Source organism: Phyllostomus hastatus, unplaced genomic scaffold (assembly GCF_019186645.2).
Source record: "Phyllostomus hastatus isolate PE091 unplaced genomic scaffold, TTU_PhHast_1.1 phas_contig_551, whole genome shotgun sequence".
In the NCBI taxonomy this organism is placed as follows: domain Eukaryota; kingdom Metazoa; phylum Chordata; class Mammalia; order Chiroptera; family Phyllostomidae; genus Phyllostomus; species Phyllostomus hastatus.
In genome coordinates this window covers 8840488-9084280 of record NW_025333909.1, presented here as the reverse complement: position 1 = coordinate 9084280, position 243793 = coordinate 8840488, and the positions used below count along the sequence as shown (strand labels likewise).

Sequence of the window (243793 nt, the reverse complement as noted above, 5' to 3'; positions counted from 1 at the left end):
AATAATATTTTAATAAAAATGTATAGTGTCAATTGCATAGTACACTTATCAGGGGAATCACTCCGTAAGTTATATAAATATGTAACCACCATGCTGCACACCTGAAACTAATACAATATTGAATGTCAACTATAATTAAAAAATTATAGTTGACATTCAAAAAAAATTAAAAAGACCGTGCTCATAAAACCAGCTTTGAAGATAAAAAGAGAAGGAGGAAGTGAGCTCCTGCACTGACCACATTTAAAAGTAGAGGTGACGAAGTTACATTGATTTGGCAGGTTGAGGTTTTCTGCCGGTTGTGAACATGGGACTCATGAGCTAATTTGAATTATAGTAAAGTAAAGGTTCTGAAGCTTCATATCTGACTTTTGGGACAGTGCCACTTATATCTGCTGCATGAATTTGAGAAAACTGAGGCAAATTTCAACAGTGCTGCTTGAGAAAGGAGTGAGATTTAAAGGTCCAAGGGGAAATAAATATTTCCCTTAAGCTTAAGTGGGCCTGAAAGCTGGGTGTGGCAGGGTTTCAGGGAATCACGAGGGCTGGGCAAACGGTGTGGGCCAGGCTGACAGAGACTCAGAAGAGGTACGTGCCTGCTGGCTCTGTGGGGAAGGCCTCAACAAAGGGCCAGTGGCCTCTGCCAGCACTTCTGTCAGGGCGTTGTCCAACCCGCGACCCACAGGCTGCACGCTGCCCAGCATGGCTATGAATGCAGCCCAACAGAAAATCATACATTTACTGAAAACCTTTTTTTGGCCCATCAGTTTGTGTATTCAATGTGTGGCCCAAGACAATTCTTCTTCCAGTGTGGCCCAGAGGTACCAAAATGTTGCACACCGCTGTCAGGAAGCTGCCCCCAGCTTAAAAACCCTGATGCCAAACAATTCAGCTCCTCCTTGTATGTCCCTGGTGCCTTTCAAGCTGCTGCCCTGCTGCTGGCGCTCAGGGTCAGTGAGTCTGAATAAATCTGTGAGGGCCCTTGACTCCAGGATCCCTCTGTGTCACTCAGCCACAATCCCTGCCAGTTTTTGCAGACAGAAGTTATGGGGAATTCTCTTCCCAGCACTGCAACCCTGGGTTTGGGAGCCTGGTGTGCGGCTGGGCCCCGTTGATCCTCAGGGGCTGTTTCCACAGCTGAGGCATTCCTCTGTGTTTTTCACTGCACATGTGCAGGTGGGACCAGCCCGTTCTTTTTCTCTGCTTCCCCCCACCAGTCTCCATGGGGCTTCTTTTTATATCATTAAAGGACTTCTGTTCAGCGCTCTGTCAGGCAGTTCTGAATGAATGATAGTTGTTCTGTAGCTTAGTTGTAATTTTAATTGGGTTATGGAAACTTCCGAGGATGCGTTTACCTATGCCGCCAATCCACTGAGCCACACCAGCCAGGGCTGTACTTCTCTTCAAAGGTCCCCTCTACTCTCCTTTCTCTCTACCAGTTGGCTTCTCCAGCTACTTATCTTTATTATGGGCAAATGCAAGGTGAATGCCTCACATAAAGGCTGCTACAGCCCACTTTACATCAAGCCAATTTTCAATACTTTCTCTCATCTTCTGTTCTATTAAATCTTCTACATATATCATTTGCATAGAATTTCTGGAAAAGGGAATCTGATGGGCCCGGATTATCTTTTTAAAAGGGCTCAAATCAGCCCTGGCTGGTGTAGCTCAGTGGACTGAGCGCGGGCGGCGAACCAAAGCATCGCAGGTTCGATTCCCAGTCAGGGCACATGCCTGGGTTGCAGGCCATGGCCCCCAGCAACCACACATTGATGCTTCTCTCTCTCTCTCTCTGTCTCCCTCCCTTCCCTCTCTAAAAAATAAATAAATTTTTTTTAAAAAGGTCTCACTTTAAAAAAAACAGGGGAGCTCAAATCCAGGTACAACTATTTGCAAGCCATGATTTCTCATTAAAAATATTTTTAATTATAGTTGACAAACAATATATCAGTTTTAGGTGTGCAGCTAGAATTGTCTTGGATCAGCTTTATTCTTTGTGGTCCAATCAACTGTGGTCACATTTGAAGTCACGTGGCCTTTAAAACATGACCACTGCCCTTTGGTAGGGGTATAGGAGGTGTAGCTTCCACAGAAAAGTACAGTAGCAATGGTAGACATTGCTACTACATAAACACAGAAACAATTCCTGTTTTTAGTAGACATTTCATTATTTACCACCAAACCTCTATATAAGTTATTGTATACTTATATAGAATATAAAATATAGCTTAAATGACCTCATTATATTCAAAGTTAGTCCAAACATGAAATGATTACTTCTATTAATGATTTGAGTCATACACAGACTTAACAAACCATTATCCTTGAGGATTACAGATTATAAACAGCTGTGACTCTCAGGTTATTCAATCACTTCCTGATAAATATTCTTTTGCATTGAAATAAAATATAAATGTACTACAGTAAAAACAATTTATACTACTAAAACACAAATCAAAGGAGAGACTACTAGTAGAAACTCTAAAACATTTAAAATGCTACTATGAATAGCCCTGTTGAAAATTATGATGTGAGATTTTGGTTAGCAAATTTGGCGGAAATAGTTCAGCCTTTGAAATTAAATACCTAGTTTATTTTTTTTTACATAATTAAATTTTTTTCAATTACAGTTGACATACACATTATATGGGTTTTAACTGTACAACACAGTGATTGGGTATTTCTATAACTTGCACATTGATAACCCCAATAAATCTAGTCGTCACCTGGCACCATGCATGGTTATTACAATATTATTGACCATATTCCCTATGGTGTACTTTACTTCCCTGTGACTACTCTGCAACTTCTGGTCTGTACCTCATAATCCCTTCCCACTTTTCACCCATTTCCCCCAACAACCCTCCCATCCATCAAACTGTTCTCTGTGTCTATGAGTTTGTCTCTGTTTTGTTTGTTCGTTTATTTTATTCATTGGATTCCACATATAACTACAATCATATGGTATTTGTTTTTCTGACTGATTTCACTTAGCATAAACATCTCTTTATATTTTTTGTTATCAAAAATTAAAAATCAAATACCATTTAACGTGAAGTAATTCCATATGGCAGATTTCTATGCGTTTGACTGAACTTTTTATTTTGCTCAATCATACAGAAAACTTACTACATTCAAACTTTGAGGATGAGAAAACAAAAGAAAACAAGTTCATTTACTAAAAGATGAAATGCAAACAGTGTTCATATTTAATCTTTTCAATGTGCGTGCTTAAATATATTTAGACAATTCTAATGAACTGAATGTTAGTTTGATAAACCAGAAGGAATCTTGAGTTTAATTACATTGGTATGCACTTCTATCTGCTCCTAATGCCAAGGATCCATTGGTAAAATGAATGCCTATTTTGTGGTCTGTTATGCAGAAAATGTTTAATCCAGTGTTTGATTTGCTCTGTGAAATCTTCTTTATTCAATGTGCTTATTCATCCATGCAGAATTGGGTATGTTTCTATGACATTGCAATCCAACAGCTGAAACAAGAACAGCAAGACTTTCTGTAAAGGTTCATGAAATTCCCACAAAGTTATTCATAGCATATTGTTTTATTTTGCTTGCAAGGACTATGAAAAATGCAAATGTGTTCTAAATATTTCTGTGCTGAAGAAGCTGGCAAATACAATAGATAGTACAAATCATCATTGTGTTACTAAAAGTAGCACTTAAAACACAATTCTGTTATAATGGAAATGATTGCTGTCATGACACCGATTAGCTTTTAAAGATGGAAACAGATATGAATTCAAAGGACCTGAATTTGATACAACAGAAAATGGTATGATGGAATAATATTGCTACATATTTGAAATAGCAAACTCTACATTGACCTCACTGGGTATTCTGCAAAACTCCTCAAAGCATATGTATGCTCATAAAAGTACTACTATGTTATTTTGGGTTATTCTTCAGCAGACTGGACTTTCTCCATTTTTAGCTGTTTTGTTGTTCAGAATACTTGTGCTCATAAATTTTGAATACCACTACAACCACAGGCTTAGAGACAGAAATTTTTAAATTCCAAGCAAGCTCGAACACTAATTCTGCATTAAAATGTTTTTCTTTGTAAGCCTGGAACTTGTTATCAGTTGTTACTAACCTACTTCCTGGAATGTTATTGCTTGCTTTTCATGGTGGTAACAGATAAACATTCACACAGACATAGCTGTTTTCCAAGAAGCTCTGTTAACCTTAAAGAACTCAGAAGACCCATGGTTTATCCGAGACTCTCATTTTAGTTTATACTAGAAGATCAGGGTCTGGTTAGTTTGTTTTTTTTACAACATGGTGAGAACGAGATTCCGTGGAGGTGAATTCCATTTGTGTGTGTGTGTGTGTGTGTGTGTGTGTACAATCACGTGACTGCTGGATCCTAACCAATACTAATAACACTGACACCTGGGAAGAGTATGTAATACTTGTGTCCACCTGGCCCCTTACCACTCCCAGAAAATTTTTGCTGTGTCTTTTTGATGCTGGGGTAATGTCATCTATGAAAGCATCAAAAGATCATTCTGTGTCGGACCGATAGTCCAGCCTAGTGTTTCCCCAAGTGGGTGCTGTGGTTTTAAGTTATTATAAAATCCTCATAGTTTAAACGTATATTTATTGTCAAAGATTTGAAGAGTCCCCTAGCAAAGAAGGCATTTAACTAATTGCCTTGTAAATATATCTTAACATCAAACTGCTATTAATATCATGCAGAATGAATTTCCTCCAGAACACATTGGGAAAAATGTCGACCATGGCATTGAAAGGGGTTTCACAGGTTAGTACCACAGATCACCAGCTCTTCAGCATTCAGTAAATATTGTATTAGGTTCCTATTAAATTATACACATTTCTCTAGGTGCCCAGGAGAGTTCAGTGAACGAACATTACTATCCCCCTCTTTCATATAAGGTTTACCTCAATATGTTTATGTGTCTAATTCCCAAGCCATCCTGGAGGGAAAGGCTTTATATTTTATTTAAGAACACATTATCTATGCTATGACACTATATAGCAGTACCATACAGTCAAAATAACTATTGCCGCAAAAAAATATTTTTTGGTCACAGGAATTTAAAACTCAAAGGTCAGAAAAATAGTGAAATGATCAATATGGTATTATATCATTGCAATTAAGAATTTAGTTTTCTGGGGAAGTTCCATACTGATTTCCACAGTGACTGCACCAGTCTGCATTCCCACCCACAGTGCACTAGGGTTCCCTTTTCTCCACAATCTCTCCAACACTTGTTTGTCGGTTTATTGATGATGGCCATTCTGACCGGTGTGAGGTGGTACCTCATTGTGGCTGGGGTGGGGGGAAAAGGCAGAAAGTTGTACTTGAACAATTAAAATAAAAAAAACTAAAAAAGACTTCAAACATTTACCAGTCTTTAGGGTACACTCTAAATAAGATAATGCTAAATCACCAAGTAGATGCATCTAAACCATTGACAGATCACCTTCCAAAGGAATTGTATTAATTCCCACTTCCATTAGCACTGTAGGAGCATGCCTGCTTCCCCATCCCCGTACCAACGTTGTGTGTTAGCAAAGATTTTCTTTTTGCCAATCCAACTGGCAAAAGTCCGTACCTCCCACATGCTCCCGATGACTACAACTACTAACAACAGCATATATTGGCTGATTACTACCAGTCAAATATAGTCCTAAGTACTTTATTGACTTTTCCCTCATAACCACCATGGAATTAAGTGACATCATTCTTGCCACCTTACAGATGAGGAAACTGAGAAGATCATTCCATGCTGGAGGCACAAGGGTGACTGTGGAAGGCAGCTCAGATGACATGTGGTGTACAGGAAGGTCCACTGTTGAATTTTCTCTTTGGAACTCTTGTAAAAGAACTACACAGTGAATTTCTAGGATCAGAAAAGCAGCTTTCTTCACTCCCCTGCCCTCTCTCTCTCTCTCTCTCTCTCTCTCTCTCTCTCTCTTTTTTTTTTTGCTTTGGAATTGTCAGACAGCAAAGCATTTCATATGATGGGGTGGGGGTCGGGTGTGGGAAGAAGCTGACCTTGAAAATCCTTATGAGAGCTCTATTAGCTGCTTCGCAGAGACTATCTAAACCCCTTCAGCAAACACAATTACTTTAATCACTTTAATATAAAGGTCATTTTACCTTGATCATTTGTGTAGTAGCTTATCAGGGAGAATCTTGTATGGACTCCTCCTGTATGTATACGAGTAGAATACCAGATTGTGAATCAATAAACGCTTATCAAGCAACTACTATGCTTTCATATATTTTGCCCTCCTGTTAACCAAGGCTAATTTTGCAAATATATATTTCCAGGATGGCTGTTTAGACTAACTGGAAGTACAGACGCGATGAAGAGTTCCATTCTGGCGAATTTAGGAGGAGAGGTTTTTAGTGGGCTTTCATGGGGGAGACAGAGAGATGAAAAAGATACAGCAATATAGTTTGAAAACAGTGGAGAGAAACACTGGGGGAAACGGTTTTCAGGATGGGCTGAAAATTTCTTTTGTTCACAGAGCAACCTCCCATTTCAATCTGTGCTCTGTGTCTCCTAGTAATTGTTGCTTCATCATTGTGAAGGGTCTTCCCACATTCATCCTAGCGATTGCAGGAAACATAGACATCTTTCTTCTACCACAAACCTCCAGGCTCAAGGCGCTACTGCACTCAGCCTGGGAAACGAATTGAGCTTTCACCCTGCACGCAATCATCTCCAATGCAATGCTGTAGCCACCTACTGGCATCCGCCCCCCAAGAACTGCAATACCCAGAATGCACTGCTTTCTTTTCCTGCGTCCACCGAGGCGAGGCCGAACTTGATCTCATTTCCACCAGCCGTGGTCACGTGACACGCTTCCTGTCAAGATGGCGGACAACCTCCCTTCGGAGTTTGATGTGATCGTCATAGGGACGGGTACGTGCGGCTCTGCCACTTGCCGGACGAAGTACAGGAGGACGTCTGTGGGTTCCTACCTTGCGTGGCAGTGGCGAGGGGGTGGCGAGAGCGATTCCCGGGGTTGAGCACTTGGAGGGAGGACGGGATCGAAGTTAGGCAGAGCCTGGATGCGGCGCGGGATCTGGCAGCTCCAGGGAGGGGCTCGGACCCGCGGGGTTTAGCGCCGCGTGAGTAGGGGGTCGATCCGGTCGCTGCGGAAGGCTGAGGTCGGTGGCTGCGGGCGATCCCCGTGATTGCCTTCGCGGGAGGTGGCTTTGCAGAACGGAGGGGTGGGATTTTCTCAATGGAGGCGCCTCTGGCTTGACACGATTCCCTCCTTGTCGATTTCAAGGTGATATTGCCCATGATCGTGTCTCGCCATTGCACAGGAATTCTGCGTCGATTTATATAATCCTAGGGTGCAGGGCAGCTCGGATACAACGGAGTCCCCAGTTTTTGAAAGGAAGATGCTCAGTTTTTACCCGCGTTCGTTTTAACTTACCAGGGCAAGGGGACGGATTCTTTTCTATTGTGTTAAGTCTGGGGGATTGTCATTTGCGAGGTAGCCATTATTCTTGCTTTATGGTGCAGAAAGAAAGCATCCTGCTTTCTGCCACCCACCTACCGACCCACAATACACGAGCTGAGGAGAACCTTCTGTGAGTTCCATCCAGTTCAGGTGTGTGATCTTATCGTCCTCTCGTTTTCCCACCGTTTATTTTCCATCTTTTGGGGGGAGCCAACCCCCCCTCCCTGCAATTTCTAGCTGACAAATTCAACGTACAACGCACGGCTGAAGACATCTGGCAGCAGCTGGTATTTCGTTTTCCTTAACAGTGTGGAGGGTGCGTTTTGAGACCGGGCGAAGTAGATACTTGGGTGGGGTTTTCTCCTGTCTGCAGAATGTGGTAGGCCAGACAAGCTCTGGTGCATGAGGCCTTGTCGGGTGTGTCATTGAATTCAGTTTCTCGTCTTTTCAAACCCTGGGAGCAGCCATGTTTCCAGGGCAAGAGTAAAGGAATAGCTGCCTATTTTCCAATGCTTATGATTTGCCAGCCGAGGTACCGAGCACTTGACAGGCTCTGTGGAATCCTCCCAACAGCCTCGTTAGAGTAGGTATTCTCTACACTTGACAGAAGAGGAAAACGGTGTTTGGAGAGGTTGCAATTTGCTGAAGATCACAGAACTGGTACATTTCCAAAGGCCCAGCCCAGAAGGCAAGTCAGTAGTTCTGATCTTCAGACTTAACTCATATTCATAGAAATAATTGGCAAACCTTGATTCCAGACCTTGCTTGGCTGTTGACTAGCTGTGTGAATTCCTAGGGCTAGGCACTTAATCTCTCTGGGCCTCAGTTTCCTGGTTTGAAATACAGGACGGGTAAACTACATAGTCGTTCTGGTGCTACCTAACCAAAAATTCTTTTATTCTAGTTCCACCTGGAGAACTGTTCTCAGCACAGTAAGGGCATGTCGATTTCCACCGCGAAAACTACAGAGCTGCAGATAACCTTCCTGTAATTGCTATGAACAGATGTGGCAAGGAGCCAATAGACTATTCACTTTTTCTCTCCAGTCTATCCTAACACTGAGAACAATGCCCATTTCAGAGCAGTTGTGATACTATACTTTGATTCTATGCTACTTGCCTTGCTTTTTTGTTACCAAGGAACTTGGGTGTTTTAAAAATTTCAGTGAACCATTAAGTGATTTTTATCTTATCTCGATTCAAAATTATTTGGTAACATTGCTAATTCTTATTAAAAACTGTTGATTCTTATGATAAATATTCTACCTCCTGATTCAGTTCTTAACATGGACTGCTTCCTTTGTGTTGGAGAATGTTACGATAGACTTAGGAAGATACTGTGAGTGATCCAGAAGATTGCATCAGGAGGGATCTGAAATCAGGCAAAAGATGCATTTTAGACTTATTTCAGTGAGAGCGATGTTATTACTCAAAATATTGGAAGAACTTATTTGAAGTTAATCTTAAAAATTAAGTTTTTCATGATCACTTTATGAACATTTCTGACTTCATCAAGCACATTGCTTAAGTTTACGAATTGAACCTTTGTTTTGAGGTATGTCAAAGTGGAAGAATTGGATAAAAGTTATTTTCCTAAAAGCATGATTCCAGTCATTGCAATCATTACTTACAATTGGACTTACTTTTAATGTGTTTGGAATATTTCTCCTCTGAAATCGTTTGCTGAAAGCCATTCACATATTTTTGCTTTACTAAATGTCCAAGCTTGAGTAAATCATAAAAAAGCAGTGTTTCACAGATTCAGTTTTACTGACAAAAGTAGAATTGCTGATGAGTGTATCAGAAACGTGAAGAAATTAAAAAATTACAATGTAGTTTTTTTCCAGCAGATTTAGTTCTAGTTAAAAAGTTATCAACAGACAGTTGGTGCGTCAAGTCAAACCATCCATGAAAACTATTTTAAATAACTTTGATGTTGATTAATTTGTATTTCTTTTTACCTAAAAGGTTTTCCTTAAGATCACGTTTTGCAGGGATTATGGGAAAATAAAGTTTTGTCTGTATTTTCTGAGTTAGGCCCATTTCCTTCTGATTACAAAATACAGGAAATATCTCTGGAACACCCAAAGGCAGAGGAATAAGATAAAATACGTGAACCATGGAAAATATAGAGTAAACTAAATAAGGAAGGACGACCAACTGGAGTCTTAAGGGAGAGGACAAAGATATGTGATAAGTGTCTAGAAAGTGGCCTTTAGTTTGGGTACACAGTTGTCATTTTTAGACGTTTCACAATTTCAAAAGACATTTGAATGACAATTTTGCGGATTGTAGAGAAGCATCATTGGTTTCCGGTTAAAAAATTGTCCCAGGGACTTAATGCCTCCCTGGAGGTGACCTATCCGGCAGCCGATGTAATCTGCCCTCTGGAGCAGAGCCAACTCAACCGAAGAGCAGGCAAGATGGAAGTTCCAAGAGCCACGTGGTAATGTCGACAGCCTTCTTATGTAGGGGAATCTCTCTGGCTCTCGCTTAGGGCATGGACATTCTTACTTGAGAAATAATTCTAGCTTCCCGGGAGTGTACTAGAAGCATCCTGCTGGAAGGTACAGGGAGTGGCACCAGCTTTTGCAAAAGCTGTGTTTGGGGGGTGTCATGAGACATAAGTGACAGTTCATGTCCTTGTGGGAAAGGGAAGAGTCTAACAGCCGAAAGGCAAACCTGCATCAAACGGCACAGTGGCCTGGGGCCATTTAGCGGAGTGACAGACGTTCAATTTGCAGCATTTTCAACCCACATTTACCGAAAACTTCATCCCTGCCCCTGTGCAGTTGACTGTATTGCCTGTTCTAAGCAACTCTCTGCGGTTGCTGACAGTTACATCCTGAGAGCTACTCATGAGCCAATGAGGGCTTCTCCTTGAGCACTTCTTGCTTTCTGAAGGTGACACAGAGATTCCATCTGTATCCCTTTGCTTTCTAAAGTACACCACACACATAATAGCTTGGATTTCTTCCCCTGAGATGGGTTGTGGAGTAGGCTAACTTAATTTTTTTCTGGCAGAGCATAAACGCACAAATCCTTTTTTAAGAATTGTATCACTAAAGATTATGGGGAAGGAAATGAGATAACCAAAATGACACATGGAAATTACAAGTACCGTTGCTTCTAAATCCTGACCACCTTGCTAGATAGTTCTCAGCGCAGCACACACTGGATGTGGCAGCGGGGCACCGTGGGGCTTACTTGACCTTCCTGAGTGGCTTTTGGCAAATTACGTAACCTCTTGGGGCATCATTTTGTTCATCTGCAAAAGTGAGACATTTGAGTTAGTGACTTCCATGATCTACATCTACCAGCTCTGAAATTGATCGTCGTGTGTGAATAATCATGGCTCTGTGGAAAAGCCTAGATTCTGTATAGTTCTTATAATAAGTCAAATCGGTGTTTCATATACTCGACAAAATTTTCTATCCAAGCGGCTCATAAAAAAAAAAAAACATTTTCTTAAAACGGATAAGCTGCTTTTATCATGTCGGCAGTGCTGCTCTATTACCCAGTGTTGGTCGACAATCAGAAACGTTAAGGGAATTAGCTTTGGCCAGCATCTCATTGCCCACAGTGTCCTTATGTCGGGGGCGGAGTAGCTACACTTCTTTAAACGTTGGGGGGTGGGACTGTGGCAGGAGGTGTCATAGCAACTGTTTGTGCCACACTCTGTGCCAAGTGATTTCCCTTACATGTTTGTCATTCGCTCCTCTTCCAGGGAGCCAACATGTGGTTCTGACATTTCAGGATGTCCATACTCCCTCTGCTTGTGTTTCCAAACATCCACGGACCCGTGGTCTACAGCAGATTTGTTTAAATTGCAAGGGGCCATCAATTATTGGGTCATGAAATCAATTCCAACATTAAAAAAGGTGTAGAATAGAATATCTCAGAATATATAACATGTCGTCAGGATGAGCGCAGTTTTATGAAACAGTTCATATGTGTATAATACATCATGGTAAAATACACATATCTGTACACGCAGGATGGGGCAAAAGAAGGTTTTACAGTTGTGACTGTGAATCAGTTTATTTTTGTATTATTTTCCATATGAACAACTGTAAACCTACTTTTGCCTCGCCCTGTATAAATATATTTACATACACCTGTATATATTTAAAATATACATAAAACAACAAAAGGACACAGAGTGGTAACAAGTGTTACCTGGGGAGTGTATTGCATAGGGAAAGAGGGGTCTTCCATTTTTTATGTCATATAAGTGTGTTCAGTTTGGTGTTTTAAAACAAGCTTTTATTACTTTCATTTCTTAAAGCATGGTTTCTGAAGCTGAAAGGAGTCCTTAGAGATCACCTAGTCCATCTGGAGACAGTGCCCCCCGTGCCCAAGGTCACAGGGTAAGACAGTAATAGGTTTAGGACTCCCAGCTCCCAGCCTGGTTTCCATTAGAGCCTGCTGCCAGGGTAAATAACTGTCGTCAATTAATAACGCTCTACCTGCCGCTTTCTGTATTTATCATTTCTTACTTTCAAACAACCTTACGAGACTATACTGATAACGCAAAAAGTTCACAAAGACCTTTCTGAAAACTACCCAGTATGCGGTGCTGCCAGAGTAGCAGGACCGATTCCCGCCAAGGATGGGAGACGCATTCCCAGGAGACGCATCCCCACAAACTCTGGGCAGTTTCTAAGCTTTGCATAAACCTTCCCTTGAATTGCAAATGTCCTTATTGCCTTTGTAAGGTTTCTTTTTTGATTTCTTTTTTATGTTATTGTTTATGCTGTTACAGTTGTCCTACTTTTTCCGCCTTTCCCCCCCTCCACCAAGCCTGCCCCCACTTGCATAATCGGTCCCCTTACCATTGTCCAAGTCCATGGGTCCTTCGAGTATGTTCTTTGACTAATCCCTTCCCCTTCTTTCAATCAATCCCCACCTCCACCCTCCCCACTATCAGCTGTGAGTCTGCTCCATGATTCTATGCCTCTGGCGCAAAGGGTAGTAACTCCTTTTTCTCTGCTGCGTAGTATTCCATTGTGTAAATGTACCACAGTTGTTTGATCCACTCATTTACTGATGGGCACTTAGGTTGCTTCCAGCACTTGGCTATTGTAAATTGTGCTGCTATGAACATTGGGGTGCACAGGTTCTTTTGAATTGGTGTTTCGTGATTTTTCAGATATATTCCCAGCAGTGGAATCACTGGGTTAAAAGGAAGCTCCATTTTTAGTTTTCTGAGGAAATTCCATACTGTTTTCCACAGTGGCTGCCCCAGTCTGCATTCCCACCAACAGTGCACTAGGTAGGGTTCTCTTTTCCCCACAACCTTACCAGCATTTGTTTGTTGACTTATTGATGGTGGCTATTTTGACAGATGTGCAGTGATATCTCATTGTGGTTTTATTTTGCATCTCTCTGATGATTAATGGTGTTGAGCATCTTTTCATATATCTGTTGGTCGTCTTTATATCCTCCTTTGCCCATTTTTTAAATAGGATTATTTGTCTTTTTGGTGTTGAGTCATTTAAGTTCTTTATATATTTTGGAGATTAAACCCTTGTCTAAAGTATCATTGGAAAGTATGTTTTCCTGTACAGTTGGTTCCCTTCTTGTTTTGGTGATGGTTTCTGTAGCTGTGCAGAAGCTTTTTAGTTTGATGTAATCCCATTTGTTTATTTTTTTCTTTTATTTCCCTTGCCCTAGAAGATATATCAACAAATATACAGCTACGTGAGGTGTACGAAATTTTACTGCCTATGTTTTCCTCTAGGACTTTTATGGTGTCACAACTTATATTAAAGTCTTTTATCCTTTTTAAGTTTACTCTGGTGTATAGTATAAAACAATGGTTGAGTTTCATTTTTTTTTTTTTTGCATGTACCAGTCCAGATCTCCCAACACTATTTATTGAAGAGGCTATTTTTATCCCATTTTATGCTCTTGCCTCCTTTGTCCAATATTAATTGATCATAGAGACTTGGGTTTATTTCTGGGCTCGCTATTCTTTTCCCTTGTCCTGTGTGTCCGTTCTTATGCCAGTACCAGGCTGTTCTGATTACTGTGGCCTTGTAATTTAGTTTGGCACATTGTGGTCCCTCCTACTTTGTTCTTTCTAAAGGTTGCTGTGGCTCTTCAGGTTTTTTTGTGGTTCCATATACATTTTTGGAATATTTGCTCTAGATGTATGAGACATGCCATTGCTATCTTAATGGGAAATATGCTGAATCTGTACACCTCTTTGGGTCGTGTGGGCATTTTCATGATGTCAATTCTTCCAATCTATGAACGTGGTCTAGGTTTCCATTTATTTGTATCTTCCTCAGTTTTTTTTTTTTCCTTCAGCGTCCTATAGTTTTCTGAGTACAGGTCTTTGACCTCCTTGGTTAAAATCAGTAAGATTTGTAAGAAGAAGGAGCGATTATAGGAAGAGGAAGAAACAGAACAGGGCGAGTCTCCTGCCTCTATAGGCTTTTAAAAATTTTTTAAATTTTCAAAAATAATTTTATTGTATTTTTTCAATTACCATTTAGTTCCCTTATAGTCCCTTTATATGCTTTCAACCAGCCAGCATCCTGACAGCTGTCAGTGTGCCTCAGGGACACACCAGGTTTTAGGAGCTGCCTGTGGGAAATGGTAGACAGAACACCGAACCAGGCGTTACAGACAGACAGCCTTGAGCTCTGGCTTTGCCACTTACTATTCCGAAACCTTGGGCACCTTGTTTCACCTTACCAAGTTTCCTTACATGCAACACAGATATAGGAATAGCCAGAAGAAAAGAGATAAGTCACATGGCTGTCCTTAAGATTGAATGAGATGGTATCTGTGGCCGGAGAAGTTGACAGCCACTTGCTTCAGGTCACACAGCTGGAGTTGGGGTCTGCATGTAGATCATAGGACAGGAACTCTCCTGAATTTTCCTCTGTAGTACGCAGCCCCTCTTCCTCTGTCTGTCTGTCTGTCTGTCTGTCTATCTATCAATCATCTATTGGCCAGGGATGTCCAACCTGGGGCTCACAGCCTGCATGCAGTCCAGGGTGGCTGTGAATGCGGCCCAACACAAAACTGTAAATTTACAAAAAACATTATGAGATTTTTGTGTGATTATATGTTGCAGTGTATTTAATATGTGGCCCAAGACAACTGTTTTTTAAAAACGATTTTTAAAATTTATTTTTAAACAGAGGGAAATGGAGGGAGAGAGGGAGAGAAACATCAGTGTGTGGTTGCCCCTCATATGCCCCCTACTGGGGACCTGGCCCACAACCCGGGCATGTGCCCTGATGGGAAATCAAACTGGTGACCCTTTGGTTCTCAGGCCTGCACTCAACCCACTGAGCCACACCAGCCAGGGCCAACTCTTCTTCCAGTGTGGCCCAGAGATGCCAAAAGGTTGGACATTCCTGATACATACACATTTGGGAGTTATTGCCAGGGGCAAACTGTTTTACAGTCTAGGAATGAAAGTGGTATTTCTAAAGTCGTTTAGTTTTACAAACACTATACTGTCCTTATATTCTGTTTTGACATGTATGTATGCCATTTCCACAGCATAACACAGGGATTGATACTGTAGCTCGGAAGTCAGACAGACTGGGACTGAATCAGCAATGTCTCTGTGTTCTTTCATGTCCCAGGTTTCAATGTTCTTATCTCTGAATAGTGATTCCATGCAGTAATTCCTGTAAAATGCTTAGTGGGTGCTCAGATGCTTAGTGGGTGCTCAGAAAATGTACTTGATATTTCTGGCTCATCATACCAGACAGCGGTGCTTCCCAGGAAGAAGCCATGCTTTTTCCATGGAGAGCCCTAGGAAGACTCAGGTGGCTGAGTCATCTTCTTCTTCCTCTGCCCTTTGGCAGCTTGGTGGGGAAGACCATTCATTCATACATTGATTGATTGATTGATTGATTGGTTGGTTGACGGTGGGTAGCAGGGGGGAGAGGTGGGGGGAGAGGGAGAAAATTTGATGTCAGACAGAAACCTTGATTGGTTGTCTCCTGTACATGCGCCCAACTGGGGACCGAACCTGCGACCCAGGCATCTGCCTGACTGGTAGTTGAACCTGTAACCTTTCACTTTGCAAGATGGCACCCAACTAACTGAGCCAGACTGGTCAGGGCGGGAAAGATCTTTGTGTGTCTGTTACCATTATTTCTCTCTCTTTTTTTTGTTGTTTGGTGGTTCACAGGTTTTCTATTTTTTCTTTTATCCTGTTTTGTTCAGCAGCTTGCATTATGTGTCATTTGTTTTACCTAAAGGTTTTGAACAAATTTAGGTGTTTTTTTTTTTTTTTAAGATTTCATTCACTCATTTTTAGGGAGGGAAGGGAGGGAGAAAGAGAGAGAGAGAGAGAGACATCAATGTGCGGTTGCTGGGGGCCATGGCCTGCAACCCAGGCATGTGCTCTGGCTGGGAATCGAACCTGCGATGCTTTGGTTTGCAGCCCACACTCAATCCACTGAGCTACACCAGCCAGGGCTCACATTTAGGTTTTGAACAAATGTATCTTATTTGGGGAGACACAGTATGAAACTTTCCTTTATCCATGTAAGAATGCTGAAGGAGCTAAAGAAAGCCTAAAGATTTTGCTGTTATGAAAACTGCTTTGCAATTCTTGGGTATGTATTGACGGAAGAGCACCCGTTTTCTGCTCTCAGTGCCTAGAAAGGCAAAGGGAGTTATCCTACTCTGGAGAACACTGTCTGGGAGAGGCTTCCCCTTCCCTATAAATCAGAAGCTTGAGGCAGTTCCTCAGAGGTAGCAGCATCTCTAAGCAGAGCCCCCTCTGCAGTGTAGTTCTCCTTTCCTGTGCCTTGTGTCCTCTCCTCCTGTTCTCCAGGGCTCTCACGATGTTTTGCATAACCCGGGCTGTAGCCATTGGAATCAAATATGGCCGCTCACCATCACGTTCTCTGAAACGTTTCACATTCCATGCAATGAATCCGTTACCCTTGGGGGATTATCTGCTACTCAGTTTCAGCGCATTCTTTTAGCTGGAAAGTTAGGCTGTGCTTGCTTGGCATGCACATGGTTTTTGAGGTGAAATAGACTAAAAATCACCAGCAGTTCCCGGTTGCTATTTATATATATATTACAAAACTATACTAAAGTTGGAAAACAATTTTCATTTTCATGGAAATAATAAGTGTTGTATATTAAAGAGCCCTACTGTCTCACAGGAGGCTGCGTGAACTGTGGAGGAGGCAGTTTTTATCATGTGGCCCGGGATCTGGTCCACAGCTTTCTTTTTTATTATAAACAGTCATAAATACAAATGAAATGTACATGTATATATACGAGGGGATGTGCTTTATTTATTTCAGTGAACAATGATAAAGTGAGTGGCATGTGTGTGTGGTCCAGCTAAAGGAAAGCAACGTCACCGTAGAATCTCCTTGGGAGACCACTGTCCACCGTCTCCCCTTCTTTTCCCACTGATGTAGCCATTATGGTAAATTGTATTCATTGTTCCCTTGTTTTTTTAAAGTGTGTTTATCACATGTTTATGTATCTGTAATCAGTACATTGTTAACTTTATCTGTTTTTTTTTAAGATTTTATTTATTTATTTTTAGAGAGGGAAGGGAGGGAGAAAGAGAGAGAGAGCAACATCAATGTGCGGTTGCTGGCGGCCGTGGCCTGCAACCCAGGCATGTGCCCTGGCTGGGAATCGAACCTGCGACACTTTGGTTCCCAGCCTGCGCTCCATCCACTGAGCTACGCCAGCCAGGGCTAACTTTATCTGTTTTTAACGCTTGTCTAGCTTTGGGAATTCTACTCTGTATTATTTGTGTTGCTTTGGTTGATCCGGTTTATGCTTGTGTGTGCATCTATTTGTACAGATGCATATAGCTCTACTTCCCTTACACACACACACACACACACACACACACACACACACACACATTTCCACTTTAGTAGGCTATGCCTATTGACCAAAGTAATTCTATTTATTTGCCCTTGCCTTTTCAGATTGTCAAGCCCCCCCCCTCAGGACATACATGATGCTATAAGCATACACCTTCATGACAAAATATGATCAGTCTGTGCACACTGTTGTGCAACTTTTTCCGTGAATAATCTTCACTTTTCTATTATTCTGGTATATTTTTATCTCATATAGCAAAGAGACCATATTTAACTTTCCACAGTCTTCCCGACCAAAATACTCTTCACAGCTGGTATGTACAAGGTCGTGTCCAATTCCATTGCCTCAGGTTGGTGTATAAGTCTGTTTTATTGTAACATACCATATTTTGCCATGTATAATGCACACTTTTTTGCACACATTTTTGAGGGAAAAATAAGGATGCACATTATACATGGGTCTAATGATTACATACCATGGGCATAATAATAATCCTCTGTATAATGTGCATAAAAATGCGGGAGCACATTATGCATGGCAAAATATGGTATTTCCTGGCATGGCATAGGTCATTACTTAATAAAACTTTCATTACAGCAGTTTGAGTTGATATAGTTTTCTTGATTTGGGTAAAATCTCAGATATATCATTCAATCTGTAAATACTTGAATATCTCAAAGTTAATGGCTGTCATTTGAAGACATAACTTCATGCCCTTGTCTGCATTTTAAGTTTTTCATAAGGCATTTATCCATGGTGTGGGCTTGCTCCAGTGTTTCCTCTAGTTTAGTTCACATTTCTGAAATGATTTTTTCTTTAATTTCTTCTTGAGTCATTTCACCCTTCTTTCAAATGTTCCTATTATCTAATCACACTTTTGATGCTTTCTAATTCTGATTCATGTTGCTCTTTCAAAGCTTCTATCATTTCCTTAACTTTTTCAAAAGTTTTTATTTATTGATTTTAGAGAGAGAAAGAGTTGGGGGGTGGGGGAGAGAGAAACACTGATTTGTTGTTCCATTTATTCATGCATTTATTTAGTTGGTTCTTGTATATGCCCTGACCCAGGATCAAACCTTCAACCTTGGCGTATTGCAAGGATGCTCTAACCAACTAAATTACCGGCCAGGGCTTCTTAATTTCTTTTAGCTTATATTACCATAATTAGATTGTGGTTTTCATCTGATTCGCAAGCATGTCTTCTTGGTTTAATTCACTCCCTATTCTGTTGTTTTTTTTTCTTTCTGTACAACAAATGGGATTCAGCCAAGTTCCTTTTGCATTGCTCATTTTTCGTGGAGCAAGTTATCCATATGTGGGTTTATTTCTGTGCTCTCTGTTTTATTTCATTGATGATATATCTATGCCTGTTTTTGTACCAGCACCATACTGTTTTGAGTACTGTAGCCTTGTAGTATAGTTATAAATAAAGGAATTGGAAATCTCCAGCTTTGTTCCTCTTCAAGATTTCTTTGGCTGAGGCCTTTTGTGGTTCCACACCAATTTTAGAATTCTTTGTTTTAGTTCTGTGAAAAATGCCATTGGCATTTTGATAGGAATTGCATTGAATCTGTGGATTGCTTTGTGTACTACAGACATTTAACAATATTAATTCTTCTAGTCTATGAGCTTGGTAGGTATATCTTTCCATTTATTTGTGTCTCTTCAATTTCTTTCATCAGTAACTTATAATTTTCAGAGTATAGGTCTTCTACCTCCTTGATTAAATTTATTCCTAGATATTGTATTCTTTTTGATGCAGTTGTAAATGGGTTGTTTTCTTAATTTCGCCCTCTCTGAGCTTGTTATTAATATATGGAAATACTCTGATTTCTGTATTTTAATTTTGTGTCTTGTGACTTGACTGAATTCATTTATTCTGAAAGTTTTTTTTATGGAGTCCTTCGGGGTTGCTGCATCTAGTAATGTCATCTGCAACTACTGACAGTTTTACTTATTCCTTTCTAGTTTAGATGCCTTTTGTTTCTTTCTCTTGCCTCCATGGCTTAAGTGAGCGTGACCCAGGGCTCCCATGGTGCCGTGCGGGGGCTGTCTGGTAGGGCCAGCTGGAGATGGTGCAGGTGTAGTCTGGCGGGTGTCCATCAGAGTGCTCGGACTGTACTGGGGGTCCTTTGAAGGCCTGTGAAAGTGCCTGGGCCAGTGCTCCCACCTGTGCTCTTAAGGTGGAGGGGCAATGCAAAACAAACAAAACCCCCCAAACGGGCACCTGCAGGTACCTCTGATTCTAGAGAGAGATCCACCAGGCCCTGAGGTTTGGCAGGCCAATCAGGGCGAGTCAGTGGATTTCTTTGTGCGTGGAACCCTCAGGGGTATCCCTTCCTGCTGCAGGTCACTGCATCACCGTGTCTCCATGTCTCCTATCCTTAGCTCCGTGGTCCCCGTATCATTTATTGTGCAGACACTGTCTAATCAGCCCTCCATTCTTCTTTAGGGTGGATTGCTCTATGTGTATGCTTGGGGTGTCAGTGCGGAGGAGTTGAGGTCAGGGACCTCCTACGTGGCCAGCTTGGACCTGTCCCTCAGTCTTTTAAGTTGAAGTCATTTGCCCCAGAACGGAAACCAAGTTTTGATTTGGCATTCACCTTTGCCTTTGAGAACTTGTAACAAACCTCATGGGTCACTCATTTCAAGCCCTTCATTTTATCTATAAGGATATCGACAAGGAAGCTGAGTTTCAGAGAGTTTGACTGTTCAGCTATTTAGTATAAACCTGAAAACAAGAATCCAGTTTTCCTGACACTTAGTTCAGTACCCTGAATATTAAAATAGTGTTCTTGTTATTAGACACTCCTAAAAGCTCACATTATATACATTTAAAAAATTAACATGAGGTTTGCTAGTAAATATTTTAATAGTAGTATATTTTCAAAAGTTCCAAAAATTCCATAGATATTAATAACAGTATTTAATATGAAGAAGAAATCCATAGGTATTAAATCACTACATTTACTAACATGTTTGTTTTTGTTGGTCAAAGTGAATTAAAATAATTGTCAATTTAAAACCAGTATTTTTATCTGTATGTCTTGGTAGTCCCATAGGCTGGTCACTGGCAGTTTTTTTTTTCTTTTTAAGGTAATCACTAAAAAGTAAATATAAGATCTAAATTTTTCATTTACAATTTGATAGGAATAGACAAACCTATTTGCATCCGGGTAGGAATTCAGTTTCTGCCTCATTTTCTGATGTTGTTTTTTTGGAGTGGCTGTGGCATGAGCTAAGTATATAGCTTTACATTGCTCATTCTAGTCAGTTCTCTACCTAATACGTTTTATGGTTTGTTAAGGATGGTAGCAAAGGTTCCATACAGAGTGTTGTTTAAGTAATTAAAGGGTGTGGCTCTCTAAGAGCTTGTTGTACTGACATTTTTCCTTGCTAGTAATTCTATTTTTTTTCCCCTAAAGAAAGAAGTTGTTCTTTATTAAAAAAAAGTCACAGTAAATTTTCTAGTTCTCTGTAATTTTCTTTCCATTTTGGTCTTCGCTAGTTATAAATAACACATGAAATGACTTTTCAAGGTAGAAAGCAGGACTCCATTTTGAAATGTTCTATAAAATAAAGAGTGATTTATGGTTTCATATGATTTGGGCTGAAAGCACTCAGGCTTTGCCAGATCATCAAAGCCCTGTCAGGGGAATCTATTATTTATTGTTCGATATGCCGGGAGTGGTGTAAGTACTTTATTTTATGTTTATCTTACATAAGTACAGTGTTAGGAAAAATCAATTCCAGATACTAATACAGTTTTAAGTATAGATTATAGAGAACTGACCTAAATGTTGTAGTTGTAAATGATGAGGTTTAACATTAAGAATTTGGATTACAAGGGGATTTTGAAAAATGAATGCATTTTCATTCTTATAAAATGTTTTAGGTTAATGTTCTTGAAAATGTTAATATCATTCCTTATTGGTCCTGATTTTACATCCATGTTTTATTTAGACAGGTTTGGAAAATTGCAGAAAGTTGGGACTATACATGTTCATTTCTTATAGGATCGTATAACATTCTGGAAGATGCTAACATTTTTTTTCTAGCTGCCAAGTATATAACAGAACCTCATCTGAGAAGGACAGGAGGTAACACCTCAATTTCCCCCAGGACAAACTGTTATGAAATGCTAATTTAATACTTACTATTTATTTACCTGTGTTTTATAAAAATGACTTGCCAGTAAAAATTGTTGGTCTTGCATCAGAATCCTGCATTTTCCCTATAACCCTTTGGTAGACTTATTTGCTACAGCTTCACTAACATATTTCATAATCACACTTAATGTGAAATGTGTAAATGATATTAAGTATTTAATGAATTTCTATCGGGTACATATAGAAAAGACCTGTAGTATTTAAATTTGTTAGATCTTTGATGTAGTATTTAAATTTGTTAGATCTTTGATGATAATTTCAGTAAATAGTAAACAAGTGATAATTTCTTTCCTTGAAATAACTAATCCTTTTGGAGTAGGAAGAGAATGGAATAGAACTGATATTTATTAAATGTCAGTGACATGCTACGAGACACCGTGTCAGGTGTTTTATAACATTTTGTACCTGTTCCTCCCTACACCCCTACGAGATGTATGATTGACCCCATGTTACTCACATATTACACAGTGCATTTCCAGTGTAAGACTGTGTGATTTGACCCTGATATAGGTTATCTGCTTCTAACTCATGTATGGCTTTTCCTAGTGGGAGAGAGTATATAATTCATTGCAAGCCTATATATGTTTCCTATAAATGCCCTCACCAGAATGGTAGGTGGATTTGAGTAATGATTGTGAGGTAGTTAACTTTTTATGGTGACAAGTGTTCAAAATGGTTTTATTTTGAAATTAGTCAAATGCTGTTAGATTGTTAAAGAAAATTGAAATCAGTTTAAATGCTTTTAAACTGGCTTATATATACCAATTTAAAAAACAAGCAGTTATTTTACTTCTTTTCCTTAATTATCGATAGGACCACAAAGTTTAAGTATATTAACTTTGTTTCTAAACAAGAATTTAAAAAAACTCTGACATTTATTTTTTTAAGATTTTATTTCTTTATTTTCAGAGAGAGGGGAAGGGAGGGAGAAGAGAGGGAGAGAAGAAACATCAGTGTGTGAGAGATACATTGATCGGCTGCCTCCCACACTGGGGACCCGCAACCCAGGCCTGTGCCCTGACTGGGAATCAAACCGGTGACCTTTTGGTTTGCAGGCCTGAGCTCCACTCACCGAGTCACACCCGCCAGGGCTAACCCTGACATTTAAAGCTCAAACGTAATACAAGTTCATCCTTCATCCTGCGAATAGAATAGTTTTTCTGAAAAACTGGTTTGGCAGTGCTGCTCTTCTGGCTAAAACTTTTTCAAGACATCCCGTTGCTCCATAGTTGGGTTTCAACAACTGTTTTTCAAAAAAACATTATTTATTTTTATTGTTTATGCTGTTACAGTTGTTCTGGCTTTTTCTCACCTTCCCTACCTCCACCCAGCCCCACCCGCACCACCCCCCAAGTCAGTCCCCATATTGTTGTTCACGTCCAAGGGTTGCGCATAAATGTCCGTTGGTTAACCCCCTCACCACCTTCCTTCCTGCCCATGCCCTCCTTTCCTGCGGCCGTCAGCCTATTCCACGTATCCGTGCCTCTGTTTCTACGTTGTTCTTCGGTTTATTATGTTCACTAGATTCTACATATGAGTGAGATTATGTGGTATTCATCCTTCACTGACAGGCTTATGTCACTGGGCATAATATTCTCCAGGTCCATCCATGTTGTTGCAAAGGGTAAGATTCCCTTCCTTTTTTTATAGCCACCTAGTATTCCATTGTGTAGATGGACCACAGGTTTTTGTATCCACTCACCTACTGGTGGGCCGGCTGGGCTGTTTCCAAATCTTGGCTATTGTGCATTGTGCTGCTGTAAGCATAGGGGTGCGTATAGGAGGTCTGTCCAGTAAAAGTCCAGCCATCATTCATATAACAAGCATGGTTTGCACGGCATCGATGTAGCTCCCAGCCAAGGAGAGTGGACTGGAGTGCCCATGCGTGAACAATGATGACTTCACTGTGCTAGTCAGTGGGGGTGGCAGACAACATTGAGTGAGCGTGTGTACTGTGTGGCCGTCACATTCAAAATGACTGAGTGAGTAGAGCAATGCATCTGCATCCAATTTTGTGTTAAACTTGAACATTCCTCAGGGGAAACGACTCGGATGATTCAGAAGGTCTCAGCTATGGACAACTGGTGATTGGCAGCCTCATCATGACAACCCTGCTTATACACCATGTCTCGTGCAGAGATTTTTGGTGAAACATCACATCCCCCAGGTGACTCAGCCCCCCTACAACCCAGATTTGGCGCCCAGTGACTTCTAGATTTTCCCAAAACTGAAATTCACCTTTGAAAGGGGAGAGATTTCAGAACTATTGATAAGATTCAGGAAAACTCGACAGGGGCAGCTGATGACAATTGGGAGACCTGTGTGAGGTCCCTAGGTGCCTACTTTGAAGGGGACTGAGGTGTCACTGTCCTGTGTACAGTGTTTCTTGTGTCTTGTATCTTCTTCAGTAAATGTCTCTGTTTTTCATATTACGTGGCTGGATGCCTTCTGGACAGACCTTGTATTTTTTTTTTTTTTGTATTGGTGTTTCAGGATCCTTTGGATATATTCTCAGAGTTGGAATCATTAGGTCAAACAGGAGTTCCATTTTTAAATTTTGAAGGACATTCCACATTGCTTTCCACAGCGGCTGTACCAGTCTGCATTCCCACCCACAGTGCATGAGGGTGCCCTTTTCTCCACATCCTGTCCAGCATTTGTTTTACAGGTGTTTTACGTCATTGGGTAAATGTATTCCCAGGTATCTTTTTTTAGTTGCTGTTACAATAGTAAATGGAATTGGTTTCTTAGTTTCTGTCTCTGATAGCTCATTATTGATGTATAACAATTCCATTAATTTCTGGGTATTAATGTCAATATCATGCTACTTTGCAGAGTTCTTTCATTAGATCTGGTGGTTTTTGGTGGAGTCTGTAGGCTTTCTGTGCACAGTTTCATGTCATCTGTGAACAGTGACAGATTTCCTTTCTCCTTTCCATTGTGGATGCTTTTTATTTCTTCTCCTTGCCTGATGGTTGTGGCCAACACTTCCACAACTGTGTTGAATAAGTGTGTCCAACCACTGTTTTTAAACATCACCTTTTTTTTTAAATTTTATTTTAATCATTGTTCAAGTACAGTTTTCTCCCTTTTACTCCCATCCCAGCCCACCCATCCACCCCTCCCCACTTCCCTCCCATTATCACCCCCCCTACCCCTAGTTTTTGTCCATGTATCCTTTAAATTTGTTCCTGTAAACCCTTCCCATTCTCCCCTGAAATTCCCTCTTCTCTCCCCTCCAGTCACCATCAGCCTGTCCTCTATTTCAGTGTCTTTGGTTATATTTGGCTTGTTTCTTTGTTTTGTTGTTTAGGTTCCTGTTAAAGGTGAGATCATATGGGATTTGTCTCTCTCTGCCTGACTTATTGCACTTAGCATAATGCTCTCCAGCTCCACCCATGCTGTTGCAAAGGGTAGGAACCCCTTCTTTCTCTCTGCTGCATAGTATTCCGTTGTGTAAATGTCCCACAGTTTTTGATCCACTCATTGACTGATGGGCACCTAGGTTGCTTCCAGCACTTGGCTATTGTAAGTTGTGCTACTATGAACATTGGGGTGCATAGGTTCTTTTGGATTGGTGTTTTAGTTAAACATCACCTTTTGGTTCCCTCTTCTTTCACCCTTTAACACAGGAGTAATCCCTTCCACTTTCCTTTTTCCTTCTACATTTTCCTTCTTGGACACTCTTCAGTTGGGTTGTTATAGATCGCAAAGCACCCACCTGGTGTCCGCTGCTTTCTGGAGTTTCCCATGAGGCCCCTCTACAGAAGGACTGTTTCTGTCCATTGTGTTTCTATAACAGTTTTAATTACATTGATTATTTAAATTCATGTTTGTGTTCTTTATACTCTGAGCTCTTTTAGGCTAGGAATTGCCACAATCTTAGTTTGTTTTTTTTTCTTAACCACCTGTCACAGTCTTCTCTGTCTCTCTTCCCCACTCTTCCCACTCCCCATTTTCTCTTTCTCTTTTTCTTTCCTTCAAAAAATATTCACAGAGAAACAGCCATGTGCCTCCTCGCTTCAAGAACTGAGGGTTTATTAAATGGGTGGAAAGAAATACGAAATCGTGGCCAGGAAGATATTACTACCTGCATTATTAGACTGTTATTTTAGTCTTTCTAAGCATGAAGCTAACAGGCCTGTTTGCCATAGGAACAGCCTGTCCGTGTTGCAGACTTGTGGGATGCCTGGATGGACGTATTGAGGGAAGACACAAATGATAGTCATTTTGGTTTTATGTAATTTGGCCTCCAATCATGTTGCATACTGAAACCCGCTCTTGGCTTTGCTCTGTCAGCAGAGACTGGACTTCTCTGACAGCGCAGATCCCAGCCGTGCAAGTAACCACGTGCTGACCACATGCGTCTGTGCCTTTACAAAGTAACAGCTAATTTGGGCCAGATAGAGGAGAGTGATTGTATTCTTGTTTGCCATTGGAGTGCGCATCTGGTAAAAATAGGTGCGTAGAGTGGTATTTAGATGAAATGTAGTAATTTAAAAATATCTTTCAGCCCCTGGCTGGCATAGCTCAGTGGATTGAGCGCGGGCTGCGAACCAAAGTGTCGCAGGTTCGATTCCCAGTCAGGGCACATGCCTGGGTTACAGGCCATGACGCCCAGCAACTGCACATTGATGTTTCTCTCTCTCTCTATCTCCCTCCCTCCTCTCTCTAAAAGTAAATAAATAAAACCTTTAAAAATATCTTTCTGAAGAATGATAAAGGTAGATAGTGCTTATAGAGCAAGTACCCTGAATAATTCTGGTACAATAATGACTGAATAATTCTATGAGCTGAATGGTGGTACTCTCATTGATGAAGAAACAAAGGCTCAGAGAAGTCAAGTGATTTGTCTGAGGACACACAGCTACCTAGGCAGCAAAACAAAGATTCAAGTCTAGGTCTGAGGCCATATGCATTGCACTGTGTTGTCATCTCTCCTTAAATCTTCATTCTTAGACTCATGTCCAAGTTGGAGAGAATGAATTTACTGTGGCACTTTGAATTGGAGATACCAAATTACTGAATTACTTGATCTTTGGCTAGTTATTTAACCTTTCTCATCCCATTTCTCACATGCATAATACTGCCTGCCTTCCAGGGTTATAATGTCGAATAAATGAGATGATGTGTGTGAATATACATTGTGCACCGTAAAAGCCTTGTGCTAATTAATGTTTGGTAATGTATTATTAGTGCTGTCATTATTATACACCCGAACATACTAATTCTGCTTTCTGAATATTTCTGTGCTGTTGTCCTTTTTTAATTAAGCTGCACAGCAATTTTTCAAGTACCTTAGTGACTGCTTTTCATTAATAAGAAGTTATTTTTTTAAAGATTTTATTTATTTTTAGAGAGGGAAGGGGGAGAGAGAGAGAGAGAGAGAGAGAGAGAGATCAATGTGCGGTTGCTGGGGGCCGTGGCCTGCAACCCAGGCATGTATCCTGACTGGGAATCGAACCTGTGACACTTTGGTTCGCAGCCCGTGCTCAATCCACTGAGCTACACCAGCCAGGGCTCAGAAGTTATTTCTTTAGGTGTCGAAAGTCCAGACAGTCAAAATAAAAAGACATTAGAGCAATACAATTATAACTGTATGAAGAAGTATCCTTAACTGTTGAAAATTTTCCTTTCTGTGTCCTATTTCCTTGAACACCACGAATTTTCACTGTTTTTCCTTTGAATTATATTCAAAGTTGAAGCTTTTTTAAAATAATAGAAAATGGAAGATTTTTTAAAAAGGTTTTATTTATTTATTTTGTTAGAGAGAGGAAGGGAGGGAGGAAGAGAGGGAGAGAAACATCAATGTGTGGTTGCCCCCAGCTGGGGACCTGGCCCTCAACCCAGACATGTGCCCTCACTGGGAATTTAACTGGCAAACCCTTTGGTTTGCAGGCTGGCCCTTGAACCACTGAGCCACAGCAGCCAGGGCTCCAAGTTGAAACTTTATGACTTATTTCTAGTAGTTGATGTTTAATGGCCGTATACAGTACATGTGAGTAGACCTTCTTTTCGAAACCAAGCAATACCCACAAAGTATGCACCACTGGGAACTCTAGTCTTTTGTGAATGCAGCTGGAGCTGGTGTTTATAATGTTTTTAACCTGAGATTGACTATGTCAGTTGCTTCCATGTGCATTATTTCTTTTCACATAAAGAAGATAACTGTTCCATTTTCTTGAAATCCTTGATTCGTAGTGCATAGTTTAATTCCTTGCCAAAAGAATGGTGCTGTTTCTCTTCTGCTAGGCAAAAATTCAAGAGGATCAGGGTGTTTTCATCGCAGTGAAAAAGTCAGTGGTAGAGCTATAGAATTGTACTAAGCTTTCAAAACATGCTTTGTTAGTGTGACTGACAGGAAAAATTTATTCTCTATTGGAGTGGTAGAATTTAGGATAAGAAATTACGGAAAAGTCTAAATTACAACATATAAAGTATTAAGTAGTTGATGTAGCTGAACACCTGGTTTTTTAAAAAGATTTTATTTCTGTATTTTTAGAGAGAGGGGAAGGGAGGGAGAAAGAGAGGGAAAGAAACATCCATGTGTGGTTGCCTTGTACGCTGCCTACTGGGGACCCGGCCTGCAACCTGGGCCAAGGATTCCAACCAGTGACCCTTTGGCTTGCAGGCCGGCACTCAGTCCACTGAGCCACAGCAGCTGGATAAACACTTGACTTTGTAAAATTCTAAAATCATTCTCTTTAGTAATATTTGATTTTTTTTTTGTAGTGAGACTAGTAATATATATTCCCATTTATGCTAACCAATTTTATGGTGTGGCTTAATTTGATTCCAGGACAGTAATGTTCTTTTCAAACTTGTATTACCCAGAAAGTGTATCTTGTAAATGGACTCTTTTTAAATAGCTAAGCCATTGCTTAAATGAGTGTATGCCGTTCCCTGTCACAGGCACTGTGGCTTTGGAGTTAGATTTGGGTTTAAATTGCAACTCTAGAACTTTTTTTAAAGATTACATTTATTTATTTTTTGAGAGAGGGGAAGGGAGGGAGAAAGAGAGGGAGAGAAACATCACTGTGTGGTTGCCTCTCACGCACCCCCAACTGGAGACCTGGCCCACAACCCAGGCATGTGCTCTGACTGGGAATCGAACCAGTGACCCTTTGATTTGCAGGCCAGTGCTCGGTGCCCTGAGCTACATCAGCCAGGACTCAACTCGAGAAGTTTTTAATTTTCTTTGGGTGATGGGTAACAAGTTAACATTTCTACCCTCGTTTCTTCTTAATCTTTAAAATGTGTATTCACATGCTCGCAGTGCCGGCAGATGAGCTAGTGTGTGGACACAGTTCCTAATGACAAAGTGCTGTATGAACAATATTTTGACAGTTCCTCATTTATAGTAATTTGCTGATCAAAAACATTGAAGTACTTGGTTTTAAGAATATCTCTTCAACATAATAAAATTTTCAGCATTAGTAGTTTAAGAAGCATCCAATGGCATAATAATATACACATTATAGTTTAGAATATAAAGATGAGCTTATTTTGTTAAACTCTTCTTTACAGCAAATGGCATGAATTGAACATTTTGCGTTACATATATATATTTTCTACATTCTAAATGATATAGGTGTGTATTTTTATAGGTTTGCCTGAATCCGTCATTGCGGCTGCATGTTCAAGAAATGGCCAGAGGGTTCTGCATGTTGATTCGTAAGTTTATCAATGATAGCATTTAATACTTCCTAAATATCTCTGTACAAAATGAAAAAATGAAATACACCTGTGTGCACATATATGTATATATGTCATATATAAACCTTTTTGGATTTAGAGAGGGGGAGGGAGGGAGAAAGAGTAGGAGAGAAACATCAGTGTGTGGTTGCCCCTTGCACGCTCCCCACTGGGGATCTGGCCCACAACCCAGGCATGTGCACTGACTGGGAATTGAACCACCAACCTTTGGTTCACAGACCTGCACTCAACCACTGAGCCACACCAGCCAGGGCACATAAAAGCTTTTTAAGTTAGAAAATAATTAGAATTAATTTTTACTAAAAATATGTGAAATATATAATATACAAGTTTCACTATTCTAGTCTGTGAAATAGTGACATTTCCTTTAGAATAAAATAAATCATCATAATTTTATATGTCATGACTGATTTTGTTTTTTAAATGATAAATAGTTCAGCCAGAGGCTTAGAAATCTCCCACCTGCCCTTTTTCTTAAACACATGTGTGGGCGTATGCAACCTGTACATGCATCTGTGCCTTAGACTTGGTTGGAAAATGCAGCCAATAAATTTAGGGTATATGGTTTGCTTAATGTTAATCAAAATGTTAACTATTAGACGAAATCTTAACTGAGAAAAATATCTAGAGCTTTTTTTCCCTTAAATGTGATTCTGTGCCAAATTCAAGTTTAAGATAAAGCATAGTTGAAATCTCCTAGTTCCTGCTTCCTCCTGAAACAAATCTCTACCTTTCCACCTATTAACTGCTTTTGAACATTCTGTCTTGACACTTTAATTGTTCGCTAAATAGTACAAAAGAAACGAGAAGAAAAGAACTTTCCATTTTCTGTTACATATTAACTGTGATGTTTTTCGTAATGTCAGAACACCAAGGATAACTAGATTTGCTGCTGTTATAATGCTTTCTCTTATATTCACCCCACTGCAAATATGTAGGGATTCAAAAAGGGGTATTAGTTCATTTACATTTAACCCCTTCTAAATTTATTTTGAAAGCCTGTTAACTCCTCAGTTATTGGATGAAATTTCTAAAATAATTTAGGTTCATTTTTTCAGACAAGTCCTGCCCTGAGAATTCTCTTTCACTATTACATGCGTAACTGCTAGCATTAATGTCTCAGTTTTGTCCTTTTTGACATGTCACGGATTCACATGCCAAAAAGTCTGTGACTTTTAAAGCCCAGGTACTGGGCCTGTGTGCTTTAAAAGGCTTAATAAAAAACTAAATTCAGTTTTCCCCTTAATTTTAATGAATTAACCTAAAATTGCAAATAAAATGTTAAATTTCCCTAAATTGTCATTCAATTTATACTCTATGTTTATACTCTATGCTACTCACTATATTGGATTCTTTATATGTTATATAATTTAATCCCCATCACAGCCAAGTGATGTAGGTGGTGATATTCCAATTTAACAAATGATGAATGTGAAGCATAGAGAAATGAAGTAATTTTTTCACTCTAAAAAGCTAGTACTTGTTTAACTTTATATTCAAATTTATTTTGTTTTATTTTTATTCTAAAACCTGAGGGCTTCCCAGAATGAAGACTTTTTTTGGAACTCATAGAGGGTTTACTGATAACTCCAAAATCAATTTTTATTAGGAATGTAAGAAGCTAAATCTTATTTTGTTAAACAGTGACTAAATTGGAAGGGCTTGATAATGTGGTTGCCTTAAAAACATGTATCTTATTATTAAAAATAGTATTTCAAAATGAGAAAACTTTTTTTCTTCTGTTTTACATCCTTAGGTTTGGTGGCATTTGAGAGTTTAGATCCATGTAGGTATTTATAGGATGTTTTTCTGCTGTGGGCCAGGTTTAAATATTTTCTAATTTTTTATTCACTTTAGCATTTAAGGCTCTTCACAGCCGGATTCAATCTTCCCCATCTCTGTTTCATAGACATCCTTTCCCATGTTGTTTTAAAAATAATATTTAAATCATGGTAAAAAAAAAAGCAACACATAACATAAAATCTTAGCAATTTTAAGGGTACAGTTCAGTACTGTTAACCATATTCATATTGTGCAACACATTTCCAGAACTCTTGATCTGGCCAGATTGAAACTACACCCATTAGCAATAAGTGCCCATGCCTCCTCCCCTCAGCCCGTGGCAACCCCCATTCTGCTTTCTTTGTGTCTCCATGCATTTGACTACTTTAGATACATCATATAATTGGAATGGTACAATATTTGTCTTTTTGTGACTGCCTTATTTCATTCAGCATAATGTCCTCAAGGTTCATTTAGGTTTTAAAATGGTGTCAGAATCTCCTTCCGTTTTAAGACTGATTAATGTTACATTGTATGAATATACCGTACCCATTCATAAACATTTGGGTTACTCCTACCTCTTGTGAACATGGATAAGCAAATATACCTTTGAGATCCTGTGGACTGAGTTCCTTTGGATGTATACCCTGAATTGAAATTGTTAGATCACATGGTAATTCTATCTTTTATATATTTTTTATCCTTTATATTTGAAGACCTACCAGACTATTTTCCACAGAGCAGCTGTACCATTTTACATTCTCACCAAGTTCCCAGAGTGCCCGGGTTCAATTCCTGCTGTCGGCCCTTACTAGGTGTATAGTCTTTGAGAACTTACTTAATCTCTTCATTCCTCTGTTTCTTGATATAAGTGGCATAAAAGAGCACTTAATTAATAAGATTCTTTATAGGGTTAAATAAAATAATATGTGTGATAGTTTTATAACAGTGCCAGAAACATAAACTCTCAGGAAATGTTAACATCTGTTACTCTGACGATACTGCCGCTGCTGCGGCTCCTACTAGATGGAAGCAGCTGAAGCCGGAGAAGGGGGTGACTAATCATGCCTGGGAGATTGGTGAAGAGTGTCATAGAGATGACATTTGAGCTGAGTCTGGAAAGATAAGCAAGACTTTAATGAGGAAGGAGAGCGTTCTGGAAAGAGGGAACAGATTGAAAGGTGAGAGTGTTTGTGTGACTGAGGGGTTAGCTAAGTGAGTTGGATTAATGAGGGTTGAAGCTGGAACTAGACGGCAGCTCTGTTGTTTGGGTCTCTGTGCCGAGGTGTGCATTGTGTTTATTGATTCTACTCTTTTTTAAAGATTCTATTTATTTCTTTTTAGAGAGGGAAGGGAGGGAGAAAGAGAGAGAGAGAAACATCATTGTGCGGTTGCTGGGGGTCATAGCCTGCAACCCAGGCATGTGCCCTGACTGGGAATCGAACCTGCGACACTTTGGTTCTCAGCGCGCGCTCAATCCACTGAGCTACGCCAGCCAAAGCTTTGATTTTACTCTTAATACTTATCTTAATATCTTCATATCTTTCCCTCAAACCCATATTCAATCCTTCCGCATATCTTGTCAGCTCGACTTTTAAAACATAGCCCAAGTCTAAGGAGTGTTCTGTCTCCACTGTTCCTTCCAGTTCATTTTACTATTATTTACTATTGAACTTCTCTGAGAACCTCCTGATTGCTCTGTTCTCGCTACTTGCCCCAGCATCCGGCCTCTTCTTCCCTTGTCACCGTGTCGTGTGCGCCTCCCCCCGTGCTCGCTGTGCCCTGCTGTTGCTGCAGTTATGCATTCTTTGTAAAAATTCCTAATATTATTTGCGTTATCTGTGCCTTTTTTCTATTTCTTTTTTCCAGCTCTCTCTTGCCAGAGGTTTTGGCTATATTATTTGTCTTTTTCCTTCTGTGGTCTCTTTGTTTTCTATCTATTTAACATCTATTTTAGCAATCATTCTTGTTATTTTTCTGACTTCTTGAATCAGATTCATAACTTTTTATACTTAAGAGATTTTTTAATATAATTATTTTACAATTGTAATTGCCTCTTAGGATCACATTAACTGTCTTCCATGGATTTTAAGTATCTCCTAATAGCCATTGTCATTTCACCTTTGATCCACTGGTTATTTAGAAGTATGTTTTGAAATTTCCACATACATTTTGATTTCACTATCTTACTGAATTTATAATGACAACCCCTTGTGGGAAAATAGGTAAATAAGAAAGGAAAAAAGTTCTAGTCTGTCTCTTCTGCCTGCCTGCACCCTGCCCTTTCTTTCTACCACTAGAGAGGAGAGGGGGAGAGGGAAAGAGAAAGAAACATCAGTCAGTCGCTTGCTTGTATGCGCCCAAACTAGGGATCGAACCCACAACCTATGTATATGCCCTGACTGGGAATCGAACCTGTAACCTTTTAGTTACACGATGACACTCCAACCAACTGAGCCACACCAGCCAGGCCACTCATATTACCTTTTATGTGTCCTACAATATCTGTCCAGGTAAAGAAGTTGCACAAAAATATGTAAGTTTTTATTAAGTATGTATTAAAGTCAGTGTAGAAAAAGTTATAAGATACTGAGCAATTCCAACACTTAAGAATTCCTCTAGTTGCCTTTTTATTTCATACTTCTGTCCTCTGTGTCCCCTATTTCTAACTCCAGCTACCAATAATTTGGTTTTTTCAGTTCGATAATTTTGTTATTTTGAGAATGGAACTGTATAGTATGCAACTTTTCGCTGTTGGTCTCTTTTACCCACCACAGTTACCTTTTTGTTCCTTTTTGTTGCTGAGTAGTATTGTATATCATGTATCTTTGTTTAACCACTCACCTGTGGAGGGGCATTTGGGCTGATTCCAGTTTTTCGCTATTACAAATAAGATTGCTGTGTGGACATTCATCTTTGGGTTTTCCTGTGTGTCATCGTAAGTTTTTATTTTGCTGGGATAAATGCTCAGGAGTGCAGTTGCTGGATCATACAGTAATGGCATATTTAGTTTTTCAGGAAGTTGCAAACTCTTTTCTAGAATGCGGATAGCATTTTACATTCTGACTAGCAGTGCACCAGTGATCCGTTTCTCTTCATCTTTGCCAGCATTTGGGGGGATTCTGACTGGTGTGCAGTGATACCTCATTGTGATTTTATTTCATACTTCCCTAAAGTCCAAATATGAACATTTTTTCATGCGCTTATGGGCTATCTGTATATTCACTTTGCTAAAACGTCTTCATGTCTTTAGTCAACTTTCTTTTTTTTTAAGATTTTATTTATTTATTTTTAGAGAGGGGAAAAGATGGAGAAAGAGAGGGAGAGAAACATCACTGTGTAGTTGCCTCTTGCGTGCTCCCTACTGGGGACCCGACCCACAACCCAGGCGTGTGCCCTGACTGGGAATCGAACCGGCGATGCTTTGGTTCACAGGCTGGGATGCAGGCCACTGAGCCACACCAGCCAGGGAAGTTCATGGTAGTTTAGAAGGAAGTCATCTGTTGATGAGAACATTGAGATTTGCGCAGGGTCAAGCAAGCAGATGCCTGGCGCCAGAACTCCCATCTTTTATTTCTATTCCAGATATCCTTTGAAATATACCTCACGTTGTTGACGATGATTTGAATAATCCCAACGAATGCTAATGTGTAGGACATTGTTATTTGGTTCTTTTTTTCTTATTTCTCAATGAAGTTTGATTGTCAACGAGGGGACAGCCCTGCTTCTGCAGGTGTGGTGGCGTTCTGGCACGTGGAGGGGTGGAGGTGGGGTGCGATGTGCAAGGAGAAACAGTGCAGCTTCTGCCGGTATGTATGTCAAGTTGGTAGACATAGTGCATTAAGTGTCCTAAACCATTAAAAAATTGAACACATTTTAGAGTTACATTAAAGTTGCAAAATTAGTACAGAGTTTCTTTGTAAAAATTATTCCTCTTCCCCTAATGCTAATCTTGCATGTAGCCGTAGTACAACGATCAGAACTCAGAAATTAATGTTGGTGGAATAATGACCCTTGGACTACAGACCTGATTGGAATTAATTTTTTTCAACAATGTTCTCTTTTTTTCCCAGGATCTGGTCTAGGATCCCCCATTACATTTAGTTGTTAGTGCTCTCAAATTCTCTCCCCTGAGGCACACTGATGTCTGCGTAATGGCGCTTTTTTATTTTCCTCTTTCCACCTTTGTTTATTTATAGCATTTTTTTAAAAATAAAAAAGAGCTGTTTCTTCTCTCCTATCTATTTATTTGTTTATTTATTTATATAATGATGTATGCCAGTACTGTTTCTTAGATGTTTATTTTCTTCTGTGGGTCGTAATCTGATACTGCCATTGCTTATTTTGTTATTTACGTTGTTCCAGCCTCAGGGACTGGCAGTTCCTTCCATTATGTTCCACATCCTTATAAAATGCCCCATCCTTCTTTGAGCCCTCCCTTACTTTCTGACCGTACAAGATGTTCCAGGCTCATGTTGCGTTTTCTGTCCCCCAGCCCTACAATCAACCACTTACCCAGGAGCCCTCTCTCCATGTGTTTGACAGTGGTATTTAGGAATCACGTTCTAAGAACGAAGAGCGCTCATACCTAATGGAGGGTTTTTGCTTCCCTCTCAATATACAGAGCTCGTTAATGTGTCTATTCAGTCATTTGTACAGACACATGTATGTCTGTATGTATGTATATGTCCCTATCCACATCTAATACATATATTTGTATGTATATATATCCATGAATCCGTACTATCTCCATTTACAAATATTATTTAAAAATGGATATATAATGGAGGAAGATGCAAAATTTACCACAGTTTTAAAAGATGACAAATGAAATGTTAAGTACCTTTTGTGCTTACGCAGGACCGCTGTAAGCTACCCCATGTCAGAAGCTGTGTCTTCAGCCGTGAAAGGCACTTGGAAGGAAATACTGAGCAGTCACGTGTCAGTGTACACTTTTTCTGCTTTGAGTTGCTTCGTACGTAGGTGCTCGGTAAATTTACTGAGAATACTTCTGGCCCTGTAAAGAAGTATAAATATGTACTTCTTTAACTCTTCTGTACAATAGCTGTCTTCTGTATTTGTTAAGGGGAGATGGCCAAGATAGGATCAGAGAAGAAACAATGATTTAAATTGTAAAATATATTAAGATCCTGCCTGAGTTTTTTAAATTAATAGCAGTAATGTATCTGCAGTATGTCATGAAGACAAAAAAAAAAAAAAAAGAAAGCATAGCGCTGTCACTTGCTACCATTTGTACGTGCCGTGAACATGAGCTGTGATGTTTTTCTCTGCCATGCTACGTTAGTTACAATGAAAGAACAAGGGGCTGTAATAAAGAGACCCAGAAAACAGTGGCTTGAACAGTTACTAAAAGTGTGATTAAAACACATCTGAGCCCTGGCTGGCGTAGCTCAGTGGATTGAGTGCGCTGCAAACCAAAGTGTCACAGGTTCGATTCCCAGCCAGGGTACATGCCTGGGTTGCAGGCCACGGCCCCCAGCAACTGCACATGGATGTTTCTCTCTCTCTCTCTCTCTCTCTATCTCCCTCCCTTCCCTCTCTAAAAATAAATACATAAAATCTTTAAAAAAAAACACATCTGAAGAGTCTACTGCTAATAGCGGGTAGCTCTGCTCCATGAGGACTTAAGTTTCCTCTCTCTGGATTCTTTACTCTCTGGTTTGCATGGTCTAAACTGGGGTGTAGGTTTGCACAGATTCAGCGTCTAGGAAGGAGACAGTGTGGATAGAATGGGGCCGGAAAGGCATATAGCACTATTCTCTGGGCAAAAACTTGGTCAGATATCCACGGATAGTTGCCGAGTTGTATGGAGGCATGACGTCCCTCCCACGCCGATGGCCAGTTGAGGGGACAGGGAGATTTTGTTGGACAGGCAGTACTTTCTGCTGTAGGTACATAAAATCTTTCTTCCAGAAGATGTATTATTTTTCTGTAAACATCATTTCAACGTGTCAAAGATGTGATTTTTAATTGATCATAACAGGCTCTATTGTTTTTATATGAATACAGCTCGGTTGACTTAACCAGTTATCTACTGCTGCCTTAAAAGTTGTTTCCAATTTCCGGTTACAAACAAAATGAAAATACCCATATACAGATGAGTTTTATTTAAAATTGTCTAATACTTTGGTAAAAAGGTACTGGCCCAAGTTTTCACTATGTATGTATATTTGCAAAATTGTCTTAAGACCTTTTCCAAACTGTCACAAAGCCAGTTTGACTTACTGAGCTTGTACAACGACTGTGCCTCAATAAAATAAAAATCAGTGGTAAGGAATTCGGTAAAAGTCACTTTTGCAGGACACTTTATGTGGTTAGCTAGTAAAATACTGACCCGAACTTGAAATTTCATCATGACAAACTGTCGAGTGGTGTTATTTTTCTTTGATGAAAGTCTTTCTTACATTAAAACATTAAATATTAAATGAGACAAAGCTGTAAATGTAACTGCAGGCAAAAATGCACTTTAAGTTTCTTATGTGTGTATATTGCTTTCATGACTTCGTGAAGATAACTTAGTACTTTACTCTTCTGCCACTGTTTACATTTATATACCATTTAAGTGTTGATGGAAAATGGTTCTGAAGTGGCCCATTATAAAATAGTAAGTACGATCTCTGTTGATTTATAAACACTGTCTAAACATCTACACTATCAACAGCAGCTAATCTTATTCAAAATAGTCACTTCATTGCTGTGTTGTCATAAATTTCTGTAGACAGATTTTAACAAAAGTTAACTTCTGCCAAATTGTCATTGAAGGAACTCTATTTTTGTGTGCCAGCTATCTGTCACAATAAATGGAAAATCTGTGGTTCTTTTCAGAGAACTGCATTTACTGTAGATATTAATGAGCTGTTGACATGTGAAATTTCAAGAATAGATGTTGTGATTTAGAAAAGCAATTTGCAATTCAAAATGTAGAGATTGGCATTTATTTTAAACTTGAGTTGCTAAAGGCACAAGTTTAAGTTGAACAGAATCGGCCTCTACCAGTAACTGTGTGTCTGCTCAGCCTCAATTGATCGCTTCTCTTAATCATATAAATTATTGTTTGGTTTTATTGTTTTTCCTATCAGTCTTCACTTTCTACTATAACTGCTTCACACACAGAGAGAAACATAAACTAAATCAATTGGAAACCATGCTCATTGAATTCATTTAAATTCATTTGTAAGAGTCTTTTTTTTATTAAAGAGATTACTCAGTGTCGGGGGTCTTTAATAAGTATTTAGTGGATTTATGATATGGACACAAATGAATGTCAAAAGTAGCTGCTGATGTTTTAATCTTATACAATAACCATATCATTATTTCTGAAGTTGAAAACATTGCTATATATTAATAATTTGACCAAAGAAACCTGCTAGTCTAAATTGTATTATCCTGTGGGGTTATTATGAACTGATGTCACTATTACATGTCTGTCAGTTTCTGGGTAGATTTCTCTTTGGTCTGGCCAGTCCTGTTTTTTCTAGTTTGTGTCTTAAAAATGCACTCTAGTTGTGTCTAGTTTTTGTGTCTAGGAATTGTTTAGCAATTGTGATAAAGAGAAGTAAACAATGACTTCGTCTCTGGACTTGTTTTTTTGTTTTTGTTTGTAAAAATCTTTTTTCCCTAATCATATATACATACAAGTATATATATGATTGTCATAAGAACTCAAGCAGCCCTGGCTGGTGTGGCTGGGTGGATTGAGCCCCAGCCTGTGAACCAAAGTGTCACTGCTTCGATTCCCAGTCAGGGCACGTGCCTGGGATGCAGGCCAGGTCCCCAGTCAGGGGCTCATGAGAAGCAACTACACGCTGGTGTTTCTGTCCCCGTCTTTATAAAGGAAAAGAAAAAGAAACCTCAGGCAACGTACTTGTAGTACACGGAGTACTATACATGTCATTTCTTGTACATCCCAAGAGACCCCTATTTGTGTGGTACATTCTGTCTGGAGAACTCAAGGATAGTTTTATGAGAGAAGAATGAACGCATGAGTGAAAGGATAAAACGAACTGAACTGATGCGGTGAAACTATGCCATTATAATATTTCATCGGCACCTCTATGTATGTGCTCAGTGTTTTCACATTTAAGAATGCTATTTGTAATAGTGTGCTGTGTTGTGGTGTGGATGGTCAGCGAACGACAGAAGCAGATTGTACGTGCGGTGGTGGGCACGCAATGCAATATACAGGTGATGTATTATAGAATTGCACACTTGATCTATATACTTTATTAACCACTGCCACCTCAATCATTTTAATCAAAAACTATTTTTTTTTTACAAATAACTACTTGATGAAAATGAAATGAGGTCATATAGGATTGTATTAGGAAATTTTATCCTATTAGATTTCTTGAGAGTTTTAGAGCTATAATTGGTCGAAGACTCTTATTAGAGGGGGCTATGATTTCTGCCCCCCCACATTTCTCCACCATTGCCTCGACATTATTTTGATATCCCCCTTTTCCTCCGTGTTATTGTTCAGCATTGCGTTTCAGCACCGAGCTGGGAGACACTACAATTTGTCAGGAATGATTGCCCCTTCTGAAGAAATACACGTGCTGTAATTAGAAACTGGTTGCAAAACCCAAATGCATCTCTGGGTATCAATACATGAACAGCAAAGATGACCATGACTCCTGCCTTTGTGATGGCCTTGGGCCCTCGCAGGGCGGCATAGGCATTAAAGGTGCCGCATTTTTATACTATGAATTATGCTTGTGAAGGCAAAAAGGCTAGTGCTGTAAGAGAGCGAGGGGGATATAATTTAGGTGTGGTGGTAGGAGGGTGGCGTGAATGGGAGTGGTCACAGTAATCTGTTACTTCTCACCACGGAGAGGAGACTAGGAAGATCTTTGAGAACTAGCACCATTTTTTTTTTAATAGAAAGACTTACCTGATTTATTGTTAGACTCAAATGTTTTGTGGCTTAATAAAGCTCTATCTCATTGAGTCACCTCAGAAATTGCCTCTGCAGTCGTCTGTCAGATCGATTTTATGATATTTTTCTGCCCTGGAAATTAACTCTACATCTATAGAGTTCAATGAAAAATTTAGGTTGATCCCTTGTTTCTCTAATGAAAAGGACAAAAATACTCGGTGTAGATGTTCTATGATTATTAGCTTCTGAAAAAGGAAAGCAGTATTTATTGAACAGCTACTCCCACTGTGAAGTTATTTTTAGTACCTTTTAGTTTGTGGAAATTGAAGTCTGTTTATGTTTTCTTTAAGGCAAAAATCAAATACCATGGCTCTTTCTCTTCTACTGGAATACTCGCAGATATGCAGCTAAGGTAGCTCAAAGATAAGTACTTGAACGGTTTTAGATTTACTGTCATCAAGGGATAGGGAAATGTAACCTCACGTAGAAGAAAAGTTTTATTTTTATCTTCTATTATTTAGATAAAGAAAACGCTGCTGTCCTGTAAGGGTGAGAAGAACGTATATGAATTATCAAAGCATCAAGTGTTTCGCTGCTTCTCTCCTTTCCCTGCCCCGCCATGTTAAAGACAGATTTCATGATGTCTGTGGCCCTAATTTAGGAGTGGAAGTGATTTTCATTTGCTTAGCCTACTCTAGTGTTCAAGGTGCTGTATGCTATTAACTGCACGGTGACATACTAATAATGCTACCTTTTACTGAGTATTTGCTCAATCCCATATCAGGTTCTTTACAAATATTACTGAATTCTTATTACTGTTCTCTAAGAGAAGTATAATTTCCCAGCCTTTCTGTGGCTCAGGGAAGAGAACTGAAAAAACTTCTCCAACGTCACATACCTATCAAGGGGAACAACCAGGATTTTAAAGTCAGGTGCATTTTGACTGCAGAGACTGTGCTCTTGCAATAAGGCGTAGGGTTAGGAGACGAGAAAATCCTGGGTGTGAGGGTCAAAGACACCTGATTCAAATTGTGACTCTGTCACTGATTACGTGACATGTCGTTTTGTTCAACTGTAAGTTGGGTCTAGTGAGCAACCTACCCAGAAGCGTGACTGTGACGGCCCAGTGGTCAACTTGTGACATGCTGAGGTGCTGCCAGCAACATCTGACCCAGGGGGGCGGGTTCACAGAAGGCTTTTGCTGTGAAATCTTTGGGAATGTGCTCAGTCTTTATTTAGGAGGGCGGTGTGGGAAAAAAAGGTGTGGGAAAAAAATCGTGGGAAGTGATTTGCAAATTTTGATGGCTTTGAAACGAATGTCATTAGGTCACTGAAATCTGCATGACGGGAGCTTTGTTTACAAATGGCAGTTCTTGCCCTAGGAGGATTTGTTTTTCATAGAACTCATAAGGAGCCTAGAGTGACACAGCTCTTTGCAGAAATCACGATGTATCAGCTCTGTCTTGCAATTACCCACTTTGACTTGTTTTATTCAGTTCGTTTGAACTAGGATAGCTTTCCCACAACATGGAAGACTACACGCAAAGGTAATTGTTCTCACCACATCCCTCTCCCTCTGCCCTCCTCCCCTCGAGCAACTTCTTTATCATTCAGATGAAGAGACATCTTTTTCCTCTAGTATTTTATATTTTTCTTTCCCCTTGTCTTTTTTTTTTTTTTTACTTTGAAATGACAACTGCCCCTGCCAGCTCCTTGGGGGTTTGAAGCATATCAATCAGTTTCACTGCTGGGAGTTGAGCATTATTACTGCAATAATGCTTGGAGCTTTTTGCTATCATTCTAATTTCCTTTTTTTTTCTATTAGTGTAAATGGAGTTTGATTTGCCTTTCCATGACAAAGCAAGGGTTAACCTTTAGGAGCTGGGGCTGCTCTGAAGGAGAGGACAGGGAAAAAAAGGGAGAGGGGATGCGCCGTCCTCAGTCCTTTGGTCTGTGAGTTCTGTGGTTCTCTCAGTGGTTCCCCCATTCTTCTCTCTCTGCCCCCTTTTCCCGGGGTGTCAATGGACCAGAAGCTTCTGGACTTAAGTAATTGCCATGGAAAGGGAGCTCTTGGAAAGACATCTTGGGCATGTTCTGCTCTGTCCATTCTTTGCGAAGAGGGGGGTGACGGTAATAACTTACTATGTGCTGGTCACTGCTTTGAATGTTTTTATTCTGCAGATAAGATAGCTGAGGCTTTCAAGACTGACGTCTGTAAGGTTACGTGCCCGGCTGAGGTCCTGTGACTAGGACAAGGCACAGCTCGGGAATTTGCCCCCAGGCCCATTTGATCCCAAAGCCTTGATGAACAGCAATGCATTGATTATACTAGTTAACAGTTCTCACCGTGCATCAAGGATTCAAAGGATCAAAGGATCAAAACGACCAAGCTGTTGCCCTTGTCCTTAAGTTGCTCCTAGTCCAGTCGCAGGAAACACTGATGCAGTCTGATCACCAGACAGCAGGACAGAGCTCTTTCAGAAGTGTGTGCAGAGCTGTGGGCGCAGAATGCAGTTCTTCTGAGTATATATTGCGGAGCTGACAGCCTCACAGAGAAGATGATCCTGGATTTGAATAGTTCTGACTGGTGTGACTAGTTCCATCATCAGTTTGTGATGAAACAGCATGTTGGGCATGGGGGCATAGTGTTACTAAACACAGAGAGACATCCAGACGCTTCTCTGTGTGTGGTTCTGGCTGATGCATTGGATACTTTGCAGAGAGGGGCGATGTCCAGAGAAAAGTATGGAGAGTTACGTTGGAACTAAGGTTTGCAGGGTCTTGTAGTGATACTAAGGGTTTTGGACTCTACTACAGGGGCATTAGCCATTAAACATCTTTAAGCCAGGGAAAGGTGTGCCGTCTGCCAGGATCCAGTCACAATGGCAGTGATGTGGAGATTAGGTTGGAAAGGGAAGGAACTAGAAGCCCACAAACCTTTGAGGAGACTAATGAATAAATGGGATAAGAGATAGGGCCTGAAATAAGGCAGCAGTGGTAGGGAAGACAAAGAGAAATCTAGAATGGACACGTGAGGAAGGAATAATTACTGAGTGCAAGCAGTTTGGGCATAGGCAGCTGTAAGAATAGTGTTGGCGTCTATTGAAATAGGGAAACCAAAAAGAAAACCAAGTTGGGGGCATGAAATACATTTGTCTCTTGGACATAGAAAGATTGAAGTGAATCTGGGATATTTTTTGAAACTAGATGTCATAGAAGCTGATGACGCATGATATGTACTTCCAGCCTGGAAATAGCTGTGCGGCTGGAGCTCAGCATAGGGGCCGGGATGAGAGATACCAGTTTGTGAGTCATCACGGGAGAAGCAATAATTGACTCCGGAGGAATGGATGAGATCACAGAGCAAAGCAAGAATGAGGGTGACCTTTGTAATATTCCCTGGCTTGGCTGTCTAAAACCGGATTGGAATGCGGGGACTACTGTCAAATGATTGACTCTTAAACACAAGACGGTCTTCCTCCAGCCCCAACGACTGGGAGCGCAGGCTGGTGATCATTCCGGCAGATCGATCGGGTTGCCAGAGCGCCTTCCTATAGCCCCGTCAGACTCTTTTAAAATCAAGGAAGGAACTGGTCTTCCTCTCTAACGTGAGAACTTCATTTGCATCGTTGACCAAGGAAGCCCCCCTCCTCGTTGATCTTGGAGCGAGGGGATGGGGAAAGGAGATTGGCTTTCTCGTGTATCAGGTACGTGGAGCTTGGAGTAAATGAGAATTTGTGAAAAGGGTGATGTATCTCCTAGGCTGTTCTATTTGTCAGCCAGGAAGATGTCATGATTCTTTGTAGGACTGGGACCAGATTTAAATAGAATAGTGCCTCTTTTATTTTCTTTAAAGATTTTATTTATTTTTATTTTTAGGGGGAAAGGAGGGAATAAGAGGGACAGGAACATCAATGTGTGGTTGCCTGTAGCACGCCCCCTACTGGGGACCTGGCTCACAACCCAGGCGTGTGCCCTGGCTGGCAGTCAAAACGGGGACTTTTCACAGGCCTGTGATTAAAAATATTTGTCATGACCACCCTTTGGTTCACAGGCCAGCGCTCAATCCACTGAGCCACACCAGCCAGGGCCAATAGTGCCTCTTTTAATGTGCACACTGTATCATATTCAATAATAGCTGCCAAATCAATATTATCAGACATGCCACACTGTTATTTTTCTACTCCTATCATACACAGAAAGATTTTTGGTGCACATTAAATATGAGATACACAATAAAGTTGGTGGTGTTTTACGTCCTAGGAATGAATTAGTCCCTCCAGCTCTGTTATTAGAGTTGATACAGTCATGAAGTTATTACCCCATTTTCATGATCTACATGAATTGCTGAAGCACAACAAAAATTAAACTTCATTCCATTGCCTTGACGTTAGATTCCAGGATTTGTATTATATTCTTATATTTATAATTTAAAATATTCTGACCTTGTAGAGTGTGGGAGACAGTGTTAAGTAACAGAGTGGAAACAGCGTAGGCTTTGAGGTCCGATAAGCCCTGGGTTTAAGTGCAGACTTTGCCATGGCCTCACCGAGTGAGTTAAACAAGATACTCAATGTCATGGATAGTTTTAGTTTTTTTTTTCCTAATTGTAAAATGGGGATAATTATGGCACTAATGTCTCAGGGCTCTTGTGAAGATTAAGTGACATAATGAATGGGAAATGACATGGTCAACCTACATAGCATCCTGCTTTTCTCCTTCCCTTAATAAGAATTAAGCCAGCATTTCTCAAAATATATTCTGTTGAACTGTAATCCCTCCAGATCTTTAAAAAAATGTTTATTGTTTAACTGAATTTGTTCCCTCTTGGGGAGAACAGACATTAACATATTTAACAATGCCGACAAGCTGCACCATAAGCCATTTTGGGGGGTGGTTTAACTTTTGCAACTGAGCCTCACCCCGCCTTAGAATACCTATTCACAGCCCAAGCTATGGATGGGATACATTTTGGAAAAGGTGTTCTGTGATCAGGTCCAGGTGCCAGTCGATATCTAATTGTTGAGCCTCCTTGAACCAAAGCTACCGTTATAATGTCACCTGGACCACATGATGCCGGCCAACTCAGAAGTTGGGGGTTGCTTATGATGCATTACACACACAGTATTAGAATTCAGGAGAACGGGATTTCCAACGCAGTTCTACCATTCTTCCATTGTCATGGAAGAGCCCATGTGACAATAGTCAGAAATTCGAAAGCGAAAAGTGCTGTCAGTGGAAGGTGATACAACAATTCTACTAGGAAAATTGTGCAAGCTGTGAGTACAGAAAAGGGGGTGCAGAGCTTGAGCTGCGTTGGACCCCGGCAGATACCTTCCTGAAACCAGTTTCAAGTCCTGGGTTTCTTAATAATTAACAATGATTCCCAGATGAATGTGGCTGGATGTCAGTAGCTCTGTCTTTTCTCAGCGTTCTTGCACTTGCTTACAGAAGCCATTTCCTGGGGCAGGATGCAGTTTAGCTGTTGTGGAATATCAAATGATGAATTGTGAGTCAGATGCACAGTGGAAAAGAAGATAGTTAGGATTTAAGTCACAGACTTAATGACTAGGTTTAATTGTTCAGCCTTCTCATACCGTTCAGCTTGATGACCACCTGTGATGTATTTCTTTTCAGGGATTACACATTAAGCAAAGTGATATTGCTTTGACATTAAACACTGTGTAAAGGGTGAGAACTCTCTTGTTACTGTTTAAAGACTATTTTTTTTTCTGTTCCATTGGTTACTGTTAATGGAGGCAGTTATATAATTTCCTTTCTGTGTCCGGAAAAAACTTAGGTGGTATTCCGAATAAGCTTTGTAAAACTTTAGAAAGATTAAAACCATGTTTTCTGTAGTTTTAAGGTCAACATTTCACACGATGGAGAGAGTTTCACCTCAGTATTATGGGCTTTTCTATCTTTGAAAATAAAAATGTCCATTTGTGCTTTTTACTTATTTTAGCTAAAAAGTTTAGATCACTTTCCCATCATGAAACATAGAAGGCTTTAGACATAATTTTTGCTGTGAATACTCATTTTCTACTTCTGTTTCAATGCTGTGAATGCTCATTTTGTAGTTCCACAAAGAGACTGTAGTTGCACAGAAGTCTTTTGTCATCATATAAAATAGTATTCCTGGCGATAGAGATAAACGTCATCCTTCATCAGAAACCGCTTTTTCCTTTACTTGATCTACAGAGGCAGTTTTGACATAAAATTGGCAGAAAATGTTCCATTTCCCTCTTCTCCCTCTTTTTTTTATCTGTCAGGAATTTTTCACTTTATCCTTAAAATAAATTGTATCTATGGGATTGTAGAAGCAGTCAGTAACCTAGCATTGTTATTCCCTACAGAAAGTTTTAAAGATAGTGGAGAAATAGTATTTTTAAGTTGAACCTGAATGCCAGCATTTTGAAGCTGTATCTTTGAAGATAAAATGTAAGAAAATATGTGATGATCTTTAATTTTTATTATTGCAGTAATGTTACAGAGAGTATATTAGAACATTATATTGATCTTTTTTTTTTTCTCTTTTTCGTCATATTGACTCTGAAAACCTAAACTTGCTGGACTTTTCTTTAAGGGATATTATAAGCCATATTTCGAACCATGTAAATACCAAAATGAATTTGGTCAAAATCTGTGTTGGTCTTATAGTGAGTTTCTTAATAATTATGTTGCCATCCTTTGGCAGAAAGACCACAGTAATGAAAACCACGTTTCACCTTTTACATGCATAATTGGATGAGATCACCAGATGCTGGGGTTAAGATCACATCAACAGGAAAAGTTGAAAATGGGAGCTGCATGGAAAAACACTAGAACCAATTAGCTCTGTCAAAGACCATATGACCAAGTATAGGGGAGAAAAATAGATTTTGACCATGAACTGACCTCAGGTCACTTCACAATGGAAAAAACCAGCAAGATGGCTCTTCTTACAGTTGTTTGAGGCTTTTGAGAATAGCAGCAAATACCTTGGAAATTGGTACATCATGGTCAGTGTTGGAAAACGCAGGTTACATTAGTTTCGTTTTTCTGACTTTATTATGACAATTTTCAGACACAGAAAAGTTTTAAAAAAATCATACTGTGAACAGCTATATGTCCACCACCTAGGTTCTACCATTAACATTTTGCTGTGTTATTACGTAACTCTGCACGTGTTCATTTTCCTATTAATCTGTTTCTCCGTCTTACGGTTTTATGCATTTCAAAGTAAGTTGAACACATCCAGAACCTTCCGTCTGGAGTACTTCCACATGCATAGAATTAACTAGAGTTCAGGATTTACATATGGTTCATGTTTCAAGAGAATACTACATGCAGTGAAATGCACATACAAGTGCACTAACATGATAAATTTTTTGGCAAATGCATACTCTTGTTTAACTAAGAACTTCATTAAGATGGAGTACATTGCAATTACTCCAGAAAGTTCCCTTATGCCTCTTCAAAGTTAAGTCCTGCCCTGACTCCTACCCTCAAAGGCAGCCACTCTTAGGATATTTCTCGTCGTATGTTACTTAATTTAGCTTGTTCTAGAACTTTAAAGGAATGGAATCTTGTAGAGTGTACTCTTTTTGGGTAAAGCTTCTTTCACGTAGGAGAGTGTTTTTGACATTCATGGATGTTGTTGCCCGTATCAGTAGCTTCTTCCCTTTGATTGCTGAATAATGTCCATACTATGGCGATGCCGCAGCCTCTGTGTCCATTCTCCTGTTGATGGATACTTGAATTGCTACCAGCTTGGAACTGTTAGTGAGCAAAAATGCCCTACTTTTCTTGTGTGTGGGTACACAGGAATGGAATCACTGGGTTATACGGTAGGTACGTATTTAATTTTGTAGGAAACTTCCTGACATTTTCCCGAGGTGTACTACTGTTTTACACTCCTGTCAAAATGTGGGAGCTTTCTGGCCATTCACGGCAACCCCTGGGATTGTCAGCCTCTCGAAATGGAACTGTTCTGGTGGATGTGTAGCGTCATCTTATTTTGCTCGGTTTTAGTGCTTGTTTTATCGTGTACTTAGCTAATGACGGATGATATTGAGCCCTTTTCACGTGCTTGTTAATCACATCAGTCTTCCTCTGTGAAATCTGTTCCAATCCTTTGCCATTTTAACCGTTGAGTATCTGCCTTTTTATTAGGTTGAGGTTTTTTTTTTTTAATATATTCTGGAAAGCAGTCCTTTGTCAGATATGTTTCATGAATATTCCCTCCTAGTTTGTGCCTAGCCTGTTCGTTTTTTAAAATAATATATTTTGTGGAGTTTTCCATTTTGATTGATTGTAATTTATCAGTTTCTATTACTTTTTGTGTCCTGTCTGAGAAAGCTTTGTCCACTCACAGTGTCACATATCAGATGTCTACTTATTACTTATAAATTGGTATAACCATTTAAAAATTAACTTAGATCTTGAAGCTTTCACCTAATAACAGAGCTTCTCAGTGGCTATGATCTTACAGTGGCTAAGAGAAATCTAAATATCTCAACAAACTGTATAAGGACAGTGGTTTCAGGCTTTTAAATTTTTTTTCAACACTCAGGATATTTTCTAATTTTCTCGAGCCTTTACCTAGAGGATGGGGAGGGACGGCAGAAGTGTATTATTCTCAGGCAAGGGAGGAGAGAGTATAAATTGCTACGGGAAAACCATCTATTCAAACATCCCTCTCTTTTTCTTCCTCCCTCTTCTGTGAACTAATGACTGTTGCCCAACCTCTCCTCCCACTGTTCTCTCTGATGAAGGGATCACAGCTTCCAGGCATCCTGAGTCCATCCTGTTTGCCAGGCATTGCCATTTGGAATCGTTGGAATAGCTGTCGTTCTATCTATATTTTAAAGCTTGCTAGTGATTTTTATTTTTTAAGAATTTTATTTATTTATTTTTAGAAGGAAGGGAAAGCAGGGAGAAAGAGAGGGAGAGAAACATCAGTGTGTGGTTGCCTCTCTCACACCCCCTACTGGAGACCTGGCCCACAACCCAGGCATGTGCCCTGATGGGGGATCGAACTGGTGACCTTCTGCTTTGTGGGATGCTACTCCACCAAGCCACACTGGTCAGGACATAAAGCTCACTAGGGATTTGGACAGTGTATGACTTTGCATTATCCTTGAGAGAACTGTCAGACTATAAGTAAAGTAGTGAACTATATTAATAGACCTACTTTCACAAGTGTTCAGTTTAACCATTTATTTTTTCTATTGGAGGAAAGCAGTGATTGCTAGTAAAACACTTGAGCCTAAAAGCTGACTCTTCTATTTGCTGGGAGGGTCATTCTCCACCCTTTCACCTTGAGTGTGATTTTGTCTTTACAGCTCAGATGTGTCTCCTGAAGGCACCATGTGGTTGGGTTTTGTTTTCTGATCCAGTCTGTTACTCTGTGCCTTTTTCACCAGTGAATTCAATCCATTTACATTTCGGGTGATTATTGATGTAAGAGGATTTTTTGGTGGCCATTTTATCTTTTGTTTTCTGGTAGCTCTGTGCCTCCTTCGGTTCTCTTTTTGTGTTCCTTGGGAACGTGGGCATCTCCTTTATATTCTGGTCACCTCCACCTCAGGGGACCAACCCTGTGGGGGAATGTGGCGGGCAGTGGGGTTCCAAATCCATGAAATTCCATTGCCGTCTCATGCAGAAAAGAAACTGCCAGAAAACAAAGGGCAATCAATCAACTGAATGGCAGAAGATACTTGCAAACAGCAGGTCCGACAAGGAGTCAGTATTTAGAAATTAGAAAGAACTCATAAAAACTCAACACCAAACAAACCCAAAATCCAATTAAAAAATGGGCAGAGGACCTGAACTGACACTTCTCCCAAGGAGACATACAGATGGCCAGCAGATATATGAAAAGATGCTCAACTTCATGAGCTGTCAGGGAAATGCAGATCAAAACTACAAGGAGATAACACCTCCCACCTGTTAGAATGGCTGTTAGCAACAAGACAAGTAATGACCAATGTTGGAGAGGTTGTGGAGGAGAAGGAACCCTCACTCACTGCCGGTGGGAATGTAAAGTGGTACAATCACTGTGGAGAACAGTATGGAGGTTCCCCCCAAAATTAAGAATAGAGTTACCATATGACGCAGCATTTATTCGCAGAGGCATACGCACCCATAGCTTCGTTGTGGCATTATTCGTGGTGGCCAAGACATGGAGAAAACCAGGTATCCAGCATTAGATGGTTGGATAGAGGCAGTGTGGTGCGTATATCCAGTGGAATACTACTCAGTCATAAGAAAAGATGAAATACTGCCATTTGCAGCAATGTGGATGGACCTTGAGAACATCATGCTAAGTGACATAAGCCAGACAGAAAGAGCCAAGAACCGTATGATTGCACCCATAGGTGGGAGGGATATAACGCTGAAACTCACAGACACAGACAGCAGTGTGGTGGGTGGCAGATGGAGGAGGTGAGGGCAGTGAAGGGTAAATGGGTTCAAATCTATGGTGAGAGAAGACGATTTGACTTTGGGAGGTGGGCACACAGTGTAGTATACAGATGATGTGTCACAGCCCTGTATACTTGAGACCTTCATAACCTTGAAAAAATCACTAGAATATTATTCACAGACACAAAACAGTACAATGAGCTGACTGTTCCTCAGGTCCATGTCAGCAGTTGATTGAGGAGCGAAGTCTAGCAGAATTTTGAGAGGACATCCAGTAGCGCTGTGGTTGAGGAATTTTGAATACCGTATTGAAGGTTTTAGCTTTGTTTCATTTTTCAAGGAGCTTTTATAGATTTTCATTTCATTAGATACAGAGGAGCAAAATTCAAGACAAAACAAAGCCAAGAATTGTTCCCACCCCGGAACTAGAGTGGGATGAGTGTCGTTTTGGTCCCCACTGGATTGGCAGTGGGCAGTTATGAACATGCGTATGCTGTGTGTCTGTGTATACATACACAGACACACACACATTTTTGCGTGTGGGAGATGGCTTGAGCAGTGGTGGCGGCAGTATATATTAAATTTTGATAGAAGAGTTAACAGTTTCTATGCCCTGGCTGGCGTAGCTCAGTGGATTGAGCGCGGGCTGCGAACCAAAGTGTCGCAGGTTCGATTCCCAGCCAGGGTACATGCCTGGGTTGCAGGCCATGACCCGCAGCAACCGCACATGGATGTTTCTCTCTCTCTCTCTCTCTCTCTCTCTCTCTCTCTCTCTCTCTCTCTCTCTCTCTCTCTCTCTCTCTCTCTCTCTCTCTCTCCCTCTCTCTCTCCCCCCTTCCCTCCTTAAAAATAAATAAATAAAATTTTAAAAAAAAGGGTTAACAGTTTCTCCTGTGTCTTTCTTGAAGACCTACCAGATTTTTTCCCCAGCCATTTTTGTTCACCCAGGGGTCCGATGTATCTGCTCATTGCCCGTATCAAGCTGTGAACAATCACGTGACCAGTGAAGAAGTCTCTAAGGAGGCCAAAGAGATTTTTAACTCCTTACACAATGAAAAATTACCTTTGGGATCTAAGAGGTCCGTTTCTATTTATTCCAGCCTGCTATGTCCTCTAATCTCAACATCCCAATTCGGTGTGCTTTTGAGCTTTGAGGCAGCAATATTGAAAATGGAATGAGTTGAAGGGGCAAGGGTGGTTTGTTGATAACGATTGGTGGCTAGAGTTTTATACCCTTTTCTTTACTCTTTTTTTTTTTTTTTTTTTTTTTTACTGTTACAGAAGAAGCTACTATGGAGGAAACTGGGCCAGTTTCAGCTTTTCAGGATTGTTGTCCTGGATAAAGGAATACCAGGTAAAGTTCTTACCTATCTTTAATTCACTAGGTTTTATATGTGTCGTGTAATTGAAGAAAATCCTAGGCTTCATCCATAATATACTCTTTTTTTATCTTTTTAAGTATACTTTATTGATTATGCTATTACAGTTTTCCCAATTTTCCCCTGTATCCTCCCTCCAGCCTGCACCAACACTCCCCCTTAGTTCATGTAATAAACTATTAATACTTCATTTTTACTTTCTTAAAAATTATTCAGTCACCATTTCAAGTAAGATTTTTCCAATGCCTTCAAAGTAGAGATCATGCTTTTTAAACATAAATAAATATGTTGGCTGAAGAATAAAGCACATACACTTGACCCATTTTGTCATCATTCTATATGCCCAAATATAAAGCAGGTTTTTTCTCCCAAATAATTTATAAAAAAACACTTCAGTTCTTATAAAATGTCGCCTGTAGTAGTTGCTCTTTCTTCAGTTAGTACATTTTTGGGGGAAAAAACACTATTTGGGGAAAATACATTCATTTGAAATGATCTCAGTCGTTTGTGGTTTTATGTAATTGTAGAAGTCATCTGACGGAATCAGTGAAAACAAAAAGCAAGGAAAAATTTTAATATAAATTTGGTAATTTTTTTCCAAGGGTAGTGTCTCATGACTGTAGCCATTGTATGTCATTGTAAAGAAGTATTTCAAAGCTTATTTTAAGCATACTAATGGGAATTGCTTATGTCGTGGAGTTCATCAATTTTTAAGAGATGGAGTTAAAAAATCCTGTCCTAATTTTAGATAAATTGTGTATGTGGCTTGAAATGAAATTCCTGCTGAGAGCGTCATACAATGCAGTGATGGAATGAGAAGCTGATATATCTCAGAAGAATTTAGGCAGTTTAGAAAGGAGGGTGTTATACTCCAGAAAAGTGTATTCAGTGAGCTAAACTAATATAGCTAAGACTTCTTAAGCACTTACTTTTGCTAAGTAAGCAGCACAGTAAGCGTTGGAGTTGGACTGATTAATTTTATGGCGTGCATGACTCAAAATGTACTTCCGGTGATGACAAAGACATTGGTGTTGAAGATTCCATGAAGAGTCAGTTTGAATAACATTGTTATATAGAGTGTGGAGAAATGACCAATATTTGTAAAGTAGCATTGCATGTAATTCAAACTATGTGTATATAAATCAAGGAAGTGGTACAAGTAGACATTAAAATGTTTTATCTATATGCCTTCAATGTTAATATATTTATGCTTATCAGGAACCGCTTTGTGAACCTTATCCTTGGGGAGCCTCTGTGAGGGTAATGTAGTGCTCCCATACTTCCATGGGAGAATGTAATCTGGAATCCCGGAGCACCACCAAAATACATTTCCCCAGTGGCTGCGTAGGAAAGTTTTGCTGCGTGAAGGGATTGAAACAAAAATTGGTGATGGGTTAGATTTGTTAAACTAAAATATTTTTGTAGACATTTCTTTTATTTTAACACTCCGTTTACTCTAGCATCATGACCCTGTCGTGGGATCCTTTGTCCCCTCACTCTCTGTCACTGCTCCACAGTTCTTACCTCTAGGCCGGGAACCCCATGTCTACACATTCCAAGTTCCTGTTCTTCACCCCCTCTCGTACTCCTGTGGAGGTGTTTAATGTTGCCAGACAATTGCACTTAATTATAAGAGATGTCTGCTACTGCTTTTCTTGGGTTTACAATGTTAAATTTAAGACAACGAAACTTTTTAAACTAAATGTGTTGGGGTGACATGGGTTAATAAGATCACACAGGTTTCAAGTGTACATGTCTATGGTGCATGATCTGTGTATTGTATTGTGTACCCACCACCTGCAGTCAGATCATCCTCTGTCACCATGTATTGGATGTCTTTACTTCCCTCCCACTCCCCGCCTCTGTTAACAACCATACTGTAAGACAAAGAAACTTTTAAAAGTAACTGTTGCCCTACTTTATCAGATCTGTAAGTTTAGACATTTTCTGAGCTGAATTTACTTAAAGGGTATTGTAGTAATACTTTACTACTAGTTGTCTGGGTATGTGTCAAATATTTTTAAACTTTTTTTTTGTCTGAGAGATGGGTGTGAACTAGATTAAACATGTAAACAGTTTAAAACGTGATCCTTGACATTTGAGAAAGGTGTATGTTGGCATCTTCAAAATTCCCCTGTATTTAGATCTTGCCGTATCATAATTTTCTCCTTAAAATATTGTATAAGTAGGAATTACTGAAAATTTTAAAGGATCACTTTCAATCCTTAGTAGTAGTTTGCATCCTTTTATATTTTCTTATTTTTATTGTCTTCCTCAATATAAAATATTAAGGGGTTGATTATTTCTGTTGTTTACTAAAGTCCTGAGTTCTGTTGGGATGAGTACTTTTCCAAAATATTTTTTACATTTATGCAAAATTGGACATGGCTGGTGATCAACCTTGAAAGATCAAAGAGTAACTGGAAAGAATTAATTTTGAACATGCTGTTTCAACAACAAAATGTACAAACTTTATGATTACCAGATCATCAGAACACATAGGCCTGATTCTCAGCAGATGGAACATTATTTGCTACGGTTTTTCAGCAGTGTGAAAACAGCCACGCCCAAATGACTGCATCGAAATACCAAGTATGCTGATAGGAATTTGTAAACCAGACCAAGCTTTTGATAGGACGGATTTTATTCTTTGTTTGTCTCGCTTTCCGTTGAGGTTGGCGCACTGCGCTGCTGCGATTGCCTCAGTGGCTGTGCAGTGATGTCCAGCTTTGAGCTTGGATGGGCGGGAAGGACAAGCATGAATTTGTAAATGTACGAGTTTCCTCAGAAGGGTACAGCCTCAGGTTGCTCAGTTGGTTACAATTTCTCATCTGTGTTTTCTTCAGGAAAAGAGTGACGTTGTGAATGAAAGCCCGGCATGGCAAGAACAGATCCTTGCAAATGAGGAAGCCATTGCTCTTAGCAAGGTGGACAGAACCATTCAACATGTGCAAGCGTTTTGTTACGCCAGGTATGAAAACTCTCGATTCAGGATAAAGTTAATGGCTTCTTATCAGTACTTCAGAAGAAGCTAACAATAAGGATTTATATATCATTGGTTGCTACGTGTCTGATATGCTGGTTTGCGTTTTTTAAAATGTAATTTTCAGTTTTCTCTCTTTAGATAGTAATAATAATGATAATAATATCCTGTATTAATGACTTGTCATTTACCAAACTCTTTTAAATTTATTATCTTACTTGATTGTTAAAGCTATCCTGTGTTATGATAGAGTGACTAGCATTAGTTGCATTGTTTTCAACATCCTTAGTAAAACGAAAAAAGATTAATTTGCTGAATGTCACATTGTTTGATAAATGTCAAGGCTGCAGCCAAGCTGGTTAGTAAATGGAGCCTAAGATTAGAACCCAGGATTTTTACATTGTAGTCTGCTGTTTTTCTAGCTCTTCTGAGATAATGTTTCAAGTAGCAAAATGGCAAATACACACTGTTTTCCTTAGATAGTGTTTATCTAAGAAAATTTATGGAAAATTATAGTTTTGCATTTAAATAATCAAATTGAGTGTTTCTAACATTTGGGGCCATACCATAAATCAGGAGAGAATGGTGGGAAACGTCGGTGTTTTCAATGTGTCTGGCTGAGAGACTTTAGTATTTTAAAATATTTGAAAAATTCATTTCTTCACATGATGGAGTTTATAGGCTGAGAAGTAGTAATTGCATAGTTCAGTGCAATAACTTAGGTAGTTATGGAGTTCACGGGTTTAGAACAGGGGTGTCAAACTCATTGTCACCGGGGGCCGCATCAGCCTCGAGGTTGCCTTCCAAGGGCCGAAATAATTTTAGGACTGTATAAATGTAACTCCTCCTTCACTGTTCAGGAGTTGAAATTACATTGCCTGACCAATGTCAGACATTGGTTAGAGCCAGTGCGGACAGATTTAAAACAGATGGTAATCTCAACTGAAAACTCAGTGCTTTAGTACAATCAGAAATAAATATGTGGTAACTGTCTTGTGTGTCCATGAATACTGCTGGACTAGAATATAGTGACCATGACACCATGGTTGTTGGAGAGGTACATTTTGATATTTTAGGGTCTTTGATTTCTCTCTGCTCTTCATGCCAATTGGGGTTTATAGTTTCTAATGGCCGAACCGACACATGTGGGTGCAGAAGAAATGGCCTCATTTTCAAGGTTTGATTTCTCCATTTTCATTTTTGGAACTTCTTCAAATGCAAAAAGGAAAGATTGGTGGTAGAAGGTTTGTTTTAAACCAGCGAACTAGAACCCTTCTATATGTTCCTTTAAGTGGCTATTAGAGCGTGGAGCAAGCAGTGAACTGGGATAATGTTCTGTACGTCTTCATTTACTTGGAAAAGGCAGCTGGTTATTCATGTGACACTAAGCAGGAAGAGCCCTGAGAGGATGCAGTGGAAGAATGTACACAAAATCCACTTGCCTATAACAAGTCCTACAAATGTGTATCAACAGGAATAGCAGTAGTTCACTTACCACCACCCACACTGGGGCGTGCTGAACCTTTTGGATCGTGGCGGTAAACCTGGAATTATGGGAAAGGCGCTAGGCCAGAATACCTGTCACAAAGATCTACTTTCTATGACAGATCATAACCCAGGACCCACTAACTTAAATCCAAAGCCTTGTTTAATACGTATTTCGGATAACCTTATTTTCCATTGTTTTTGTCTTCTTTCCTACCATGGTCATTTTAAAGCAGCAGATAGGAAAGGGAGATCTGCTGAGAGGCGAGCGCACTGCAAACCACAGGAAGACCCAGGTTCTAGTCTTGCCTTTACCGTGCAGCTCGCTATGCGATCGTGAGCGAGAGCTGCCTCCTCTCTGCACCTCTGTTTTACCGTTAGGAAAACAAAGGGTTTGGACCACTTTATCCCTAAGGTCCCTCTAGGCTGTAACATGCTGCTGTTTTTAGGTGCTACTTGCAAGACTAACAGAGGAGGATTAGACAGCGTTGGCAGGTGGAGAACTGGTGGGTCAAATGGCCTTCACGTTAGAGGATCCCTCAAGGTCATCAGTGTATGATAGCACACAGTATAACAGTGGGTGGTCATATTTATATTGCATTTTCTTTAGGTCAAAGTTAAATTACGATCTTTATCCTTCCCTTGCAAGTGGAGGGGAATTTTAAATGCATTTTAGAGAGATGAGCAATAAAAATTACTAAGATAAAATTTTTAACATTTTAAGAGATTAACTTTGGTTTTCCAGAAAGCGCCTGCATTTCCTTGTTGAGTAAAGTCATCACTATTTGTAGATCCTTGAAATTCTTGTGGAGTCTATCACAAAATCTTTGTGAGTTCCCTTTGGTAAATAATGAAAAACATGGTACAAGTTCCTGGCTTTGTGTTGTTACAGTTGGGTTTTTTTTTTGCCTGTGTTATTCATGTTAATGTCGTATTTTGTGGGCATAGTGGGTGTGTGTGTAGTTTTATATAATTTTAATACATATGTAGGTTCATGTATTCCATGCTGTGGTTGTTCCATAGTTCATTTGACCATTTCCCCATTGAAAAACATCTGGGCTCTTTCCAACTTTGTCTGTTACAAATAAAGCTGCCATACACATTCATTCACAGCATTTTGTGTGAACATAAGTTTTTATTTCTCTGGGATAAGTTCCCAAGTGTACAATTTCTGGGTCATATGGTAATTGCATATTTAGTATTAAAATAAACTGCCAAGCTGTTTTCCAAATGATTTGTGCCACTTTACATTTCCACCAGAAAAATGTATGAGTTTCGCCACATGTTCACCAGCATTTGGTGTTGTCACTTTTTAAATTTTACCTATTTTGATAGGTGTGTAGTGATAGTCTCATTGTAGTTAAATTTATATTTCCTGATGGTTGATTTTGACGCTCTTTTCGTGTGCTCATTTGCCATCCATATATCTTTTTTGGCAAAATCCCTATTGATATCTTTTGCTCTTTTTTTAAAATTGGATAGATATTTTCCCTGTGGAGTTTTGACAGTTCTTTATATATTCTAAATATGTGTCTTTTGTGAGGACTGAGGTTTGCAGATATTTCTCCATAGTCTGTAGGTTCTCTTTATCATTTTAAACAGGGCATTTTGCAGAGTGAATATTTTAAATTTTGATGAGTTTCAATTTATCTGTTTTTTCCTTTGTGAATTGTGATTTTGGTGCCAAATCTAAGAATTCACTGCCTAGCAGTAGACTCCAGCACCATTCACTCAAAAGGCTCTTTTTCCTACATCGAATTACTGCCGCATCTTTGTCAAAAATCACTGGCTGTACTTGGGTGGGTTTATTTACGGATTCTGTGTTCTGTTCTATGTGTCCGTACAGGCGCTCCTTGAGTTATGATGGGGTTATGTCCTGACAAACCCATTGTAAATTGAAAACACTGTAAGTTCAAAACACATTTAAATACGCCTACCCTACTGAACATAATAGCTTAGCCTAGCCTCCCTTAAAGTTGCTCAGAACACAATGTGTAAAAATTGCTGGCAACACAGTATGTTATAAATAATGATAGTTTACCGTCATGGCCACGTCGGTGACTGGGGGCCATGGCATGCTACACTGCCCAGCATTAGGAGGGAGTATCATACTGCATATTGGTAGTCCGAGAAAAGATCAAAATTTGAAATATAGTTTTCATTGAATGCACATTGCTTTTGCATCATCATAAAGTCAAAAAATTGCAACTTGAAGCGCCATAAGTTCAGACCATCTGTATGTCTTTTTCCATATCCACGCCACATGGTCTTGATTACTACAGTTATGCGAGGTCTGTCCAGAGGGTATCCAGCCATGTACTATGAAAAATAGAGACATTTATTGAAGAAGTACAAGATACAAGAAACATTGTCCATAGGATAATCACGCCTCAGTCCCCGTCCATGTAGGCACCTTGGGACCTCACACAGTTCTCCCAGTCGCCATCAGCTGCCCTCTCATAGTTTCCTGAGTCTCATCAATGGTCTGAAATCTCTTCCCTTTCAAAGGTAGTATTAGTTTTGGGAAAAGCCAGGCGTTGCAGGGCACCAAATCTGGGCTGTGGGGGGCTGAGTCACCTGGGTGATTTGATGTTTCGCAAAAAAACCTGCATGAGATGTAATACATGAGCAGGTGCATTGTTGTGATGAAGCTGCCAATCACCAGTCGTCCATAGCTGTGGCCTTCTGAATCATCCAAATATTTCCCATGGAGGAATATTCATGCTCAACTCAAAATTGGATGCAGATTCGTTGGTCTACTCGCTCAGTCATGTTGAATGCAACAGCCATACAGTACGCATGCCCACTCAACGGCATCTACCACCCCCACGGACTGGTACAGTGAAGTCGTCACTGTTCATGCATGCGCATTCCAGTCCACTCTCTTTGGCCACCAGGTTACATCAGTGTCACACAAACGGTTCTTGTTATATTAACAATGTCTGGACTTTTTCTGAACAGACCTCTAAAGTAGGAGTTAATATGAGGTAGAATCTTCCAAATTTGTTCTTTGTCAGGATTGTATTAGCTATTCTATAATTTTTGTCTTTCCATATCAGCGTTTTAGCAAAGCTTTGTCTATGTCTAAAAAACATTGCTAGAATTTCGATAAGAATTTCATTAAAGCTGTGGATCAACTTGGGAGAATTGATATCTCTATTGAGTGTTCTGTTCCACCAACAAGGCATGTCTCTCGATTTATGAAGGTCATCTTTGATTTCTTTGTACAGAATTGTATGAGTTTCAGTATACCAATCCTGTACATGTTATTAGTTGTATACCTAAATATTTCATTTGGAGCAATTGCAGTTGTGAGTAAGAATCGCCTTTTTGATTTTGCTTTCCAGACATTCGTAAGTGGTATCTGGAAACAATTGTTGAAAACTTGGTGAACTGGCTTATTAGTTCTGGGAATCTTTTCATTGATTCCTTGAGGTTTGTATGTAGTATATAATATGTAGAACACGTATTCTGCAAAGAGAAACAATTTTATGTCTTCCTTTCCGTTGGCTTTTTATTTTTAGAGTCTGTTTTCTATTGAGCATCATGTGTTTTCTCTCCACAGCCATACAGCACAAGTTAATTGTGTTTTCTACTTACCCTTAGGCTCACTTAATGAAATTTTTTCCAGAAAGGAAGTTGTTATCACCGTGTCCCGAGGACTTGATAATTATACACTAACCCTAGGAAATCTTTTAGGGTCTTTCACATGCTAATTATCTTGTTCTTGCGCACTACTCTCTCATTAGAGAGAGATTTGATTTTGCAAACCAAATCTACAATCTGACCAAATGGCAAATTACTGTAACTTCTAAACTTTAATGGTCATTCACACCAAGAGTTGAGTGGATTTAGTTGCATCAGACAAACAGAAGTCAAACCTCAGTCCTTGGTACATCGATGTCGCACAAACCATTCTCATTATATTAACAGTGGCTGGACAGACCTGGTATATATGTAATGGAAAAAATACCAATGGCAAGTTTTTGAAAAAAAAAATGCCTTTAGCATTTAAATATTTAAAAATGGTGTGCAGAATAAAATTTTTGCTTTAGAAATGGGCTTATTTGATGTAAATATTACTCAATAAACTCACATAACCATTGAACCTCTCACAGTCTCCAAGCCTTTCTAAAATATACTAACTCTCTGATCAAGAATATTGTGGAAAATCAATAATAACAACGAAGCTTAACAACATTATCCATTCACAATATCATTTACACTACTTATTTTTCTGTTATGTTTATCTTTTTATCTTTTACCATTTTTATTAGGTTTATAGAGACATTTAGGGATATAATACATACATATACACAACTGCTGTAACCTGGTGCTTTGCATATTTTATTTCATTCAATTTTATGGAATCTGTGCCATGGCAGTGTGCATGAGTCATAGCTACATTTTACCTTCAGATAATCTGAAGGTTGGTTGGAGGCAGAGGTAGAAGAGCCAAGACTTCATTGCAAGTCTGTGTAACTCAACAACTCGGTCTGCTTTCCCGGGATCCTGTTGTATGTCATGCAGCAGATAAATACACGTGTGCGCAGCAAGGGAGTCATTCCACCAAATGCTTGAACTATTGCCTTTGTGAGGACTAGCACCTAACCGCATTTACTTTTTATAATTTACTAGAATGCTGTTTAGTATTGTCAAGTAGTCCTATCTACGGTGGAGAATTGACATGCCTGCCTACCTCCCGCCGTTAGGAAGCTAAGGGATGCGTGCAGTACCCTTTAGCTGTCACGACTGTGGTTTGTGTGCTGTGGGGTGTTTTTGTTTGTGTAGGGGAGCAAAAAGCATCTTCTAATTCTGGTTTGAAATAGTCAACAGGCGATGAAAAGGCTCAATACATTAATTCACACTTAAGTCACACAAAGGTAAACAATTTTTAGGTAGAGAATTCCTGCCTGTCAATTGCCTAGTGCCACGTAGTTTCCTTAGTAAGAAGGGATTTTCAATTATTTTTAAAGATTTTATTTATTTTTAGGCAGAAGAGAAGGGAAGGAGAAACAGAGGGAGAGAAACGTCAATGTGTGGTTGCCTCTCTCACGCCCGCATCTGGATACCTGGCCACTCATGTGCCTCCCAGTAGGGCCCTGGCCTGCAGCCCAGGCATGTGCCCTGACTGGGAATCGAACCAGCGACCCTTTGGTTCCCAGGCTGGCATGAGATTTTATATTTCTAAAATATTGACAAGAACTTGTACCTTTCCTGTCCTATTTTTTGTATGATATTGAACATCATTTTCCCTTTTCTGGCATGATAATGCTAAAGCAGGATAAAAATTTGGGCCTTAGATTTGCAGCTGAACCAAGTCTAGTGGATTGATACCAAAGCATACATTCTACTAGTAATCCAAAATTCTATGCTTTTTACAGTTCAGAGGAAGCTATTGTTTAATACTGGGTGCAGATAAGTTTGTTTTAGGATGCAAGTGACACAGTGCCCAGCTAAAAGTGGTTCAGACAAGTAGCTGGCTAGGCAGGTGGGCCAGCCATCACGGGAGCAGCTGAGTAGATCAGTAGGTTGGTCACTGCGTAATTTGTTAATGGAGCATCTTCACCCCAATCAGCATGCTGGGGTAGCTGCTCTGCACTGCTCTTAGCCTTCTCTCCAGACTAGCTGATGGAGAGGATGGTTGCCATGGTTCCAAAGAGGTTTTCACGCAACAGAAATCTCTAAACATGAAAGGAAGTGGGAGAGTTTTTCCTAACATGTGCATGCTTTTTGGGGGGTTATTACTCTGCTAGACAGTTTTGACCAGAAGCCCCACCCGACTCTCCCTTGTGTCATTGGCCGAAACTAGATGACCTACCTGCTCACGGCAAAAGCAGTGCCTAGCACAGGTCAGTACAATTGCAGGGATTGGCTTTGATCAGCCATGATCCATCCCCTAGTTGTGGGTACCTTCTGCCTGATACTGGAACAAAATATCAGCTCTTAGGGCAGTGAGGAAGACGGCAATTAATGGGTTCTGAGTAGGCAAGCAACAGAACCTGCCGTACCCCACCTTCGGAAATTTTCTTTTTGCAGAAGGTGATAAGAGGTTTATACTTGAGCTATATTCTATAGTATGCATTAACATTTTAGGTTGGTAATAAGTAGGAAATATATCTACCAATATATTATGTTGCGGCAATTCAAAATTGATTACAGTGGGGCTTTTTTTTATATTACTATTTTCTGGAACAATAACTTTTGGATAGTGTGATTTTTGTAAGTCTTATGAGTAACCGTAAACATTTATTTGCAGGAATAAACAGCTGGGTAGCAGTATAACATATACTGTGTAAATCAGGAATGAATGGCCTTACAACAAAGGGCATACATCAGAGTAAAAGAATACAATCTCTGCAGCAAGCTGTAGTGGAGAGAAAAGCTGCAAAGGGCTGAAAAATAAATAGTGAACACCTGTGCTGAATAAATTAACCAGCTGGCTGGTAATTTTTCATTTATTCATCTGAAAGGGCGACTGTTCAAAGGCATTAATAAGACATTCACTTCGAGGCGTTCTTTTGTTACTACCATTAATTAATAAGCAATACTAGATAATATCAGAATTTATACCCCCCAAATTCTCAGGCTTATATATAATTTTTGGCAGTTAGAAAAAAATGCATTATATAAGCAGTATTCAGCAGTTGCAATGAGGTAAAATTATCTAAAAAATATTGCTATACTGTATTGTAAATGGCCTTTGAAATTCAAATTAGCAATACAAATGACCTTAAATTTCATTTCTGAAATCTGTTTTATTGAAAGTTTTTATAAGAACTAATGATACAGATTTTCCCTTTATATGTTAAAATTAGAGTATCATTTTAGAACTCTAAAATTTCCTTTGAGAGCATGTAATCCAGTGACATTATTTTCAACCAGCAAATGTGTTTTTATAGTATACTTTTCAAATATTTTAAAATTAATAAAATTGAGTTATTTTGTTCTGAAGTTTGCTTCCAAAAGTTCAATTATCTTCTTTAAAGAATTTTAAGACACCAATATTGTTTGAAGTTTGATTGTTTTAAAATGATATTTTATTGGTTACGCTATTACAGTTCTTCCAATGTTTCTCCCTTTGCCCCCCTCCACCCAGCACCCCCCACTCCCTCAGGCAACCCCCCCACTGTTGTTCATGTCTGTGGGTCCTGTGTATAAGTTCTTCGGCTGCTCCATTTCCTATCCTGTATGGAAAGACAGATGAACAGTATTTTGCTTACTTAGGAATGGAGTGTAGTATGTTTTTGAAGTTTTCTTGTGCCTTTATTCCTTCTAGTTAGGTATTCAATTCAACTTTGACAGAGCTTCAAAAATATTGTGGTGGTCGTTAATGGAAAGTAAGGCCCCTACTGTGTTTTTAGTGCGTATGTTTTACGTAGTGCTAGGGATTTCACCGAATTCTGATGTTGAGAATAGTAAACTGAATGGCTTATGCATGTCAGACGGATTCTCAAAGAATAACTCCTTTCCTCACATTGACACTTGTATTTAAGTATTTTGGCTTTTAGCTTTCAGGTTGTCTGACATTGGCGAGTGCGTTCTATTCACTCTGCAAAGTCTGCTTTCTCAATATAATAAAGATAACCAGTGAGTAGATCAATCTCCATGGTGTCATCATCGTGGTCTATAATAGGACAAGTCGCCATATTCTGTCTTATCTGTAAAGTATAATTAATTATCCTGTCATCTCTCAGCTTTATCTTTGTGCATGGAACTTTTGCTGAAAAAAAGTTACTTTAGATCCCTCACGTGCCACACTTTGGTTTGTTGGTTTTCGAAATAGTGCAAGTGGATACGGAACACGAACAATTTTGTAGAGTATATACCCATCCCGTTTCATGTCATCACCCTTCATCCTGAATGTCACTAATGTCACTGGTGCCGTTGGCGGTGATGTGGTCAGAGAACTTCCAGTGAGTCTCAGAAAACCTGGGTGCTCCTGTTTTGCGTTGCTTGTTGTTAACTGTGGGATGTTTTCCAGTATCTTACATTTGATTAAGACTTTATGTTTGAGTAAGCTCTTAGTGTTTTATACAGTACTTTTAAGGCACATGGAGTGATCTCCATTTTGTACATCGGGAACCTCAGACATTGTGAGTTGCCTAATATGTGCAAACTACTGCATTTAGGGCTAGAACTTCCCTGACAGTCGTTTCCGAGATCTGAAAAGTCTTGTTGTAACATTAATAATGTCAAGTTTGTTTTCACTATATTTAATTAAAATTACTAGGTTATAACAGTAAAAATACCATGGCATTTTATTTCTTGACATATTTAATAAGTTATTTGATTCTTCCATCGTGCCCTTTTCATTGCAATATTCATAATTTATAATTCATAAAAATATAAATTTTAATAAGACCCTCTTTCAGTGAACCAAGACTTGGGAATCCACCATCTACTGATTTTTCCTGGCCTGATTTGTTTGGCTTTTCTACAAATACCTTTCATATTTACATGCACAAACCATTTATTTATTCATAGAGCATCTATTAGATAGCACGGTTACTGAGCAGAGCGGCAGGTATTATGAGGAACATACAAGAAGAGATGCTAGGGTCCTCGCTCGAGAATTCAAGTATGATTTGAAATAGAAAGTATGTCCTGGACAGACAGATGCCTATGAAAAAGGAGCTGATAAATAGATGCGAGGTAAACCTCATGTGTGTGTTATGTGTGTGTGTGAGTTAGGGATGAGTTGTTCAAAGTGAAATTTAAACTTTTTCTTTTTTTTATAACATTAATTCTTTTTTTAAAAAAGATTTTATTTATTTCTTTTAGACAGGGAAGGGAGGGAGAAAGAGAGAAACATCAATGCGTGGTTGCTGGGGGTCATGGCCTTGCAACCCAGGCATGTGCCCTGACTGGGAATCGAACCTGCTGCACTTTGGTTCGCATCCCGTGCTCAATCCACTGAGCTACGCCAGCCAGGGCTTAAACTTTTTCTTAAAGTGAATGGATTGTTGAAGTATATCCTTGTTTGGGGATGGTGCAGTTATGATATTATGGGGTGCAGAAAGACTGTCCCAGAATAAACAAATGATACGGGCCCAAACCTGCAGATCAGAGTTTGATAAGTTAGGGCGTGGAGATGCCATGTTGGAGGCAGGAGCAATGAGACTGGAAGATGGTACATAAAGAAGGTGATTTGGGTCAGAGTCACAAACCGGAAGATTTTATGTGGTAGGGTTTAGATTTTTTTTAAACAAATTTTTGTATTTTATTTTTTTACCAAATGTAGTGGGGTGACATTGGTTAATAGTATCATATAGGTTTCAAAGCGCACATTTGTATGATACATGGTCTGTCTATTGCATGGTGTGCCCACCATCCAAGGTGGAATCATCTTCCATCACCATAGATTTGACCCCCTTTGACCCTTTACTACCCCCACCCCCTTCCCTCTGGTTACCACCACACTGCTGTCTGTGTCTTTGACTTTCAGTTTTTTTTATTTTAAAGATTTTATTGATTTTTAGAGAGGGAAGGGAGGGAGGGGGAGAGAGAGAGAGAGAGAGAGAGAGAGACATCAGTGTGTGGTTGCCGGGGGCCACGGCCTGCAACCCAGGCATGTACCCTGACTGGGGATCGAACCTGTGATGCTTTGGTTCTCAGCCCGCGCTCAATCCACTGAGCTACGCCAGCCAGGGAGTTTCAGTTTTATATCCCACATATGAATGAAATCATATGGTTCCTAACTTTTTGTGTCTGACTTATTTTCTCAGCATGATATTCTCACAATCCATCCATGCTGTTGCAAATGGTAGTATTTCATCTTTTCTATGTTTGAGTAATATTGCGTTGTGCATATGTATGTACCACATCCTCTTTATCCAATCATCTATGGAAGAACATTTCAGTCGTTCCCATGTCTTGGCCACCATGAATAATGCTGCAGTGAAGATAGGGGTGCATATGGGTTTGTGGCTATACGCTGTCAAGGTTTTCAGGTAGATACCCAGAAGAGACACTGTTGGGTCATATGGTAACTCTATTAGTTTTCTGAGGAGCCGCCATGCTGTTTTCCACAGCGGCTGCAGCACTGAACATTCCCACCAGTAGTGAACGCAGGTTCCTTTTTCTCCACAACCTCTCCAACGCATGTTATTACCTGTCTGGCTGACAATGGCCACTCTAACAGGTGTGAGCCACTGGTAATTCTTGAGCAGTCAATTAGCACATGCTTGCTTCCCCATGGCTCTGAGGCACAAGGCACTTTTATTGCCTCACTGGTGCAACTCACTGAAAATGCAGGTTCTGTGCAGGATGACACCTCGTGGAGGGCCCTGGCTGGTGTGGCTCAGTGGACTGAGCGCCAGCCTGCAAAACAAAGGGTCATTCGTTCGATTCCCAGTCAGGGCACATGCCTGGGTTGCAGGCCAGGTCCCCAGTATGAGAGGCAACCACACATGGATGTTTCTCTCCCTCTCTTTCTGCCTCCCTTCCCCTCCTCTAAAAATAAGTAAATAAATAATAAAATCTTAAAAAAAATGTCATGGAGACATACATTGACGCAGGAAGAGTGGATGTCAGTAAAGGCAATAATAGACTGAGAGTGTTAACTCAGGTCGTAACTTTGGAAGTGGCGCTACCAGTAGAGGAATAGACACTGATACCTAAAGTACAGCAGGAAAGAATCTAGAAATTGTGATAAGCCAATTTCTACTTTCATGATACTTTCTTTCTAGCTCTGTCTCACCCCCAATAATAATAATCTTTGATAACTTCCCGTGTTGGTCGTTTGCTCTGTGCCTGGTTTTTTGCATGTTATACTTTATTTGATCTTCAGGACAACCTTGTGAGGGAGGTGGTATTAGCCACCTGTGGTGTCGAGGGATGATGGCTCTGTGTTATAGATGGGGTGTCTAGGTCGGAGAGGATAAATAATTTGACTAAGTTCACGGAGTCTCCTCGTCATAGGGTGAGTGAGGGTTTGAACTGCTCTTTGTTTATTCAGAAGGCTGTGGTCATGAGCACTGTTTTGATTTGTTTCGAAAGTACAGGTCCACTGTCTGCTTGAAATTCCCCAAAATGTACATGTGACCAGCCTGCCTAGCCCTGAACTGTTTGTGTATTTTTCAAATGTTAATTATGTTTCCTATTGTAAATAATAAAACCAGAATAGATGAATATTTAATGTGTGGCTCACAGAGGGCAAAAACACACAGAGAACTTGATCAGAACAAATGGCGTGAAGAAATAAAACTTGCCATTACAAGGTAAAATGGAAAAGTGGGGCCAAGTGCAGCGATCAAAAACGTGGTGTTGATTATGATTGTAATTTCTCATTAGTCAGGATTTGCACGAAGGTGTCGAGGAGGCCGGCGCACTGCAGAAAAACCACGCCTCGGTGGCATCTGCGGGCTCCCCAGCAGCCGCAGAGTCGGCCTGCCCGCCCCCAGCAGGCGAGTCGTTAAGCACTGCGAGCAGCGAGGGGCCCGCAGACCAGACTGCCAGCGCGGATCCAGAGTCGGCCCTGGAAGCACATGACGCTGAAGTGACCCGGGAGAGCGCGAACCATTGTGATGATAACACTTGTGTGCTGTCAGCTTCGGAGGAAACCAGTGAACCTGTGCCTGCAGCAGAAGACATCGCAGAACAACCAAAGAAAAATAGGATTACATACTCGCAAATTGTTAAAGAAGGCAGGAGGTTTAATATCGATTTGGTATCAAAGGTAAGGAGCACTTTCACCCATCTTACCATAGAACAACACTAATTTGCAAATGATTTTTGTCAAAATTTGCCAATTTTTATCATGTTATTGTCTGAAGTGCAGAACATTTATTTTGTAAAGATACAGTAGCCAACGGTTTTTAATTCAGTTAAATACCTTTAAATATAGGTTTAAAACATTAAAAATGCTCAGCACTAGATTGCAAAGGATACTTTTGTAGTTTTTTTTAAATTTTTTAAAAGATTTTATTTATTTATTTTTAGAGAGGGAAGGGAGGGAGAAAGAGAGAGAGAGAGAGAAACATCAATGTGCTCTTGCTGGGGGTCATGGCCTGCAACCCAGGCATGTACCCTGACTGGGAATCGAACCGGCGACACTTTGGTTTGCAGCCCGTGCTCAGTCCACTGAGCTACGCCAGCCAGGGCTACTTTTGTAGTTTTTGTAGTGGAGTACAGGGTCTACCCTAATATTCTCCTACTGCATAGATATGAATTCTATCAAGAGAAAAATTTTAATGATTCTAATCGCAGAGTCAGGTTATGTGTAGTCGCTCTATTAAGTGAACTTATTTGTAGCCCTTATATATAGTCACTGTTTCAACGTCTATGTGATAATGAACATTCCAAAAAAAAACCCATGCAGTGTTGGAGATCCTCTGTTCACGTGTGAGAGCTTGGAGAATAATCCCACGGTAGTGGGGCCAGGGAGGCTGGAAAGAATGCCTTTACCTTTGGTTATATTCCCACGCTTACCTCTAGTGTCAGGTCCGTGTGGTAGTCTTGAGAGGCTAAGGCTCATTTAGTGCAAAGAATACAAAACCACTAGAATAAAAGATAATGACCTTAAAGAGTTAAGCTGTAGGGCAGGGTGAAAATATAAAGGAACAGACACCAAATACCGTTAGTTGAGGGCAAACAATGAGAAATGGAAAGGAAGTAAGGGAGGGTAGTGAATAACATCAGTCTACCCACAAAACTAAGCTTTTCAACTTAATGCGTTCTCCTCAAGTTCAAGTTATAAAGAGAGGGACTAGTTGCATGCTCTTCACATTTTGCTGGTACAATCCTATATCCCCACACTGCTGCTGTCTTTGAACTCGATGCTCGAAAATATGAGTATCTTTTTACCATCCATTGTCTTTTCCTATCACATAGCTCTCTGAGTCTGATTCGGTTCGGCTCCTACTGCGTATTTCTCCCTATGTATTCTCCCCCACCCTCTTCCCGTCTTCCCTTTGCCATTCATTTGAGGGTGGAAGTTCACTCATAGTCCACTTGTTCCCATGAGCAGGAAATGTTTTGTTTTTTTTTTTTTAAAAAGTCCGGCTGTCCACTAACAAATAGGTTTTATTTTGAAAATTTCATTTTAAGTGACTTGAAATGTGGAATGCCTTACTTAAATAAACAATGAAGTAAATAATGGTTAAGTATGAAGGCTACTTCATAAAAGTCTCTAACCCTTAGGGTAACTGACATACAGTATAAATCTTGCAAAGGAAAATGGTAGGAGACGTTGCTTTTTCATGTTTGGAATTAGTGTACGAAACTATTTACCTGTATGAGAAAATGAAGGGTGATTGTAGTGGAAGGGGAGAGAGTTAGGCAGATGATAAGACATTTCAGGAGACTCTGAAGGAGATTTCTGGGTATATCTATGAGTTTAATGGTTCATAGTAGTGGTTCTGTTAGGGTAAATTAAGAGCAAACATGTTGAGAAGCATCAAGGCAGGTGTACTTTGTTCTGCACAGTTTTCATGGGTTCATGCACTTAAATAACCAATAATGATTTACTGTCCTCATCCTACAAAAGCAGGAGTAGCTAAAGAATGTGTAACTATAGCAATACAAGAGGCTTATAATCGTGTTTTTGATGTGATTCATTCAGAGAACATTCACTGAATGCCTACTGTGTGGAAAACATTGTATTCTATGACATTGCGGCAATCAGTCATGCCTTGGAAATTTGATCTGTTCTAATACTTGCAACTATAACCTCTAAGTTAAGGATTATTGCCAGATACCTATCAGGTGCCCTACTTTTTCCTAAAGTTCAGTTTGCTGTCTCCATACTTAGCATTCTATCTGATGCGGTGCTTTACAGTTTATAGAACACATCTGTGCAGACAACCTATTAAAAAGGGATCTTGTAGCCCAGGGTAAATTAGTTACATAAAATACTTCCTAGTGTTATACTGCTTAGACGAGTAGGCCAAGTGATGAAAGATCAAGTTCTCACAGTTAAAACTTATTTCTAAAAACGTTCATACCTTTTCTAATTATGAAAGCAAAAATTATTTTTAAGCCTAGTTCCCATTCTGTTAATCAAATTGAAGTCTTCTTTAGCCTCAAACCACTGTGAAATTGCCATGGTAGATTACTTAGAGAGTGATGAAAAGGAGGTTTAAATTTAAATATGGTAACAGAATCATTATTCCTAAGCTTCAGACAAAATTTAGAGGAGTTTTAATTGAAATTTATTTTCACTCTTGAGTGATATCCGAAATGCATTATTATCCTAATATTTGTGAAATGCTTATGACCACTGAGGGATCTTTGAATCTCGAGTATTTTTAAACAAATGAATTACTTGAAGCACCTTTTGAAATTATTATTACAGAAGTAAGACTTGGTGATGTATTCTCAAACATGGGGTGACATCAGTTGTGTTGTGTATTAGGCTGAAAGTAATGGGATAACATGCCATAATCTCATCAGTGGAATTGGGTTAATTAAAACAAAATGAAATGTTTATTTTGTTCTGCATAATGCTGGACTACTATAATAAATAGTCAATAAAAGTCACCTCACTGATAATTGATTATCAGAAATTCTTTTTTTTTAAAGATTTTATTTATGTATTTTTAGAGAGGGAAGGGAGGGAGAAAGAGAGAGAGAGAGAAACATCAATGTGCGGTTGCTGGGGGTCATGGCCTGCAACCCAGGCATGTGCCCTGACTGGGAATCGAACCTGTGACGCTTTGGTTTGCAGCCCGCACTCCATCCACTGAGCTACGCCAGCCAGGGCTGGTTATCAGAAATTCTTTACTCGCCTCTTGGATACTCATACTAATGGTTTAGATTTTGAAATTCCATTTTTCTGTGAAGTAGAGCTAATTTTTAAAAATTTTCCTGCCTTATTTAAGGTGTAACATTTACATTTTTAACATTTATTGAGTTATGGTCACTTAAGGATGTTTCAATATAGAAAATAGCCAAATCAGTTGCATTTAGCCATATGGTTAAATTGCAGACATGTTAGTACTGTTGAATTTGGTTTTGTCTCTCTCACATTGGTTATGAGAGACGTTGAAGGATTAAATCAATTCCTCACATGCTTACTGGCAATACCAATCACCCTTACTTCCCGAGAAAGACATACCTCAGGTCAATCTAGACTGTTGGCATTACAGAGGGACCTTATAAGTTGACTCTTTCAATGGAAATGTATAACCACTGTTTTTCTTGTGTCATTGACCAGGAGGTCAGTGAGCTCCTTTCTTCTTATTGAGCACCTCGCTTTGGATAAGACTGCTGTTCCTTATCCAAAACCCTAGAGGCCTGGTGTGTTCTGGTATTCAGATTTCAAAATATGTACCGTATTTCGCCATGTATAATGCCCCAAAATTTTTGAAGGCAAAATAAGGCTACACATTATCCATGGGTAGTACTAATTCCGTATCTATGTAAATGTTTTTTAATGCTTTTATTGGTACTCATGCATTAAAAGCGTAGTTTAGAAAGCAGTAATGATATCTGTATGCACAGTAATACCCTGGAATACGATCATCAGTTTTATATATAAATAAAAAATTGAGCATAGCTCAGTGGATTGAGCTCAGGCTGCGAACCAAAACGTCACAGGTTCCATTCCCAGTCAGGGCATGTGCCTGGGTTGCAGGCCATGACCCCCAGCAAACGCACATTGATGTTTCTCTCTCTCTCTGTCCCCCTCTCCCTTCCCTTTCTAAAAATAAATAAATAAATAAATTGAATTAAAAAATTATAATGAAAGATTTTTTTCCCCTGACTGTTTGGGCCAACAACGTGGGTGTGCGTTATACATGGGAGTGCATTATACACAGCCAAATGCGATATGTTAGATTAACCCCCCCCCAAAAGTCCTCATAGGCACAGACTACAGGAAGGTGATCACTAGGAGGGAAGGGGGGTGGGGAGGTAGGAGAGAGTGAAGGCGGGATAGATGATGATGGACGTAGACTTGGGGAGGTAAACACACAGCACAGTACGAGTTATACAGATGACGCGGTGTAGAATTGTACACCTGAAACCTGTATAATGTAATTAGCCGGCATCACCCAGTAAATTCAATAAATATGTATTTTAGAAAGTAATACAGTGTATGTGCTGATATGCTGTGTATGATGTAGCATCCTTAGCAAGGGCTGAGGAGGTACTCTGTAATTAAACACATTAATATTTCTTAAGTCAGATGGATTAAGTGGGACAAAAGTAGAAGAACCTTATATCTTATATCCATTTGGGTCGGGTTTGGTTGCCAAACCAGTTATGTTAAAACTTTCAATTCCAGAGGTTTTTGGATTTTGAATTTCAGATAATCAGTTGTAAGCTTGGAATATGTTATGAATTATAATATTAATAGGTTTAACGCTTTTTACAAATAATTCAATTGGACAGATTTTACAAATAATTCAAAATATAGCAACTGTATGTCTGTATTTAGCATTTATGAATTTTCTACAATTTCACCATTTATTTCATGCTATAAACTATTTTCTTTGTACAGCTGCTGTATTCTCGAGGATTGCTAATTGATCTTCTAATCAAATCTAATGTCAGTCGCTATGCAGAGTTCAAAAATATTACCAGGATTCTTGCATTTCGAGAAGGAAGAGTGGAACAGGTACTATGCTGATCATCTATTGTTACTGGATATGAGCTTAAGTGATGGTTTGCTTTAGAAGGATGAGCAAAATCATTATTTTCCTAGTAAAGCTGAAAATCCCGGTCCCCTTTGATGACTTACAAATGTGAATAGTAAGAGATTGCTCAGTTAAAATGTGCTAATTTTCTCATGAGTTCTTCTGCAGCTTGATGCTGGTGTCAAGATGGCGTTGCTGCATCTGAGCTGTCATTTGCTAGTTACCGGTGACATGCCATTGGCCTTTTAATGGCATAAGGGGCAAGCTGGCAAATTAAGTGGGGACAGCTCACAAGTTAATTAGCTCTGAAGTCAGCAGAGATGCCATTAGAGCTGATGGAAGGCAGCGTGAAACAGCCTGGCTAGAACGGAAATAATAATCTTGTTATAGTTTAAGGAAAACAATGTAGTTTGGAATCCTTGTTTATAACCAGGAAGCAGTTTCTTAACTTGAAATCACGTGTTTCAGGTTCCTTGTTCAAGAGCAGATGTCTTCAATAGCAAGCAACTTACTATGGTAGAAAAGCGAATGCTAATGAAGTTTCTTACATTTTGTATGGAGTATGAAGGACATCCTGATGAATATAAAGGTATTGTTTTTCTTTTCATTGTGCTTTCCTATTATTGTTATTATTTTTAAAGATTTTCTTGATGTAGTTTTAGAGAGAGGGGAAGGGAGGGAGAATGGGAGAGAAACATCCGTGTGTGGTTGCCTCTTGCGTGGCCGCCATGGCGGGCGGGGAGACCTGGCCCGCAACCCAGGCATGTGCCCTGACTGGGAATCGAACCTGCGACACTTTGGTTCACAGGTCTGTGCTCAGTCCGCTGAGCTACATCAGCCAGGGCCTATTATTTGAGCTTTCTTATTTTAATATTCTTTCTCTGATGTAGGGAGCCACTTATTTCTCTTTTAAAGTGCATTCTTACTGTGCATTGTTCACTATGTTAGCCTTTAGCACATGGAGCTACTTAAACTTGAATTAATTAAAATGAAATACAATTGAAAATTCAGTTCCTCAATCACACTAGCCACATTTCAGTCACTCAGTAGCCACATGTGGCTAGTAGCTATTGTGGCTGCAGTGCAGGTATAGAGCATTTTTGTCATTGAAGAAACGCTGTGCTGTGTGTTAAGTTTTATTCTTGTTAATTAAATATTTTTGTCACCTGGTCCTTCCTAGATGATACAGTAACTCCCCCCTCCCCCAATTTACAGGGAATGTGTTCTAAGATCCCCAGTGGATGCCTGAAATCACAAATAGTTCTGAAACCTATATGTACTAGGTTGTTTCCTATACATACCTGTTTACACTTCATGGCTTCTCTTGGGCATGTAGGAATTTCTAGCATCACTACTCTTAAGTATAATAAGGGTATCGCACTGCGGCACTGAGACATTTGATCTGCTAACTGTGCTGTCTGCAGAGTGACTAACAGACAGCCTATGCAGTGTGACTGTGCTGGGCCATCGGGTCACTCTTCTCCATGGCGTGATGGGGCGGGGCGCGTCAGGACAGCACGAGATTTCATCATGCTACTCAGAACTGTGTACGATTTAAAATTGATGAATTGCTTAGTTTGGGAATTTTCCATTTAATCTTTTCGGACTCTGATTGACCATAGGTAACTGAAATCACGGAAAATGCATTCTTGGATTATGGAGTAACTCCTATAGTCGTTTGCATTGTTCCTTATTTCTTTTTCATCAGTGATTGTGCTTGCAATACTGAATCAATCGTTTTGATTGATTTAAAAAAACAGACTCGATCGTGTGGGGGAAACTGCCGGCTTGGGAGAAGACATGGTTTCTCACTTGGCTTTGACCCGTCTCACTGTGCGACCTGGGGCCGGTTCCTTCTCCGCCTCTTGGAGATTGAATGGACCGCATTAGTAACAGCGCTTTACACTTTCAGGGCACTGGACTGCAAAAGTTACCCAAAATAACAGGATACTATCGACAATTCATTTATGAAGTTATAATGAGAACTACAGCAGTATTTCTTTTTTCACTAAATGTGCAGTTGATGCTTTGTTGAGTTGTACACTTGAAACCTAATGCTTTTGTGAACCAGTGTCACCCCAGCAAATTCCATTTAAAGAGTCTAGCTCTTGCTCTTAAAGCTGCAAGTCCATTAGACACTGCCAGATTCTTCTCCACAGTGGTATAAACATATTATCTCAGTAAATTTTTATAGTTCTTATTAGTTTATATAAATAATTTCCATAAAATTGTTTTGTCTTTTGTCATGGAAATGTATTTCGTACCATTAACCATCCAATTGCATTTTTTTTCTTTTCTTGGTACCAAGAAATAGTTCTTCAGCCCTGGCTGGCGTAGCTCAGGGGATTGAGCGCGGGCTGCGAACCAAAGTGTCGCAGGTTCGATTCCCAGCCAGGGCACATTCCTGGGTTGCAGGCCATAACCCCCAGCAACCGCACATTGATGTTTCTCTCTCTCTCTCTCTCTCCCTTCCCTCTGTAAAAATAAATAAATAAAATCTTAAAAAAAAAGAAGCAGTTTTTCACAGATCCGTTATCTTTTGTGTTGTGATTATAAGGCAGTGAGACTGATTTTATTAGCCACAAAGCAATTAGTTATTACTTTTCAGTCAGTTCATTGTTCTTAGTTTTAATAAGGAATATATGCCTCAAAAAATCACATATTGCCCTGTTGCTTTAATCAAAAGTTTACCATTTGTCATATTTAATATTTCAAAGTAAAATTATTGGCATTATGCTGCACTTTCAATGATAAAAATAAGACAGTTGCCTGGAAAACTGTTGTGATGGTTAGTGAGTTATTTAATGCTTTTCTACTTTTTTTCAAAGTATTTTTTTCATTTATATATATTTTAGAGAGGGGAAGGAAGGGAGACAAACATCAGTGTGTGGTTGCCTCTCATGCGCCCCCTACTGGGGACCTGACCTGAAAGCCAGGCATGTGTCCTGACTGGGAATTGAACCAGCAACCCTTTGGTTCACAGGTCCGCACTCAATCCACTGAGCCACACCAGCCAGGGCGCTTTTCTACTTTTTAAATCTGTAAAATACTAAACAAAAGTTCATCGTGTAAAGCTTAAAAATTGTGCCATCAATGCAATCAGTATAATGACATTTTTAGTTTTTTGTCCCTCCAAAATTATTGCTCTCTGTCCAAAATGTAATATTATTCCCACTTATGTCCTTTTCCAAGGCTTTTAAACAGACCTGATATAATTTTTACGTAGTGGTGTCAATTGAAGTTTAGTTCTGATTTTAACAGAAAATTTCACCTTTCTTTTTCATAGCATATGAGGAGATGACATTTTCTGAATATTTAAAAACCCAAAAATTAACTCCCAACCTGCAATATTTTGTTCTGCATTCCATTGCAATGACATCCGAGACAGCCAGCAGTACCATAGACGGTCTCACAGCTACCAAACACTTTCTGCACTGTCTCGGGCGGTACGGCAACACCCCGTTTCTGTTCCCTCTGTACGGCCAAGGGGAGCTCCCTCAGTGTTTCTGCAGGTAAGATTGCCATCGGTTCTCTTGTTTCCTGCTAAGGTGGCACTTGAATGAGAGATGACAATTAGACAAAAATGAGATTTACTGAAGATTTCGTATTTGCACATGCTTTGTTGTTCGACTTTCTTATAATCATTCTACTTGCCTACCTACTTACTACCTGAACGATGTATTCAGTTTGACCTGTTTTTGAGCTTTACAAATAGAATCATACTGTAAATTCTTTTTTCTACTCAATATTATGTTTCAAAGTATCATCCTTCTTGTGTACAATTATAGTTTATTTTCATTGTTATATATTGTGAATCATACATTGTGATTATACCACAATATATTTTTCATTTTTCTCACGATGGACACCAAATAGTTCCAGTGTTTGCTTTGATTAATAAATGTCCTTTTATGTGTTCAGAATGTACATACTCAAAGGTTTCTCTGCGATACATATCTAGGAATGGAATTCCTGAGTCATGGGATATATAAACGTTCATGCCAGATAGTGCGCAGGTATTTCTCCATGGAGTTGTATCAGTGAGTGTATATTCCCCTAGCTGTATGTCAGAAATCTGCTTCTTTGCCAACATTTGTTATTATCAGACTCTAATTTTTGTCAATCTACCTCACATAAAATAACCATTGCATTGTATTTTTTTAATTTTATTTTTCAACTACAGTTTATATTCAGTATCATTTTGTATTAGTTTTAGCTCTACAGCATAGTGATTATAGACGATTAGATACTTTACAAAGTGACAAATTGGCAATGACATCGCATTGTATTTTTATTTTGCATTTCCCGGATTACTTATGAATGTCTTCTCATGTGCTCATTGATTATTTGTTTTCTTTTCTGGGAAATGCTTTTAAGAGTCTTTTGTCCATTCGTTTATTGGGATGTTGTCCTTTTCTTATTAATTTGTAGGAGTTTTTATATATTCTGAATACTAATCTTCTCTCAGTTATGTGTGTCATGTAGGTCTTGCCTTATAGTGTTTATGACGCATAGATATCAATGATTAACATAGTCAAAAATTGCAGTGTTTTGTTTTTCTAAGATTTTTTTACTTAATTTTAGAAAGAGGGGAAGGAAGGGAGAAAGAGAGGGAGAGAAACATCAACGTGTGGTTGCCCCTTGTGTGCCCCCCACTGGGGACCTGGCCTGCAACCCAGGCATGTGCCCTGACTGGGAATCGAACCGGCGACCCTTTGGTTCGCAGGCTGGCGCTCAATCCACTGAGCCACACCAGCCAGGGCGCAGTGTTTTCTTTTATACGTAACACTTTTGAGGTCATTAAGAATCTGGACCATGGAGATAGACTTGGGAGCCTAGATTTTAATCTTGGCTCCTCCATGTATTAGCCATGAACTCTTGAGCAAGTTTCACAATCTCTGTTAAGTTTTCAAAGAATCAACATTTGGGTTTTTCGATCCTGTTTATTACATTGTGTTAGCCAAAAAGTCCACATATTTTTTCCTGTAAAATAAAAGACACATTTTTCATTTTCACCAATAACCTCATTGATTTGGATATTCTGAGTGTGTCGGCTATCTCCCCCATGGGAAAAGGTTGATTGTTCCCAATTAATGTCTTGATTTGATCGCTGTCAACTTCTCAACTGGTCTCCCTGACCGTGGGGTATTGTCCAGTGAGAAATCCGCAGCACGGAACTTTGACAAAGTTCCACTTTTGACATGTTGGATGCATCACGGCACCTTCTGCATACACTGTGCAAGTCTTTTGTTTGCATTTCAGTTGCAGTTTTAAAATATTGTGCTATTTTTATTTATTTTTTTTAGATTTTATTCATTTATTTTTAGAGAGGGAGGGGAAGGAGAGAGAGATATACACACACATCAATGTGCGGTTGCTGGGGGCCGTGGCCTGCAACCCAGGCATGTGCCCTGACTGGGAATCGAACCTGCGACACTTTGGTTCGCAGCCCGCGCTCAATCCACAGAGCTATGAGAGCCAGGGCCTCAGTTGCATTTTTACCGTGCTTAAAATAATAAAACATAATGTGCTGAAAACGTTGCTTATTTTCTTCCTCCTTCAACATTAAAATGGCTACACAAAAAGTCACCTGTTTTGATCAGGTGTTTTTAAATGCATGCTGATGAGACAGCTATCACAATACAATCTTAAAAAAGTGTTTCGAATGAAGTTAAAGACATCTAAGCGCTACTACAGCCATCTTACGGAAAATAAACCAAATGAACTTCCTGGCCCACCCGTTAGTTTTGGGTCCTAGTTTATTAACTTGGCCTCTTTATTGTGTCCTTTATTTTGCTTTCTTTGGGTTTTGTTCAGCTCATCCCTCCCACCTCCTGACCTTGTCGGCTCTGAGGCTGAACCCGAATGAGTTCCAGATACCTTTTACGATGATCAAGTTCTCATTACTGTTTTGAATTTTACATACTTATTCAAGTATTATTTTTGTTATCTTTTAGTCATATCTTAATTTCCATGATTTTCTTTTTATTGACCATGAGTTGTTCTAAGGTGTTTTAAAAGACTTAATTGGTTTGATTCTTCTGCTCTTAGCATAAAATTTAATTGTATTGTGTCCAGAAAATATGTTTTTTATGGTTCTCATTCTTTGAACTTTTATTTTACGACTTCGTATGTCCTGAATTTTTCCCATTTTTCCGTATGTGCTCAAGAGGAATGTGTTTATCTACTTGTTGGGTCCAGGGTTCTCTCATGATTGGTCCTCGTGTGTAATAACAAGTCAAGCTTCAAATTGTACTTTTCAAACTTCACTTTTATTGAGGTTTTTTCCTTTGATCTATTGAGAGCCGAGTAATGTGTTTTGAAATCTCCCATTACGATGTTTGATTTGTCAGCTTATCCCTATAATTTTATCAGTTTTTACCTTATATTTATTGAGGCACTTTATGAAAGTCATAAATTTATAATTGTTTATCATCTTCTTAATTTAGTGTTTTACATTATCTGATGACTTTCTTCATCACCAATAATGCATTTTTTTTCTTAAAGTCTGCTTTGGTATTCAAATAGCTACTCCATCTTTTTAGTATTTCCCTGTAATATCTTTTTTGTCCCTTTACTTTTCAAATTTTCCGAGTCTATATTTAGAGCTCTAAATAAATAACATACTGCATCTTTTTAATCCCATTGGATAGCCTTGGTCTGCTACTAAGCAGGATGAGTCCTATGAACAGAAGTCTGTTCCTTTTTTTTCTGAAATGTATTAAAAAGTTCCTCTACTTTACTTCTGTTGGTAGTAAATGCTGCCTAGTTTTTGCATATATGAGAATAACTTTGGCCTTTTTGTTCTGAATGAAGATTTGCTAGGTGAACATGTTCAAGTTGGCAGTTCTTTTTTAAATGAAATATTAAAAAAGGGGCGACACTGGTCAGTAGAAACACACAGGAGTCAGGCGTACATTTCCATAACGCAGCATCTGCATATGGCATCCTGTGCTCAGCGCCCTCTGTCAGTATGTTAAACATTTCTTCCACTGGTATTTGGGTTCCATTTTTGCTGTTAAAAAATTTGATGCCGGCCTAATCGTCATTTCTTTGTAAGTGATATCTCTTCTCTCTCCGGTTTCTTTTAAGGTAGTTCGTCTTTGGTGTTCTGCATTCTCATTGCAGCGAATTTAGGTTTTGGTTTTTTGTGTGTATCTAGCTTCCTATAGGTTGATCCATCTGAAATGAACAAAATGAAACCATTTGACATACAATTCCATATGCCTCAAACAGCTACATTGTATGTCCTCCATCTGTCAATTGTCATCATTTTGGAAAATTACCAGGCGGTATCTTTGCAATTACTGTTTTTCCTCCATTGTCCGTCTTCTCACCTTTTAGGAACCCTAACCACGTATGTTGTAGAATGTAGCATTCTCTCTTTCATCCTTCTTAATCTTTATTTTATGTGTCATATTTTCTGTCTTCCTGTCATTCTCGCTGCATTTTATGTGTTTTTTTTAAAGATTTTATTTATTTTTAGAGAGGGAAGGGAGGGGGATAGAGAGAGAGAGAGAGAGAAACATCAATGTGCGGTTGCTGGGGGTCATGGCCTGCAACCCAGGCATGTGCCCTGACTGGGAATTGAACCTGCGATGCTTTGGTTTGCAGCCCGCGCTCAATCCACTGAGCTACGCCAGCCAGGGCAAGATTCTTTCTTTAAAAGATCTTATTTATTTGTTTACAGGTCCTCCTACCATGGGTTTTCTTAATCATTCTTTTCCTCTTCCTGTGGCATTGCCTGATTCCAAAGGAACCACATTCTTTTATGTTGTGTTGCCGTGTGTTGCCCAGTCCTAGAGAACTTCAGGGTAGGGATGTAGGGACAGAAGGAACAGACCACTGGGGAGTGATCGGAAGTTCCCTGGCTTCCTACCAGTACTTAATGGAAATGAAATATTTAATGTCATTGCCCCGCCCCCACTAAATCCTTACATATCCTTTCCTAATTTACACCTAAGTATGTATTTGGTGTTTGCTTATTTCTTGTTTTTATAGAACAAGACATTCAAAAGCTCTTTGTCTCCTCCTGTACTGATATAAAATTTCAGAATGATACCCTTATGCATTAAATCCTAGACCAAAAAAAAAAAAAACCCAACCCAAAACATTTTCCCCCAAACATCATTATAACCTCCTAAGGCTGAGGTTTTATCAGCCTTCCATATCTTTTTATCCTCTGTAGAGCTTATCTCGGAATTTTGTGTGTGGTTCAGACTTAGTGTTTGCAGTAAAAATTATACCTGACCCTTTCCAATTTAAAGTGATACTTTCAGAGAATGAGGTGATTGAATGTGTGTGTAGATAGATAGATACTAAAACAACAAAACAAATTTTTCTCTTGCAGTTGAAATAGTATATTAAAATTTGGGGTGGTTCTTTAGTAATTAAAGTAACTCTCGAGTTCTTCCTATATATTGTATACATGAGTCTGTGTGAATCATCATACAAATGCATTTACTTGGCCTGGGCATATCAACTTTTAATTTGATATTGGATTCCCTGCATAATGCTTTATAATTTCATCTAAATATTGTTCTGTTTATGTCCCGAAGTAGTAGCGCTGCCACCATCTATACATGACAGCCTGCACTTTTTATCACCAGGTTATCAGGGTTACGTGTCACCAGTTCTGTGATTTCTAACCGCCATTCTGTATTCTGTTTTAATATGAGCCTCTTAAGCGTTCCTCACAGCCAGTTACAGTGTGTTCTCATCAAGGCTACTGTTATAAATGGCATGCATGCATATTTATGTGAAGGATTCAAAGGCATTTGTAAGTCATATCCTTGCATTCTAAATGAATTCTGCATAAACAGTATAACATTTTAACTACTAGAGATAACTTTCCTGAGGAAATGCCCTTTGAGGTTTTTGTCAATTTAAATAGGTAGATTTTTTTAAGCTAAGAAAACGATGCTTATTTATTGTACTACCTACTATCCATTAATGTCATGATACATAAATTGGAGCATATTGGAAGAAAAGTCATTGAAACCCATGGATTTTTTCTAATCTAGCAAGCCATAGTGTTTTTCCCTACTATATATGTGTTAGTTAATATTTTTTCTGGCACACAGATAAGGATATGTATATAGTACATAGGTTTTTAAACTCTCATAGTGTATCTTCCAAACAGAAGTTCTTTTTAAGCCCTAACCGACTGATTTATTTCTGTTATCTGTGTGGTTGGTAACATAGTAAGTAGCCTTTAGAATTACTTTCTAATCCAGAATAGGTTTCACATGCTGGGTCGTGTTTTCATAACCTGTAAAGTGGAGCAGTACCAGTGGGAGCAAACACACTTGACATTCTTCTATAAGTAGACCTAGACTACCCAGAGATTGTTGCTTGTGTTTTGTAAAGAGAAGGGATTTCACTGATTGTTTACCAAGTAGTTCAGTCTTTCATTCTTCAGTGACCTAGATTTTATTTCCTGTCTTTCCTACTATATAGTAGGATTGTTAAAACATAAAAGGTGAGTATTTTTTACTTTTAGCATATACCGTAATATGAATGGTGTGTGTGTGTGTGTGTGCAAAATCTCCACCAAACACTTGGCACCAGGTGTTCATACTCAAATGACATTTTCCCGAGCCTTGTATGTGGCAAATTGAATAGGCGCAACATCTACCTCAGGAAATTGTGGGACACAAGTTGATCTCTAACTTACAGCTTTTAAAAAGAGAGGAGGAGAGAACACCAAGGGCGCACCTCAAATGCTCAGCTTGGGTGCTAGGGGAGGCTGTGCCACTGGACCCCACAGGACACCTCCTACATCAGGCCACACTAGCAAGACACGGAGTCAAAGCAGCTCCACCTAATACATAGACACAAACACAGGGAGGCTGCTAAAACGAGGAGACAAAGGAACATGGCCCAAAAGAAAGAACACATCAAAACTCCAGGAAAGGAGCTAAACAAAATGGAGATAAACGATTTATGACATGCAGAGCTCAAATCACTATTTATAAGGATGCTCAGGGAACTTAGTGAGGACGTCAGCAGCATAAAAAAAATCCAGCCAGAAATGAAGGATTTGCTCATTGAAATAAGCAACAATTTCCAGGGGAACAGTAAAGTGGATGAAGCTGAGAATCAAATCAATGATTTGAAACATGAGAAAGTAAAAAACAACCAATCAGAGCAACAAGAAAAAAAAAGAATCCAAAATTGAGGATAATGTAGACAACCTCTAGGACAACTTTAAGAGGTCCAACATTTGCCTCATAGGGGTACCAGAAGGAGAAGAGAAAGAACAGAAATTTGAAATCTATCTGAAAAAAAAAAAAAGCAGTAAAAGAAAACTTCCCTGATTTGGTGAAGGAAATAGACATGCAAGTCCAGGAAGCGCATAGTCCCAATTATGATGGGTACAATGAGACCCACTCCAAGACACATCATTATTAAAATGCCAAAGTTAAAGATAAAGAGAGACTCTTATAAGCAAGAGAAGTTAGTTACTGGAAAGTTGTCAGATGCGATGGGGGAGGGAGAGAATGGGTGAAGGGGTGAGGAGATTAAGAAGTACGAATAGGTAGTTACAGAATAGCCATGGGAATGTAAAGCACAGTGTAGGAAATGGAGTAGCCAAAGAACTTATACCCATGACCCATGGACATGAACAACGGTGGGGGGATTGCCTGAGGGAGTGAGGGGTGCTGGGTGGAGGGGGATAAGGGGGTAAAAATTAGGACAACTATAATAGTATAACCAATAAAATGTAATTTAAAAGATTAAAATGGCAAAGTAGTTCTTTGGTATATGGATGTATGTACCTTAATTTACTTAACCATTTTTCTGTTGTTGCTCTCATCATGCTAACATTTTAAAAAGTTGCTTTTTATTATATAAGAAATGTAATTTCATATGCAGAAAATTTGGAAAGTAGGAACAGAAGTATTATTTATTATTATTATAATTAACTTACATCCCATCACCTGTTAACATAATACTGAACATTTTGGCATATTTTCTACTTTTTTGCATCCATGCATTTAAAAAGCTATATAATTGCCTTAAATTTTTTTAAATTGGCTCTGTGTAATTATGGCATAAGGAAACGTGTAGCCATCATCCTAAAAAACCTATCTTAGCCTAAAAATAGACAGCATAGAATGCTGGGTATAGTGAGAGGAGTTATTCAAATTCAGGGGTTCTTAATCTCACCTCCAATGCCTGGAATCCATCACCTGGGTTTCAGAAATTAGATGCAAATATCCTGAAATTACACGGCAGGTTTTGTGTGTGCATAGTGGTATGACTGGGAGTATTTTTCTGGGAAAGGGGATTCCTAGCTTTGCGAGCAAGATCACCAAAATCTTGTCTCCCAAAAGTTGGAGGACTGTTCGAATAGAATTTTTATAAACCACAGGATCCTGGAGGGCAAAATAAGCACAGCAACACATCTCATTTTCTGAACCTTTCGTATGTGGTTTTACAGATACTTTTCCCTCTAGTTAATAGTGTGTATTGGCATAGAGATGATACATAAAGCGTAGAGGTAGGCATGATGGTGTTTGCACGATCATTTGTTTGTTTTTCCCTTGAGGAGAGAACGTTGCTTGGGATAAACAGCAGGCTGGTGAGATCATTCATCATTTTGAAACCTGTTTGGTGTTGATGAATGGATAGATTGGGAAAGTAACTCAATAATCTTCATTTTTTTCCAGGTTATTCACAGATCAGTGAGCATTGTCGTTAATAAAGCAATGGAATGGTTTTGTGTCCTTGCCTGCATTATTCCTCAGGCTCTGACAGGAAAAGACTTTTAATTTGAGAATAACTTCTTATTAAAGATTACATTATATTTAAGTATGTGATGCTGGAGCATTTATTGTGAGTCTCATGAATATATTAGAATTATATTGCCTGCACAAAATATGCAGTTTGAGTTTCTATTTTAGCAATGCCCTGTTCAAGGCTAACTAACTCAGATACTACATTATACTCAGGTAGGAACAAAAACGTTCCTGGTCATTTTCTCCTAGGTTACATTTGTTTAGTACTCCAGATCTTAAAATAAGTCTAATAACTTCTATAAGGGTGAAAGGTGGCTTTGTATAGGGTAACAGTGATACCTGGATTAAGTCCAATGATATTTAAATCAAGTTCAATATTTGGAGCTGAGATTTTTTGTTTGATTCAATTAAAAGGTAATGCTATGCAATTGCGTAGATTAACTTTTTAAGGATCGTTCAAAACAATTCTTGACCCAACCCTTTGAAATACATATTCGAGGTCTGTCCAGAAAAAGTACAGCTATTGTTAATATAAAGAGAGCAGTTTGCATGACATCAACGTAACCCGGCAGCCAAGGACAAAGAACTGGAATGCACATGTGTGAACAATGGCGACTTCACTGTACCAGTGAGTGGGGGTGGTGGACACCATTGAGTGAGCATGTGTACTGTGTGGCCATCGCATTCAAAATGACTGAGTGAGTAGAGCAACCAACCTGCATCCAATTTTGTGTTAAGCTTGAACATTCATTCCTCTGTGGAAACTATTGGGATGACTCAGAAGGCCCCAGCTATGGCCAACTGGTGAGTGGCAGCCTCATCGCAACAAATTGCCCGCTCATGTGTCGCATCTTGTGCAGAGAGTTTTCTGGCGAAACGTCAAATCACCCAGGTAACTCAGCCCCACTACAGCCCAAAGTTGGTGCCCTGCGATGCCTGGTTTTTCCCTAAACCAAAATCACCTTTGAAAGGAAAGAGATTTCAGACCGTTGATGAGATTCAAGAAAATATGATGGGCAGTTGATGGCAATTGGGAGAACTGTGTGAGGTCCCAAGGTGCCCACTTTGAAGGGGACTGAGGCGTCATTGTCTTATGTACAGTGTTTTTTTGTATCTTGTATTGTCTTCAATAAGTCTATTTTTCATATGTCATGGCTAGATACTTTCTGGACAGACCTCGTATATTGTGCAAGTGTATTAGAAATAATACGTGAAGTGTGTTTATTTTCAACCTAATTCAAAAAACAAAAACCCCAAAGGCAGCTAGATTACAAAGATCTGAGTCTTCACTTTCTGGAAAGTGTAGGTCTGTTAGATATCTGGGGGTCATGTCTGTGCTGTTTCCCAGTTAAAGTTTGTTCTTTTTTTTCCACATTGATCCAATTAATGTGATTGCATACAACAGTAATAGAACTGATTACTTCAGTTGTTCATTTCTAATTCTTCATCAGTTTACCTTCTACTTTGGCAGGGAATGCTCAAACATGGAGTCTTTTTAATAAAATCCCTTGTCATTTGACGTTTCACGACATGGAAGTTACAAGGTTTTCCATGTGTCACAAAAATAGTGGTCTCGGAATTGGGATCTGATTCTAGCTCTCTCATGTTATTATTTTCATGAACTTAACATGGCATTTCAATTTCCAGAGCCTCAGTTGCTTTACCTGTATTATGGAAAGGGTAGGTAAATCTCACCGTACCACCTTGCCTGTGCCACTGTGAGACTCAAATGTGATAATGTTAGGGAAAGTGCCTTGAAATTGGTGCAACACCAAAGTAGTAGAGTATTATAACATAAATGTTCCATGAATTTACAGTCTTGATATGTACAGTGAATGTTTTGGTAATTACTGAAACATTATATGTGTAGAGACTTTGGTTTATATATACAAGATCTAGTATTTGGCATTTAATGGTGTAGTTGAATTACCTAATAATTTATGTCTGTTCATAGATATATTGGCTGCAGAAAATTTAGTCATTGCTATGTCTCCTGTAGTCCCTAGCACCTAGCCTGCTACAGAATGGGCATTCCACAATTTTTTCCGTACTGTTGAATTTGGCATATTTTATTCATGCATAGTTAAAACTGCTGAGTTAGAACCTTGGCTGGCACAGAGTAGGTGCTGAATAAATTAAATATTTCAATAGTTGTATTAGAAATTACCATAGAAAGATTAAGTACTGCAGAACAGAAACTGGGTTTTTCTTCCATGTACTAGGTCATCTGGAAATGAGCCCTCTGTGGGGGCTGAAATAATTACTGTCGCTTCTGCCGTCCCCAAGTTAGGCAGTAGGTTGTCACTTGCCTGATATAAAGAATAGAATAAAAGTATTACCCCCCCAAATCCTAATTTCATGTGGTAAAACTGTACAGATTTTAATCTTACCAATTTAAGATTCATAATAATTGGAATATTTTACTTTGTATTCCATTTTAAAACAATTTACTAAACAAATGAACAGCATAAACAGGAAGATATATTTGGCTTAAGCATGACAGCAGGAGGGGTAGGTTTGAGGGTGGGAGGTGCAGGGCGGTAGGGCGGAGGAGAGTGGTGGGGGGAAATGGAGACAACTGGTTTTGAACAATAAAAAAAAAGAAACCAAGCTAGTTTCAACCGTTGTTAAATGACTCTTCCAATCTTTAATTCATGTTCATTTCAAATTCATAAACCTGTAATTTATAATTTACCTGCAGACTAATATCCCTACATTAAATTATTTCATGCAAGTGCACATGTATTGATAAACAGGCATATCTTTCCAATTTTTTGTTTTCCCATCTACACTTTTTTTAATAAGGTTTTTTTTTAATATTGAGTTTATTAATTTGAATTACATTTGATCAGGCGTTAGAAAGACACCAATTCTTTTTTTTAATTTTTTTAAATTTTAAAGTGTTATTTCTTTTTTTAGTATATATTTTTTAAGATTTTATTTATTTATTTTCAGAGAGGGAAGGGAAGGAGAAAGAGAGAGAGAGAGAAACATCAATGTGCAGTTGCTGGGGACCGTGGCCTGCAACCCAGGCATGTACCCTGACTGGGAATCGAACCTGCGACACTTTGGTTCGCAGCCCGCGCTCTATCCACTGAGCTATGCCTCCCAGGGCTCCATCTAGAGTTTTTAAAGGAAAAGTGGAGCTCACAGTGTGGCTGTGTTTCTTAAGGAAATCTTTTTTGGCTTTATTTGAATTTGAAAATTGTGACTTCTTCAATCTATAGTCGTTAATCATGGCCCCACCTGCATAGGCCCACATTCTTCAGGTGCATTTAAAACGAGAGGGAATTAACTCTAACATAGCTTCTTTTGAATAACATATATCTATTGAATGAGCAATTAACTTTGATCCTAATTTTATGTTTTAACATATATTCCGAGAGGTGGCAGGGGTGCAACCTTTCGGTGTCTCTGGGCCACACCGGAAGAAGTTTCCTTGGGCTACACATTAAATACACAAACTCGAATGAAAACTGATGAGCAAAAAAAAAAAGGGTTTGAAGTAAATTTACGATTTTGTGTTGCGCTGCATTCAGAGCCATCCTGGGCCATACGGGGCCCTTGGGCCGCACCTTGGACACCCACCCGTGGAAGAGTAGAGCCCCTGAAGCCATACTGCGTGATGAGTTCTAATCCTGCCTCTGCCACTTACCTGAGGCCCTGGCCCTCAGCCCAGGCATGGGCTGACTGGGAATGGAACCAGCGGCCCTGCGGTCCACAGGGTCGCCACACCAGCCAGGGCTGAGAGTGAGACTTCTGACGAGTGTTTTCACCTTCGATGTTTTTAAGATGGCCAGCTAACTGTCAGCCTGCAGTGGTCCTGTGACGCTGATCAGCACCTACTGTGACCCTCCCTGGAATTAGGTTCTTGCCTTTTTCCCCCTTTGGCTTTAGACCTCACTTTTCCCTGCACCGTGGCAGTGTGTGCTATGATGTACTTCTTTCGCAAGCAAATACACGTGAAAACTAGCATTATATTTCTTCATACTCCTGAATTAGAAATAAAAACCACTGTGCATATGTCCTTTTGAAACAGACATCTTTTGTGGCCGAAGATTAAGCCTTGGAAGGTGTCTTGCAAGTATGTGCTGTTGATCACAAGAGGAATGTAGTAATGGTATTCATTGTGCTTGTTATCACCAGTACAGTTGCTGTCTTTGTACTTGTTTAGTAGCCGTATGCATTTTGTCTGAATACACACGTACTTACCACACACACACCCAGTCTTACAGTCTCTTAAGGCACATTAGATGTGGGTCACCTAAAAAGAACACTTGTTACAGGAAAAGGTAGGGGAGCATTGACTCTGAGCTTGGCCTTTCAGTTTTATCATATGTTAACTTAGAATAGAACCTAGAGTTCATTAAGTACTACGTAGACTGCTTTATACTAACTGCTGTGTGTCTTAGACGTGTATCTTAAAAATTTTGTTTATGCCGTTACAATTGTCCCTGTTTTTTCTCCCTTTCCTCACCTCCTCTCAGCCTCACCCCCTCCCCTGTGGTTGGGAGGGGGCGCTGAAGAGTGTTGGACAGAGAGACAGTAGACAAATAATTACTGATATGAAGGAAAGATAGGGCGATACGGCAGGAAGCGCGTGCTGGTAGGGGTAGGAACGTGCCCCCCAGGTGCCATGGTGGTCAGGGAAGGCCACTCAGGACGGTGGCATTTGCATGCAGTGACACTGAAAGCGTATGCAGCTTTGAGGGGAGGGCTTTCTAAGGAGCTGGGACCGTGTCAGAGGTCTGGGTGGGGTCTTCAGAGGCACGGGGAGGTCACCGGGACTGGCACAACGAGCAGGTTAATCAGGAGTGGAGTCTGTGTAGCGTGCCAGTGAGGCCGTTGGTAGGCATACAAATAATCAATGGCTCCCTGGTTCTTTGCAGCATCACTGCCCCCCAATAATTTCTTGCGTTCCAACTTTCTAGCTTTTGAAGTATGATTTCCTGTTTGAGGATTGTTTTACTCCTGTGGGAAAGTATACATCATGTTTCATTTGCTTTGATGATAGGACCTCAGCTGAAGGTCTAGAGAACTTCAAAAAAATAATAAGACGGAGCATTAAATCCAGGACACAGAATGTTCTGTGTGTAAAAATAGATTAAATGAGAATAATATATTAATGTGAGCCCTTGCCATTTTTCCTCTGATCTCCCTCCAAAGCTGTCAGGGCCTGGTGCCCAGTATTTATCTTAAGAGGCAGAGAAGGTCTATTGCCACCTTTCGGAAAAACGCTGGTTAAGGTGATGACCTGCCGTTCATGTTTCAGGCACAGAATCCCAGACATCTAACTTCAGAAACGAAAACATCGCCGTGCATTTCTACATTTATGAGTTTGGGGAGTGTTTTCCGAGATTCTTTATGTTTCCAGGTTCAGAAGCGTTAAACACCGTCCAGTTTTTATTCTTGTAATTTGAAAATTTGTACTAATGCAGAGGTAGAATATAGGTCTTCTGTTTTGAAAATATGAAGAGACACTTTCTGGTTTGTTGGTTTCTCTTGTCCCAGCAGATGCAGCAACCCCAAAGTCGATGTTCCTTCTTGTTATATTAGTTTTTAATTAAAGAAAACAACTAGTTGGAGCAGTTACTTTCTGTGAAATATAATGAAGATTTATTTTGGAAGTGACCTTCACTTTATTAGCTGAAGCAGTAATCAGCAGAATTAATATAATAATCAAATTATATACAAACACATAAATCATCATGAATAGTGCTGTCAAAAGTTCAGCTATTAATGGGTCCTATTGTTTTGCAGCTGTATTAAAGAATTACAACTGCTGATTCCTACCTTGATAGGCACTGAAATTGCTTTTTGAAAGGCTATGTAGGATAGGGGCCACTAGCCAAAAATGTTCACAACTCTTAATTTATCTGTAGTACAATTTCATGTCACCAGGGCAAAGTTGAACTGGAGTACAGTGTTGGTATGCCCTCTCAGTAAAATCTGACTCATCGTTGGAAGCAGTATTCAATTAGAGTTCTGTTGGCTTAAATGCCTGTTGTTTGGAATTAGTGGCATCAAAGAGCTTGGTTATATTCCAAATACACACAATTATCTGAATAATATATTGGATGGGTATTATGTTGCTCTTGTGAATTTTACTTGAGCTTGTTATGAACAAATAATGGAAGTGGCAGTTTAATATTTGAAATCTACAGGAAAACATATATCTCATCAGATCAGTCTGCATATTTCTCAGGAACTGGTTACAGGATTCCATGTTGTCCTTAACTTGAATGACAGTGGGACAAATGGGAAGTTCCAGTTGCTTGCTACTGAGCTTGTGTTTGTTTATATTTGCTTGTTTGGAAATGACGGATCTCCACCACCCGTGTCTCTTCGTGTCTCTTCGTTGCCGGTACTTAAAAACAAACTCTGACCACAGTTGTGTACGATCAGGCATTGCATTGTCCCAGGGCCCTATTCCAATAAGGTGAATTGAGTTTTGAAAGAAAATCGGGGACGCTTTGCAGTTAATACACAAGTTGTCTTTTTGAAATGAATGTGCAGTATAATGATCCTATATTGTGTCTTTGAGAGGGACATTTTCTCTCTTTTCCTCTGATTTTTATAACACGTTCACAAGTGAAGGAAATTGTCACTCCTCTGTCATTAGGCAGAACTAGATACTCATTTCCCGTGATTGTTGCCTGTTTTCCAGATTTTTCTTTTCATTTTGTTACTTTTTTAGCTATTTCAAGTGTAGGTATAGAGAATATTTCTGTACTAAATAGTATATAACTGAAGTATGAAATGTTTATCATTCTAAGTAAGAGGAATGCAAAATAAGATTTAAGCTGTGATTTATCACTCACTGGCTCTCATCTCATAGATTTTTTTTTTCAATCTAAAGACAGAAGCTGAGATAAATCTACATTCAGAGGCTTTCCCAAGATAACTCTATTACTTTTTACAGTCAATTGGAAATGGAGGCATCCTACTTGTTTTCAGAAAAATAAATTGTGGCCACCCCAAAGCATCAAATAGTTTTCCTTTTTCCATATTTTCCATAGCTGATAAAAATGAATGGATGTTCTCAGGATTCTACCAGTTCTATTCACATTTGCATTTTGCTCTCTTTGACTGATGTCTTTTTCGTTCAAAAGATCCCTATTTTAAATCTTAATGCAAAACATCCTGGATAGTAGTTGTTTAGCATAAAACATGCATGACAAGGTAAATTAAAATGTCAGGAGAAAACTTAGCGACCCACCGAGACATAGAGATTGCAATGACCAGTGTGCAGGGGCAGGGAGGTCACAGACAGTAAGCGGTAGAGACCACGGTGGACTGTTGGGCACCGGACGCACCTAAAGGAAGCAGCTGCTGTACAGCCATTGGTCTCAATTTGCAGGCTCAGTGTTGCCAGATTTCTCTTTTTCAAAGAAGCCAGAAATCCAGGTTGTTAACACCATGGTAGCTTTTCTTTAAAAACCAAACCGAAACAAAGACCCTTTGTGAGATCATAAAACTGACCTACTCCAGTGATGTTTTTCCTCTCACAGATCAACAGCCTAGATATTCTGAGGGTAACCTTTGCGTCTGTCCCAGTTACCATGTTATCCTCAGTTTTTTGGAGTGGCTTCCTTGAAGACACTCTTCTGCCACGGTCCAGGACTTGCCACTTACTGGATTCCTGCTAGTGACCCCTGTGGCTGCCCCCTGCACCCAGCGTCATCTACTTTCATTGAACTGACATGTCCCTTCCAGTGGAATTGTGTGGTCTGTCACATGAGATCCAGATGCTTCTGCCTACCCTTGAACCCCATTCCATAATCATTTTATATCCTTCTACGCCTTCCCGTTATTCCCAATTTGAATATCTGTTCCAGTGTCTCTCTCATTTTCCCACCTTTTGGAATCTGCCCCCGCCCCCAACATTCTGCTGTGTTCCTTTTCCAGGTTCGACTCAGGCCCAGCTATCAGATCTTCTTCCACTCACTACTTCCAGTTGCTAGAAGCTGTGTACTGCTAGGCAATTAGCTGAACCTCTCTGATTTTCTGTAACGGAATTGGTCTAGCTGTTTTACAGGGCTCCTCCAGTTCTGACATTCTGTAACTCCTTTTCCTCCAGCACATGTTGACCTCTGTCCTTTGAATTCCCTTGCAATAACACTTCTCATCTGTACTCCACATTATAGTTTTTAATTGCTCTCTAGTTGTTACACTTAAGAATGCCATTCATCTTCTATGCGTAACAGAGAGCTACGTCCATGACTTACGCAATGTAGCATCTACTGTGAAACGAGTAGCGACTTGATTGCTTTGAGCCATTTCAAATCTTATTCACAGGCCTAGATGAACCATGGCTGACAGCCGTAACTTCAGTCCCAAAACAGTGCCATTAACCTTTGAACCGACAAGGCTTGCAGCCCTGTGCTAGGATTTGTCTAAGTGTAACACATGTGACTGCTTCATCTCGTTGTGCTATGTGAATAGATAAGGTACATGCCCAGAAAGGTCAAAAATAGGAAAGTATCTGGGATCACAGAAGCCTGGTCACTTTTGTGTGGAACCGTGTCAGTTTAAAATGGGACAGGCAGTCCTGAGTTGGCGCTGAGTTTGGGAGGGGCAGCTAAAGAAAATCAGTTGATTCGGTGTATGGAGGAGGTGTAGACAGTGCATAGCTTCAAGAAGGAGTCTGGGAACCACACAGGCTAACTATTTGACCTCACAGTCAGTTTTGTAATAAATAGCTGAAGGGTAAAATTATTGAACGCATAGCCCACGGAAGGAAAGAACATAATTTTTGGGAGGTAATTATACCTCAGCCGTCTAACAGGGTTCTTTGAGAGGGATAAATCAGGTGTGAACCAGCGGGAGCCAGTGGACATTTCGAGTTTCAAAAAGCCTTTGATAAGATGTCATACCAAAGACTGCTTTAAAGAAATGTCCTCTCTCTACGGGGTTGGGGATGATGTTTGGAGATCTAGTTTAAACAGAGGAAGGAAGGAACGGGTGTTTGAAATGAACTCTTAGTTGCACGGGGAGACTTACAGTGGGCTCTCCCAAAAATCAACGTTCAGTGTTTTTGTTTCTTTATTTTAACATTTTTATATAAATGACTGGAGAGTCAGCGTAGTCATTTTCCCAGTTCTTTCCCAATGTGTATAGTAGACATCAAGAGCTTGTAGGTAATAAAACCTAACCGGGAAGAGTATTAGCCGAAGGACTGTTGCAAAAGGCGATGTGAGAAGGCAGGAAAAGGGCATCAGTGACTCTCTCCTGAGAGATGGCTCTCAGCATATTTTTCAACCCATGAAAGGGATCTAGGTGTCTCAAGGATCTCTGAAAACATTAGCTTTGGGTATTCTCATATCTGCATTCAAAAAGACCCACGTAATACTGGATGTAGTCATGAAGGGCATTACAAACAGAAGAGAGATTACTATTGCCCTTGTTCAAGACGGACGCCTATTTTCTGAGCTTTGAAGACTAGGCAGCAAAGTGGATCCAGGAGGAAAGTAAGGATTGTTGAAGTCAGAAATGACTCTCTGTCGGGTCCAGAACATCAAAGCAGAGAAGGAGGCTGAGAAGGAGATTGCTCTGAGGAAATCTGGACAGAGCCTAAGGAGGTGCACCATTGACTTGTGTGAAAGTCAAAGCATCCCGAAAGTTTGAACCACGGGCGTCCTGTTGAATTGAAATGAGCTATTTCTCAATGTATTTGCTTAAGTGGTTATGTGGCACATTATGTGGCCGTTAGCCTCGATGTTCAGACTGAAAACTTCAGTTTTATTACGAGCTTAGTTTATATCACACAGAGAACATTTTGATGGTTGCCAGATGGGAGGGGGTGGGCATGGGTGGAAAAGGGGCAGGGGTTAGGATGTACAAATTGTCGGTTATGAAAACAGTCAGGACAGCATCGGGAATATAGTCGATAATATTCTAATAACTCCAGTGTCACATGGGCCCTAGACCTCTGTGGGGTGAGCGCTTTGTAAATGATATGAATGTCTGGTCATTGTGTTGCACATTGTGAAATTTGCAACTAACAGAATATTGTATGTCAACTGTAATGGAAAAGATTTTAAAAAAATTAAACTTTCAAAAAAAGGGCTTAGTGTAAATTATATGTTTAAACAGTCGTCAGTAAACACCAAATCTTTCCCATAGAAAGTTCTGTTGATGTCATTCTGATAGGCTACGTATAAGAATCATGGAGTTGGCGTGGTGGTTGGCCCTTGTAGAAACTGGGGAGCCACTGTACACATGAGCTGTAGGCACAGATCCCAGGTTGTGACCCAGTCATACAAATTGGCTCCCAATATTTTTAGAAGGCTTTCTTTTTAAAGATTGAGTGATTGCTTGTGTTCTGTAATTGATGCTAATTTATTCAGGGGCCCTGGCGCTGTTATTAATACAGATCTGTTTCTGTCATCCAATACATAGTTTTATTGTGATTTTTCCTACAGAAGGTTAAATTTAAGGACAGCTGGAAAAGCTGAAAAAAAAAATGAATATATCATCTACAGAATGTCACCAAGAACAGAGGAAGCTAGATATACGGCTGAGATCTATAAAATAGACGCAGTTTCTGGGAGCGAGTTTTCTGTGTATTGTTTCTTGACAGCTTTTTCTAAGGGAAGCATGATGGGTGTTTGACAACAGCGCCTGAAGGGCAATCCATCCGCCCACAACCTTTTCAGTGCGTGTGAAATTTGCATCAAAGGCCCCCAGTCGGACTCGGATACTTGAACCATAGAGTTTCTCGAGTTTTCAGTAATGCTGTGCCCTTTGCTCTAGAGCTTCGTACCCGGAGTATTGAGTAGTAATCCTGATGAATGGCCAGGAGACAGCAGTTGCTGAGGTTGTTGACAATTAGCTGTCTGTCATAAGTTTTTATACCCCGGGTGGAGGAAGAAGGTTTCCGTAGAATCTCTCCCAAGCACTGCCCTTCCAGGGAGACTGCACCAGCCTTCTGCAGTTACATTTGATTGTTGCGCATCTCAGAGCAGAGACTACTCCTGCGAATGTGCGCATTACGTTGAACTTGCCTGCAGGAAGACGTCTTCTTGCTACATCCAGTTCGCTAGCAACTCTTGGCAGCTTTCTGTCTCCAATGTGTCCCCAGTCTCTACACTTCATCTCCATTGCCACCACCCCTTGTCTCCCACTTGGTCTGCTGCAGATGTGACAGGTCCCCTCTTTCCCTTTCCTGTCCCCTTGACAATCCTCCACACAGTAGCTAGGCTCATCTTTAAAATGTACAGATCCGATCATGCCTCTGCCCTACTTAAAACCTTCTAACGGCTTCTCCTCGTACTTAGAATAAAATTGAAAGTCATCAGTCTGCGCCGTAAACACCTGCACGGATCTCGTTCTGTTCTGTATTGCTAGCCCAGTGGCTGGCTCACTCTTTCTCCAAATATGGGGCTACTTTGCACTTCCCAGGTTTCAAATTTGCTTTTTCTTCTGGATGTAGCGGTTTTCCTCCAGATCTTCACGTGGTCGCTTTCTTCTGGTCACCCAGGTCTCAGCTCAAATGTCAATTTCTCAAGTTGATTCCCCTGTGCCGCCCTCGCATTAGCCTGTTGCATTGTTTTACAATGTGTATCACTACCACTAATTCTCTTTTTTATTTATTTTCTCATGCACTATATAAGTTATGTGTCAGTGAGGACATTTGTCTTGTTTACTTTTGTGTCCCCGGTGCCCAGAACTGCTATCTGGTGCATGGTAGGACTAGTTTCATGGATATCTGGGCAAAAGAAGTTAGCATCAGTCAGGACTTACCCTTACCGACATCAGCAGCTCCGATCAGGGAAGGTGGCTGACTTGATCATCGTCAGAGCTGATTGACTGACGTTAGAAGAAACTAGGCCTTGTACACCTGGAGGGAGATTCTCATGGTGACAGGAATGTGGCCACACACCCTGCATAGTGGGTGCAGCCTGTGATCATTGTCTCCTTTGCTATAGAAGGCGACAGCAAACAAGAGGCATATAATTTATTGAACATTTATGATGTACCGGGCACAAAATGAGCACTTCATGTGCATTGATTCATACCATGCATGCAGCGGCTCTAAGAGATAGGTATTATTATCACACCCATTTTGCAGTCTTTGAGGGCTGACACGTAGTGTCACAGATAGTAAGTTGGGGACTCAGGATAGGCATCGATGCAGTGTCTGAGACCAGAACTACCCCATCCACATTGATTCACAGTCACCTCCAAGAGCTGATCTCTGTGTGATTCTCCGTTTTGTGACTTAACTTCTACACGTGACTTTAGTGACCTTTTAGTATTAGTGATCACTGCTCGCTAAACAGGTCGCCTTGGGTTCTGTCACCACAACCAATAACAGGCAGGGCTTCCATTTGAGCCCTACTGGGTCATTGTGAATGAGGCCGTGTGGTAATGGAACACTCATTTGAGGGATTTTTTTGATGATCCTGACGATTAGTCTAAAACTTGGTAAGTGATGAATCCCATCCATTTATAGCAAGTCCTGGCTTGGGATTGTTATGAATAAATATAACTGTTGCATTGGTCTGTGAGAGTCATTACCTATTTAGCTCCTGCTCTTAAGAAAGCACTTGCTTTGGGGTCAGTAGGACGTCTCTGCTGAGCTGGATGGCAATATTTTGAGCCGTACAGGGGATCTGGGCCTGGAGGGGAGTGGACACGGTGCTGTGCCTTATATGCTGCCCAGTTCTGCATTCCCAGGAGACACACCGAGTACAGCAAAAACGCTTCATTCACTTCTCAGACCCACCGCGCAATCACTGCCCTTCTGCCTTTTCCCAGCTAGGAACAAGATACCACACACCAAGAAAAGAAAACAAAAAGGGATGTTAGTTTAAGTAAACACTGCTACGTAATAAAAATATGGAGCCATTAAACATGATGTAGTGATATAAATATCGATGTAATGGTGGAAGCCACAAAATGCTATGTGTTATACAATATGCATGAAAACTGGGGTGTTTGTGTATGTGTGTGTGTGTGTACATGTGTGTGTGTGTATGTGTAGGAATAGCAGCAAGACTTTGGGGAGCCTGTGTGATTGTGTGTTTATTTAAGAAACACATACACATACCTCCACACACACATTTTTTTAGACCAGTAGGCACTGGGTAAACAGAATAGAAAACCCAATGTGTTGTTTTAAATATAGCACTCATAAAAATACATTTCGGAATACAGTTAACAACTAAGCAACACAGTTGCACTCTGTGTAGATAGATGTAATATCTGAAGCTTCATTGTCCCTCCCGAAACTCCAGTGTCCGCGATGACTGCTGAGTGGCACTTGTGCTTTCTCAGTACAGCTTAAGCTGGACTGTCACCAAAGTGTGGGGATAGCGATCCATGGTCACTCAGAATTCTCTTGCAATGCCTCTTTCTGGTTTGGCTTGCTTCAGCGGCATCTGATAAAGCGTTTTAATATATTTTGGTAGTGACTGCTTTTTGGTAGTACAACCTACTATATGTAGCGCGTTTGTAGATGTTTTTACTTAAGTCCCATGCAATATGAACCTCTTTGCCTGCAGGCCTCCAAGCACTCTGCAGAAGGCAGGTGAAGCGAGCGGCCTTGCTAGGCCTTGCAGGTGCCGGGATGGCTGATAGGAACTACACCAGAGCTGGGATGTGCCTGTCTTTTCAGCGGTGTCACCGTCTTTGTTACTTCAGTTGTCCATTAGCCAAGGCCTCTGTTGGAAGAAAATGTCTCTTGTGGAACTTTATTACCTGCAAAATGCCATAGTAAAGGTTTCGTTGGCCTTCTACTGACAGCGTTTTCCCTATTTAAGGATCTCTAGCTTACCAATATACTTGGTAAGCCACTTTTGAGAATGTGGACTGCAAAGTGTTTATAATGTGATAGGTACTCTGAGGATGAGTATTTCCATGCTTATTCTTACTCTGAGTTTATGTCCTATATAAAATGGAGTTCCACTTAATCCAGTTGACATATAAAGACAGACGATAAACATACGCTTTTGGGGAGACACATATGGAGAAATTGAGGAATTGTTTTATTGTTCCTACTAATTTTTGCAACTTGTCAGGAATGAGAACAACTGTAACAGTAACTCTGACCACCTGATTCCGCGTTGCTTTCATTTGCAATGCCCCAAACATGGTGCCGAGAGTGAGGCCATTTGTATGACGTTTATGTATGACGTTTAGCACAGAAGACCCTGGCACTAGGCTGCCTAGGTTTTTATTCAGCAGTACCATTTACAAAATGACCTTGGGCCAGTCGGCTGACCTTTTTCTGCCTCATTTTCCAACACGTGAAACTTCGCCTCATAGACTTGTAGGGTGCCGTGTGTAAAGCAGCCGGTGTGTAGGCTCGCCTTGCTGAATCTTCGTGTGTTTATTGTCTGTGTGCCCAAAAGACCAGTGTGCAGCCAGGTTATCTCCTGGCTTCTCATGGAGTAGAATTCCCTACTTGTCATGTAAATGAAGGCTCTTTGAGTTTTGCTTGCAGCGCTTAAGAACTGTGGCTATTGTGCTTCTTACACACTTAAAAAAGGTTTCCTCCCCTGGCTGGCATAGCTCAGTGGATGGAGCGCGGGCTGGAAACCAAAGTGTCTCAGGTTCGATTCCCAGCCAGGGTACATTCCTGGGTTGCAGGCCATGACCCCCAGCAACCGCACATGGATGTTTCTCTCTCTCTCTCTCTATCTCCCTCCCTAAAAATAAATAAATAAAATCTTAAAAAAAAAAAAGGTTTCCTCAATGGCTCATTGCTACCAGGTGGCCCTCCCCCAGCCACTTAAAAAAAGACTAAGTATAAGAATGACTGGCAAGAATAGGACATGGAGGAGTCTTCATTAATCCCAACAACATGCCTGGCACTTCTTACAAACCACTGCTTCTCGTCACTGAGGCTTAAGGTACTTGAGAATACAAAGGTGAGGGAGAAGCGCCACCATTGTGAACGCATATGTCCCCTAACAGGCAAGACTGGCGTATGGACGAAAAGCCACTGAAAAACAAATATGCACATGCAACTGTATGCTTTTGCAGGGCAGAAATTTAGAGTAAACAGCGAGCGATCTTTCCAAGATCACAAAATACTTCTTATGTTCTCATTTAAAATTAACACGACATTTGTTAGATGATCATGACAGTGTCTCATTGGACTTCTGTTTTTAAATCACGCTTGTTTATTGTTATTTGAATTCAATTGTCTCCATTTTCCCTTGCCCCGCCCACTCCCACCTCCCACCGTCCATCCTTCCATCCTTTGGCCTTGTTCATGGGTCCTTTATACATGTTCATTTAGGACCCTTCTCCCTTTTCCCCCGTTACCCCTCCCCCCACCCCGGTCTCTGTCAGTTTGTTCTTTATTTCCATGTCTTTGGTTATATTTTGCTGGCTTGTTTGTTTTGTTGATTAGGTTCCACTTATAGGTGAGATCATATGGTATTTGTCTTTTATCACCTGGCTTATTCCACTTAGCGTAATGCCCTGGCTGGTGTGGCTCAGTGGATTGAGCACCAGACTGTGAACCAAAGGGTTGCCGGTTCGATTCCCAGTCGGGGCACATGCTATTGGACTTCTTGTATGATATTCACTGTCATGCACACAAACCAGTTTTTTTTTAAGATTTTATTTATTTATCTTTTAGAGCAGGAAGGGAGGGAGAGAGAGAGAGAAACATCCATGTGCGGTTGCTGGGGGTCATGGCCTGCAACCCAGGCATGTACCCTGACTGGGAATAGAACTTGCGACACTGCAAACCAGTTTTTATTATTCTTTACACTCGTGTTTCTTCTATTTGGTATATGTCTACTGTTAATAAGTCATGTTGTTGAAAGCAAGAATTTTGTGGCTTACTCAAAGAAATAGTTTTAGATGCCTCTATTGCACTTTGTATTTCAGTGTATTTGGCAGATAGCCCGTTTACCCTAAAAACTTTATAGAAAAAAACATTTGAAACAAGAGGATATTTGATAAAGTAGCAATGTGTTTCATAGACAGTAATATTTAATGGAAGGTCTTGTAGAAAATTGCATCTCATTTTAGTTAAGGGCATCTCTCATGGTTTTGATAAAACCATAATTGTGTGTGACATAGCACTTTATGAGTTATTAACCTTATGCAACTTATAAGTGATTGTGAACTCAATCCCTTTGCTTTTCTTGGAATCTGGGAAGGTATTTAAAAATCCTTTTCTCTGTGTGTGTGTGTGTGTGTGTGTGTGTGTGTAAGTAAACACAGAGCAGTCTGCCTGAAATGACAAGCCAGTTGGTAACAGCTTATCTGTAGCTGCTTGTGAGGAGGTTGTACACCCTGGCATTCCTACTCATGTGACGAACAGATTTCCCTAGGCAAACGGAAACGGTCCACATTTTTAAGTTGCTTGCCTGTTTGGGGGCCTTCACCTTATTCAGCCTTTTTTTTTTTGTGGGCCAGCAGGATCTCATGCGCAGATGATCTCTGACAGTGTCAACAGGAAATGGACGGTGGAGGTTGGGCTGATTGTCCGTATTTCTCCACCACTGGTAGGCAGAGTACAACTTGGGAGATGCAGCTGAACAAGCCAAAAGAAAGATGACTTCTTCTGGCCCTCTTTAGTGTCTGTGGAATGCAGAGTCTCAAATGATACCAGGTGGACCAGCCTAGTTAATACACACGGTTCTGTAATTTGATATGTGACTAGTGAACAAGAGTAGCAGAAAGGGAAAATATCTTATAGCTAGTATCCGGGGTAAAATGTGCAGTTTTCAAGCACATGAAATCTTGCCTGCATGATCTGTTGTGCCATTTCTTGTATTATTGTAATTTTCTAGATGGAGAACAACATTGATTTCCTGTTGTTGTGCACCAGAAGAAATGATTGCCTAACCTCATTGTACCCCGACTTACTCACGTCAACTGAAATTACTAAATTTAGAAAGACATTAGGAGTATTATGCTGTACTTAGAGAATGTCAATGATCTCTACCGTAAATTTGTATTTTTGTTATAATACGATTAAGACATATGTTAAGGAGTCATCAGAAAGTACAAAGAATAACACAAAAACCACCATGTAGCCAGTCACCGTTTTGGCAAATCTTAACATTTTGCCACGTTTGCTTTCGATATATTTTTAAAAGAAACTGACTAATGCAAACCTGCAGTGCACTTTCACTACATACACGATACATAGTATTTTGTGTGTTTTGAAATGTTTTTTATTTTTTCAATTGTTGTTCAAGTACAGGTGTCTCCATTTCCCCACCACCACCACGCTCCCCGGCCCCACCCACCCCGCCTGCCACCCTCAGACCTACCCCTTTGGCTTTGTCCCTGTGTCCTTTATACATGTTCTTCCCCTCTGGTCACTGTCAATTTGTTCTTATTTCAATGTCTCTGGTTACATTTTGCTTGCTTGTTTGTTTTGTTGATCAGGTTCCACTTATAGGTGAGACCATATGGTATTTTTCTTTCACTGCCTGGCTTATGAAACTTTTTATAAATTATATTACTCTGGACCAGGGACTTTTTATAAATTATGTTACTCTGGACACTGGTGGGCCGCAAGAATTTTTAAAACATGCATACCTGACTATTTCGTCAGGGGCACTGGCCTCTTTTCCCTTAGATTGTCAAATAAAAAAAATGCCAACAGCCAACATAACAATAGCTGCCTGGTGTGAACGAATCAAAGTTATGCCTGTTTTTTGGTCGGAATTTTTGTGATTAGTATATGGGTGCCATGATACGAAAAGGTTGAAAATCACTGCTTTGGACTTGTTATTCCCCAGCTTGTTATTATCATTCAATTATGATTTTGCCGTTTATCCATGTTGATAGATGGGGCAGTAATTTATTTATTGAAATTGCTCACAGCATTTCATTATAGAATGTGAGAGGTTGAATCAACTGTACAGTTAGGGGGTTCGGCCGCCACTAAACTGCCCACACTTCTGACACCAGCTGAAAGCTTGGGGGGTTCCCTAAGCACTGTCAGTTTTGATGGTTCACTAGAAGGATTCCCAGGCCTCACTAAAAGCTCTTATGGCTACAGTTATACTTTATTACAGGCACTGGGGATTGGCTGAAATCAGTTGTGGGAAGAAGTGCATTGGTTGGAGTATGGCAGGGGGTGGTGGTTCTAGAAGCGGAGCTTCCAGCTGTTCTCTCTCCATGGAATCAGGACAGTGTCACCCCTCTGGCATCAGTGCGGCCCAGTATGCACAAAGCATGGCCAACCAGGGAAGTTCATGAGCTTCAGTGCCCAGAGTTTGGAGCGGAGCTCCATCACTCAGGCATGACCGATGGCCCAAGGGGCTGGCTGATCGCAGTCTGCAGAGATGTCACGACCCACAGCCTCCAGCCTCAGCCACACATTGGCTTGTCTGGCATGGCTAGCGCCCGCCCTAAGACTGTCTGGTGAGGTCACCTTGTTGGACAGTCTGGTGACCCAAGGCACTCATTTCAGGATTGGCAATTGCAGGACTTAGAGAGCACCTCCCCAAATCTGAGGAGAAAGGACAGACCTCTTTTTGGGCCAGCTTAAATTCTTTCTTACGCATATGACTATAGCCCATTTTATTTTGTCTGTTCTTCCTTCGATGGATATTTGGGTCACGTGTGAGATATTGGGTCACATGATATTTAATAAATGCTCATATAATTCTTATTGTGTGTCGGGTACTGTTTATCTTCTTTTCAAATATTAACTCATTTAATCCCCAGAAGAATCCTTTATGAGGTAAATTCTTCTCTTCCTTCTCTTCTCTTCTTTATGAGGTAATTATTCTCTTCCTACCCATAAACAAATAGGATACAGAGACACTGAGTACCGTGTTCAGCGACACACAGCCAGTAGATGGAATAGCTCCGATATGAACTCCGGTAGTCAGAATCTTTCCTCATAAGCTGTGTGCTATGCTGTCTAAAAACAATGCACCAACAAATATTTTTCTGTCGTCTTCTTGTATATATGCACAGTAGGTTCTGAATATCATAACAGTAGAATGGGTGCATTGCAGACGCGTGCATCTTCAACTTTATTTGATACTGCCAAATTGTTATTCAAACTGATATAAAATATTTGCACATACATACCTTGCTTGCTCTGTGGCTTATCACTGCTTTTGTTTCCTAGAAGTTCATAATTTAAACTACTCCATTTGCTCTATTTTTTAAAGATTTTAATTTCTGCATCTTCTTTATGAACTATTTCTTTCCCTGAGCCCCCAAATATATCCTCCTATATTTTATTTTGGAAGTTTTACCTTGAGCCCTGGCTGGCGTAGCTCAGTGGATTGAGCGCGGGCTGCGAACCAAAGTGTCGCAGGTTCGATTCCCAGTCAGGGCACATGCCTGGGTTGCAGGCCATGACCCCCAGCAACCGCACATTGATGTCTCTCTCTTCTCTCTCTCTCTCTCTCTCTCTGTATCTCCCTCCCTTCCCTCTCTAGAAATAAATGAATAAAATCTTTAAAAAAAATTCTTTGTTAAAAAAAAGAAGAAGTTTTACCTTTTGTATCTATGCCCTTCATCTACCTGGAATCGATTCTGAATATGGTGTAAAGCAGGGATATAATTATTTTTTCAGTATTGTCTCAAAACCATTTTTTTAGGGGTCCATTTTTTTCCCCTGCTGGCTCTAGGGGAAAATCTGGTTCTTGCCTTTTCCAGCTCTTAATGGCCACTTTTCATGGTATTTTACTGGTCGCAGTTACTTGGGTCATGTCGGAATGTAATTTCAAACCCTCAGCCTTTGTGAGGGCAAATTACTGATTTCAAACCCTCAGCCTTTGTGAGGGCAAATTACTGATTATACATACAGAAGGCATAGTCTTCTTCCACCCAGCGATTTAGAGAAAACAGGGTTTTTTTTGTTTGTTTCTCCCTCTTGTAATAAGTGACTTTTTTCTCTACATCACCTTTTCACTGTGTTGTAGCCCTTTAAGGATCAAGACATGGATGAGAGTATCTATAATTTCTTTCCTGTTTCCTGCTTTGTGTAGAACCTGAGGCCTCCCCTTCCCCTGGGTGGGCATTAAAACCCAAGCCCTTAGATTCATGAGACAGGCTAATTCCTTAGAGCTTCTGCAGCCGAAGTCATATGCTTGCTGCTCCAGTTTCAGCTCTGTTTAGTTTTTGCTTACTGTTATGGTAAGCACAATCTCTAGGGGCCCCCCGGAGTTTCCCCTGCTTGTTTCCTCCTTCACATGTGTGTGTGTGCTCACTTCTTTTAGATGGGGGGGCTCTCACACATCACATCTTTTTTTTAAAGAATTTATTTATTTTTTAGGGAAGGGAGGGAGAAAGGGGGGGGAGAGAGGGGCGGGGGAGAGAGAGAGAGAGAGGAAGAGAGAGAGAGGGAGAGAGAGAGAAACATCAATGTGCGGTTGCTGGGGGTCATGGCCTGCAACCCAGGCTTGTGCCCTGACTGGGAATCGAACCTGCGACACTTTGGTTCGCAGCCCGCGCTCAATCCACTGAGCTACGCCAGCCAGGGCCACACATCACATCTTTTTTAAAAAAGATTTTATTTATTTATTTTTAGAGAGGGGAAGGGAGGAAGAGAGGGAGCAAAAACATCAATGTGCAGTTGCCTCTCGCACACCCCCTACTGAGGACCTGGCCCGCAACCCAGACATATGCCCTGACTGGGAATTGAACAGGTAACCCTTTGGTTCACAGGCAGGCACTCAGCCCACTGAGCCACACCAGCCAGGGCACATACATCACCTCTTGGTGTTATTTGTACCCTGTGTATCTTAGTCAGTCAGGAGCTGGTTCAGAGGGGGTATAGCTGACTTTTCCTTAGGGTCACGATTCTATGCTTCCACATAGTGTTATTAGCAGTAGGACTTCTGATGTGTCAAAATCTTACCAGTCTGACCTTTGAATCATTAATACCATGGCAGAGAAAATCATACATTGTCAAAGTCCTTTTTCTGTGAGATCAATTATTAAGTGAAAGATACTTAAAAGAAAATAATTTGACCTTAATTTTCGACTCAAGAATCCTAATTCTCATTTTCTTATTGTCTTCCTAGGATGTGTGCTGTATTTGGCGGAATCTATTGTCTTCGCCATTCAGTGCGGTGCCTCGTTGTGGACAAAGAATCCAGAAAGTAAGGATGATATAAGTTACCTTCCTATATTTACACCCCAAGCGCAGGTGAAAAATGCTAAAGTCAATTTTTAAAAAATGATTCTTCAAAGATCCTCCTTGGTGTTAATAACATATCAACCTTGATTAAAAGTAATTTGTGTTTAGATCCTCCAGAACAAGGAAAGTGAGTTCAGAATATAGAAACTAAATTAATTTCCCTGCGATATGACTATAGCTGCTGACCATCCAAGCATGGAAGACAGATCATTCCAGCTGCCGGGGGTGGGTGATGAGTGATTTTAGTTTTCCTTGTGGCCTTACCTCCTCTAATTGATTTTCATCAGACGACAACAAAGCCCTCTGTTATTGCATTTTTAAAAATGGAGCTCACCTAAAGACTCATCAGATTAATCTCTGCTGATAATGCATGTCACTCCAAGAGAAAAGATTTTAATGAGTTTTTAGGTAGATTGTTGTCATAAACTATGCTGCCCTGTTATGTGAGGATAAATTCTTTTACGGCCATACCAGGCCTGCGGGCTGCTTTAGGATTGAAGTTAGAATGCCCCTGCTTTTTTTAAAGGTGACCATCATCTATTTATCTGTGTTTTTTTTATATTTAAATTATATTTTGGGGGGTTATTATTTAGTGACTAAGATATACTCGTGTCTGAATTACACTAAGTTGTCTTTGATTATTATGTTTTACCTTAAAACTTAAATGGCTCAATTGGATCAAATTTTAAGATCTGCTGAAATTTTCCTTTTTGTTATGAGTTCATAAGCATCTACTGACCTCTACCTATTATATGACTTCTTTAGGGTATGTAAAGACATTGTTATTCATTCCCAATTTGAGTGCCTTGTATGTCTTTCTCTTGCCGGATTGCTCTAGGATCCCCAGTACTGTGTTGAGTAACAGTGGCGAGAGTGGAGATCCTTGATTGTATTTTCTTTAGGACGTTTGTATCTCTATCCAATAATCAGAGATACTGGTTTGTAGGTGTGTGTGTGTGTGTGTGTGTGTGTGTGTGTGTGTGTGTGTGTGTTTGCGCATGCGCACTGTCCTTGCCAGGTTTTGTATCAGGGATATATTGGCCTCATAAAATGAGTTAGGAAGTAATGCCACTTCATTAAAATTTTTAGAGGAGTTTGAGAAGGACAGGTATCATATCTCCCTTCAGTGTTTGCTAGAATTGACTAGCAGAGCCATCTGGTCCTAGACTTTCCCTTTTGGGGAGATTTTTGATGATTGCTTCCCTTTCCTCTCTTCGATTGGTCTGTTTAGGTTTTCTATTTCTTTGTGATTCAGTCTAGGAAGGTTTTATAGGTTTTTTCCATTTTTTCTAGGTTATTTGGTGGCATATGGTTCTTCATAGTATACTAGCATGAGCCTTCATAATTCTGTGATGTCTGCAGGAACTTCTCCTTTTTAATTTCTGATTTCGTTCATATGAGTTTGTTCTCCTTTTTCCTTAGTTTAGCCAGGGGTTTGTCAGTTTTGTTAACCTCTTCAAAAAAACAGCTCTTTGTTGTATTAATTTTTTGTATAGTTTTTTTGTTGTGTATTTCAGTCAATTCTGCTCAAGTTTATGATTTTTTTTTCTTCTGCTTACTTTGGGTTGCTTTTGTTCTTTTTCTATTTCTTTAAGATGCAAATGTTAGGTTGTTTACTTGAAATTTTTCTTTTTTCTTGAACTAGGACCACTACTGCTTTCAGTGCATCCCAGAAGTTTTGATGTGCCGTATTATCATTCTCATTGGTCTCTGTATATCTTTTGATCTCACCTTTTATTTTTTCCTTGATCCAGTCATTTTTTTTTCATAGCATGTTGTTAAATTGCCACATATTGTTTTTATTTTTTTAATTCCTTTTTGCAGTTGATTTCTAATTTTGAAGCATTGTGGTAGACAATAAGCGTGGTATGATTTCAGTCTTCTTCAATCTGTTGAGACTAGTTTTGTGACCCAACATGTGGTCTGTCCTTGAGTGTTCCATGTGCACTGGAGACGAACGTATAAGCTAATGTTCTGGGATGAAAGCTCTGTAAATGTCCGTTATGTTCATTTGGCCTAATGTGTGGTTTAAGGCTGATATTTCACGAATCTTTATATAGAAAACCCTAAAGACACCACCAAAAAACTATTAGAAACAATAAACAAATATAGTAAAATTGTAGGATCAAAAAATTAATGTACAAAATTCCACTGCATTGCTATATACTAACAGTGAAATTTCAGAAAAAGAAATTAAATAAATAACTCCTTTTACAATTGCAACAAAGAGAAGAAAATACCTAGGAATAAACCTAACCAAGAATGTGAAGGACCAATAATACTGAAAACTACAGAGCATTATTAAAGGAGTTGAAAATGGCACAATGATGTTGAAAGATATTCTGTGTTCATGGATTGAAAGAATCAACATAGCTAAAATATCCATTTACCCAAAGCAGTAAACAGATTTAATGTAATCCCCATCAAAGTGCCAATGACATTTTTTAAAGAAATAGAAAAAACTTATCACATTTGTTTGGAACCACAAAAGGCCCTGAATAGCCAAAGCAGTTCTCAGGAGAAATAACCAAACCAGAGGTATCACATGCTCTGACTTTAAATTATACAACAGAGCAACAATAATCAAAACAGCATGGTGTTGGCAGAAAAACAGACATGCACACTAATGGAACAGAATTGAGAGCCCAGAAATAAACCCACATAAATATGGGCAAATAGTTTTGTACAAAGGAGCCAAACACAATACAATGGAGTAAAGGAAGCCTCCTCAATAAATGCTCCTGGGAAGATTAAAAAGCTGCATGCAGAAGGATGAAACTAGACTACTGTTTAATATACAAAAATTAATTAAAAATGGATCAAAGACATAAATAGAAGACCTGAAACAATAAATTACATAGAAGAAATTATAGGTATTAAACTTACAGACCTGGGTTGTAGAAAACATTTTATGATCTTGACCTGAAAGGCAAGGGAAGTAAAAGCAAAAATAAATGGATGGGACTATATCAAACTCAAAAGCTGCACAGCAAAGGAAACTGTCAATAGAACGAAGAGCTAGCCAACCAAATGGCAGAGGATATTTGCAAACAAAAGCTCCAATAAGGGGTCATTATCCAAAATATATTAAAAAAACTAATAAAAGTCAACACCAAACAATAAGTCCAATGAAAAAAATGGGCAGAGGACCTGAACAGACTATTCTCCCAAGAAGACATACAAACGGCCAACAAATGAAAAGATGTTCAACTTTAGTAGCTGCTAGGGAAATGCAAACCAAAACTACAGTGAGATACATCTTCACACCTGTTAGAATGGTCATTGTCTACAAGACAGCTAATAACAAGTGTTGACAAACTTTTGGAGAAAAAGGAACCCACATTCACTTTTGTTGGGAATGTAAACGGGTATAACCACTATGGAAAACAGCATGGAGGTTCCTCAAAAAATTAATAATAGAGTTACCATATGACCCAGGAACCCTGTTCCGGTCTCTACCTGAAAAACTTGAAAACCTGTGTTCGCAAACACACGTGCACCCCTGTGTTCAGTGCAGCATTACTCACAGTGACCAAAACATAGAGACAACCGAAGTGTCCTTCCATAGAGGACTGGATAAAGAAGATATAGTACATGTATAGCATGGAATGCTACTGAGCCCTAAGAAAAGATGAAATACTGCCATTTGTAACAGTATGAATGTACCTTGAGAACAACGTGCTAAGAGAAATAAGTCAGACAGAAAAGGTTAGGAGCCGTATGATTTCACTCCTATGTGGGATACAAGCTGAATGCAACAAGTGAACAAGCAAGAAAAACAAAAACTCATAGATACAGACAGCAGTGTGGTGGTGACCAGAGGGAAGGGGGTTGGGGGTAGTGACAGGTAAAGGGGTCAAATATACGGTGACAGAAGATGATGTGACTGTGATTGGATGAGCACACAGTGCAATATACAGATCATGTGTCACAGAAATGTACACCTGAAACCTATGTAGCCTTATTAACCTGTGTCACCCCAATACATTTAATAAAAAGAAAGAAAAGAAATTATTCATTCAGAAAATAACTTTGATATGTTGAGCTGGAGGCTTAAACATGTATGTTTTAAGCTATTTCGTTTTACAATAGTTGTCTATAGTCTGAGTGGCATAAAATGTTTATTACTCTTGTATGGATTACTTTAGTTTCATAAGCAGTGTTTTAAGATATGGAGGAGAAAAAAATCAACTCTAAAACATGTAATATTTAGACAGTGGATTGGCTTTAGAAAAGTAATTCTGCAGTATAATGTAAAATAGACACATGGTTTAAAGGCTTGTGAAGCACTTTTAGCACTTTCACAGAAAGGTACTACATAAATGAAACGTGAAAAATCTATCCCTTCAAGGCCCAGGATTTTCGTATATTGGCTTATGAAGAGCTCTGTGGAGGTTCATGAAGGAATCGTTGTCCTTATGACTTTCAGAGTCATTTTTCCTTGTGTTTCCATTTCAAAGCATGAGTATGTTCCCAGGACGGAAAGCCTGATAATGAATTGCTTGTTTGGTGTTTATTTACTTAGATCCTTTTACCTTTTTGGGCCCCGTTGCAGCCTTACATGTTACTCTTAGTGACATGAAGCATTTGCATGGTTCTTATTTATCTTAAAAAAAAATTGGATACGTTAGTACACTAATAGCATGTTTTGAACAAAGGCTACATTTACCTCAACGTTGACTTCGTTTTTATTACAAACTGTGAACATTGGAACTCTTTTTTATGATCTGCTGCGGATTTCAGTTGCAACAGATAGATCAGAGCTCAGGGTCTAAAGACCAAAGTTGGGTAGTTTTCAAATTTTAATGTGTTTAAGGATCGCCACATAAACTTTCAAAAAAAAATCACGCAGATTTTTGGGCTTCACCCCAGGGGAGTGAAATTGGATAATGTGCTTCCAGTAGGGCCGGGGCATTTGCAGTTTGGAGGAACAGAGCAAGTGAACCTGGCGGTGGCACTCTTTAGATGACTCTGAGAGGCCCTGGTCTGCAACATGGACTTCGGGAATTTCATTCCAGATCTAGTAAATTTAAACATATATTTTAGATAGCAGACAGGCTGCTCCTGATTCAACATTTCTTTTATAGCTTCATAGAAAGACCGCAAATATAACAATTGCCTAACTGCTCTGAAGGCATAAATGGTCAGGTAGCCATTGAATGAAAGAAGACCTGAAACTTCATTACAGCCCTGGATGACGGTGGGCAAGACACTCTTCTCTGGGCCAGTTTTTAAAAAAAATAGTTTATTTATTTATTTTTTGAGGGAGGGAGGGAGAGCAACCTTAATGTGTGGTTGCCTCTTGTGTGCCCCTATTGGAGACCTGCCCGCAACCCAGGCATGTGCCCTAACTGGGAATCTAACCGGTGACCCTTTGGTTCACAGGCTGGCGCTCAATCCACTGACCCACACCAGCCAGGGCTGAAACCCCTTTTGACTCATGGATTTGTAAGATGCCAGTGAACAGATTAAAGCTATGGTAATTAATGCACTATGGTATTGGCAGAAAAATAAACAGAGCAATGGAACACAATTGATATTTCTAAAATCAATGCATACATAAAAGGACAACTAATTTTTTTAAGAGTTCATTTACTTATTTTTAGAAAGGGAGAAGGGAAGAAGAAAGAGAATTAGAGAAACTTCAATGTGTGGTTGCCTCTGGCACGCCCCCTACTGGGGACCTGGCCTGCAACCCAGGCATGTGCCCTGTCTGGGAATCGAACTGGTGACCTTTTGGTTCTCAAGCCAGTGCTCAGTCCACTGAGCCACACCAGGGAGGGCACTGTTTTGTTTCTTTTTTAAAAAATCCATTATATCAAGTCAAATAGTCTTCATAAATATCTAAGCCTAGCATTAATTGAAGTTTAACTTTCCCAAACATTGTTTTGTTGTTCCAAATCACATATTTGAGACAGCCACCAAGAACAGGAGATATTTTGTATAGTATAATATAAAATGAGGGATAACTTTTTTGAGGGAAAAACTGTGCGCGCATATTTGGCCATATGCAGCATATATTTCCTTTTAAAGAATCAAGATTTTTCCCAAATGATTGTTTATTTGAAATGTAATTAGAATATTAGTTAAGGAATCTGCAAAGATTTGCCTTTGTCTCCTTATGGTCTTAGATGGTCTTTCTTTTTTTTAAGATTTTATTTATTTATTTTTAGAGAGGGAAGGTAGGGGGGGAGAGAGAGAGAGAGGGGAGAGAGAGAGAGAGAGGGGGAGAGAGAGAGAGAGAGAGAGAGAGAGAGGGAGAGAGGGAGAGAAACATCAATGTGCGGTTGCTGGGGCCCATGGCCTGCAACCCAGGCATGTGCCCTGACTGGGAATTGAACCTGCGATGCTTTGGTTCACAGCCCGAGCTCAATCCACTGAGCTACGCCAGCCAGGGCTTAGATGGTCTTTCTTTCCCTGTTTTTCCATGTGGAACACTTGGTATCTCTTCCCTTTGTTGCAGTTAAGAGCTACTCATGCCTTTGTTCTAAGGTCTAAGTTTATTTCCTGATTCTCTGACTAGATCAGAGCACTGTGTCAGCCCCCGAGCCAGGGCCCCTTGTGTGATTGTTTTCAAGTTTCTTGTAAGAAAAGGCAGGATCTTACCAGTATATGTCTACAGCCAGGGCATGTTCCTGTCACCCATTATACTCAACAACTGTGTGTTAAATGAATCCATGAATAAAGACTAAAAAGCGCTACCTTTTTCGTGCTTTTCTTTCACCTGCCATTGAGGAAAGCTGATGGAAGTTTAAATGATCATAACATCGAGTTCAATTTAGTGATTACACATCAAAGCATCAGTTAAACTTTGAGAGAAGCAATATGAAATATATAACCAAATGAATGCTTATTTTCAGCTAGATCATAGTTTTCATTTTTGTTTAATTTCGTTTCCCTGAGATCTACATTGACCGTGCACTCTTTGCTGTATTATCCGAGGACATAGGTATCAGTAGATCTTTCCTGTACCCTCTCCCTAAATTCTAATACTGAACCCCTCTGTTGACTGTTTTCAGAAACACTGAATGTCCCCTTTGAGCAGTTTTCGTTTCCTTTGCAGCTGTGCCGACCACGTAAAACTCCTGTAAATTAGATTTGGCCATTTAGCAGTACCGTGTTTGATATTCGGGTACGGTGTGGATGACCGCGGGCCAGATAGGTCCCTCATCAATAGCCTGAATTCAGTTACTTCAGTTAGTGGTCCCTGTGGACTTCAGCTGCCTCACCTACTAGATTTCCTCCCATGACTCTTTCTTGGAGATACTTGTTTCTGATGTCAGGACTGACTCCACCTTTGCTATATACGTGGAAGTTAGTAGTGCATAGTATGTTCGACTCAGCATGAGGTGATGGACTCTTAGTACCATTTGTCATGGTAGGAAAGTCACTGAGTTTCTGAGTTAGGATGTCCCGTTTGCAAAATGTTAGTGATAGTTAACCTTCACCCACCCCATGCTCATTGCTGTGGGGATGAAGAGATAAATAAAACACGGGCCCTGCCCCTGGGTCCAAAGACAGTACAGTGAGAGGCTCAGGCTCTGAGGGGGACCTCGATCTGGATCACGGCTTCCCCACTCAGTCCCCGAGAGAACTGGGACAAGTTGCTTAGCCTGTCTGTGCTCTAGTTTCTGTGTCTGTAAAGCGACACGTGACAGCACCAACCTCACTGAGGTATTTTGAATATGAAATGAACAGATAAAGCATGTAGAACCGTTTGTTACACAAGAACTGAATACATGGTAGCCGTAGCAATTATTAATGTAACTGGCTACAGAAGATCCTTCTGTGTTACACTAAGGAGGTTGGACTATGATTCATGGTAGTTTTAAGCGGATAAAAGACAAGATTAAATTTGCTACTTTTGAATTAGTAGTTCTGGCGGTGATTTGGAAGAAACACTGATGCAGAGAGATCCTTTACCTCCTAAATTAGACATTCCGTATCTTTCTGCCTCTGCACCGTTCACATGCGTGGAATACTTCCATCATCATCCATCCATCCATTCAGCCATCCACGTAACAATTTTTAGTCATTTTCCAGGTGCCAAGCTCTGGGGCTACAGCAGAGAACAAGAGAGTCGTGGTCTTTGTTCTCACAGAGTTTTGAGTCTACTGGGGACCATTAAACAGTAAATAAATAAGTTAGTGAGATAATTGCACAGTGAGATCTGTTCAGCATGCAGCTCTGATTCTGTCCCTCCCCGTGCAAAAAGCTTCAATGGCTTTACAGCAGTTCAAAAAAAGTGTTAGACCATTTTGCAGGACACGCGAAGCTTGGGCATCTGGTCCTTGCCCGCCTCTCCAAGCTCACGTCTCTTCTCCCTGCGACTCCCACTGCCATTTTCTGGTCTCTAAACACGGCACTGCTTGTGCTTGCCTCTGCGCCCCTGCACGGGCTGCCTCTCTACATGCAGTGCTTTTTTCCTTCTTCGCTTGCTTAACTGATTCTCACACTTCAGACGCAGCTAATGTAGTATGTCCTCCTAGATCATTCCCTGACAGTCCACCCCTTTCCCCCTGGGTAATCTCCGAACGCACCGTCCTCATCTCTTACCACTGGATTTGGGCATTGTGTTACAATTGCCTGTGTCCGAATCTGCGCTTTTATTCTCTCCCCTAGAACAGTGGTTGGCACGTGGTTCTTATGCCACACATTTAGGTCGAGCAAACGAGCTACCAACTTGCTAGTACTCTGTTGTCTTATTAGACTTAAGAAGCGTCTAAGGCAGTGCGGGTGGAGATGGAGAGAAAAGGTGAGTTTCAGGACATCTTTATAAGGTGGAATGAAAATGGAGGAGCAGCATAGATGTGGGAACAGAGAATCTCTGTTAAGTGCTGGGGTTCCAAGAGGGCGAGAAGATGGGGAGCCATGATGAATTCAGTTTGGGACATGCTAGGTTTAAAAAGCATTTGCAGTGTCTCCAGAAAGAAATGGATAATACATAGTTTAAAATACAGGACAACTTGAAACATTCCAACATCCAAATCATAGGGGTGCCAGAAGGAGAAAAGGAAGAGCAAGAAATTGAAAACTTATTTGAACAAGTAATGAAGGAAAACTTCCCCAATCTAGTAAAGGAACTAGACTTGCAAGTCCAGGAAGCCCAGAGAGTCCTGAAAAAACTGGATCCAAGAAGAAACGCACCAAAGCACATCATAACTAAGTCACCCAAGATAAAAGATAAGGAGAGAACCTTAAAAGCAGCAAGAGAAAAGGAGGTAGTTACCTACAAAGGAGTTCCTGTAAGACTGTCGGCTGATGTCTCAAAAGAAACCTTGCAGGCAAGAAGGGGCTGGAAAGAAGTATTCCAAATCATGAAAGGCAAGGACCTACATCCAAGATTGCTCTATCCAGCCAAGCTTTCATTTAGAATGGAAGGGCAGATAAAGTGCTTCCCAGATAAAGTCAAGTTAAAGGAATTCATCATCACCAAGTCCTTATTATACGAAATGTTAAAGGGACTTATCTAAGAAAAGGATAAAAAATATGAGCAGCAAAATGACAACAAACTCATAACTATCAACAACCTAACCTTAAAACAAAACAAAACAAAACAAAAATAGAAACAAACTAAGCAAACAACTAGAATAGGAACAGAGTCACAGAAATGGAGATCCCATGGAGGGTTATCAGTGGGGCGGGGGAAGGAGAGTGGAAGAATGGGGGGGAGGTACAGGGAATAAGAAACATAAACGGTAGGTACAAAACAGACAGGGGGAGGGTAAGACTAGTAAGGGATATGGAGAAGCCAAAGAACTTACATGCACAACCCACGGACATGGAACTAAGAGCAGGGGGAGTGCTGGAGGGTGGAGGGGGTGCAGGGTGGAGGGGGATAAAGGGAAAAATTGGGACAACTAGAAATAATCAATAAAATATACTTAAAAATGATATGGATACAGAGCTCTGGATTGGTCAGAGCTGGTTAATGGTGTTTGAAACTATTGCAGTGGGTTTTTACCCAAGAGAAATGCACAGTAAGCATTTTGGAATGGTGTCATTGACGAGGTGGCATATGGACTAATGTCCCTCAGAAATCATGGACGGGCATAGCAAGCAGGGAGAATTGTTTTGTTTCTTTCAGTGGTTGGGAATCTTCTAATATCCGTAATGAATGCATTTTTCTTTTAATTATTTCATATGTGATTTCTGCACTACATACCATACAATTAGTTGGGATATTAATTCTGAAGACCACAGAGATCGGATACCTCTTTTAATGTTATTTTTCTCTTCTGGGCCAAGTTCCAGATAAAGAGTTTACATCTTACTGAGTGTTTTTGTCCTTGTCGTCATTTTGCTATTTATATACCCTTGTGATTTGTTGATTTAGAAACCTCAGCTCTAGAAGTGTTCTGTCTGGCTTCAGGGATTCTTAGGATTGGCTTTGTCTTTGTGTCCCTGTAATGGGGACCTACCTCCCATCATGTTCCTCCTCAGTTTACTGTTTATGAGGTTCAGCAAGGCCCTCAACTAAACCCAGAATGCTGTTCATGTTTAATGGCGCCCTCAGGTTCACCTGGAAGGGGTTGGCGACACTTTCATTTGGCTGTTTTCCATTACCCTTCATTTAATTTTTAGTATTAATCTTATAACACAAACTCCGAGTCTAGGTCCCCAGTCAATATTCCTGTCTTCATTGTTCTCCCAATTAGGCCAAATCTATGACAGGAAGTCAGGGGTCTGAGGGGGAAGTAAATCTTATCACTCACTCAAACACATCTTGCTTTGAATTGTTCACACCTAGAACCTTAGTGCTTCAGAATGGCACTACCAGGCGAGTCGTGTCATTATGATCTACCAGACTGACGGAGCACATGTGACCATGAACTCAATTCCTGCAGAAATCAGTATGTTTTTTCCATAGCAGTAGCTCTCAACTTTCCCAGGCTAGCACAGCATAGAAGTACAGTAGAGGCAGCAGCACGCTGGACAGTGATTCCTCGCTGGGATTGGGGAGCTTATCAGAATCTCCAGGGGTACTTATACTCTGAAAAAGTACCCCGGGTGTGATTCTGATTTGCTTCCTTCTCCCCCTCCTCTGACAATCACTGTTTCATCCAGAAGCTTCCGCATACATAGGCACATCTGTTGGTATATCATCCTTGCATTGGTGAGCTGCCTAATCCCAGCCGCCATGCTTCCATTTTGCGTGGTCCTTGCAATATCGTAACTTCTGGAACTGATGTCTGCCTGTCACCAAAGGTGCGGCCGCCACTGCAGCAGCCCCATTAGTTTGGATTCTTACAGAGCATGGAGTTCCCCAGAGCTTCTGGCCGCGTTTCATGGTGTGGTTTATGTAAATGGCAGCTTTTTGCAAAGGCTTAGACCAGAGTCCAGGATTTATACTAACACCATCCCCTGTCTATGTCAGTTCAACATTTTATGATGAAAATTTTCGAATCTGTACCGCAGCTGGAAGAATTTTAGGGTGAACTCCTGTATATCCACCACGTAGGTTCTACAGTTAACATTACATTTGCTTAATCACATACCTACTGAAATGTTTACTCCTCTGTCCATCTTTTCACCACTTTTAAGCACGTCACGGTACAGTCTGGATAAAAGTACAGTATGCCCTGAACACCTCAGCGTGGATACCATTAATATTTACGATGTTTTCTTTTGATGGGAAATTGACATACAGTGAAGTGTCCTGATCTCAGTGGTCATTAGCTACCTTTTGACAAATGCATTTCTCTGTAGAACCCAAATTCCTATCAATATATGGAAGATTTTAACACCTTTTTTTCTGCCCAGATTATTTTCTCTTGACTTTATGTAGTAGCTGAGTTCAAGGTAAGAAAATAGCGTCTCACAGCTTTCAGGACAAATCGGGATCAGTGTTTAATGATGCATCCACAGATTCTCTTCTCCGTTGCCTAAGTGCCTTGTGTTTTAGACTGTGTGTGAATGTTTTCAAACAGGAGTCTGAGGGCGTAACTTCCCTTTTTACTTTTTAAGTCATTATTTTGGAAAATACCGTATTGAGGTATAAATACCTCACATCTAGGTAAGTACTATATAAGGCAAGAAAGAGCTCTAGTTCAATGAAATGCGAGGAGTTAGAGATAGGAACTAAGTCTAACATAAGAACATAGGAATATAATAGGAACGTAAGTGAGAAGCAGAAAGAGAGAGGGAGATAGGAAAAGCATTGCAAATATTAGTATAGCATGTATTGATACGTGGTTAATTGATTAAAATACATATAATGTGTATCTAACATCACAAGAGTTCATAGTCTATCTCAACAACAGCGGCACACCATGCATTCAGGAATACCAGCGTATCATCATTGCCTTTAGGAAATGCACCTTAAATTCATCTCGCTAGTGGTCTTGCATGTTATTTTATTTTTCATGCCTTTATGCCTGGTAAATATCTCTTCTTTGGTTTAATTTTAGAGTGATATACTATGTTTCAGTTTATACCAATATATTTAAAATATGGCATAGGTTTGAAGTTATGTGCTTGCATCTTATTAGGAATGCATATACATTTATTATTCCTAATAAATACACATATATGCATCCCTGATAAAATAACTCTGGTCCCATAAGGAGGAGCTGTGACAAAAGTAAATTGCGATAGTCCCCTCATAAAAAAATACAGCAAACACGCGGGCATTTGCATACAGCTTCTGAAATATTGCATACTGGCTTCGTCGGTGGTGGTGAGTCCATTTCAAGGATGTTGCCCTTAGTCCATTAGTTTGGATAATGAGCCCTATAAAGTACATTTATAACTTGTGGCACCGCAAGGAGATGGATTCTAATTTTCATCCTTTTATCTAGACACATTGAAAGAAGGTCAATGGAGGGTTCGGAATGATTCATTGTCCCAACACATATCAGATGACAGAAGCCTGATAATGTCCATGCGGAAGTGTTTTCCTTATTTGGAAAGAGCACTTGAAAGAAATCTTTCTATGATCCTCCTTTGAAGTAAAGTGGAAACAGATATTAAAAGAAGCTCTAGGCCTGGTTTTGTTTTTTTTTTTTGTCTAAAACATTATCACACGTGTGACCAGATAGCTATTCTTGAACAAAAGAAAAAGCAACACGTAACAGAAAAATAAAAAGCCTATAGTAGCTTTTACAGGCTGTGGATAATATAGCAAGGTATTTAATCAACTTTTCTCTTCCCCTTTTCTTAGATTTGTTAAGGGGAAAAAAAAGAGCCTGTTTTCTAAGCAAAGGAAGAAGCTTCTTATGTTTTCCTAAGCAGTAGAAAAACTTATACTATATATGTGTTCTAACTTTATTCTTAACACTATCATTCAAAATAAATATTTAAGATTTATTCTCACATGTATTTTACAGGTAAAAGTCTTCAAATACCTATAAGAATATAGATTCTGTACTTAGCGTCAGTTTTGTGTCAAATTGTAGGTGTCATTAAAATCTTGTCTTCCAAGCGATTGATTTTAGATTCACAGTCGGGAGCTGATTATGTTCATTTGCTCAATTATTGAATCATCAATGAGAACATTTTTGCTGTGCTTGTCTTCTTTGCAGATGCAAAGCTATCATAGATCAGTTTGGTCAGAGAATAATCTCTAAGCATTTTCTTGTGGAGGACAGTTACTTTTCTGAGAACACATGTTCACGCGTGCAATACAGGTAAGACGCTGCCTCACCCACGGTCTGCGGGAAGGGGAAACACAGGGAAATGTAACTGTGCGATTACCTAGATATTTCTGTATAACCATTGTTCAAGTAAGCTGCAGACATATACCAAAAAAAAAAAAAAATGTGTAGGACACGTTACCATTGTTTTCTTATAGGGTCTGGTTTTGGGGGGAGCGTAGCCTAATTTTGACTCCTTTGCATTGGCTGGGCCATGTTTGCAGGTCTCACACCCTTCCTGTCACTAGCCAATGAAAGATTAAAGCAGAACTTGACTCACTTTGGGGAGGTGATACTTTCATCGTGACTTCATATCTTTGAAACACACCTTCTTGAGGTTGTATAACTATAAATGAAACTTACCCATGGAATCGGAATCACTGATTAACGGTTTTGTGCATTGCAGGCAGATCTCCAGAGCGGTCCTGATTACAGACAGATCTGTCCTGCAAGCGGATTCAGATCAACAGGTAATCTTAGTCCTGCGCATTTTAGTAATAGGTCGCTGATGTAATGCACACGAATATTGTGAGGTAAAATGGATTAAGCAAATGTATTCATTTTTTAATACATTTTAAGTACATAATGACAATTGATTGGTAATGATTGTGGTTTCTTAAAGATCTTCCAACAGAACAAGTAAAATGCTACAAAAATTGGACTAAATCCTAATTTTTAAAGGTTTTATGTATTTATTTTTAGAGAGAGGGAAGGGAAAGAGAAAGAGAGGGAGAGAAACATTACTGTGTGGTTGCCTCTTGAGCACCCCCTACTGGGGACCTGGCCCACAACCCAGGCATGTGCCCTGACTGGGAATCGAACCGACGACCTTTGCTTGCAATCTGGCACTCAGTCCACTGAGCCACACCAGCCAGGTCTAAATCCTAGTTTTCCAACAACTATTTGTTTGAAACTGGAAGTACATCATTCTGAGAAGAGAAAGATAATCCCCAGAGAACTCATTTAACAATCTTAGGGGAAAAGGCTTTATGCTAACCAGCCCTCCAACACGGGTAATGAGTCCACCACTAGGCCTTGCTGGTATGTCCTTATTGCCATTGTTCATTTCAGTGCCCTCTGCCCGCTCCACACCCCCAATTCTGTAGGAACGTCTCTGTACCTGTGCTTTTCCCTCAGTCTGTTCACCTAAATTCCAGAGACATGCCCTGTTCTACCTCGAGTTGTATCTTACAGTGACTGAGAAAACCAGCTTCCTCCGCGTGACTGTCAGACCTATTCTATATGTTAACCACTGAAAATAGGTTCCTACAATTCCTCAAGTTGGGTGCTCTCTGTTATATCAAACAGACCTGTCTCTTGTGTGCGTGAGCCTCAGTTCTTCCATGTAATCATTCAGCAAACAATGGTGCCTTTTACACGCCAGCCCATGTGCTGCATTCTGGGGAGACAGTGCGGACCATGGTAGCACCTCTGCCCTCATGGCTTGCAGTCTGGAGGGTACAGATACAGATGCAGAAGTAGCGGCTAGTTCAGTGTGACAAGTGTGAGTAAGGAATGGTACCGCATTCCTAGCTGTGCCTTCCAGTAAGTCCTGAGCTTTGTGAGTGGGTCAAGGAGTGACAGTGAGACCCAAAAGGGAAGAGAGCAAATAGAGATGATAGTGACGGAGCTAAGGGGTGAAGAGTAAGAGAGAAGATGGATGTAGAAGTGAAGAGGGCTTCTCTTTTATTTAAAAGATTAGTGTGTTGTCAGCTGAGAAGGCGGAGACAGTAGAGAGAGATGGGGGAAGTTACCCAGGAGAAAAGGAGGGAACTTGCAGCAACATCAAGGTACAGGCCAGGAGAAATGGGGTTCAGAAGGAGGTAAAGGTGCCACTGTTGGATGGGATGAGACACCTTTAAATAAGAGGGTGAATGCAGCACGGTTTACATGGTCGGGAGTTCCCGTCTGGTGGGTTCCATTGACTCTTTTTTTTTTTTTAAGATTTTATTTATTTATCTTTAGGGAGGGAAGGGAGGGAGGGAGGGAGGGAGAGAGAGAGAGAGAGAGAGAAACATCCATGTGCGGTTGCTGGGGGTTGTGGCCTGCAACCCAGACATGTACCCTGACTGGGAATCGAACCTGGGACACTTTGGTTCCCAGCCTGCGCTCAATCCACTGAGCTACACCAGCCAGGGCTCCATTGACTCTAAAATCACAGGGTGAGGTCATCTCCAGAGAATGGAGGTGCGAGACTGAGGATGGTCAGAGCTCAGGGAAAGATGCCACATAATCACTGTGAAGACTTGAAGAGTGACCTATCTCATGGCCACATGGCTATTAGTGCTCTCATGAGCACTAATGTCCCAGTTGAGTCTGGAGGTCATGGGTTGACAGCGGCGTTAATCTGCTCCTGTCCTTCTAGCTTTCATTCTCTTCCCCCCACCTAGCCCGGGTGTTGGCCCATTAAGAAAACTATAGTGCCTCATCGCCTCTGTTTCCTCCCACGTTACCGGCTCCCTTGTGCTCTATTCCTTTCCCCACGGTCTAGATCCCATGGTAGACCTTCAGAACCGCCCTTCAGCCAACTCCTTCAGTTCCCATGTAGCCACATGGGGAAATGCCATCACTTGGATGAGTCTGGAATGTCCGTCTGGGCCCCCGAAGGCTTCTGGAGAAAACCCCACAGCCAGACGGACGAGCACGACCACGGTGTCAGGAGCACCCACCTGGTTGAGCTGCACGGTGGTACCGACCACCAGTTAGTTCCTCCACGGCCTTGTGCCAGCCTCCTCTCCTCCCCCACCCCGTGCCTAATCCAGGCTTTCACTGTGTTACCCACACTTCTTCCCCTTAGACTTCTCAACACCCCCCCACTTCACTGAGAAAAGCGAGGCCACCTATTAAACATAGGGACCCTTGACATCCCGTTCCAGCACCCCGCTTTCTCTCTTGCATCTGCAACCTCTGCCCACTACTCACATTTACCCCTCCACCCCTGTACGTGTCCTAGCCTTTTCTGTTCCATGAGCAATCAAATGTCCCCTTGACTCCATTCCATCTCTAGCGGGTATCCAATCTCCCCCCAGCTGCTATTTACATTGTCCAGTTACTGTCTCGATTTTCTGCCTGCAGCTCATTACCTCTCATTCATTTGTAGACCAGCATGGCTCCTACCCTCACGTTTCTGCCACGTTTGGCTTGCTAACTTGATTAATTACTTCATAATAGTGAGGGCCACTGGACTCTTTTTGATTTATGATGTTAGTAGCTCTTTTCTGATATATTCGACCATGCTGCTTATTCCCTTTCTCTTGAAATCTTGTGCTTGTGGCTTCCATGACACTGTGCCCTCCTGGTCTCCTGTTTCTCATAACTCGGGTTAACCCCTCTACATCCTTGGTGGGCTCTGCCCTCCTTGGAAATCTTGGGGCTCCCGAGAGTTCTTGCGTCCGTCCACAGGAGCTCTCGCTGTATCTCCTTGCTGCCTGGCTCCATGTACTCTGCGTGACTTCAGCTCTGCATAAATGTTGGTGACGAGGACTTATCTATCTCCCAGGAGTGTGGGCCCTCAGGCTGACTTTCCTGGGGGACATCTGTCCTAGAGCCTTCAAACCGAACACATGCAGCGTGGAACTCGCCGCCTTGCCCCCAAACTCTGCATCCCGTGCTCAGTACCTGCATGAATAGCTCCGACACTGTTACAGGACTTTCCTCCTCCCGCCTCTGACATCTCGCAAGCCTCCAGGCTCTGTGCGTGTACTTCTTAGAGTTGCTTCAATCTGTCATTTCAGCCAGTTATTTCGGTCCCTATGCTCACTGCTCCTGTTTTTGAAATATCACCTCTGCCTTCTAAATGTCACTTATATGTGGAATCTAATGAACAAAATAAACTAACAAATGAAATAGAGACAGAATCATAGGCACATAGAGCAGACTTCCAGCTGTCAGGGATGGAGGTTGGGAAGGCTGGGTGAAAAAGATGAAGGGGTTAAGAAGAAAAAAAACCAGCCCTGGGTGGCGTAGCTCAGTGGATTGAGCACGGGCTGCAAACCAAAGTGTCGCAGGTTCGATTCCCAGTCAGGGTATATGCCTAGGTTGCAGGCCACGACCCCCAGCAACCGCACATGGATGTTTCTCTCTCTCTCTCTTTCTCCCTCCCTTCCCTCTCTAAAAAAAAAATGAATAAAATCTTTAAAAAAAAGAAGGGAAAAAAACCATACATAGACACAGGCAGCAGTGCGGTGGTTACCAGAGGGAAAGGGGGTGTGGGTAGTAAAGGGTAAAGGGGGGTAAGTGGTGACAGGAGACTTGACTTTGAGTGGTCAGCATGCAATACAATATATAGAGTTGATGTATTATTGAATTGTACACTTGAAATTTATATGGCTTTATTAACCAATGTCACCCCAGTAAAGTAAAAAAAAAAACATAAACACACACACAAACAAACAAACAAACAACTGGTTGCCCTGCCTCTCATCTTTTCTCTTTCAAATCCATCCTCCGCACATCAGTCAGAGCGGTCAGTCTAAAATATACATCGGCTCGGCCTTTCTTTTTGTGTCCGATGTTGTTTTCTCAGAGTCCAGGAGGTGGCAGGTGCTATGGGAGGGGGTTCCTGATTATATCCCAATTGTAGAAAATTAGAGATGATCATTGTAGGAAACAAAAGAAGTGTCACATGCTTTTGCGCTCTTGAAGAGACCTTTCATGTTTTAGTCATAACCATTTGATCATGATAGCACAACACTAAATACATATTTTAGTGCCTCCTTTCTCTTTAATGCTAAAGTGCATTTTCTGTCTTGGACAGCAGCAAAGAGAGTTAAGAGGAATATGGAGAACGCTGTTTTTGAGAAACCGTAAGCCCTCAAATGCACTACAAGTAATATGATAGTTGGATCATCATGGTTATCAAAAGAATGTGTGTTGAGAACTTGTAGGCATTGCTTTTGCGAGCTGTCAGCCTGACATTACCAGGCTGAACCGAAGCCTAATACACGCAGGGCAAAGTCCAAGTGGGGCTTCCCTTTTGGCAAGTATTTCCCAAGTGAGAGCACGTACTGGTATTTCCTCAGGGTGAAGGTTAGGTTGAAATTATTGAACAGATGCTCATTTAAAGTCTTTGAGTCCTGGCTGGTGTGGCTCAGTGGATGGAGTGCCGGCCTGTGAACCAAATGCTCACTGGTTCGATCCCCAGTGAGGGCACATGCCTGGGTTGCGGGCCAGGCCTCCAATAGGGTGTTTGATAGGCAACCACACATTGGTGTTTCTCTCCCTCTCTTTCTCCTTCCCTTCTCCTCTCTATAAATAAATAAATAAATACATAAATAAATAAATCTTTTAAAAAGTTAACTCTTTTAAATAAAAAGCCATGTATCATATCAGTAATGCTTAGGACAGCACATTGTATATCAGTAAACATTACTTAATAATAATTTTCCATTTTGCTTTTAATTCGGAGTTTCTCGTTTTATTAATGGAATGTACAAATTAACTTGAAGCCATTCATTTTGAAATATTTTGGAGTATATTTGGCTATACTTGGGTGTACGTGTTGACACTATTTTGCTTGTCTTAATATCTTTGGAATTTGTAACATTTAAAACTTTTATTCTATTTTGTAACTGCTATTTTAGTTATAAGTAATCAAAATTGATTTAATATGATCTGATGTCAAACAACAATGTGCACATAATTCAGAAGTAATAAGTCATAATTGTATCCTTTGAAAGTAAATGAACAACTTAGTAGATATTAAGAATTTTTTGAGCCCTGGCTGGTGTGGCTCAGTGGATTGAGTGCCGGCCTGTGAACCAAAGGGCCACCGGTTCGATTCCCAGTCAGGGCACGTGCCTGGGATGTGGGCCAGGTCCCCAGTAGGGGGCGCATGAGAGATAATCACACATTGCTGTTCCTCTCCCTCTCTCATTCTCTTCCCCTCTCTCTGAAAATAAATAAACAAAATCTTTTTAAAAAGAACATTATCTATTTCTATTATTAATAATAAAAATATTATTATCTATTGATTATATTAATGCACCACATGTGATATAGAAATATATAATCAGTGCAGAAATCAGACGCTGGGACTCATGTGCATGTTATGAGCAGGCAATGCTGCTCTCAAAATCCTTACCCGCTAAATTTTTTCAACGGTCAATGAGCGCTTGAGAAAAGACAGTTTGGATGTTACCTATACTCTAAAGATAGGAGAAATGAAAATGAGATCTAACAGCTGTGTCTCATTGTATTTCTGCATTTTAGATTTCCATCCTGACAGTGCCGCCGGAGGAAGCAGGAACTTCCGCCGTCCGGGTCATTGAGTTATGTTCTTCAACAATGACATGCATGAAAGGCACATGTAAGCGCAGCAGTCTGCTTCTTTGTCTTTTGTGTGTGTTTAGACAGTCAAGAGGGCTGTTATTGTTGCGGTTGTCAGGGTTGTGTTTATACAGTTTTGCCGTATATATATTTATTTATGTATTTACTTTTAATTTAAATTATTTTATTCAATCCATATATATTTTTTCCCACCATTTTTGTTCACACAGCGTATGTTCATACAGTAAGTCAGTTCATAGCTTCCCCTTCTAAACGTTTCTGTGGCTAAATCCTCACAGGCACTATTGTTACATTCTCTGGTGAAAGAATTTCTGAGACTTTCCAATTTGGTCTGTAGTTTTTCTTAAGCTTATTGGAGATATAGTTTGAGAACATTTATTTTCTTCGCTGCTACTTTTGTTGTTGACTTTTCCTTAGACTTCTTAATCCCATTATCGAACTTCTACCATGTATATAAGTCCTCCTTTTTAATGAGACTAAAGTTAGAGACTCCTTTATCTGTGCTTTTTCCTATATACATGAAAATTTGTCTTCAGCGCCATCAGATATTATGCCTTCTGCAGCATTTTCCTTAGAGATGTTTCAGTAAGCACAAGTCAGCAAGCATACACTAGCTGACACTGTGCCTGGGCCTCAACTGTGTCCTTACGGGGATTCCGAAGAGGCAGAGGTTAACATGCCTGATCGGAAGTGCTCACAATCTTCTTGCACACCTAATGGAATGAGACGGATGAACTGAGTACAGTGCACATTTCAGGATAGCTGGGGATGCATGTGGACTGCGCCCTGGGCTTCAGGACTCACAGTGTAGGGGGACAGTTAAGACAAACACAAAAGTAACTGTAAAAGACAGAGTGTGAGTAGGAGATAAATACCAATAAACTGTAAACTGTAGAGACTCACAGGAGGGAAACGTACTATCGTCAGCTAGAATTATTTGTCTGGAAATTTAATATTGTTTTACTCAAACTGCTGTTAAGAATTGTGAGAAGTGGAAGAGTAATCCGGTCGGGCATGTTTGTAATTGCTCATTGGCGCATTTTTAGGATGGTTGTTTTCAATCTCCAGGTAACTCCAAAAGCTGTGTCACACTGGCATCTTTGAATTGTCTTTTCTCATTAAAGTGAAGTCGTCCTGGTGCTTCACATAATGAGTAATTTGGGGATGACGCTCAGTTCTTTTGTTAGGTTATAATGGGACGTAGATGTCACCCTGTTTGAGCAAGCCTTTCCTGACACTGGTATGGAGGGGAGAGGAGGGATTGTCTTGTCACGGTCCCTCCACGGTGGTGCTGGAAGTCCTGGTTCCCCACTCGGCCTCGGCTGGCAGCTCAGGCTCGGGCGTCTGCCTCATTACTGCTGAGGGATGGTTGCGAAGGCCTCCACCCAGCCTCCGCTGCTCCCACCCTGGCCAGGAGGAGTGCCTTGTTACTGCCCTCTGACCCCCACGTGCCGTGGACACATTACTCAACCAGTGGCAACAGACCTGACTCGCCATTCCGCCTCCCAACTCCACCCCCTTGGGGAAAAAAGCAAGAGAAAAAGGAAGGAACAGAAAGAACTATAAAATGCCCAGGAAACAATGAACGAAATGGCAATAAGTGCATATCTATCAATAATTATTTTAAATGTAAATGGCTTAAATTCACCCATGAAAAGACATAGAGTCGTTGAATGAATAAAAAACAAGACCAATGTGTATGGTGCTTGTAAAAGACTCACTTCCGATGTGCATCTATGATCAGTGAATTTACAACCAATGAGACAAGACTATGCAATGGGGAAAGGGCATTCTTTTCAAGAAATGATGTTGGAAAATGACCTCTATCTTACACCATACACAAAAATTAACTCACAGTGCATCAAAGATTTGAATGTAAGACCTGAAACCATAGAATGGCTACATGAAAACATAGCAGTAAGCTCTGTGCGGCACTCTTACCACTTTTTTTATATGACTTCAAAGGCAAAGGCAACAAAGGCAAAGATAAACAAACTGGACCGTATCAAATTAAAGTGAAAGAAACCATCACCAAGATGAAAAGGAAAGTCATGAGATGGGAGTGGAGGGAGAGGACACTACTAAAGACTTTCAATGTCTAAATTACAAATGAGTTTTGAAAGTCTGGGAACAGGCACAAAGCATAACCCCCGATAAGGGGTTAAGAGCCAAAATATAAAGAACTCACAGTCCTGGCTGGCGTAGCTCAGTGGATTGAGCACGGGCTGTGAACCAAGGTGTCGCAGGTTCGATTCCCAGTCAGGGCACATGCCTGGGTTGCAAGCCACAGCCCCCAGCAACCACACATTGATGTGTCTCTCTCTCTCTCTCTCTCTCTCTCTCTCTCTCTCTCTCTCTCTCTCTCTCCCTCCCCCCCTCCCCCTCTCTCTCCCCTCCTTTCCCCCCTCTCTAAAAATAAGTAAATAAAATCTTTTTTTAAAAAAGAACTCACATAACTCGGAAAAAAAACAATCGATCTGATTAAAAAATGGGCAGATCATCTGAATAATTTCTCTAAAGAAGACACACAGATAAACAAGAGGCACATAAAAAGATGTTTAACATCATTAAATATCAGGGAAATGCAAATCAAAACCTAATGAAGTACCATCTCACACGTGTCAGAATGGCCGTCATTAATAAATCAACAAACAACAAGTGCTGGTGAGGTTGTGGGGAAAAGGGAACCTTAGTGCACTGTTGGTGGGAATGTAGACTGGTGCAGCCACTGTGGAAAACAGGATAGAGTTACCTCAAAAGATTAAAAAAAGAACAACCATATGATCTACCAATTTCACTTCTAGGTGTTTAGCTGAAGAAAAACTAAAACACTAATTCAAAAAGATACATGCACCCTTATGTTCATCGCAATAGCTGAGATATGGTAACAAAGTAAGTATCCACTGATGGGTGAATAGGTACAGAAAATGCGTTGGGTGCCTATATACACACAATGGGATATTACTCACCAATAAAGAGGGATGTAATCTCGTCATTTGCCACAACAAGGATGGACCTGGAAAACATGAGGCTAAATGAAATTAGCCCGAGAAAGACGATGCCATCTGATTTCACTTATGTAAAATCTAACAAATGAAACTAGCAAACAAATGAAACAACCCGACTCATAGACACAGAGAACAGATTGGTGGTTGCCAGGAGGGAGGGTGGTTGGGGAGTGGGTGAGACAGGTCAGGGACGTCAAGGTGAGAAGTACAAGCCTCCAGTTTTGAGATAACTCATGGAGATGTAACTTACAGCAATTACTCACAGGAATTGTCTGTGGTGACAGAGGATAACTGCACTGACTCTTTGTGATGACCGTTACACAGAGTATACAAATGTTGAATCATGATGTTGTGTACCTGAAATCAGTATAGTATTGTATGTCAATTACATATCAGTTACAAAAAACAGGAAGTCAGACTAAAGGATTTGTAAAGATCCCATACAATTTGAAATCTCTCATTGTCCTGATTTTGCGTGCATGTGAAAAAAAAGCACCTGTTCTGTAGATATGTTTGATAACGTGACATTTATTTTAAGCAAAAGGGCTAAGATTTTATTCTTCTAATGACTTCTCCAACTCCGGCCTTTTCACTTCTTCACAATAAAATCTTGCTGATCATTGCTATAGCTCAATCAATGTACAAATACAACATATGCACTATATACAGATGGACTGGCTTTGGTTTTGTAGTCCTAGTCATACAGCTTAAACCTGGAAGGTTGACTGGAGGAGAAAAGTTTGAATTTATTATTTATTATTTATATTTTTGCCTTGGTGTAGAGAGGAAGTGAAATTCTTTTACTTTTAAATCTTGTATGCTTTCTACCTTTGATAACATGCATTATTTAAAAAGTCCTAGCGAAGGTATTTGTCTTTCACCACCTGGCTTGTTTCACTTAGCTTAATGCTTTCCAGCTCCATCCATGCTGTTGCAAAGGGTAGGAGCTCCTTCTTTTTCTCTGCTGCATAGTATTCCATTGTGTAAATGGACCAAAGTTTTTTGATCCACTCATTCACTGATGGGCATCTAGGTTGCTTCCAGCACTTGGCTATTGTAAATGGTGCTGCTATGAACATTGGGGTGCAAAGGTTCTTTTGGATTTGTGTTTTAGTATTCTTAGGATAGAGTCCCAGCAGTGGAATTGCTGGGTCAAAAGGCAGTTCCATTTTTAGTTTCCTGAGGAAGTTCCATACTGCTTTCCACAGTGGCTGCCCCAGTCTGCAGTCCCACCAACAGTGCACTGGGGTCCCCTTTTCTCCACTACCTCTCCAACACTTGTTGTTTGTTGCTTTATGATGGCCATTCTGACTGGTGTGAAGTGGTATTTCATTGTTGCTTTAATCTGCATCTCTGGGATGGCTAGTGATACTGAGCATCCTTTCATATGTCTCTGGGCCTTTTGCATGTCCTCCGTGGAGAAGTGTCTGTTCCAGGTCCTTTGCCTGCTTTTTAATTGAACTGTTTGTCATCCTGGTTTGGAGTCCTGTGAGTTCTTTATATATTTTGGAGATGAGAATACCATATGATCTCACCTATGAGTAGAACCTAATCAGCAAAACAGACATCTCAGAAAACTAGAAACAGAGACATGGAAATAAAGAACACAGTGACAGTGACCAGAGGGGAGGAGGGAGGGGGACAAAGGGGGAAAAGAAGGGGAAGAGTCAAGGAACTTGGGTAAAGGGCACGTGGACAAAGACAATGGGAGGGGGGGGAGGATTGAATGTGGAAGATGGGGGAGGGGAGGGCGGGAGACAGTAATGGGAGGAAAATGAGCACAGCTGTAATGGAACAACAATGAATAGAAAAAAACAAAAAGTCCTAGAAAAGTTATAATAAAGCTAATTCTTGATTATAATATATAACAAGATTTAAAAAGTACATTGAGATAGAAACTGACATTTATGTCATTGGCTTGCTTTCATTACTTAAATACAGTTTGGCTACTTTTTTTTCCTTCCTCCTTTTCTTATACTTTGTGCTTGTTCACAGACTTTTTGGAGTCATTTGTAACCCGGACGTTAAAAGCCCTTAATGCGCCCGCCCTAATTGAGAGCCATTAATGTGACAGCCAGTCAGGTGTTGTGCTGCCTTTGGTAATTAACTTCCCTGTCTTCTGAAACACAGCTAGTCTGATCATATCACAGAAGGCTTTAAACAACCCTTCCCATTCTCTCGATTTTAGTTTTTCTGTTTCAAGTTAGTGGGGGGAAAAAAAGAATATGCAATGTGTTTATTTTCTGTACCCTAACCTGTTCTCTGCTCATTTATTTTCTTCTTTGGAAACTTACAGTGCTACACAATCATTCTCGTGCCTAACTATTTGAACTTCTAAGTCTCTTTTAAGTTTTGTATTTTCCCCTTTATTTGCAATGAAGTGTATCCTTAACACAACAGGATTTTTATATTTACCTAATGATTGCATCACAGAAAAATTTCATAATTTCTGTGGTCAAGCACCAGAAACTGAAAATGCTGAATATTTAGGGTGTAAGAACCCACCTTTGGAGAGAGGAGCATATAGAATTTGAATTACTCATATTTGAAAAACTTTCAGAATTTGTCTCCTATTATGATTTTGGACAGATATTTTTACTATTCTATCCGAATGTTCTTTTTTCTATATGTCAATTAGCTGTGCTGTAGATTTTTCATATGTATACTCATATTTATACTTACCATAGTGTTGAGCTGTTAATAATCATCCTTGTGGTCATGGTTTTTAGAAATCAAAAAATTAAGTATAGTATTTAGGAAGAATACATTCTAAATACTGTTTAAGTTTGGCATTTTTTAATGATGAAGTCGTTTTTATGGAGACTTATTTTCCCTTCAAACAATTACTTAAGTAGACAGATGCATCTAGACTTTGGTCCCATTGCATGAATGGCAGGCAGGTAATCAGGACTGCCCGCTGAGTGGAACCAGATCCCTTCACTTGCCCTAAGAACTGAGCTTGTAATGATGAAATCCGGGACTCATTGTTCTTCCTGTTGGAAAAACCACTCGGAGATAAATGTTGGCAACCACTGTAACGAATGCAGTTATACCTGAATAAATCAAACGTAGTCAAAATATATGCCATTGAGATTTTGTGTCTGTACCCGTTCCTTACAGGTAATGCAATGAAATTTATAGAGAGTAAATGATGTGAAATTTGGTGATTTATAATTTAGTTGTTTAACAACGCAGTGCATTTTAAAGATATACTTATTCATGAGCAAATTAGCTTGCTCTTAGACATACTCATTGCAAAATTAGGACTTTTAGAAAAAGATGGGAATGCTTTAGTAAAAATTGAAGTCTTTTTATTTTTAGATGAGATCGGGTGCATTCAAGGTGGTATGGCAGTAGATGTGAAGTCTTTTTATTTTTAAATACTGGGTTAAATCTAGTGAAGTCTAGTGTTCACTAGCATTGCAATCTATATATGTAAAGATCAACATATTCCTTTTACAGATGTTACTGATTTCAAAGGTATTTTATACCGCTGAAGTTTGAGAAATGACAGATCTAAATTTTCATAGGTACTCTGCTCTTATCTAATGGAGATTTGATGTTACTTTCCAAGCACGCAACGAGCATGCACTTGTTGACTGATTCTGATACTCAGTTGATCTTTATCTCTGTTCAGTATCTCCTGCTCCAATTCTTCCATTCTTTTTTAAACTAAATGTAGTGGGTGACGTTGGTTCACATGGTCATGTAGGTATCAAAGCGCACATTTGTATGACACATGGTCTGTATGTTACACTGTGTGCCCACCGCCCAAAGTCAATTCATCTTCCGTCACCATAGACTTCACCCCGTTTACCCTGGACTGCCCCCGCCCCCTTCCCTTTGGTCCCCACCACACTGCTGTCTGTGTCTGCGAGTTTGGTTTTTCTGGTCTGTTCATTTGTTACCTTCATGTTTATATCCCGCATATCAGTGAAATCATATGGCTCTTAGCTTCTTCTGTCTGACTTACCTCTCTTAGCAAAATATCCTCAAGGTCCATCCATGTCACAAATGGCAGTATTTCATCCTTTCTTGTGGCTGAGCAGTATTCCACTACATACATGTACCGCATCTGCTTTATGCATCGTCTCTCAGAGGACACTTCAGTTGTCTCCATGTCTCGGCCACCGTGAATAATGCTGCAGTGAACCCTGGGGCGCATGTATCTTTGTAACTAAATGTTTTCAAGTTGTTCGGGTAGATACCCAGAAGAGGGATTGCTGGCTCATGTGCTAACTATTCTTAGTTTTTTGAGGAAATGGAAATGCCCAGCAGAAAACCTCCCACAAAATAAAAATGCAGGACCAGATGACTTCACTAGTGAATTCATCCATTCTTGAGTCAGCACCAGCTTTTACTTTCTTCCCACTGAGAACAGGGTGGAAAAGTGTGACCTTTTACAGTGTAGTGCAGGGTAGACCAGTCCTACAGTACTGTATGTGAAATCGCTTTCCGCTGCTGTGTTGCATTCAGTGAAGCATATCAAATTCATTTTCAGTCTTTGTTAAAGAAAACCTTATGTTAAGGGTTTAGGCATCACGTAATAAGATAGAATCTATAATTGAATATTTTCACTTTTTCAACAATTTTTAATTTTCCTTTTTACAAATCACACACTTTAGAGTTTTTATTTTCATGCTATGCTATGCAAATGCTGCACTGTAGCCTTAAAATTAAGTATGTGGCCAAGAATGTCCTTATGATATTAAAATACTGTAAGTTCTCTTTCACTTTTTAGTCTCTTTAATGACTGTTCATGTATGTCGTGTTGCCTTAGATTTGGCTTGATTTGTTTTTTTAAAGATTTTATTTATTTATTTTTAGAGAGAGGGGAAGAGAGGGGAGCAACATCAGTATGTGGTTGCCTCTTGAGCGCCCCCTACTGGGGACCTGACCTGCAACCCAGGCGTGTGCCCTCACTGGGAATTGAACCGGTGACCCTTTGGTTCGCAGGCTGGTGCTCAATCCACTGAGCCACAGCAGCAGATTGGGCTTGATTTAGAATTTGTAACTCCATGAGTATGTAACTGAAGTTTACCTTTCTAAGACATGGGGTTGATATATACGAAAGGTACTTACAAGGCAACTAGTTGACTTAACAAGATGCATCCTAAGTATGCCTCGTTGTGTGGTAGTTGACAATCTCAGCCCTTTTACGTACTAGCTGCCTGATCTTAGGCAAGGCACTTACTCTCTCTGTCTCACTGTCCCTGTCTGTAACATATAACGTAGGGATAATGATAGTACCTACCTGAGGATTATTACTGGGATCAAATTCATGTGAACAGTGTTTAGCATTTGCTGATACCCAATCAATGCTAGTGTCACTTTAAAAGAATCACCAGTTCAAGATAACTCTGGGAGCCATAGAGCTGTATTCCAGAACATGGGTGGGTTCCCTTTGGAGACATGTCATGCTGAACTGAGCCAGTGATTTATTTCAGAATAATTTCTTTGAAATCTTTGTTTTACCTTGAAAGTCATGTGGATTGTCCACCCCACTCAATTATATATTTGGGTTTCTTTAATTATTTTATTGTTGTTCAATTACAGTTGTCTGCATTTACCTCCCACCACTCCCCCCACTCCAGCCAAACCCACCTCCCTCTCTCCCTGCCACCCCCTGCCTTGGTTTTGTCCATGATTTTTAAGATAAAACAAAGATTTCAAAGAAGTTATGAACTTGCAGTCTATGTTGACTTTGCCCGTTAGGGGATTTTGATGGAAGACTTTGACAAACACTGGATAATTCAAAGCTTTTCAAGAGAGGGCTAAATAGGAGCACTTTTTTTTTTTTTTTGCAAGAAGTCAGATAAGAAGCTGACTTCTTTTTTTTTTAAGATTTTATTTATTTATTTTTAGAGAGGGAAGAGAGAGAGTGGGGAGAGGAAGACAGAGAGAGAGAGACATCAATGTGCGGTTGCTAAGGGTTATGGCCTGCGACCCAGGCATGTGCCCTGACTGGGAATCGAACCTGCGACACTTTGCTTTGCAGCCCGCACTCAATCCCCTGAGCTACGCCAGCTAGGGCTTAAATAGGAGCTCTTAAAGCTAGGAGGAAAATGACTGATCTGAGTGTCACTGGGTCAGGACTGTCAGCGAAAGGACCGTTAGTAAACTACAGCAGGACCAGAATCCAGGAGGGTGTGGCAAGAATGCAGAATGCAGAAGATTCTGCAGCGTTCACTTATGCCCCAATGAGATGTAGTCGATGAGGTTCAGAGGGAAACGGCTGAGGAGTGTACTTGGCTCCTTGTCTGGCTGGAGTGACTGCTGGGTAGAGGCGCATGAGGAAACGAGCAATATCATACATTTTTTTGACAATGGGAACGGGTACAACTTCTGTGGAAGGCTATTTGCAATGTCGACAAAATAAAATGCACATCCTTTTGACTAAAAAAAAAAAAAAAGAATAATTTCCTGCTCCAAAAACAGATTTCTCACCTGCAAACAGACCAGGAATGCCTAGCAGAAATGCCTTCTAAGAAAACTGGAAATACCATTTGTTCAAAATAAAACTGTTTTAGATGATTTGTTGAATGAGTTCTTAATTATAGTACAATTGAGGCTTAATTGGGAGAGGCTTGAAAGCCAGTTGGAAATACCCCTTAGCATGTAAACACCGGTGAGTGATACATCATTTATTTAGCACCCATAGTATACTGTAGTCTTGCCAGATGCATTCTTCAGGTAGCTGAAATGTATTCTTTGGGGGCTAAATTTTTTAGTTTTTTTTAAAAATAATTCTCTTTCTAGCATGTCTCACAGACTTCCTTGTCATTGTGTACTGAGCGTATGGAGCATATTTTAACCTTTTCTTACAGCTGACAGATACAGTGAGCATTAGTTATCATATACCATTGTCATCCCGTGATGCCCTTGCGCTGAGGCCTATGGAGGCGTTTAGGCCTATCTGCTCTATGCTAAATGACCCCATACCACTGTGCTTTGATCATTTCTTGCATCTACATTTTATATGTCGTCTTCCAGCTGTTCTCATGCAGCTGTCAGAATGTTCTTTCTTGACAACACTTTTCACTGGACTCCCTCCCCGCCGCATTTGCTGTTTCTTATCTGCAGAGGGCCAGAAAACAAGGTAGCCAAACTTGATGAAATTGCATGCCATACGATCAGACCCAAGTTCTGAGCTTGTGGTTGTGGTAGCCTATGGGCGTTTATAACATCTGCTTTAAGTGCTGAAATGCCTTTTTTAGGGGCTGTCTGGGGCGCACCTCCTAGCTCGTGGTTGTACGTGAAAGACGTCAGTGTGGGTTAAGCTGGTATTTTGGTACACCAATAGGAAATGATTGTTAGCCATTTGTGCGAGGCTTTCCCAAGCAACCCTAAGTTAGCCTAGTTATTTTTCTTTTTCAAAATAGTAAGGTTATACTTTTAAATCCTAAATCATTTGAAGTTTCCCTCTGCTCAGGTTATGTGACTCAAGTTATGGAGGTTTTTAAATATTTGAAATTTATTTATTGTGTTTTCCAAAAATGAAGTCATTGGTTTCACTCACACAGTTCGTCTTTCAGAACATACCTGATATCTCTTTTCTATTTATATTTTCGTCTGTCCTAAATGAATCTAATATAGGATTTCTTTTCTTTTAAAATCATTTGTAAATGAGCAAAACATTATCTCTCCAGTCCTTCTATTTCACATTTAGTTCACGCACTTTATAGTATTTTCTCATATTCTAGACAGTTTGAAATCTTTTCTATAAATAATAATTTATCAGTAACAGCTGTTTTATTCTGGGATTTGATGTTATAGGATATTATTCATGATATCATTATATATTCCTGAATATATAATGTGAGTATATATACACATATGTATAAAAGAATGAATAATCAAGAATTTTATGTATGTACTGGTTTATATAATGTTTTCTGCTTTTATGACCCTATAAAGAAAATGTTATTTACTTTTCATAAAAATGACTTTAGATAATGATCTAAAACAATCATTGGTGCCTGTTCTCTTGTATTTGTTTTTTTCGAAAATGTGACGATATAAATTATTTTTATTAGTAGTTTCATGATGCACAGATTTGATTTTACAAGTAAAGCTATTATTACCCATGATCTCTAGTTGACATTCAAAGGTGTTTTTCATTACATTCTGTTGAGCAAGCACAAGCTGCCTCTGGAGTTACTCTGGAATTTTTTCATGGGTGGATTCAGAAACCCACTCGTGTACCCACATGTCATCAAACTCAGTTCCTCTCTTGGCACCGTAAAGAAAATGTGTTTCTATCTTACTGACACAGTCTTGTATTCTTACGTGGACCACATTACGTAAGTCACATTCGGCCTTTATACCTATAGGAAATACAAGTTATGAGCGACATTGATCTCTATATATATCCATTTTGCATTCCTAGTTAGGTTGTACAACAATACGCATTTGCCGACTAGCCCGTATGTAAAGTTTCTTTAAATGCATTTAGAACAATTTATGGCTGCTTGCATGGAGTGAGTGGCCGCTGAGTGCGATAATCTCAGAAGCTTGAGGAACAGATTCCCTACTGTCCTCGGCAAGTGTTTACTTGGATTTGTGATGCCACAGGCTTTTGGTTTCCAATTCGTCTTCATTGAGAAAATCATGGCCGATGATTAAGAAGTTAGAATAATACGACTCCAGAGGCAGGAAGAGGTCTGGTAGATGAGCTCACTCCACCGCTTCCATTGAATCATAAGGATGCTGAGGCCAGAGAGACAGACCAACTCGGCAAGTACAGACAGAGAGCCGGCCATACCGGATCTGCGTCACCATCCGCTACTGTGTCATTCTGCTGCTATACATTACACGGGTCATTTGGGTCCCTTTGGAATGTGCTCGTTGTTGTACAAATTCTGAGTAGAAATCCCACTTCTCTTGTGTTTAAAAGTAACCAACTTGCCCTGATGCTGTGGCTCAGTGGATTTAGTGCTGGCTTGCGAACCAGAGGGTCGCCGGTTCAATTCCCAGTCGGGGCACGTGCCTGGGTTATGGGCCAGGTCCCCAGTAGGGGGCGTGTGAGATGCAGCCACACATTGATGTTTCTCTCCCTCTCTTTCTCCCTTCCCCTCTCTCTAAAAATAAGTAAAATCTTTTTTTGTTTTAAAAAGAAATGCTATAAAAATCTTTTAAGTACCTGATGGGTCTGTGACTCACTACTAGAAATGCTTGCTAGCACTCCTCCAACTGCACTCTGCCGTACTGTAGGAAACAGAAAGGACACATGGCCTGCAACCCAGGCCATTATTATAGATTCCTCAATTCCAAAACATAACTAGTCATAGTTCCCTCAAAATTGTCCTTCCCCTTCTCTCTCCCCTGTATCTTTTTTAAAGATTTTATTTATTTATTTTTAGAGAGGGAAGGGAGGGAGAAAGAGAAACATCAATGTGTGGTTGCTGGGGGCCGTGGCCTGCAACCCAAGCATGTGCCCTGACTGGGAATCGAACCTGCGACACTTTGGTTAACAGCCCGCACTCAATCCACTGAGCTATGCCAGCCAGAGCTCTATACTTATTTATATTACTGTTTATCTTCTTTTTCCCTAGTCTGCATTAATTGAATAGGAAAGAACTGGGACACTGAGAACTTTGACATGATCGTTGGTGTTTTATGAAACCGTGAGATGAGGAGACAGCACAGTTTCTCTTGAGTGTTGTATCAGACATTTCTGTCTTTGCAGTTCTGTATTCAGCATCTGGAGAGTTTCAGCTCTCTCTCACCAAAGTTATCTAGCACTTGAAAACTTTAATTTAATTAGGAATCACGTTGTTGTGCAAGTTATTATGCCTTTTGAATTAACTAGTACCGTCCCACCATTGGATTTCAGCACACATGGTTATTAAGAGTCCCTCCATTTATGCTTAGATATATATAGAATGGTTTAATGTGGAATGAGTTTTAAGAACAAGTTTTCTATTTTGATGTTGGTGCTCATGATAGACTTTGAAATACCTTCCTGGGGTTGTAAAAACAAGTCTAGCAGTGTGAAATAAACTTTTACAAAAAAAGCGGGTGCATTTTTGTAATGGTGTTTTGGGGGAAGGAATTTCTCAGTATATACGGTTCTCGGATATATTCTTTCTGCCATAATTCCATGCCTCCCAAGCCCTTTCTGGGACCGTAAGAATTTCAGCCCTTTAGGGATCTCCTTAGTCCTTTGTTTCAGTACATAGAACTTTTCCTCCTCCCTTTACCTGTGTGTGTACACCTTTAGGAATTCTAAACGCATTAGGCTACAGTACTCACTTCTGTGAAGGGCTATTTTTGGTACATGATATTCCCTAACCCAAATATTCTCTGAGGTCCAAGACCCATGATTTTATAAATGCAAAAGGAAGTGATTTGGAATTCCTGAAAATACTGTAGACTCTTTTACCTTGGGCCATTTTATGGACTTTCAAGTATATATATTATTCAGACTAAGCCAACAGTGTTCCCCAAAAAAGTTTCTCAGAGAACCCTATAATGAATAGATGATTTGTTGGTAACTTATCAGTAAAGTTTGTATCAATGGTTTCTTCTGTCTGATGGATGTGAAGTGTTCTGTACATAAATAAATACTTTCAGTCCTTTTTACACAGTTATTTTCCTCAGCAATCCTTTATCACCACTTTTTGGGAACAGTACAAGGATTAGTTCAGTTCTTTGCATGAATATATGCTTTCCTAAGCTTTTTTACTGTGTTGGTTTTTACAACACGAACCACCAATTGCTACTTCTTGGGCCTTCGTGTGTTCTATCATGGTTGTTAGTTAACCTATGTTTTAGCTGTTGAGTTAACAAGGACAACATATTGTTACGGTTTTTCTAGATTATAAACCCTGAAGTCAGGAGCCGTGCCTTGCTCCCCAGCTTAGTGCCTTGAATCTGAGTACACAGTGAAATTCTCGAGAAGCAGGAACTCAAACTATTATTTTTTTTAAAACAGATCTGGTTCATTTGACTTGTGCATCTTCTAAAACAGCAAGAGAAGATTTGGAACCAGTTGTGCAGAAATTGTTTACTCCAGATACGGAAACGGACATCGGTAAGAACAATGATCATAAGCAATATTCATGATGACCGATAACGTAACCACTGCACTCCTTTTAAGTATCCTGTGAAGGTTATGCAGTCTGAACTGAAATGTGAAGTGTTCAGCAGTGATGCTTACATGTTTTCCTAGGATGAAGGAGCACGCTCTTTTCCTAAAAATGGGAAAATATTCCCTCTATAATGGTAAAGGAAAATTGACATCACACACAATGTATATAAGTGCAAAGGTTGTACATTTATATGTGTACCTATCCATGCGCACAGAAAAAAAGACTGCCAGGAAATCTCAATTTGGGCAAGAATACAGAATTTTTTTTTCATTTTTTACTTTTCTTTCTTTTGTACATGTTGTTTAAAGAGTATCTATTTCTTTACCAGAAAATATGGTCCTCGTTTATGAAAAAAAAAAAAAAACATTGGTTCAACTGAGAGAAGGTGAAAATGTTAATTGACAAATGTAGTAGGTGCTTCCTAATTGCTGTCCTTTAAATATAACATGTTAGTGACCTGATAAATATTTAGGTCTCAGAAGAGTTACACCACTCTGCTACTTGTTCATGGTGGGAAAATGCTCTTAACCACAGATTTTTACACTTACCTCCCTGCATCATAGGATAGCTCTTGTAGTTGTGAATGGAGCAGATTGTAGTGTATTCTGTGTATACGTGATTAAAACACAGCCTGTCAGACACTCGTTTATATGAAGTGAGCATGATTTTCATGTCCACTGGAATTATAGCGAGTTTCTTCAATAACTCATATATCTTCATTTTCTTTGGATGTTACTTTTGTTCAGAACTCCTACATATTATTTCCTTTTAGTCCGTCTTGTTTATGTCTTCTTTGGCAGAGATAGTGTGTCGATGGTCATTTATATTTCCATAAGAAAACAAAGTGCTCGTCTCTGGAGCTAATAGCAATATAAATCAGTAACTGCTTTTTGAGCTGCCTGAATAGAATTCTACAATCTAAAACTTCAGTTCACTTTAGTTTGGAATTTAATTGGTTTTGTATTTGTCCTTTCTTCATTGGGAAATCTCATATAAATGTTTAGATTATTGTTAAACATTTGATTGCAAAGTTATGGTACGTGATAATATTCCTAAGCCTAATTTGGGGCCATAATTTTATCCTTGGTTTTAATTAGTTTGCTTACAAAAGCTCTGACTCCCTTCTTTGTTTCTGAAATTTTTAATACTTTTTGTTTATTTTTAATGTGGGGTAGTTACAGATAATACACTTAATTTGACTCCTGTATCATTGTTCTTCACCTTTTAAATGCTTTTCATTTCCTTTTTTAAAAAATCAAGTCAGAGAAGTTGCATGTTCATTCCTCAGCATCCTCTAGGCATTTTCGATTTTTAAACATTAATCTTAATGTTGAAAGTGATCCCATTTGAAGTGATGTATTGTTTAGGGCCTGAGCGAAATTCTGCGGTGAGAACTGCGAGCTCAGAGGGGTCCTCAGGTGCACCGAGGCACTGAAAAGCTACTTTTCACTGACACATAGGCCTTTTTATCATCGGGATGAGGTAGTGGTCATATTTTAATTAAAATGTCAGAACAAATACTGTTGGAGTTATTGAAAATGAATCACCAGATAAAGTGAGCACTGGGCCATGGCAGGTCAGAGAGACAAAGTCACCTGGAGAAGAGAACTCAATTCATTTTCCTGCCTGAACAGGGAAGAAGGAACTTCAGAGCAGCAGGAACTTTTACCGCATTGCAGCACATTCCTCTCCGCAGCAAAAGCCCCTCTGTTACAGATCGATGGCTTTTATCGTTATGTTTTGATCGTTTGACAATGATATCAAACCTTATGCTTTAGGGCACTGTAAGTATTTTGTTGTAAAATGTGTGCCCAAGGAATAGCTTTGTTTGAGCTTTTTTTTTTCTTTTTATTTGAGGTCTCTGTTCTGTGTGGCACTGTACTTCATAAGCCTTTGCGACAGTCAGCCTATTCACCGGACAAGGAAGTTTATTTCTTGTAAAAGATGATCTTCTTGCCCTGGCCGGGTGGCTCAATAGGTTGGGGCACCATCCCGTATACCAAAAGGCTGTGGGTTTGATTCCTGGTCAGGGCACATAAGCCAGATTGTGGGTTCGATCCCCGGTTAGGGTGTGTACAAGCGGCATCTAGTCAATGTTTCTCTTCTTTTTTTCTTCTCGTCTTTTCTCTCTTTTTTTTCTTTCTCTCTCTCATTGATTTTACTCTCTCTCTCACAAGTCAGGAAACATATCCTCAGGTTAGGATTTAAAAAAGATAATGTGAGGGGGTGGAGGGACTGAGCTCAGAGGAAAAAGGACTCGTGGACCTGGACAGCAGTGTGGGGATTGCTGGGGAGAGGGAGTATAAGGGGGCTAAATGGTAATGGAAAAAAATACAATACAGATTAAATTTAGAAAACTTTAAAAAGATAATATTTTCTTCTCAAATATGACAGTTCTTTGCCATTGCGTCTGAGAAATTCCAGTTGGGTTGCGGAGATTTTCCCTCTATTACCTCTCTTGTTTACTTTTTCACGTTTGAAGTATCAGCCGGAGCTGTTGGCATGTGCTCTGTCTTAAGAAGTAGTTCCACTAATACTTCCAAGAGCCCCTACCGCCAAGGCTTCTTTAAGAACATCACAGCCCTCGAAACCCTTCCCTACTTCCTAGTCCAAAGGAATTCCAAATGGTTGATGTTTAACGAACCTGATTCTGCAGGTGAGGAAATTAGTGGTTGCTCACGATTCCAATATGCATTCAATCTTTTTTTTTTTAATATGTTCTTAAACTTTTAACGCTTTAGATTCTTCTGATTCTTTTTTTTTTTAGATTTTATTTTTTTTTAAAGAGGGAATGGAGGGAGACAGAGAGAGAGAGAAACATCAATGTGCGGTTGGTGGGGGCCGTGGCCTGCAACCCAGGCATGTGTCCTGGCTGGGAATCGAACCTGCGACACTTTGGTTTGCAGCCCGCGCTCAATCCACTGAGCTACGCCAGCCAGGGCATTGAATCTTTTTTAAACTTTTTGATTGTATTGTTTTCCATTACCATTTATCACCGTTCTTCAGAATATCCTTCAAAGCACTCAGTGAGCAGTATGTGACCTGTCCTAAGTGGTCTTTAATTTTACCCAGGAAATCGGTACTTTTCATGTGACCTGAAGCAATCGTCTCATTGCTACTGGATTTTGAAATGCCTGCAGTGTGGTATCATCCGATAGAAATTCCCCATATAGGTGTTCTTTTTCATTAAAGTTACCGCAGTCACATTGGTTGATAAGGTCACACGGGTTTGAAGTGGGCGTTTCTGTGATACGTGGTCTGTGGATTGCACTGTGTGCCCAGCACCCACAGTCAGATCCTCTTCCGTCACCGTAGATTTGACCCCGTTTACCCTGGATTGCCCCCACCCCTCTCCCTCTGGTCCCCACCACACTGCTGTCTGTGTCTGCGAGTTTCAGCGTTCTATCCCACATGAGTGACGTCATGTGGTTCTTAGCCTTTTCTGTCTGACCGATTTCACTTGGTGTAATATCATCAAGGTCCGTCCATGTTGCTGCAAATGGCAGTGTATCTCCATTTCTCGTGGCTGAGTGCTATTCTTCTCTGTGCAGTCCTCTGTGGAAGCCCCATCGTCGTGCTGTTGGTAGCTGGAAAGGGTGTTAAGCAGTTGTTGGACTGAAAAGTCAAATCCCTCATCTTAATTCCTTTTTGTATTTGTTGCGTCTAGACTCAGCCAAGGTTGCGACAGTCTCCTTCTTTCGGTCCCATCCTACTCTGCTGTCCTACTGAAACACTTTCCTCTGCCTAAGCACGGCAGGCGTCCGTGGACCATTTGCTGCTTTTATTTGCTGCTTTTATTTGCTGATTTCCACCTGTCTCCCTTGTTTGTCCTGTACTTAACCACAGTTTAATTCTCCCAAGCTCCTTTTCTAGATTACCTCTTACCATCTAGTCCTTCACCCCGTTTAAATGAATAAAATGAGCTGTTTTACAGATAACCAATTCTACTTCTGCCCAATTGATTATATTTCTAGCCAACCTCCCCAACTTTAATGTTTTGTGACAATTGTGTACTTCCCTTCCTATGCATTATTTTTCCAGCCATATCACTGCCTTCCAGCTGACCTCAATGAAAGATGAAGCAATTATATATCTCTTGGAGGGTTTTAAGGTCAAAGCCTGATAACTCCCTTGTATCTAGAGCATTTATCTTCAGCCTCTGTCAACTTTTCATCTCCCTCATGGTCTCTCTTCAAAGCTTCAAACTATATGAAATTTCTTTCCTATAACTTATTGCATTATTCATTTTCCCCAACTTGTATTTAGTGAAAGCCCTCCACTGACCTGGAATTTTCATGAAATGCACGCTCTGCGTGCACGGCCGGAAACACGCTGGGCAGTAATAAAGGCCATCTAGGCTCCAGCCCACTATTAGCAGCGCTCCTGGAGACTCGTGTCAGAACTCACAGGCAGCAGGTTTAATTATCTTCCTGTAAGATTTAATGAAACTCAACTTGCCAGTCAACGCACTAAGGGCCATATGGTTTGAGCTGTGAAGTATGAGTCCCTTGCGTTCCTTTATTTTGTCAATAAATGAGTTTTGCCACCTAATTTGTGCTTACCTGAAGTTAGTGGTACATTGTACTCACAGATCTTAGTAGTAGAAAGGGGTATCTTAAGGGATCACTTTTTACATTCAGAGTTTCTTCACGCTATCACACTAATAATTACGGATTTTTCAGGATGAACTGGCAAAATAACATATGTGGTATTCTTGTAGTCGAGATATTTTCTGTTAAATACCAGACAATCCTATTCATCCTGAATTGGGGACTGGGGCATTCTTGTTAAGTGAATACCATAATTAGCTGAGAATTTCTCTACATTGATTACCAATGTAACAGTAAGAGTTAATCAACTAGGTAATTATACTTTTAGAATTTTCTTTATGATTCTTAAGGTTCCTCATGGTGTTGGGTCATCTTCACACACATCCATTGTTATCTTTATAGACAATTTGAATATTTTGTTCAGATTCAGACTAAAGAAAATTATGTACTCTATAAATATTTTACCAGTGATATTTTTGTTTTCAACCACAGCGAATTTAATTATAACTTGTGTAAGGAAGAGAGACAGAAAAGTAACTAGTAAGGTAGCAAGAAGTAGGCTTTTGGTATTGAGGTGAATAAGGTTGGGCCTTTCAATAAGCACATTATGCTTTGATTGTACCTGAAGATAGGATTAAAATCCATTCAGCAGTTTTTCATTGAGCATCTCTTGTGTGCTAGGGCCCTCTAGGAGGCAACATGAAAAAGCAGGTGAAGGACCAAGTGCATTTCATCTGTGTGTCTGCTGTGCCTCGCCCAATCTCACACACATACATGCTCACTGTTCAGTGCGAGACTGCGCTAAAACAAGTTGCAGGTTCCAACCTTATCTCTGCTATTTGTTTGTCAGTTCCCATTAATTTTGTAATCCAGTAGGGACAGAGAGTTGGCGAGTTAGAACATCAAAGTTTGAATCCTGTATGTGCTATTTTGAATGCCAGCCTTATTGAGAGAGCATTCACATATCATATAAGTCACTCAGTTGAAGAGCAAAATGCAGGGTTTTTAAATATATGTATGGAATTATTCAAACGTGACCACAGTCCATTTTACCATACTTCCATCATCCCCAAAAGAAACTCATGCCCATGAGCAGTCAGCCCCACCGTGTCTTCCCATCCCTAGGTACCCACTAGTCTGCTTTCTGTCGCTGTGGGTTTCTCGGAATCCTGTTACACTCTCCACTTACTCTATGACTTTTGAAGTCGGTTTGTCCACATGAAACCTAACAGACCTTCTTCAGAGGTATCATTTAAAGATGAATGTAATCATAAGCTCTTGGATGCTGGTGAGGAGAAATACTAGAAATCCAAGGGAATACAAATGGAGTTCAATCTCAGTAATGTACTAATCATCCAATGAATGTTAAAAATCTAACTTATCTCAGGTTGAAAAGCCGTCGCCTGAAATGGCACGCACATGTATTAATTAGAGTATCTGGATGCAGATTTACTAATTGTTTATATACAAAGCTGTGATTTCCTACGATATATAGTCATGGCTTTGTTCATAATTGGCTACATATTCTGGTAATTGACAACCATATTGTGCTTTAGAAGTAAGTCAAATTTATGTCTATGTTTAGAAAATGAAGTTGAAAAGCCAAGACTTCTGTGGGCCCTTTACTTCAATATGAGAGATTCTTCAGACGTCAGCAGGGACTCTTATAATGACTTACCGTCCAACGTGTACGTCTGCTCTGGCCCAGACTGTGGCTTGGGAAATGACAACGCAGTCAAACAGGTAAGGCTGCTGGTGTTAAGAACTCCGTGTGATAGGCAAAGTGAAATGTTTTCTTTCTCCTCTGGGAGGCAAGGAAAAAAGACTAGAAAAGCATCTCATTTAATACCATCTCTGCAGTTTGCCCTTCAACTTTTTTCTATGCACAACAAAGCTACTTTAAATGACTTTAAATTATAATATGAGATCTTTTTACCTTCTGGAATATAATGAACTACAAGAGATCATTTCTGAGTTCCATGGAGGCAGTGAGAATAGAAAATGTTACAAAGACAGCCCTGGCTGGCATAGCTCAGTGGATTGAGTGCGGGCTGCGAACCAAAGCGTCGCAGGTTCGATTCCCAGTCAGGGCACATGCCTGGGTTGCAGGCCATGACCCCCAGCAACCGCACACTGATGTTTCTCTCTCTCTCTTTCTCCCTCCCCTCTCTGAAAATAAATAAATAAAATCTTAAAAAAAAGAAAATGTTACAAAGACACATTCAGAAAAATGGATTTGTAATGCCAGTATTCTGAATAAACATTGTTTTGAATATCAACTGTTGGTCTATCAACATATTAGTTTGAAAGACACAAACTTTTTGTCTTTGTTAATGTGAAGCGGTCCAGGGCAGGCTGACACAAACTGCCAGCAGGGAACTATGATTCCATTAAGCTGATGATTCATGGGAATATACCAATACACTTCTCTGCACTTGACAGGACCCAGAGAGCAGAAAATCTCTCTTTGGAAACATGAGTCTAAGCTTTTCAAAGGCAGTTGGCACATCCGTCAGTTGAATGAGGAAGTGGCTGCCTTACCATTGTTCTAAGACCGAAGAAGGAAGTTTCATTCCCATTGGTGACAGGGATCTTTTTCTTTTTAAAGATTTTATTTATGATTAGAGAGAGAGGCAGGGAAGGAGAAAGAGAGGAAGAGAAACATCCATGTGTGGTTGCCTCTCACGCGCCCCCTACTGGGGACCTGGTCTGCAACCCAGGAATGTGCCCTGACTGGGAATCGAACCAGCGACCCTTTGGTTCACAGGCCGGCACTCAGTCCACTGAGCCACACCAGCCAGGGCAGTCTCTGCTGTTTTATAGAAAAGGATAGCAAGGTTCAGAAGTTGAGTTAGCATTCCCCAAATCACAGGACCACGCAGTGGCAGAGCCAGTATCCACGCCTAGCTAGCTATTCAGTACCCATGACCTTCACCACTGTGCTATACTCCCTAAAGTCCAGGGGGGGGCAAAGTGTACCAAAAAAGAAAATAGTTGAGGAAACAATGAAACATTTTCTTCATTTGAACAATGACTTGCTAAAATTATTATATGCTAAATTAGACTATCTGGGTGTCAGAAATAGGCTCTAGTTGGAAATTATATAAAGAATATGAAGGGAAATTATATTTGGACTGGCACATACAATGACTGTCTTAAATTCTCAACTATCTGAACACTTGATAAAGAATCTGATCAAGTATGTTACTCTGGAAGGGTGCACCGGAATGCATGCATAGAATTGGAGGAAGCAAAGTCATGGAATTCTGAAAGCAGATTTTAGATGGCCATGTATATACTGGGTAAAGTTGCATAACCTAAATAGATGGGGTGTAATCCATCTGTTTTTTAAACGATACCAAAAAGGCACATACATTTTAAACTGCTGTCCAGAAACTGTCGTCTCGTCTCTTCCCTGGCCAGGCTCAGGCCCTCTTTCAGCAGATCTGCCCCGGTGAAGACTTCTGTCCACCCCCTCCAAATCCTGAAGACATTATTCTGGACGGAGACAGTTTACAGCCAGGGCCTTCAGAATCCGCCGTCATAGCTGAGGCCAGTTCAGAGGCTCCCAAGGACACCGCAGAGCTGGGAAAGCCGGAAGAGCTCTCTGAATAGCAGATACGCATGGCAGCAAACCGTATATCCCAGAGTCTTCTCGATCTACAAACTGAAAAATCTTAGAAAGCAGCAGTGGGTTGTCATGCAGAACTACCCAGAGAACCAGGTCATACAAATCCAAAATCCAAAAGAGGACACTTCAAGAACACACAATACTTGTAAAGCACATTGACTCACCTGCTGTAAGGTACCAGACCTGTGGAGTTACCAAGACAGGAATTACAAATGCATTGATTCCCAGGAATGTAGCTTTGGAGACTACAGCATTGTTAATCTGTGCTCTTGGGCCAGCTTTTGCTTTGCCACTTTGAGTCTTTGTTTGAAAGCCACTTATTTCCTCTCATCATTTTTCTTTAAGGGTGTGAGCATCATGATAGAAACGATAAAAGCCTATGTCAATGTCATTGAGAAAAACTAAAGTGCTGTTCTTTCCCGGGTATAATGCAGTTTTTTGCCCAAAGTGTTGAGGGGAAAATAAGGGTGCGCATTATACAAGAGCAGTACCTGAAATACCTTGTATCTGTTCTTGTGTTTTGCAGTTATGTTACATGAAATCTATAGTACCATAAATGCTAACCTTCCTTTATAATATGTAAAAAAAGTATCTAAATATAAATAAAGAAAAAATCGAATTAAAAATTTAAATGAAAGATGTTTTTTCCTGAAAGTTTGGGCCAAAAACGTGGGTGTGCATTATACACGGCAAAATATGGTATTGCGATCCGGCGGGGACCTGTATTTGGAATAGAGGTTTGGTTTTCTTGAGAAGTATTAAAATGCTAATACTAAAGTAGATGTTTTTAACAAAGAAATCGTGAAGCCATTACTTAGTGTTTTTTAATGGTAGCACTAATTTTTATATGTGAATCATGTCCACACTGAGAAAGCTCAACACCGAAGAAATGGAAGGAAAGATTTGGATAGGCCCGTTGGGTTTTGGCAATTCTGTAAGAAACTATCCTAATTGTCTGTGGACTCCATTTCGTGTGAGCTACTGATGATGTTAGGCAAATCCCTTAACTTTTGAGCCTTGGTGTCTCCATATGGAAAGTTGAAATAGTAATCCTCTACCTATCCTGTAAGAAAGATTTTAAATATAAATGCAGTACCATCTTCAGAATGGTTTTTCGGGGGGAAAAAGTTGTTTCTAAATGTTCCCATCAACTTGAAGGTGACTCTCAAAAATCTTAGGCAGCAAACAATTATTGACAGCAAATAATTGTTGTCAACTTCTACAACACCGTACATCACGATGTTTTTATTGCACTAAGACACTTATAGTCTTATAGACCAGTAAATATAGTAACATGTGAAATTCTGCTTTTGAATCTTAATAAGGAACACACTTCATAAGGATAATTTTTATATTTCTCTTCCAGTAGGTAAACCTGAAACCACCCAGGACTCTGAATAGAGTGGAACAATTGGTAAATTCTAGAACGCCCTTAACATAAAATGTCAGGGTGGTGGTGCCCAGGAAGCAAATCTAATGACAGTGACTATTGATTTTTTTCCAGATGCCAAGCTCTGATGGCTTACTTTTTTGAGCAATAGTTTGGATCGAACAACTTATTTCAATATATAAAAACATCAAAAGTTTCTTGGTGTGCAGTCTGCCCGGTCGTGCCGAGCACAGACCCATGACTGCAGTGCACAGCCCATGGGTCTCGCGGCCTTCAGCTGCAGGAGCTCTGACCTCTCCCGATTTCCAGGAACATCTCAAACAAAGTCAGCTCGGTCAGGTCCCAGACTCACACTAAATGGAAAGAGCCAAGGAATGTATCTCTGGCTTCACCTTTCCAGCCTCCTACAGATAGAGGTGAATCCAGGTGCCAGGAGGACCTTTGCTGCTCCTCAGGCTACCCCTCCTAATTCTTCCACCCTCTATGCAGCCCGTCCCCTCTCTCTTTAGTCCCTTCTTCCTCTCTTCCGTATTTTGCAATACTATTCAAATCAGGGACAGAAGAATCACACAATAATCTACTTCGTTATATGGATTTGGATCTTTCTGAAGTCAAATCATGTTTTCCCGAATCCCTGAATCCTCAGGACCAGCAATATATAGGGTTCCAGTGTATGAAAGTGTTGAGTTGGAATACAATTGCACTAAGCTGCACTAATGAAGATACTGTACTTTGTCCTAGTCTTAGAGTTAAGGTCTCTTGAATAGAGCATGCACATTTATATAAACAGCCAAGCACAGTAGGCCAAGGATAGTCTGGTTTCATCCATTATTCGGCATCAGGATCTCTCTTCCAGGTTATTAGGTCCTGTTGAAATGTTTTAAAATCTCCTAAATGTGATTAGTGATGATTAAGATACTACACGACTGTTAAAAACATTGTGTTAGAGAAAGTTAGATATTTCCTGTTGCCTCAAGATATAAGTTATTTTAAGAGCTTTCTTTTCAGTTATCTTAATGACTGCAAATAAATATTTGTTCATTGTTTAACTCAAAAAAAACTTTTCCTTTTGTTGTAAAACTGTAAGCCTGAAGTCACATGAATAAAATTCATATGTTGTACATGGTGCGTAAATTTCAGTAACTAATATAATGTTTTAAAAATTGCTATTATCAAAGAATTCTGATTTCATGTGTTTCAAGTGTTTCATTATGCATGCTTCTCATTAATCAAAATTGATAATACCATTCAGTTTAGTGATCAATATGAAACCAATTACTAATCCTGTTGCTACTGTATTTTTGTCGCGTTGGTATGTATGCCTGCCCAGAAAAACAAATATATAAACGTATATAATAAACGTATATATTTTTCTATAGGAAAACTGACTTTTGGTCTTCCCCATCTCCTGTGGTATTTAGTTCCTGTAGTAAAATCACAGGGTTAATGATTAGCTTTAGAATGGCAGCCCTTTGTCTAAAATAATGGCTGTGCTAATGATTAACTTCGACCACAGCCGTAGTTCCTTAGAAGGAACTTGAGAAGTTCCTCAAGACCCAAAGACCTCAAAATACTTTGTTGAAATTGGATTGCTGAATAGTAGTGATCCTTGAAAGCAGGAATGAAATCATTTTCTTCCAAACAAGTTATTTACCACTATTGGTATTCAATCATTCATCTCTCTACTCTTGGTTAGTTGTCTTATATGCATTTGAAAAAGCATGAATATATGATTATTCATAATTTGCATACTGTAACAGTAAGTTTGTAAAGGAAATAAAAGTGTTTTCAATGCCTTTCGGGCGTGGTATCCTATTTTTTTATATTAAAGATTTGTATATATGCCAAGAAATTAAAGACTGTCTTGGAAATGATTTATTTGTTGACATCATTTTATTATTTAAACACTTAATTGCCCAGCTGCGCACTCTATTTTGTTTCTAGGCATTTGTCAACCGTGTCTGGTTTGCGAGAAAGGAAATCGACTGATGCATGGGTGTGGTTTACCCAGTGAACTGTTCTAGATGCCAGTATCAGACCTCATTCTGTTTAAAATCACTGCTGTGAGCCATGGGCTCTGACTTCACAGTACATTGATTGCCTACAAACTGTTCTTACATTTCACTTGGTGTACCAGCGTCTGAAATGGTTTCCACACTTACTTGGTGAATGACGACCCTGTTTTGCGTGCATCCCCAGCAGCCTGCGTGCAACAGACAAGACTGACGACTTTCTTTTCACGCAGAAGTCATTCATTCAACTCTGATTTGTTCTTGAACCAAATAATTACAGAAAGCAGAGTGACATCTTCCCTCAATTCCAAGTAGTTTCTAAAGCTGCTCAGGACACATTAAAAAATGACAGGACTGTTTGCAAACTGGCAGTTTATCTAGGAGATTATTAATACATCAAGTTTAACAAAGATAAGGTTAATTGGATTTTCAAACAAGTAGCTTTATTATCCTTCAAGCACTTTGGAGCTCACACAGTATTCACAGATTTTTTGAATTTTTTTTTAAAACAAGTGCTTTGATAATGTTGGAGTTCTCTGTTTTAATAGTGACTTTTTAAAAATGCCACTGAAATGGTTTAACACGTAGCGGCCCGGGTCACATTTTGTCACTTCTCTTCCCATTAATACAGTCTAGCTCCAGGGCTGCAATGAGTTGCCATTCCCATATAAGTTGCCACGTCTGCTCTTTCTGGTGATGATGACCCTTAGGGCCATTTGACAGGTAATCATCCGAAGTTGAATCCTACAAGACTATAGGGTCTTTGGCCTATCACGGCACGGGGATTTATGCTGGTAGCTCCTATTAATGTGAATAGGACCTGCATGTGTAAATCCTCCGATCGGTGAGACAGTTGACCCCTAAAAGAAATATTCTTTAGAGATGGACACTTGCTGAACAAGCGGCATTAGTGAAATGTTCTATTTAGAATTATCATGTATGGGTGGGGGGAAGAAAATAAGACTGGACTAGTTCAGCTGAGGATTTGTTCGTAGAGATTGAAAAGATGAAATTCTAGCTCCCAATTTTGTAATGTCATTTCTAATATATATTAAATACTATTCTTCTTTTTCATCTTATTAAAATAGCATTTTTTTTTTTGCCCTGACTGGTGTGGCTCAGTGGATTCAGTGCGGCCCTGTGAATCAAAGGGTTGCTGGTTCAAATCCCAGTCAGGGCACATGCCTGGGTTGCAGGCCAAGTCCCCAGTAGGAAGTGTGCAAGAGGCAACCACACATTGATGTTTTTTCTCTTTTTCTCCTTCCCTTCCCCTCTCTCTAAAAATAAATATTTTTAAAAATAGCATTTCTTTTATTTTTAAGACTGAAATTATTTTGCCCACAATTCAATGCAAATCACCTTTTAATGTGTAGTACTACCCTAAGCATTCTGGAAATATTGAACATTTGGGAGCTATGTAATGACGCCCACTGTCCTAGCAATAAAGAAAATGCAGACCAAACCAGGAGAGAGATTTTTTTGCTCATCAAGTTGAAAGAATCAAAGACCTCACACAGTTCTAATTGCCATCAGCTGCCCCATCGTTTCCTCAATGTCATCAATGGTCTGAAATCTCTTCCCTTTCAAAGGTGATTTTAGTTTTGGGAAAAGCCAGAAGCCACAGAGTGCCAAATCTGGGCTGTAAGGGGGCTGAGTCACCTGGGTGGTTTGATGTTTCACCCTAAGTCTGCACAAGACATGACGCACTAGTGGGTGCATTGTTGTGATGAAGCTGCCAACCACCATTTACCCATAGCTGCAGCCTTCTGAATCATCCAAATAGTTTTCCCAGAGAAATGTTCAAGCTTAACGCAAAATTGGATGCTGATTCGTTGGTCTACTCAGTCATTTTGAACTCGACGTGGCTGCTAGGTTACAACGCTGTTCTGCAGTGTTCTCATTCTATTAACAATGGGTGGGCTTTTTCCAGACAGAAAATTATATATATATAAAATCTTTTATGAACTATTACTTGGTTATAAAAAAGAATGAAAGCTTACCATTTGTGACAGCATGGACAGACCTAGAGGGTATTATGCTACGTGAAATCAGGGAAGGACAAATACTATGTGATCTCACCTAAATGTGGAATCTAAAGAACAAAAATGAACAAAACAGACAGAGAAGTTGACAGAGAGGAGGGGGGTTGAGGGGTCTGGGTAAAAATGTGAAGGGATTAAGAAGTATAAAATTGATAAATCTCAAAATAGTCACATGATGTGAAGTCCAGCATAAAGAACATAGTCAATAATGCTGTAATAACCGCACAGTGCCAGGCTGGTATTTGACATATCAGGGCCACCACTTTGTACTATGATTTTCTAACCACTGTGCTGCACACCTGAAACTAATACAACATAATAATTGAACATAACTTGATCTTTGTTTCTAATAATGTGTTTCCATGTTGTTTGGTCTTTGAGTTTCTGACTGGCTGACCCATACCATAAGAGCTCGGTAGCTAGGGGAGGCCAGCCATGCTTTCCACAAAGTGGTCAGAGGAGCGAAGTCACTTCCCCAAGAAAAAAGCAGTGATGAGACACAGAATTGCCAAGTGAACCTAGAAGTGGTTTCTGCGAGCTTTCTAACTCCAGGATCCAGTTTTTCCTGAAGCCCAGTATCATTCTTGATATTATAATGCGATTCCGTTTGATGTTCAGGAAACATGTTGATTTCTGATACTTGCAAACAAAGTTTTACCTAAGTGAACAAGTTTGGGAAGTTTCTTTTATAGAACTCTGAAAACTGCCTCTGTCTTTATATATATTTGTGTGTGTGTGTGTGTGTGTGTGTGTGTGTGTGTGTGTGAATGCATTTCCATATTGTGCGGGCTCAGATTTTTACTGATTGGGAAATGCCGCAAGATGTTCCGGTCCAAAGTTCCATACAGAACGGCGAGTAGAACTGGGGAGAACGTTAGCATAGAATTATGTCAGTGATTTCCAGCATACCATTGTCAAAATATTCTGAGGAAAACCATAGGAAAGCTATTGTTGTTGCAATGGCAGTTAATTATAGCATAATGAAACCTGGTGTCTTTGGTAAGTATGATCTGAAATTGTCCATTTTGATTTGGATTTGTCTGAGAAATGTGTTTGCTAAATAATGCTCTGGAACAGACTCTTAAAATGCTTAGTGAAGTTTAAATATTGTCTAAGGTTTTGCAGAAAGCCACCTTTGTTTTGTATGGGAACTATCCGCATAATATTTAAATATTTCAGGTAGTTCTACAGATAGATAAGTGTACAAAGCTTAAGTTCTACCCTGAGTTCTATACCCTAAGTAGATTAGAATTCTGAAGTCAGAAATGGGCTCTGTACCAAGAGTGGTTTCCTTTGGCTGGGCTGATGCAATAGCAACAGAAAGATTTAACTTAACACCGCTCTCTAGTCATCTTTATTATGACGGGAAAACATTGTCTACAGGAAGTACCATTTGTTTTCTAAATCTGGAGTTGAAAATTTGGGACACAGGTAAGCTGACTCTTAAACATTTGTCCTTTAGATACTTTGAAAATAATTTTTGACCGCTGTATTTGAGATGCTAATCCACTTTCACACATATCCTGTTTTAAAAGAACTCTCTATCGGAAGATCTAGATTTATAAAGCATGACATTTTGGAGGCTGGCTCGTTGCTTTACCAAACAATGCGGGATCTTTTAAGAAGGAGTTCCTAGGATTTCCCAGGTGGTACATACATACTGCTGCATGCAGTATTAACGTCTAGGCAGAGAGAGATTGGTAGGATAGCAACAGTCTAGTTTCCCCACAATCTTGTCCAAAAGATTCTATCATGCATAGATTTGTCCCCTTTTCTGACATATCTACAAGTAAGCTGCAAAACCATGGCATTCACAGCATGATTGGGGCCTCATAAATAAGCAAATGTTGATTTTTTTAAGTAAAATCAGGGAAGACTGGCTGTGTAAACCTCCCTCAGACATGGAAAAGGCCAAAGACATGGGATGAAGGCTGACTGTATCACAGTGGAACAAACATGAATAGCACATGATGGTATGGAATCCTGCAGGCAATTGTAACACTATGGTATTTGTGCATGTCAACGTAAAAGACCTACAATAAACATATGGCATAAAAAGTTTAAAGATTGTACAGTGGCATAGGGTGTTTACCATGAACGGAATCTGCAGGACGGGACGTTGCTCTGAGTGACTCAGTGAGCGAGTGTGAAGGCCTAGGGTGTTACTGCACACACAGTACACTCCCGTAGACTTTACAAACACCGGACACTTCGGCTGCACGGCACTTATAGAACTATGTGGGATTTACTGAAACCAGAAACAATAATGCCATCAGTACACACAGTGAACATGACCTGTATGAGGCTGCTGCTGGCTTCACATGGCACAGGGTTTTACAGAAAAGATTTTTAGGTATACTAAACACATAAATCTGTAATTAGTCCCTGATTGTTATTATCAAGTATTATGTGCTGTACGTAATTGTCTGTACTATGGTTTTCTATGCCTGGCAGCACATAGGTTTGTTTACACCACGTGGCCACAGACACCTGACTAATGCATTTCACTATGGCATGACCGTGGCTGTGGAGTCACTCAGCTACAGGCATTTCCCACCTGTGTTATAAGCTTACGGGACCTCTTTCATGTATGTGGTTCATTCTTTTTTTTTTTTTAAGATTTTATTTATTTATTTTTAGAGAGGGAAGGGAGGGAGGGAGAGAGAGAGAGAGAGAGAGAGAGAGAGAGAGAGAGAGAGAAACATCAATGTGCAGTTGCTGGGGGCCATGGCCTGCAACCCAGGCATGTGCCCTGGCTGGGAATCGAACCTGCGACACTTTGGTTCACAGCCCGCGCTCAATCCGCTGAGCTACACCAGCCAGGTGTGGTTCCTTCTTGACAGAAATATTAAGCGGTTTAGCGTCACAGGGACTTGGATTTGAATCCTGGTTCCTCCGCTAGTTCATTGTTACTCTTCAACATGGTGACTTTGGCCTCTCTAGTTACCCATCCCCTATTTATGAAGCGGGAATAATGACAGTACCTACTCTACAGAATTTTTGTAAGGACGACAATTAGAAAGGGCATGCGTTACCCTCAGCAAAGTGCCCAACACTCAGCATTACTGTTGCATAATTAAGAACAGAGCCAGCATCAGGACTGAGGTTTTCTAATGGCCAGGTCACTGCTGTCCTCAGCATGGCTGCAACAGCGCATGTGCTGCAGAGTCTTCAGCAAATGTGAACACGCATTTTCTAGTTTGACTCCATTAGTCGGTTCACACTCCCTCTCTCTCATTCCAGGTGTTAGTGGTTTTAGATATTTTAAGCTACAGGTTGAAAAGTGACTTTATTGCCATTATTCCGTTATGATTCTATTAAACTGATGGTGACCAAAGGGGATGGGGGAGGGGGATAATGGGGAAAGAAGGGGGAGGGTCAAGTCAAGGCACACGTAGAAAGGACCCATGGACAAAGTGAAAATGGAAGGTGGGGGTGGGTAGGGCAGGGGAGAGTAATGAGGGAAAACTGGGGACAATTATAATTGGGGACAACAATAAAAAAGAGACAAAAATGACAAACCTAAATATTCAGACTAAGTTTAAGTTTCATATCATAGATATGGGTGAAATGGTATGGTAGTTCACTTTTTTCTGTCTGACTTATTTTGCCTACTATGATATTCTCAAGATCTAAACAAACAAAAGATCCTAGAGACAGATAATACTTAGTGGTTACCAGAGGGAAGGGGGTGGAGGGACAGTAAAGGGATCAAACATATGGTGACAGGAGATTTGACTGTGGGAGGTGGGCACGCACTGCAATATACACACCATGTGTCATAGAATGTACAGTTGAATCCTATATGAGCCCATTAAGCAATGGCACCCCAATACATTTAGTTTAAAAAAACTATTCAGAGTCAATTCCAAGAGAAACAACACAGCATACTTTCCAAGTTATACTTTATCAAGTAAACTGTTTTTAAATGCCTCAAATCTAGCCATGAGATACAGGAAATTCAAGAGACATGTGAAATTTAAGCTTTTGTTGTTGAAAAAATATTTGTTATGGACTCCACCACTGTCTTTATTTATAATAGACTTTTGGCTCGTATCCTAATAGTGGTTAGCACATCACAACCTGAAAAAGAAACTTCATGGAAAGACTGTAAATCTCTGAGGTAACTGGGTAGTAGGACCTGACGGGGAAGATCCAAGTAGATGAACTGGTTTCTTGCATAAGAGGTCTGATCAAAGGGAACTTGAGTAGATAGTACAGCTTGTGCCATAACTTGAACAGGAGATAAATACTCAACAAACAATTCTATTTGTGGTAAGCAAATCTACTTGGATGCATAACAAGAATGTGCTATATATTTAAATCAAGTTTTGGGAAAAAAAAGTCATTGAGCCTTGGCTGGTGTGGCTCAATGAATTGAGCACCAGCCTGCGAACCAAAGTCACTGGTTCGATTCCCAGTCAGGGCACATGGCTGGGTTGCAGATCAGGTCTCCAGTAGGGGGCGTGCAAGAGGCAACCACACACTGATGCTTCTCTCCCTCTCTCCCTCCCTTCCCCTCTGTCTAAAAGAAAGTGAATAAAATGTTTAAATAAAATAATTGATTTGTTTCTCTGTTCATGGTGCAGAACATGGTGCATTCTTTCAGCAGTACAGGCTGAAAGAATGTCGTGCAGGCATTTTCGATAAAAACCTCAGCCTCCGGGCAGAAAATTCTTTGAAAACTATCTCCATTTAATCACAGTGATGAGCATTCTTTCCCTGCTGATCCTTCATATGTCAAAATACCCACCTGAGCGAGCAATGTTGATATTACAGATACAAAAGGTAATGCTTCCACTGTGATAAAAATAGCTTCTTAAAAAGAACATTAAAATAACTCAGGTGTATATATAAGCAAGGGATTTGGGAAAGTGCTGAGAATGTAATAGGTGCTAGAAATGTTTGTTAAATAAATGAATAAAATACACAGTGTAATTGAGAAAATCCAAAATAATATGGTTAAACCAAAAAGCAAAAGCAAGGTACACAAACAGCATGAATAGCATGATCCTAATGGCATACAAAAGAGAGAGAAGTCTGTGTGCATGTGTGTCTGTAAGTGAGAACTCGAGTGCCACAAAATGATAGTGATAGTTGTCTTTGAATTGTGTCATATTATAAATAATCTTTTCTTCTTTATACATTATATATTTTTTTCAGATATTCATTCACCATCACTTTGAATATACCTCTTCTACAAATGTGAAACTGTTCTTTGCTGTGTTCTTTCAGAGGTTTCTGTATGCAAACACCCATAGAGGCGCTTAGTAGAGTGGTATAAGAATATGGTTCTGTAACTGGCTTTTTGCACAAACAACAGATTTTAGACATCATAAAATACTGACACATAAAACTTTGCTTCCCTCTCTTTAAATGCTGTATAGTGTTCCATGGTATAAAATCCATCTAACTAATTATTGCTAATGAATATTTAGGTGTTTCCAGTTTTACTGCTATTGCAAACAACGACTCAATGAATGTCTCATATGTATATCTCTGTTCACACGTATATTTCTGATGAATAGTTTCTTAGAAGTTGAATTCCTGGTTAAAGAACATGCATGCTTTCAGTTTTGAGAGACTGCCAAATGGGTTTTTTATGAATATAAACTCAAGGTGACCAATATACCGTGGAAAGAGCAAAGATTTTTGAAGTCAGATAGCACTAGTATAAACTGCTGTCTCTCTCTCTGACTTCATAAGTGGTGTGACTTTGGGCAAATTCATGTATCTGTGTTTCAATTTTCTTATCTCGTAAAACAGGAATAATGCTTTCTAATGCTGTGATTGCATTAAGTAATGAAACGTAATGAATATAAATGTCTGGGTGTTGTAGATCCTACATAAGTGTTAATTCAAAAACAAATATAAATAAATGAGTATGCATTCCTTCTTCAGAAAATTTTAAAATGTCAAGGATTCTATAAATGGGAAATCTATAGATGAAGGGCTCCCAGCTTTACACAGCTCCAAAGAAATTTGCTTCTTTGCTGATGACTGTCATCAGTGGTTGCTAGGTTGTTCCTATTTAGAAAATATTAATATCACCCAAAGCAGTACTTGGTTAAACAGTATATATTCTCATCTTGAGAGCTATTGTTAATCTCAGCTCTATCTTCAAATACAACTAAACTATCAATAAATATTGTTCAGGGTTCAATTACATTACCCTCCCTTTTCCTCCAAAGGAAACAGTTGCTTTAATCCACTGTGTTCTTATTTGCACGCTCTCTCTCTCCCTCTCTCGCTCTCTCCCTCCCTCCCTCTCTCTCTCTCTCTCTCTCTCTCTCATTTATTTTTGAAAGAACAGAATTACCAAGATTTTATGGGAAAATTTGAAGACCTCACTTTTGTTTCAAATTATAAGCTTCAAATAAATCTATTTGAGTCTCCCAACCTTTTCCACAAGAACAAGGCATTGGAAACAACGTCTCTATACAAAAGATAAAGTATGAAGAAGAGGTCTTAAGGAGAAATGGAAAACGAGGGGGGAGGGGACGGCAAGGCGTCAATGAAGTCATTCTAGCCTAATGTTTACTCCACTCACTTTTTTGTCTCCTGATGAGCCTATGATTGAGTTTAGGGAGATTTGCTAAACTTAAGTGGTCTACCCCTGAAAACCTTTCTTGCAGGGGCCATTTTCTTTTTTTTACATTGAATTTATTGGGGTGACATTCAGGTTTCAAGTGTACAACTCCACAACACATCATGTGCACACTGCATCATGTACTCACCACCCAAAGTCAAGTCTCTTTCCACCACCATTTATCCCCACTCTGCCCACTTTCACCTCCCTCAACCCTCTTTCCCTCTGGCTGTCATCATACTGTGGTCCATGTCTATTTGTCTAATATATATATTAGATATATATAATCTCTTCACCTTTTCTCCTTTTCACCCAGCCCCAGACCCCCTTCCCCTCTGATAGCTGTGAGTCTGCTACTTTACTGTGTTCATTTCACAGTTCTGGTAGGGTTTTTTTTTTCCTTAGGAAATCTTTAGGGCGGTCTATATATAGTATCATGTCATCTTAAAATAATGACAGTTTTACTTCTTCCTTACATGCCTTATTTATTTACATGTCTTACTTATTTCTTTGTGTCTGATTGCTGAGGCTACGACTTCCAGTACTATGTTGAATAAGAACGGAGAAAGTGGACATCCCTGTCCTGTTCCCAATCTTAAGGGAAATACTTGTAGTTTTTGCCCGTTGAGTGTGTTATTGGCTGTGGGTTTGTCATACATGGCCTTTGTTACATTGAGTTATGTTCCCTCTATTCCGACTTTGCTGATAGTTTTTATCATAAATGGGTGCTGCATTTTATCAGATGCTTTTTCTGCATGTATCGATATGATCATGTGGATTCTCTTCTTCATTTTGTTTATGTGGTGTATCATCTTTATTGATTTGTAGATATTGTACCAACCTTGTGTCTCCAGAATAAATCCCACTTGATCATGGTGTATGAGCTTATTAATCTATGACTGGATCACATTTCCTAATATATTGTTGAGGATTTTAGCATTTATGTTCATCAGGGATATTGGCCTATAATTTTCTTTCTTTGTAATGCCTTTATCTAGTTTTGGAATTAGTATGATGCTGGCCTCATAAAATGAGCTTGGGAGTCTTCCTTCCTCTTCAATATTTTATGAAATAGTTTGAGAAGGACAGGTGTCACTTCTTCTTTGAATGTTTGGTAAGATTCACCTGTGGAGCCATCCAGTCCAGGACTTTTGTTTCTTGAGAGTATTTTTGACTAGTGTTTTAATTTAGCTAGTTGTAATCTGTCTAGTTGGATTATCTGGCTCTTCCTGATTCCGTTTTGGAAGATTATGTTTTTAGGGATTTATGCATTTCTTCCAGATTGTCCAATTTGTTGGCGTATTGTTGTTCATTATATTTTCTTAAAATCCTTTGTATTTCTGTGATTTCAGTTGTTACTTCTCTCTTTCATTTCTGATTTTATTTATTTGGACCCTTTCTCTTGTTTTTCTTGATGAGTCTGCTTTAAGATGTGAATCTTGTTTATCTTTTCAAAGAATCAGATCTTGCTCTCATTGATCTTTTGTTTAGTTTTTCAGTCTCTATGCCATTTATTTCTGCTTTGATCTTTATTGCTTACTTCCTTCTACTTACTCTGGGCTTTGTTTGTTCTTTTTACAGTATTTTTTAGGTGTGAGGTTGGATTATTTATAAGAGGCTTTTTCTTGCTTCTTAAGGTAGGCCTGTGTACATTTTTGACTTAAAGATATTTTCAACATATGATGGATTTATCAGGATGGAACCCCATCAGAAGTAACAGAGCATCTGTATATTACCACTGCTGCTTTCATTCTACTTTAACATGCTGACAAGTAGCTATGTTATGCCTGCTGCAATGGCAGTTTTGATTTCTGGACAATCTCAGTCTGAGAGCAAGAGAGAGAGAGAGATCAGAGAAAATAACCTAACAATGAAATAAATGAGGTCAATGAGGAAAAACACAGCAAGGAAAAAAACCTCTTTAGAATGGGAAATTCTAAAAGCCAGGTTTAACTTTTATTCATTATATTTTATGATTTACTACAACTAAGAGTTACCTAGTAGCTAACACATAGCACATACTCTATAACAGGCATTTTAGGTGCTTCATATATAATAATTCAAATCAGGGAAGTAGGCACTATTATAATCCCCATTTTTACAGATGAAGAAACAGAGGCACAGAGAAGTTAAATAATTTTCCCAGTATCTCACAATTAAGTGGCAAAACCAAGGTTTAAAGCCAGGCAATCCGAGGTTTTGGTTATTAGATTTTATAACAGCAATAAATAAATCTAAATGCCTAGTACGCATTGTTGCTTCCTTTCACCTACAACCCTCACATAGCTTCCTTAATTTGTTGTTCATTCGAGCAGTTAATATGAAAAAAAGCAGAAGTTAAATGCTTGATTTTGATGCAAATGTCTCTCACTTATTTAAAGTACAGTATACTGGACAATTTTAGTAGCTCAATTTCTGTAGAATTTTTTAACCAACAACTCTGGACTAGAAATACCATGATAAGCCATCTATAACATCACCGTGGCAGAGTTTTCTTATTTGACCTCCATTAAGTGAAAGTAACATATTTCATATTTAGAATCTTCTAGTCTAATAATGTAGGCTGCTGCGAAAGAGGTTTATAGGTTTACTTTTCACTAGCGCTGAGTAGTGCAGAGTATACTAACACCATCAGATAAATGAAAGCCTAGTGTAATATTTCAACAAAATTCAATGAGTCCCATTTGAAGTGTGCCATCTTGCCCATGAAACCTGGGACCTCACAGGAAAATAGGATCAATCAGGCCCAGGGTGTTTGCTAAGGAGGCTAGATTGTATCCAGCAAAGAGACAGAGCGCATCTTTCTTTACTTCATGCAAGAGATACTGAGAAGCGAGCAAAAGAATGAAATGTGAGCTAAGTGCAACTATTCGAGCTTAACCGGTGGTGTCAAAACAGGATTAGGAGGATCGTATTTTTTAAGGGCTCTAATTTTTAATCTGATATAATGTGGCGATGGCATGCAACCTATGGTGCCCGTGCATCCTTGAAAGTCTATAATCTCAGCGTGCAGCTCAAACTACTTATTCTGCATGATTCAATGATACAGCCTGGTTGACAACATTCAGGCCAAATGGCGCATCCTGGGGCCTTCTGAAGAGAATACCTGAGTCTAGATACCTCAATGCCGCCAGAACAGTGATAAATGGCTAAATCTCCTTGTTCTGACATGAATAGCGGCACTGACTCCACAGTGTGAAGTGTTGTTTAGCAGAGGACACAGTGAGTGTCAATGATATGCTGTAAATATGTGCTGGAAAAAAATGCCGAGGACAGGTGCAAACAATTTTCTGTGTGGAAAAATCAAATATAGCTGTAATGACATGTGATAGAGCAGCAGATGTTGCCCAGAACAAGTACCACTTCCATCACTAATGCTTTCCTTATTTTTTAAACCACTCTCATTGACCCACAGAAACATTGCTTTGTTTGGGGTTTAATAAAAACAGAGGCAATTTAAGGAGTAACACAAAATGGCATTTTATTTAAATATGTTTTCTTTCTGTACTTGATTTGCTAGCACAGGGAAAACTCTTTATTCCCTAATTAGGTTCAAATGAGAATGTCATTATATTCTGCTTTATAAGTCTGTAAGCCTTCCTGTTTATGACCAAATGCTAAAAAGGGTCATGTTGTTTTTTATATTAAAATAGTTCTATGAGATACTTATTTTCTTTTCCAAAAATATTCATTTTATGCATATTTAAAATGAACCGACATTCTTATTTGTAGACCTTTGTGTCTATAAGAAGGAAGGGAGAACTAAGTGAAATGGAGGGAATCACACGGGTATAGCTATGTGTAACTGCAAAGCTATAGGATTGGTGGATGAGGGACACTGGTACTGTATGTAATATGCAAGTTGCCTTCAAGAGTGGCTTTTATGCATGGATGGGGGAAGCCTTTCCAGTTGACTGAGACTAGGGGGGTATCATGTCCTTTTCAAAAGGAAGCGATGCAAGAAGAAAGAAATTATAGCATGGCTCCTTTTTCCTCTTGCAGCGTTCGGGTACTGTGAGCAGGACATTGTGGAGTAATCTATAGAAATCAGAATATAGATGAGGATGTGCCAGAATCCAGCAATATATCCTTGAGTTTTGAAACAGGTGGAAGAAACAAAAACATTAAGAAAACTGAGAGAGGCTTGAGCACTAACGACAGAGGAGGATGATGGGGAAGCGGAAATAAGTGTCTTAGTTATGAAGTGGGAGATGACCATTCACAGAAGTAGAGTTTTGGCTGACTTGCGGAATGCAAATGTTTTGTATATCATCTGTGGATATCATTCGTTAGGATTTATTTTTTTACTAAAATTATGCCTTGATAAGTGTGTATTAACATCTGAGAAACAGAGATTCAGTATGTCTTTTTAATAGGAAAGCCATTCTTAGAAATGCTGACAAAGGAGGAGTGTGCGTGCATGCGTGTGTGTGTGTGTGTGTGTGAGAGAGAGAGAGAGAGAGAGAGACAGAGAGAGAGACAGAGAGAGAGACAGAGAGAGAGAGAGAGAGACCAGGAGCAGGGGGTTGATGGTGTGAGTGGAGCAGAGGGAAGTATTACTCGAAGGCAAGGTCAATTTCACTTGCAAGTGGAGGATAACCCAACTCAAACTAGTTTAAAGAAAGAGATAAACCTATTGTTCTGTGAAAATGGAAAGTTAGGCAGCATCTGGGTCCACTCAAAGAATGGCTCTCACTTTTCCCCCTTGACTATGATTTTGTTTGTTGGTGTTTTAACTTCGGGAATATTCCCTCCCATGGTGGTAACAAGTATAGATTCACATCTTTCTATCTCTCCATTGCACAGATAGAAATTCTTACTCAAGTTCCAGCAGAAGTTCTAGAAATTAGCCTCATTCAATGGCTTAGATCACTTACCCAATCCTGAACTACTGTATTTGCTATACTGTATGTATAATGAACACCCATGTTTTGGCTGAAACTTTCAGGAAAAAAAATCTTTCTTTTTAATTTTTTAATTCAATGTTTATTTATTTATATTTAGAAACAAAACAGATTATTGTATTCCAGGGTATTATTTTGCATATGGATATCATTACTGCTTTCTACAGATATACTTTTAATGCATATGCATAAATAAAACAGCTAAACACATTTATATAGATATGGAATTAGTACCATCCATGTATAATGTGAACCCTTATTTTTCCCTCAGAAATTTGGGGAAAAAAGTGCTCATTATACACAAGTACAATGTGGTGTTTCTACCACAGTGGACCTGACAGTGAAAATCAGCAGCCTCGGTGGTATTCGGAGATAAGTTGATCTGGAGTACAGAATAAAAATCTATGACCAGTGGTATTGTTACTAAAAGTAGCCTATCCATTTAAATAATCAGCATGGAAAGCTAGCAACACTGCTGGCCTCAGAGTGAAGCCCTGGTTAGAGTCAGTGGCAGACCAACCAGCCAGCAGAAATTTCCTTGGGGGATTCTGGATATGAGAGAATTCTAGAGGCGCTATCCTTGGCTGTTCTGGAGGCTACTTAAATGCACAGGGAGACTAGAAAGTACCTGGGAGAAATTAATATGCCAGGAGTACCTGAAAATTACCTGAGTTTGTATATACATATGAAACCCCACAAATCCATCAGCAGTGGGTGGATGCCTAACTGACTCAATTTGTTTGATCACAACCTCTGACCCATTATGAGCTAATCATTACATTATGGAAACATACAGGTAATTCTTAGGAATTCAGGCTGAAAAGAGAAAAGTAAGAATGGAAAAAATAAACAGAACCATCAGAGATTGCCGAGCACAAGGCAGACAGGTTCCATACAGTAAGTCCAGGAAAGCTACAAAGGAATGAAACAAAAGCTGCAACATAGAATTGCACACTTGAAACTTACATAATGTCATTAACCAATGTCACCCCAATAATTCAAGAAAAATTTAAAAAATAAAATGCATTAGAAAGAAAAAGCAAACTAAAACAAAAAAACCATCAAGAAAAACCTCCTTCAAAGAAGAAATACAATCTGGAGCTCCTACAATATAATATATAAAAACATTCAGTGTTCAAAAGTGAAATGACAAGACATAGAAAGAAACAGTGAAGAATGATCCAAACTCGAGAAAAAAGGTAGATCTGCTGACTTTGCAAGAATGACTAGACATCCAAATTTCAATACAAATCTCTCAATTAACTATTGGGCACTAGTTAATTCAGTTTAAAAAAAAAAGGTGGGCAAAACAAAATACATCTACAGGGTGAAGGTAACTTATGGGACTTCATAATGCCACCTTTACATAACAACTCTTTATATATCAAAATGCAATCATTTGTAATTTTCAGAGTTCCAAAAACATAAATATTAAGTCAATTGAATAGGCATCAAAATAAGTATCCGATTTCAGCTAAAAAATATCATACTTTTTTTGTTTTCCATCTTATGTTGAAATTGCTTCTACCGTTAGTACATCTCTTCATGTAGTTTTTTTTTTTTTTTCCCCAAAGCAGTCTGGTTGGAATTTATCAGGTATACTATAAAGGAAAAATTTTATGTTATACATCTCTTTGTTGGTACTCTTGAAAATTTAATGGCGGTCTTATAATGTAATAATATCTCATTTTAAATGTAATGGAAATCACAGTGTAGCAAGATGCTTATTGGTGGAGGTGACAGGGTGGAAGGTAGATCTGGGGAAAAAGCAACTCAATTCCATTTTTGTTTTGAACATTTTTTCTACTTAAAAAAATCTGAAATGCCTGTATTTCTATGAATTTTTCAAACCAAGGTAAGCTTTGCAGCTAATATAAATACTATCATAGTATACATTTTATATGCAATTCTTAGTAACATTGCTTTGAACACCTTTTATATTTTTGGATAAGTATTTAATAATTTGCATTCCTGAAAAATAGATGCTTCCTCTTTTCTTAGTTGGTAACGACTCAGAGTGCTGGAACTCTGAATATTATCCAAACAAGGAACCCCGAAATTCAATGAAAACTTTTAGCAATTTCTGTCCATGTTTGACACATCACTGTCTGATGTCATACCCTCTTTTGTATAATTTCCTATGTTGCGCTCACACTGTTTATGCTGATAGGGGTGCACCTGTTTGTCCCACTGGTTCTTCATAGGTGGGTGACTTGATTTTTCCATGTTGAAAACTATTATATTGTAAAGACTCATTTCTTTTTATTGAAATGCACTGATTATGTTTTAAACTTGTATTTTATTTTAATAAATAATAATGAACAATTGTTAGCATGTAATTATAAACTTTGGGAGCGACTTGTCCCAGAATACACTTGGAGAAGCAGAAAGGTGGCCATAACTCTAAATAAATAACGCCAAGAGTTTTGTGATTTGGCTTATTTGACATGACAGATAGTTGAAATGTTAGTAATTTTATCACAATCCTTTTTTGCATATTCTTAATTATGTGGCTGTTGATCTCATTTTTAATGATCCAAGCTTTGTCTCCGTAAGCAAGCCCAGTGTTCTTTGAAAGCACACAAGAGCATCTTTAGCCTAGATTTTCACTTTTCATGATGCCCATTTCAGAAATGTCCTTTCAGTGCATGTGTCATGATCTTAACTCTCGAATTTGCCATTAAACTTCAACCCATAATATCTCAAAGTGTACCATGTGTTTATCTTGATAGATTTTTCAACATCTACAAGTAATTCCATGTTTCTTTGAGCTCTCTTTGTTTCCATTTTTAGATGTTCCAGGCTACAAACTTAGCAAGGTATGAGCATCAATTGCTCACTTTCTTCCCTTTGTAATTTCTTACTGTGTGATATTTATTCTACAAACTGAACCCTTAAGTTTTCTTTCAGGTTTCCCTTTTATTTTTTAAAGATTTTATTTATTTACTTTTATTTTTTTTAAGATTTTATTTATTTATTTTTAGAGAGGGAAGGGAGGGAGAAAGAGAGAGAGAGAGAGAGAGAAACATCAATGTGCGGTTGCTGGGGATCATGGCCTGCAACCCAGGCATGTACCCTGACTGGAAATCGAACCTGCGACACCTTGGTTGCAGCCCATGCTCAATCCACTGAGCTACGCCAGCCAGGGCATTTATTTACTTTTAAAGAGAGGGAAAGGGAGGAAGAAAGAGAGAGAAACATCCATGTGTGGTTGCCTCTCGTGCGCCCCCTGCAGGGGACCTGGCCCACAACCCAGGCATGTGCCCTGACTGGGAACTGAACCAGCGACCCTTTGATTTGCAGGCTGGTGCTCAATCCACTGAGCCATTCCAGCCAGGGCCAGGTTTCCCATTTAAATTAAGAAACTTTTTTTCTTCATAGACCACTTCTTTGTATTCTTAGAAGTTGAATATCTTGAATATTTTCCAAAAGGAATTTTTTTCCCACATCATAAAGTGTCCCACTGCTGGACAATTCTCTCATTTTGACATTTGTGATGAGGTCTTTAAAGAAAGGACAATTGTCATTCCTAGTACTGTTTTTGGGTTATATGACGTATAAACAACAGATATGCATCTGCCTTCCTGAACCAAGGATGTGACTGTGAAAATTTATCTTTCTTTGTTTTCTCCATATAAACCAATATAAAGGTCTCTTCTTCATTCCTAACCACCAGCTGCTTCAGCAGCACTTGGCACAAACTGGCATCCTTGCTGATATTCTTAGAGGCATAGCCAAAGGGTAAATGAACTCACGATTTAGCCCAGACTATTTCCACAACAGGTGTGCATCCAAAAGAAGTTCATGATCCATTTTAAAGAACTGGTGTAGGAATCACAGGTTCTTTAGTTTCCAAGACATGTAATTTTATCATTTCCTTGAGGATCACTATCTACACTGCACGAACAATAGGTTCTTTCTGAAAGAATATAAAAGAAAATAAAGTTAAAAGGCTAGTGTTGCTACTACAAATTTTAAAAATAAAGCTCTTTCTTTGCAGTAACGTGAATTACCATACTATACCTGGTTGAGACATATTAATGGGGCAATTCATGTATAAAAATAGCTTTAAAACATGAGGCTCTCCTGTGAGAGGAATATCATTTTTAAAGTATAAGCAGAAAGGATTTTTCAACGCGGAGTCTTTTTCTCAGAGTAATGTTGCATACGAACTGAAGATTGCCTCCTCTATTGAGTTGTATAATGAAAAATCCATCAGTTTAATGGTTGACAAACTTTGACATTCAAATAAAAATGTTGCTGGTATTTTCATAAAGACCTGTAGGCAAAACGAGGCTCCATAACTTTAATTTATGCAACAGTAAATGTCTGCCAAAACACTGTACAAATGACTGTATAATGAGACAATAATAACTGAAGGAATCAAGGGAAAGGAAACAGAGGCCAAACTTCCCCACATTTTGCAGATTACAGAAATGCATTGTCAAAACTGAGCAAGGTTTTTTTAAAAAAAACCCCTCTGCTCCAATAGATTTTGTGAGGGAAGGATTTCTTCTAGAACATTTGCTATGTTGCCTTGACATCTCTGTCACTCTCACTTCCTCTCCCCCTCCAAATTCAGACTTTCTCTCTTACTTTTTGTTTGTTCTTTCTATCTTGTATCTTAGATTAATTCATATGTGAACTTTATAAAGCAAGCCTCGAGGCAAATAAAGGGAACATAAAAAGCCCTCATTAGTAAAATGTTCAATGCAATTTGTCTCAGATTAAACCAGGTGCTTTGATACTGACAGCTTGAGCAATCTCAGTACTTTCTGTACGTATAGTTGGAATAAGATCTTTATTCTTCTTCCCAGGTGCTCCATAGGGGTTAAGAATATTTACAAGAGAGAGAGAATAAAGATGTCAATGAATATAAGCTGCTTGAGTAGGAATGAATAGGCTGAAGAGTGAAACTCTGGGGTACACAGACTAGAGGACTCGATGAATTTGAAGAATTAATGGTGCGAGGACAGTTGAGTAACTGGGTTGGAAAGAGAGGAATTGTGGGTTAGAGTGAAATGCTTTAAATCAAGATTTTGGAGGCAATGTCATATTTGCTAATGAGTACAGTATAAGCATGGGAATGAGTGAATAAAGTCCAAAAGACAAAGACATTTTTCAAGGTGAGATATGCCAGTAGTGAAATATGAGGGTTTTGTATAGATGATCTAATAGATGTTGTAGTCACCAGGAATGCTGATAGTATATTTCACTTGCAGGCTCTATGTGATATGGGATGTGAAACTGAATATATTCACCACTTGAAAGGACTGCGGGGAAAGTAGTTTCCTCATTGGATATGTAGGTTTCAGTTACAGAAAGAAAAGGAAAGGAATGTTGAAAATAAATTTAAAACATTGCAAGGAGCAACATCAGCAAAATGGTAGACTAGGAAGCTCTACATTTCTCTCATGAAAACTTACAGTGAGAAACTAGCTAAAATAACCTTATAAAAGTAGGCACAGTTGGGTAGGTGCAGGGGATCACAGACTCATAGACAACTGGGGCAACTGATTTGGGGTGGAAACATACAATAAAACATCTAAGACCCCAAGGAGGAGCTGGACTGAGACTTTTGGGGAGGTTAAGACACCAAAGAATCTCAAATAACTTAAATTTTCAGCTGGGGTTGATCCAGAGTATAGACCACACCAAGCTAATTAGTGAAGCAATGACTTGGCACAGACACACTTTGAAAACACTGAGAAATGTGACTTTTTATTTCAAATGCTCACTTTTCAACAACGACAACAACAAAAATACTAGGCATACAAAGAATCAGGAAAACATAATCCATTCAACAAAAGAAAATAAAGTATCAGAAACTATTTTTGAAGAAGCAATAGACAGACATTTAAAGAGCTGGTTTAAATATGCTCAAAGAGCTAAAAGAAAATATAGACAAACAAGTAAAGGAAATCGGAAAAATGACATATGACATGTAACCAAAAGGAGAATATTCAAAAGATAGAAATTACTTAGAAAACAGAAACTCTAAGTGAAAATAAAATAACGAAATAAAACTTACTAAAGGGGCTCAACAGCACTCTTTAGGAGGTAGGAGGTAGGAGAAAGAATCAGTGAATTTCAAGATTAAATATCTGAAAATAGAGGTTCTGAGGAATACAGAGGGAATAAAAGAAAACTTTAGTGAGCCTAAGGTACTAATGGGATAGTGTTAAGTGGAGAAGCATATGCATTATGGAATCCTAGTTTCACCAGGTGCTGACTGTGTGACCTTGGGCAAGTCACTGAACTTTTCTAAGCCTGTGTCTTCATGCATTAAAATGGAAACAATAATAGTATTACTTTCATAGGATGATTATGAGAAGTACACAAGAAAACACTTAGCACAGGGTTGAGCATGTCGTAAACAACTCAGTAGATGTTAGCTATTAGCTATCGTACATAATAATGAAGGTTAGTAACCAGAAAAGTTCAAGCAGTTTCTTCTCCCTTGCTTTTACTCAACTTAGGGATCAAAATCAGTGTAAAGGGAGAGAAACAAAGGAACGGAATTAAATCCATATTACCCACATTTCACTAACTACATTTCAATTCAGTTGTTTTTCAGATCACCTTACCACAGTTTGTGCATAAACTACATATTATACCATAAATAGGCCAATGTCATTGTATCAGTCCCTTTCCTTCGACGGCAGGTTGCTTTCTCAGCAGCAAAACGGAAACTGCTTCTTGTGTTGCAGTACTGTGTCAGCAGCAAAATTGCAAGTATTTTTTGTCGCCTGAACTCCTGTCAGCAGAAAAAAATAGAAAGTGAGGAACATAATTTTAGCACTAACACAAGTATCAGAATGATTTACCTGTCTGTCCTGCTTCACTTTCATTTCAGCTCTCAGAGCTTCATTCATCAATATTTTATTTACACTCGTGTATCTCACCTTTATGCTGTTTCTATCCCCACTGCCAGATGGTTGTGTTGTGTGCATAGTGCTCATCAAGAAGAATGAGAAAGAGACACAGCTACATAATATTGGCATGTGGGTGGGGCTCAGAAAACCACATTTCCTGATCCGAATCTCCCATGAATAATGGGTTAGGCTGAAGCAAACATTTGTTCTCCTTTGAAAGAATACTGGGCATTGACAGCCCCCACCCCCGGCCCTGCACCCACAAAAAACAAAAAACAAAACAACAACAACAAAAAACCAAAGCAACTTGAAAATTTGAGGACCAGATTCTCAATCTATACCGTGTAAAAATTTAAATCTGAAAACTCATTAGTTCAATTGTCTGCTCAAGTGGAGCTTTTGCAAGTGGCACATAGTCCAGTGCTCTACATGGTCCACTTTAAATGATGAAGGCATTGAAGTTGCTACCACTTCAAATGAATCTAACTGATCTCTGACTGGGACATTGTTCCCAATATGTAGTTTAAATGTGTCTTTCAAGAGAAAAAGAAATAGTAAGTTTGAAAGAGTGTAGCTATTCCCTTGTTACTCATAATGAATTTGCTTTTAAAAAATTGCATCAGAAAGGCTACCTAGGCTTTTGATCAACATGGTTAAATAGGTTAAATGTGGTATTTGTCTTCGCCCACGACCACATCAAAATCACAACTAAATTAGAGAACACCCATCATTCAGAACCACCTGAAATGTAGCTGAACAGAAGTCTTATAACTAAGGATATAAAGAAGAAGCCACATAGACTCTGGAACAAGGGGCAGAGATGTGGAACCGGCTTGTCACACACCCAAGGTGTGACAATTGGGAAGGATACTTCGGCTGCACAGATGCCCCCTAAAAAATAAGGGGTCTTGCTCTGGCTGGTGTGGCTCAGTGGATTGAATGCTGGCTTGTGAGTTACAAGGTTGCTAGTTCGATTCCCAGTCAGGACACATGCCTGGGTTGTGGGCCAGGTCCTCAGGGGGTGCTCGAGAGGCAGCCACACATTGATGTTTCTAACCCTCTCTTCTTCCCTTCCTTCCCCTCTCTCTAAAAATAAATATATAAAGTCTTTAAAAAAAGAGGTCTCAGCCCCACAACAGAACCCCTAATGCAGGGTTCCACTGCCAGAAAGAGGAGTCCCCATAATTTCTGGCTGTGAAAACCAACAGGATGATGGCTTAATGAGATATAGGACTTCTGGAGTCCCAGCGATCCTCTTAAAGGGCCCATGTGCGGACATAATCAGACTCACAGCAGCCCATGAAGTGCCACGTACGTACAGAGAGGAACTGAAGTGTCTGGAACCTGAGAAAGAGTTAGGGGATAGATTTCTCCCAGACAGAAGTGATGGCAGAGGCCATTGTTCTTTTGCTGAGCCAGGTGTCATATCTGGGACTCCATCAACCTAGCTGACATTATTCCCCCCACTCTGCTGATTCCATGAGACTCCACCCCACCCAATTTGCCAGCCCATTCAAGCCATTTCCACTGGCTTTTCTGTATAAACGGCCCATCTTGGCTCATGTTTCGGACTTCCCTAAAATCTTTCAAGAAGGATCTGGCTTCAGCATTCCCCCTACCTCTAGTGGCTCCAGGCCTGGCACTAGCAGCAGCCAGCCTTGGTTTGTAACTTGGCCTGTCCTTGGCACTTCCAAGCCCGGCACAAGTAGCAGCCATCTGCAGATCACTGTGTAGCTCATGCCAAGAGGCCCTGGCCAGGGCACAGGTAGTGATTGACCTTGACCTGCACATCCTGGGAGTTTCCAGAGACTGCGCACACAATGGAGAACTGATGATCACTCTGAAGTACCACTCAACCACCTCCACTAGCAAACACACTCAAGATGTGAACTCAGGAGGCACCAGAGCCCTGCTGAGTGAGTCCTGCTCCATGGGGTAGGACCCTGCACAACTGATCCTCCATAGTGGCTGCAGCCAGTCCTTGCAGCAAGTTGGCCTGGGTGGAAATCCCTCCCATTCACATGCCAAAAGCAATCAAGGCTCAACTACAATAAGACAGTGCTCAACACCACTATCATTATGAAATTGCAAATCGAAACCACCATGGAATATCACCTCGTACCTGTCAGACTGTCTATTATCAAAAAGTCAAGAATTAATTGCTGTCAAGGATTTGGAGAAATGGTAATGTCAAGGTACATTTGAATGGCAAAAGATAAGTTTTTGAGAAGAAAGCTGTTTTATTTTGCTTGTTTTTGTCTCAAAAGCTTGATTTTGAATCAAGAGCTTAAAGATATTACAGCCAAAAGAACTGCTATAAATGTTTACCCTGAAGTATACATGTTTAGCCCTGGCTGGTGTATTTCAGTGGACTGAGGGCTGAACTTCGAAGCAAAGTGTTGCTGGTTCGATTCCCAGTCAGGGCACATGCCTGGGTTGTGGGCCAGCTCCCCAGTAGGGGGCGCACAAGTGGCAACCACCCACTGATGTTTCTCTCCCTCTCTTTCTCCCTTCCTTCCCCTCTCTCTAAAGATAGATAAATAAAACTTTTAAAAGAATTAAAAAAAAAACTGAAGAAGGAAATAGGACAGAACACTTAACTGACTATGCTTAAATCCTAAATTGAAGGAGCATGGTAAAGACTGGATTAAATGTGTTTTTTTGTTGTTATTGTTTTTGTTTTTGTTTTTGTTTTCTGCTGGTAGACAGAAGAAGGGTACAGAGATGTAAAAATGACTCATAGCAAACAAATTTTTGCACACTTAAATTTATGGCTGAAAATCATGAACTGTTTGATTATTATTATTACTACTAATAGTAATACCAGCAGTGGCAGCGGCAGGAGAAGTCCCCTTGACATGAAAGTGAAGAAGTGCTGGGCTTCACATACAGTTGAAATACGTGCCAGACAAATATACAGTGCAAATTGCTGCTGACTTTTCTCAAAAGAATAACAGAATTTGGACAGGCAATTGCAACAGTATTCTTTCAGTTTTGCTTCTCACCTGGAACATTATCAGCAATGTCAGTTTTTCACTTTATTTTTTTTTTTTAGGTTACCAGGCACTATTAGATGTATATATCTGATATTACAAACACATTTATGATTTTTTAAAGATTTTATTTACTTTCAGAGAGGGAAGGGAGGGAGAAAGAGAGAGAGAGAGAGAAACATCCATGTGCGGTTGCTGGGGGCCATGGCCTGCAACCCAGGCATGTACCCTGACTGGGAATCGAACCTGCGACACTTTGCTTCGCAGCCCGCGCTCAATCCACTGAGCTATGCCAGCCAGGCAGTTATCGCATCTTGTTACTCTCCTTTAATCTGAAACAGTTACACAGCCATTTTTTTTAGACGTTTGATCATGTAGTTAAGGTGTTGCCTGATTTCTCTGTGTTGTAATTACTATTTTCCTTCCTTTACAACTATTAAGCAGTCTGTGGGGAGTCACTTGAAAACCATGCAAATAAGTATCTTCATCATAATTTCTCTCAGGATCTAGCTTCCATCAATGATTCTTTGTTTTTACACTAAATGTTTTTTAAATTTAGAATTAGCCAGCTGAACTCAGTTTAGATGATCCCACTTTTGTTGGCAACTTCCAAAGCATCCTAGTCTGCAGCTGGTTGAACACAGTCCTTCTTCCCTCCTTCAGGACTGGTCAGGGTGTGGACTTGGCCACGTCAGTGTGACAGAGCTTCTTCCCAGCCTGTTTGATCTGGTGCTCCTTGGCCTTGACCTCCACCATGAACACAGGTGGGTCGTTGTTTTCTGTCCTCTTGGTGGCTGACTCCATAGTCAGGGGGAACTTGACGATGGTGTAGTGGTCAAGTTTGTTTCTCCTGGGGGCGCTGTTCTGAGAATACTTAGGCTGCTTTCGGAGCCACAGTGTGTTCAGCGTCAGCAGGTGGGTGTGCAGGTCTTCTTTCTTGTGGCTATGGGTGCCTTTCAGCACTGCTTCTCTTGCCTTCAAAGCCTTTGCTTTGCCTTCAGCTTTGGGAGGGGCAAGGATTTTCTTTGTTTTTGGTGCCATTTTCATGAAAAGGCTCCATTGATGAGTCTTGCACAATTGAAACTTTACTATAGTAGTTGTAAAACGATTTTTCTTCAATGACAATACTCTGTGTACATTCATCAGTCAACCCTGAACATTCTACTTTAAGAAACAGTCTTTATCCCATTTTGTGTATATATTTATTATTTGCAGTGTGGACTCATGAATTCTTATTTTTATCAATGTTTTATTTAATTATTTAGGTGTTTATATTATCTCATATTTGGTCAGTGGAAACCTTTTTAAACATCCTTGTGACATATTCACTATAAAATAAAAAATATTGTTTTCATACTTTTGGTATAACAAGATGCTACATGTTTATCTTGTGTCTACCATTTGCCCAAATATCTTTGAGAAACAGTCTTTTCTTGCTGTAGTGTTTTGAGAATGAAGGTCTCAGGATTTAGTCATTTTATTGTCAATCTGTGTTCTTCCATCTTGTCACATTTCAATGACATTCCAGTAAGAATGAGCTCCACTAAGTGGGAGGAGACATTAACTTCAAAATTTCCCACTACAGACTTTCTTTCATTGCATTATATAGACCCGAATTAGTTCCATACCTGATGTGTGGGTGCAAGATTGTGTGTGTCAAAATAGACCAAGAGTATTTATTCCACTTTCAGTTTGACTACCAGCATAGTTTTTTTGCATGTCTATTGAATATATTTCAGCATATATTTCACCAATGTCAGTTCAACTCTTACACAAAGGAATAACTGAGTCAGCTGGATGTTTTGTGGTAGTGTCTGGCGCTCCAGGTATATTGTGCATAGCCGCACTGAAAGAGAAAGACTTGTTACAAGGCAAGGCCCCAGTCAAGTAAAGATGCTGTGTGAAACCACTTAGTTATAGCAAACCCTTTTCCCTGGAGCAATCTAATAGGAGGTGAGGATGGTAGCACATCACTTATAAGAAGGCAGAACAACTGTGATTTGGTTGATGAAGTGCTCTAACCATAGCATTTCTGGCTCCAAGAATAGTCCATGCTAACAACAACTATCTTTTCTGAAGCTATGAGAGGCTGAGAAAATGAATATGAGCTCTTTGCCACATAGAGATGAGGAAGTTCCATTTCTAGGGAATCATCTTTCTCTGTCTGGGGAGAGAATTGCTAGGCTATTCAGAAAGCAATGAAAAAGGCAAGGTTTGAACGTTGCATGCACACTGACGTGTGCTCTGGCAATGGCCAGCCTTCTCTAATCTTAGAGTCGAGTGCAGTGTCATTCACAGGAAATTAAAATTTCAAAGAATTAATTTAGCTATGTGGTAGAGAATTGCTTCAATCAAAAAAGATTACTACCATCTGGCTGAGAATATTTTCATTATTAATTTCCTCCTTTTTTAGTTCCGGTCTTTTTGTGTAAAACAATGCAAGAAGAAATTTGCAGGAAAAAAAACAAAAAGCTCTGCAACATTTAAAGGTGTTTTTCCTGGTACCAGCATCTGCCTTTGACCCTAAGAGACAGCAATATCTCTCAAAGTGACTTCAAACCTAAGAAGTTATACCTTCTGCAAACCAAATCTAAGAAATATCTTCAGCATTAGCTAGGATATCAGAGTGTGACATTTCACCTAATACAGAGGCCTGGAATACTCATGGAAGTCTAGGAGCTGGTTCTCTGCAGAGAGATATGTTCTACATTAATTTCCAGAATAAATCATTTTCTGTTCAGGACAGAAAATTTTCACTCTCTTCATTGTCTTCCTTGGAGGATTGATTAAGCAATTGTGCGCTAGCTAGGTTCTGCCTTAGGAACTGGCATAGTAGAAAGCGAGTCCTTCACGCTGAGATTTATGGACACTTTTCATGTGACTTGACATTTCGTAACTGCAGACTGCTTTTGGGTGCTACAGCATTTCCAACTACCTGCTCAGCGTCTCCACTTGAATGATCCTCAGATGCCTCACATTACTATAGTAAGTCCAAAAATGAGTTTGTCTCCCCAGGAAAGCCTACTTATCCTTTTGACTTGCACCTGGACTTCTATGTTTCAGCAGCTCAGCGCCATCTTTGATTTTCCTTTCCACCCTGAATGTAGTCAGAATACACATTCTGGGGGTTCTTCCTTAGCACTTAACTCTTGCTTTCAGCCTCCATTGCCATTAACTTGGCCTAGACATTACTTTATCTGTAAATATCTGCCACTCCCAAATACAGATTCCATACCCACTCACTCCTGGGCCCTAGCAAGAAAGGTCTTGTGTCGATAACCTCCACCAAACTCTGAGGAAACTAAAATATGATGTAAGTCCCCATCAGAATATAGATCATGCTTCCTACAGAACATGGTGATATTAGGTTATTGCCTTTGGGAAGAAAGACCAGCAGACTCTCCTGAGATGTCCATGGGATGGTCTTCTTGGTGTGTCAGAACAGGGTTCTCTGTTCCTCCATTCATTGAACTATTATCTAGCCTCATCCATAAGTAAGGGATGAGTCTATTTAAATTATACAAAAAGTGAAGCTTATGACATGATCAATATTAAAGAAAGGTTGTATTGTCTTAACGATGGTCCACTCTAAAGAATCTGAGAGGTACAAGTCTACTCCCTCAGAGAAGAACTATAACAGGCCCCATTAATACACAGGAAGTCTGATTCTGTCAGTTAAATTTGGATGCCTAGGAACCACTGCTAGATTTCGGGTAGCGCCTCATCCCAAAATTATGTATATTGGCACAAATGACACATAAACACCCATGGCTATGAAATAAAGTTATTACTCAGATAGTAATCAGAAAAAGATTCTCCCCCAAGGAAGGGCTCAGTTTCAAAGCAGAGTGAAAAACGGCACAATGGCTTTGGGTTTTTATTTTGGTTAGAGGGTTGGCCTGGGGTGGAAGGACCAGGTTTGAATTTTCTCATGGTGCCAAAAGCCAGGGGCAGTGTGGGCATTCTTATAAGATAGCTCACATGTAGGGCAAAGGGAAAGGAGAGGGACAGGTTTAAAGGTGTCATTGGTCAACATCAGAACTACACTGTTGTAATTTGTTACAATTTACCCCTCATGGTTAACTGATGACTGAAATATTCCAAATTTTATTTAATAAAATTTAAATTTGCTTAGGCAGGAGTTTTAAGAGCTCAATAATGAAGTACCCTATTATAATGAATATGAATAAACATTGAAACGAATTTCTAATCAAATCACCTCAAGCAGAATGAGACAACCAAGAAAATAAGTCACTGGGTCCCCCCAGTAGATAACATAATAACATTAGGGGAACCTGGGAGAAAGGTATACAAGAATTCTCTGTACTATCTTTGTAACTGTCTTTCTAACTTATCTGTAAGTCTGAATTATTTCATAATAGAATGTTTAGAAAAATATTACAGTAAAAATTGATCTGTGTTGCTAAATAAGGGCCATATTAGTGACAAATATAAATGGTATTTTCACCGTTTAGATATCTAATTCTGATAGCCAGGAAAAACCAACCAAACAAAAAGTTTTATGGGCATATATTCAGTACAAGAACTGGGCATTGTTAGGATTTCATTAGGTGAATATTCTCTTGGTCTCATCAGTCCTAGGATCAATATTAGTGATACCCATTGACCAGATTTCAGGATGAGCTCTTGCAGTAGAGAGAGAATATGTGGGTACTACCCATATTTGCAACAAACATAATCCTTCCCTATATGTTGTGATATCTGGAACATAGCTGTGTTCATTAGCAGGTCATGAATAGACTTGGAGTTCAGAGAAATGTACAAAACATTAATTTTTTTCTATGTCTTTCAATTCACTTAGATTCACCTCATATGGACACCTGGAATTCCCTTTCCCTTTGGTCTCTCTCCCTCCCCAGTTTTTTATCCTCTTCCTCCCTTACACCTCCAACTTTAGTTGTATGGTCATGGGAATGGTCATTTTTGACTCCTTCTTGGGAGGATTTTGGTAGATGGTTATAAACCTATGTATGGAGAAGTTTAGGTCTTTCAAACTCTTTTAGAAACTAGAGATCCAGCAATAAGCAAAAGGGGCTGCTCTCCAAAAGGATTTTCAGATCTTTTACCTTAACTGCTAGTATGAAATAATTTCCTGTAATTACATTACACAAAAGAGCCACTGTTAACATTTTGACATTTTGATTAATTTGCACTCATTCAATAGTCTGCATGTTTGTGTGTGTGTGTGTGTGTGTGTGTACGTACACACACACAACTCAAAATACTTTTTACTTCAAGTATAAATGCTTTCCAGATATAACCAAGTCCTTTCTTATATTCAGTGGGGTGATTTGATATTTATTTATCTTCTGTTTCTTATTTCTTATCTAAAAATACATTTTGTAGCCAATATCTGTTTTTTGGTTTGTTTTGTTTTGTTTTAAAGAAAGTACAGTTCTCCGAAAATATTATCGGGAGTTAGAGAGTTGCATCATGGTCTCAAGGGGTCGCCAATGACATACGGTGTTTTTTTTTTTTCTACAATTACTGCTGAAATCTCACCCAGCTGAACATTCCCACCATTATTGACCATGTAAAGCCCTGTAAGTAATTGCCAACATTAGTATCTAACTAGTACTAGTGAGTCATCTTACTGGCCACTCCGAGGACCGCTTTCAATGCCAGAGGAGACTAAGAGCTCTTCATTAACTGACCCAATTCCCTTGGCTCTTATCTTCCTGTTCTAATTAACTGATGGAAACATGTACAATTAAGAAGTGCTAAATAAATAATCCATTGTTTGCTTTGAAGCTGAACGATTTCCTAAATGGGGTTTTTAATATTTTCTAAGATGATGCCTTAGCAAACATACAATTCCCAGAAATATTAAAATGAAAAAAACACAAACGCTTTTCAGAATAGTGGAAGAATCAGAAATATTGGAACATAGTATGCAGAGGTGACTAGAAGATAGAAGGAATATGTTTTACCTTTGCTCCTATAGTAATACAAATCGCGGTAATAATTGCCTCCAGAGTGGAGTGAAATTTACTGGAAAGGTGTATATAGAAAGTTCCTGGGGGTGATCAAAGTGCTTTATTTTGATTTACATGGAAGGTAAATGTATGTATATAATCATTAAAACCTATTAAAGTATACATTTAAGATCTAGTCATTTTATTGCCAATAAACTTTATACCTCAATTTTTTAAAATTCAAAAAAGAAGAATACATAAGACCCAGGAGACTGGGATTCTAATATAACCCAAAAAGTAAGAGAATTTCTAGCATAATGACAAGAAGTCCTGGGATGATGGCTGAGCAGCTGGCCCAGAGAGCAGACAGGTGAGACCGAGCAAGAGCACAGTGGTCTCTAGGACAGAGCCTTCCCAGGAAAAGTAGAATCTGTGTATTGCCTAATGGATTTGAACACTCAGAAAATAGTATTAATGTGTAAGGGACTTGATGGAGCATGAAGGAGTAATTAACAATAGATACACAGATCATCAAACAAGTAAAAATATTAGGCAATTACTATCCCTACAGGGGATTATAAAAGATAGGAAACATAATCATAGTACATTACTTGGCTCCACAGATCATGTGTATATACTAACTTTTATAATAATGTAAATACTGATTATTGGGTGTTTGAAATGTGATATAGCTATATTGAGAGGATGGGGGCACAGGATTTGTGTGTGTGTGTGTGCGTGTGTGTGTGTGTGCATTGAAAAGGACTAAATTTCACCTACCATAATGGGAAATCAACAGTTGATAAAATGGAAACTTTAAGATATAGTATATTATTTAGAAATATGCAGTTGGAACCCACAAAATAAATATAGCTGAACTAGTTGAAAATTGTTGCATTTGAAATGCAGGGATTGAGGTTCAGGAGGCATGAGCAGAGGCCTTTTTTAGAAGAATTTAAATACTCACTGTGTATAGATTTTGAGGTAGATTGAAAATGCAAATTAAGTTTAAAGGAAAGGTGACTGTTGTAGGCAGAATAAAGCCCCCAAAGATGCCACAATCACGGGTGTCCAACCCGCAGCCCATGGACCACAGGTGACCCAGGTTGGCTATGAACGTGGCCCAAAACAAAATCTTAAATTTACTTAAAGCCTGTTTCTTACTCATTAGTCTTTGTTAGTGTTTGTGCATTTAATGTGTGGCCCTTATACATTTGAGATAGTTTTGTGATGACATGTCACAATGCTATTTAATGTGTGTCCCAAGACAACTCTTCTTCCACTGTGGCCCAGAGACGCGAAAAGTTTGGACACCCATACTTATGAATTTATGATGTTATATGGTAAAGGGAAATTAAGGTTGTAGAAGAATTAACAGTTGCTATTCAACTTGACCTTAAAATAAAAGATCATCCTGGACAATCTGGGGAGGTACAATATAATCACAAGGGTTTTTTTTAAGTCAAAGAGTGAGGCAAGAAACAGGTCACAGTAATGGGGTGTGAGAAGAATTCAACTGCTGTTCTTGACTTTCAAAACTGGAGGAAGGGGCCACCAATCCAGGAATGTGGGTGACCTGTAGAAGCTGTCAGAGGCAAGGGCAGGGAGTGGGAATGCCAGGCTGCCAATACCTTGATTTTAGCAGTGAAATCCGTGTCAGACCTCTGATCTACACAGATGTACAATAATTCATTTTTGTTGTTTTAACCCACTAGGCTTAAGGAAATTTTTTGCAGCAGTAAAAGCAAACTAACATAATGGCAAGGTGACAAAAACTCTAGAAGAAATATCTGTTTACTTATGTGTGTATTTTCCTATGCACATTAATTGATCTTGTCTTTTCTTGTGTGTTTAGGATTCACTTCCAAACAATATACTCTATTACACAAATGCCAATAAGAACAATGCTGACAAAGCTATTAAGGAGGTCATGCATCTGTTTTATACTGATGATGATATTCCACTCCATAGAACTAATCAATTATGGCATAAAATTGTTTCAGATTCATAAACAAGATTATTCCACAATGGTATCTAATTTATTTAAGCACCTATTTACTAATATAATAATTCACTAATGGTTTACTCTATTACAATGGGTATATTATGAAAGAAGTTATTATTTCTACATGATTACCAAACAAGTTTGTTATGATCACTGCTTTTTCATCAAGGTTTGGTTCAGTTTCACCAAGATATTATTAAAGAAGATAATGAACAGCATTATTAAAAAACACTAACAGAGTCCTATCCTTACATAAGATCTTATCTCTCTCCTATATAAATGCTTTCCTTTTCAAATCTTTTGTATGGCAGAGGCTGGAGAAATATGAGAGAGAAGCTGTCTAGAAATTCTATGTGAATCAAGTAGACAAGTGAGATTAAAACTTTTAAAGTGCATTGTTTATGGTTCTCCTTTCAAGTATGATGATATTCATCTATATTTCTTCAGATGCTTCAGAGCATTGTTTTATTTCCAGCTGCCAAGATTCAATCCATTTGCAGTGCTTTTAATATGCTTTGATGATTATATCAAAATATACATTTAAGCTGTTTGTCATTATGGCTGTTGAAGAATTGTAGCAGGGGCCTGTGTGGTGTGAGGAGGAGGAGGCCTTGTGTTTTGATGTTCCCTTTTGTGAAATGATGGGTGTGTTATGTAGTTATTACAACATAATATAATTATTATGAGTGTAAGGTCATATAGTTATGATGACATTAGCACAGGAAAGGATAATAAATTTCATGCAATTTGTTGTTAAGATGAGAGTACTGAGGTTCCTAGTCGTCGGAAAGAATTTGAGCAGAAATTGTTGGCATTTCCTTGGGATCTCTGACTGGTTACTAAAGGGTTTTCTTAGAGCAGGTCTCCGAGGTCCAAAATTGTTCACAGCCCTAATGCTCTTGGGGAGCTTTGGAGTCCTATAGATCATTCTGGAATCTGATAGTGTGAGCTAACAAGACACTGGTGTGAGTACCATGAGTTTTAGAGTCTACCCATTAGCCCCATGTTATCTGGTGGCAAGGCTTTCAGACTCCAATGTTGGCACAACCCAAGGGCATCAGAAATAATTCACTTTTACAAATCTATGTCACTGTACCCTTGGCTGGTGTGGCTCAGTGGATTTCTGGCCTGCAAACCAGGGGGTCGCCGGTTCCATTCCCAGTCAGGGCACAGGCCTGGGTTGCGGGCCAGGTCCCCAGTAGGGGGCACATGAGAGGCAACCACACATTGAAGTTTCTCTCCCTCTCTTTCTCCCTCCCTTCCCCTCTCTCTAAAAATAAATAAATAAAACCTTTAAAAAGAAACTATGTCATTGTAGCTGGAGGTAATAAGATCCTGTGATAATCAACAAAAATGGGGCTCCTCCATCTCCAGTCCTGAAAATGGGAGTAAGTCTAAAAAGTGGAACTTGCTGGCCCCCTCAGTGAATCCCTTGACAGCACACAAAATAATATACTAGTTACATTTTTGTTCCTCACACTCATCTCTGTTTTCAGTATTAGGAATCTCTGTTTCTGATACCCCAGGTAGCATCCTAGGACTTGGCTCAAAAACAGTGAGTTTTAGGATTTTACTTTCTTTCAATTTTGTCTAACTGCTATTAGGGTGTTATTTTCATTAGGTAGAGGATGACAGGGATGCACATTCATTCCACAGCTCATATAGGCATGAAACTACGCTCTATATGTCTATTTAATTCCATACCAAAATGCATACAATAGTTGAATCTTTATTTGGCAGTTAGCTTTGGAAAGACTGTCTCCTTCGGCACTGTCACTGTAATTGATATTCAGATGTAGCTATGAGTTTGAACAGATCGGGATAACTCTCTCCATTCTACATGGGGTAGCTGTGAGGTAAGATGGCCCAGAAAACTCTGTAGTGGAAACATATGAAAGTGTAGGGATTTCTGGTGGATTTGAACTGCTTTTTGTGGCCAAGGAGAAGTTTTAATCAGGTCATGACATACATGAGAAAGTTTATGGGTTTGGTTACTTTAGAAGCAAAGGTTATTCATTTTATGCCATATATGCTTTCTGTAAAAGTGCATCAGTTGTATCCAATTTGCACACATTTTTAGCATAAAATATATGATTTCATTGAAACCTGTACTGAGCATGCCATTTCAAGATTAATGTGAAGTGAAATTCTTCGGGGTTTGAATAAATTCAGATATATGGAGAAATATTTTTAGGGCATTATTACACCAAAAAAGTTGATCATACAGTGATCATATGTCAACAAAAAAGGGCAATGGTGGAGGGGAGGATTAGATGTGGGAGGGGACAGGGCAGGGAAGAGCAATGGTTGGGAAAAGGCAGAACAACTGTAACTGAACAACAATAAAAAAATTTTAAAAAAGTAAAATAAAATCAGTAAGCATGTCCTCAGGTGAGAAAATTTTTTTAAAAGTTATGCATTTTGTAGGCGCTTAATTTTGCCATTTGACTAAATGTGTTATTCCAGATTAATGCAATTCAGCAGCAATTTACTAAATATATGTAGAATATATTCTGTATCTGTTTCTCTAAATTCAAAATAACTTGATTCTATTTCTTCTTGCTTCCATAGCCCTATCATCTTTTTAGGTAAAAATAGTCTGTAAAATTATACTTTATTAGTAGCACCACTGTCCTAAAATAGCGGTGGTTTAGACCAACATAGATCAGGATATACAGATAGAGCAGGCAAAAAACCGAAGTGAAGAAAGACATTTAAAAAAATGTTGAAAGCTCTCAGAGAAAAACTGTCTATTTCTTATACTTTATTAAGGTCAGAAAGCAAGTCATCGGTAAATGTTACTGCATTATTATAATACTTAATTTTCCTGATAGCCCTATGAGGTCAGAATATCATTTATCCTTATTACCCTCAGTTTGCAGATAAGCAAACTGTGGTAATTCCCAGGCACTCTTCCCTGTGCATTTTAATTCACTCCCAAGAAATGTCATATTCAGATTATGATCGAAACTCAGTTAATGTCAAAATGACTGACTTGCTATTCCTAGTCTAGAGAAAGAGTACCACTACATAAGGATGTATAATATCAGGATGTTTTATGCAACCTGACTTTTAATAGTACAGAAACTGAAAGTGATCCGAATAACCATCAATAGAGGACTATATTGTAGTATAATCAAACTACAGGTTTTGTGCATTATATCTCTGTATCTTGACCAGGAGAGAATGTCCCAAGATATTTTATTAAGTGCAAATGCAATTTAAATGGTAATGTGTGCAGTATTACCCCATGTTTGTAAGTGAGGGGTGTGGAAAAGCACACACCAGACTAAGGACATTGGTTATCTCAGTGGAGTTACATTTGCAATCAAAGAGAAATAGAAAGGGATGGGTCTCATCAAAGAAAATATATAAAGACCTGTCTGGTGTAGCTCAGTGGATTGATCACAGTCTGTGAACCAAAGGGTCACTGGTTTGATTCCCAGTCAGGGCATATGCCTGCGTTACGGGACAGGTCCCCAATGGGGCCACGTGAGAGGCAACCACACATTGATGTTTCTCTCCCTCTCTTTCTCTCCTCTTCCCCTCTCTCTAAAAATAAAGAAAGAAAAAGAAAATGTATAAAGAACCCATGGACAATAGGGTGGGGATTGACTGTGGGAGTGGGGGTGGACAGGGTGGGATAAAGCAACAGGTAAAAATTGGTACAACTGTTTTTGAACAACAATAAAACATAAAATAAAATAAAATAAAATAAAATAAAATAAAATAGATTTGTAAATGCAAAAAAAAAAAAACCAAAACCGAAAACCAAAAAGGAATAAATAATAATAATGTCTTTTGAGAAACTGAAACAAACCATGAAATCTTATACTAATTTTCTCTAAGTGGCAAATAATGGTTGTTTATGTTTTGTATATCTTTTTTTTTTGTAGCATGAATAAAAGTACTGAGGAAATAATACCTACCTCACAAAGTTGTTGTAAAGGTTAAAGAAACTATAAACACGAAACCTCTCCTAAATAGCAGACAGTCAATGATGATAGCTGCTGTGGTCATAAGGATAATAGTTCAGAAGAGAAATAATTTGTATTTAGTTGGAGAGATAAGCTAGGTAGCGTCTGAGATGGTCTTTGATCTCAGATTCCAAGAATGGGTAAGATTTCCATAAGTGAATGTGGGGAAATGGGCAAGGAAGTGACAAACGCAGAATGTGTTCAGGGAAATTGATTGCAAGAAATATGTTTGCAAGAAGTGTTATTAGAGAAAAGAAAAGAGGATAATGGTAAATTGGAAGAATTACTTGGTTCAGAAAATGTGTTTTAGGATAGGGTGGAATGTGAGAATGTTTGCATGAAGGAGAGAAAGAGAGATTAAAGATAAAATTTGAGAATCAATACTGCATTTTTGAAACAAATTATGGAGGATGAAGGTAGGGATGGAATCACCACATAAATAGCTGTGCAGCTTTGGCAAAGGTGGGCAGACTATGAAAGAATAAAAGAAAGCAGGATGCAAAGTAATTTTAAGATGAATAGAAAAAATGAGAGATATTTCATATTTAAACTGTTTAATTTTTACAAAAATAAAGAGGCAAGGAAAGAATAAGAAGACTAGGGTGGAGTTGGGTACTTGGAAGGAAATCAAGAAATCTTGGAACAATTACAATGAGAAGACTGTAGAGAATTATTAAAGGTACTTAATAACATACAAAAGTGTAGCTGAGATCAAAGCATATAAGCAGCATGTTTTCCCATTTTTACTGAAGCCCTGTGACTAGGAAGTAAGAGTGAATGACAAGCATTATCCACAGCTGGGAATTACTGCAGCAGGGACTGCAGGTGGCCCTGCAATATCCACTCTCCCCTTTCTCGATAGGAACAGAACCCATGATTTTTATTTAATTTATTTTTTATTTTTAGACAGAGGAGAAGGGAGGGAGAAAGAGAGGCAGGAAAACATCAATGTGTGCTTGCCTCTTGTGCGCCCCCTACTGGGGACCTGGCTTGCAACCCAGGCATGTGCCCCGACTGGGAATCAAACCAGCATTCCTTTGGTTCACAGTCCAGCATTCAATCCACTGAGCCACACCAGCCAGGGCCCAGAACCCATGATTTTTAACTGGACACATGGATACCCAGAATAAAGCTAACTTTCTTACTTTTCTTTGCAGTTAGGGTTGGCCATATGACTCTGTTCTGACTAATGAGATGTGACCAGAAGTGATGCGTGCAGATTTCAGATTGTGTCTTTATAAAAAATAGGTATGCCTTTCCCTTCCTTTTTACTCCTTTCAAGCAGGTGCTAGATGGAGTATAGATATAGGGTGGGTCATTTTGAACTATGTGGGTGAGGAAAGCATCATAAGGATGATGCACCATGAAGACAGCAATAATTTGGACTCCTTATGAATTCACAGAGCAAGACATATTAACTTAAGAGGAACAATGTCACCAAGGTGATAATGTATGTCTTTCGTAACTTAACTCCCTCTCGTGAGTGGATCTAACAACTAGTCAAGAACAAAACACCACTGAGAGAATCATCAAACATGGGAGTGAGGCTGAAGCACCCCCACACCATGATGCCATTAGAAGGGTAAGAGAAACAGCTCCATGTTGACTACATTGTTTCTCCCCCGGGCTAGGACAGCATCATGTGAAGTCTCTGAGCCTCTGCTCCCTCAGTGGAAAAAGAGAATCCCCAGATGACAACCAGACCCCCAGCACTGTAGAAACCTTTATTGTGACCTCACCAGATTGGGAGTTGCAGGAGACTCTGTGGGGCTCAACCACCAGAAATCTGACTGTGACAGGGAAGAATGGAAGGGCTTGCAACAACCAGTACACAGATCTTGGCAGACCCACTTCATACCTGCAAAGACCAAGCACTGATCCAAACCATCAGCTTGGGCCATCTGCTGAACCAAGTGAGAGGCACACTCTGACCAGGGAACCTGGAGGGATGCAACTCTGCCTGATTCACATCTTCACATGAAGAGCTTTGCCACTGCTAGAGCCACACCAAATCAATAAGCTGAGTCAAAGCCCCACTCACTGAGGAGAGAGTTGCCCAGCTATGTCTGACCAGTGGGGCTGGCAGGGACACCGAAAAGATGCATGGCAGGTAGGTGGGGCTGATCGCCCCCAGAGAAAAGTCAGTACTAGGAGTGGAGACTTTCTCTGCTAGGCACAGGCAAGAGGATTGATTCGTAGCCAAGCCTGAGGGTAGCTCTCAGCCCCACCCAACTGGGGAGCCTGTTTAGGAAAGTGAGAGTTGCATGAAGCTACCCTCCCCTCTTCACCTAGGCACAGGAGCTGAGACAAAGCCCAACCAATGGCCACTTCTTACCCCATCTAATCAGAAGGATTGACCAGAGAGTACCTGGAAGCAGTGCAGCCCCATGGCACCCAAGCCAAGAGAAAGGCAGGCAGAGCTGATAGTTTGCAGAACAAAGCCAGTGGACCTGTTTGCCCAGGGAACATGGGGTGCAAGTTGGCTTGAGTTAAGCCAATAAACGAAGAACTTTACTGGCTGTAGAGCTGCTTCTGTAGCTGTGCTCAGGCTGGGGATCTAATTATAGCCCTGCTCATTGCTGAATACAGCCTTCAACCTGTCTGACCAGGGAGCCTAACAAGGGCACATGGGAAGCCACATAGGTCATCCGACAGCTCTATTTACACTGGAACCTGAGCAGAGAGCACAGCCTGTAGTATTCCCCATCTGCAGAGCAAAACTGGTGGCTTCACCTGACTATTGAATTCAGTGCACACTCTTGCTGGTTTTGGGTCTGAAAACAATAACCCATACAAGCTCTGGGTCCCATCTTGCTTCCCTGCCAGAGCAGGGACGCTAACTCATGGAGTCATCTACTACTAAATATACTACACAGTCCTGACCATCTAGTAAAAGTAACCAGAGAATGCAAGCAACTGCAGAGCCATCCTGCAGCCTCACTTGGGTAGGGAACCAAGCAAGCGGTCATATCCAACTGTTCTCAGCCAGTGGAACACAGCCCCATCCCAAAGCTCAGAGCTCAAAGAGTTGACTAATAGAAGGCCCTCCCTATCCAAGGATGTTACCAGTACACATTCCCATAAATACAAACTCAGGTGACTGGTGAACATCTGCTGTTGCCAAAGCAAACCTGGAAAGTCTGGAAGAGGAGCCTCAATACTCAAATGATCAGAAACCAGTGAAAGGAGTCAAGGCTCGAGAAAGACCAGGCAAATATGACACCAGAAAAAAGAAACTAATAAAGCTCTAATAACTAATCTTAAAGAAATGGAGATCTATGAACTGTCAGACAAAGAATTTCAAATAATCCCATTAGTTTGTGAATTTCAGGAACACACAACTAAATGAAATTAAGAAAACAACACATGAACAAAACAAGAAGTCTGGCAAAGTGATAGAAACCATCTAAACAGAAAAAAGAAAACAGAAACCTAGAGTTGAAAAATATAGTCATGTGTCACTTAATCATGGGAACACACTCTGAGAAATGCACTGTTAGGCAATTCTGTTGTGTGAACACCATAGAGTACACTTAGACAAACCTAGATTGTGTAGCTTACTACACATTTATACTATATGGTATGGCCTATTACACCAAAGCAACAAACCTGTCCAGAATGTTACCATATCAAATATTGTAGACAGTTGTAACACAATGGTGAGTATTTATGTATCTAGATGATTTTTTTAAATTTTTAAAAAGATTTTATTTATTTTTAGACAGGGGAAGGGAGGGAGAAAGAGAGGGAGAGAAACATCAGTGTGTGGTTGCCTCTCATGCACCCCCTACTGGGGACCTGGCCCTCAACCCAGGCATGTGCCCTGACTGGGAATTGAACCAGTGATTCACAGGCTGACACTCAACCACTGAGCCACACCAGCCAGGGCTATCTAAACATATTTAAACCTAGCAAAGGTACAGTAAAAATACAGCATAAATGATAAAAAATGGTATGTATCCCTGTTTAGGGCCCTTGCCAAGAATGGGCTTGCAGGACTGGAAGTAGCTCTGGCAGAGTCAGTGAGCGAGTGGTGAGTGAGGGTGAAGGCCTAGGACGTACTGGACATGACTATAGACTTTATAAACACTGCACACTTAGGCCACACTAAATTTATTTTACAACTTCTTTTTTTCAACAAGTTAACCTTAGCTTACTGTATCTTTTTTACTTTACAAACTTTAATTTTTTAACCTCTTGACTCTTTTGTACTAACATGCAGCTCAAAACAAAACTTTATTTACAGTTATCCAAGTTTCTTTATCTACTTATTCTATGAGCTTTTACCATTTTTAAGTGTTTTAACTTTTTAATTAAAAGTGAAAACACGAGCCCTGGCTGGCGTAGCTCAGTGGATTGAGCGCGGGCTGGGAACCAAAGCGTCGCAGGTTCGATTCCCAGCCAGGGCACATGCCTGGGTTGCAGGCCACGGCCCCCAGCGACTGCACATGGATGTTTCTCTCTCTCTCTCTCTCTCCTTCTTTCTCCCTTCCCTCTCTAAAAATAAATAAATAAAATCTTAAAAAAAAAGTGAAGACACAAACACACATCAGGCAAGGCCTACAGGGTATGAGAATCATCAACATTACTGTTTTTCTCTTCCATGCCTTATGCCACTGGAAGGCCATCAGGGCAATAACACACTTGGCTCTGGCATGTTTCATGACAACAGTACCTTCTGGACCTGCCAGAGGCTCTTCTTTAGGAGGTGTCATTCCTTTCAGAAATACATCAATGCTCATTTTCCTAGGCTGTTTCTTTTTTTTTAATCACAGGTTTTGTTATAAGCAGATGATGTATAATGCACATGGCTCTCTATTAGTGATGTTGCAAGGTAAGGAATGCTTTAGGTCTATTATAATTTTAGGAAACCATCATTATATCTGGTGTTTGTTGTTGACTGAAAAATCATTATGTGGTGCATGTCTGTACAGTAACTGAACTGAATAATTCCATAGAGAGTTTAGAAATCAAACCTGACCATGCAGAAGAAAAAATCAGTGATCTGGAGAATACCACATTAGAAATGATTCAGTCAGACAAGCAAAGAGGAAAACAAATGAAAAAGACTGAAGAAAACTGATGATACTTATGGGTCACAATGAAAAGAAACAATACTCACATTATGGGAATTCCAAAGGGAGAACAAAAACACAAAGAGACAGAAACTACATTTAAATCAACAATAGCTGAAAACTTCCCAAAGTTGGGGGGGAAATTGGCACCCACATCCATGAGGCCTTTAAAGCCCCTAATAGGCTGAACTTGAATAAAGCTACATTGAAACACATTATAATTAAATTGTCAGTGACAAAGAAAGAACGATAAAAGCAGCAAGAACAAAGAATTTAAACTACAAATGTTAAAGGGAGACAAATAAGGTAATTATATAATGATAAAAAGGTCAATCCACCAGGAAGATACAGCAATTGTAAATCTTTATGAGACCAACATTGAAGCACCTAAATACATAAGGAACAGAAAGTGAACTTATACACAAGGAAACCCCATAAAGCAATGGATCAAGAGGGCAGCAGTGGTAGGGAGAATCAGGAAAAAAACAAAAGAGGTACCAAGTTCAAGACTACTGACAAGTCTAATCTGAGAGCCATTTGGTATCAGAGGAACAATGAATCTAGTTGGCAGTGACTTGGGCATCAGTCTGCAGGTTTTCTTCAGAAGCCAAACCAAAAGTTTAAGAGTTGGGTGGACTTACCAGCTCAAAGAAAGGTTGTCATAAAGAGAACCTTGTTTGTTACCAATAAACTTTCTTATTGTGAACACCTCCTGCTTACGAGGCTGAAGTAGTATCTTCCTTAAGCATCTGCATGGAAATGAATCAATTGTCTGTTTTCCTCCTAAATTTTCATTTGTGTTCTGAAATCTACTTGATGATAGTCATCTCTATCGTCCATGTAGCAGTTTCCAGCTTATTCCTAAGCTCTCTGCCCCCACCTCCCCACCTATAATTGTACAAGTCTAGAGTAATAATAAAGCTTTTTCTTTAGGTACAAACCATATCTCACTAGTATAGTACGCCACTAACAGTAAGGTATACCGTTATTTTAGGTACCAGTAAGAAAACAAAAGTTCTCAATTAGCCTATATTACTAAGAACATTTTTTAGGGCCATTCAGAGAGATTCTTATTATATAACACTCATGCATACACAGAAGTAAAAATATAACAAAAACACACAATTGAGGAATCTCTAAAACTTTACATTCACAGTGTAGCTCTTTTTTTCAGTCATATTTTGACTCAAAGTTATTGGTGTACATGTCATTTTCCCACATAATCATTCTCTATGTCATCAAGAGTGTTGAGGATAAATAATTTAAAAACAACCAGAAACAAAGCAGGGCAACCATTGTTGTCTGTGATGACATTTTGCAAGACTTGATGAAGGCAGTTACATTCCAGTGATACATATTTGATTCATTAATATAAAATTTACACCCTGTTGTTTTATTTCCATACCTTTCTGCTCACACAGTAACATTTCATCATGATGCTTAATCACAGTGTAATCTTTTTGAAGATGTCCTAAATGGCAATAATCTCAACACATATAGTAATGACAATGCATATAACTCAACTGAAGTGTTGATATCTTGAACAGTTATGACCACGTTTCCACTTGCACATGCAATGTCAACTATATCACAATACCTACTTGGCCAATGTTGCCTGTAAGACACATTTGTTGGAGGTAAACCTCAATATCAAAGATTTGTCACAGTGAAAGCATGACAAATAGTCTGTCTTAGAACTAATAAACTCTTCCGCCAAGATGGAGGCATAGGTGGACGCACCATACCTCCACGCACAACCAAGATTGGAACAACAACAATTTACAGGCAGAATAACACCCAGAACTGATAAAGAATTTATCTGAATGGAAGTCAGACAGCCAAGAAGTTGAAGTAGACCCGTTCACCCAGACCGGTAGGAGGGGCGGAGGCAAGCAGCTGGGTGAGGGTCAAAGTGCAGAGAACAGGGAGAATTGGGCGCATAAGGCAACCGGGAGTGCGTAAGGCATCTGGGGCACACAAGATCGCAGCGGTGGACCCTGAGTACCCAAGCGGCAGCTGGCAGACCCAGTGAGGCGGCGATTCTGGAGCAGGGCAGAGCATGCAACCCAGGATCCCAGAGAAGGGACTGAGGTCCCACAGAGAACGGAGCAACCGCCATTGTTCCCCCTCAACCCCACCCCCACATACAACGTCACAATCTAGCCACTGGGGTGCCCAGCCCTGTGAACACCTAAGGCTCCGCCCCTCACTGTAAAAGGAGCAACCAGACCAAAAAAAAAAAAAAAAAGAGAGAGAGAGAGAGAGAGATGGCTCAATAGAAGAACAAATCAGTTCCCTGGAGATCATCTTTTTAAGCAACTGAGATAGCTAACCTATGGCTCAATAGAAGAACAAATCAGTTCCCCGGAGATCATCTTTTTAAGCAACTGAGATAGCTAACCTATCAGATGCACAGTTCAAAACACTGGTGATCAGGAAGCTCACAGAATTGGTTGATTTTGGTTGCAAATTAGATGAACAAATGCAGGTTATGATTAAAAAAATGAAAGAAAATGCACAGGGAACCAACAGTGGTGGGAATGAAACTGGGACTCAAAACAATAGAGTGGACCAGAAGGAAGAAAAAACAACCAAACAGGAAGGAATGGAGAAATAAGAATTCAAAAAAACAAGGAGAAGCTTAGGAACCTCCAGGACATCTTTAAACATTCCAACATCCGAATTATAGGGGTACCAGAAGGGGAAAGGAAATGCAACAGATTGAAAACATATTTGAACAAATAATAAAGGAGAACTTCCCCATTCAGGCAAAGGAAATAGACTTCCAGGAGGTCCAGGAAGCTCAGAGAGTCCCAAAGAAGTTGGACTCAAGAAGAAACACACCAAGGCACATCATAATTATATTAGCCAAGGTAAAAATGAAGGAGAGAATCCTAGAAGCAGCAAGAGATAAGGCGTCAGTAACCTACAAAGGCATTCCCATCAGACTGTCAGCTGATTTCTCAGAAGAGACCTTACAGGCAAGAAGGGGCTGGAAAGAAGTATTCCAAGTCATGAAAGACAGGGACCTATATCCAGATTGCTCTATCCAGCAAAGCTTTCATTTAGAATGGCAGGGCAGATAAAGTGCTTCTCAGATAAGGTCAAGTTCAAGGAGTTCATCATCACCAAGCCCTTATTTTATGAAATGTTAAAGGAACTTATCTAAGAAAAGAAGATAAAAAAAACATGTATAGTAAAAGGACAGCAAACTCACAATTATTAACAACCACACCTAAAACAAAAGCAAAAGCAAACTAAGCAAACAACTAGAACAGGAACAGAACACAGAAATGGAGATCACATGGAGGGTTAGCACCAGGGGAGTGGGAGGAGGAGAGAGGGGGAAAAGGTACAGAGAATAAGTAGCATAGATGGTAGGTTGAAAATAAACAGGGGGAGGGTAAGAATAGTATGAGAAATGTAGAAGCTAAAGAACTTATGATGCACGGACATGAACTAAAGAGGGGTGAATGTGGGTGAAAGAGGGTGTACAGGGTGGAGGGGAGTGAAGAGGGGAAATGGGACAACTGTAATAGCATAATCAATAAAATATATTTTTTAAAAAAGAACTAATAAACTACAGTGTTTACATGAAAATTGATCCTAAGAGGAGAGAATTGATCCTAAGGAGAGAGACTATTTACTAAGTCAAACCAAGGCAATGAATGAAGGAAAATCATGGGGAAGAAATGGCTTAGAATGTTATGCTGACTTTCACTCCCAATGTCCTCTAGACCATTAACCTTGAACTCCTCCTGAATCCCAGGGTGAGAAAAATATTCTCATTGTAAACCTCAGTGAACAACAATCTATTTGATGAGACTAATAACACTGTCATTTGTGGTGACAAGAGATGTTACCATGGCAGACTTAAGAAGGAGAGACATCTTATTAATTAGCTACCTCCAACCCATTTGTAATTCCCCTGTTCTTTGAAACTTCCCATCATAGAAGCTAGAAAGCCAAACACTCAATTTCCCATACTCACTTGCAGTGACAACGACAGTGACAACTTGCAGTGACTTGCAGTGACAACTTGGAGTGACAATGTGACTCATTTCCGGTAGTGAGACATTAAGTAGAAATCTACAGCCACTGAACCATCTCTCTCCCTGCCTTGTCTCTGCCTTGAATGTAAACATAATGTCTGGAACTTCCACAGACATCTTATTACAATAAGACAATGAAGATGAAGATGAAAGGCAACACAGTGAAAATAGCAGATTTGAAAAAAATAGAACTTCCTTGGGTCAGCTGACATATTGAGCAACTAAATCAACACCATCAACAAACTACCTGTAGACTTGTTTTTATGTAAAAGAATAAGACATTATTTGCTTACATCCCAATTGATTGCTATGTTAGTTTCATCTGAACATATATTCAATTAATATAACAGCTAATGACAGCTTCTGCTGAGCGACCAAAAGTTCTAGTTTGGGAAGCATGTGACATACCGCCCACTTCCCTAGCCCCTCATTCTCTACCAGAAATTCAGAATATCTGGGGAGAAGGCTGTGTTTTGGAGTTCCTGCAAAATGGCAATGAATATTCATTGTGGATTCTCTAGGGAAATTTAGAAAGGCATTATGTTAGTGTGTGTCATTTGGAAACACAAAGAGGTCTTTATAATGAAATAAGGGAAACATGGAATATATTTGCAAACTGGAAAAGTATTTGAAATAAGCCCTGGTTGGTATGGCTCAGTGGATTGAGTGTCAGCCTGCGAACCAAAGGGTCACTGGTTCAATTCCCGATCAGGGCATATACCTGGGTTGTGGGCCAGGTATCCAGTAAGGGATGCTGGACAGGCAATCACATATTAATGTTGCTCTCTCTTTTTCCCTCCCTTCCCCCTCTGTCTAAAAATAAATAAAAATAAATAAAATATTTTTAAAAGAAATGTTAAAAGTATTTGAAATTAAATGGCATTTTTCTTCAGAATTGGGACCCTCAAAATACCTTCCAAATGCTTTCAAAAACAAAAATACCTATGATTTACATAATGTTTCCATTTTCAACTTTCACATACAATTTATTGTTTCATGACTATGTTAATTACATGGCACACAAATTTGCATTTACAAGTCAACAAATGTGCTGGCAATCTTATTGCCCAGCCAGCTTTGAAATGTAGCTTATAGCCCTGGCTGGCATGGCTCAGTGGACTGAGAATCAAAGGTCACCAGTTTGATTCCCAGTCAGGGCACATGCCTGGGTTGTGGGCCAGGTCCCCAGTAGGGGGCGCATGAGATGTTTGAAACCACACAGTGATGTTTCTCTGCCTCTCTTTCTCCCTCCCTTCCCCTCTGTCTAAAAGTAAATAAATAAAATCTTTTTTTAATAAAAAGGACTGATCCTTAAAAAAAAAAAGTAGGATCACCCAGGTTATTGAATGCAAGGCGTGGGGATAGAGGTAGACAGAGAGTTTCTCAGCAGAATTCAGAAATAGCACGGGGTGGATATCTAAGTACACTGGGGTCAGTGTTAACGGAGCAAAAAGAGAGAGACTGGGAACTTAAGCTGAGGTCAGATCATGAAGGCCTCTGAGGCCAGGTTATGAAGCTTGGACTTGAACATTTGGGAATTTCTCACACTGGGGTTTTTCAAGATGTGTTAACAAACATGGTAAATTTTTATGAGACATCAATTTCAACTTTATGGTATATAACTTGAAACATTATTTCTATGTTAAAATAAACATAGCATCATTGAGAGTTCAAAGTCCCCAGTGAACAATTTTATGATAAAACATAGGACTTTAAGGAATTTTCAAACTTGTAGTGTTTGTCACCACCCTGCATCCTTACACCCTTTCAGAGTTTTGTGCTTGTTTTTTTCTTGTACGACACTTTAAAATCAAAGTTTTAGAACCACAGTTCTAAACTATGAGCAGCCATTGAAGGATTTTAAGCAGAAATGTGACAAGGTGAGCCCTGGCTGGGGTGTCTCAGTGGATTGAGCACCAGCCTGTGAACCAGACAGTTGCTGGTTTGATTCCCAGTCACAGCACATTCCTGGGTTGTGGGCCAGGTCCCCAGCAGGGGGCGTTCAAGAGGCAACCAATTGATGTTTGTCTCACACATCAATCGGTATTCCCTCTCTTTCTCCCTCCTTTCCCCTCTCTGAAAATTGTAAATAAATGAAATCTTAAAAGAAAGAACTATGATAAGTTGAGTTTTGAGTTTTAGATAACCATGGTGGTTTTGTGAAGTGTGGATTTGGTGTGGGGAATGGAGCAGAGCAGAATAATAACTTGGGAAGCTATTACAATAGTGGTGATGAGAGGTTAAACTAGGGCCATGGTGGATGGAGAGAAGGATACAGAGACCAGAAAGATTTGATAGGTGAAACTGGCAGAAGTTAATGACTAAATAAATACTGGAGGTTAGGAAGAGGCAGAAATGTTCCAGTTTCTACCTGGAATATCTGGGTAGATAGTATATATACACAGAAGATCTGGCTTTAAGAAAGAGAGAATCACCCCTGGATGGAGTGGCTCAGGGGATTGAGTGTGGGCCTGTGACCCAAAGGGTCGCTGGTTTGATTCCCAGTCAGGGCACATTCCTGGGTTGTGGGCCAGGTCCCCAGTATGAGAGGCAACTATTCATTGATGTTTCTCTCCCTCTCTCCCTCCCTTCCCCTCTGTCTAAAAATAAATAAATAAAATCTTGTTTTTTTTAAGAAAGAATCCATTCATGCTGAACATGTTGAGTGTGAGGCACCTGGTAAGACATCTCAGTTGGAGCTTTCTCTGACCCAAATGTGTTACAAGACATGGAGAAATTGATCCTCTCAGCCCTCTGCATGGCTGGAATTGTACTAAGGCAGCTAGAATCCAAGCTGGTCAGGCAAAACACTTCAGGCTGTGCACTACTTCACGCATTCACCTCAATGTGTTGAATAATTATTTCCATTTTCTGCATGTGCTATTCCATAAAAAAAAAGTTTGGGAAGCACCAGTCTAGGTGAGGATGCCCAGATAGCTTCTGAGTATGTTAGTGTGCAACTCAGAAGAGCTATCTAGGATGGAGATATGGATTTGGGCATCATCTGCATAGAGATGCTGGTTAAAATCAGGGAAGCTGATAAGGTAAAGGGATCCACATGAAAGCCTATAAATGTCTGGTCAGAGACGTGCAATGGAGTGAATTCACGATATTTCTGTTGTGCAAATGAAATAGTACAATAAATAACAATAGCTGACATTTTGAGCATTTACTTTGTGCCAAGCATTGTTCTGAGCACTTCTGGATTTATTAATTAATTTCATCCTAAGAGCAATCCCATGAAGCAGTAAGCATTATTCTCCATTATTCTCATCACTGTTGTATAGAGTAGGCAAAGGAGGTACTGAGCAGTTAGGCAGGTCACCCAAATTACATAACTAGGAAGTGGAAGACCCAGAGGTTTAGGTTATTATCCAATCAAATCATGGAGGTCACTCTGCCTATTCTATACCTATGCTCAACAGGCAAGCTTCTGATATATTTTGACTTCCATAAAAACTAGAGGGAAAGAATGGACTGATCAGCAGGTGAGTGATTATGTTCCCTTTGACAGTTATAACTATCATTATAAATTAACGAGCCAAGGTTCTGGTTGAGATGCCAGTCTTTGGTGAGGTGGGGAAGTGTAAGCAGCTGTTTGGAGACTAATCCACTGGAGATTACAGACAGAATTGAACCTGTGGCTTTGAATGGTTGGTCGCCAGACCCTGAATTATGATAGCTATCAGTACAAATGCTAGTCCCTGAGGTCTCTAGGCAGCCCAAAGACCTGTGGTAAGGCTGGACATCATTTTCCTTGGCACCTCCAACTACAGAGGCAGGAAAGAGAAAAGAAGGGCAAACTATGTGAAGGAGATTTAGGTACAGCTCTGTATATAATCCATTAAACTCAGTGATCTTGCTCACCAGAATCTACAGAGAGTGAGGAGAAACCCAAGGCTTCAGCACACAGAGCAGATTGTTTGGCACAGGGTGATGCTAGAAATGCTACGTTCGCAGCCACAACCACGTGTGTTGACAAATGGCAAACACAGCGTGTTTACAGACATAGTTTGCCTTTGCTTTTTTATATCTGTCCATCAAACCCCCAATCAGAGTGGAAGGCCAGGAGCCCAGGTCAGAGAAAGGTAAACCACAGATGGATTGAAACTCAGAAAAAAAAAAGCCATTGTTAATCGCTGAGTTGGGTAGCTCAGAATTGTTTTTTCTTTCTCCTGAGAGCGAAGAGGTTATCTTTTATTTGGCAATGCTGCTAAATTCTATGTCGTCTCTATTACACTTTCTTAAGTAAATATACTCTCAAGTAATCGAGAACCAAGGACAAATGTGCCAAAGGAGAAGGTCAAAAAGTATAAAAAATGTATAAACCAATCTTGGATAGGATTTTTATCATATGCATAAGTATTGTGTGCTGGGTAAGTTACTGAAGCTCTCTAAACCCTAGTTTTCTCATCTATAAAATTTGCATAACAGTAGTTACACCATAGGATGGTGATTCAGTGCCCGATACATGTCAGAAAACAACCAGAAGGTGAATATCATTAATTCTGTGTGTTTTCCCACACAAAATATTGTTAGAGCCTTTGTCTGAAAACACTAGTCATCTCACTGTTAATCACAACATAGTGTTGACATCTTAGAAATATTTTAGACAAAGTTCCCAGGGTGTATTTAATGTCAGTATTTTCTTTAAAATACTCTGTGACCATTGCCTGGCAAATCTCACACTGGTGACCTACGTGGCCTTATCACATCAGTTTGTGTTGTTTGTGTACAAGTTTTATTTTTAAAATTGATTTCACTAGGTGACACTGCTTAATAAAACTACATAGGTGTAAAGTGTATAGTTCTGTGATACATCATCTGCTTATTGTATACAGGTTTCAGTCTGTGGCATGATCCTGTCTTAAAACCACTCCGGTACAATGAAAAGTTTCTTCTTTCACTTTTCTATTTATTCTCTTTGAATCCAGACCTGCCATATGCTGCCATCTCCTGGAAGTGTCTGGAATTGAACAACTTCTCGATTTAGGTCGTGATATTTCGCAGCTCAGGGTGCCTGTTGATTTTGATCTCCCCTGTGTGTCTTGTGTTAGATTCCACTCTCAGCAGTCACCGGACAATGAGAATTCAGACTTGATAGAGTACCCAAGGACTTCACCCTTGGGCAGCGGGATCAACAGAGGCAGTGTGAATGACAATGGCCAATAAAGGTTGAGAATTTTTATCTATAGGAATTTCACCAGGGGAAATTCCTGTGCCCTGTGGATGCACTCTGCTGCGAGGCTCGATCTACATAATTTTATATGTTATTAAAACTCATGCACCTAAAGTCTGCTAGGTAATTTCTTTAGAGGCTCATTAGGGGAAAAGTCTTATTGAAAATGGAAAACTATTCATGCCATTGGAACTCATTTTCAGATGAAGACCTGACCAGTGTGGTAATGTAGAAGGATATCAAGACTCAGAGTCAGAAAAGTGTGATACTAGGTCTTAACTTATTATCTGTGTATCCCCATTGAAGCCAATTCCTATCTGTGGGCCTCAGGCTCCACATATTTTAAAATAAAGGAGTGAATGAACCACTATGCTATACACCTGAAACTAATACAAACTAACGATGAATGGAAACTTTAAATGAAAAGTGAAAAATAAAATGTAAAAAAAAATAACAAAAGCAGGAATAGTACCCACAAGAAAAAAATAAAGTACAGGACTGGAATTAGGTGATCTGTCTGTAAGTTCATTTATCATTAGCTCAACAAAGCAGGGTTCTACTGGAATTACTGCATTGGACTATGAGATCTGGGAGCAAACAGGAAGACAAGGGTGGTTCCAGGTACACTGCCAAATAGGGGAAAAAATGACCCCCCAATCCACTAGTTACGGAGGTTAGAGGAGTCAAGATTGCGAATATAAACAACTAACATTTTGCCCTGGCTGGTGTGGCTCAGTGGATTGAGTGTCGGCCTGTGAACCAAAGGCTTGCTGGTTCGATTCCCAGTCAGGGCACATGCCTGGGCTGTGGGCCAGGTCCCCAGTAGGGGGCACAGGAGAGGCAACTACACACGGATGTTTCTCCCACTCTTGTTCTCCCTCCCTTCCTCTCTCTAAAAATAAATAAATAAATCTTTTTTAAAAATTAACATATCATCAAGCTGAAGTGTGAAGGGAAAGGGGGAAGTCAAAGCACCAGGAACAACGGGGAAGGCCTCGTTTTCAAAAGTCATCGGGTGCTACAACTTTTGTACCCATCTAACCCCAAGATGTCACATGGGCAGGAAATCAATAAAACTGTGTAAGATTATCTACCTGAAACCCAGGGCCACCAGAGGGCAGCACTGAGAAGATGTGTGCTCTGCCTTAAGGGGCTGCTCTGTGCCCAAACCAGCCTCGCAGCAGAGTGCATCCACAGGGCATAGTTTCTACAATTTACACAGCTCCTCACTCAAAGAATTGAATTCAAATCAGAGGGACTTTTAATGGTCCTATGCATCAGATTCCTAGGACTTCTATAGCACATCGTCACAAATGTGTGGCTTTAAAATATAGAAATGAATTTCCCTGTATTTCCAGAGGCTAGAAGTACAAAATTATGATGTCAGCAGAGCCATTCTAAGACTCTGGGTCAAATCCTTTTTTGCCTCTTCCTAGCTTCTGATGGTGGCATCAATCTTTTGCATTTCTTGGCTTACAGCTGCATTACTCCAGTCTCTACCATTGTTATCCCATGATATTCTCCCTATGTGTCTCTCTTTTCTTGTAAGGATGCTAGTCATACTGCATCAATGGCCAGCCATATTCCAATAGGACCCCACCTTGACTAATTACATTATTTTCCATATTTATTGAGATATGATTGCCAAATAAAAATAGCATGTATTTAAGTTATACAGCATGATTTTTATTGTTGTTCAAGTGCAGATGCCGCTATGCCCCCCTCCCCCACCCTACCCTTCTCCACCTTCCACCCTCCATTCTACCCCTCCTTTGGTTTGCCCATGTATCCTTTATACATGTTCCTTAATGGACCTTCCCCTTCTTTCCCCTGTTATCCCCTCCTATCTCCCCTCTGGTACTGTCAGTTTGTTTTGTATTTCCATATCTCTGGTTGTATTTTTTTTTTGCTTGTTTGTTTTGTTTATTAGGTTTAGCTTATAGGTGAGATCATATGGTATTTGTCTTTCCCTACCTGGCTTATTTCGCTTACCATCATGCTCTCCAGTTCTATCCATGCTGTTGCAAAGGGTAGGAGCTCCTTCTTTCTGCTGCATAGAATTCCATTGTGGAAATGGACCACAGTTTTTCGATCCACTCATTGACTGATGGGCACTTAGGCTGTTTCCAGCACGTGGCTATTGTAAAGTGTGCTGCTATGAACATTGGAGTGCATAGGTTCTTTTGGATTGGTGTTTCAGGGTTCTTAGGATACAATCGTAGCAGTGGAATTGCTGGGTCAAAAGGCAGATCCATTTTTAGTTTTCTGAGGAAGTTCCATACTGTTTCCCACAGTGGTTGCACCAGTCTGCAGTCCCACCAACAGTGCACTAGGGTCCCCTTTTCTCCACAACCTCTCCAACACTTGTTGTTTGTTGCTTTGTTTATGATGGCCATTCTCACTACTGTGAAGTGGTATCTCATTGTGGTTGTAATTTGCATCTCTCTGATGGCTAGTGATGCTGAGCATCCTTTCATCTGTCTCTGGGCCCTCTGTATGCCCTCCATGGAGAAGTGTCTGTTCAGGTCCTTTCCCCATTTTTCAATTGGGTTGTTTCTCTTCCTGGAGTGGAGTTATGTACCATATTTTTCAGAGCATAAGACACACCTAAGTTTTAGAGGAGGAAAATAGGAAAAAAATAGAAATAATAAATGTGGTAAAATATTTAATAACATAAATAACATAATATTTGACCAATGTAAATGTAAACAGACAGCATTAACAGCAGCATTAACAACTATTATTCTTCCCAAATTTTGGGGGGCGAGTATGTTTTGTAGTCCAAAAAATATAGTAAGTTTTTATGTATTTTGGAGATCTAACCCTTGTCTGAGGTATCCTTTGCAAATATATTTTCCCATATGGTTGGTTCCCTTTTAATTTTGTTGATGTTTCCTTTAGCCATGTAGAAACTTTTTATTTTGATGAAGTCACACTTGTTTATTCTTTCCTTTATGCCCCTGGTTCTAGGGGACATATCAGTGAAAATATTGCTGCATGGAATATCTGAGATTTTCCTGCCTGTGGTCTCCTCTAGGACTTTTATGGTGTTGTGACTTATATTTAAGTCTTTTATCCACCTTGAGTTTGTTTTGTATATGGTGTAAGTTGGTGGTCAACTTTCTCTTTTTGCATGTAGCTGTCCAGCTCTCCCAACACCATTTCTTGAAGAGGCTATTTTTACTCCATTTTATACTTTTGCCCCCTTTTTCAAATATTAATTGAATATAAAGGCTTGGGTTTATTTCTGGGTTCTGTATTCTGTTCTACTGATCTATGTGCCTGTTTTTATGCTGGTACCAAGCTGGTTTGATTACAGTGGCCTTGTAATATAGTTTGATATCAGGTATTGTGATCCCTCCTACTTTGTTCTTCTTTCTCAAAATTGCTGCAGCTATTCAGGGCTTTTTATGGTTCCATATAAATTTTGAAATGTTTGTTTTATATCTGTGAAATATGTCATTGGTATTTTAATAGGAATTGCATTGAACCTGTAGATTACTTTGGGTAATGTGGACATTTTGATGATGTTAATTCTTCCAATTCATGAAAACAGTACATGTTTCCATTTGTTTGTGTATTTCTTAATTTCTTTCCTCAGTATTGTATAGTTTTCTGAGTACAGGTCTTTTACCTCCTTGGTTAGATTTATTCCTAGATACTTTAATTTTCTTTTTGCTATAACAAATGGAATTTTTTTCCTGAAATCTGTTTCTGATATTTCATTGTTGGTGTACGAAAATGCCTTCGATTTTGGAATATTGATTTTGTATCCTGTATACAGCATGATTTTTAAAGGTGTACAGTTTGACATTTAATATAGGACATCTGTGAGATGGTATCCACCATGTAATATGGAAAATAGAGACATTTATTGAGGAAGATACAAGACAGAAGAAACATTGTACATAGGACAATGATGCCTCAGTCCCTTTCAAAGTAGGCATGTTGGGACCTCACACAGTTCTCCCAGTTGCCATCAACTGCCTTATTGTATTTTCCTGAATCTCATTGATGGTCTGAAATCTCCTCCCTTTCAAAGGTGATTTTAGTTTTGGGAAAAGCCAGAAGTCACAGTGCACCAAATCTGGGCTGTAGGGGACTGAGTCACCTGAGTGATGTGATGTTTCACGAAAAAACTCTGCATGAGATGTGATATGTGAGCGGGTGCGTTGTCATGGTGAAGCTGCCAATCACCAGTTGCCCATAGTTGTGGCCTTCTGAATCATCCCAATAGTTTTCATGGAGGAATGTTTAAGCTTAACACAAAATTTGTTGCAGATTCATTGCTCTTCTTGCTTAGTCATTTTGAATGTGATGACCACACAGTACACATGCTCACTTATCAGCATCTGCTGTTCGCCCTGAGTGGTACAGCGAAGTTGTCATTGTTCCCACATGCACATTCCAGTCCACTCTCCTTGGCTGCCAGTTTATATCAATGTTAGGCAAAATGTTCTCATTATATTAACAATGGCTGGACTTTTTCGGGACAGACCTAGTTATGTATGCAATTTTGAAACCATTAGCACGATCAAGTTAATGAACACATCTGTCACTTCACACACATACTTTTTTGGCATGCGTGGTAGGGACACTTAACATCTACTCTCTTAGGAAATTTCAATTATACAATACAGTGTTGTTAACTAGAGTCACTTTTGTGCTTTAGATCCTCAGAACTTATTCATGTCATAATGGAAAGTTTGTACTCTTTGAACAACATCTCCTTGTTTCTCCTATTGTTTACCTCTGATAGCTACCATTCTACTCTCCACTTCTGTGAGTATGTATTTCTTAGATTCCAGAGAGAGAGAATATCAACCTGGGGTGTGAGGGATGTAGTCAAGAACTATTCTGAGGCTTATGTCTGCAATAGGAAGAGTAAAATTGCCCTGAACTGAGATGGGAAAGACTACTGAAGCAGCGCGTATTTGAGGGAAGGGAAAAGTATTGAGGGGGCCTGGGAATGTCTTTGGACATGTTAAAGATACCTCTAATAATTCATGAACTGATGTTGTCATGTTTCTCTGCCTTGTTGCATGTGAGGTTTGATGTCTTGGTTACTTAGTTCATGGAAGCTTACTCCTTATTTTGAAATGTATTTTCCATGCAGGTCCCTAAAGTATCATCTTCATGTTCACAAGGACTGAGAACTGTAGATGTTAAAGATACATAGGGACCAGTTTGTAGCAGTGAGTACAGAGGAAAAGCAGAGCAGCTGGAAACTGAGAGAATGTGTTTTGTACATGCCTTACATGTGTCCTGTGAAAGATACCTATAATATATGCCAGTAAGTGGAGATGTTTATAGGTAAGCTGGATATTTAAGTCGAGTTCAAAGAAGAAGTCTAGGCTACAGACATACATTTGAGAATCAGAAGGGTTTACAATAGATGATATTTAAAGACATACAACTGGATAAGCTCTCCACACTCTTCATATATATATGAAGCCATCCAAGAATTGATTCCTGGTACCCTATAACATTTAGAGGCCAAGGTAATGAATCATAGTGGCTAGAAAAGTCATAAGAAAATAAGAAGAATGTATTATCCTGGGTACCAAGTGAAGAAAGTATTTCAACAAGGAGAGAGTGAACAAATGTAACAAATGCTGGTAATTTTCAGGTACAATGAAGACTGAAACATGATCATTGTGTTTATCTACATGGTGACATTGACAGTAACAGTTACCATGGGTACGTATGGACAAAGCCTTAGGAGAGAGGGGTTAAAAGAGACTTGGAGGAGAGGAAATAAAGATAGCTGAGTATAGAAAATTTATTCTAGAATGTTTGCTGTAAAACAGAGCAGAAAAAATGAAACTAACTCCTTTTTATCTCAGTTCTTTTCCACTGACACCACCCAGAGACTAAAACCTTAAAACAATCCAACTATTCAAACATTGATTCTATACTTGAGCTACTAGATCCTGTTGGAGAAACTCACATAGTCATGCTGATTGGCAGCATAACTAACAAAGACTTTAAGGCATCCTGCTTTCTATACATTCTCAACAGCTTTTACTCCTGTTATACAATTTTACTTTTTTCTCTCTGTTTAAATTTTCATTGTATTTTTCCCATTACCCTTTGGTCCCTTTATATACCACCCCCCAATCCCTACAGTGTCATCTGCATCCATAAATCCTTTTTCCTTTTTGCTTAGTCCTGCCCCTCCCCCCATCACTAGCTGTCATCCTGCTTATGCTCCTCACTCTCCACTTAATCTCCGTTAAGTACTCAGTTACTAAATATTGTTGGTTCTACCAGTACAGCTCTGCTGTCAGTTCCTTGATGATTTAGTTTACTCTCATTTACCATCTGGATTATAACAGTGGCCTCCCTGTCTTCATTGTTTTCTCTGTAATACGTTTGTCCCACTGCTGTCAGAGTAGGCTTTCTAAAACAGAAAGGTTTTGCCAAATTCACCTATTAGGTTGAGTAGTTTTTTGGTGGAGTCTGTAGGATTTTGAATGTACACAATCATGTCATCTGCAAACAATGACAGTTTTACTTCCTCCTTTCCAATGTGGATGCCTTTTATTTCTCTTTCTTGTCTGATCACTGTGGCTAGGACTTTCAATACTATGCTGAATAGAAGTGATGAAAGTAGACACTGTTGTCTTACAGACTGACAGTAACAGAGAAGAAGAAGGAGGGGGTTAAAGCAGAAAAGAAGGGGAAAGATTATCAAGAAACATGTATAAAGGATCCATGGACAAAGCCAAAGGGGGGTAGGATTGAGGGTGGGAGATGGGGGTGGGTTGGGCAGGAGGGAGGGGATGGGGGAAAATGGACACAGCTGTACTTGAAAAACAATAAAAAATAATAAAAACACCACAAAGGTGAACACATGACCCTATGTTTAACAAACTTCAACGGCCTCCAATCCCAATAAGATAAAGTTAAAACTATCAATTTTAGTAACTAAGGCTCTTCTAAGGGCATCTAAGGCATGACTCATGCTGTTCACTGACTTATTCATTCAAAGAGTACTTCCTGGCGTCCCATTCTGTTTCAGGCTCTATATCAGTTGTTGGTAACATCAAGGTGGATATACATCCTGATCTCAATTTTCATGAGCTCACAGTCCAATTTCATTTATGTATCACTCTTTAATACCTACTGTTATTTATAGTCAGACCTTACCACTAAGGGTTCCTGAAATATGCCTTAGTGGTTAATTTCTTTAAAATTCTGCTCAAACATCCCTGGCTTGTGTGGCTCAGTGGATTGGGTGCTGGCTTGCAAACCAAAGAGTTGCCAGTTTGATTCCCAGTTGAAGCACATGCCTGGGTTGTGGGCTAGGTCCCTAGTAGGGGGTGCATGAGAGGCAACCACACATTGATATTTTTCTCCCTCTCTTTCTCCCTCCCTTCCTAAAAGTAAATAAATAAAATCTTAAAAACACTATTAAAATTTTCCTCAAACATTATATTCTCATGAATATCTTTCTCATTTAAATGTCCATTCTATCTCTACCCATAGCAATCTGTGCTTACCTCCATTCTATCATAGTACTTATCACACCGTACATAAGATTGATTTACCTGCCTCTCCCAGTGAGACTGTGAGTCCCTTGAATCATTATGTTTTGTTTCTCTTTGTAATCCCAACATCTAGCCTAGTGCCTAGTATAAAGTAGCTGTCTAATAAATGAAAGTGAGCGTGAATTAATGCATTGCTTAATCTCATTAAACTTTTACTCTGTAGGGAGCTTTATGGATCTTGATTCTTTCATTGAGCATTTCAGCTTTCTTTCCAAGTTTTGTGTAATGTGCAATCGTGATCTACATGACTGTTAGTAATGTGACACCACTAGAGACCCCCTCTAAGTTTAACATTGCTCTAGTATCACCAATCTTTCTTTTAAAGAATTATTTATTTATTTTTAGAGAGAGGAGAAGGGACTGAGGAAGAGAGAGAAGAAACACCCACATAGTAAGGAAAACAATCAGTTGCCTCCTGCACATCCCCTGCTGGGGACCTGGCCAGCAACCCAGGCATGTGCCCTGACTGGGATTGAACTGGTGACCTTCCCATCTGTGGGACAACACTCAACGGACTGAGGCACACCAGTCAGGGCCAATCACCACTCTTTGGTAAAGGTTTTCTAGTTACTAACCTCCTGGGCAATACCGTTACCCAGATCAGGTTATCCCACGGCTTTATCGAAATGTGTCTGAAAGCCTAGAGTCTGCATTCTCCTCCACACTTGATCCCCAATCCATCCTTCTTTTCTATTTCTAAATACAGGGAAGACTATGTTTACTCAGAATTTTCTAGCATGCATGCGTTTTCTCACAGTACTCCCTCCGTCTGAGATTACTTTCATCCTTCTCCTCTTGTTAACATTATTATTCAAGATTCAAATCGACTTCAACTTCCTCCCAGACCTTTCAAAGAATCCCACCCCTGATTTCACTTTTGATGAGGGTGAATGAGATTGCCTCTGCTGTTTTTCTGTACTCTGGGAAGAAAACGAAATATTTGAGGGGAGCAATTTCATCCTGGTATCCTTCCCAATCAATTACAGAGCAGGGAATAGGAGAAAGGTCTCTTAATATAATAAATTCAGAATTAATAGTCATGTAAAGTATGTTGAAAATATTCTGATTATCATATAAGTCATATTGGGTTGGAGGGAAGAATATTCATTTTAAGCCGTCACATATGATCTATATTAAATATATATTAGGACAAATGAATTCAGTGGGACAGGAATAAGTGATGGAACCATATCCCATAAATTATAATATTATATTATATATCTTTTAAGCTTCTTTGCATTATAGTAAGTAATCATTATGTTAATTTCACACCTCACCCCCTACATACACTAGAATATGCACTGCATGAGTACAAGACTATTATATTCACTGCTGCAGAATTAAATTCTTTCATTCCTGAAAATATCTCCATGAAAACCCAATTTCTAAGTGATTGTTAAAGCCTACATTAACAAAAATCTGATGCAAGTTTTCAGTTCGGTATATTCACTGCTATTATGTTTTCTGCATGGGTGGCAATGTCCACAATCACGTAATCAAACCACTAAATAAAGGACCAGATGGGTTTTTTTAGATTTTCTTTATCTTATTTTTAGAGAGAGGGGGAGCGAGGGAGAAAGAGGGGAAGAAACATCAGTGGGTGGTTGGCTCTCGAGTGCCCCCTACTGGGGACCTGGCCTGTAATCCAGGCCTGTGCCCTGACTGGGAATCAAACTGGTGACCCTATGTAGGGTTCACAGGCCGATTCTCAGTCCACTGAGCCACACCAGCCAGGGAGGAACCAGAGCTTTAGGAATGTTTTTGAGCTTTAGGAATGTTTTTACCTCAGTTTCTATTTGATAGTGTTACCTGCATGTTTTCTTCCACATGAATTTAATACTTTGAATTTCCTTTCCCTAAATTTAAATGCTGATTCTACCACCTGTTAGTTGTGTGCTCTCTGACAAATGGCTTAAGTTCTCCAAGTCTCACTTTTCTATCAATTAGAGCAGCATACAATTCCTACCTCAAAGTATTTTTGTAAAAATTGGATAAAATCATGTATGTGTATCAGGGTAAAAAATTATGTAATCCCCACCCTATATATAACTTCTCTTGCCTCCTAAAGTGGGTGTGATGGGGGAAGAGAGTTGGTAATGACATAAATTAATAAGAAAATTTCTCTTTACTCTCTTCCCATCTGTATTAGCTTCCTGTGACTGCTGTAACAAATTACCACAAACCTGATGCCTTAAACCAATGCACCTTAATCACCTTACAGTTCTGAAGATCAGAAGTCTAAAATAAGTATAACTAGGCTGAGATCAAGGTGTCAGTAGGGTCTCACTCCTCTGGAAGCTCTAGAGGAGAATCAATTTTTGCCTGTTTCTCATAGCTCCTGGTATTACTGGCTTGTAGCCATAGCCCTCCATCTTCAAATCTCTCTCTGTGTATTCATCATATCACCTTTTCTTCTATGTGTGTCAGATCACGTTCTGCCTCCCTCTTATAAGAATACATGTGATTTTTAAAAATTACAATTGGCATACAATATATTAGTTTCCGGCATACACCTAGTGATTAGACATATAACTAAGTGATCATCCTGATGTATCTTGTAAATGATTTAAAATTTTAAAAAAGAATACCTGTGATTGCATTTAAAATCCACAGGGATACTCCTGTATAATTTCCCCATCTAAAATAATAAACTTAATCACATTTGCAAAATAAGTTTTTCTCAGTAAAATAACATTTTCAAGTTCCAGGGATTGGGAGCTGGTATTTTGGTGTGCCTGTTATTCAGTCTCCTGCATTATTCATTTCTAGGAGACAAAGAGAGAATGGGACCTCAAAGCATCTGTTAATCTGTAGGTGTTTCTGATGAGCAGGCAACCCCTCACCATGTGTGGAGCTACGGTTGACAGAGTAGGTTACTGTGTTCTTGGATACAAAATGATAGGTCTTAAGATGAGTATTACAGAGAGAGTTATGTTCCCCTGAAATTCATGTTAGAAGTTTTGACTCATAATAGAACTGTATTTGGAAGTAGAGCCTTCAAGGAGGAAATGAATAAGCTTAGGTCATAAGGGTGGGTCTCTAATAAAATAGGACTAGTGTCCATACAAGAGGAAGAAGAGATACCAGGAATAAGTGAACACAGAGAAAGGGCCATGTGAGAACAAAAACAGAAGGCAGCCATTGACAAGCCGAGGAGAGACCAATCCTACTGGTATCTTGATCTTGGACTTTGAGCTTACAGCACTAGAAGGAAATAAGTTTCTGTTGTTTGAGCCGTCAGCTGTGGTATTTGATTACGGCAGCAGGAGGAGACTGATCCAATGAATAAAGGGATAGAGACTGAAATTACTTAGCATAATAAATTGAGAGTTAAGTTAGGAGAGAGTGACTCTGGAGGAACCTGGCAAACAGAGTAGCATGGGGAACCTTGAGGGGAAGGGATGAGCAGTAAGGAAGCCTGTGGAAATAGGTGACCAGTGAGACATGGCTCGTAAGAGTATGGCCAAAACACTTGCAAGAAAAGGCATATCTAAAATTCATTCCAAGTTGCTCATTTTTAAAAATATTTTATTTGTTTATTTTTAGACAGAAGGGAAGGGAGGGAGCAAGAGAGGAAGAGAAACATCAATGTGTGGTTGCCTCTCACACACCCCCTACTGGGGACCTGGCCCACAACCCAGGCATGTGCCCTCACTGGGAATCAAACTGGGGACCTTTCAGTTCACAGGCCCACACTCAGTGTACTGAACCACACCAGCCAGAGCCGAACTTGTTCATTTTACAACAGTGTAAAATCTGTTTGCTCCCAAACTGCAAGTAGAGTGTGCTCTTTGCTATGCATTGCTTATATGAGCAGTTCAGGAAAAAAATCAAGGAAAAGGAATACTTTCCCAACTGGTTTGGTGTCAAACAGAAAAGAAAGAAAGAAAAAGTGAAAAACTGTATAAGATAGAGAGATTAGTAGAAGCAGGAACTCCAAATCAGATGTAATTATAAAACCATAATTTCTTGAGGATTCACAGGGAGAGCATTGAACTTCCTCAATGAGTGCTGGAAGATTTGGGCCAAACTCACGGTTATCTCAAAGTACGGGGATATATCACCTAACATCTGGGTAGGATATGCAAATTGCCCGGTGTTCTGATGTTCAATAATCACCCAGAAAATGATAGTTTATTTTTTTCCCATCTCTTCTGACTACTGATAAGGATAGGTGGTTGCAGCTAAGATTTAAAATAAAACACACTTTTCAGCAAGTTATTTATGGGTGGATTAATATTCAGCTTAATCCTATGTATAGTCTCTAATACTCTGGCACGGACACAAAAAAAGAAAGACTATATGTAAAAATAAGGACTTGTATTGGTCCCAAAGAGCAGTGCAAACATTTTTTTGGATTTTATGAAAACTAGAGGAAAAATAACACACTTGCTTTTGGTGAAAATGGTAATTAGGCACTCCCCATTTATAAATTACCCCAAAACCATAAAATGAGGCCCACCAGTAGAACATTCTATAGGCTTTCTCTGTTTTCAATAGCACAGCTCCATACCACAGGGGAAAAGTAGGAATGTGTCTTTTTCTAACTTGACTAAATATGAATCATGTTTAAAAATGATATAGGTCATCAGAGGGAAGGGGGTAGGGGGTAGTAAAGGATTAAGAGAGACAAATATATGGTGATGGATGATGATTTCAGTTTGAGTGATGGGCACACAATGCAATATACAGATCATGTATCATAGAAATGTGCACTTGAAAACTATATGATCCTATTAACCAATGTCACCCCAATAACTGTAATCAAAAATAATTGGTTCAAGTAGAACAAGAATGTGAGAATTCAAGAGGAGAAAGTTCATGAGGTATTGTGCTTAGGGTTTCAGGATGAAGGAGGGAACACATAGGCTGTCATATGTCATCCATTGAGAAACTACAGAGTTAATAGATAGGTACATATAATTAGTGATAAAGAACTATACAGGAACTAAATTTCTGTTGGAACCCTACTATAACTTCCAATTATTGACGACCCTCAGTTTCATGGCTGAGTTCATACTGCTGATGGCTTCTTTGCTTCCTAACTATGGAGGCAGAAAATGAGCTGCTGGAGTGACCCAGATATATTCTTATATTTAACTGAAAAATCTAAAGAGAATTGGAAGTGCTCTCTTCTAGAAAATCCCAGGAAATAGTTCATCTATTCCAAGGGCTTTCTCCTCTGCCGTGCCCCTGATCACCATGACAACTAAAATAACATTTTTTTCTGAAAACAAATGCTATAAATCAATCACACTTGTTTAGACTCTCAATTTTACTCTCTGTCTCTTTAGTCTTTTTCAGTTTAGACTCTTACATATTGTAGAAGTTAATAACAGATTCCATAAGAATTCTTTTGAATGGGAAGACACATGCAGTACCTCATAGGAAGGATGACAGTCCAGGATTTGGGGGATGTGTCTGTAGCAAAGCCTCAGGGAATTATAGTCAGTATGCCCCAAACTGCAAGAAATGTCAGCACAGCAAATTAAGTCCTCCATAACAGCATAGGTCCTCGTGGTGTGGTTACATAGATGTCACAACACTTCTACCACCACAGAGGTTTACCTTCTCTTGGTCACCATCCCCACAGAAGTGGAACTCCTCCCGGCTATTCCTAAGTGAACTTTTATGACAGAGTAGAAAATTATGATGAGCACCTGCAATGTAACTATTGATGAGAGAGAGATTTCTTAACTGAGTCATTGTCCCCTGAAGGGGTGAAGCAAATTCCATTTCTTTATGCTTACTTTTGAAAATTATTTCAGGACTGCTGAGGGAAGCAGAAAGAAGACCATTGGACTTGAGAAGTTCATACCTCCTCAATACCTAGATTTTTCATTTGACCAAAATCTGTTCTACAGTGGCCCCTAGTTAAGTAACATAATTGGTTGATTACAGATATTGCAACTGACACAAGAATAAAGTTTCCAGTAGGCATTATGAAAGGGCTCTTCCAGACTGAAAGGTTGTAGGAAAAAAGTTACATTGGAAAGTAACTTTATAAAAATAATCCTTAAAGATTCTTATAGTTTCTATCATGGAAAGTTATTCAAGGTATAAGTACAAAAAACAGAACCACAAATAATATGTCAATGTTTGTTTAAAATATTTTTAAGCATGTACACACATGCACATGCATACACACACACACACACAACATCTGAAAGTACATATACCCAATTACTGACAAGGGTAATCTCTTGGTTAAGTAATTTTTAGAATTTTTTGATTAGTTGTATTTTCTATATTTTTAATAATGAGTATGTGTTACTTATATAATAATAGAACAGTAATAATATTTTTAGAGAGAGAAAGAAGTTCACCTATTCAAATTCACTTCCTATTTTAGGCTCTGGGTTTTACCACAAAATTTATAAATGTTTTTCTATGAGATTTGCATAACTTTTTCCACATTGTCAAACCTGTTTCCTTTCTCCACTGTAAAAAATAAATTTTGTGGGTCAGTTGAAAAACATTCACTGAAGACCTACTTTGCTATCTTGGCCCAAGAAAAGGCCCTACTGTCATTGTCTTAAATATGTTTTTTTTTTAAATGAGTGCTTCCTTTGTTCACTAGGATAGGTCAGTGCACCAATTACTTTGAAAGCTATTGTCTCCTTCTCTAGGAGAAAGGTTTTGACCTGAGTTTTGAAGTAAAAAAAGAATCATTGATTGCAGGGAGAGGGAAGAGGTTTTCAGGGTGTAGGTGTGTCTTTGGATAATAACTAGCATTGATTAAGCATGTTGCAGGAACTTTACATGCTTTATTTCATATAGTCTTCCAAATAATGTTTTTGAGGTTAATGAAATTGTTCTAATGTCTCTAGTTAGGAATTGAGCCCTTATTCTAATGACTTTCTTGCCCTGATAAGTGTACACAAGGTGGGGAGAAAAAAGCACTGAACTTTATTTCCAACAACTGTAAGGACAAATTTTGGAGGCATATCTGTTTGTCTCTTTTGAGGTGGTGTAATTAAATCATCCCCATTTCCCAGTTGAGGAAACATATACAGAGGACATTGCTGTATAATTAGAGAAGCAAAGATTAAAAAAATTGGTTCAAACATATTTGAAGAAGTATATAACAGAAACAAATAGAAGTTTTCAAAGGGTATAGTAAGGTATCTGGACATACACAAATACAAATAAAAATGTTTAAAATCTGTAATATTGTATTACTTGACATGCTTTATTCTCAAAATAATACTTTTGAAATAAGTACAATTGTTCCTGTTTTCCAGGTTAAGATTTGGGGCTTAGAGATGTTAAGTGACTTGATAAATGCAATAAAATTAGAAAGAATGAAATAAGACATAATATAAAATATAATGACTTTTTTAAAATAGGGAGATGATGTCAGCAAAATGGAGACTTAGGAAGTCCCAATGCTTTTGTCTTCCACAAAAACTGAAAAAAAAAAACCAAATAAACAACAAACTGTCAAAAATAGATCTAGGAAGTTCTATGGTACAACGAAGAAGCAACAGAAACCCTGCAGAGCTAAAAAAAAAAAAAACTGGCCACAAAGAAAAACAGAAAACCTTTCACCTGTGTCACCCCAGCCACCAGTCAGAGAAGCTTTGCACTTGGAGAGATCCCTTCAGAAGGATTTCATCCCATGGAGAAAAGGAGAGCAGGAGAGCTCCAACAAACCTTACTACCACAGCAGTATCCATCTTTTGCTACTAAGGACTTCCAATGTCTCCACAAACACTGAAGAATTTCTGAACATTGACTTTGTATCCTGCGGTTTTGCCAAATTCACTTATTAGGTAAAGTAGTTTTTGGTGGAGTCTATAGGATTTTCTATGTACACTATCATGTCATCTGCAAACAATGACAGTTTTGCTTCCTCCTTTCCAATTTGGATGCCTTTTATTTCTTTTTCTTGTCTGATTGCTGTGGCTAGGACTTCCAATACTATGTTGAATAGAAGTGGTGAAAGTGGACACCCTTGTCTTGTTCCTGATCTTAGTGGGAAAGCTTATAATTTTTGCCTGTCCACTATGATGTTAGCTGTAGGTCTCTCATATATGGCCTTTATTATGTTGAGGTATGCTCCCTCTACTCCCACTTTGCTGAGTGTTTTTATCATAAATGGGTACTGTACCTTATCAAATTAAGTCTTTTTTTTAAGCATAATGAACAAGACAGGGATGTTCACTCTCATCATTTCTACCTAACATAGTAATAGAAGTTTTAGCCACAGCAATTAGGCATGGAAAGAAATATAAGGCATACACATTAGAAAGGAAGACAAAAATTATGTTTGCAGATGATGTAATCTTATGAATACAAAATCTTAAAGATTGCACCAAAATAATGATAAATTTAGCAAAGTTGCTGCACACAAATTCTATCCACAAAAAGGTCTTTCTATATACTAACAAGGCTATTTAAACAGAATGAATAAAGCAATCCCTTTATTATTGCATCAAAAGCATAAAACAATCAGGAATAAATTTAACCAACAAGTTGAGGGACTTGTACACTGAAAAGTGTAATATATTGGTAAAAGACATTAAAGAAAACACAAACAATTAGAAAGACATCTCATGATATTATTCATTGATATTGCTAAAAAATTCATACTATTCAAAGCCATTTACAGATTCAATATAATCCCTATGAAGATTCCAACACCATTTTTCATAGAAACATGTAAAACTATTTTAAATTTGTATAAAATCACAACAAAAAATTAACTACCCAAGCAATATTGAGGAAGATGATCAGAGCTGGAGGCATCACATTTCCCATTTGCAAGCTGTATTGCAAAGCTTAGTGATCAAGACAGTATGATATTGGTATAAAAACAGGCTCACAGACAAGTGGAACAGAATAGAGAGCCCAGAAGTAAACTATGAATATAAGGTCAACTAACTTTTGACAAGGGCACTAAGAGCATGCTGGGGAAATAATAATCTCTTCAATAAATATTGGGAAAACTGGATACATACATGCAGAAGAATGCAACCAAATCCTTATCTTATACCACTCACAGAAATTAACTCAAAATGGACTAAAGACTTGGATTTTGGAGGTAATTCCATACTGCTTTCCACAGGGGCTGCCCCAAGACACTAATCTGAAAGAACATAAGCACCCCTATGGTCACTGCAGCGTTACTTACAATTGCCAAGATATGGAAGTGGCACCAAGTGTCCATCAATAGATGAGAGGATAAACAACTATGGGCCATTTATGCAATACTATTTGGTCATACAAAAGAAAATCTTACCATTTGTGACAGCATGGATGGACCTGGAAAGCATTATGCTCAGTGAAATCAGCCAGTCAGAGAAAGACAAGTACTATATGATCTCACTCATATGCAGAATCTAATGAACAAAGTGAACTAACAAGCAAACTAGAGATGGACTCATAGATAGAAGATGACAGCTAGTGGGGGTGGGTATTAGGGGGTGGAGGGATCCAGCAAAAAAGAAAAAGGATTCATGGACATGGACAACAGTGTGGTGATTGCTGGGGAGGGGGTATAAGGGGAGTAGAAGGTAGTGTAAAAAATACAATAAAGGTTGATTTTTTTTTTAAAAGAAGTATAATTGTAAGAAGTAACAACTATTAGGGAGCTTGACTTACCAGAGCTACCAATCTGATTTAGGCCAGTGCCCTGTTCAGTCCTTCCATACATACCACAGGATCCCCCCATTTTCCTGTATGGACCCTCCCACCTCCCACCTCTCCCCATTCCCCTCCTTGGTCCCTTCCACGCCCCGACCCTCCCATTCCCCTGCAAGGTTTCTCCCAACCCCACCCCACACCATTCCTCTTCATGGTCTCTCCTGTCCCCTACCCCCATTCCCCTGCAGCCCCTCTATTCCCTTCCATTCCCCTCCATAGTCCTTCCCTCCACTCCCCATTCCCTCTATGGACCCTCTTGCCTTCCACCCCCCCCATTCCCTGCCATGGTTTCTCCCTCCCTCCATCCCCTCTCATTCAGGCCCCCTGTCTCCCCTGGCCCCACCTTCACTGACTTGCTGATGTCATCAGCTGGCCCTTGTGACATCACAGAGCAGATCCTCTTCTGTCTGTGCATGGCCAGGCCAACGGCAGAGGCAGGTGGCCCGCAGGAGCGGTCGGTCCTGTCACAGGGCGGCGGTGTCTACGAGCAACGCAGCCTCCCGGCCTCAGGCTCTGAGCGGAGAGACTCCCGGTGCAGACAGGTGACAGGAGGAGCACATAGTGGGCGAGTCAGCGGTGGAGGAGCCAGGGATGGAGGAGCCAGAGACCAGCGGGACACAGGTGAGTAGTAGCCTCTCAGGACCAGCTGAGTCCCCAACTTGCCCTTCCTCCCCACTCCCCACACTGTCCCTGTCCCCCAACACCCCCCACAGCCTGGCTCCAGCCTTCTTACCCACCGACCTGGAGGGTGGCTGCCCCTCTAACCCTGGCCCCTTTAAGCCATGCCCATGCTAACCCATGGGCCCCCCCTGACACGTGGTTCCCCTCTTTGTCCCTATCAGGATGCCCCGACACCGCCCGTTCCCATGAACCACTACAGGGCTCTAAAGCGACTGCACAAGGAACTGATGGACATCACTAAGGACCCCCCTCCCATGTGCTCTGCAGGGCCGGTGAACGATGATATGTTCACGTGGAGGGGGTCTGTCATGGGTCAGGATGACAGCCCTTATGAGGGAGGGGTCTTCTCACTAAGCATACACTTTCCTTGTAATTACCCCTTCAAACCTCCGCGGATTTATTTCACCACCCGGATATACCACCCCAATATCAACAAAAAAGGGAATATCTGTCTAGATATTCTCAAGTCCCAGTGGTCTCCCGCACTGACAATATCCAAAGTATTGTTATCCATCAGCTCCATATTATGTGACCCCAACCCCAAGGACGCCTTAGTTCCATCCATTGCGAGAATGTACTTAAAGGATAGGGACAACTATAATAGCATAGCTCGAGCTTGGACCAGAAAATACGCCATGTGAGTGAAAAGTAAACAGTAAACCACCACCTTAATAAAACACCTGGCTGTTGAACCAGTGGTGTTTTGACTGCTTTCTGAGAGGCGTGGTTTCCCCATCTTTGTGGGCACTCGGTGAACGCCAGCCACATGAGGGTGTGTGGAGGGCGTGGGGAGGCAGGGGGTGGGGCCAGGTTGGGGGATGGGGAGGGATGGGGGTTGGACACCTGCCCTGCCACATCAGGGTGTGTGGAGGGGGTAGAGGGAGGCACGGGGGTGAGGCAAGGTTGGGGGATGGCTGAGTGGGAGGAGAGAGGCCAGTTCTCATGAGCATTTCACTGAAAGCCGTCTTTCCTGCTTCGGGATGGGGAAGCAAGCACAAGGGGGTGGTGGGCTTAGGATGAGTCCTTTACAACTGACAATGGGGAGGAAAAACTGGATGAAGATTAGAAACCTCATTAGGCATCTGTTTTATTCTGAAGAACCTGTGTCTTCAGGTGTGTTGCTTTGGCCAGGATGTTAAGTAACCCATACCCTCTACTTTGAGGCCTACATTGAACTGGACAAACATTAAGTGGATGAGGAGTTGTGACAAAATAAAATGATTGTGTTTTGTTCCCAGAATTCTCCACCTCCCCACACCTCAATTCCCACATTTTTGACCAGTCTTCCTCCCTCCACAGTCTGGGTTATACCCCACTTCCCAGGACATGCCTATTTACAATAGCTAATATGCACAAGCTGCCCAGGGGCCCAACAGTAGATGAGTGGATAAAACAAATTAGTACATGTCCACAATGGAATACTATGGGCCTGTAAAAAAAAGGAAGACAATCTTACCCTTTGAGACAGTGTGGATAGACCTGGAGAACATTATGCTAGTGAAATATGCCAGTCAGAGAGAGACAAATACCGTATGATCTCACTCATGTAGAATCTAGTGAACAAAATAAACTGATGAACACAGCAGAACCAGGAGCATAGACACATGCACCAGGAAGACAGCTGTCAAGGGCAAATTGGGGGCATGGATGAAAGAAGGTGAAAATACACATGTATTTAGAACATAATTTTTTTTAAGCAAATGCCAAGAATTGGAATTGCTGGGTTGTGGGATAGTTCCATTTTTAGTTTTTTGAGGAAACTCCATACTGCTTTGCAGAGTAGCAGCACAAGTCTCCAATCCCACCCACACTGAATAAGGGTTTGCCTGTCCCCAAAACCTCACCTGCACTAGTTTGTTGCCTGTGCTGTGTACACATGCCAAATCTTGTCTGTCCATTGATCTATGGATGGACACTGGGGTTGCTTCCATATCTTGGCTAGTAGAAATAATGGTGCATTCCACACAGTGGTGTCTGTATGTGTATATATATACATATATGTACACATATATGTATATATATACATATACATACAGCTGTACATTTAGTATTTTCATGTTCTTTAAATAAATACCGAGAATTGGTGTGCTGCCTTCTGTGTTAGTTCTAGTGTTAGTGTTCTGAGGAATCTCCGTGCTGCTTTCCACTGGCTGCACCAGTCGGCATTGCCGTCCACAGTGCAAGTGGGTTCGCCTGTGCCCACAGCCTCACCAGCATTCATTGTTTGTTTCCTGCGGTGTGTACATACACCACATCTTGCCTGTCTATTCATCTATGGAGGGACACCTGGGTTGCTTCCATATCTTGGCTAGGGTAAATAATGGAGCATTGGACACAGTGGTGTGTGTGTGTATGTGTATATATATACATATATGTATATATATATACATATACATACACACCCACCTACAGCTGTACATTTAATATTTTCATCTTCTTTAAACAAATACCAAGAATTGGTGTTGCCAGTTTGTATGTCAGTTCTAGTGTTAGTGTTCTGAGGAATCTCCGTGCTGCTTTCCACAGTGGGTGCACCAGTCGGCATTGCCGTCCACAGTGAAAGTGGGTTCGCCTGTGCCCACAGCCTCACCAGCATTCATTGTTTGTTTCCTGCGGTGTGTACATACACCGCACCTTGTCTGTCCATTCATAAATGGATGGAAACCTGGATTGCTTCCATATCTTGGCTAGTAAAAATAATTGTGCATTCAATCCAGTGGTGTGTGTGTGTATGTGTGTGTGTATACAACACATACACCTCCACATACACCTGTACATGTAGTATTTTCACCTTCTTTAAACAAATACCAAGAATTGGTGTTGCTGCCTTGTATGTCAGTTCTAGTGTTAGTGTTCTGAGGAATCTCCGTGCTGCTTTCCACAGTGGGTGCACCAGTCGGCATTGCCGTCCACAGTGAAAGTGGGTTCACCTGTGCTCACAGCCTCAAGAGCATTCATTGTTTGTTTCCTGCGGTGTGTACATACACCGTATCTTGCCTGTCCATTCATCTATGGAGGGACACCTGGGTTGCTTCCATATATTGGCTACCATAAATAATGGTGCCTTTGACACAGTGGTATGTGTGTGTGTGTGTGTGTGTGTATATATGTTCAGGAGTACCTGTGCATTTAGTGTTTTCATCTTCTTTAAACAAATACCAAGAATTGGTGTTGCTGCCTTGTATGTCAGTTCCAGTGTTAGTGTTCTGAGGAACCTCCGTGCTGCTTTCCACAGTGGGTGCACCAGTTGGCATTGCCATCCACAGTGCAAGTGGGTTCGCCTGTGCTCACAGCCTCAAGAGCATTCATTGTTTGTTTCCTGCGGTGTGTACATACACCACATCTTGCCTGTCTATTCATCTATGGATGGACCTGGGTTGCTTCCATATCTTGGCTAGGGTAAATAATGGAGCATGGACACAGTGGTGTGTGTGTGTATGTGTATATATATACATATATGTATATATATACATATACATACACACCCACCTACAGCTGTACATTTAATATCTTCATCTTCTTTAAATAAATACCAAGAATTACTATTGCTGGTTTGTATGTCAGTTCTAGTGTTAGTGTTCTGAGGAATCTCCGTGCTGCTTTCCACTGGCTGCACCAGTCGGCATTGCCGTCCACAGTGAAAGTGGGTTTGCCTGTGCCCACAGACTCTCCAGCACTGGTTGTCTGTTTCCTGTGCTGTGTACATACACCGCACCTTGCCTGTCCATTCATCTATGGAGGGACACCTGGGTTGCTTCCATATCTTGGCTAGGGTAAATAATGGAGCATGGACACAGTGGTGTGTGTGTGTATGTGTATATATATACATATATGTATATATATATATATATACATATATGTATATATATATACATATACATACACATACAGCTGTACATTTAATATCTTCATCTTCTTTAAACAAATACCAAGAATTGGTGTTGCTGCCTTGTATGTCAGTTCTAGTGTTAGTGTTCTGAGGAACCTCCGTGCTGCTTTCCACAGTGGGTGCACCAGTCAGCATTGCCGTCCACAGTGAAAGTGGGTTCGCCTGTGCCCACAGCCTCACCAGCATTCATTGTTTGTTTCCTGCGGTGTGTACATACACCGCACCTTGTCTGTCCATTCATAAATGGATGGAAACCTGGATTGCTTCCATATCTTGGCTAGTAAAAATAATTGTGCATTCAATCCAGTGGTGTGTGTGTGTATGTGTGTGTGTATACAACACATACACCTCCACATACACCTGTACATGTAGTATTTTCACCTTCTTTAAACAAATACCAAGAATTGGTGTTGCTGCCTTGTATGTCAGTTCTAGTGTTAGTGTTCTGAGGAATCTCCGTGCTGCTTTCCACAGTGGGTGCACCAGTCGGCATTGCCGTCCACAGTGAAAGTGGGTTCACCTGTGCTCACAGCCTCAAGAGCATTCATTGTTTGTTTCCTGCGGTGTGTACATACACCGTATCTTGCCTGTCCATTCATCTATGGAGGGACACCTGGGTTGCTTCCATATATTGGCTACCATAAATAATGGTGCCTTTGACACAGTGGTATGTGTGTGTGTGTGTGTGTGTATATATGTTCAGGAGTACCTGTGCATTTAGTGTTTTCATCTTCTTTAAACAAATACCAAGAATTGGTGTTGCTGCCTTGTATGTCAGTTCCAGTGTTAGTGTTCTGAGGAATCTCCGTGCTGCTTTCCACAGTGGGTGCACCAGTTGGCATTGCCATCCACAGTGCAAGTGGGTTCGCCTGTGCTCACAGCCTCAAGAGCATTCATTGTTTGTTTCCTGCGGTGTGTACATACACCACATCTTGCCTGTCTATTCATCTATGGAGGGACACCTGGGTTGCTTCCATATCTTGGCTAGGGTAAATAATGGAGCATGGACACAGTGGTGTGTGTGTGTATGTGTATATATATACATATATGTATATATATACATATACATACACACCCACCTACAGCTGTACATTTAATATCTTCATCTTCTTTAAATAAATACCAAGAATTACTATTGCTGGTTTGTATGTCAGTTCTAGTGTTAGTGTTCTGAGGAATCTCCGTGCTGCTTTCCACTGGCTGCACCAGTCGGCATTGCCGTCCACAGTGAAAGTGGGTTTGCCTGTGCCCACAGACTCTCCAGCACTGGTTGTCTGTTTCCTGTGCTGTGTACATACACCGCACCTTGCCTGTCCATTCATCTATGGAGGGACACCTGGGTTGCTTCCATATCTTGGCTAGGGTAAATAATGGAGCATGGACACAGTGGTGTGTGTGTGTATGTGTATATATATACATATATGTGTATATATACATATACATACACATACACATACAGCTGTACATTTAATATCTTCATCTTCTTTAAACAAATACCAAGAATTGGTGTTGCTGCCTTGTATGTCAGTTCTAGTGTTAGTGTTCTGAGGAAACTCCGTGCTGCTTTCCACAGTGGGTGCACCAGTCAGCATTGCCGTCCACAGTGAAAGTGGGTTCGCCTGTGCCAATTGTCTGACCTGCACTCGTTGTTAGTTTCCTGTGCTTTGTACATACACCGCATCTTGTCTGTCCATTTATCGATGGATGGACACCTGGGTTGCTTCCATATCTTGGCTAGGGTAAATAATGGAACATTTGACACAGTGCTGTTTGTGTGTGTTTGTATTTATATATATGTGTGTGTATATACATGTGTGTATATGTACACGTAGTTACATTTAGTACTTTCTTGTTCTTTAAATACCAAGAATTGGTGTTGCTTGTTTGTGGATTAGTGCCATTTTTAGTTTTTTGAGGAAACTCCATAACGCTTTTTCAGTTGCTTTGCCAGTCTGCCTTCTCACCCACAGTGATGGACCTTTCCCTGTCCCCACTGGCTTGTCAGCACACAAATTGTTTGCTGCCGTGTTGATAACAGCCACTCTCTACTGTTTGTCTCCCCGGTTTATGATGAGAAACCTGCTGTCATTGGGACTCCTGTTCTCCTATCGGCAAGGGAGCATTCTTTTTCTGGCTGCTTTCAGGATATTTTTTGTCCTTTGTTTTCATTTTCAGAAGTTTAATTATAATGTTTGGGTTTTTGACATTATCCTATTAAAGTTCACTCACCATCTTGAATCTGTAAGTTACTGTGTTTTTTTTTTCAGCAAGTCTGCAATATTTGAAGCCAGTATTTCTCTGTATAGTCTTTCAGCTCCTCTTTCCCTCCATTGTAGTGACTCTTGTTTCACATAATACAACAGTATTAATAACCATATTAATGGTTCTGTTGGTTTTATAGACAGATGCACCCTACGGTGCGTTAGCAACTTCACATACGTAAGTGAAGGGCCTTTGCTATAAGCTTCATTGCATCTCTTGTGAGAGTCTGTGGGTCATATAGGTTGGCTGAGTAGGCTAGTGTCCTGAGGGGAGAGAGCAAGACTTCTGTGTTGGTAATTCGAGTCACTGCTGGTATTCCTGGGTTTGCAGTTCTCTTCCGTGGCGGTGCAGGAAAAGGGAGAATACACTGTCAATCTTAAAAAAATGGACTTGTGTTCGATGTATTGCATGCCATTATATTTTTGGTTACATCTTAAGCACGGTCAAATACAGAACAAAAAACAAAGATAATTCAAAATTTCAGAAAATCAAAGAAGATGCATAAGTAGTTAAATGACCTGACCATTTCCATCCCACTGATACTTTTAAAATAAGGAGATGACCTAGGCTTATTTTTATGGCTGACCATAAAAAATGTTCCTAGCAAACTCTTGCAGCACTTTCATCACGGGGAATTTGTAAAATTAGCAGGTACTGTTTCAGATCCAGTCAATATCTTAGCTAGAAAAGCCACAGATACTCGAGGACTTTCCTCTGCAAAATGAAAAAACGATATAATGTCAAATATATTAATTATGTTTCATTTAATTTCATAATTATAGCACTTGCATTGATGACTTTTTAAAAACGCATTTGCTAATTCATCTTTTCATCCTGAACACGGTAGTGATCAGTGTTCATACCTCTCCGCTTGCTGAATTGCATTCTAATCAGAACTATGGTGAGAGGAATGTCACACACTGAGTACTGTAACATAACTTCCTGAGCAAGCAGGACAGGAGATGAATGAAGAGACAGAGGAATGAGGAAGCAGCACTTTCAGAATGGAAGTGTGATAAAAGCCACTGGAATGAGAATCCGATGACGGGATTAAAGTTACATACTCTGGCCTTGGGTACGGATCTCATAAGGTGAACATTAACAAGGTACAAATGCTCACACACCAGTTTCCAAGTCCGGTGCCGCCTGGCAACCACGCTAGCAGCCCGCTGACGAGGAAGTGCACTCGGTTCCCAGCATCCCCCAGTGGCGTCTTGCAGGAACCAGTCTGTACAACTGGGTCTATTCTTAGAACTCACTCCATGGTATTCACACAAGTAATCTGGATCACAGTGGTTGTTTGCCTGAACGTAGGGGGTTTATTGAGGAGATATTCTACGTCTTTGAGAGTAGACCAACACTCCACACCTAAGTCCACACATCACGTGCATAACTGCTAAAAAGTTTAATGTCAATAATGCAAGCCTAGAATTCGGAAGCTAGCACAAGAAAGGGCAAAGGGATCCCAGCTCTTTCTCACCTAGCTCCTAATGCTATGAAAACCATCAAATATTTTCATTATTTAGCTCAGAAATATTATCTGAGCTGTGAGCCGTGTTGATTTTGGAATATAATGGGTGCTGCATTGGGAAATTTGTTTATAGGCCGAATAACTTTCCTCATCTTAAGTTCCCTCTTGCAATATCAACAAAGCGAACACTCCCAGCCTCATTTACATGCTTACAGAAAGAGACTAATCACGAAATGAATGCACCACTAGATCTGAGATTCTCCTTTCCACCAATCCCAGCAAAACTGCATTGAGGCACAGACGTCATTTCGGCAACTCTCACGATGAGAAATACAGTTACTGAGCAGGCAGAAAAAGCGTTTGCTCTGGGAAGGGAACAGCTGTGCTATATTTGCATACTTTTTAACAATGATAAGGAAGAAATGCCTATAATACATGTTCTTGACGGTCTGACAGTTTCACAGACCTGACACCCCACATTTAAAAGATAAGTAGTGGAAACCGCCAGTACCCTGCCCAACAGAGTTCACGGGCTACGGGCACGGATCCTCACGGACGCTACAGGTGATGGTGCTTCCATACGTGGCACTGTCAGTCTGCACGGCACGGGACGAAGAATGGTGCACTTACCATATTCCTCACGGTAAATGTGGTATGATAGGTAGAGACTGATACATGGAGAGCAGATGACAGCTAGTGGGGGGTGGTTAGAAGGTGGAGGGATTGAGCCAAAAAGAAAAAGACTCATGGACATAGACAGCAGCGTGGGGATTGTGGTGGAAAGCAGTGGGTGGAGGTGGAAGAGGGTATAAGGGGGATAAATAGTGATGGAAAATGTGATAAAAATACAGCTATTAAAAAAAAGAGAGGCTGTGCCACTGAGGTTGGCATTAGAATGCACAAGGAAATGAGGTGTGCTGAGGGGTTATTGAAATTTTTTTAAAATGTCAAGAGAGGCCTCATTTACAGGATGACATGCAAGCAAAGAATGAAAGCAAAACCACTATTTGTTGAATTTCCTTAACATTATTCTTTATGATTTCTGGTTTTCAGTGTTATGCTAGGAATTTTAAAATATCTTTGTTAGATGTCTAAACCTACAAATGTGTTAAGTTCTATCTGTATATACTAGCTCAACTGAAAATTTAACAGGCTTTAACCACCTAGGTATAAATTGTTTGTATTAAAGTTTTCAGGAACATGAATTTTAAGTTGTTTCTATTATCCTGAAAAACTGAAAGTTAAAAGCAATTACTAACCACTCAATAATAGTGTTAATTAAATTTATTGATTTAAAAAATTTGCTCTTTCCAACTCTATGGGTTTGGGCCTGAAACATTCTCTGAAAAGGTAGTGTGTGGCTTGGGTACCAAATTGTCCACTAAGAACTTTAAAAGCCAAACAATGATTTTTTTCTGCAAATCGCAAAATACTTTCAATGATGTTAAATACCCTCCTTTTCAAATCAGTGCTAACTTACATAAGCTAGAATACCTCTTCATACTAATCTGCAAAGTTTGCATCACATAGATTGACAAAGACCTGAGAGAAGATAAAACAATGTGAAGACAAAATTAGTAATTTTTCAGTAATGATGCCCACCACTGCCTTGAGCATTCTAATTCAGATAATCAATTACTAAGTTTACCTAGCACCAAGAGCTGTTGCTAGGCAAAACTGTAGTCATAAATGCAATTTAATTTCTGCCTCTTCTCCTTTTCTATCTTTTTGGTAAAGATTTTATTTATTTATTTTTAGAGAGGGAAGGGAAGGGGATAGAGAGAGAGAGAGAGAGAAACATCAATGTGCGGTTGCTGGGGGTTATGGCCTGCAACCCAGGCATGTACCCTGGTTGGGAATCGAACCTGGGACACTTTGGTTCCCAGCCCACGCTCAACCCACTGAGCTACGCCAGCCAGGGTTCCTTTTCTATCTTGTGTTTTCCTTTTTGAGTCCCCCAACTGTATGGGCTTCACTAGTCCCTACTATGTAGAATATGCTGTGTGTTTTCACAACTGGCCAAACTATTTTGTGTTACCACCTACTTGGGAGCAGTATTATAAAGTACTTGAAAAGAGGACTCTTTGGACAGGCATGTTAATGAATTCAAAAGACTGATTTGCTAATGGTTGAATTTTATGTACAGCAATAAGAAGGAAGGGGGAAAGTTAAGGGATGAACAATGTCCTTCCGCTATTTTTGTCCGCTGGGCCAAGCAGCCTCACTCTAAAGATGGCCCCACTACGACCTTCTGTAACTACAGTGTTACTTATCTCAAACACATGTAAGATAGGCGATTCCTTAATCAAGTTCCAAAAAAGACATCGAGAATTCCTTTTACTTCAATTTTCCTTGGCTCACAGGGGAAAAGAAGCATGCTTTTATCTCCACCACCATTTATTCTTTTTAATCTCACTTTGGAGGGAGAAAGCATTGTATTTTTTTTCAAGGTGGTCAGGAGGCCAATGCAGATACTCATGTCAAGGACTCAGAGTCTCATCAAAACTCTGTGTGCCACTGGACTACTGAAAACCCCAGTATCTAAAATTAAAGACAGGTTTTTATTTCTATTGTTATGGGAAAATAGTCATTTTATTTATTTGTACATAAATTTATACACCAACCAGCCAAACTGGTATTATGCTATAGCAAAATACAAAACAGGAACAGGGAATCCATGAAGCATAGTGTAGCCTCACCGTTCCCCTGAACTGAGGTTTTTAACAAGCCTCCCAACTCCAGAAAATATGAATAGTCCTTTCTCAGACATCTTTGTGCTTTTACATTCTGTTTTTTAATAAAATATTTTATTTGTTTTTAGAGAGACAGAAGGGAGGGAAAAAGAGGGAGAGAAAAATCAACGTGTGGTTGTCTCTCACATGCCCCCTACTGGGGACCTGGCCTGCAACCCAGGCATGTGCCCTGACTGGGAATCCAACTGGCAACCCTTTGGTTCACAGGCTGGCACTCGATCCACTGAGCCATACCAGCCAGGGCAACTTTCAGTTCTTGAGGTTAAGATTCTAGATACTACAATAATCCAAAACAGTATTACATCTAGTTGTTTATAGCCAGACACATCTTTTATCATTTGTCTATAGTATCATGGCTACATAAATGTCTTTGATTACACTGAGGTCTAGCCCCATCCACACCCCTCCAAATTGGCACAATAGACATAATGAGAAGCAGAACATCAAAGCAGAGACGCATAGAAAAATCCCAGGAGGGGTAATACAGCTTCTGCCCAAATTGACTAGTTTGAATAATGTACCCGTCATCACACTGTATGTTCATGGTTGTGTGTTTGTGGAGTGAGACTGCATGTTCATGGAATTATCTGGGAATCCATGGTTTGTTGAGTACTGCAATGCTTACAGGTTTGTAGTATTACATCAGAGCTTCCCCCACAAATTACCATGGTGGCTTCTGGATTTGGATGGAACTGGATCAGGTAATGAGGAGCTCAAATGTTGGAAAAATTTCAGTTTTTTTAAGAGTTTATTTATTTTTAGAGAGGGAAGGTAGGGAGCTAGAGAGAGAAACATCAATGTGTGGTTGCTGGGGGTCATGGCCTGCAACCTAGGCATGTACCCTGACTGGGAATCAAACCTGCGACACTTTGGTTCGCAGCCCACGCTCAATCCACTGAGCTACACCAGCCAGGGCCAAAATTTCAGTTTTGAGTTAACAGCTAATAAGCTTAGTAATCAATGCATGTAAAAGCTATTGTTTCAGGAACTGAAAGTATGACCCAACCTGACAGTAGGAGACAATAAGCAGTTCCACCTTTGCACCTCAGGAGGACTGCAATCACATGGTATCTGAGCTATTGTACTCCAGGGTGAGATGCCCACCACTCAGGGCACAGATATACACCACAACCTAGAGCACAGATAAAGCCCACTGCCCACGGCTCAGATAAAGACCAAGGCCCGGGGCCCAGAGAAGCACCTAGGTCCAGAGCACAGATAGAGAGCACTGACCAGTAAAATGATAAAGACCACAGCCCAGAGCACAAAGACGGATACACTGGGTACAGATAAAGCCCACCTCACAGGGCTCAGATAAACATCTGGCCCAGGACAGAGATGAATAATGGCCTATAGCACAGATAAACACTATGGCCCAATACACAGATGAAGACCACAGCCCAGGTCACAGAGAAAGACCATGGCCCAGGGCACAGATAAACCTCACCACTTAGGGCTCAGATAAGGACCATTGCCCAGGGCACAGAAAAATAATGGCCTAGAGCACAGATAATGATAATGGCCCAAACTTAGATGACAGACCACAGTTCAGGGCACAGATAAAGCCCACAGCACAGGTCACAAATAAAGACTACGGTCCAGGTCACATGCGAAGACCATGGCCTAGAACACAGATAAAGACTATGGCCCAAGGCTCAGAAAAAAGACCACCACCTGAGGTACAGATAAAGACCAAGGTCCAGGGCACAGATGAAAGACCATGGCCCTGGGCATAGAAAAACCTCATCACCCAGGGCTCAGATAAAGACCATGGCCAAGGGCACAGATAAATAGTGGCCTAGAGCACATATAAAGTCTATGGCCTAGGTAACAGATGAAGACATTCGCCCAGTGTTCAGATAAAGCCCACCACCCAGGGTGCAGAGAAAGAACACCAGCCAGGGGACAGATAAAGACCACAGCCCAAGTCACAGTTAAAACACACTACCCAGAGCACAGGTAAAGACCATGGCCCAGGGCACAGACAAATAATGGCCTAGAGCACAGACAAAGAGTATTGCCCAAGGCTCAGATGAAAGACTACTGCCCAGGACAGAGATGAAAGAATGCTTCAGCTTTTTATCTGTTTAACTTTCCCCCTGAATTCTACACCCCTTACCTATATGTTTATTCTTCTTGTAAAATGGTTGTTTTAAAATGGAATGTAAGATGGTCTGTTAGGATGCAAATCCAATGTCTTCTCAGATCGCTGGCCATCTGAATAAAGCACCCAGAAAGATTCAATCCCTATCTCTGCTTATTGGGTCTGGTAGTGACAGGGAGCATGAATGCTGACTTTTCAGGTTTCACCGTGGCTGCATGGATTCCTTTCCATAGCTGTAGAACTGATGGCTCCAGGCTTGGTTGTGCCAGGTTTGGGGCCGCCAGGTCCGACTGTGCCAGGAACGGCAGTTCTAAGATGGGCTGTTCTAGGAATGATGGCTCCAAGTTAGGTTACTTCAGATCTGGTTGGTCCACATTGAAAGGTTTCGTGCAGCATTCACCAGTTGTCTCTGTTGGTGATACGAAGAGAGGCCCAGTACCCTCTAGCTGCTGAGACCATCTGAGCCACACTGTTGCTATTGTTTGGCAAGCTGTATTTCTGCCACCACTTAACTTCCATTCTCTAGTTTTGAAACCAGGTCTTAATCTGTTTGTAGCTAAGTTTCAGGATGTTGGAAAGCACCAGATGTTGTCTGGAGAAAAATTTGTAAAAATTAGTGCTCATTTGCTAAGTTTAACATACATATAATGGTATGTTTATGGGATTCCTAACCTAAAGGCTATTCTGTTTTTGATGTTCTGTGCTGAAGGGTTCTTCCAAACTCATGCAGCACTTTACAGATTATGATGATTTATGAAGTGCACATTGCTTTTATCAATGCTCCATTGATATAAGAATTTTATATGTATCAACATTGTCCCAAGATTTACTACAAAAAATAAAAAGAATTGGTTATTTAAGTGGAACTATATTATTTTCTTCAAACCATTGGCTATCTCTCTTGCTTTTATGAAACTCTTTCTTTCTTATAGTTTAAAATTTTATTGCTCTTTTGTCCATGAAAAAAGGAAATATGTAGTCATTGTGCATGTACTAATTATTACTCACATCAAGGAGACAAATAATTTATTTGTGCCAAACCGAAAATTCAGACTGCCTACTACAGGAACTTCTTTTGGTATATTACAGGAAGCAGGTCACTCCATGTCAAAATGTTTGTTACAGATCTTTTAATCAATTAAACTGGTTGGCAACTATTTTCATTCTATGTTCTCTTTATAGCCATTTTCCCCTACGTTATCTACCATTCTTTCTCTCTTTTTTTTGTTCAATTTCATATTTATTTATTAAACAAACATTTCAAGCACCTAATGACCTTCAGCATGATAGTTTCTGAGAGATACAATGAGGAATAAGAAGAATACATGTCCCTTTGCTGTACATGGTCTTGGAGGTCCAAAACACATTAATTGAATAATCAAATTATACCATTCCTTCTTTTTTGAAAATTAAATTTATCAGGGTGACATTGGTTAATAAAATTACATAGGTTTCAGGGTTATAATTCTATAATGCATCACCTGTGTATTGAATTGTGTGTTTACCACACCAATTCAAGTCTCCTTCCATCACCAGTTATCCCCCTCTTCCCCCCTTCTACCTGCGCCTACCCCCATTTCTCTTTGGCAATCACCATTCCTTCTTTATTTAGTTCATTATCATTACTTCTGGAACACTATCAAATTTTTCTAGGACACTAAAAAGGGCCACAGATTAATTTATAGACTAATAGAATATGAACAGACTAAGATGCCTGTACACCTGAAGATTTAGTGAAAATCTAATTAGGGCACAGAGTTGAATGACATACCCAATGCTGATTTCCTTTGAAAGAAATTTTAGTTGCGTCAATAAAAGGCAAGGAAGAATTTATTGAGTTCAGAGTATGTTCAAGACCACTGAATATATATTTTACTGCTGCTAGATGACTCAATGTTTTTCAATAAATCTCTTTATTGATATATTTTCTGCTTTGTACTAATATTTCAGAGAGCTAATGAGACTCTTGATGTTTTTTTTTCTTTTTTAAGTTGTTCTCAGTTGTTGGATTGTTCTTTAATGTAATTTTGATTGAGATATAATTGACATACAACACTGTATTAGTTTCAGTGTACAATATAATGATTTGATTTTTTTATTACATACTGTGATGTGATCACCATGTTGTCTAGTTCACATGTTAGCATACATAGTTATTTTTTCTTGTGATGAGAACTTTTAATATATACTCTCTTAGAAATTTTCAAATACACACTACAGTGTTATTAACTATCATTGCCATGTTCATTAGAAGTTTGTACCTTTACTCCCTTCACCCATTTGACCCATACACCCCCCACCTCTGGGAACCACCAGTCTATTCTCTATGAGATATTTTTAGATTCTACATATAAGTGAAATCCTATGGTATTTGTTTTTCTCTGTCTGATTTATTCTGCTTAGAAGAATGCCCTCAATGCCCATCCATATTGTCCCAAATGACAAGGTTTCCTTCTTTTTTACAGCTGAATAGTATTTCAGTGAGTGCGTATGCAAGTGTGTATACACACACACATATATACACATATGTGGTTATATACACAGACACACAAACACCACAGCTCTCTGTCTACTCATCCATCAATGGGCACTTAGGTTGCTTCCACATCTTGGTTATTGTAAATAATGTTGCAATGAATATAGAGGTGCATATATCTTTTTGAGTCAGTGTTTTCCTTTTCTTTGTTTAAATACTCACAAGTGGATATGAGAGATCTATGTTTAATTTTGTTGAAGAACCTCTATCCTATTCTCTATAGCACCGATTTACAATCCCACCAATAGTACACGAGGGTTCCCTTTTCTCCACATCCTTGCCATCAGTTGTAATTTTTTCTTTTTGATAATAGCCATTCTGACTGGTGTAAAGTGGTTATCTCATTGTGATTTTAATTTGCACTTCTCTGATGATTAGTGATGCTGAGCATCTTTTCATGTGCCTAATGGCCATCTGTATGTCATCTTTGTAAAAATGGCAATTCAGATTCTCTGTCCATTTTTTTTAATTGGAATGCTTAGGGTTTTTTTGTTTTGTTTTGTTTTGTTTTGTTTTTGAGTTGTATTAGTTCTTCACATATTTTGGATACTATCCCCTTATCAGATATATGCTTTGAAATGTTTTCTTACATTCAATAGGTTCCCTTTTCATTTTGTTGATGATTTACTATTTCTTATGTACCGTTAGATCTCATTTGATGCCAAACTTGCTACATGACAGGGGTAAAATATCATGAAAGGGGAGCAATCAATCCCCTAACCCTCCATGGTTAACCACAGCCTCTTTTCTTCATGTAATTTTATTATTTGATATCTGTCTGCAAAACTGTAGAATGGTTGTTCCCAAACCACAGTTTATTATTTGACAAATGCCAATTTAGAAAAATGAGAAAAATAACACTACTGAGTTTTTCATGTTAACTGCATTACATTTTTAAATGGGCTGTCTTTTCTTCCAAATTTGTGTCATTTGTAAGTGTGAGAAATGAAAATAAAAGTGAATTATAATTATCTTGATTAGTGAAATTATAAGTTGGCTATATTATGTTGGTGTGGGAGTGGAACAAACTTTGTTCTCTGCTTCTAGGTTCTTCTGGCTGGTCTAACAATTAAATCAACACGATACAGATTAACAAGGGAAAAAGAACCAGATTTAATTTAGGGACTGCATACATATGAGAATTTCAGAGTCAGAAAGTTAAAATGGAGTATATATGGCATTCTGAACTAAAGATGAGGTAAGGTACCTTGGACTTCACAGAGGGAAGTAGGTCATTTGCAACACAATAAAAAGAGCAGGTGTTGAGTAATTAAAAGTTTGCCCTGCCTCATAGGTAACTCGTAAATGTTATTTCTGGCAATAACTCTTATTATGTGCAAGGTCCCAGATTTAAATTCTTTAAGGGAGAGGTAAGAGTTTCTCATGAGCCTGCAGGGGAATCTCTTGACTTGAGCTCAAAATAACTCAGATACCAAAGTGGCACATCTTGGGGAAGCCTGTTCTGAACCCCATCACTGGCCACTATAATTTGGGAGAGGGGGAATTTACTGGTCCATGAAATCCTACAATCTCAAAAACATTTTTTCAAATTACATTCCCATGATTTTTGAGAATATTAGTCCTTCTCTCTTCCTTTGGATCCCTGAAGATAACTACATTCTTATTACTGATTTATTTGTATACTTATAGGCAAATAAATGTTTTCTTGTAGTTCTTTTCCCAAATTTATGTTCCATTTGCTATTTAGTTTTTCCCTGTTATGTCTGGTCAACATTACAAATGTCTTGCAATCATTATACCACAGTGTTATTTAAAATGTTTTTAGAATAATTATTTCAAATGTTTCAAAGTAGTTCCAAATACCAACAGTAGATGGTGGTAGTGACTTTCTAACAAAATAGTATCACCTTTAACTCTACTACAAAATGGGGGAAAATGGATGTCACACTGGAACAAATGTCTAAAGTTTTAGGATTTTAAAAGGAATTAAGGTTAAAAGACGAATTTAATTGGTTAAAATGTCAACATTTATTACTTGTAGTGCAACAAAATGTGCCATATAAAATCTCTTTTCTCCCTTAGGTACTATCTTATACCTAAAAATACCATGAAAATGCATTTTGGGTAAAACATGGATCTAAATATAAACTCCTGCTTATTTTTATAGAGAAAAGAGCTTTAGACTATTGCTAATGTAACTTCCCAAACGGCCCTTTTTGGGGGGGCATAAAAAGGACACATTCAAAGCATTAGCATTTCTCTAAATAGAAGCAACAATACATATGAGTGAGGAGCATTTGCAAATAAACAAGCTACTTGTTTTTCAGGTGAAATGGCTAACAAAAATGTAACTTTTATTTATTGTTATCCTCAGGGATAACCTGTTTAAAAATTGTAAGATTGCCATCAGAATGTGCATGAAAAAAAGAAAACTCTGGGATCTATAATGCATTACATTTGTGTGATAATGTGACAATAGTTACATTCAGTGATTGTGTTTCTGAAAATACGTTTGGCTGAAGTTTACTTTAATAAGGTCATAAATTACAACTAATCTCACTCTTCCCATTTCAGTTTTATTCACATTCTTAGAACTGGATTCTCTTTTTATTGTTGTTCAGTTATAGTTGTCCCACCTTCTTAATTTATTTCTAAAATTAAATTTATATGGTCCTGGGGGGTCCATCTGAGCTAATCTGGGTTGGAATTTGGGGATGGAGGGACACAAAATGGCTTATTATTTTGTTCCAGTGTTTCTCAGCATTTAAAAGTTCAACTGTTTCTGTCCCTCCCCCTTTGGGAGGACTAAAACAATGTGCCTCCATGAAAGTAGTAGAATGTGAATTGCATCAAAAGTAGTAAAGGTTTAAAAAAACAAAGTTTTAAACATGAACCTTTAAAATGATTGTAGCTCATCAATATCCCATCCATGTCTCAGTAAGATAGACTTACTATTTTTTACTGTTCACAAATATTATACTTATTTTGAGAGGAAAAATATGAAGGAACACATTTGCACATGTTTATTAAAATTAACTAGTCAATCCTCTGCCAAATTTGGTTTTTTTTTTTAAGCAAACAAGTTTAAACAGTGAAAGAAATCCAGATTCTGTAGGCTATCTTGATTTGTGAAAAATCACTAAAGTTTTTCCCACATAATAAGAAGAGCCATAAGAACATAATTTGTCCACACCCTTGGGACCGTAAGACTGTTTTTACCCTGGCAAAGTGAAACATTCATATTTATAAAACTCGGGAGAATACTGTCTTTGCTTCCTAAGCATTTTGGACTATTTGCAAAATCAAAACTCCACTTTCAGACTCTTTTGCAAATAATCCACTGAGCCCATATGGAAAGCATCATGTATTTTGGAGGTGTTGCATATAATTCATTTTAATTTACCATTACAGAAACCAACATAATGATTTAATTAGAATATGGGTTTTTTTTTTTGTCTTGTGTTTTTCTAGTTGCTTTACCTGAAACCCCTGGTTCCAGACTAATTCTTAAAATTACCTTGAATTATAAAGTAAAATTAAATAAACTAAGTGTGCAATTCCTCCTGTTACTAGAAAACATATGAAGTTTTATGTGAAAGTTTTATCAGAATGAATGTTCTAATTTTTCTAATGTTCTTATTTTTGCAAAAAATAAGTTGTGTGTTTAAAACAGTAAACACTCATTTATTTTAGATTTTTCTCTTTTTATTCTCTTATGGCCATATTGGAAATGTAATCCAGAGGGAATATTTGGCCCAATTGCTGTCATATGGAGCTCAGTGCATTACTCTTAGGTGGTATGACTATGAAGATATTAAGACTTCAATATATAATTATTTACTTAAAATTGAAAAGCAATGATAGTAAGAATTTACAGTCTTAGCCTTGTGCACATTAAATAGGAAAAATAACCAAATGAATGTCACCCAGGAAGCACATCCCAGGCATGTGTCCTGACTGGAAATTGAACCGGCAATCTTTTGCATTGCAGGACAATGCCCAACCAACTGAGGCACACCAGTGAGGGCCAGAAGTGTCATTTTTAATTTAGGTCATCATTTTAAGCTAGTTCAATGAGCTCAAGTGAAAGATGGATGCATAAATTTCAAAATGTCATTGAGATGCCCATACTACTCAAATAATCTACAGGCTTAATGCAGTCCCTATTAAATTCCAATGGCATTTTCCCACAGAAATACAGAAAATAATTCTAAAATGTATATGGAATCACAAAAGATCCTGAATCACCAAAATAATCTTGAGAAAGATGAAGAAAACTGAAAGTGACACACATCCTGATTTCAAACTATATTACAAAGCTACAGTGTTTATAACAGTATGATATTAGCATGAAAATAGAAACACAGATCAGTGGAACAGAATAGAAATTCCAGAAATAAATTCATGCATTTACAGTCAACTAAGGAGCCAAGAATACTCAGTGGAAAAGTGACAATCTCTTCGATAAATGGTTTTGGGAAAATTGGATGTCCCCTTGCAAAAGAATGAAACAGGACCCCTATTTTATACCACAGACAAATCAACTCAAATTCAATAAGATTTCAAGGTAAGACCTGAAACCATAAAACTCCTAGAAAAAAAGGTTTAGAGCCTAGGCTACTTGACATTGGTCTTAAAAGTGATGTTTGGGATTTGACACCAAAGGCAAAGGCAACAAAAGAAAAAATAAACTAGTGGGATTATATCACACTAAAAAGTTTATTTGAACAAAAAATCAACAAAATGAAAAAGCAACTTATGGAATAGGAGAAAATATTTTCAACTCATATAACCAATAAGGTATTCATATATAAAATATATAAGAAACACAATAGCAAAAACAAACTCCAGAAATAAACCAATTAAAAATGGGTTAAGGACCCAAATATACATTTTTCCAAAGGCTATATTCAAATGGTATGTACTGTATTTTTGGACTATAAGATGCACTTTACCCTGCAAATTTGGGAGGAATAATGGTTGTTAATGCTGCTGTTGAGTTATGTTTACATTTACATTGGTGAAATATTATGTTATTTATGTTATTAAATATTTTACCACATTTTTTGCTTCAAAATTTTTTTCTTATTTTCCTCCTCTAAAACCTAGGTGCATCTTATGGTCCAAAAATATGGTTCATAAAAAGGTGTTCATTGTTACTAATCATCAGGGAAATGCAAATCAAAACCACAATGAAATATTACATCACAGATCTTAGGATGTCTATTATCAAAAAGACAAGAGATAACAAGTGCTGGTGAATATGTGAAGGAAGAGGAACCCTAGTGCACTGTTGATGGGAATGCAGACTGGTACAGCCACTGTGGAAAACAGTGTGGAGGTTCTGCAAGAAATTAAAAATAGAGCTACCATATGATCTAGCAATCCCACTTCTAGGTACATATCCAAAGAAAACAAAATCAAAAACATATCTGTATCCTCATGTTTTTTGCAGCATTATTCCCAGTAACCAAAGTTTGGAAATATATTATATAAATATAATGGAATATTACTCAGCCTTAAAAATTAGGAAACTTTGCCAGTTGTGACAACATGGATATGCCTGGAGGACATTCTGTTAAGTGAAATAAGCTAGATAAATACTGTATAGCATCACTTATATGTTAAACTCACAGCAACAGAGAGTAGACTGGGCTAGGTTGTGAGGAAAATAAGGAGTGTTTGGTGGAAGAGTACAAAAACTTAACAAAATCAAAATGTCACTTTAGCTATGATGTTGTCATGCATACTTGGTCATATAGTAATGCATAGGTGGAGATGAGGAATAACATTCTCATGTAGTGGAGTCACTATTTAGATACCACTTTAATTATGCAATTATATCTCATCCTGTCTTAACCATAAGTCAATTAGGTCCCAAGGGCATTTTTTTATTGAACTAAAGCTGACGCTGTGTAGGGCTCTCAATTAGAAGTTTCAGTAACAAATGGAGAATGTAATGATTGTGACTGATACCTGGTTGGTGTCCAGGATACAGGTTTTACTAGAAAAGCCAGGGGTACACCTAGCAAAAGGGTAATGACCAATGCCATGGACAGAAAATTTTGTTCATTGCAAAATCCCCATTTGTAACACCCTCTTATTTGTGTGAATTCTTGACTCTGCCCAGTAGTAGGAAGGGCAGCACTAAAATGTTCCAGAATGTGGGAGAGAAATGGGAGTCAAAACCACTGGTTAAGGCAGGTTCATTTCAGAATTCTTTGGGCTATAAATTCCTAAAGGAAAAAGGCCATTTTTAATTTGTGGGCTGTAATCCCATATTGCCTAACATAATGATCTGCACCCAGTACATGTTTGATAAACATGTTGATGATAATATTGTCTCTGAAGGTTTAGGATGTCCTGTAACACAATGAGAAGCAATTGGACAATTACAAACTTTGAATCACTGAGTCAAGTGACCTACTATTTAAATATGTGCTAGGTACCATTCAAGGGCACTGCCATGTAGGAGTCAGCCTGCTCAAGTAATAACACATTACACAGATCCAACCAAATGTTTATTCTGGCTCTCTAAGCTGATTATCTCTTATTAGGCAGTGTCTCAAACTTAGGGAATTTGAAGTGGATTATCCCAGTAAGGGGAATTCTTAGAAATATTCAAAGGGAAATAGTCTACATTCTTCCCTCTTCATAAGGGATGTCAGCAGTGTATTTCTTTTTAATAAATGGTGAATATCCTAGCAATGATAATGTTCCAGAAACTATTCTCATGCTGCAGTGAGGCTAAGTATAGGTAAATGAAACAAGTGAAAAGACATTGGAACTTATTGCTCCTTCTCAAACATCTAATCATCAGTGCTATAAATCTAGTTCATGTCAAGTCATTGAGCAGTAGAGTGCTAGTAATTTTTCAGAGAAGGCTCATCAGAAAAAGCCCAATCAAAACTGAGTTTGTAAAGACTTCAAACCTTTTTGAAGATGGCCAATTTTCATTATAAAAATACTTATCCTAGGGATTGTTTCAGGTGTCAATCAATTATGTTGTTACTCTTATCATGATTTGAAAATGAATCTAAGAAAATAATCAGAGGTTGAATTAATAGAAACATATAATAACTGTATTTAGAGATCAAGAAGAGCTCATAGGGTCAAAGCTTGATGTAGATGGGAAATATCTCATGAGGAAAGAACAGCTACAGGAGATAACGACTTTCTTGGATCTGAGTAGAAGTCTTGTGTTGTGGGCATTGTGGAAATCTCAATCGTGTCATGAAGGAAAGTCTAATCTTTGTTTATACTGATGGAGTAGAAATTTTTAAATGTCATTGTCTTAGAAAAAAATTATTTGAATGTGCTAGAACACATGAAATAATCAGGGCTACACAATACCTTTGCAAAGCCGATTTTAGAAACCATCTCGTTAAGAGAGACAGCTTCTCTGCAAAGGAAACTGCGGGGAAATACACGTTTCATTCTTCCAAATCTATGGAAAACCATCTTCTACCTCTTCTCCACTATATCTCAGAAAAAGTGCTATTTCCCCTTTCCAGGATTTTCCCACTTGTGGTCTTTATTCCATTTCTTTTCAGCCCCTCTGGGTCATTGCTCTATAAGCCGATCCTTCTGTGTGTGTGTGATCTCCAATCTCATCTCTTTTACCACTTCCTTTCTCTTGACCTACATGCATGCTCTGGTTTCTTTACCCTCAAATTAAAATAAACAAAAACTGTTTTTCTTTATCCTCTGAGTTCTTTGAATCCTATTTCTCTCTTTCTGTCCCACAGTTAAACTCAGTAAGCTATATTTGCCATTTTGCAGTTTCGCTACCATCCTGCTTCATTTCATTTCTACCCCCGTCTTGCAGCTGAAACTACATTCCACACAAGCATTCCTAACTTGGTATTACCCTCAAGAAATCAGCATTCTCAGAACTTGCATCAGGATAAATTAAGTTTTGATTTTTACTAATACTTAACTACTAAAATTTGATATTTCCTTCTATTATGAATATAGGTAGAAAACTATAGTTGTATTAACAGTACCTGTGACTCTGTCACCAATAAAATCTGATCATTTTCACATCACATAAATGTCATTGAACATATCTTACAATGTCATTTACACTCATTACTACTTTGGAATCAGGATAGTTATTAGACTGTACATGTCTGCAGTCTTCTTGTCTAAAGATTCATAGTTCACATTAACAACCAATTATTAGACAGTTCTGCACCTATTGGTCATTCAACCACCAAACACTGAAGTCACACATTCTCCCACTGTTGACCCATGCTTATATTATCTTCTCGTATTCCATATGTATAACCAATAATTAATCAATACACAGAAGTTGGTAAGCCAAAGGCCACTCTGGAGTTCAGTGTTTTTATTCAATCCTAGCAACAACAACCTTCACACTTATATGTCTTGAAAAATAAAATTCAATTTTAAATTGCCTCTACTTTAAATTTATTGTCTTGTTATTTATTACATTAATAAATTAGATATACACTATATCACCAAGTTTGAAAAATTTTATAACTACATTTCTACACAGTTGGTTTATTTTATAAAGCCCACATGCCTTACTTTATGCATCTAAACACATTATTCTGGAAAGGTATTATACCTACTTACCAGACTGCCAGAGGACACATGGAGCAAACAAGGATTAAGGACCACTACTCTAGATGGTCACAAATAATGCTACCTTCTAGCGTTTTTTGGTCTCCCAATGGCTTTTTCTCTTATTCAATAATGGAAACTATTGTTGCACTTCTGAGGTCTCAGCTAAATTGAAGAATGATGAGGATTCATTCTTTCCTTATTTGTAGAACGTTTTCTTCCATAGCCTCTGACATTGTTGATTACTCCATGCAACTTGACAATCTCTCCTCCACTGGCTCACATGATACTGTAATCCCCTGATTCTTGCCTTATTTCTCCAGTTGTTTCTCCTCAGTCTCTCACATAGACTTCTCATTCATCACCCTCTTCTTCAGGTTTGAAACCTCAGAGTGATCTTTGGCTTTTCCATATCTTACAAAGCCAATGCCAAATCAGTTTCCAACACCTGTTAATTATTTTTTACTACCAATGTCTCTCATACATGTTTCTTCTCATTATGTCCACCACCACCTTCACCCAGGTCCTCAGTACCTGGTTCTGAAACTACTACAACCTTCTAATTGGTATCTTTCACTTCAGTCTCTCACCCTCCCAATACATTCAACATATTGTTTCTGTGATAGTCTTTCTAATGCCGTCATTTGATTAGATAATTCCTCCTCCTAACTTTGCCATCAAGGTTTTGTTCACTGTAGAACTGGGTTGCCTTCAGGGTTTTATCAGATTCTTTGGTGTAAGAAGCAAAAGTGACTTGCTAACTGAAGAAAATAATAAAGAAAAAGTAAAGTACTTACTGGAAGGACATAGGTAACTCACAGAATTAAAGGATCAAATGAAGAGAGACAGGTTTAGAAGGAGCATAAACTAGAAAAGATCCAGCATTCCAGGTAAGAGAAGAAAATAGATGAACCAAAGGAGGGCAAGGCACTTCGATTTATGTATCTATTAGGACTATCCATGTTAGCCCTGGCTGGCATGGCTCAGTGGACTGAGTGCTGACCTGTGAACCAAAGGGCTGCAGGTTCCATTCCCAGTCAGAGCACATGCCTGGGTTGCAGGCCAGGTCCCCAGTGGGAGGTGAGCGAGAGGCAACCGCACATTGATGTTTCTCTCCCGGCCGTTCTCCTTCTCTTCCTCTCTCTAAAAGTAAATAAATAAAATTTTAAAAAGACTATGCATCTTAGAAGAATATTAATTCTGCCATAGAATTTCAGAGTACACAGGGAGTATACTCTGGACAGCCTTATACAATAAATGTCCACTACAAAGTTCATTTTCTTATATAGTTCAGACAGACTTTATAGAGTTGTGTCTCTCTACTTTCATATCTGGTCAATGCTGCTGCCAAGCTGCTTCACGTACCTTTTCTTGAGTCATTCCTAGTACTTTTCTACCTTTGAAACTTTGTTCATATCATTCCTTCCCTCAAAAAAGTCTTGATGTTTCCTTCTCTTCTGTGGAAATTATGTTCACCCCTTAGGACCTAAATCAAACTCTATAAAGTCTATTTGACTTCATTTAGACAAAATCATCTCTCACTTTGTAGCCTTTCTCAGTTAGGACAGTT

General features: G+C 39.6%; 2 protein-coding genes and 1 pseudogene across 2 annotated transcripts; 2 read left to right on the top strand and 1 right to left on the bottom strand.

Annotated features, from left to right (window-relative positions):
• Positions 1-6859: 6859 nt before the first annotated feature.
• Positions 6860-151011, top strand: CHM (CHM Rab escort protein). Its single transcript, XM_045847467.1, has 15 exons — positions 6860-6922; positions 29091-29157; positions 51566-51638; positions 54510-54634; positions 67427-67811; positions 72576-72692; positions 73180-73300; positions 75998-76223; positions 105428-105505; positions 119067-119171; positions 119584-119647; positions 125388-125484; positions 139410-139508; positions 145702-145859; positions 147540-151011. The coding sequence occupies exons 1-15, from the start codon at positions 6874-6876 to the stop codon at positions 147729-147731; spliced, it is 1956 nt and encodes a 651-aa protein (XP_045703423.1). The 5' UTR covers positions 6860-6873; the 3' UTR covers positions 147732-151011.
• A 24121-nt stretch (positions 151012-175132) lies between these two features.
• On the bottom strand, positions 175133-175593 carry LOC123824230 (annotated as a pseudogene).
• Positions 175594-218864: 43271 nt separating this feature from the next.
• LOC123824376 (ubiquitin-conjugating enzyme E2 D3-like) lies at positions 218865-219299 on the top strand. The gene has a single exon (XM_045847521.1). The coding sequence runs from the start codon at positions 218886-218888 to the stop codon at positions 219297-219299; it is 414 nt and encodes a 137-aa protein (XP_045703477.1). The 5' UTR covers positions 218865-218885.
• Positions 219300-243793: the final 24494 nt, after the last annotated feature.

Coding starts and splice junctions, on each gene's coding strand:
- LOC123824376 (XM_045847521.1), top strand. CDS start 218,886: ATGGACATCACTAAGGACCCCCCTCCCATGTGCTCTGCAGGGCCGGTG.
- CHM (XM_045847467.1), top strand. CDS start 6,874: ATGGCGGACAACCTCCCTTCGGAGTTTGATGTGATCGTCATAGGGACG. Junction 76,224..105,427: donor CTCCCTCAGTGTTTCTGCAG/GTAAGATTGCCA, acceptor TTGTCTTCCTAG/GATGTGTGCTGTATTTGGCG. Junction 139,509..145,701: donor AGATACGGAAACGGACATCG/GTAAGAACAATG, acceptor GTCTATGTTTAG/AAAATGAAGTTGAAAAGCCA.